General features: G+C 39.5%; 6 protein-coding genes and 1 long non-coding RNA gene across 11 annotated transcripts; 2 read left to right on the top strand and 5 right to left on the bottom strand.

The window, feature by feature from the left end:
- Nucleotides 1–59704: 59704 nt before the first annotated feature.
- tenm1 (teneurin transmembrane protein 1) lies at nucleotides 59705–207822 on the top strand. Its single transcript, XM_088431226.1, has 38 exons — nucleotides 59705–60026; nucleotides 74064–74336; nucleotides 78207–78518; nucleotides 106794–107037; nucleotides 112597–112835; nucleotides 129500–129670; nucleotides 138929–139131; nucleotides 139402–139609; nucleotides 144727–144828; nucleotides 147795–147989; nucleotides 150557–150757; nucleotides 153391–153576; nucleotides 153660–153689; nucleotides 153822–153968; nucleotides 156048–156282; nucleotides 156724–156843; nucleotides 156956–157217; nucleotides 157929–158214; nucleotides 162214–162357; nucleotides 164460–164712; nucleotides 165389–165409; nucleotides 168872–169104; nucleotides 183464–183618; nucleotides 185727–185810; nucleotides 186941–187135; nucleotides 189386–189473; nucleotides 190955–191151; nucleotides 192772–193085; nucleotides 194084–194256; nucleotides 196105–196349; nucleotides 197421–197714; nucleotides 198579–198823; nucleotides 199698–199840; nucleotides 201220–201431; nucleotides 201724–202025; nucleotides 202756–203462; nucleotides 205789–205931; nucleotides 206268–207822. Exons 2-38 carry the CDS (start codon nucleotides 74120–74122, stop codon nucleotides 207021–207023), a joined length of 8262 nt encoding a protein of 2753 aa, XP_088287352.1. The 5' UTR covers nucleotides 59705–60026; nucleotides 74064–74119; the 3' UTR covers nucleotides 207024–207822.
- Nucleotides 207823–208801: 979 nt separating this feature from the next.
- On the bottom strand, nucleotides 208802–213092 carry LOC148413561 (SH2 domain-containing protein 1A-like). The gene is made up of 3 exons (XM_088431828.1): nucleotides 212775–213092; nucleotides 211880–211943; nucleotides 208802–209881 (listed from the first exon to the last, which is right to left on the bottom strand). Exons 1-3 carry the CDS (start codon nucleotides 212909–212911, stop codon nucleotides 209729–209731), a joined length of 354 nt encoding a protein of 117 aa, XP_088287954.1. The 5' UTR covers nucleotides 212912–213092; the 3' UTR covers nucleotides 208802–209728.
- A 900-nt stretch (nucleotides 213093–213992) lies between these two features.
- Nucleotides 213993–220261, bottom strand: agtr2 (angiotensin II receptor, type 2). Its single transcript, XM_088431827.1, has 2 exons — nucleotides 220114–220261; nucleotides 213993–219660 (listed from the first exon to the last, which is right to left on the bottom strand). The coding sequence occupies exon 2, from the start codon at nucleotides 219615–219617 to the stop codon at nucleotides 218376–218378; it is 1242 nt and encodes a 413-aa protein (XP_088287953.1). The 5' UTR covers nucleotides 219618–219660; nucleotides 220114–220261; the 3' UTR covers nucleotides 213993–218375.
- A 6171-nt stretch (nucleotides 220262–226432) lies between these two features.
- Nucleotides 226433–231835, bottom strand: apool (apolipoprotein O like). The gene is made up of 11 exons (XM_088431374.1): nucleotides 231775–231835; nucleotides 231095–231193; nucleotides 230892–231017; nucleotides 230324–230378; nucleotides 229940–230038; nucleotides 229295–229386; nucleotides 229094–229198; nucleotides 228462–228675; nucleotides 228092–228349; nucleotides 227185–227280; nucleotides 226433–226942 (listed from the first exon to the last, which is right to left on the bottom strand). The coding sequence occupies exons 1-11, from the start codon at nucleotides 231784–231786 to the stop codon at nucleotides 226857–226859; spliced, it is 1242 nt and encodes a 413-aa protein (XP_088287500.1). The 5' UTR covers nucleotides 231787–231835; the 3' UTR covers nucleotides 226433–226856.
- Nucleotides 231836–232258: 423 nt separating this feature from the next.
- LOC148413558 (connector enhancer of kinase suppressor of ras 2) lies at nucleotides 232259–277088 on the bottom strand. 4 transcript variants are annotated; one of them, XM_088431371.1, is made up of 24 exons: nucleotides 276857–277087; nucleotides 265917–266080; nucleotides 259763–259965; nucleotides 259326–259413; nucleotides 256957–256998; nucleotides 252870–252989; nucleotides 251484–251543; nucleotides 251312–251380; nucleotides 249161–249307; nucleotides 245580–245698; nucleotides 245292–245503; nucleotides 243389–243475; nucleotides 242434–242642; nucleotides 241599–241636; nucleotides 241472–241514; nucleotides 240616–240664; nucleotides 240125–240297; nucleotides 239551–239624; nucleotides 239359–239430; nucleotides 238005–238075; nucleotides 237824–237924; nucleotides 235649–236402; nucleotides 235197–235459; nucleotides 232259–235070 (listed from the first exon to the last, which is right to left on the bottom strand). In XM_088431371.1, exons 1-24 carry the CDS (start codon nucleotides 276918–276920, stop codon nucleotides 234861–234863), a joined length of 3432 nt encoding a protein of 1143 aa, XP_088287497.1. In that variant the 5' UTR covers nucleotides 276921–277087; the 3' UTR covers nucleotides 232259–234860. The 4 variants fall into 4 exon arrangements, with proteins under 4 accessions (XP_088287497.1, XP_088287499.1, XP_088287496.1 ...); XM_088431373.1 differs by having other exon boundaries at nucleotides 235649–236246; XM_088431370.1 differs by having other exon boundaries at nucleotides 241472–241636; nucleotides 276857–277088.
- Nucleotides 277089–280340: 3252 nt separating this feature from the next.
- LOC148413557 (uncharacterized) lies at nucleotides 280341–281847 on the bottom strand. The gene is made up of 2 exons (XR_015867585.1): nucleotides 281503–281847; nucleotides 280341–281207 (listed from the first exon to the last, which is right to left on the bottom strand). It is a non-coding gene; the product is annotated as an uncharacterized LOC148413557 (long non-coding RNA).
- hdx (highly divergent homeobox) lies at nucleotides 281167–287866 on the top strand. Of its 2 annotated transcripts, XM_088431223.1 has the most exons (11): nucleotides 281167–281264; nucleotides 281979–282124; nucleotides 282849–282995; nucleotides 283119–284249; nucleotides 284330–284380; nucleotides 285119–285265; nucleotides 285777–285978; nucleotides 286055–286131; nucleotides 286882–286980; nucleotides 287178–287300; nucleotides 287380–287866. In XM_088431223.1, the coding sequence occupies exons 2-11, from the start codon at nucleotides 282059–282061 to the stop codon at nucleotides 287632–287634; spliced, it is 2298 nt and encodes a 765-aa protein (XP_088287349.1). In that variant the 5' UTR covers nucleotides 281167–281264; nucleotides 281979–282058; the 3' UTR covers nucleotides 287635–287866. The 2 variants fall into 2 exon arrangements, with proteins under 2 accessions (XP_088287349.1, XP_088287350.1); XM_088431224.1 differs by lacking the exon at nucleotides 287380–287866 and having other exon boundaries at nucleotides 287144–287285.
- Nucleotides 287867–288358: the final 492 nt, after the last annotated feature.

Raw genomic sequence — 288358 nt, 5'->3', positions numbered from 1 at the left:
GGCAGAGCTGTGATAAAGGCAAAGCCTAAAGGCAACAAGTAAGGCTGGAGCTAGTACAGCAAGAAAGCAAGCCGTCCGTGCTGTGTCTGCAAAAAAAAAAAAAAAAAAGAATTAATTGCAGCCCTCTCAAATGAAGTTAACAATCATTTTGGTTTAAAATATGCAACTTTAACTGTGGTTCCGGGTACTCTGTATCAAGATGTTAGTTTTATATATATACTGTATATATATAAAGTTAGACATAAATCTAACTTTTTTGTTTGTTACAAGTTATCACCCACTGTCATTTTTTTCAACTGAGTTCCTTGCATATCACTTGCTCAAAATATACGCATTTAGATGCACACGACTAGGCAGGCTAAGACCCTCCATGTTCTACTTTCTCAAGCACGGAAGGCGTTTAGTTTCAGATGATGCTGGAGGCCTGATAGTAACACACAGCTTACCCCCAACCGAGCAGGCATGACTTCGCCTGAGTCTTACAACCAGTCTCATTGATTTACTCATTATCTTCTTCACAGGCGATCCTTCTGTTGGGAATCACAGGACATCACTTTACTCTTTTCTCTTCTGTTGCAAAAGAGTTCTTGATCACAGCAAACCTCAGAAAGGATCACATCCCTCAAAGTAATGGATAGATCGTTTACATTTACTTCTTGACATGTTGAGATACTCAACACATAAAAACATACTTAGATATAATTAGGTTCACCATTAAAGCAGTAGCGCCTCTGTTTAAGTGAGCCACATTTCCACAATTCTTTCAAGAAATGAATGTGATTAGTTTTGTTACTATAGAACACCAACCATGTACTTTTGCTCATCCAGGATTGGATCACAGATGTAGCAACCTGTGCAGAGAAGCCCAGAGGTCTTCCAGGGGGCATGGCGAGGCAAACCAAGGGCAGCTGGGTGACCTAATAATGTTCTGGGTCTTCCTTGGGGCACCCTCGAGCAAACACCTTACCAGGAAAGCGTACCACAAGCATCATCAGATGCCCGAGCCACCTCATCTCACGTCTCAAATGCTCCTCACCATATCTCTAAGGGAAAGACGGGACATCCTGCAGGGGAAATTCATTTTCGCCGCTTGTAATCAGAATTTTGTTCTTTCAGTCGCAACTCACTGCTCATGTTTATAGATGAATATAGATCAAAATAACATACATAGAGAGTGTCGCTTTTGTGGCTCAGTTACTTCACCAAGACTGCTACAAAAATAACATACATAGAGAGTGTCGCTTTTGTGGCTCAGTTACTTCACCAAGACTGCTACAAAATCGGTGCAGGCACTCCATCGATCCGAATGTCTGCTACTTCAGTCTTGCCTCCCAAAACTAACATGAACATGAAGAAAATAACAAACCACCCAGAGTGTAAAAAGACTAATCAAAGCCCAACAAAAAAACAGAACAGAAAGAAACAGAAAACCCAGACACTAACCAAAACACAGACAAAACACAACACACCGTTTTCAATTACCTCAATTACAATTACAATTATTGCCTTCAATTACAAAAGCAAGCCACCCTGTGCAGAACAAAGGTTTTGGTTGCAGGCTTTTCTAAGTAAGTCTGACAAACTGGCTAGTTGTCTCGTTGAAGAAAATATACAAGAGCCCAACAGAAGCTATCAATCTATTTGCACTAATAATTTTGATACTGACTATATTAATGATCAGTATTTGGAGTAATCCATCTGTCACTAATTAGAATATCTCTGGATTTCATTAGAATGCCCTTAACTAATATGATAGGCAAGTCCTTGAGCTAACCCTCTTCTACTATTCAGTTCTTCTTCTCTTCCGTCTTTTTACAGCTTTTTGATTTGTTTATTTCATCAAAAATATTGCGCACATAAATCGCCAGTCTCCAGCTGAGAATCATTGTGTGATTCTTTTGTTTATGCTGACGGTATTAACACTCAGCACAAATCACATCAGGAAGGAAATGTGTCAATGTGGAATAATTGGAATTATGCAAATAGTAACTAGGTTGCACTTCGTAATAACAATACTATACTTATTCAGTTTCTTTTTTTTTTTTTAATCAAGAAATCAATCTTACACATGGTCCTGCTATTTTTATGTAGAAAATGTGATGGATCTTCATTCTCTTTCCACCTTGTGTTTCTTTTATTGCATCAACTTGAGGCATGAAAAGGAAATGGTGATTTCTATTCAAAAATGAGCAGTAAGACTAAGTTAAACCATCAAAGAAGCTTTTCATGCATAAGTGTTGATTTCTCAGAGGAGGATCAGAAGGCGCTCTTTTTCTCCCTTCTAATTCGATCCACTCCTGTGCAGCTGTAAAGTTCTGCACTGAAGAGAAATCCATACGCGTCGCTGTCTGGCCATTGATATTCTCCTTACTCCCCTTTTTTCCTCAACACCTCCATCATCCCATCTTTCCCTCTCTTGTTCTGGCTTTCTGTGTCGGTCCGTAGTGGCCAATCCATCCTCGCGCCCTACACTGGCCTGGTCAAGACATCCAATATCCCATAGATTCACACTTTCTCTCCCATGGCCACATGCACCCAACTAAGTCCCGTTCTTTTCTCCTCCAACCTCACATCGGTCTTTTTTTCCTCAACTTTTGACTCATTGCCCTCTGGGCAATGACGTGTTTGCGGTCTAATTTGTCTTGTGGCATTTTGCAAAGGCTGGGGTACTTTCCCATAATTGCCCATCAAACGCATGTAGAATACTTGTGTGGCACATCACATAATAGAGGTCACATCCACCACCACTTGTGACCTCCACTTAGACTGACAAATCAGCAGTGCTTTACTTTGTGTTTCACGAGTTTAGAATTATAAGCGGTGGCTTTGAATTGAAGGTTCACAGCTTCAAGACCTGCATGTACATGGGGACTATGGAAAGAATGACAGGTTCCAAATGCTACTGGAGGTGCCCGGAATCAACACCTTATACATAAGAATGATAAAAAAACAAAAAAAAAATACAGCATTGTAAAATATTGCAGTCTGAAATTTAACATGGGCTTTTTTTTTAATTGGCATTATTTGAGTTTAAGTGAGACTAAAATGGTGCGCTGAATAATAAATTCAGAGTGATATTGGACATAGTACTCTTTTATTCAGAATTACACATGTATGAACTTCTGCAGCGTCACTGTCTATCAGTAACAAGCAATATGCCAGTTATGTCAATAACTCTATAACAAAAAACACTATCAATTTTCCTGGAAAAAACAATGCATATTTTCAAGTGTAGATGATGATGTGTATATAGCTCGGAGTTCAGGGTATAGAGGAGCCACAGATTTCTGTTCAATTTCTGTTCACGGTTGTTTCAATGTTTTGGTTAGCTTGTGTTGACAGCCTTTGTTAACAGAATTAGAAAAAAAGCGCCATGCACGGATGAAAACCTTTCCACCAGGCTTGATTAAAATACACAAAAAACAACTGTATCAACGAGAGTTTAACCAATATTCTCGTACCTGTGGAGTAAAATCCGGTGCTGATAGAACAGCTTAGTGTAACGTGCAGTGTAATGAAGGCATTAGGACGTGTTGTCCATGATGAATGTCAGCTTGACCAACATCCTTTGTCTGCTACCATCTTGACAGAGTACAGTTGACAGTTAAATATCACCGTATCTTTCTGTCTTTGACACTTCCCAGGCACATGATGACATAAAAGATTGCAGAGATACCACAGTGTCATAAAAGCTACTGAACAAGCCTGTTGAAGGACCTTCTCAGCAAATAGGGGTGACTGGTCCTTTATATATATATATATATATATATATATATATATATATATATAGTGATCTTCAACAGTGATGTTTGAAATATTCCTCTATATTTTGCTCAAAAACTTACAGTAGATATTCCCAATTCCCAGTTTGCAGTCTGCATAGGTAAGTATAAAAGGATCCACGATGATTGTGTGACCTGGTTTGACCGTGTCTCTGAGAAACTTACACAAGACTGAGCAACATAGGAGTGCTTCCTCCTGTACTCATGCTCCAGCTTGATAAGTGCTGACAGCTGGTCAATCTTGGTAAACATGGTGCCTGAAACCAGCCCTGCAGCTTCTTCCTTTCCACCTTGTTGCTGTTGAGATCTCAGAATTTCTGGTGTGGAGAAATCTACTATGCTAGACTGGCCAGACGCTGCTCTAGGGGTACTCGTATGAGACTTTCTCAGCTGGATCTGTTCAGGTGGTCTTAGAAGACCTTATGAGGTCATTTCCAAAAGCCCCAACCAAGAATTATTTTGCTCATTTGCGATGTAAAAACGTTAAGAGAATAGAGACAAACCTCTGACAGCGAATTCCACATTTTTAGGTTAAATCAACCATGTTAAGATTCCCAATAATGGTCGTGGTCATGGAGGTACCTAAAGACCACAAGTGGTTGTGTTTGTGTCATTATTTGTTTGATCCTTCAATACTCTTAAATTATTGAATATCTTCAAACAGGGTGAAAGCACGGTATTACATGTGGGAGATGAGAGCTGTCGTAAGCTCAAATATATCAAATATTTACAGTTCAGTCCTAAAGTTTGGTCTACCCTTCTCATTTAATTTATCAAAATAATGATAACTACTTGAAGAAACTAAAACATTAAAGAATATTTCCAAACTTTTGGCTTGTAGCATTCTTCCCTGCAGTGAACTGCAAAAAACGGATTATTTTGTGTTACAAGGTTTGAAGTGTACAATATGGCACTGGTTAAAAATCCTTGGGACTTTTTGAGTTAGACTCAACAGTGTTGTCGTGACTGAAACACAGCACAAACAACATTCAACGAAGAGAAAGTGTTGCTCAGTGCAATATATTAAGGACCCTTTCATAGAAATTGGTAGCTTGCATATTTGCATGTTATACTGTGTTTACACTTCCATGTTCCAAGTAACTTGCAGTTTGAATATTTCTAAGAAGTTTGGAAGACGAGGTGAAGCGATTGCTGATTGTTACCAACAGTGACAGGTGGCACAGGAGGGGACGATTACAATGCCGGAAAATTTTTATTTTTTTTCCATTCAGCGGTCATTGGTTTAAGACAATGACCCACCACTGACTAACACCAAACTGAGGGTTAAATAGACTAATTAGGGAATCGCTCAACAGGTGATGGGTAGCATGAGGCAGTAGAAACCGAAGGGCTAAGCACACTGGGGTGGGGACAGGTGGAACAAATCACACTAACTCGAGACTAACGAGGAAAACAACATGAACTCGGACAGCAGTAAATAGAAAGCCCACAAAACACATATCCAAAAACTTAACAAAACCCAGCTAACCCACACAGACATCACATGAGCAACAATATACATTTTCTACTAACCGCTTATCTCCTCCTATTCTATGAAATCGAATAACCTACTGAACAGAAAAATTGTTTTATGCATTTATATTTTCCCCAAACAAATCAAAATTTATTTTTAAAGATTTTTGCATGTTTGTTTTATTTAAAACAGTACACCATGTTTAACAGAATATGCACAGGATTTACATGTGATACCAAAGTTGTCCTGTTTATGGCCATCTGATGTTAAAGGCAATATGAAAATAACATGACTTTCATTTGGAAAAAGAGAAGTTCCGGTCTGGGTAGCGTTAAAAGCACAACATGCATCAAAACAACACCCTGACAGTGCTACTGGCATTCTCTCAGTGCAAAGACGTTCAAAGCATACAAAGAATAGCATCCTCATCAATTTTTTTTGGCCTGGTAAGCGAATTGCACTGCATCTATCTGTGTGTTTGCCAAATCTCTATCATGCAAGAAACAATCATCTCAAAAGTTATAAGGCAATAGCAAACTTTGGAGAAGGTATAAGGAGTAAACACATCACTGTCACTGTGACAGCATCTGGTGTTTGGCTCTCATATTGCTTTTTTAGTGCCGACATTTGTTTGGTCCTGCTGCTCCAAACCCCTTTTCTCCCCCAGAAACATCCCAGTGAGCGTGTTGGGAAGTGATAAAACCTGAAATTATTGAGTAGTATATTAACATGTATTTTATTGTGTGCATAACCTCTGCATAATAGATTGCCTGGTTTTCTGCATTCTGAGGGCTATCGCTCATATTTGGAGAAACTGCTGTAACTCTTAAAGGTTTTTGCCTGCTTGACACAGGGAACGTATAAGAGTCTTGGGTAAGAGTTTCTGCGCCGCAAAAGACCCTTGTGTCAATAATTAGGATTAGGGAAAAAAGTCGACCAAGTCGGGGATGTTGACTTTAAAAATAGGTTGACTGAAATTGTCCATCTCGAAGCGCCACCCAAACCATGGTTGGGCTTCCGTTTTCTACACACACTGATATTGGTATAGCTGGTTATTAACAAATTGATTTAGTAGTTTGTGGGCAAGCAACTATATAAGCACATGGAGCGTCCCAAAATGCCAAAGTGTTATAATGCAAATTATTGAAATACAAAATTCCACCCTGATTCTGTCAGAACACACAGTTCCCTGTCAGTTGTCTGCATTACAGAAAATCTAATTGAGCTGCTAGTTTTCCTTTTAGCATGTAATTAGACTTTGTGACTACCGATGACACAAATGTGGGACCTTAAATAAAAGGCCGTTGAAATTCTGCACTACATCATCCATCTTTTTATTTTAGAAGCATCACAAAAAACTTCAAAAATCTCCCTCCGAGATAAGGGTGCATCTCATAATTACTGATGTAGAGCCAATTTGCGTCGTGCATGTCTCTCATCGGATAATGATAATGATTATAATTGCTTGAAGCGTTTGCTTCATTCAGTCAAAGCAACAATGTTCACTCAGATCTTTGATAATAAAGGCTGCAGCCTGGCTCTTGGCCTCCCCCAAGCTGTTGTAAAGTGACTGGAGGTGAATAATCATTAGACGAATTGAAATGCAGGAGTAAATATGTGACGGTTTCTGTCCTGCTTCCTGTCTTTTTTCCTAGTCACTGGATGGGGCACAACAGACTGATCAAAGTCTGACACAGATTCTTTGCGAACGATCAAAGAGAGGAGACAGAGACCTCTGTGACGACTGAACGTCGACACGTTATCAATTTCAGTCATTCCGCAATTGGCTGTCGCCTCACAGGTGCTTCGCAGACTGTGATCATTGTCGTACTGGCTTTATTGATCATGAGGCACAATTCTTGCATTTTTCATGAGGTGAAAAGTCATTTTGTGATCAAGAGGATCGCTGGCCCAAATTGACTGATTGCCTTGAAGGTTCCTTTTTGAAAATGTGACAGGGCTTGGTCTCTGCTCGTGCATTCAATGGCTGTTTAAAAATTTTTTAAAAAAAGACCATATTCACTTCCCTGCAATGTAATCAAATCCACGTGCACAGAAGAAAGGAAACAAACTAAGACGAATTTTTTGGGCGGGGAAAAAATGTTTTCTGTCATTTAACTATAGGATGACTATTTCATCAAAATTTTTATTCCTGTCATATTTTTTTCAAGATTCATCATACAGTAGATAAAACTTATTTTCATATTTTACTGCTTTCGTATTGCTAAATGATTCCAAATATATTGCACAATGTAACACGAACAGCATGATGCACTGCAGTTCATTACAGCAAATCAAAATTCCACTCCAGAAATTTTCATATTCATATTTAAAGTTTCATTAGAGTTTCTAGGGTTGGTATCACATAATCTGCATAATTTGCCAATAGAATAACCCTTGTTGGTCAGTTGGTTGGTTATCGCTATTTTTAGACTCATGTAAACAAAGACAACTAACAAGAAACATTAAATTATTTACAGTAATCTTTGAATAAATATTTGAATATCTTCTGTGGAAAAACGAGTGCTTGAATAACGCATGCAACTTCGGCGGTAAACAAGAAAAAGATTACTATCGTGACTATTGCCTATTATTTGAGTATCAAAGCAAAGTTGAGATGTGAGGTTTCTGCAATGGCAAAGAGGATCTTCCTCGGGGACTGAGACATTTGTTTTGGCCGTGGTCTAGCAGTTTACCTGTGTTCTGCAGGTGCCATGAATAAAACATGGGGAGCGATTAAAGGAAACACCTTGGCAAGAGGGTCAGATGTCCAACCGCAGCCGGAGGATGGAGCAGAACCCCATCAGGAGAAGTGTGCTAAATCATAGCTGTTTAGTGAAAAAAAAAAAAAAAAAGCTGCAGGAGAAAAATAGTGGTGATTGGGTGCAGATTTAAAGCCCTTTGATGTTCATGCATGTGTCGGGAGCTGCAGGGTAAACCTTTGGGGATTACTACAATATTACAGCTAAACATACAATTGTAGACCAAGGCCATGCCCTGGTTGCATGTAGTGTCCTTCCTCCCATTATAACAAACAACTTTGGCTTCTGAACACTACACTACAATTTAAAAATGTAGCTCCAATTTATGACCAGTATAGTTACTGAAATTTGCATTGTGCAGTTTATTTAGCAAATTCCTGTACATAGAATACCGTAAGACACATTGACCATTTCTGTCACTTAATTACAAGATTCCTACTTCAATTAACTATCTCGCTGCCTCTGTGTGGAATGATGAGGAAGCGGTCACGCAGAAGACATGATTGACAGCTGCTGGTTTATCAACAGATGTCCAATATATGATTATGGCTTAGATAGAGCAGATGCTTCTCATATCGTACTGTTTAAATATAATGTTGCCACTATGAATATGTGATGGGATCATGTCCTCTGTCAACTAGTGTAATCAAAGCAATATCATATGGTTGGACATATGTGTTGTTTGGATTGAATAGCAAAGGACACAATTGAGAAAAATAAAAAGCCATTCATCTGTTTAGCTAGAAGTCGGATATTGATTTGGCTTGTCTCTCACAATCAAACATTTCTACATGTTTTTTCAATTAAAGTTGTGTATTTAAGTCTATTAATTTATTAGTGGTTCACTGTTACTGCCCTTATTGCTCTATTACTGTTTGTTTTCTTTTGTTTTATTGCCTACTTTATTATTTGCTCAATTACGGAATGTAGTCTGCTAGGGGAAGTGAACAGAATAAGAATTTCATTGTGTGGTATTACTATGCATATAAGAATAAAACTCTTGATTCTTAAATCTTAAGTGGAATCGATACTAACCCAAAATACTAGCAAAATTCAAAATGAAACAAAATAAATGTGCAGAAAGTTAACAAAAATGCAAATAGATGTGTCTGCCAAAACAGTGCTAAGAGTGTTTTAAAATATGTACATTTCCTTGCTTAAAATGAACACAGGTGCAAATATGCGAACTGTGTGAGGTATTAAAGCATTCAGAAACTAGTAATCTAGTTACACATGGTTCGTAACTTAGGCAGCTAGAAGAAGCCCATGTCATGCTTCTTTTTTAAAAAGAAGTACTGTGGACACCCCCCATCCCAGAAAAAAGCAAAACAAAACAATCAAGAAAAAAAAACCTGAACATAATACACGAACATGGTGAACCCTTAACTTGCTGCTTGTGCTGTTTTCATTTGGTCATCTGAATGCAGGAACTGCCACTTTCAGGGTATTGTGTGAGTAAAATGCAAAGATCAGGTAGTGGATTTATTGGCAAGTAGACATACGATGGAGCTTGCTGGTTGAGGTTGTTTTGTAGGCGAGGATGGCGAAACAGTTTGAACAGGTGAAAGACTGAGGAGGAAGAGCGTGACTTAAGATAGCATTGTGAAATCTGGCATTGGGAAGTAAATACAAGCATTAAACAGGATAAACATCCACAAGGACAGCTCTTATGGATTTTGACAGAACAATATGAAAAAGACACGCTTCTTAGTTTTGTAGTAGGCAGATGAGGCAACAAGGAACACAGGGCAGGAATTTTACATACTAAAGAGCATAAAATCCATAAAGAGACTAAGACAAACAAGCAAAACTTAACATGATTGTTGGAATAGTAAAATAAGCCCTAGAGGTAGTTTCATTAGCCATTCACAATTGGTTTATGGCTCCAATGAACAACATACAGTGGCAAAATATGATTAAAGACTGAATGATTAAAAGTTCAATTTCCCATAAAGAGACAGGCACTTTATTAGAAATATTTCACTCTGTTTCATGAATGATTGTAATAGGAGCCCACTGGATGGCAAATGAACATTTCGCAAAAGCTGCCATTTATACAAACAGTGATCTACTTCAATGGTGATAGACTTTGTTGTGATAAAGTGATAAGAATATACCAGCTCTAGTATAGCCTATCCAAATGCATTACACACTTCACTGGGAGTTTTTCCGCGTCAAGTCACAGTGTTATCACATTAAAGTGAACTTCTGGTAGTGTGACATTACAAAAACAGTGTAAGTTGACTAAACATTACAGAAGCATAAAATAAACTTTCCGTGGATAATATTTCTTGTTGATCTGTTTTTATAGTTTACTTGAATTTTCATGTCTCGAGACTGTGTGCCTTCTCTCCAGGCACTCCAGTTTTGTTACATATTAATCTGATAGGGAATATTTTTGGGCTTGAAAATACCACCATTTTTAAAATATTGTAATTATAAAATATTGCTGAGATCGATTTGAACTGGTGATTTTCCATTTTTTATATTTCAGTAGAAAATCTCTTGATTTATCCATCATTAACCACATTCATTTTGAAAGGGCGTTTGTTTTACTTTTATACCGACCAGTTAATTTGTTTTCTATACTTGTGTTGACTCATATTAAAAGTTATATAATGTGCTTTAACCATATATATTACATGTTAAACATAAAATCACCTAAATTAATATAAAAGAATATCAAAATTTTCAGCCAGTTGCACAGTTGGCAATTTCAATTTGCAGTTGCAAAACTACACACTTGAGATTTGCAAATGACCTGTACCATAAAGCTTCCCAGGCCAACCACATGTCAGTTCCTCTAACTTTTACCCTCGAGATTTTCATGTCAGCGAGTCCTCAACTGCTGGAGTCTGGAAGTATGGCTTATGGAGTGGTTTATCCATTGTCTCTTTACAACCAAGAACTCTCTTCTCCTCTAATTTAATCCTCTGAGCATTGAGACTGAAGTACTGACACTCCAAGCACACACTGCTCCTTCCTTTTGTTCAGACTGTAAAACTTAAATAAATAATTGGATGGTTATTTTTCTGTGATTTTCCTCAAGGTTAATCTGAGAAGATTTGTATTTGAACGGCTTTATCACTTACCTTACAGGTGAATATCGTTGAAATGTTTCAGATAGAAGCGGACATGACGATTTTCTCCAAGCTTGCGCATTATGCCGTCTTTAATGGCCGTATGCACATCTACAAACGCATGCCGGCGAGCACACAAATGTGATAATTAGCTCCGGCTTTGTGTCTGGAGGTACATATAGGTACTTAGAATTGTTTATACGTTTCCCTTCATGCATGCGACTTTGTTTACGTACAAACCTATTTGCATCTGTTTTTTTATGGCCGTTTAAAATATTTATTCTCTATACAATGTGCGTTCTGCCTTGTAGCGTGGTACCAGCAGCTGCGTCGGGTTACCTTCCACAGGCTTCCCCCGCACTCTTCTTGCTCTTTGTCATGCATGGCACGCCATGTACTATACTGCAGGCGCAGAGCACTTCATCTAGAGCCTGCAAAGAGGAGCAGACAAAAACTAGAAAATGTGCTAAGGGTTCAAGAAGACCATAATTAGGAAGGGATATCTCCTTGCCTAAGCACCTCTTGGCTCACTTTTGAATTTAAGTTCAGGGATGATGCCATGAAATATTGTCTTCACGTTTTAGGGTTATTTGCAAATCGCTTTGTAATAAGGTTACGGATCAAATTCATTTGAATTCACTCAAACCAGCAGTACTTGCCTCTATAAATTCCAGCCTGGGGGCATATCTGTGACTAACTGCCTCCTAAAATCATCTCACCACTGAATTCTGTCAGAGGACATCTCCACTGAGAAAAAACATTGAGCTGAGAAGGAGGGGAGCGGAGGAGTGAAGACTGTTTTCCAGTGTCAGCTCTAACTGGGCAGGGACTATTTGAACTTCTCTTAGGTACACTGATATCATCCCCACCTGCACGCTCAGGGGAGAGACAGTCGCACCGAGGTGTCAACTTTAAGTGGGTAAGGGAGTTTTGCCACCGATCATCAATCAGTAGTTCAGAGTGACTCCTCTCCGAGGTGTTGTGAGCACACCTCTTCTCTCTCCTTACTTGTATTTTATTTCCTTTCCGCCGTAATTTTGTCAACACTTTTTTGTGGGTTTCCCACCATCGGTTTATCATGTACTCCTCACCTTGGTAGAGTGACGAAAGAACTGCTCTTCGTATCAGAGCTCTAGCTCTGATTGGTCACATCTGACCTTCTTGATGCCTCACAACAGAGTGAAAGGTTTTTAGTTATTGTACGCAGAAGGAAATATTGAGAAACAGAACCAAAAATCAAAACAGATTTGGACCTGTATAACATTTGATTTCTTTTTGCTCGCTGTATGGGAGAAAGAATTATTAGCTCCGATTAACTTCACTATAGAATGTTATTGTGAACCATTCTGTTCATTAAAAACTGTCCTTTTGCTTTTGCCCTTTTTAAAGATCATCCTTAGTACACTCAAGGAAGTCTCTCTCTGATTGGCTCTTAGCTAGGATATCCATGATAGACGGTAACAAATTAAAAAAAAAGGAAAAATGGTCGTTTTAAGCACTGCCACATTTTCCAGGCTGTTTCAATTATTTTTTTTTTAATTGTCCATATACAGGACCCACTGTCTGCATTTGGCTGGCAGCCAGTTTCGGGTGTCCCCCTTTACTGCCCAAAGACAGCTGGGGTAAGCACCAGCAAGCCAGCGACCCTAGTGCGGATAAGCGGCTATTAAAAAAAAAAAAAAAAATGGATGGGTGGGCCCACTGGATTATAAGGCCCAAGGAAATCAAATAAACCAATGCAGCAAATGGGTCAAGCTTTGTTGAACTTCAATTTGACATCCATACATAAGGTGCACCTGATTACAAGGTCCACAGTACATCTTTGTTCAAAGTTAAAACGTTTGTAAGACGGTATTTCCTGGGGAAGTTGATTTAAAAAAAATACAATTTGGCCTCATCCATGTACCCCAAATGAATGATGCTGAGTGACAATTTCCCCACCGACCTTTTTTTTTTTTTTAATCATCTGTTGTTGTGTCTCCTCCAGTCCATGCCAAGACACCAGGGAGATAGAAAGATGGGCATAGTCACTTCCTCATAAAGGACATTCTCTCCTTGCTCTAGGCTATGGGATGCCATTCAACAGTAGGCAGACTGCTTCTTGTCTGCGTGGGTGGAACAAGTCCATACCATCTTTCGGTTTGAATAGACAGCTCTTTGTAAAATGGCTCGGCGTATGTTGGTAGCAACATATGCTTGTCAGTGATCAAGTATTTTAGTCTGCGTGGAAGCGCCTACACTAGTCAGTAAAGGGCAGCTTCCTGTCAGTTTCGGGGTTTGTAAATAATGACAAACGAAAAGAAGGATAACCTGGTTCTTTCCGAGGCTTCTCACTTTCAGTATTATTATCATGTAGCTCCCCTTTGTGCAATTTCCAATGTCCTCAATCCTGATTAACAGATGTTTTAATGGATGCATAAAGAGTTCGGACTAACAGGAAGTAACTGTAGGTTTGTCAATGCATTAGTCCACATGTCTATTCCTGGCAGCATGGGATAATTTCTTCCCCAGGAATCATCAGCGATGGCACAGTCTGGAGTCTTCTATCTCTGAGCTAATGAAACAATCCTGACACATCATTCTACAAACACTAACTTTTATCTCCTGTCCTCCTGCAGACTGCAATAAAATGACCATTTTTCTTCCGATGAACGTGCCTCCGTGTGTGTTTGTGTGTTTATGCCTATTGCCTATGTATGCGTGGAAAGCACGCTCTATTCATCAATATGTCACTTGTAATGGCTGCTAAATTAACCATGTGTTTCGGAGAGCAACGCTGGTTTGATAAATCTTTTTGTGGCAGCAGGTATTGGGTCCACTCCTATCCACCTTTGCTGTGACCTTCTTTTTATGAGGGATCAACCACCATGTGGCTTCAACATCTCCTGCTGATGTGGAAAGTGGAAATGCATTCCATTAAAGTGAGTTTTTTTTTTTTTTTTTTTACTTTTTTGTATCTTTGTAATTGAGAAAACTCTTGTTAAAAAATGTTGATTGTTTACCTCCATAGGTTGGCTTTGAAGCTTGAAGAAGGCCCGATTTCACTCGTGAAAAAAGGGTTTAATCTGCTATGTATAATCAGTGTCTTCATTTTGAGTTGTGCAATTATTTTATCTTCAGAGCTTATTATTGTTCTTAATATTATTATTGTTATCATTTATCTGTATTCAATTATTATAATTTTTTGTATTCAGTTTATTATTATTATTATTAGTACTACTAGTTGTAGTAGTAGTATTTTTTTATTTATTGTTAAGAATCGGAATAATAACAAAATAATGAATACAGGATGCTTTGCAGATCTGCCTCATATATTTTGAATTCCAGCTTCCGCCTCCAAGAGTTTGCATCTTCTCCGCATGCTTGCATGGATTTTTCTTCAGGTACATGAATGGCTGTTGGTCTGCTATTGGCTAGCAACCAGTCAGGATTACGCCACACCCAAAGTAATCTAAAATTGACTGGAGTTTACATGTCACCTTAATGAGGATATGTGTTAGAGCCAGTAGATAGATAAATGATAGTAAAACTAAATGATATTGCGGTATGGAAGACCAGTTGAAGGCATTGGTCTGTAATACCATGGCTATCTTTAAAAATAAGTGATTAAATAATAATGTGAAACAAATGAGCATGTAAATGTTGAAAACACAACAAAGCAATTGCATCCTGGGGTTCCCACTGATTTATATCAGCTGGTACAAAGATAGTGACCCGCGGGGGAGCTTATCTTGGCTCATGGTCTATCTCTTCCTCATTCTGAGCCCGCTGCTCTAGGGTTTGGGCTTGTTGCGTGGAAAAGAGGAAGAGTAGTAGACTGCATGAATGGATGGATTTGGGAATAACACTGGCAGATGGAAACCTACAGTGTCACTTTTTGGTCAATTTCATATGTTTATAACACAGATATAATATTGGTCAGTCCAAGCTTTTGTGTGATCATTTCCCCAAAATATAATTAAAATGGACTCCGTTGCTCTCTCAGATTATGCAATGTTAATGATTGACCAAAGAGCATTCTTTTGGGCATTCTGCTGGGATAGGCACCAGTAAGCCTGCGACCCTTGTGAGGATAAGTGGCTATAGACTCAATCCTACCCAAAATACAACAGACAAATGTCAACAATCCAGTGATGGACCATCTTGTCAACTGTACCAACAGTTATTTCCAGGATGAACATTTCTTATATTCATATGGGGTTAATGTTGCAATATCTGAGCATGATAACATTCCTCCACACTTGCCAAGAGTTATACTTTGTCAGAGATGATACAATAATGAAACCTCCTGAGATTTTTCAAAGCCATTGTTGTGTGGAGTCCTGTGTCACCCTAATCTTGGAATAATAGCTCAGATGACCTGACACTTTAATACCCCACAGTTGGAAAATGTCAATTGAGCTGAACCACTAAAAGAGGAGCTGTAAGACTTCATGCCTGAAGGAAAAGCGCAGTGATTGTAAAATACAGCAAAAGAGATGGAGACAAAGGTAAAATATTCTGTCCATGAAACAACTTCGACATTGACGTAGAGATACAGTGAAGCATTTAGATTATGGATATACAAATACATACAAATAAAAAAGCCAAAGAAAGGTGAAGTAAAATATTTTTCTCCAAATAGTAAACGGTGTTTTGTGGTAGTTGCACATATTTGCATTAATTCCAGAACCAAGAAACTCCCACTCTTTGGTAGTAAAGGTGAACAAAATTATTTTATTTCACTTCATGCCCAAACTTTTTAATGCCAATTGTTAATAGTTCTATAATTTCCAAGTCGTGCATCAAAAAGTGGTGGAGCTCAATCGAGCTGGTAGCAGGCTGACCTCAGTGATATATATGCAATTAAATGTTACTTTAGCTATCATGATACATTTTATAGTGTCGTTTATATTGTTGTGGAGAAACAAATCACTGTTGAGATGATTGAGCTGTCAGAAAATAAAAAAACAGGTAACTTTCAGTCAAAGTTGTGCTTGAAATGTATGCGTTTACAAAATTTTCTTTTTTTTTAACGCTAATGACAATTGCTAACGTCTGAAAAAATATACAACTAGACGTTGTTTCTCTGATTAAAGTGCATATTCTATTCTTTCTTTTGTTAGATTCTATGTTCATATAGCAGTAGAACACAAAATTCTGTTATTTTGCTACATATTTCAATTAAAAAAATAAAACTCAGTTCTCTTAAATATAAAGTGAGTTAGTGTTGTACTGACAAATCCCCACAACTATAATGCATATTGTTTAGTTTTATAACAATTAAATTGCAGGAACCTCCACAATTAAACATTCAGGTGTGACTGTGCTTTAAAAGTGTGCAAAAAATGCGCTTAAGTTATTGACTTTAGCACATGTGGAAAAAATATTCCCCTCATACTGTAGACAACATCTTGCTCACATTCACATGTATTGACTTCAGATAAATATCTCAGAAAAGCATGCCTGATTTCATTACAGCCTAATGTTGATCCCTCCATCAAGCTAATGAAAAAAAAAAAGATCGAAATAGTTCATGTTCGGTGCCCTCCATGTAGCTTCACCGTGACCTTGCACATTACTACCCTAAGCACATCATAATGGCTGACTGAAATGTCAGCAAAATAAAAAGATATCTCTACACTGCTGAGGGATGAAAAGTGTAAATCTATGTCCTTGCTTTGAAGTGAAAAAAAAGAAAGACAATTCATAGTTCATAGTGTTCATAGTGAACGCACTGGCAGTCTGAATGCCGACTAAGTTAAGATGACGCATTTTAGAGATGATGAAGTGCAACACGGCTATTGTTTGTACACTGCATTGAAACTGCAGCTTTCTATAACGGGTGCAGACATTCGTCTGCTCATCAAGGTCAGTCTTTTGTGTCATACAATACATAACTATCAATAGAAATTTTCGAGAAAAGTCTCTAAATTCTCAAGTAGTTGATATGACTGTGCAGGCAATAAGTGAAGCTTTTAAACAAATTAGAGAAATGATATATAAATGCAGCAAGATTCTAGGGTCAAGTTCATAGTCTGCACTTTTTTGCATGGATTTTGAATCCAACTCAAGCTTTCTTCTACCATTCAGATATGTTGGTTTTTTTTTTTTTTACATGACCAACTCCTTGTTAAAAATGTATTCTCGATAATAATTTGATATTGAGTGTTTGGAGGAAATCAGGGTTCAGTAATGTAGAAATTACATGTAGGATTATCAAAATGAAGTTGTGTTGGTACAAGAGAATAATGAATTCTCCATTATCGCCTTTTCGGTAGAGCGTTATTAAATCATGCATTAATGGTTGTACTGTAGCTTTCAACCCAACAAAGTAATGAAAGTACTGACATATGTACCTTATACTCAAGACTCTTGAATATTGTGTGAATTAGGCTAATGACCTCCGGTGATGATGTAACCAGCATTTACAAATGTTAGAAAGATCTGCACTAATATTTTGAATTTTAAAAGCAACTTAGTGACAAAAACACTGTCCTTAAAATTAAAATGATGCGGCGATTTTTCTGATCATTTCAGAGTTTAACAATAAAGTTTCATGTCTGAAACATATCCAGTTCTGATGTCCCACAAATCTCTAGCGGTTTGTTGCAATGTAAGCACATGAGCTCAAAAAGCAACACATGCTCCTGTTGCACAAAATGAAATGGAGCACAGAAAACAACATTGTTGTGGTCTTTTTCTTTTCAAAAAAGACTCTCAGACTAATTCCTCGGTGTCCTCGATCCCATTCCGACAGGTTTGTTGCTATGAACTTCCACAACTGTCACAAGCACACTGTCTCCACTTTGTCCGCAGTGCGCATCCAAAACACAACTCTTGTAGTTACAAATGCAACTTTTTCTGCTTGTTCGTACCACCACCAAAGGCGCAACAAGTCCCCAAACTGTGCCTGGTATGTCTAAATGCAAAAACCTGCTTGTGTGTGTGTTGTGGGGTGGGGGGTATCTATTTCTCGGTTGAAAGCTTTGAGCCGTCTTCATGTCTGTGATGACAGTTGTTTGTATCTGGGTGAAAGCTGGCAGTCGGCAACAGAGCTGCAGTTAGTGTCCCAGAGACAAACTTGTCAGTATCCACATGGGAGTCCAGTACCAAAGCTGTACTGGAGTTTAGAAGCTAGCCGCCTGTCCGGAATTGTCACTTCTGCTGTTAAAAAGCCTGAACGACAGGAGAGCTCGCTGCCATGACTGCGGGTTGCGTGTACAAACATGCAAGACATGATTTCATTGTTGTGAGTTCAAATGCATGGGAGCCTAAATCTTAAATCACTTAGTGCAAAGTGTTATATTGTAGTATACTTAGTACAAGCATGTGTCATGAAAAACTGAATCAGATGCCAGCCGATAAAGAGCCTCCAAAATAAAGCCACCTTCTGCTGAACAGAATTATCGATGCGCCTCTTAAATGTTAAGGGCTCAAGGAAACAACTCAAACTCAGCATTGATCAACTCCAACTTCTGAGAAAGGCCGTGCAGGAAACAAGCTTCACTCTTGGAGATGCTTGTAAACAGGGCTGTTTTCAAGTCACCACCCAAATTGCTCTTTTTGCTACGTGTCTCTGGCTAATATTTGAATGGTTCTAAGAGTTTTCTCAATGACAGTTTTGTTTTCTTTTGGGTTTGTTTTCATACCATTGCACTTGCGACGAGGGGATTTGTCCGCCTGACTTTTTTTTTTTTGTAATCTTGTCCTAAGCCTAGCCAACTTCTGTAGTCGTCTGATGGTAAAACACCAATCACATGTGCAGTAGCCATAGACGGTGATCTGGAAACTACTGAGAAAACCCCCTACACTACTCATATGTTATACTGAATAGACAAGTGTGTTTAACTTTTTTTGTGTCGTTAATTCTGAAAATTGTGTATTTTCACTCCAACTTGATGAAAGGTTTATCCTCTAATTTTCCTTCATAAATAGGCCCAAACTTGAACGTGGTGCCCCCTTGGTGTCATGAATGTATTAGAGACATTTCCTTTCCAAAACTATGAAGTATTCTGCTCCTCACGCAACCTCAATATTGATTACCCTGCCACACAAAAATACTTATGAAGATCGCTTTTAAGATGCAAAAGGTTCCCTTTCACACAAAATATAATCAGATTTTTTTTTTCCAGTGATCTGTTATTCACATGCTGTTATGCCCCTTACAAATCTTCATGTTATAGGATTTTACTATTATAACGGTCCCCTGAAGGCAACCATAACAACGATGTGCTTGCAAAATATGACACCTTGTGATGCTGGGAATAATCAGTGCTTTCAGATTGCGGTACAACTATATCAAAGACAAGACATGGTCTGTTTGAGTTGTTGGTGGGGAGTAGAAATCAGTATTCTTGGTGTAAAATATTTTTTGTGACACTTTGTTTCCTACGCCATTAACTATTCATATTTCTTTCAACAGTTCTATAACTTTCAAAGTCATGACCTTGGTAAATATTCATAAATAAAATAAAATATTGGACTGAGACAGACGAATGTACTTGTCCAACTCTTTGCCCTAACTAAAGTGTGGGTGAGTACGGTATGTCTAGTTTTTGTGCTTCTATTGTATGTGAGAGGTCACAGCTGGAGGCAAAACTGTTGTTCTGTATGGAAAGCCTTCTCGTTGTGGGCCCAGCCTTTGCCTTTATTTTAATGAACTCCTGCTACAGTTTGTGCTCTGTTGTCAAGCGTTTAGGAACAAACTAGCATCGACACAGCATGCTGCAATGTGAAACAGCATTTATACATCCAGTAATCACCCACACAACCACAACATCATTTGCTGTGCAGTTTTGCCTCGCTTGTTGATGAATAGCTAAGAGTTGAAAATACAGTCTTCCTCGATAGTCTCATACATTGTAATCATTCCGGCGCTTCTTTGTATGGGATTATTTATTTGCCATATAATTGATAATGTCAGTGCATTTTGACTGGCTGAATTCAATTAAATATTTAAATATTCTGTGAAATTAATAGTTTGTTTTAAAATTAATTGATACTTGATTTCGGTTGTAGTACAAATGGGAAAACTGTGAAATTGGTAAATTTTTCATGATGTGCATCAGTCAGATGACTGGATATGAAACAATATAAGTGTTTTGAAGATGTGATGCTTGAAAGACCAATTCAATCTCCCAGTCAAATGGAATTTTGAACATTTTTCATTTGAAAAGTGCACTTATTCACAAGGTTCTCATATTAGCCAGTGATGCGTGAAAATGTTGTGTGACCTCCGAATAAATGTAACACATGCACAACAAATGTGGAGTAATTTTTCTTAAAAAAAAAAAAAAACATTGACAGTTTTCTCACACAGAAATTCTGAGTAAATTATGAAAAGAGAGATTTCTCTCATTTATTAAAATAAAGTTATTTATACGTTGGAAAACAAACTGGTGAGCTTTTAGTTGGGTAGCAACATTCTACTTCCTGAGCCATACTACTCATATATGGCCTAGCATATAGTTGGTGTCTTTAAAAAGAGACCAAAAACATTCGGTCTTATAGGAACGATGTTTTCATCAGAAACTAGCGATATACTACGACTTAGATAACAGCTCAGGTGGTAAAGTTGTAATTTTTCCAACCTGAAGGTAATGTGTTCGTTCATCACCGCTTGACGAGCTATTTAATATCAATAAACTTGTCAATCAATCAAATTTTATTTGTATTGCCCTTTTGTTCAAAAAAACGTTTTCATAATATTATTATTTTAGCTACTGGTTAAAGACAGTCTTTTGACTAACTCATAATGAAGTTCACAAACAGTGGTTGGCTCTTTTTTTTTTTTTAATTAGCATTAGAACTACATGCTAAATGCCGCCAAAACTTGTGATATGTCTTGTTTATAAAGGGTTCACCTAGTTTTTCTGCTGGAGCCTGCTGCATATAAGGAATCAATGAGAGTCCAAACATGTCAATGAGGGGCAAAAACTCGATTGCTCCACCACTCATATACTGCACTTGTCTGTCACTTATCAATAGGCGTTCGCAGCGCTAGCTCAGCATTAATGAAGTCTGTCTCTTTCTCTGTTCACACCTTTTTATTGTGTATTGACATTTTCTTTCCAGCCTTGTGATAACAGCGTATAAATCAACTTTATGGAGGCACCGAATAAAGTGGTAACTACAGCTTTTGAAGGGCTATCGGAGGCAACAAAGCTAGTGAAAATAAGAAAAATGTAATTGGATTCTCTTTGTTACTTATTGACAATTTGACAAGTAAGGCAAACAGAGGCGGGGCATTTTATTTATGTGATTGGCCTTTGTATTCATAGATGGCGCACCTACAATTGAGCGTAAAAACTGAGACCTCTTGATTTTCGTGCCGGTGCATGGCTTCTTTTTCCTTTCGGATTTTGACGGACGGCTCTAAGCCACGATGGTTGTATTGGAGTCTGATTGACATTTGTTTTGCGATGACCCAGCTCAAATGACAATTTAGTGGCTGAAAATAGTATATAACTTTTGATGGAGGTACCAGCTAGTCTAATGCAATTTGATCCAGGCAAAAATAGACACATTCCGCATTCTGCAATTCAGTAAAAGCGTAATTGTTATTATAATTGTTGTTTACTATAATTATAATCAGTATTCTTATCATTTCATTTTCATATTTACACCTCCCTGGCAATTAAGTGGGTTAGAAGATCATACACGGACACATAAGTTACTCCAAGGGCAGTTTGATCACCTTAGATTACATCATCATCTGCCCAAACAGGACTGCTCACAGTTCCTTATTTGTGCCATACAAATACAATTTGATACTAAATTGGCACTGGGCCCGAGCAACCCGTAATGTGTACCTAAATCTAAAGCTGTCGTTTGATGGTGAACAAGCGGGAGCTGCAGGTGCCGAGCATTGCAGAACATCTGCAAGCGTGTTTTCACCAGAGAGGAAACATACATTAAAAGTGAAAAGCGAAAGCAAAATGGAACGGCATCTGTCCTCTGTGTTTCATGTGGGCCGACCTCTTTGTTTTGATGCAGATGAGCATCACCTCAGCAGCACCTTAGGTGATTAACCGCACACTGTTTGTGAAATATTGTATAAACAAACAGGTGTCCTCCACTCCCTCTGCAGCTCATTATAAGCCTGCACATTTTGTTTGGTATTATTTTTATAGCATCTTTATCAACTGAAAGGTGACTGTGTTGAAAGCAAGCCTCCCAACTACGGTAATGTATGTCTCTCTTAGTAAGAGTTAGTATTTGTTGTGCAGAAACTAGCAGGCTAGTTAGGCTCCGTTCTCATCTCCAATGGGGTGGGGGGGAAACAGTTTTATCTCCTCCTCCTCTAAAATGTGACTCAACGCTGCAGGCAGAGTGCTGGTTAATAGCAGGTGAGGGAGAATTCCTTATGGAAAGGACAAAAAACAGGACACACAGCAAGCTCTGCTGTTACCTTTCAACATCTTGGGTGCTTGAACAAAAGATGTCTGGCAAGGGAGCTGACACAAAAAGACCAGAAGAGAATTCCTTGACATACAATGCAGCTTGAATTCTTTCACACCAAGCTATTGTTACAGCAAGGGAGGTGGGGTGTTACTGTCGCCTATGTGTGTTTTTGTGCATTGTGCACATACTCGCCTCAGAGCTTTTCTAAGCGTTGCGGAGTGGGCGACTGCAAAATCACCGCATCTGCAAATTTTCTCATGCGACCAATTAGGCATTCAACCTAAAACAAATCCAACGGACTTGTGTCCATTTGCATCTTTTTCATTTTCTTATCTTCATTTCAGATAGTGTTTTCTTCCTTTTCCTCAGCAGCGGTGATGTCACAATTGCTTGATAATTGGATAAGAGATGCATTGTTCAACTACTGTAGTTTGAAACCAGACTGAATGAAAGGTTGAAAAACATTCAACAAGAATTTCTACTTTGTCCTCAAGAACAAGAATGTTGCATTTACTTCTCAAAACTATTTCAAGTCCACCTTTCTTTTCATAATGAAGGTTTACTATTGTATGTTCGGAACACTTTATAGAGGTGTTAATACACCTCTATATGCGCCACCATTTTTTTTATTTTTTAGTATTTCATCTTATTCATCAAAATTACAGACATACTGTATTTCTGAGATTTTTTTCTGCTATTCAATAATATTCATTAACAAAATCACACGCTATATTTTTGACATTTTTTTCCCATCACATATTCTTGAGAACTTGTGATAACAGGCACAAAAAAGCGCATATGGGTAAATTCCCTGCGTGTGTGTTGAGCAATTCTCTAATCTATACTCAGTGGATCAATTCCACCCTGAATCTTAATGAATTATTAATGTCCACATTCTGTGTTTTACAGATGGGGAAATCATTCGCGATGGATTTTTTTGGGGAGCTCCCAATGAATTCATCAGTTGTTTCAGATGTCACTATTTTTTACCGCAAAGTGTTTTGTAGGGGGCAACTTGGATCACAATTCCTGCCAGTGGCATAATGACTCTAATCTTGGACAAGATGTTTAATCCAGCATGAGTCAGTGATGTAAATGGATGTTTTAAAACTATGTAGGTTGCACTCGTAATGCCAGAGTAAATCTGTGAAATGAGTGTTTGCATGCTTTAACAGGATGTGACTTGGTAAGGTATAGGCCCTTAAGTTTTGTACTTCTTCCACTTTAATTATGATTTATTTTAATTAAGTCTAAATTTAAAAAATCATCTGTTAATAAACTAATAAAAGAAAATAATAATGTGTGATTTAAGTCACAGGACTTAAATTACAAATAATACTGTTTGCTGGTCTTTTTGAAAGGGGACTGACAACTTTGTTTGTAAAATATACTACTGCATGCTGTTTTATCCGTAGGAAAGATAAAAAATAAATGAAAAAAGACAACATTTCCCAAATCAAATTTCGGCCTCAGGTTAAGAATTTCAAACTGAAAAAAAACCATTAGCAAAATGAAAAATCAAAATGACAACATTTTCAAAATTTAATTTCAAGCCCACGTTACAAATTTGAGGATATTGAAAAAGGGCTCACAAGTGAGTTTGACTTGATTGATGTTTTCCTGACCCAGATGTCCGGTAACAAGAATCATTAAAGATACATTAGCTTGTCAACCCAAAACCCAACTACAAACACAATACATCATATGATCACTCAGCTATGTCATGGATAAAACATGTTTGAAACCAATAATCAGCTTCCTGGCATGTAAAATGTATATTGGCTGCAACCTGATATATACTATAGTGACTTTCTCGGATGACACCCCTCCAAAGACACGTTGTCGGACAGTTCCGAAAATTAATTACTGGTAAAGAAATTCAACCAAACTCAGGTCTATAGTCTTCAGGTGTGTTTTTTTTAATTTACATTCATGAACAATAACGTACTGAAAAATAGTGGCATTAGACAGACAATCAATACTGAAAGCAATTGTCATGTTGCCGACCACAATAAACAGAAACAAGAGAGTCTGCCTTGAGTGAGATGGGGGAGGGATGTGTGTGTGCGTGTGTGTGTGTGTGGGGGGGGGGGTGCATGAAGGGGACATCATTTTTCGATTTGAGAGTTTGCTGTAGGAGGAGTTACTCTGGATGCCAAGTAAAATGGAGTGTAAATGTGTAAATCGTTTTTTTCACTCTTGTCTAGTCAGCCATAACAACTTCCACAATGCCTTAAGAACCACACGCTTTGTTCTATTGAACAATACGGTCCATAATTGTATCTCAGATCTCACAACCTTGACAGTAGACGTTTATTAAAACGGAATTTAGTCAACCACGGGCGCACAAACAGTCTAACATCAAAACATAAACTGTTAAAGAAGTGGTAAACAATGAAAAAAATCAATGCAGTCAAACACGTTGAAATATAGTAAATAAAAGGTGGACACAAAAGAAAGGAGACACACTACAACTAACTACATATTACTATAACGACTGATAACATGAATTACAGAGGATGTGGTGGCCGCAGACCAGCAAAAAACATTGAGCAACTCCAGATAAAACCAGCGGTAAGTAAATCAAAGTACGTAATGTATCTTTACAATTGTGGTAGATATATACTACTGTACACTTAAACCTCAAATTAAATATGAAAACATTCCGTCTGGCACCGCTTTCCATTTATTTCTAATCAACTTTGATCTAAGGCAAAAATTAAAACAAGAACATTCTGGGTTTCTTCTTTGTTTTGGTTGGTTCTTTAAAAAGATAAATAATTACACAATGTTGACTCATTTTTTCATATTTCTGAATGACAATGGAACATCCGAAAAGGTAAAAAAAAAATAATGATACAAAAAATGAGCTATGTGGAGCTTTCTGGTCCTTTTGAAATGAAACATTTGTCATTTGTCAAGGTATTTATTGTTGTAAAGCAATTATACAGGAGCGGAACTTTGAAAATAAATCACAAAAACAAACAAACTAAATCGAAACTTTTCCTGGAACTTTAATACGAATATTTTGCTGCCGCAATGTTCAAAAGGCAACATCAGTGCCAGGGTTGTAGGTATTGTGTTGAAATGAATTCTTTTTGGTTACATCAAAAGAAAAGTCTACATGCAATGTGTGGCAGCAATAAATTCAAGATTGTTCCACAAGACTTTGATAGCTTTAAGATAACACCACCAGACGAGCGTAGCATGGTGCAGTGAGCCAACCATCCCAGCTCCCTGTGGACCTATGAGGTCTGCAGCCATCAACAAATGGTTTTAGTGCTTTGGCCCATGCAACAACCATTGAGGGAAAGGGACACTGGGAATAACCTGTAAACGAAACACACCACCACATTCAATCTGTTTCCTTATTAATCCAATCAACAGCTCACTGAGCGCTCCGCGGAGACAGCCATCATTGAGCGGCTGACAAACCAAAACAGACAAAGACAATCTGGTCCACTCAAAAATACTTTTGAGGATAACTTCCTTTCCCATTTTTTTGCAAACAGCTAGACTTTTAACCCGAATGGAAACATGCTATGTCACTTCCCAATGCTGAATGAAGAGTTTAAGGGCAATTTTTCTACAAAAAAAATCTCTCGTGTCAGTAGCGTGCTTTGATCAAAGTGGAAGGAATTTACTGCACCCGTTCCATCCTTCTTTATAGCACTCTGGAGATCAACCTGTTTTAAGGAGGTGTTCTGTATCACGTCTGTCTCTGTATGTTCCACGGCCTGCTATCGTTAACCGCGACGCGTGCTAAAGAGAAAACAGCTTTGTTTACCATGATCACGTTTTCACCCAAAGATTTTTTCATTCTTGGCCCAACTGTGTATATTGATGATTTCAGTGAGTACAATGGAAGAGGTAAAATGAACATTCCAGTCAGATAGGAATGAAAAGGTGTAAACATTTCATATCGCACTTGTGACCAAAATGATTGCGATTACAAATGCAGCTAGAGAAGCATTCACTTTGAATATGTCACCATGTTGTATTGATTACAAAATATCAAAACAAGAATCCTCTTTTTGAACAATCTCCTACAATCTGCACATTGACCAATCACGACCTGGGATGGATCCCTCTCAGGATGCCTGTAGATTATTAACACTATTATATATGGTTTGAGATTAATAGATAGTATTCACATGACGTCACAAAACTCACATGTCATTTTGTACTATTCATAAGTACTTACGCTTTTTACATGCAAGTAGCCAAATCTGTTTCAAATCCCTAAAAAACTGCTTCTAAACCCTGTAAATTAGTAATCCAGTATTAATGAATTGTGTTGATGCATAATAATCGTGGAATTCAACGTACATACAGTAATGTAAAACATGACAAAAAAAGATGTTCGTTTACCTTCAGGGTTGGGCGACTAAGTAAACAGAAGCTTGACGTTTGGCAACTGAGAGATATGAACATTTTCGCAAAAAACTCACAAAAAGTTGTACTTAGCTCTTTCCAATGCGCGCTAGTGTGTGACAAAGGATTCACGAGGATCAAGGGTCGAAGGGAACAAATCATCATGTGTAATTATGAGTGGCGGTAAATAACAGACTCCTCATCTCTCCCCAGTCCGTGCTTTCCAGGATATATATACAATATTTAAGTCACAGTAGTCCTTTTCAGCCGAATACTTAAGGTATTTGTACCGGCAAACTTCTATAAGCGGTAATTCATCAGCCATGTTGTCCGCGCTGACGCGAAGAAACTCCAGAAGGTATCCGGCCCGCTTGGACGCTGCTACACCCCACTGAATATAATGTAATTTAAATGATTTTTATGAAATATTTCGTTGCTATAACATCGGAGTGGTTTGCACCAGCAATAATTGCAACCAAACTTGTTTTCTTTATAGCCATGTGGCTTTTGTAATGTCTGATTTATGAGAAATTATACTAGTTATAACCACAGCTGGACCCAGCCATGAGGCAATATTTCATCCAACATGGAAATGTAACAGATTTCGCAGTGAGATAATTGGACCTCTGGGAGAGATTTAAGCCAACAAGTTCCTTCCCACAGCTACAGTACATGGTATGGGCGCAACAGTAGTCGTAAAATGTCCGTATTATTATTATTCCTCTGACCATGATCTTATGTGAGGGGCCTGACCTTACATCTGCTCACTCTCTTGTGTTCGCCTTATCCTTGAATTAAGCACTAGCCCTCCAAATTTCAACTCATTCATTCAACTCCCGAATGATTTAAGATCAACATTAAGTACTTTTAAGTCACTTTTCGGTCATTTCAATCTTGAAGGTCTGAATAAAAGTGTATGGGCTTGGTATTTTTTTTTGTTTTAATGTTTTGACCTAAGCAACAATGTGAATATATTTCCATGTGGAGAATTCACATACACAAGTAGAAACACGTTGGTGATTATGAAATCACAACAAAGGATTTGGTGGTGGTTTGGATTCTGCTTTCGGGATTTACTTGATTTGATTAAGTTGTTGAGCATCAACATTTCCTCTAAGCACGCGTTCAAGGGATGGATGGTGCAGGGTTTGATTGAATTAAAATAACCCAGCCCATGTGCTGTGCTTTCTGTTTTCTTCTCAACAGGCAAATTTTTCAATAATAACATGGAATCACACTTGCAGGAAATCACCCAAAAAATCAAATTTAATTTGACAGACAAGGTATAGACAATGCTCACAATTATATTCTGTTGGTTACCTACATTGAAGTATATCCTTTTAAAACATTTTTATTCTTGTTCCATTTAATCTGATTTGTTGTTTCATCATTTTTTAACACATTTAGATATGCAAGTTTTAAATTCAAATTTTCTCTTTTTCTTCCTTGCCTTTTACTATTCTTCTGTACTTGTGGTAATTTACTTTCACCTGCATGTCATGTAAAACTTATGCGGTGAACGAAAAAAAAAAGAACCAAAGATGTATTTTTTAAGCATTCTCGGTTAAAAATTAATGACGTTGAAAGTGAAATGACCATGAAATCAAAAGCAATTTCTCAGGAATATTTTTTTCAGTGTACACATGAGCATCATTAAATACCGTTAGACTACAAGTAAAATAAATCATACAATAACACAAACATGAATATTTGATCATTTATTTAATTAAAGTGAAATGTCAATGGCACTTTTTTAGGCAATGAACAATGCTGACAAGTGTGACAGTAACTGTTTGAATAGTCTGAATTATTATGCTATAAAAACACCAACGGCATTCGTTATTGCTTTAGATCAGCAGAGGCTGTTTAAATACCACTGGAAACATTTGCGCTACATTAATGCTTTTTTATTCATGCTGCACTGATATTCATGTCTGTGTGATGTCACTTCAAAACAGTTAGAATGTTTGATGAACCGTGCCAAAAATAAATAAAGAAATAAATAATCTAGCTCCTTTTTACACTGGAGAAGGCAATTTTTGTTTTCAGTGTTTATAATGTTTCGCAATATGGCTGTTCTTCCTGCTACAGAGTTGGTAAGCCCCTTCAAAAATCAATGGCAGCATCATGTTACTTTGTAAAGCTGAAGCTCCCTCAAGCTGCACATTGTCATCATCGCTATGTGACACGCCAAATAGCTTCCCCCATTTAAATCTCGGACATTCTCTCATTACGGCTCTTCATTTGTGCAAACAACCTCGTTACTCTTCCCCTAACCCTAACTCTTCCAAATGCTTCGGTGAAGTCTTCATTGCTCTTCACTGTGTTTCTCCCCCCACCTGCTGACATCCACTCGTGCCCTATACCACTGCTCTAGCATTTTTGTTTTGAACGGACAAGTCAAGCCACTTTTCATTTTCATAATGGGTCAAAGTTCGCCGGAAAAATTATCCATTCCCGTTGTTGACATCAAAGAGAGAATAAGGCGGTGTATGACAAAAGTGCACTTGAGAGTAGAAACGCACTAAAGCGGATGCATAAGATATCGAATTAGAGGTATACATAATCATTTTAAGCCTTGTAAGTTACACGACTTGTTATATTACTTGTTTAAAATTCAAAATAATATTCAAAAACAGATATTTGGAGAAAATTGGTCTGATTTTGAGTTATGCCGTATAAGTTGACTGCAGATATTGACCGCTCAAAGTACCGTGCTGCCACCTGTTGACAAAGATTATTCATTACACAAATACACTGCAACAAATTAGTTTCACAGCCGACAATGGCTTACAACGTTGACAAAAATTATGGCAAAATTCCAACAAAAAAAAAAGACAACAAAAAAAGACAACAAAATGGATAGTTTCCCATGAGACACCTGACTATATCTCGCGGAACACTACTGTCCCGCGGCACAACGGTTGAAACACTCTGTCGCACGGCATGCCAATAACGCATGTGACGAATACCACAGTACCCGCTCAGTCTGAACATTTATGGATTTATTGATCGTCTTCCTTTTGTCTGTTTAGTTTACTGGAGCTCTCATTCGAGATTTATGTGCGGGGAAAGTCATAAATATTTCCCGCAGTCAGCAGCATCCTCCATTTTTTTCCGCAACTCATCCATTGCTTTTGTATGACCGTCCTCTCCCTTTGAGTGGATTTGTTTAGTCCCTCTTGTTTCCGTCCAGGCTAATCTGCCTCATCGACATTGCTTTTGCCTGCTCTTTCACCCTCCCACTCTTGGAAAGACTGTTTGTAGTAAAGATTGTAATCTCGTCGGTAATCTTTATGGCTTTCTCCAGGGCAGGACACTGAACCTCTCCGAATGATTTGCCAGAGATTTAGATATTCTCCAGAGTGTCTTGAGCGGATTTTAAAGGAAGACATACACATACAGATGCAGCGGCTGTCACAATGGGAAATGTGTTAAGATGAACCATAATGTCTGGCAGGTTCTATTTGTTTAATGAGGATGCTCATTACTTATCATTGCTCACACTGCTCCATTTTCCATACCTTATACCGAGCCAATTATTCACAAAGCTTGAGAAATGCTGTGCGTGTATGAAATCTTCCTCTGCTGACTAGCAAAGCAGCATATATCTGTCATAATGAGGAGCCAGCAGCGCTTAAGTATGAGCTGCCTCTCATCACGAGCACAACACAAAGAGATTTACTAATGCAGGCAGTTAGGAAAGCCGGTTTTAAACAGGGCCCCGTTTTATACAGCGGTACAGCTAGGAGTCCCCGGACGGCATGCATTATACACATCTAATTAAGTCTTCACATGTCTATAATAAACCACATTATGCCTTTGGGGTTAAAGGGCGGGTCAGCAGCTTGTCAACCTGCACACGTGTTTGTACGCCGTGCCGCGGCCCCGCTTGTGTTTTGGAGAATCGTGCCCGTGATGGCGATTTAACGTTCGCTAATTAATCCGGGATAAATCAGGGCAGCGCAGTGAATATTTGTCACTGTGGAGAGAAGGAGGCGACGGAAATGCTCCGCGTGCGCGGTTGAAGGAACGGTGCACACGTAGAGGGGCTGATTGAGCCACGGAGTGGGAGATTGAGCTAGAGCAAAGCTTAGGAGAGCAGCCAGCCAGCTGTTGGGATCGTTTGATTGGCCTGTGGAGAGTTGCCTCTGTCTTTTCATGGCACTAGTAAAGCGCAATGCTCCCGGTGGCAGGTGGCTGCTGGCCATCGTCTTCCTCCCGTGGGATGACAGAGGCAAAGATCATGAGCCGCTCTGCTCTTTTGTTATTAAACACCTTCATGGTCTGCAGCTCCATCGCTCGCCAAGAAAAATGAAAACATCAGGGTCTCGTGAACAATACCTAAGCAGCGCGTTCGAGCAACCCGCCAATTCAAGGGTTTAGCTATGGTGTTCTCACGTTTGTGTTTACCTAAGTCTTACAAAGCAGATCACATGGAATTTCACAGGTTGCCTCCGGTACAGTACGCCTACTTGTTCGTCAGAGAGCTGGGTCGGCCACTTTGACACAAAGGGGTAGAGAACCCAAACAAAAACTCAATGGGCCCCTAAGTGCTCTGATTGCTTTCCCCGAGCAGCTTGACAACCAGGTCCCGGTGACCGCGTTTATCACAATCAGGATATCTCACCATGATGATTTCGTTGTTGCCAAGGCAACATCCGGTCAGATGCCAGCCACAGTTGTATCACAGCTGATGGTCCTGATGTTTGTTTTTTTTTTTTTTTGCAGTGCCAGAAAACGGTATTTTCACTGCTGGCCAATCAAGCCTAAGCAAACCTCAGTTTTTCCTCCTTGTGTCTCCAGTGGATTCTCTGAATGCAACCCATGGGAGTTTGAAGGCTTATTAAAGCCTCCCTAATGCTTAGCTAACGCAAGGATTGCCACACCAAATGTTCCTTATTTTCATTGGCTTTGAGTCAACGGAAGGCTTGTTGTATTTTTTTTTTCTCTCCACTAATTCTGATATTTAAATTTTGCTATGGACTCAGAGATGTAATTTACCCTGCTAAAATAATCAACTCATCAAGCCTGTAATGCACACATTTTCTGTCACATTACTCTCTACGACAAAACATAAGGGCCCACATCAGAGTTTAGTTTGTACTTCAGAATTATACAGGAAAGGTCAGAAGGGATTATTTAGCCAGACAGGGAATATCCATCCATCCATCCATCTCTTTACAGTCCTTTACTCATTAGGGCTGCTGAAAAACTATAGCGTGTTTTAGCAAGCTTTGGGTAAATGAGGGAGTACAATCTCAGTCGGTCCTCTGCAAATTGCAATGCACATATACACAAATTTTCATAATATTGTATGATAGTTACGGGCGTGCAATTCGTGACAATATTGAAGTCTTGATGAGATGACTTTCTTTTCAAACAGTGAACTTTCCTTTACGTTGTGTTTGACTGCACCTTTTATTGTGTTTCAACATCCATTATTAACAGTTTTGAATGTTATTCACACAGTAAATATGATTTTTTTTTTATGACGACGAAAGGTTGCCATTACAAATGGAGTACTTCTATTTACTTTATTTCCTTCAGAAGAAAATTCCATAGCGTAAGAGAGAGGTTTGGTGACACATTCAGCAAATTCCTGTCTCCTCCATCACGGGCAACGCAGTACGTGTGCAGCAACGTTTGCCCTAAAGGAGTGACAGCATGGGAATAAAAGAGCAAGTTGCGGAATTAAAGTACATCCATCATTTTGATAAAACTTGGCTCCGTGCACAAAAAGGAAATCCATCTTCCAATATGTACCTCATGACCGTGCGAGCTTTGCCATGACTGTGGTGTAATAGTTAAATATAATCACAACAAACAGTTTACAGCATCAACTCGTGCGACAACTAGCTGAACCGAGAGGTCAAATTTCTCTGAATGTCTTTGGCTTCACGACCTGCTTTTTGTCAACAGTCTTTGAGATCAGCTAAAATGTAAATGTGTTCATGTTATTTGTGTAAATGTTCAATTATTGGGGTATTTAATTTTCCATTTAAACATCAAGGTTACATTTTTCCAAAAATGAAATGAAAATGAAAGTCAGCATTTGCTCTTTTTGATGGGCCACAAGGCCACATATCCAAGGAACTATTTGATATAGTATTGAAATCACCGCCTGGATCATCATCATCATCTGGAAACTTAGTTTAACTGCCTAATATTAAATCATCTATTGATATACTGAGATATTTTTCTTTTTTTTTGTATAATTGTAAACATAAAATTAGAAACCAACTGTACAATCTGACAGCTGAAATGACCGGCAGGACCACATTCAGTAAACAAAACATCCCTGTTAAATTTGTTCTTTAACGTAGCAACTCCAGCAAAGTGTTCTGTGCCATGGGCAAGCCAGATAGAGTTCTCCTACTGTGATTTCCAAAAGTTTGTATCATTTGTGATAGAGTGAGCTCAAGTCTTTTCTGAACTGTTAAGCAAAGAGAAACAAGGCTTTGCTTTTGGTATTATTTTGTAAACTCCGCACATTTAGAGATAGTAATAGAAAATTAATTGAAAAATAGAGCATTAGATATGAACTTTATACCGGCTCAAACCTAATACAACCAAATACAAGGACTCAGCTTAATGTCCCATTACCTCCTATGAATGTATTTCCGAGCCATTAATGAAACCCTTACCACCTACAGTAAAAATAAGCAATTTTCCCCTCATTTATCCCTAACCTAGAGCCACAGCCGTTGTCTATCTTCTCTGTCCTCCTTCATCAGGTTCTCTGTGAAACTTAGGCCCTTGGTCTGCTGGAACATATTGTTCTTTTCTGCTTTCCACAGCACCTCCTTTTGCCGATGAGAACATGATGAGGATACTACAAGGCTTTAGGTTGTCTTGAAATTTTCTTCCTGCTCGATAAACCGCATCACTACCGGGAAACTTGTCTTTTTCAGCTGGTAGCAGCTCCCGGCACACATTGATACCCAAAGCACACATGTCTTCTTTTTCAACTTCCGGTAGCCCATGCAATATCAGATTCCATTGTCGCCCATAACTCTCAGTCAGCCACACGTGCCATACGCAGTCTCCTCATTTTTCTTCGCCTGTTTTTTTTTTCCTTAACAATTGTGAACTATTCAATGATTTTACCTCTGCACAGGGGCCACCATTTTTTTTTTCCAATCGCATGACTTCTTGAGTTAATTAAGTTGGTCAGTGCGCGGACAACATCATCAGATGTAAGAGCACTTTTCGAAGTGGTTTGAGAGGGCCAAGTAGGCTTCTTGGCAAGCAGAGGCTTACTTAAGTAACAGGCAGCGCTGTAGTCATCATTCGACAATTGTTCAGCACCATCCATTTCGTTGTTGTAATCCTGGTCATTAACATGAGCAGGAGCTTGTGTTTCGCGTTCCCCGCTTTCACTTCTTCTACCTGATTTAGGCATACTCAGTGGATGCTGCAGTGAGTGCTTAAAAGCAGGTCACGGTGAGGTCAAAATTATTTTCATATATAACTGAGTTTTACCTTAAAGCAAGATATATAAGTATGTTTTGTGCTGAGAGGTAGACAAACACCATTTTCTCAAACCGCCAGCTAGACGACACTACGGGCAACCTGGCAGATTGGTCTATATTGTGGCCCAGTCCGACCCGTGCAAGAAAGGACCTAGAAATTTACTAAAAAAAATATGGAAAGTCAGCCAAAAAATTGCATTTGAGGAAGAGTCCGTCAGTAATCAAAAATGCCTTCAATCTGAATGTAGCCTAAGATGGAGGTCCCGTTGTCTATTTTTGGTCAAATTGAAGCATTAAATTGCTTTATGGGGGAATCACTTCTTACAGCCTTGGAAAAAGTAGAATAATACAAAGTAAGGCATGTTTCATATATTATTTATATTCATGTCTTTGTACGAGTTCAGATGTGGAGAAGCCAGTCATTTTATCAACATACACTCAAAAGAGAATTGTTCTCTGTCTCATATTCGTATGTCCCATATTTAAGTCTTAGTCAGTAATGCTGTTTGCGATCCTTATTTGGCAACTGGTTATAATCTGCGACAGTGAGAACTCACTGATTAAGCGGGATTTTATTTGGCGAGATGGTCACAAGCTAACTCCCGAGTTTTAATGCATCATGCTCCACTGAGTCAGGTTCTCGCGTTGTAATAATGCCCAATTATGAAGTGGGCTAATTAGAATGTGCTTTGTTTTACTTTCGCTTATTTCAGAAAGCTGACAGCAACAACTCACGACAGGATCGATGGCGGATTACGAGACTCATGGAGCTGCATAGAGAGGAGGGCTCAGACTGAGGCTGCGGCACTCATTAAAACCCACCCTGATCTTAGCCAAGCCCTGGGAAAGGAGGGGTGAAAAAGGCTAGAAAAAGCAGACGAGGACTGAAAGATGGGGAAAGCAATGGGGGAGGGGGAGGCACCTTTACGGTCCCCTTTGGACATGGCCTCTGCTGGACTCTTATAAATGGGTATTGTTCCCCATGAAGCACACAGTGACTGTTTACAGTTTCCCATAAAGGAGGGCTTTATTCTTGCTCAGGGATGCATTGTGACAAGATAATTTGAATAGCCGAGGTCTTACCACAAAGCCATAAACATTTACAGGCAGTTGACATGGCGAATGAGGAATGAGCCATGTAACCTATGCAAGACGCTTCTTGACTCCTGATGACTAGCATTCAGTCTACTGAAGGCACAGCCATTATCATCAACATGCTGAGAGATGGGGTTTGACGGACAGAATGCAAACCGGGAAACAAACGGAGGGGGTGAAAGCAAATAATATGGCAAAAGTCTTCAGGCACAATCAGTTCCACCTCTCCCATCACGCACTATCTATAGATGCTCAAACTCTACATCAGTGGTCCCCAATAAGCGGGAAAAAATTATATTTTAAAAAATGTGGATGCATGTGACCATCGACCAATAAGGGCAGAAGTTATAATTTACCCCTGCCCGGTTCTATCTACTCCAGCCCTGATTTGAAATTGTAACTGTAAGGCGGACGCGCGAGCCACTTTTCCACCAAGCCACCAATCCCTATATTATTCTGCGCTTGTTTCTGAGAGTATTCATATAATGGCCAGGTGTCCCAATACTCCTGTCCGTATTAAGTGGCTATAAAGAATGATACGTAGCGAGAGAGGGGATGACGCAAGGTTTCGATGTTCCCTTCAGCTCATTCCACAATGAGATGGCAACGTCCCGTTTTTATGTTTGATCACAGGAGTCGGACAGCGGATCAGAGTCACGGGAGCAGCTAAACATGCGGCTGAATTCCATTAGATGGTAATCAGGGATGGTCATTTTCAGCGAGGCGCGGAACTCCAAAGGCAGACGATCACCATGACTTTCCATTTAATGCCATTTTCACTATAGCACGTGCGCTTCCATTCCTTGAGGCAAAGCCACACTTTCTCATTGCACGCTTTTTAAATCCTTGCATTCCTCCAGAGTAATAGAAGTAATAATATCAGGTGATGAGAAGAGTCAGAGTCATTAGTAAGTTAGCAGCCTTATTTCAGCGCACTATGTGCCGTCTCTGTGGGGAAAGCAGCACTGGTACTCATTATATTGCACTTCCACATGTCCACACAACCTTCACGTCTTGCTCATATTGTTACTATGCCGCTGTTTTCTTCCTGACTTGCTTGACATTCTCTTCGTTCTCCGAGATGTTCCCAGCGTAACCGATGATTAACAATTATGCCAGTGCATCTAATTAATGCTGGCTAATTATGAGGCTCTGATGTTGATGGCGAATGAGGGTTAGGACGGGGAAATTGCAACGCCAGAAATAATCAGTGGAGAGGAGGAGGCTGCAAAGAGAGAACAGCAGAGAAAATATAGGAGTGCTGGGAGTGGGTGTTTCATTTTGCACGCTCCAAAATGGCTGCAGAAGCATAGTTTAACTCCATAAAACTCTGAAACTTGCATATATAAATGATTGCAGATGGCACACTTGTTTAATATGTTGTCCAAAAACATAATTTTCTCACTTTCCAACTTGATGGAAATTATACTGGAAGTACACAAGGGCCCTGAGGTGATAGGAGAACTTGAGTCGTAATTATTTCACTAAAACACCAACACGCTTTAACCTCATTTCCTGTTCATTTGTGAGCGACTGGTAAACATGGCAGAAATAAATACAAATACCCGGCAGAAGACACACATCAAAACCGGTAATTTATATAATCGCACGACCTAGTCGTAGCTCTCTTCTTTAACTTATTTATTTCCTGTTTACAACCCCCAGAAGAAACACACCGCGGACCAAATCCTCCACCTCCAAGGCTTCTTCGGGAAAATAGCTAAGAAAAACGACCTCTCTCTAGGGCTCATAATGAGGCAGCGTGGAACATTCATTTGCATAGTCAGTGTCTGCAGCCCTATACAGTATGTTGGAGCTTTATGTTCAGAGACGTTTTTATTTCTACACCCGTTCTGTAAGGGCTCCATAATAATGTCCTAGGAAGCAAACACGTCATGTATTAGAGCGACATGATTTTTGCATCCTATTCAAATGAGAACACCTAAAAAGAAAAAGAAAAAACCGAGACGGCGGCAGAATTACTAAGAGAATAATAATTACGTTCAGAGGAGGTTTGTGATTTAAGGTGTTTATTGTTTTTGTCTTCCTTTGCGGAGCAGAGATAGGGAGGCTGTGCAGCTCAGAGCAGTGACACCGGTGGCTCCTGCTTTTCCAACTGCATTAAATAGATGATTGACAATGACTGGAACCGCGTGACGCCTGAGGCAAATTACCGGAGCCGAGGCTTTCTTTTATAAACCTGCTGTTTTTCTGCTTTGTTCAATTTATGTAAAGGTTGATAACGGTAGATTTGTTTGTCAAAACATGGTAAAGGCACGGGATTTTCTCCCTTAAAGGCAGCGCCATACACCATGATTCCAGAGTGTCTGATCTGCCAACATGGCCTCATCAAACACACTTATAGCAGCAGCAGGGGATGCCAGGGCCGATAAGCCTGTCTTCAGTGTTGTTTGTCAATATGATGTTGAGCAAGAGAGGGTTATGTTTATCAATGTCAAAGCAGCTATTTGTGTTTGAGATGCTGCATTCAATAATGCGACCGGCAGGACTGAGCTTGAGTGGATTCCCATTTATTTTACAAGTCCTTTTTTAGTGTCAAGGTAGGACGCATCACGTTTGATGGGGAACTTAAATAGAGAATCAATAGAGCAGCATTTTTATTCCAGAAGTTGCTTCGTCAATATTCGGCATCGTTCATTCTCGCATCTAATTTTTTATCACTTCCATTAGCCCTGAATTGATTTCTCACCCTGTTAACGTTGAATACAAATGCGCAAAGTAACACCCGGCTTTCATCAAACATATATTTTTAGAGCGGTTGGAGATCAAATTCAGATATGCATGGGATTCATCGGTGAAGTCCTCCCGACTCCAAGTGCATTAAGTTGAAGAGTGCTTTGCAAAATCTAACCAAAATGGGCGCAGGAGTTGCATATTAAACTTGTCATTTTCATAAATATCACTTTTGTTAACTGCAGCATACAAATGTCTTTTCGAGACGTGGGAAGCTTAACTGCGCTCTTACAGTTGCTGCCTTCAGACGTAACTAAATGTCCTGTTAATTAGTTTCCACCGTACGGGGAGAGCCGCAAATGAGAGAAAAAGGTCAGCTGAGCCCTCTTTTTGAATTCATCTCGCATACATCTTCAAGGGGAGCCAGATGCGCTTGTCAGAGAGCAATAGATGAAAAATTCTCTTAATACCATTGCTGCACGAAAGAATTAGATTACAACCGCTGTGGCGCTGGCCCGACAATTTCGAAGCGATTTTTATCGTCTGCAATAAGCACCAAAACAGCTCATCATGTACCCGCAGTACATTTTGTTGATTTTAAATGATGTAATCGACATGCCCGATGTAGTAAACATTGGAGGTGAGTGGCTACTGTTATTAAAGCCAATCGGGCCGCGACATCATAAATCGATAGCAGACAACAGCCTAAAGCTTATGTAGTGTTCTATTAAATTAGCCATGTAACAATTACATTGTTTCTCCTCATGTGTGACCTTTTATTAAAGTCGCCGGTGGGTGGGCGAACACTTTATGCTTGGCCAGTGTGATTACCATAGCTCGTGCGAGGGGTCCAAGTCATGAGCGGAAATGTGTTTACCGTGTGTAATTTTCTGTGCACATGCATACATTTATGAGATAGATTTCGAGTAAGTTGAAAAAGAGGGATCGAGAAGGACATGTGGAAGCGTAGCGATTTAACATTGTGTTACTATAGCAGAGATGGAGAGGTATCAATTTCTTAACTTTTTATAATCTGTGATTTTGTTCATGTTCGTCACCCTTCATCCCAGACTGTATGCTGATGTGTATATATATTATTTAATACAAACCATTTACGGTGTTCTCGTGCCTCGTTTTATTTCTCCGGTTCAGCTTAAGAAGCATGACTGTAGTGTATCAAAACAAAACAAATTGTCTTTAATCCCTTCGCTTGGCATTTACAAGGATCATTATGGTTACTTTTGAAGACTTTATGCAAAATGATGAGGTAGGTAAAGTAGCCTCTTAGGGGAACTCTTGGTAATTGACCTTGCTGTCTTGAGCCTCGTCAGCAAGCAATAAAGACTGGTTAAATGTTAAGGCAGAAACTAGAGGGCTTGAAGGGCTACACGTACGCTGCATTAATGAAATAGAAAGGCTTAGCTTATTTCATATTATGTGTGCAGCCAAGGTCATTACTCTCAGTTGGGTGCCTTAAATTTAAGTGCACATTTGCGGATGCGGGCTTACCTGTGTGTAGCCGTGTGCAAGTATGCCCATGTGAATAACTTGAAATTCCTGAAAGGCCTTACATGCCAATTCAGACTGAAATGATTACCAATTGCTTAACGACGCAATTTAGCAGGTATTTGGTTTCTGTTTAATGTTTCGGATATGGTTGGAGTTCATTTTACTGTAAATACCTTAAGTCGAGCTGCATCAGTGTTTCACCAAGTTTATATGCCAAAAAAAAAAAAAAAAACGCAATTAATAAATCAGTCAAATGGACTACCTTTCCGTGTTCTCTAACTGGTGAGCTCTTATTTGAAGCCGCTGGATCATAACATCATAACTTTTTCCTCTTGGTTTTAATAATATTCCTGTGTGTGAACAAGGCTGGACTCGGACTTTGGTTCAGTCTGCTGGCTTCTTTCATTGAAAAATATGCTGTAACAACCTCAGCTGCAGTTAGTTAGCTGCAACAGGCACTTGATGCTAACAGCCAACTGACGTACCCATCCTCTAGCTCATCCCATTATGGTAATTATTTTAAGTAAGAAAACAGCCGATAAAAAATGCACCTGTGCAATCTGTGAGCCAAAACTCAGTTTATGTGGCTGACAGATTAATCTTCCTCGAATGATGTTGAATTGAAAAAAATAAGCTACCGTCGAGGACGCACCCATACCGTTGGCCTTCATTCTGGGGGAAAACACTGCATCATATATTTGGGGAATTACGGTATTTTATTCAAACTATAGACCATAAGATGTCAATTTCTTGTTGCCACAAGCATTTGTGACAGACTTGACACAAAGTGGGAGCATGTTACCAGCAAATCACGCGGCCTGTGTTTGATCTATGACTTTATGTAGCTTTAGAATCAATTAGCCGTGCATTCCACTTCAAAATGTTTTTTTAAATGGAGCATTTCATGCTCTTTTCATCCAGCTGTCAAAATTGTTCAGCATATGACAGAAAGTGAGCATTTGATTGGCCTAATTAAGATGGCACTTCCATGTCTCTTTGGAGAAGGTCACACACAACAAATCAGAGTGAGTGGATGCAGTCATCTCTGCCTCCTTCTCTCTCCCTACTTTGTATACAGACAAATCCATCTGAAGCTATTACAAGCATGCTGGCCCAGCCTCCAATGTCCTTCTGTAATTGTGATCTACTGTATTGCCATCTAGTTATTTCCGGCCCCATCGAGACAACGGTCACAAGGGATGCGTCTCGATTGTGATCTCAACGGCACATCTGCAGGTGTTAATGTGGTATAAGCAAGTGAGAAAACATGAGACACCTGCACGATCCCACAGGTAAACCTGAACTCACGACACATTCTTTCGCTTTGTGTCATCACGAGGCACACTTCACAATTATAACGGGTATGTATGTAGTAACAATGATTCGTTCGTCCGTCTCACAGCTAAGGGACCAGAGTTCGAATCCAGATGGCTCCGGCCTTCCTGTGTGGTTTGCATATTCTCCCCCAGCCCGCGTGGGTTCCCTCCGGGAAGGAAGGAGACTGCACATGGGGTGTGAGGGAGAAATGCTGATTGGAAAGCGTTTGCCATAACCATAGGATCATTAGTAATAATATCATCAACGTGTTACTGAAAGGAGAAACAGATTTGCCCACTAAATTGAGCCGCTTCCAGAATTGTCTCGGATTTTTAACATGATCATCTAAACGGTTATTATAATAGTTTGATTTGGCATTTCTGGTCTGGGGTCATTACAATTGTTTCTAAACTGTTTATATATTTCCCAGTCAGCAGGGTCTCGTGTAAGATGAACTTCTTACCAGCTTTATCCCTCTGTGCGAAAAGACGCAGTTCGCCGCTCACTCATGGAAGATGGTGCCCTTTAACAGTTTTAAAAGGTGCATGAACGTTAACAACATTCACACACTCATCATAAAAATACTTCCATGCCTCATTAATAGAGGGTGTCCCATATCATCATATCCCAGTTTATAGTAAGCAAGTCAAAGTTCTCATGATTGAATCATTTACTTTGTCAAATCGTAACAAGTTTTGGAGGCAGACAAGAAGTTTTAACCTTCCATTGGCTGTAGATGAAACAGGGATTATTGAAGTAGTCTGAAAGGACACCAGATTTTAAGAACCTATCACAAAGTGTTACTAAAACCAATCAATATGAGAACTTGAATTAAATTCACTCGTTTGACCTAAAGAAGTAACAGTTGATACAATATTATTTACAGAAACAGAAGAGGAATGTGGGGTCTATAGATGTTTTCAACATCAAATATTTATTTTCACGTAAAATGACTTTGCCAAAATAACTTTCAAAATTAACTGCTTTCTATTTGGGAAAGACAAAACATCAATGTCGATAAAAAGATAAAAAAGGGACCACTCCACCTTCTCTAGAACCTCTGTCCACTCTGCACAAAGTATAATTGTACTGACTAAAATTAGTGACTAATGATGCAAGGTTTATTGTAAGTAATTCAGAATCTTAACCGGTCAATTTTGGGTAACAGATTCCTTATATTCATATGCATAATATAGAGACCATTAACCAAAAAAAGAAGAATGCAATGAAAACAAATTGTAAAATGGAAAGAAGACATTGTCCTTTATAGAACACACAGTCATACCTACACTCACAATCATACGCTCACGCACGGTCCAGACATACCAAAACAAACAAGACACAAGAAAATTGCTTATCCAGTTCAGACATAAACTAATCAAAACAACAAAAGAAAAGAAAACAAAGGAAAAACTCAATCTGCAGTAAAATAAACAAAATATCTATATATATGAAAGAGCAAGTCTTTTGAAGAGCTCTTTTAGTCAACGCTTTGTGAATGGATGTTTCCCTTTTAAGCGCTAAAAGTCACATAAATCAGACTATTCTCCAGGGCACAGGTCAGGAATGAGCGATTGTCACTTCTTCACATTTTGAAAAACAATTGATTAAATATTTAATGGTTTTGCGATTGACAAAATGATTTTGGAGTAACAGCACATTTTTCTTCTGAAACATGTTCATGAGATGATAGCATGCAAGAGTAACAACATAAAGCAGTTCTTTTAAAGGTTGGTGGCACTTTGTAAAGCGTGACCACTTGGGACACTAGGAATGTGAGGAACATGGTGACATTTCAGGGGGATCCTAACACACGTACGTGCGTCGATTTGGTATGTACTTTATGGGGCCATGAGAACAGGATTATGAATGAACGGTTTTATAACCAAGTAATGTAAATAGGGTAATAAATCTTTGGTCTTATTTATAATCAATAGCTGTGCTATTGCAGAGCATGTAAACATAGTGAACGTTTATTGAGGTAATAAACTAAACAAGTCACTTAAATAGCATGGTCACACTTGGCGACACAGCGACCATGGAGTCATTTCAGATATTTATTTGATGATCACTGTCAAAAAGCAATGGAAATATTGTGGTGGTCAGTGATTACAAACATGTTTTTAAACCTTGTAAAACAAACAACAACAACATTATTTGATGGTTGAATTTACAGTCCTACAAATGCTTTTGGTTTTATTGTTACGGATACTGAAATCTTGTATTACAAGGTCTGTGAATTGTACATTAATCTATGAATAACAATTTGACTGGGTACAAAATTTGGTCCATGTAAAATGCAGTTAATTATAATTATCAAGTAAAATGCAGATTCATTTTAGAGAGATGTTGAACCCCAAAAAGGGTATTGTATTTAGGAAATGTGTGTGTGTGTGTTTTCTCAAAGGATGTTTGTCCAAAACTTTGAAAGTGTGGTTTAAAAAAAGAAAAACAAACTAAACCATGCTCAATTTCTCATTAGCTATTCAAACCAATGCTTGAAAACCAATTCTTGAAACCAGCAAGGTTGTCCTGTTCTCTGTTGAGACAGCTTTTGTATTCATGCTCTATTTCTCATTAGCTATTAAAACCAATGCTGGAGATCAGCACGGTTGTCCACAAAAGGTCTCTGTTGAGACAGCTTCTGTATTCAGTAAAACATAGCAAGCCAAAAGAAAAATGACAGTTCATTCAGACAGTCTGAGCTCTCATGAAAAGTCAGGCTACAAAAATGGAAGGTCTCAGAATGCATATCTGCCAAAAGCAGAGTCTAAAAATTGATTACCTGCACCTGCAGTGAAAAGACTTGGAACAAAAAAAAAAATAATAAAGTGTGTGTGTGTGAGTGTATATGTATTCTAATGTATATATATATATATATATATATATATATCTATATCGTATCTCATTGCAAAGGTCTTAAGAATTTTAACTCAGCCAGCATTACTTCATTGGGTTGCATCTTTGTTAGATTTGTTCAGCTATATACCAAATAACATATTTCTAGTTCTTTTTTTTGTCCTTTTCATTTTTTTTTTTTTTTTTTTACACATACACCACATCCCAGTGGTCTTTTAAACACCGGTTCTTCACTCCAAGTCATTTTAGGAGTTGAGTCCAAGAGAAGACCAAGACCTTTGAAATGTTGGCCACGATATTAAGACTCAAGTGTTACAGCACTATTAAATTTCTGAAATCCGACAAAAACAGACCACAGTGTCATATGAGAGCCACATCAGCATGATTTCTGGAAAGTGAAATTTACAGCAATACATTCAGGTGTCCCCTCAGTCGTGCACACCTCTTGGGGGGCTGTTGAGGAGGCAAAGTGGATGTGACAGGCTTAGATTAAATGCCAAAGACTGGGCGTTTCTCACACACACGACAGCCTTCTGGACAGCAGCCTAATTAAGCACTTCCATTCTCTGCCATCGGCCCTTTCAACAAAATGCTGCATCCAAAACATTTCTGGCATTGATTTAACCCAGGAAACTCCACAGGTCACACGGTAATATTTTATAGTAGAAAAAGCACTGTACATAGTTGGACGTATTGTTAGATGAATGAATGGGTGGCCTTGAACCCAAGGAAACAGAATGATAGCAAACAGCACACAAATTCATAAATAACTTTTCAAAAAAACGCTGTTATATTGCTTTTCTCTGTATTTGGACAGAGTTAACAAAGATTGTAAAGAGATGGGGAATTTGGCCTTGCTTTCCAATCTGACGTGCGTCAACCTTTAGGAAAGGACCGTCAGGACCACCCCCAGGATGACTTGAGAAAATTGGATGGTCATTTTTTTTCAATAAATCTCACCAACAGAGGAAAAACTTGCGTTGCTCTCTCAGCAAGATAAAATTGTGTTTCAATGTCCGATGGTCTTTATAGGTTGAAAAACCACTTGCTGAACCTGGTAGTGTTAAATTGAAAAATTTAATAAGTTGCCAGCCAATCGCAGTTCAAACAAGAATTTGCTTATGTTTTGAACTCTTTGTGTGATCTAGTCATGTTCACCTTTGTCACATCACTGCTTTTGTTTCGGAAAAAATGCGAGTTCTTGAAGTTTCACATCAACTGCCACATTTCTTAAAAAAAAAAAATCTCTTAGCATCTTGAAGAGAAGGTCAGCTTGTTCTTAGGCACACCGCATGACAATATTGTCATTCTTGTTGATAGTTTCATTCACTGATACAAGTACAAGTTATAATTCTTCCTTTATATCCGTCACCTATATCTTGCCTGTATGATGCCCCACGCACATACATTCTAGACAGGTAATAATTCTGATTAAAGAGAGCACGAGATAATGTTCAATAATAAAAAGTATTATTTGCAGTGATCAATGTGTTTTATCGTCGCTGTAAAGTACAATGAATGAAAAGTGCTGGAAGCCTGTAATAAATTTTGATGTGTTGTGATATTGAACCCGTTGTGACAACATACTGCTTCCCGGGGCTGTAAAACATCTTCCAACAGGCTGTTGAACATCCGCGTGCTACATTCTTACGCACTGTGACTGCCATACATCAAGCCCGAACCACAGTGCACAAGTTAAGTGCATGAGGGATTAGATGGCAAGAGGCAAAATAAAAAATATATATATTCATCAGTAGAGCATGTGCAAATAAACTGCCTGCTACATAAAGTGTGTGTATAGCAGTGAGAGTACAATCAATCACTCAATTAAAGCAGTGACAAGAATCTGCTTGACTGATGGATGGATCAAATCTCCTAAGGTCTCACATTTGAAGCTCGGTACAGCTAGGTGACATTCACTCTCATCAACAATGAAAAAACCCACCAAACTTTCTGGGGGTGTCCAAAGACGATTACTCACACCAAATTTTCGTAACGGGACAGTGAGGAAAAGCTGACATTTTTGCCTGTATTGTGAAATTTGGAGTGGAAAAGAAATAACAGTTTGAAGTTGGAATGCTTTGAATCAGTCCAAAACATGAAATTTAAAGTGGAAACAAAATTATGAGTCAACCCCCTTTTGGTCCAACCCACCAGTGGTGCTTATCGTCTTCATTGAAACGCGAGTAATGTAGAAGCGGAGGCAGGAATTGAACCAACAACCTCTCTATTCCTCTGCTAGTGACTACCCATTGTGCTTAATGTAATGTAAAGAAGAACCTGCAATACTGGTGAACTGGAGTGGATCAGAGGATGCCGTGAAATTTAATGCTTCACAGTTTTGAAGTAACTTTCCCAACACTGGTAGTAGAGGTAGAAGTAGGAAGTACAATAGCGTATTTTAGCTTATCTCACCATTGCACGTACTCCATTCGTCAGGCTGGGAACTTTGTTTTTTGTTGTTATCAACAAAACGTTGACAAAAGGCATCTGATTGGTTGACAAGCATAAGGATTTGCAACTGAAATACCAGACGGATTAAAAATTCATGGTTGCTGGCGTATTGGCAAGAAAAAATTAGTCTTACCACCTCAACCCTGCATAGTCGGTCAAAATACTTTCTTTGAGGCATCTGATAATTGGGCCCTTGCTGACTTTGATCAAAAAGGGGGAGTTGGGGTCAAGTTTGGCATGATTATTGGTATGTGTGCCCAGCTTAACAAGCACAGGCAAAAAACTTTCCCAGACCCTCCTTCCGTCCTGGACGAGCCCAGTTGCGGTGCCACTTTTGGGAGGCTCAGGGTATTTAAGAGTGTTATCTCTAATGCACAGATGTCTTAAAGGTCCCCGTGGAACAGGCCTGCAATTTCCCCTCCTAATTAAAAATTAATTAAATCGGCGGTGGCTCTAGCCAGGCAGAAAGCTGAAGGCCGCAACAGCCGCCGCAGGAAACGCAATCATTTATTCAACTCAATTACAAGAAGCCACTGCCGGCTCTTCTGCCACCAATGTCACCTGGAGAGCCTGGGTGGTCTCTAGCCAGTGAGCAGAGGGGCCCACTTAATGTCTAGACATCTTGATGCTACTTATGATGCTAAACACATCCCATTCCTGTACTGTATACAAATACAGTCAAAGAGACATTCTCCGTCACATGATTCCCCTCCTTCAAACCCAAGGGAATAATTTGGGGTGACTGATCTGAGATTCAGACATGAATCAATACTGCTTTCCCCTCGCCCTCGGTATGAGCAAGAGACGTCGTGATCGCCCAATAGGTTGTCCAATTATTAGGCAATTGAGTACAGGAACCAACCCGAGACTATTAACACGCTGAAAAGCAGCTAATACTGTTAATTGTTGGTCTGTACTTTAAACTGTAACTAAATTAATCATGTATTGTATTCCGGGGGAAGCACACACTCATACAGAACGATATTCTAGTCAACATAGACACAGTTATTGCACTTCATCCCTTGTAATTATGCAGCAGCTGTGAACCTTGACCTTCTCGCGCACTAACTTGTCTGCTGTATTGACAGTCGGGGAATTTAAGTCCACAAAGAGATTATACTAATTGTCATTTGGTCTGAATGCAAACGTGAGCTAAACGCCTTGGGAGTAAATGGATTCTGATGTGAACTGTTCATTAATTAAAGTCAACATTCCTTTTCCAAAGGTACATTCAGTTTATACCTCATCTCCTTTCAGGCCTTAGTATAATAACCACACAGATATGAACTTTGTGACATAGATTACGCTCACTTACCCAGAGAGAAAAAGATAACATTTGGACGTTTAGTTTGCTTTTAAGTGACGAGTATGCATAGCTAGACTACATGCTAAAAACAGCAGATCCGCTCTGTTCCCTTTCTTTCTTTCTTTCTTTCTTTCTTTCTTTCTTTCTTTCTTTCTTTCACACAGGAACAGATTGCCGATCACTGATGGACACAATCAACTAAAGGAGACACTGACACAAAGAACAAGAAAGCAACACCAACTAGAATCGAAAGAAACCAACTCAAAGAACGTGACAATATGTCCCTTTTGAGGGCAAACGTTTTTTGGATTTCCGAAGAAGAACAGTTTAAGCAAAGTAGCAAAGATAAGGGGAAAACACAGACAATATCGTCATAAAGGTTTTAGTCCTTAGTATTTGGTATATGATTTCCCTTTATTATCCCTTTAAAAAAATTAAATAGACAAACTGTAAAAAGTATAAAAAGTAACAACTTCTGATATGTCTTTCAATATCCTAAAACGTCTAAACTTTGTTTACTTCCTGTTAAAAGTTGTGCAAGTCTTTGTTGGATTGACAAGAATTTAATGTAAATCTTTCCAGATAAACTCCGAAATTCATGAAGCAGCGACGGTTGAAAGCCTCGCCTCATCGCATCATCTCTGTGTTTCACTGCTCATTGGCTTGTTTGATTATTAATTAGCCTCAAGTGAAGTCATCATTTTTTAGACATACATTTGTACGTGTGAATTAGTTCTGCTGCATTGAGAGTCACTGAGATGTCAGTAATCGTGTGTGTAAGTGTGATGCTCAGCGCCCTTTCTCATTATCCACAAACGACATTATTCTCCTCCAGTGATTGACGCCGTTTACAGATTTTTTCCTCTCACGTTCACGCCGACTGAGACAGCCTGCGAGCATAAACAACTGCGCCAGGTAGAGCTCGACTCATGCAACTTATCTGCGAGGCAAAACCCAAACCTCCAACAGATACGGCACTGAGTCAAACTCCCAATGGTGTAATGCAATATGTTGAGGCTTTGGAGAAGAGAAAGTGGTGCTCCGCTGGGAGTCTCAGCGTTTGAATCTTTCTGTACCCAGAGCCACAGAGCCCATGATGATGTTCACCAGCTCCAGACAGATAGTAGTCTGTGATGTGGCAGCCTGCAGATATGCCTTTGGTTCCTTGCAAGAACTGTCTCTGGAGTTCAGGGACCTCTGGTGCTCTGAGTTCTAGCAGCACAGTCGGCTTCATATCATCATAGCGGCGCTGCGTGAATTTGGGCTGCTGTTTTTGTAGCATAAACAGCATTATCAATGCGAGGACTTTTCTTTTGTTTTCTCTTTTGAAACAATCGTTTTTAAAAATAATCATGCAGCGTCATGTTTTATTCTAAGTCTGCGTGGGTGATATTTTCCTAACACCGTGAACCGCTTTGAGAGACAACCTGACCCTGAAGAATGTAGCCATCATTTATTTTCATTCTTCTGCAGTGACATCTAAAGTGTTTCTGAATGGGGGGGGCAGTAGCTACATTGTGGGGCCGAGCACCTGTGCAGAAGCATTAACATATTTGTATTTTATTTGTCACTTCTTTTTTATTCTTCTGCAGGGTAAACAAGTCCAGACTATGATTTCGCTTGGATGCTTCTTAACAAGAAGAAGAAAGGGTGAATAATTAGATTTGTCTTGCTCTGTTATGGTGATAATTAATCCAGAAATCGCGCTATATCTTTTTGTATCCTGAAGTCAAAAAGGGATGTAGGATTTTACTTGGAACAAACAGACTACTCAAAAAAATATTCACACTAGTTAAGGGATATGCTGTCAAAATCTTGGCACGCTCTCACCTGATAACATGACTTTTGGCGGAAGGCAAAGTCGTAAAATTGAGTGAAGACTAAATCCCCAACAGCATTGTTTGTCATGGATGCCCTTTGAGTCGCACTGGTGTGAATACTGGTTGCTTGAGGCTGTTTCTGTTGCTGTATTATAAAAAATATATATATTTAAATCAATGAATAATTTTACTGACCTCATACTACAGCTGTGAGTTCTGCAAATTGGCAGTGCGTATGACATGAGAGTTCCACAGCTTTGATGACTGTTAAACTAATAGCATAATCATTAAAAATTCTGTTTTATATTTGATATATACACAAACATAAAAGCATCTTACAGCAAAATATCTGCATTTGGATGTACTCCTCACCCATTTTTGAAATAGCTGAGAATTAAAATAAAAATAAAAAACAACACATCTTTGTGTCGATATACCCCCCCCCCCCCCCCCCCCACACACACACACACACACACACACACACACACACACACCTCTTTGCATGTGTCCAGGGTGTGACAGTGAATCAGTAAAGGTCATCTGGTGAATTCATAAAACCACACCGCACACTGATAATGTCACCTCAATTTTTAACTCACAACTCAATGGTCTGTCGGCGCATATGTTGTCACTAAGAAGTATAACAGCTCAATAAAGTTACAGGGTGTGTGTGAGTGTGTGTGGGGGGGTCTGTTTGCAAGTGTGTGTGTACGCGTGTGTGAACATTAAGCTTTCATCCCACTAACAGGCTGTGTGTGAAAGCGTTAATATGGCAGCGTTTCACACCTTGCCAACTAATGACCAATCAGGGATGGGAAGCACAGTGCACTCTGACACCCTTGGGACCATTGATGCTTCCTGGATCAAGCCTGTACTTCCCACATTGACACATGCATCATTTAAATCCACAGCATTATCAATTGATGTGTTTTGAAGCTCTTATCCCACCACCTCCTCCACAAACACACATGCAGACACACACACACATACACACACCTCTTCTATGTCCCATTAAGCTTGGCTTGGATGGAGTTTTTTTTATTTTTTTTGTGCAGCATTTATTCGTGGTAGATGAATGTGGAATGCACCACCAATAAATCATCCAGTTATTATTTCAAAATCCTGACAAAGTTTGTATTGGGTTACAGACAAATAACACATGCAGTGTGTTTATCTTCCACAATGCGTTGATTGCAAGTGGAATATAGGCTGTGAAGAAAATGTGATTACAAAATGCTTGTGATATCATTAGATCACTCAAGGCACCAAATAATAAATTAGATAGCAAGCATATTATTTGGGCGTGTGGACAATGCTGGGTTATTCCTTCGAGAATCTTTGAGATAACTCGTGAAGCCCCCAGCTTTCTGTTCCCAAGTTACCCTCCCTCGAGAGTATTTTTGGTTTGTATTTTGCCTTTTGCACCCTCATTGGCTATTTTTGTTGTTTGTGTTTCAGTCATCTTCCTGCGGACTCCGCTCCCTCGTTGCCTTGCGTTTACTTTAACTCAAGCATCCAGACATTTTTTGGCTGTCTTTTGTTTACACTTTGTGATGTTGTTTGTAACTTTTTGGATTTCTTGGTCCCACGCTTGTAGTGCGCTTTTGTTTATAAACTTTTTTTTAATATCTGAAATCTAGTGTGTGTCTGATTGGGGTCCTTATTCCCCCGTGGTTATTGGTGACGAGATTCACTTGTTTGTAAGTTTATATCACACAATATAAAATCCCAGGATTTCATGAACATATATTTTTGATTGATTATTTTTTTAGCTGATTTATGCAGCCCAAAAGAAAAATCAATAACTTGTAACTAGTGAGAAAACTCAATTTAATAGTACAGCACAATTTTTACAGAATGTGTTGACCTGTTACAATGTAATTTGTCATCCATTTTTAAAAGTCAGCATATATTGAAATAAATAACAATAACTTAGATGTTTCTAAGTCAATCCCTTAAAAAATATCTTTCACAGTATTTCACCTTAACAGAATAGCATTCTGGTTAAATAATTATAGTATTACATAATTCTTGTAGAGATTAAATCTTACGAGGAGAAAAGCAATAACATAATCATTATGGATAATATATTTTCCATTGTTAAATTTTTATGTAATGCTCTATTTCAATATTATAGAATTATTTATAATCATAAACAGCCTAGCTGTAACATTTATGAGCACAATGTAAAATACCGGTGGAATGATTATTCCTTATTTCAATTGCTTTGAAGAATCTTGAGGTATTGGCGCGAATGACTGCAATAGACTCTGATTTCAAGCCAAGGGCAGTCACAGCAGAGCTCTCACAGTGATGCAATCAGGCACTGTGGCCCGCAACGGCATACAGTAATAAAAGAATAATGCATGAAGTCGATAGAAAACATTGCCTTGAATGTTTTTATTTCACTCAATGATCTCAAGTCAGTCTGGTTAAAATCCACTTTCAACAGGCAATAATTACTCTCAATAAAGCCGCTTCAATGTTGTATCTCGCATCGACCTTCAAACATATGACATTATTATGTTCACTTAATGAGAAAATAACGGATTAAACATAGTGTACATGTATGATATCTATACATTTCTGTGGGATCTTGAATAAGGGATGCCACGTTCACCATTTGGCACACATGAGAGAAATGAATGGTTCTGACAACTAATAGGAGATCTGCTGTATTTGATGTGTGCGGGCTGTTATTGACACAGTAAACATGATTTACTTTATGGGTGCTGTTCATTCATGAAAAGATTATTCTTTACCAGCATAGTTATCTGCAGTACCAGATGTGTGCTTATGCTCACAGCAATTGTGCCATGTCAGAGAAAATCAATGATGAAATCCACATGTTGTTACAGCGTGCCACAGTCACAATCATGGTCTTCTCTTTGTACACTTGTATTTCGATTTCTTAGTATGTAGGGAATGAAAAGAGGTGAAAAGTCATGTTTTTTTTTATTCATATAAACACAACCACACAAACGTAGATACACATTCAAGGTGAATGACTTTTACTGTATAGGCTATAGGGTCAAAGTGGAAAAAACAAACAAACAACAAACGATAGTCAAGTCACAAAGCTACAAGAATGATGTTGTAATGTCAGAAAAATTCAATTATACTTACAGAAACGAAGAGCTGCTCTTGTGGGTTCCAAATTTTTGACAAGCAAACTCAAATGAACGAACCAGCGTGTTTCTGATATGTTGAAATGTACCTGCAAAATGACTACACTTAGTTGCAAATATATTTCAATGTTTTGTAGTTTGTTTGTAGTTTGTTGGCTAAACGTTAACAACACAGCTTTTTGTCCCCATAATTCCATTCGTATTGACATGTTTATCTGCAAACCCCATTGCCTTATGGGGAAAAATGCATAACTGATAAAATAATGAGCCCATACAAATGACGAACAAACAATATCTGCTAAGTGGCTTTTCAAAGGTGTTGTGGTAAAATAGGCCAAGCGCTTAAAAAATATGTTTTTGTTTACAACTTGCACATGCTCAAGTAAATGCAGGTTTTAGCATGTATTTATTTGTTTACAGTTATGACTGTATTATCAAGGTTTGACGTGTTAGGTTCTATTATTGTTATTGTTTTAATGCTCTTTAAAGTGCTTTTTTTTTTACAGCTTTAGCGATTGTGAAAGCTCTATAAAATTAACGATGCATTGTATTGTATTATTTTTACTCTACAAGCAGTTTTGACTGCAGTTGCATGTATGTTTAAACGAGTTAGCCAGTGAAAAAGAAGAAAATAAAAAATCCTCCACATTAGCTGTTCCATGCTTCTGTACACTTTATTATTAAAAAAAAAGTTACTTTTGCTATCACAATACATTTACTGTCAAAATATTGTTTCTATAGTACAAATCCTTTCATCTGGATTGACCATAAAATACACATGCTTACAGTGCTAAGAGTGATTCTCGCACGCATGCAGTCTTCCTTGAGTGTGTTAAATTTCAGCACTCCTTCCTTTTAACCACATTGCATAATCAAAACCAGCTGGGAATTCATATGGAAGTGGCATACTACTAACATTGGTGGACTTTCGCCTGCATTTTTCAGCACCATGGACAGAGGTATCAAGATTTTCAGCGTTGAGTTTGGAGCTGCGGTTTCAGAAGGGCACTTTTATGCTCCACTAGCCTCCATGGAAATACTGTAGCACTACAACAGCGCCCCTTGAGCAGGTGGGGATGAAGCATAATGCTCAAGCACAAAAGCAACATAAATGCTCACTGTCCCCGGTGTTTCAGCACAGGCCTGCACTTGAAAAATGACTACTTTATTCAGTATGCAATGTATGCTTTTTAAGATCATATTGAAAGTGGATGACAAATGGGATTTGTATTTACCGGATATGTTGCAAGAGCGATTTGAATCGACAACATTGCAGGGACATGTTTGAAGCGGGATTCCAGGACGCACCAAGGGCACTCTTTTGCCACCGGTAATGTGTTAATTTACAGTGCTTAATCTTCTACGGCACGCTTCTTTTTACTTGGCAATACAAACCAAGACACCTCTCTGCTATCGGGAGCAAAGATACTCCAAGCTTGTGTTTGTTTGTGCGCTTACTGATAATGCTGTGACCATTATATTTACATTTGCCACCCACTCCCCTACACAGAGATAGCTGTGCCAAAGTACAGTAAATACAAGACGGACCAAGCATTGCTTATGAGGAACGCACACATTCACACACCTGCGCGCACACGCACAGACACTTAGCGAAACACAGTTAGGTCTAAGTACGGCGGGAATGACTTTTCAAATGCACGTTTAGCATCTCTTGCATACACATAGCAGCCTAATTCCCCATTCAAATTTTACATTCACTTCTAATTAGGAATTGCGCTTTCACTCTACTCATTATCAGTGTTTGACCTTTAGGACTGGCTGTTTGCGAACGTGAACAGCAGCCGCCGGGCGGCCACTAATAATAGCTTGTTATTTAGCTCGACACATGCTGATTAAATAAGATAGGCCCACGCTCAACGACCTGTTGTTGTCACGGGCAGCCAATATGGGCCATCTACAGTCAAAGATGCTTGGACAGTAATGTAGTTTCCACAAGCGGAGCAGGAGTATGAAGCCAAAACAAGATCAAACAGTGGCTGTGCTTACTGGGTCTTTTTAATCCTTTCAAACTTACTCCCTTATGCAAAGTCTCATTGGCATGAATTAATAATACGTCTTCAAACAAATGCAAATTCATTCACTGTGTCCTCTCTGTCTCTGACAAATGCTTAGGTGTGTAGGCGGACCGTGCGATTAATTCACTCAAGACTGGTATACTGCAGCCACCATGGCCTTTGGCATGCCTTACTTTTACAGAGTATTATATTTGCATAATTCGTATACGTGTTCCCCGAAGACATTACAAAACAACGGATGTGATGTTATTATTTTGAACTACAAGATCGTTACGCACGTCTTCGTTAAATGTGTAAGAGAAGAGCAAATGTGTTAAAGATGGCTGCATACACGGACAATTGAAAATGTGTAATATGCATGTGGTATGATGTCAGCAAAAAGCAGGTTCAATATGTCGTTTATAAGCTATGCCGGTGTGTGGGCAGCTGAGGAATGCATAAAATATTTTCTTAACTATTCAAAGTTGCGAAGGAGTTGGTTTGAAAGGAGTGGGAGAGAAAGCAGGGAGATATACAGTATTTGGGCAGCTGACAGCTGCGTACTTAAGCTTGGGTGTGTTGCAGATACGGGTGGGAGTTGGTGGCGTTTGAAATGCAATGAGGTGTGTTTGAAAAGCGCTCCTGTCACAGGTAAGCAGGGCAGCAAGAGCAAAAAAGTGTAGCATGATAAAAGTAGAAGTACCCAAGCTTTTGGGTGGCATTCGCTCTCTGAGGGCTTTTTGCTGCATTGAGGAAAGCACTCAACACCACAGGCACTTGATACAAAAGCCCCCGCCCACCACCACCCCCAAAACATACACATCACACACTTTGATGTGTATTGCAATAGTCCCCAGATTTTAGGAGTCCGAAGTAGAAAGCCCTGATTTTGGGACCAAAGCGTGTGCGCATGTGTCAAGAACAAAGCCTTGGTTCCAGCACTTGACTTGACTCCCTTGATGTTCCCTTCACTTTCATGAATACTGTAAGGATAAAGATATGCCTTATGAATCAATAACTGCAGTATGGCACCCTTGGAGCCGTTCTTTGGCGCAATGATGTCCTCGTCTGCTGCTTATTGTGTCCTCTCGGGCTTTAATCTGCACTCACACATCACCAGCTATTGAATGTCACGCCATTGCTCCCTAAAATATTGCTGTATCTCAAATCTGCCACAGTTTATACATGTGGATTGTTGAATTTATGAACGTCATGGCCTTTCAGGGAATGACTAATTATGAAAGAATATCTTGAAGGGGAATACCAACGCTTTGAAATCATTTCACATCATATCTGCAGTATGATTCTATCTGTTCACGGTTATTCTGTAGCCACCTCTGCCTGCTTTTTTTCTCGTCCTGAAGAAAGAACAAAAGGACAGACTTTGACAGTGCTGGTGGAATGGATCCGAATATCAGCTAGGTTCATGCTAGAGTGAGAAACCAGAGATTCCGGCTCTGGCCTTCCTGTGTGGAGTTTGTTTGATCTCCCCGTGCCCGACTGGGTTTTTTCAGTGATGCCGGTTTGCATGGTAGGTATATCGGACACTCAAAATTGCCCTTGGATGTGTTTGTGAACCCGAATATTGCCCAAAGACAGCTGGGATAGACAGCAGCAGGCCTGCGACACTTGTGAGGACAAGCAGCCAAAAAAATGGATGGACAAATGAATTAATACTGCATACGGGGGTGCAGAAGAAGGTATAGAGTAGCAATTCAAGTAATAACATTTAATTTGTGATTTTTTTATATGATGAATTTAAGTGAAGTGACATTATTTTCAATATTTTATCTCTATCTATCTATCTATCTATCTATCTATCTATCTATCTATCTATCTATCTATCTATCTATCTATCTATCTATCTATCTATCTATCTATCTATCTATCCATCCATCCATCCATCCATCCATCCATCCATCCATCCATCCATCCATCTATCCATCCGTCCATCCATCCAAATTACATGTACAGTGTATAGGGAGAATGCAACAGAGACAAGGAGAAAATATAAATGTTTGATAATAAGAGGAGAGTTTTCACAGCAATAAGGCGAAGGTGGTGGGAGACCAAACCTGAAATAAAGCAGAACTTAACAAGAGGGAATTGCTGCAAATTACTGAAAGGATAATTGTTAGTATCTAATAAAGCAAGCCAAAATCACCCTGTGTTCTAGCACTGATCAATGGCCAATGTGTTACAGCCTACAAGGGACAAGGAGTTCTGGAAAGAAAAACGGTTTGCAGCCGAACAACTAAATAATGAACATTTAAAAGGCCTCAAGCTGTGAAGTGATGTAGCACGGCATACTTAATCTGATATTAAGCAGCACAACGGTAAACACCAAATGGACAAAAGTATCAAGACACAGTTCTTCACTCCTGAATGTGAGAGATTTGACCTCAACTCCATACAATGCCTTTGTGATGGATGAGGTCAAAGATGGCTAGTCGGTTCCTCTCATTCAACATCCGTGACCTCTGACCTGACTAACATTCTTCTGGATCAATGAACAACATTTCCCATAGACACAAAGACTTCCCATGGGGGAAGTTGTTATCACGGCAAGAGGGAGACCTAATAACTTCATTTCCTTCAGGTGAAATCGGTTTATACCCTGTACCTGTACCTTGTACCCTGAATCCTGAGACTACTCCCAATATATATATATATTAGGATTATTGTCTTTGGATGGCGTTCCCCTATTTCCCTTGCGGTTGTCACAATAATGTTCCTGTGCTTTATTATCTTACGTGGCAGGGGAATGACCATCCTGCATGCAAACGAGTCACCCATCTGCCTTGTGTTTTCACAAAAAATAAATAAATAAATAAATAACATGCTTGTTAAAGGGGCACTCCACAAGGAATGAGACAATCCTCTGAAGGTGAAGGTCAAAATATTCTTATGAGGAGACGATACAAGTGATAGAAATGCGATGGAAAAAACCTATTCACACTGCCATACTCATAATGTATAATATTACTTTGAGTGACAAACATATTCATCAATCAATGATATTGTTGTAGGATTTGTGAATTATTGTTGGATGAGTTCAGGGCAGACAGAGTGATTTAAGGCCGCAACATTTACAGATTTACAGATTTGGGTGGATTAATGTTATTTCCTCAGAATGATCAAAATGTATTTATAGTGTTTTTTTTTTTCTTCATTTTCTTGAGTCAGTTCCAGCTGAAAGGTAGCCTACTTATTCAGAAGAAGAAAAAAAAGATCACTCCAACTAAAAATTTGGCCTGGGTATGAATAATTTGGGATTTAAGCTTTCACAGATGTGCCACACGGCATAAGATGCTTACTTTGTGGTGGGGGTGTATCCGAGAGGACAGGCGTGGACAACTTCCCATCAAACTTATTCTCACTAGACTCTCCATTTTAGCATTCACAACATCACGGGTAGCTTTCTCTTCGCCCTCAAATCACTTTCATGGAGTAGCAGCTCTAAATCCACCTCTGTGCGCCACATCCCACTCAGCTGTGCTTCCGTGTCATCCAAATAGGGCAGGGATAATTGGCTCAGCAAACATGGTCTTATGGAGATGGGCCGCTCCTATTTGTTGCCGCTGACATGTTTTTTTAACCATATGAGGAAGTCCTTTATTATTTCATCCAATCTGATCCAATTTACAGTATAATCTGATGGCATTTGCTATAATACAACTGGCATTACGTCTATAAAATGTAGCAAAAGCAGCCCTTCAGAGCATCCAATGCATACCATATCAGGTCGCTAATGAGACTAAAATGTCAACTTTCTTTTCCATGAAAGCCAATCCAAGTTGACACCAGCTGTTGTTTCCAAACCCTACGGCCAAAAAGTAAAACTTTCATCACTAATTTAAATGCTTTATGCATTAATATGCACTGTGATGGTAGCGTTTCTTTCAAAACAAGGCCAGTCCACTTCTCTCAGGCTCTCTTAAGTGAAACACAATGGTTGGAGGCGGAAAAAAAAAAGAAAAATCACAGTTAAACATTGTGACATTTCAAATCTCAGCAATGAGCTGGTTGTCAAGGAGATGCCTCAGTGAGATGTGTCGGCCTCATGGGGTTCGGCTCTCACAGACAATGTTCGTCTAGCTGTTGAGGTGTAATGTTCGTGCCATTAGGACGAGCACAGAAACTCTCAAGGTCTTTGGGCTTCTCATCAAAATCCTCCAGTATTTTTTTAACAGTCTCAGCAGCAACCGGGCCTGGCAGCCACATATTGACAGCCCATACCCAAATGACGCACTGGATACAATGTGGTACAAAGCAGCTTTTACTGTATTTTTCAAACGGTACCTTCTGCTCCCGCCAGGTCCGTGTGCTCCATTTAGCGCTCTGCAAGATAGTGCCAGAATGCAGCCTCAATTTTCAGAATCAGTGATGAAACTGCAGGAAAGTGCCAGAACCAATCTTGATAAAAGATGCATGCTGCTGTGGTGTTTTGGGGATATGGTGAGACAGGCTGAAAGACAGATAGATGGAAGCAGCTGTCAGAATGGTTGTTTGTAGCCCCTCGCGTGCTGGGCTTAGGGGAAATAATAAACTGCATCATTAGGACACCTGTCATTCACAAGTCGTTTGTAGAAGCCTCTGTTAGCTTCAAATACCCACATGACAGCAACACATATGGAGCACGCAGGTCAGAGTCATTAAGCACTTGATTTAGCAAAGGAAAACATGTCTTTACGTGGCCCTCGTCTGTCGAGCTCAATTCATTATCTTTGAAAAAGCGCCATAATGTCAAATTGTGCTGTGTGTAAGCTACTTTTGATCACTGAAAAAATGTGCCTGTGCATGACCATAAATAGCTTACTAATGAGGTAGTGTGCTGCTCTGTCAGATTCAGGGGAGCCCATTTCTGTATAATTGACACTAATGCACCCCGTAGGGCTAATTATTGGACTTGTTGGTGAATGAAATTTGTATCTTTTTATGGGTCAAAAATGTGTCAAGGGGGATATATTTTAAAAAAAGAAGAGCACAGTTGAGGGCACCGTCCCGGCGACAAGTCACCGTGCCCCTACAATGAAACGTTGAGCTTTAAATTGGAGCGTAATGTGTGGCATCACGCTAAAGAGTAAAGCGGTGTGTGCCACACCCCCTTATCCGCGGTGCGGTGGTATGATCCACGGATGCTGTTATAGCGGCAAGGAGCCTCGGCAGCATCAGCAACACCAGTGAGTCTCGTCGGGTTCAAGTGCAGCTAATCGCAGCTTGCCGTGCTCCCTCCTGCCACCGCACTGCTAAACCTGGCTTTCATAACACTTCCTGCCAACAGATTCCCTTCCTTCCTCTCTGCAGAGATCTGGTCCGAGGCAGCCCCAACATCGAAGGCGCGCCGGCAGACTCCGATGAGCGCAGCGAGGTGTCTCAGTCACGTTTAGCAGAGGAACAACGTCACGAGGTTCCGATTGTACAGGGGGATTGCTCCGCATTTGGATCTTAAGCGTGGATTCGGAGCGAACGGGAATGGCTGCTGCACGTCGGGAAGGTAAGCGTCCTGTTCTGGCCTTTAGTGGACTCGCGCACGGCGTGTGACCGGTTGTCAGCACTGTTGCTTGGCTGACGGCGGCTCGGCTGCTGGGACAACGTGAGTTCACAGGAAATGATCATCAGCTGTTCTTAGGATGCGTGCTGTAGTGTGCGGTGCATGGAAGGGACAGCGCTGGGCTACATGGGCGCGTGCTAATGCTCTAAGCACCTCTCGATGTACACATAAGAAGCATGACTAGGAGATAAACGCCACAAACGCTGACGACTGGGCTGCCTCATGTTTGCGAAGTGCCACGGTGGCTTCGGTCCACAAGTAGCCTTGAGCTGGTGCCACTCCATCAACATCAGCTCCAAGGTAGCTTAATGATGCCAACAGGGCCACTTTGGGTCCACAGGGTTTAGATTTTTCTATCTGTTCCAATACCTGCAGCCCACTAGCTGAAACGGCACATTTTTGACCCATATTATACAATGCAAAAGTGTCATCATTTGACTGAAGAGCCACGTTCATCGCTAGATGGCACAGGTCCAGAAGGCAAAGCAGAGTGAAGAATTTTGTATGAGGCTCCTGTAAAACAGTAACATTCGGAATACAGAGGGCTGTGCCAGCCCCACTCTAGATTTCCTTATTGAGCTGCATATTTATTTTCCCCCATTGGGTGACTTTAAAATGAATGAGGGCGAATAATTAAGGGCAGCAAAAATACAGTCGGATAAATCATAATTATTATGAAGCTGCCATAATTTGCACAAGTTTGGATATGCTCTGATGGATTCAAATTATACCTTCTCTCTTCCTCACACTATAATTGCTTGCAGTAGACCACTGAAGACAGTTTGTGCCGAAATAAATGAGCACACATTGGCTACGTGTAGAAGACAAAAACAATTTTAATATGGAATTTGTTCATCATGCTTTATTTAACAATGTTCTAAAGGCAATTTCATATTTTTCATTTGTAAATGCAAATGCGATTAAGCAGAAACTTCAAATTATCGCAATATACTCTTTTTGAAACAACAATTACAATTCAGGCAGAAAATAGTACAATTATTTCATACAATTATACAGTCTGTTTTACTCAGTCATTTTTAAAACCAATTATACATTAAATGTGATGTCACACTGCTCTACCTGAAGCTGTTTGTTGTGAGACGATCACCGTTCTTTATTTTTTCTCGGCGTGTGCCTGTATTGATAGTGAAAAAAGACCGTCTGTCTTGGCTCCTTTTTTTTTTTTTAATTTTGATTTTTTTTTTATTAACAGAGCATCTGTGCATGAGGGTTAGCGACTATACACATACACATGCTGCAAACCCTTTCTCACACACTCCCACACACAACCTGGAACTCACACGTGCTCAAGCGCTCCGTCACACACACACACACACACACACACACCTAGTAATAATGTGTGTTGATGTGTGTGTCCTCTCTACATATGGATGATTTTCACTTTAGTCCCTATTACTGGTGATTAAGAGCACGTCTTAAATGCCACACCCATTATGGCGGGTCTTTGAATTGAAATGTCACGCTAGCAATTACACACCCCGCATATACCACTGATAAGGCATTGGAATTAATGTCAGTCATCCAACATGGCTAATCAATCCATCCAACATTCGGCCTTACACTTTCAATCATATCAACTTAAGCCAGTTGACTCCTCGGCAAGCGGTTGGAGGCCAGCGGTGCGCCGATACAAACGCTCTCCTTCAGCTGTTGCTCTCTCATTTTTTAATTTTCAGTCCTGTTGCAAGAGCGCTCACGCATATGGCGCTGTGGTAATTTGAAGAAGCATGCAGAGTCATTTCCATGTATAAGAGTCCCATCATAATTCCAGTGCGACACAACCACTGCTAGGTTAAGTTTTGCATCTCAACATTTCCCGTTCTCCCATGTGGAGAAGACTCTAAAAGTCTTTGCGATATTTGCGCGCCTGAGATTTGAAGGAAACTGTATTTTCTTTTGTGTTGCACGGCACTACCAAACAGCAAGGTGCTGCGAGTGGGGGGTGTTCTTTTTTGTTATCCAGCTCTGCATTATTAATAAATTTTCTTTCCTGGAATGCTGTTGCCCATGGCACTGAAATGCTCTGCTCTCCGGTGGAATTGCTTAGATGTTTCTCTCTGCCCCACAATGCTGCTGCCAAACGACTTTTCCTTAATAAATTTGAGGTCATGAATTAGTGAAAGGACAATGTGAGAGGCACAGGGGGATGTTCATAACATAACACACATAGTACTGCTCAGAGCACTACACTCACCGCAGTACTAAGAAGCAATTTGAAGCCCAGTGTGACATTTTACCACCCACTCCTCTCTCTGCATGTCCATCATATATGATAAGAATGTAATTGCTCGGAAAGCTAAAATGTTTGCCACGCTGGTGATCATTTCAGAGTAGCGGAACCCTTGCATCTTGAGAAATGAGATGACAAGACCATTACATTTTGATGCACACACTTGAACAATTTACACGGCCACACAAATTTCGCTCTTTGCTGAAATGTAATCCTGCGCTATCGTCAATATAAATATATATCACCTGGGAATCATTGACCCTCGCGGTAAAAAAATACCAACGCTACAAAAAATAAGAAAATGAATAAATAAAATAAAAAAAGACAAGACTAGAACCCGAAGACAGTAATGGCACCCTTTACATGTTCAATGGCGGCATTTAACATTGTAAGTAGGTTCATTATCCTAAAAGCTAAAAATTCTTACACCTTGAGAGTCACAAGGTTTAACGCTTATGCAGTTTAAAAATAATATTTGTAAAATGTGAAAGATATCTCTCATTTACTCTATACCAATTTCAGGACTCTATGCTTGTTTGCAGACTCAAGATTTACAGCAGAGCAGTACACAACATCCATTTTTCCACTAAAACCGTTGATTATATCGAGAATGACTTTAGATTTACACCACTGTAAAACGTGACTGTAAGTTTGCTTCCCATTTATGTTTGACAATGCTCTTTCACACAGTACAGCATAATGACACAGCATGCTTTACTTTTATGCCGAACCTAAAAGTAGAATTGAAAGAGAAAACAACAGCACAATCAAAACCAAATTCATCTTCACTTTGTGCATGCAATTTCATACACATGCAAACAAAGACGTGCGCACACACATGCACGCACACGCGTACGCACACACAGGCGGCTTGTAGCATGTATGCCGGAGGCAATCTTCTTTTAAGTTTTTGGCTTTGTCTCAACTGGCATCTCCAGCTCTTTATTCCCTCTTGTGTTCCTCCATTGGGCTGTGGGCAAAAGTCAGGAACTATACGTGCTTTAACAAGAGGCAGAATGTTATATGAGAATTGCATTGTGAAAATACAATTGCAGTTTTCCTTCACACTCCTGTACCTACGCCCTGTGTCTCTGGTCTAAGGACTGAAGGATCAGAGCCTCAAGAGGCTTACTGGTCAAGCCACTCCACCTTTCTTTAAAATATGAGATTAATTTGTCAAGAGGAGTGGTGTGTGTGTGTGTGTGCGCGTCTTTTAGCATGTGAAGAGCGGCGTGGCTAGCTCGCGGGCTGAGACAGAAAAGCTGTCAAGAAGGAGGCTGCAGTCATTTCTGAGTGCTTAATTTGTCTCTAGTGGATTGTGACATATTGTGGATTTTTCCATTTAATTTCTCTCTGAACATAATGCAAAGATTGGGTTATTGGAGGCATATTTGTTTGTTTTGGAGCGTTGAAGCCGCAATACCTCTAAGAGTTGTGCAAAAATTCACATTAATTGCACACGCTCTAAAGCTTTGCTATCATACTCCAACACACACACGCACACACACACACACGCAGAAAGCACATGTCCACCTACAGGGACACATTCCTCACTGTGAAATTTTTATTAATCAAGTCAGTGGACAATTTTAGAGGAAGGAAAATCAATGTTTGTTTCTTCGGAGATTTATCACCACGTAAATTGTCCTTCACCTCGGCCTGCAAATCTTGGCATTGTTGTCAAAACAATTAAGTCAAAATCCATTATATTTGTCTTGTTGATACAAAGGACACGATTAAGTGTGTTCCAGACAGCATTTATGGAGAGACCAGAAATTCACCTTCAGGTTAAAGCACATTATTGAGGAAGGAAGGCTAACCCCCCCTACGCCATTAAAAAAAAAAAAAAAAGTCTTTAAATCTTGCTTGTCTGAAAATGATCCTTGACAAAGAAAGCCAATTTTAAACATTCTTGATTAAATGATTAGCTACAAGGAAGCTGACCACTTAAGCCATTAAAGAACAGGTCATTCATCAAATTTTGCAACTCGTTTTATAATTTATTAATCTGACTAATTTATACGTGTAACTGTTACATGATCATGAAGTGATTTACTTAGACAAACTACTTGTTTACTCACAACATTAAACACTGATTATATGCTCTACATTCTCTCCTCTAAACAAGTTCATTTATTTGCTGCTGAGTGGTAAATAGCCTCATGTGTATATTCATGGCTTCACTTTTGCTAGATTATCATGAATTATTAATTCATGGAAAAGATGAATGGCACCCAAACAGTGCTTGATGTTTCACTGTTGGAGGTCTTGTTGTAGACATACATAAAGTACAATCATGTTCATGAAATTCTCCAGCATGTGTTTATTTTCTGGTGTGGAGATTTATTTCAAAATGAGTCTTGATCCATCGTGAATTATGGGCTGTTTTTTCAAGTATGTGAGCCAAGTTGTTGATAAAGTTTTTAGTATATGGTATGGCAAAAAGTCTATCTCAACCTTGTTTTACCACCTACATGCGCTTAAATGAGTTTATTTGCCATTGGGAACGCGCTCCACACGTCATTAGGAGGCACTCGCCTGTTCAAGGCCGCAGCATTCAATCCGTCCGGCTAACATTCTGTCGTGGATACAACTACAGAGTTCAGGGATAAGAATCTACAGGGAGCAGTAAGGCTTTTCAGATGAGCCACGTCAGAAAAATCTTTCTTCCGGATCATATTTTTCTATTTTTCGGATGGCAAACCTTACAATGTAAGGCAATGATGGAAGAGCGTTCCCCGGGTATTCAGAAATTAATCTCTTATGCTGCTTAATAGTCATAGTAGATCCTTTCAGCAACTCCTCTTCAGCGCACTTATTTCCCCATAATCAACGACTTAATTAAGGAGCTATGCAGGAAGTACTGTCTTACTTGCTAACAACTGAATCCAATTTCTGGCATTGATTTATCAATTAATTCTGCTTCTGTAATGCCGCCACTTTGCTTATCTTTGAGAAGTGGAGGTTTTAGCAGGCAAATGCATTATTGAAACAGGATTTTTAGCGAGTAGTGGCTGATGCAGAGAGCTTAGGCGCTTGTCAGTCTTGATGTAAAGCTTTATTTGCAAAACGGGTTAGTGTGAACAGCCTTTTAGGCCTGCGAGGAGGACAGTGACATGTATTTATCTTGGGAAAGAGGAGGAATATCAATTGTGTTGAATAAGGCTTTGCCTTGTCAGGAATATTGATTAAGTGGTTTTGGGGGATGTTTCTCGCTCTGTGTGTGTCGATGTATTTGTGGTCAAATTCCTTTGTGGCCCAGCAAGGGAAAGCGGCGCGATGCATGTGTGACTTTGCATAGTCTGATCTGTTTGTTTTTTTCCCTTTGGGGATGAGCATATGGCTTAAAATCGGTGACAAAGTCAAAGCGAGTATCGCAGAACAAACTTGGCTTTCTAGTTAGAAGTAGTTTGAAAACCAAATATATCTTATCTGAGATCTGAGAGGGAGAAAGCAATCAAGGTAGAAAGGGGGCTCTTTAACATCAGATTGCTTCGGATGATCACATAGGAGGACACAAGGTTCGAGAAAAGCTACTTCTGGATGTCCCCGTACTGCTCGGTCATTGTTTGCTGATCAGCACTTTTACTCATTTACACAACAAGTAGTCAAGGAAAACCATCTCTGAATGACGTTTTGTTTCTCTTCACATAAAAGTTTAGCCAAGCAAAAGAAAAAACATATTTTTCGGACGATAAGCTGCGACTTTTTCCTCATGTTTTGATCCCTGCGGCTTATAGTCCAGTGCGGCTTATCTGTGTTTTTTTTTTTTTTTCGTGTGTGTGTGTGTGTGTGTGTATTTTGTTTTTTGCTAGCCACCAGCAGGCAAATGTGTGTATATGTTCGAGGTGTCAATTTTTGGAATAACTATCAATCAGCACTGAAAAGATGTCAATCAATGGCTGTGCTCGAAAAGAGTTAAAAACATATATTATTAAAACAAGGTATATGTTTAAATTTAACAAGAGAATGTATAACACTTTGGGTAAATTTGTGACGTGTAAATGTTATATACAGTACACAGTATATGTGATTTGGTTTATGTATTTATGATTGTACATGAATTATACAATCAGAGCACCAGCATTTTTTCAATGGTTAATTACAGGTATTTTAACTTGTGAAAGTTGCGTGCTGACTCCCAGTTCATTCCGCCTCTATCTGCCCTTGATAGTACATCTTGCTATTTTGTTGTATTTTCAGATGTTTTTAACATAATGGGGTTTTTCAGGGATCTCTCGGCTGAGGTGCCTGTCATGTTTGAGGAGCCATCATGATGCTAACAACTCTTGAGATTTTTACTTTCCTTTTACATGTTGACAGAGCACCTCACTATTTATACCCAAGGAGCCTAAAAGCCTGGATTTGCATCTATAACCTCACACGGTCTTTCTTCCCTTCTGATGTTCATGCCTTTGTAATGAGAAACAAAATGAAAGGCAAGACATGGTAATGGTAGACAAAATTATTTGGAGAATACGTTCTATACATACACAAAGTATGAACTTCACATGAATTAAAGTTCAACATTTAAAAGCATGAAAAAAAATATTCTTTGATTTGAACTCTAAGCAACATTTTTTGATTGATTTATTTATTTTTGCCCAAGTTTGGGTTCATACAATCATTTCTTGAATGTATTGCATGGTTTATAATCAATTTGCAGAAAATTGCAGTCTTTTGTTGTCCGGGAATGAGTAAAAACAATTTAGAAAAGGACTTATATGTTCTTTATTCTGGTGAGAACCTGTGCTGCAGTGCTCAGGATGAGCTGCAGCTGTTCAAACTCCAGGTCTGCTTGGAATGGGCAAACCTTCGCTATTATGTTTTTCAGCTGGTAGAAGGACGTTTCAGTGATTGATTTGAGTTGGACCTGTTGGACCTGAGCCATTTTAAAACTGTAGTCCTACCAACCTGTTCACCATTCTATAATGCTGCACGGTTGTATCAAATGCTACATTGAGGAAGACTAGAATTTATATATTTCCTTTAATCTCATAAAAAGTAACTTTTAAGGGCTAATTCCGGACTGTGATAAGGTCGGTAACCTGATTAAGAGAATTGCTGAGTTGATTAAAATGTCACATACTTGATAATCTTGCTAAGAACCACAGGTTTGCCATTGTTTGTGGACATTAGTTTGCCAAACGCAGTATCCGGCATTCTCTATTATTATGAAATTTATAGGAAGTTGCTTAATCAAGGCTATGACTGAACCGATACATAGCATTTAAAAAAAATGCAAATGAACCGGCACTTTAAAACTTGAAATTGATGCATCCGAGGCAGAGAGGTAAAGTCTTGCTTGAGTGCGAGCGGTCCTGTTTTGAGAGCAGGATTAACGTGTGCAAACAAGCTTCACTGAAATGCGCAAAGGCCAGAGCTAACAAATAAAGCAGCTCGCTTTGGGAAGATCTCCAAGATGTTATGAAAATAGGACCTTCTCCCCATTGTGAAAGTCTGAAATCCTGCTGCTGTACGACATCATTCAGATGAGCTAATAACGTTTCCTCCACTTTGCCCTGCCTATTCTTCTCATTTATTCAGCAATGTGAAACTCGTTTTCACAGCTTCTGCTGGCCTCTTCCTCATTCTCCGCCTCTCTTATTCGATTTTTCATGCTTCCTGCCTTCTCGTACATCAGAATTTCAAGATGTTAGCTGGAGATTGAGAAATCATAATTCTCATGGTCTCTGCATATGATTACACTATCGCTACCACGCCGCGTGCATCGTTGTTGCCTGACCTCTTATGGACTTTGAGCCTGATTTGATTTGCAATGTAAATCTTCTCAAAGTTGTCTATGTCAGCCTTGATCACACCTCTAAAGTAGCACGTTTGTCTTTGACTGCTCCGGACGGACAAGAGTTGATCAAGTCTGTGACGGATCCAATATCGTCGCAACTGTGTAGTGATTGATTGCAGAGTCCCGCATGAATTTGTCAAGAGGAGTCAGTCTGCATATGTGTGTATGCGGAGCGTGCGGGCGAGAGGACAAAGAAGAGTTAACACTGGCAAAAAGTAAATGGCGGGGGGATGGGGAGCGCCGGTGGTGGGGAAGGGCAACACTGTAATGTGATGCATGCAGTCCACTTTGTGTGGTTATTTAAAATTGAGCGCAGAGGAGTTCATTACACACAGATGAATTATAGATTTAATGTAAATTAGAACTCAAATGACATTCATATACTCATACAGTTCAGGTCCATTAATGCGCTCTCTTGAGATGAGCTTCAAATGTTAAAACTTCATGGTTCTTTTCTTCCTCTCCTGTAAATTGTAAAACAAGTCTATCAATATTACCAAATTTCATTGCTAAACAAATATGACTGCTCTGTGGTTAATACAGCAGCTTGGGATTCATTAATCATTGAAGATCATGAATATTACATTTTGTCTTGCATGGAATAAGATCACTTCCTTAGTTGCATCTGGCTGATGAAATGGGCTATAAAGTATGACACTGTGCTCATCCCCACATTACCTGTGGTGGATCAAGGAAACAGTTGTTGATGTAATAGTTGAAACCTATCCCAGCTGTATTCGGGCTAGGCGAGTTACACCCTGAGCTGGTTGCCCGCCAGTTGCGGGGCGCAAAAAGTCAAACAGCCTTTTGCACTCACAATCACACCTAAGGACAATTTCGAGCATATACCTACCATTGATGTTTCTGGAATGGAGGAGGAAACGAGTACCTGGAGAAAACCCACGCAGTTACGGGGGAAGATGCACACTCCAACCCCCACAGCTCAATTTTGCCTTCCTGTATGGAGTTTGCATGTTCCCCCTCGAGCCTGAGTGGGTTCTTTCCAGGCACTCCAGAAAGACAACTTCTTCCTACATTCCAAAAACATGCATAGCAGGTATATTGGACACGCTACCCTTAGGTGTATTTGGGTGCGTGGCTGGTTGTTTGTAGTTGGTGACTCAAGTGAAGATAAGCAGCTCTAGATTATTGATAGATGCATGGATATTCAATTAATTAATGTAGGCAGGTTTGGTTCAAAAGTCCAAAATAAAAGCCTTCACAGCATACCGTGGGCATGTAATTTGTTGCATCTTACTTGGTGAGGTTTTTTTCTTCCAGAGCTGGGTAATTCATCACCGCATGGATTTGTCATGGATGTAATGTCCCCTTTCATGACGTGATGCCTCGTAAGAATGCGCAAATTAGAGGACCACCTGTATTGACCTTGAGCAACAGACGTAAACCCGCTTTAGTCGGTGCTTTGGCTCATAGAGCCCACACCGAAAATTCCGAAGCGCTTTCCAAAAGCGGGTTTTCCATCAGCTACGGATTGATTCGGCGACGGATTGGCTTGCTGCGTTTTTTTCACAAATTTTCAGCAATTATTTTTTCACATCTCTTTACGCTTAGATCACAGATCGACAAAAGATGATTATTAAAACATAAACTCATGCACTTGCGTTGGCCGCATATGTGGGTCAGTTGGTCACCAACGAGCCCTGAATTTACACCAAATTTTGTTAGCATTTCTTCACAAGAAGTGCTCACAGAAATGGAGTCAGTGCACTTACATTAGTTACATACAAGTATATACACTCAAAGAACCATCAGTATTCCTGTGCTAGACCTGTATATTGAAGAGTGCTTTGGGAGATGTAATTTGTTTTTGAAGAAATATTGAAAAGCCACTGTAAGACAGCTAATTATTTCAACATCAGCAGACATTTCTAGGGCTGCACTTGTGTTTTTCTATGAATAGTAACTGCACCACTCTGAAGAGGTTCACTTCAAACCTCTAGTCTGATGTTGTTCTAAGGTGCCACACGCTTTGTCCTCCAGAAAACCCATGCTTCTTGTTTGAAGTGAGCTTGGCTCCAGGAAACAACCTCTAGGTTTTGACATCAAAACCAAGAATCAAGCCCCCTAATGGGCACCCCACTGTGGGCTAGAATTAGAGGGAATAACCCCCACCGGCAGGCTTACGTCTCTAAATGCAGAGGCCTTGGAGGACACGATACAGGCTGTAGAGTGCATACGATAGGGGAGAGAGTGCAGCATAATAGAGAATGAGGTGAGAGAGAGCATGTAACCCAGGGGTGGGCAATTAATTTTCTAAAGGGGCCACCTGAGAAACTGGAGCAGTTGTCCAGGGCCACATCAATAGGCAAGCCTCAAATGTGTTCCTTATTAATTTGATACATAATACATTAATATTTCTTGATTTATGAAGGTGCTACTTGTGTACATATAACTGTGTGGTAACAACCATGGTTAGATACAAAAACGTGTGTTGGATATTGTCTATATCACTATTTTGATATGTGGAGTATCAGATGAAGCAAAACATGACTGATTTCTGAGAAGTGCTACCTGTCTGATACACGCTTCTGAAATAACCTCAAATTTGCGCAAATTGTCTTTATTATAAACTTGCATTTTTTGTGAAGAGATTGGTGATGTTAATTATTTCTCAGACATCATATGCAACCCGCTTGATAAACCTCTGTAGTTTACATTTTTAATGATTATTGGCTTTTCTTCCTCCTTGGGCTGTGTGGGAGTTATATTTTGGTGACCCTTGGTATAGTTTGTTAGTCAATCAGGTATTCCAATACTGTACATCCCTGTGCACTAACATGAATACAGATTTTGTTAATCCATTGAATAATACAAGAAGAACATATTCATATTTATTTTACAAGCTGTCTCGGCGCATGAGTCATGCAACCTAAACTAGGCTGCTACACTGCCACACTTTTCATCTCATCCATGCATTTGTACGGTTTGATCAATGAGTCAGTCAATAAAACGGTCATTGAAAATGCAATATTGAAATGTTCTCACATGGTAAATGCAGCACTTAAGTGATCTATAAAATAAAACAACAGGAACAACGAGCAAAAAAACGCATGTGCATGCATGCACATTCACTCACATACACACATCCTTACATATGCTATTTCGTTTGCATTGCAGAAAAATAGGGAAGCAAACTACAGATTCACTATTTGAAATATTTTAGTAAGCCATGCGGTGCATTTCAACCCTCAGTCATCAGTCCATCAGCCAGTCTTTTTCTATGGCCATGGAGGCTAATGCTGCTTGTGTTTCTTGTATAAGACACTTCAATGCTGAGAGTGAGCAACAGGGGTCCCCCAAATTTTTTGAAAGTACTGCAGGTTTTAAATGTTCTGCCGATATTTAGTGTGAAACAATTGAAGTTGACAAAACAAATTGGGCTTCTAACTCCACTAGATGCAAATCGCAGGGCACACAGACGAACAACCTTTCACGCACCCAATCACACCTAAGGACAATTTAGTATGTATTAGTTTACACCTGCCATGCATGTTTTTGGAGTGTGGGAGGAAGCCGGAGTGCTCGATTAGAAGCCACACGGGCTCGGAGAGAACATGCAAACTCCACACAGGAGTTCGCTTGTCCCTGCGTACGTCAAAACAAAAGCACTGCTTTACAATTAATGCTCATACAGTTAGCATTTTATTTTGACTTCATTAACACTGTGACAGCAGACACTGCGGGTGATTCTGTTGCCAGGTCTTATGTATAGACCTGTACTGTGTGTAACAGAAAGAAGGTTGATTGTTGAAAAAAAATACACACTGCACCACAAGTCAGATCTTGCATGTCAATTCGTATGTGCTGTTTTGTCTGCATACTGCACATGATGGCGAACAAGGCAGTTCACAGAGTGCATGATTGCAGGCTTTCATTCATGCATGTAAGTGTGTGACAGACATGAAACAGGACAGAAGGCCTCTGCGGAGACAAACGGCAGCCAGTGCCTGCAGCAAGCTCAGAGCTCACGGGTAACGTATACTCACTCCTCCCTGTACCAAAGAGAAGGTGACACCAGTCAATCCCATCCTGACAAAGCAGCAGAGAAAATAGTTGGCTTTGATTTCCCAAAATATATCCTGCCAATAAAAAAGAAAATGCTCTGGATTACAGTTTATTGTATAGATCTGTGAGATGAAGATAATTATCCTGCTGTGGATCAGGCTATGATTGCAACTTTATTGGCAAGAGTAGTGGAGGCCTCCAATCAATATAAGGATTGCAATTTTATTATTCTTATTATTATGAGCTTTGGTTGCCGATTGGTCAACACGATCCTGAGTTTCCACATTCGTTTGCATGCACAATCAAGTTTGTGTACATTCTTGCACACTCAAGTTTTTAGTGGGCTTTATGTGATCGTCCATACGGAATACAGTCATATGCTTTTGGTTAAGTGAACAAACAAGCGAGGAAGACGGGAGGGTTAGGGGTGAGTGTGGGAGCAACAGGTACGAGAGATTTGCCCCAACCGTTGACTTCTTTACTTGGTCGCAGCTATTTTTTTGTGTGCATGAACAGTTCAAACTTCTTTTTTTTTTTTTTGGTGTGGACACACATAAGCAGGATGAGAAGGCTGAGTCCAAGAAAAAGAGTCTTTTAGGAACAATACAAGCATTACTGTTTTGGTAGAAAGGTCAGGTGTATACTTGGACGGTATCAGACTGGTGGTGATCACCCTTGCTGCATATCTCTGAGGTATTGAGCAGGCACACTCTAATGGCTTTGATATATGGACTACAGGACTCCCTGAAGAGGTCAATACCATAGCACTTTGTCTCTATGAGGAATGACCCTCTCAAGCTCCATTTAGAAGCTTTATATCTGCCGGAAATACTTCGGGCTGGGCATAGTACCTGAAAGCTAATCAGTGGTGACTTTGCATTAGGGACAAGAGGTCCCGTGCCCCACGACCTAACGCAATGTTAATAAATTCATACAAAATACTTAACTACTTTTGCAGACTTCAGAGGAATCGTTTCTTTGGTCATGTGTGGGCGGTCGTGCCTGTCAGCCTTGAATTGATTAAATGTCAAATCATTTATTAATTGTGGCCACTCTACAACATACAGCATAATTCCTTTTGCAACATTTTGTAATGCCTTACAAATGTTTTTTGTTATTTTTTGTATGTGTTTTATAACAGCTAAATTATAATATAAAACATGGTACCAAGTGCTCTTTTGGTTTCGTTTTTCATATTAAAATGCCACTGAAACCAAGGAGAACAAATAAAGTAATATTGAATCACATCTTTTATGTTGTGAATCATTGTCCTAATAAATCATAAGTTTTGGCGTAAAAAGCGCTAGTGGATCTCAATGTCATGGGAAGAGGAACAAGACTAAGTGAATGGAGCTGAAAGAAGGTCACTTAAGATGACTCAAATTAGGCGGGCAATGACTCTGCTGTTCATAATTGTTTCATCATTATGTAATGAAATGGTGAATGAGTCTTTGTGTTTATTAATAAAAGAGTCTCATCAAACACATTTTTGATTAATGCGAAACCTGTCTAAAGTTGTCTGAAGATTAGATTATGAAAGAAAACTATGCTGAAGCTCCTGATAAGCCAACTTTTCATCAAATGCATTCAGACCAATCGCCGTCCATTCTGTTCTATATTGATTTGGAACTAACCTTTGGAGTAAAATATCAAACAGGCCAAATACAGTTTCTGAATGTCGAGGGTAATAAGAATGAGCATATGCTGCACTATTATTCCACAGTGTTCAATAACACACTTTTTGTGCTATTTTTCTCCTCCACCTTGCCTATTCAATCCCCCGCTTCTTTTCATTTTTCTCCACCGCTTCATCTTTTTTTCCTCCTCTCCATTGTCCTCACCATTCGCTCACCTTTACCCACCCCTACCCCGTCCCCCTCCCAACACACGTTCACAGACTCTGTATTCTGCATTGTGGCTGTGCTGAGTGATTAAGTGGATGCCCTTCAAGCCATGGAGGAGATGGACAGTAAACCCTACCAACCGCTGTCTAAGGGCCGTCATGAAATGGAGATGTCCTACACCAGTTCGTCTGATGAGAGCGAGGACGGTCACGCTCACCACCGCTCTTACACCTCACGTGAAACCCTGCCTGATTACACACATGAACTACGCCTCACGCTTGGATCGCACCGTGAAAGACAGAGCAACTACAGCCAAGCTCAGCCAGGTATTCCATGTGCTTCTGGCGCCTACGTATTTATCTGTAAATGCACACGTAATTCCTCACAGAAGACAAATATTTAAGCTCAAAAAGGAGACCAGGACACGCACACACATGCATGCACACGCACGCCTACACACACACGTTTATAAAAGGGCCTATGTGAATTACCTATTACAGTCTACAATGAACCAGAAGGACAGTTGGAGGCAGCCAATTACCTCTCCATGGAGGAGATATTTCCCTCCCACAGCTAAACTGGGTCAGCCCCAAACCTCTTTGGCCTCACCTGGGGTGGAACACCACCCTTCATTACACACACAGACACACACGAGGTAACGCTGACGCATACACACTGAGAAATTCTTCCCTGCCGGTGACAGGAGGAGAAATGGGCCAGTGCGTGCTGTGATGGATGGCCTTTATGCAGGTCATGTATGGTGTTAAGAGAGAAGCTGTACCTCATCAGGACTTTGCTGCTGTGCAGGGTTCACTGTGATCAATAGATGCACTCTCTGCCACCCCAACGTCCTGCTTTTCGGCAAGACCATCCCACCATGCTAACAAGCACAAATGGCCATCTATATCCGTCACAACCATTTGGACAAACATTTTCTCTGTCATGAAATTATTATATGACACCAATGACGTGGATCCCGTCTTAATGTGAGGTGGAAATGATCCCCCCAAAATGGCATTTTGTTGTCAATGATATAGTAGCTGGTAATTTAAAGCACATCTGTTCATCTTTGGGCCACAGAGTTAAGTATAGCGTGGCTAAGTAACCAACTGTTATGGTGGACATCGCCTCCAGTGACATTTTTAATGGATGGCAGCAATCAGCAAATTCATTTAATTCCCAAAGCATATTTCCTTTCAAGCAGTATATATGTGTCTGCCTTTGTTTTCTGTTCCTTTTTCTATTTCCTGATGTCACATGTATCTTCTTTTTTTGGGGAGGGGGCAATTTAAAATTATGCCCCCCTCAGTCTGGCAACTGAGAAATATGCGGTACGTATGATATGCTGAGGTCAGGCACAACGCTAGATCAGATTCTTTGCCAGTAATCAGTGGTGCTGACCGTAATAATCCCCTTTGTGTCATGTCAGCATAACCGAAAATCATCACTGTCCATTAAATATCTGTTTTTTTCTATTAGTTTTTGGTTTAAATACAATAAAAAAACTGCATTTCCATTGTTTATAATCAATAGTAATGAAATACAAGTCCAGTATAACTAAACTTAACCCTCATTATATTTAATCATAACTTTTTCATTTGTGCTATTAACTTTGTTCACTGATTGGCTGGGAGACAATATAAACACTTATTGCTACATGTGTTAAATGAGGCCCAAGCAGACGAGAGTGTCATATTTAAACCTACTTCAGCATTCTTCATTTGAATTATGGCAGCCGGACAGCAAGATGGTGCTATTTAGAGAGGTTTAAGTGAGTGAATCAAACATAATCAAGTGGAACAAGTCCTCCACACATCCATTGTGGAAATTGCACTCTTGAACAAACAAAATGTGCTTGTTGAAGTTAGATTAAGGACTGAATTTTTATGAAATGTTTCCTCTCTTTTTTTTTTTGGTATGGAAACAAATTCTATAGTCATTGTTTTTAAACACATAATTATGATATTTCATTCTATAGCTGGTTTTGACACTCATAAGGGCTTGGCATGTCTGTTGATGTGTTTTATGTGAAGATACACTTTTCTTGTCCAATTGCAAACAGTTCTTGTTAAGTTGAATTCCAGAATGATCCATTATAAAACAGATACAAGGTTCACAAAGAAGGTCTTCCTGTTGCTCAAAATGATGTTTTTAATACAGCAAAATAGTCGTGTTTATTGCATACACCGTATTCATCATCTATTAAATATAGTAAACATAAAAGCAGGAAATCATCATTTTCTTTGCAGTCTACATGTCTTCGTTATAAATAGTTTATAATTCAATATCTTTTTTAATCATAACAACTCCCTTTCTTTCACAAGCCAATTCCAAACCACCAAAGAAGCTAAGGATGATAGATTACTTCTTCCCTTTTTAAGTATATCACAATTGAACTGAATTGAATCGAATTGAATTGAGGTGTAACCATAGAACTAACACAGTTTATCTGATGTTCTCAGATAACGGGTTGATTCTCAGGATTGGAGGACGTTCTAATACCTGAAAGCATGCGGGCTCAATTTTTCCCTCAGTCTGAGTCAATATTAATAAGGTTTGATCTTTATCTGATCTCTTCACCCCACCAAGGAGAATATAGATGAGATCAGTGCTCTGTTTGAGCAGCAGTTCAATACATCTCAAGTTCAATAACACACATCAGGTAGTCAGAACAGGATATGGCTGCATTGCAAATGTTTGAAGAAAATCAAGGATGGCATTTTGACCTATGAAACTCAAAGGTGTTTCAGTAATTGCACAGAGGCACCATATGGACAAAAGTGTAACATACTGAAATAACCAACTTATATAAGTATTTTCTTTTGCATAATCATGGCAATATTTGGGCAATTCATTTAAAAAAGGAGTTAGGACAGCCATTTGCAGCCAGATTGAACAATTACTCACGTAAGAGAACTGTTCTTATAGAATGGAGTGACTCCAATAAAAGTAAAAGTGAAATAAAGGATTAATATTTTTTTTAATAAAAACAAATCAATACATTATGGCAAATTTACCCCATTACATGGTTTTACCCTATTTTTTAAACTGCAAATTACTGACTCACCAAGACAGGTTTACAACGGATAGAAATTGTCAGCACACCCATTCAAATGTCAAATTTTTATCATGTTAATATTTTATCAAGATAATTTCAAAATTATTTTCACCATTAATTGAATTACCTCAAAACATGCCTGCTTGACGGTTACTTATGAGTTACATACTAAAATATGGTTAATATTGGCCTAACCACTTTAATTCAACTATATTTAGAGACCTTAAAAAAGAATACCTGTATAGCAAATAAACTGCCGGAGCCAAAATAACAAAACATTTGCAACCTAGCACAAGCTGTTTTTATTTGGTCTAAGTCAGAAGTGGGATGGAATATGTACATTTGGGCAGACAGGGACAAGCAAGGCAGGATTAGCTCTTGTTTTTTTTATAGCCTGGAATGTAAACACGAGTTTTAAGCCGCTCTGTAGTCATTTTATTTATGAGTCTCTTTCAAAATTCTGTAACCAGTCTAGTTGTGATGCCAACCGGGATAGGCTCCAGCATGCCAGTGACCCTCACTCATTGTACTGTCATGTGCTTTTCTAATGTCTTTTTATTGATAAAATGGAGTCAAACATCTATAATGTGTATTTTCCAAGGAGGAAGTCCCTTCAATGAGTCTAAACCTGCACAACATGCACAACATGATAAATATGTATCAGAACAAAAACATACAAGAGAGCAATAAAACTACTCTGTGAGTACAATTTATGAACAAGGTTACTTATGTTACATGTGCTGCATTAAAACCCATCTCTGTTGATCACGCATACTTGAAAGATCTCCATTGAATCGATGGATGATGCAGATCTTTCGACAGAAGCGTTCAAACATCAGGTTGCGATTTTCAAGAAATTTAAAGGACATATGGCGTTATTTTCCTATTTGCAATAGTTTTGGACTGGGCCAGGGCTTAATTTATTGAGTATCTTTAAAAGACATGCCACTCGTCTTTGCTCAGTACTATCTAAAGCTCGGCCTTTTAATATTGTAAGGGACCGAAGTTCCCTAGCGACTGCTTTGCCCATGAACACCTGGACAGCAGAGCCGCTGAAGCGAAGAACAAACACATCCCAGTATTAGAGGCTTTGCCGTCTTCAGGCTCGCAATCTGTCTTCTCATCTTTCCTTCTGCAGATTTAGATTTCTGCAAGACAGGTCAGATGAGAAGTCCAGAGTACGTCCACCAACAGCAACAGCAGCAAGAAGACGGGGAGGAAGCATTATGCGCCGGACCCACCGCTCACATCCACGGCCGCGGCTACTCCCTGGGCGTCGGCTCAGATGTGGACACCGAGCCGGAAGTGGAACCCTCACCCGCTCATGGCCTGCAGCACATGTGGATGCGTGGTTTGAAGTCTGAGCAGAGCTCCTGCCTGACAAGCCGCGCCAACTCCGCACTGTCTCTCACCGACACCGAGCATGACAGGAAATCTGAACCTGATAATGGTGAGTGATAAAACCTCTTTTCACACTCGATAAGGAGATTGTCCATCAAAGCCAGAGGAGATAGAAAATTTAGCGTAGCATAGTGCACCTTTGATGGTGCATTACTGTGCATGTAAGTACCGTGCAGCACATTCTGAAAGCCAGCAACTTCTGCAATTTTCCCCATAACTGCATTTTCAATACGCATTCACTTTTCATATTGAATCGAATATAAATCCATTTGGAAACAATATTAAAACATCAAACACTTTTCATGGCTTGAGTTACAGCCTTAAGCAATTATAAGACAGAAAGTCTGTTTTCAGACTGTTGCTATTGCTTAGATTCTTCTTTCTCTATTGGTCATTCGGCCTCAGCTTGCACGTTAAACTGGGGAGTCGTGGGGGAGGTAATGAGCGACGAATCGTTAGGAAAACCTAATGATGAACTCCCGTGTCATATGCTTTGGAGTAGATCGTCTGAAAGCTGAAACAGATTTGGCTTCAGTTATTGATTTATTTTACTGCAATTAATGGCGCCAGGTCTCTTCAGTAACCGGTGACACTCGGCAGCTCGCTTTCGTTCCGGGAGGAGCGCTGCAAGGAGCGAGACATTGTGAGGTTAAGGGACAGAAATGAGTCCAATTGGAAAGGAGCTTGGGTTTGAGCCAGCTATCTGTCTTGCACTGTCGAGCTTGGCTCCCCGCAGATGGAGAGTTAGTTAGAGGTGCGCGCAAACAAAGACGGAGCTCTCCAACACCTCCCAAGGGCACTGTCTGTTTATGTGCTGCGAAAAAGTGGAACATATTCAGAGGCTGAGGATAACATAAAGGAAGCAGATGAGAATGATGAAGGGAGAGGGGGGCAGCGAGAACAAAAATGCAAATGAGAGAATACAAATGGTAATGTAATGGTATAATTAGAATGTGAATAAAATAATATGAGGGGTTGATGGGAAAGCAGGTAAAGGGGAACTATGTTAAACAAAGAGGATTTAGGTGGAGTGGAATAAGACACAATTTATGCAGGGACGGTTTTAGGGTGTGCTTGTTTTTGTTTGGGATGCACCCAGGGGAGCACTTTAATGACAGCCTGATTGGAAATGGAGTCCGCCTAATGCAAAATCACACAGCGGAAGAGCAGCGAACGAGAGGGAGGGAGTGGAAGTGCCTGCAGCATTACACGGTAATCAATTTGTGATGGCTGTGTGCATATGGAGCAAAATAATTATCATTTAAGATGAGACCCTCCATCTTTATTGGGAGTTCAAAAAAGAATGACATATACGCACGCAGTAGAGAAGGACAAATAAGGATGGAAGTGGCACAGGTAAGAAAGAGGAGAGGATTTAAATGTTCAAAGCAATTGGCTTAACAGCCGCGATTCACCATGAAAGCTGGTTTATGTGCGGATTTCGTCTGTCACATGAAGGACTAAATGTCCGGTGGCTTCCTGAACCCGACGCATTCTATCTCTTCTATTTCCTTTGACTCATACTTTACCCCTCTCTTGAATTGCTATCTGTTACTTGGCAACCTTTATTCCTCTGCTCTCATTTATTCTCATCCACTTTCCTGTCCATCCCACTGTGACACGTGGCCAGGTGTGTCCATGCGTGGCATACTCTAATAGGAAATACATTATGGATGTCACACTTCTCTCCACAGCAGTCTAACGCTGTCCTCTGCTCGCATTGATAATAAAAGTAAGAGCCACTTGTTAAAAAAAAAAAAAAAAATGGTGTAAAGGGGCTTGAATGAAAAAGCTTGCGATGCTGCCTAAACGAGAGTGCGTTTTAAGTCAGGCAGACCTTGCTCTCCGTTTTTTTCTTCAAAGCATGCCCCCTCCCAAATCCATTAATGATGTCAGCTTAAAACTGGCAGAAATCCATTTGGTTCTCATTTGATTGAAGGTGGCAAGTCAATTTTGTCAGTGGATTTGTTGTCAGGGCATGTGTTACGAGGGAAATAGAGAAACAAAGCGAATGATTAAGTTTTCAGATTCATAACATGTCTGCCTCTTTTCTTTAATGTGTGTGTGATTTAAAAAAAAACACAGTCTGTGTGTGTTGTGGGGGCTTGTATGTTTTGCGTAATTTTACGTCCGAATGTGACGCCTCGATGGTTGTCGGCATTCCAGAGCATCAGCAAAGCCTGCTGACAAACTGGTGGAAATATCAACCTCTCCGTATTGATGATAAAGGGTGCGATGTTAGAGTTTAGAAGATTGGCAGTACAAAAGATAAAATAAGGTTCAGCTGGAGTTTACTACTGACACTCTCACAGGCGCATGCGCACAAAACATAGCACCATGACTAGAGGAAAGCCTAAAAGCCTTCTTGTTGAACCACCAGGTTTGGGTCGCACCGTGATTCACTTTGGCCCAACTACTCAATGACGTCATTCGCTCCCTTTACAATAAAACCTTTAGGCACTCGTTTAAAAATGTTCAGCGAAGATGTGGATCACAACCATTACTCTGAAATATGTCTTATACTGTAGGTCTGACACTTTGGAAAATAAATTAAGTGAATGTTTTTTCCATTTTTCATTTCTTCAAGCCCAATTTTTATCTTCATGGGCTCACCTTTGTTCTCAGCTTTTCGCACTGACACCTTGGCAGGCACCGGTGTAGACTGCCTGCTTGCTTTAACACACTGTTCTTTTTCTTCTTCTTCTTCCTCTGAACAGTGAGATTATAACACATCTGCAAATCCCGTCAAGTTAAAAGATCTCTTAAATATCAACGCAATTTCCTTGGTTTGAGTAAGCACTTAATTTGTGTTGGCTTCAGACTCCATTATTTTTCTTTTCAAACTTGACTTCTCTTATATTTGCTTGATCCTGGCAAATTCATGCTTGATAAATTTTAGTTTTCCACTTTAGACATAAATGGCTGATAATGCTTAGAGGAAAATGGGTTTTGGAATTGCTTCAACTATTTAGCATTCCCAGGTTAGCAATCTTATCCAATCAGGGCAGTGAGACTAAAAAAATGTCTTTTTTGACATTTTTTTTGACAATACAAAGTCAAGATACGAAAACTGAGAACATGTATTTTTTCACCCTATTCCAAAAACACATTTATTGTAAATCCAACCTTGTTAAAATATTTACAAAATAATCATATACTTGCACTTCACTTTAGGGAAAAAAATTGTCATGTGTTTCCGAATCAAATGTAGTAATTTCCCACACTATTTTGACTAAATACCGAATCCACCCATCACTTATCTTGACCATTCACCCTCAAGTGTAGTGGGCATTCTGGAGCCTATCCCAGCTGACTTTGGGAAGTGGGTGGGGACCCACAGACCCTGAAGTGGTTTCCAGCCAATCACAGAGCGCAGACAGACGGACAACTAATAACACTCACAATGACAACCACACTTAAGGACAATTTAGAGCGATCAGTATACCTACTATACGAGTTGTTGGAGCGTGGGAGGATACAGAAGTAGCTGGAGAAAACCTTTTAAGGCACAAGGAGAAAAACTCCACCCAGGAAGATCGGTGCTGTAAACGGACCTTAAGATTTTTGCCTCATGTTCTAAGATGGACTGCCACACAAGAATCTACCCCAGATGTTGATGGACAACGAAGGCCCTGAATGTTTGCTTTTTTTTCCCCCTAAGGAAAAGTGCTGGGGAAATTGGAAGAGGTTGTCAGAAAGAGAAAATTTACACCAAAATAACCAAGTGCAAGTTTTGACAAGTCCACGATCCATGCTCCCATCAAAACAAAATAAACTAAAATAGGACAAAAGAAAAATACCTCACACATCAACAGCTTTCCAGAGCATATCCAATAATAAAACACATTGTATCAATTCTCCAATTATATTTGCGTTCGATGCTGTAAAATAATGTGGACAATTAAGACTATATCATACTTGGTTAATGGGCATTTAATTCTTGTTTAGCATTAGGGGGACAGCTCAGCCCAACCCAACTTTTCTTTTCTTCTAAACTCGATATTATTTTGACATTCAAGGTCCTATTTTTGTGATCAGGCGCAAGTCTGACGATTGACGAGGCACCGATGTGGTCAGACTGAGGTCCGGCAATTTGGTCTGTCAACCGCCTTAGAGCCGTTGATACTTGTTGAAAGCTATTTGGGGCAAAACACATTGTGTAGTGCCATCTTCGGGTTAAAACACTAGGATAAACACACATTTGCATGTTGCCCTCTTTTAGGATAATCAGAGACTCCCAACGTCACTTTGTGTATCTGATATAGTCACTTTGCCTCTTACACGCCTCCTTTAACGAGTTAGAATTGTATAATCACAACCAGACCACACCTCATCTTCATCCCCCTCGCAAGGCCAACAGTACTCCAGGCTATGCTTCCTTCCTTTGAGGGCCTTTTTCAAGTGTTAGTGAAGGGTGCAGCACAAGTCTTTAAATAGTGGCAGGTGTTGCATGAGAACTCTCATTTAACATTAATTTGAATGTGATTGGGTCACAGTCACATCTCCAATTACAACAAGGTCTGTGCGTGTATATCTCGGTTGTTTATTTTGTAGGTCACATTCATGGTCATGATCATGGCTGATTTTTTTTTTTTTTTTTCAGTATTTGCCTTGGTCTCATTATTCAAAAACATAGTCTTTTGAAGCAAAATGTGCTGATATTTTATATCCAGTGTTGAAATTGTTACAATGTAGATTTTTGTTTATTTCTAAAACTTACTTGCAAACTTATTTAAATGCACTTATCCAGAGGCAAAAAAATTTAGCATTTTTTTTCCCATAATGTTATGGATTATACTTGTCAACATTATGAGAACAAATGTGTTTGAGCATATTTGGAAATACATTCAAATGTACTTATAAATAGATTTGAATATACAGTACTTGCAAGTACGGTTGAACCAGTTGCCCAGTCAAAAATGTTTATTTAATTTTTTTAGCTCTACGTGTCCATGCTTTCTAAACATGATCAATTATGATCACGAAAACACAAATAACCATTTAACACTCACAAACACGCTTAAGGAGAACTTAACACGAGTTCAATATACCAATCCTGCATGATTTTTTGTGAATGTGGCAGAGAACTGGAGCATGTTTAATAACTAGAACTTATTTTTTGTGTTTTTTTTTTTTTTCAAATAATGATGATGTTCCAGTTAAATGAGCAAGCATGGAAATTAAAGGGAGAGCGGAAAGATGATAAAGGCTTGTTGGTGAGCAAATGTCATTACAAATTAATTCGTTCATTAGTTACTAGTCCGGCCGCGTGTTACTCTTTGGTAGAATAAGACGAGAAATACGCAGTATGTCAGTTGGGAATCAGATGTTCTCCATTTCACTTTTTATGGCACAATTCTGAGAGTTAGTCCGACTTCTAATTAGACAGAGAGGGAATTACAAATATTTCATGTAAGCGCTCTTATCCGGAAATGTCAGATAAGTCTCGTTAAGCAGTGCGAATAAGAAGGATTTCACGTGTTTCTCCTTCTTCTGATGTTCGAAGACACAAATCTTCTTCTGGCATTACTGCGGTCGTGATAACCTTCTTGAGTTGTGAATCTGCAATGCCCTCAGAGATAAAGACATCTGCAGATGTGCCAATCAAACCATGCAAGCATGCATACCGGCGTGCTGCCGTTCCGCCCGGTATATCTTTTAACTTCCCTGGTGTGATTGTGTGCATCTGTGCCCGTGTGAGTGGCAGCCTAAGTGGCAACAGCAGACAAACGGCCACATGCTCAAACTCCCTTTTTGCCTTCCCAAGGCCCTGGGGGGGTTGCGGTAATGGATTTGTCTATTAGCTCGTAAAGAACATTGCTCAGTGCCATATCGATCATCTGAGCTGTAACGTTTAGGGTCTTTAAGTTGTAGAGTTGATCTAGTGGTACACAGACTCCCCTGGCTATTTTACTAGAGTGAGAGATGATCAACTTAACCCCGGTGCCATGCTTGGCCAGAGGAAACACTATAAACCCGTCCGCTGAAGCCAGAAACCGTTTTTATTGAACCTGCCGATCGAGCATCGGGAGAAGTTACAGAGCTTCGGCGAATCGGCCTCATGTTGGATTGTGGCGGGGGCTTGACTCTTTGCTTCCCTAATGGCGGTCTCGCCACGTAGTTAGCCATGTTGACAAGCTGTCAGAAACATGGACAAATCCCCGTTGTCCTAATGATGGGCCTTTACTGTCCACTGGTCCAAAGGAAGGTTTACTGGACCGCGCGGCTGCTTGATGGGCATCGTTCGGCTTTTGTGCGGATGTGTGAGAAGAAGAGAGACTCTTTTTGGTATCCCCCCCCGCTATCCATGTGTATGTGTGTGAATTCAAACACCCTACTCCATTATCATCTTGCTGCCATGGCAACAGTCATTGAATCAGAACATCAGTCGCAGCTTTCATTTCATGCTATCCGCTGCCTGCCTACAGGCTGCCTGTATACATAAACTGTGCAATAGAAACAAGTCAAAGCCCAGCCACTACTTGCCAATTTAATAATCTGCCATATAGCTATAGCGCCACAATCACCTACACAGTGGAGGAGGTGAGAGCCAGGCTGTTTTTAAATAAACAATGGCATAAGGGGGCCTTGAACTGTTTTTAGCTTCAAGCGCTTTTAGCATATTAATATGAGCGGAGAGCGGGGTGAGTGGCACATGAAAGCGCCGAAAGCCAAAAGGAACAATAGCTCCGTCAGTGTACTGAGAGATTAGTGAAAATCAGAGTGGTTTACAGTGAACGGGAGAGGCTGACTGGGGGTGGAGGACACAGAGGTGCATGTATGGTCACACGCACACATGCTCTCACAAACCCACACGCACTCTTTCCTGAGGGGTGCTGTGTTGGAGAAGTGTGTTTTGAAGAGGCATTAAAAAAAATAATATTACTGCGACCTAACTGGACTGATAAGAAAATAACATTCAGGGATATTAAATAGAACATTTCCATCCCCTATTTACCTGAGATGCTTTGAGAAAACGCAGCAGTCTCTATGAAAAGACCGATGATATAACGGCACTTGTTTTCATCTGACTCAACAATGTGGATGGATTGAAATAGTTGAAAATAAGGTTGCGGTCCACTCACCCTGCTCTCCTGATCATCGCAGTTATGAGGCCAGTGGACAGATGTATTCCATGTGTTGGCTAGCCCATAATTGCTGCACATCTCAGTGGATTTTTAAGGTTATTCACATAAAGTTATGGTACTTTGCAACAATTACCTACTTACACAACTGTAGCCCAAAAGAATCGTGCTCAGAATTGGTCAGTAATCCACATACACAACGTAATATTATTGTTAGACTGTATGTAGTTTGTGAAGAATGACTGGGTTTTCATGACTAGAAAAGCCTTATTGATTCCAAAACTAGGATAGAAATGATAGAATCTTATAATCATAATAATGTCTAGAAAAGACTTCCAAAACTATAGAGATCTTCGAAATGTAATTATATTAATGAATATACAAGTGATGAATAATCTTACTATTCTAGTACAATAGGAGTGCAGTACTGCTTTTAAGAATCATCTGTCCATGTCTTCCAATCAAAAAATGTCAATGCAACTTTTGACTGATGGGTTTTCCTTTAATATTTTGTTTAATATAATGTTTTTGAGGGAAATATAAATTTTAACCTCGATGATTAAATGAGGATTGGAGGTGAACTAAACATGAGTCAGCTGTTGTTATCCTCTCCTTTTTCAGTGGTCATCGTCAGCTTTTACAACACTTAAAACCTAAATTTCATCTTTTCATTTTCTCCATTTTCCATATTGCTGGTAAAATTACAACTGAACTACAACTTAGATTATGTAGAGGTACTGTACATACTACTGCCTTTGCCGCTTCACTTGGCATAAAAAAAATAAAGTCCAATTAGTGTACGACTGGGTATTTATAGGAATTAGGTTGATTACTACTATCCACTGTCAGGACGACTCAGCTTCTACTAAATATTAGGTTGTGCCATAAATTAAGCATTGCTGCTAGCCTTGGTTCCAGTAGCAAAGGCTGCTGTTAACATGGCACTGTGCCCTGACCTGTCAAACTTACAGGATGTTTGCCCCGCCTGCCTTTATCAGCTGGTACTCCGGCAGCTATGGTCAAATAAAGGTCCTCTGGGTCTCCTCCAACTATCTGCTGACGATATATACTATGCTACTGGTTTCATTGATGGACATCAACATAAACATACAGGTGCCATGGTAAAATAGTAATATACAAGGTAACAATTGACCCAGAAAAATATTCCAGTTACTGCGGTGGCACTGAATTGTACATCACAAAAACAGGTAACAAAATATCAAAAGCACAATACAAAAAAAGCCCTGCAAAGGAAGAAATACAAATAACGAATCACAAATAATAAACAAACGTTTTCATTTTCATTTGCTTGTTTTCTGTTGCTTTTTATTTGCGTCGGTGTTTCGTCTTTTGTTTTGATTGTTTTGTTTGCAAATTACCTTTTTGTCTGTTTGATTTGTTATTTGTTTTGGTGATTTGCACTTCAGCGCCACAGTAAATTACCAAACATCCATTGGAAAAAAAAACAACAACAACACCTGTAACACACAAACAACAATCCTCTACTTTACTGCAACTACTTTGCCCTATGATGGACCTTTTTTAATCGCTCGAGACGTTTTAGCAACCTTTGTCACATGAAATGCTTAAATAGAAAAGCAGCAATAGGCCTTTGGAAACCCATTAATTGTTCAGGTTAATTAAGGTAAACATTAAACGAGGGGAGTTTTAATTGGGTTCTCATGATGAGGGAAGGGATCTGGGGTCACTGGAATCTGCATATATAAATAACTGAAAACTCCTCTAGGTCCGGCTTTAACGCCGCCTCAGAGCACTCTGTCTCTCTCTCCGTAATGTTGTTTATTTTCCTCTGCATCTCTCCCTCTACACACACAACCATGTGTGCATGCATGCAGAAGTATACAGACGCACACCAGCTTGCACAATTTGGCCTCAGCCGAGCTGTCAGCAATATAAATGGGCTGCTTTTGTCGGGTGACATTGATGTGATGTATGCATGTGCTAAATGCTAAACCTCCATTCCCTGAAGATATGCGTTTCTTAATATGAGGCTTGGCAGTCTGGTATAAGACGTCACGTTCGCATTTAAAGAATCTTGACTTTCAGGGAGTTTCCCCCCCTACGAGATTCTAACAAGCAATGTGCTCTTTCTTGTTGGGAAGCTGGTAAAATGTATATGCATGTATAGGTGCTTCACCAAATACCTCCTTTGTTAAAGATTAATTTGGACACGGGAAGCAGTTTATTCGTGGAATATCACAGATATGCAATGCATTCGATTTTATTTTCAGGCAACAGTTCTCAACCATTTCTGCCGGAGCAGAGGCTATTCATGGTGAATCAACCCAATCACTTTGCAAGATAGATTACCCGGATAGATTTTGCTCTACAGTTAAATCCTTCCAATATGCTTCAGAATGCAGCTAAAAGAATGAGGTATTTATTAGCATTAGCAAAATTAAAATGCTAGTGCTAGCTCATCCGAATGGTGGATTTTGAATGCCCACGTGGGCAATGGCAGTGAGACCTGGAGGGGTGTGATTGGAAGTCCCGGGTCCGAGTTTCCCATGTTCCGGCCTTTCATCGTTGAGGCAACTGATTCAGTGTTGTGGCCGTGAGGTGGTTGGAACCTGATGTAGCAGCAAACATTGAACCCGCCGGTGGACACCAGCACTAAGGGATGTCATCAATCTTAAGGAATTCTATTGTACTGTAGCGGAGATGGAGAGGTGCTGACACCAAATCGGGGCCTCATGGGACGGTAATTGAGCAGCACTTTGGTCAGCTCTTTGAGGTTTTTTTTAATTGTGCTTTATTTATAAACTTTGACTTGACTTGGAGAGGCTGTAGATGAAGGATGGATGGGCATTCAGCAAGTTGTCTGGCTCAATCGTTACAAAAGTTAACAACTCATTTGAGAAACTTAACTAAAGAGAGGCCTGAAATAAAACATAAACTAGACAATCCAAAACAGCAAAGCGGTAAGAAAATATGACAATTCAATTCCAGCAGTTTCCGTACTTAATTTAATTTCTCATTGTTGCAACAGTACGTTACAGTAATTATTTTTGTACAGTAATAAATTTGAATCATACATTCTAAGAATTTCCTTACTGTTGTTCACCTACTATAAGTTGGCGAAGCGAAGGGAATGTAGCTCGGAGATTTGGAAATCCAGTTGTCACCCTGCTCACTCATTTGTAACTACGCCATATTGCTTTGACAAAGGAGATCAAGATGAATTGCTCTTTGGTCTAAGACAGAGTGAAAAAAAAGGCAGAAGTGACATTTCGAGAACATCAGAGCGATAATCTTTTGTTCTCCAAGTCTGATGGAAGTAATTCTACTATCACATACATACTGTATGTGCTTGTTAACAGTGCAGCTCTTCAGCTCGTTATCAGCTTGCACACCAGGCGATATTCTGCAACATTTCATCCTCAAAATCTTTGCTTGATAAGCATCAGTAGGCGTAATAGAAATTTTTGTTTGTAAAAGATAGCTCTCATAGTGTTTGCTTTACGTTAGTGCCTCATTTAAATCTGGCATTATTAAAGTAATAGTTGGAATCTAACATTCAATTTCACATTGATCATCATGGCATACTTAATCGTGATGGATGCACATCTTCAATAAATTGTACATAAAATATTCAGTAAAGCCACGTATATAATATAAATAGGATTTTATTGTTGAAAATGCATAAGACATTTTATGGATGCCTTTTCAGATGACTCTGATGCAGCTGCATTTAGCCATTTATTATTATTTTTATTACAATTATTGCAAGACATGATGAAGAGGGCTGTCGGAAAGGTGGACCCAAAAATGGACAGGAAACCATTGGTAGAGGGACCTGATTGGTCAACACACAGAGGCAGGTTGACAAGGACAGCTGGACAAAATCAAAGTAATGAGAACAAAGACAGGAAGGCAGACGTGAGGGGATCAGTGAAATGAGGTACTGTGAACATGGCATTATTATTATTATTATTATTATTATTATTATTATTATTATTATTATTATTATTATTATTATTATTATTTGTTGTTGTCGTGTTGCTGCTGCATTCTTGAAGAATAAATGTGTTGGCAAGATTAAGATCTATCGTTTAGGAAGAACAATATTGCAAAATTTGAACACTGACAATAATTATAATAATAATAAACTAAGCATTGTTATTGCATTCTATTTTACTCAGCTTTCTCTGCTGTCATGTGACCACTTTGTAAAATAAGTATATGTTTATTAAATTGCTTTCAGCATTTATTATTTTTCATCACAAAAATAATCATCTTCTTTTTACCTAATAAATGAGAACAAATAATGAGAAAAATGAAAAAAAAAACAGATTGTCATACATAGATGGCATCTTAGTCTGTTCCTTTATTTGTTTTCTACCTATGGGTGTTTTGAAGGAATTATAGATTCTCAAGTTTTGAGTGAAGATGTTCCATTTATTATTAAAGTCACCACTCCCCTGGTGGTTTTCTTACCTTTACTCATTCCCCAACTAAAATGGAAAATAGGGATTGACGAGCAGAAGAAGATTCCTCTTATAATTCATGAGTCGTGTGTTACCCGGTGAGATGGATGGAGAGATGACCACCTTGGGGAAGTCCTTGTTTGAATCTCCTGGAAGATGCAGAATGACAAAGATAATAGGTTTTGTGGTTGACATTATGTGGTACTCCATTTCTGGACTTTTTAGGTCACCATAGGAGTTAGATCAGGGCCACAACAAAGTGGAGGAAGCAAAGGGAGGCTGAATGAAAGTGCAATATCTCAAATGGTTGTCCTTGCCCTCATTTGCCCTCGTCAACTCCTCACCGTTATGCTTTCATCCCTGATTTATGCAATGCCAATGATGCGGCAGTATACTTTCCTTTGACTGTACTCAAGGAGAAACGTCACATGACTTGGACTCACTTTAATTTAGTTACTAATTCTATGACTTGGATTATTGTATCTATGATTAATCTCTAATCCACAATTTTAAATTCAAACAATAGGATTCAATGAGCAATAGATCATTAAAATAGCTGTCGATTAATTTGATGATTGATTAGTTCTTAATATATTGTGACACCTCTACTGGTGACTTGAACGTATCTGAATTCATCCTACCTCTGCTCTATGTGGGTTTGTTATGAATAAGACCCATAGATGTCATAAATTTTAAATATCTTGGTTTTAACCAGACATATTTATTTCGCACATGGCCGAAGGCCAATTTATGTCTTTTTAGATTCTGGTGTGATTTCCAGTGCTATTTCATAAGTTATTTACAGCTGGACTTTCTAAGTTGAATGGATCTTCGGGGGTATTAAATATAAACAATATGTAAGCGAATATTTTTACAAAATAAGATGCCGGCTCGATCTCTGTATGGCCAAAGGTGGAAAAGGAAATGTGAGAAATGTATACATTCATTTTCTAAGGCTTAACTGAACAAATGGGCTTAATTTGTTGAATAAGGCAAAAGGCAGATGAACGCAAGGATGATACTCATGATGTTCGATCTATGCCAGACCACACTACCAACTCTCTTGTGACCCTCCTGAGAAGAGGAATCCCCAGATGCGTATTAGATACAAGGTGACGCCACACGGTTAAAAAGCAACAAAAAACCCACGCTTGAAGTCTACCTCGACATTTACAAACTATAATATGAATGATTGAGAATCTACGCAGATCTATGAATAAAGTACTCTAATGACCAGTGCAAGGCCAACTGGGGCATCTTTCTGTGGGCTAATTTATTGCCGCATGTGTTTTTGATTTTTATGGGTGCTTCAAGGGTTGTAATCGTAGCTGAAGCAAACGCAGGGGTAGTGGCGTTGTGTGTGCATGCATGCACGTTTGCGTGAGTGTGTTTGTGTACGTGTGTGAGGGTGTGTGCAATCATCAGTTAAACCCTTAAAAACGACACAATGGCTTTGAGCTCAAGGCCTCTCTTGTGTTAATCTCGCGGTGACCGCACATTGTATTGAGTGATTTTTAACAAAGTGCTACTTTCATTAAATCCATTCTTTTGCGAGCAAGTATACTGTTTGTACGACAAACATGAAGGTGTAATCACCAAAAATGAGTTATTTGAAGGTGTTTTTCTTGTGTGATTGTGTGAAATGGTTTTTGGACTGCATGCTGACCTGCTTGGCTGGCAATCAGTTTAGTGTGTTTTTTACCTCTCGCCCAGTCGTCTATGACAGGTTTCAGCTCATCCATGTGCAAAGTGAGTTTAGGTGGTTATAACCTAGGGCTGCGTTTAAAAAACTGATGTCGATTTGAATCGATTCACCTTTTCACAGTATCATAAAAATTTACATTGATAGAGTCACATTAATAATTAGCGGCTTCAAATTTTCTTTACCTAGATGAGAGTAAGTACCACTAAAAGTGTACAGAAACTTTGATGTCAAAAATTTACAATGCCTGCTTGCCACTTTATTTACGCACTTTTCCTGGAATTGATTGGAATCATTTTTTTGACTCGTTACTGCATAAAATCATCCTGACTGCGGACAAATTTAACCACATCAAGCAAATAACGAGAAACGAGACACTCTTCCTTTTTGATCACCACAGCCAAACAAGCTAAAATAAGGCAGAGATAGTTTTGCCAGATTACATCCAATCCCTGTCAACAGTAGATTGACACGTCTAATTAATGTGATCTTTTTTTTCTTAATCAATACACCTTAGCATGTATTTATACGCAACCTTGAAAACTAATGTTTCAAAACGTCTTACCTTTATGTGGTGCACACCACGTGTGTGCCGTCAGTAGCTCTGCACTTTAAATCACAATGACGTGTTGTTCCAGGTTTATCAATAAACCATTCTTTTTTTCCTCCTCTAGTATTGACATCACAAAACACACAAAAATGAAAAGGAAATACAGCATGATAAGTAAACTCAGTGAACTGAAATGCAACAATTTTTGGCATCGCACATCATGACTTTTCTAGTGCCTCTGTTAAATTTAATTTAATTTAAAATATTTATACATTTTGGTAATAGGTTAATTTATCCTCAGCAAATGATTTTCTTTCCATCTTTGTCTTTCTCCAGTCTTCTCACATTACTCAACATTTCTAAGTATCATCAGCCAAGCATGCCAACCACCTGGAGAGAATGTGAATTAACAGACTGCATGCTGCTCTCATCACCTTTCTTGCTATTGAAACAGATTTTTCTCACAAACCTACTATAGATTTACCTTCCAGCTAATAGACACAAACAGGCATGTGCATCACACCTTTTCTAGCGTATACAAGACATCAATAGCACCAGACATGCAGTATCACACATCCTTGTGGTTCAAGATGTGATACAATTTCATCTTTTTTTTTTTTTATCATCTCCAAATTATTGTTCAAATCTGCTCAATTGCCTCTTTTACAGGGATGAGAAACTCAATGCTCGGGAATGCTTGGAAATCAATGTACATTTGAAGATGAAAGTAAAAATGGGCCAGGTGAGCCCACATGTCAGAGTTGTATTGTCGGCTATTGACTTCCCTCCCTGGGGGGGAAAAATACATCTGAAAGGATATTTTTGACACGTCAGAACAAAGTTAAAGTTAAAGATCAGTAAAGTTGACAGATGCTTTATTGTTCTCAATTCAACCATTTTCTTCAAAACTCATTCTCAATATGGATCACCTGGAGTCTATCTTAGCTGCCTTTGTGCAAAAGACAAAGTCTGTGCCTGGTCTCCTGGGCACATAGGGCCAAGCAAATATTCTCAGTCCAATTTTACACTCACGGGGCAACAACCCAAAGGTTGTGCGTTCGGTCCTTGTCTCCACGTCAATGTGCAAAATCAGTCAAGTCAAATTGAAGGCACATATGGAGGATTTTGTCCTTTAGGAATCTACCATGTATGCCCGAAAAATGTGAAGAAGCTGGAGTACCGTAAGGAACTGAAACACATGCAAATAAGCACATCAAACAGGACTTGAACCAGCAACCTCAGAATGTTTTGTAAACTACTTATCCACTGTGCCATAAATTTCTTCTTCTTTGCATGGAATTTTTCACAGACAATGTGAAGACATGGGGCACTTCAAGGTGGAGTTGTAAATGTTTAAAGAGTGCCTTGATATTTTAAAGGTGACTCAATGCTTGTAAAATCTGGATCTTATTAAGACAGGACTTTGGTAGGATTTCACCCCCCCCCCCCCCCCCAAAAAAAAAAAATACCCTGTGGCTGAAAGTTTTTGGAAAAGTGTTTTGTGATATGCATGCCATTCTAAATATGCCCGACATCATTACTGCATGAAAAATTATGTTAGGACCATCTTTAAACTCATTAAGGAGACAATCACTTTATTATACTTGAGAGGAAATTAATGTATATCGTCAATACACCATTTTGCAGGACACTCTCCAAATGGAGTCAATGAGGATATAAAAGAGTGGCCTCATATTTAAAGGTGATTCAACCCTTTGTGAAGACAGGAATAAAGAAGATTTCATCCCACCAAAAAAGTAAAGGTTGCCATAATTAGCTATATGAAGGCAACCACTCCACCAGTATGCAGCAATCCTTCTGTAAACAGATAATTTTCAACAATTTTGGGCTCGAGGAGCAGTAAAAAGTCTACTACTTCACATTAAAGCAGCCCAGCATTGCTGCTTTCATGGTTTTTGTCCTCACTGGACAATACAATTATATATTTATGTATAGAGAAGAAAAGGGAGTGTGACTTGCTTGTCGACTCACCCCGCATTAGTTTCTACTTGTCAGTGTGTCTGTGAATGCATACACATAAGTCATTGTCAGAGCGTATTGCATCTTCAACAATGCAATTCCATTATCTGCCATGTGCCACCCACGTAAACTGTTTCGATGACCTGGAATTTTTCCTGTTTTTAATGGCGGCATTTTCCTCCAGAAGCGAGGCACACAAACTTATACACAATACTCACAAGCAATTGCTAGAGTTATTATAGTCTGTCAAGGAAAAAAAAAAAGAAAAATATCATTCACATTCTCTTAAAACTGACCCACTTGAAAAGACACTTCACCCTTCAACACTTTTCCACCCCACTTATCCAGCTGGTATTCCTTGGTCTGCTCACTTAGGCGATTCTGAAAGGCAACCAAATACATGTTTCTGTCACAAGCCGCGTGTCAAGCTTTTTTTTTTTTTTTTTTACATGCTCCGGGAGAATGGGAAAAGCACGGATAATTCTGACAGTAGGAATCAGTCTGGGCGGTTCTTAAATGTTTTACCGCCTTAATGGGCCTCCAGAAATAGATGCAGTGCTAATGTCCTCTGACTCTAGAAATAGGGGGCAGAATGTGTCCGTGTGTAGTTGTGTGCCCAGAAGTTGTGTGCCTATCCTATAGTGTGTGCGGCTGCTCATGTGTGTGATTCAAATGGGCTTAAGTGAAGGATTCTCACATGCAAATGAAGCCACTTAAATCCGGGACCCCTTTCCCCTCTATCTCAAAGGACACCCTATTCTCTATTTAGAGCAACACTTTGACATCAGCTGGATGGAGGCGAGGCCCAGTGGGGCTTTGGTCCTGAGTGGCACACTATAGACTATAAGATTTGCCGTATATAATATCCCACATCCTTTAAGATATCCACAACAAATCTTCAACAAGCCCCTTTCGGATACAGACACTCAACATAAACCATCGCCCAGCTTGAGCATTAAGCACTGTGAAGAAGTACTCAATATCGTGGGATTCCCGGCATTTGGAGCTTCCAGATAGCATTTGCCGCTTTAGAACATTTAACCATCTCCCAGCATGGTTCCTCTTCTCCAGACAGACTCTGATTATCGATCCCTCCGCTCGCTGTATCCTCTACCCCTCAGACAATCCATACAAAATGTATTAGCAGTGGAGAGAGCTACAATGTCCTCTGCAGCTTATCATATTAGGGCCACAGAGAACGGTATTTGTAAAGAAGCAACCTATTTTCAGGAGCAGTGTCAATGGCCCTTCTTGGAAAATTGTACTACAATCGTGAATAATGGCTTGCAAGGCCAAAGTGTATTAGCAGATCATTCGGGTTCATCTCAAAACATTGTGGTCTCAAGTACACGTTCATATACGTGATTTAGGCGGATGCAGTTTTTTTTCTTTTTTTTTTTTTAAGCCAGCAGGTTTAAAAAAAGTAGAGAAGGAGTGATTGGTGAGTGGGACAATCAAAGAGTCTGATGCTAATCAGAGCTCTCAGGCCTTACGCGAAGATGGTTGAAATGTACAATGAAGCTCTAGTCGATGCCCGATGCCCTACTGATGTGATTGCTCACTTCATTCACTCGGGAGCATTTGATCGAAATCAGCCCCGAGCCAACTGGAAGGGCTTTAGGAGGAACTTTTCACATACTGTAGGCTTGTGGGAGTAATGGAGGAGCCTCATCAACTAAGCTTTGGAAATGTAAAGTATCTCTATCACGAGTAACAAAAGTGTTGATTAATTACATCTGCGTGGATTTATTTGTTTGTTTGGAGAGACGCAAGGGGCTGATTGAATACGCTGCATAAATCCGACTCGACGAAATTGAGCGTGTGCGTGGGATTTCACATGACAAATGTTAGAGGTCATTTTTCTGTTTTTGTTTTTATTTATCTTCATATTGAGGTCTCCATGTGTGTGTGTAGAGTGGCAAATAAGTGTGCTTGAGCAAAAGCAATAACTGGAATTCTGACAACTCCTCGCTGTGAGCTTGCGTGTGCAGGCCACATTTCCCTGTATAGTTGATAGTCGGTTGTTCGCTCCTCTGACAGACGGATTCATTAAATCATGCTGCAGTAGTAACCTGCCGTGACAGGACGCCATTGCCTCCTTGGAATTCCTCAATCAGAGTCTCTCATGCGCTTAACGAGGAAGTAAACACGCTAAATTGTCTTTTGAAGGAGAAACGAAGGGGCTGTCTCAATTCAGAGTGTCATGAGTGATGTCCAATGGAGTTTGTTAAGCATAAGGTGTAACGCTGCATTCCTTGTCTTCCATCAGTTGAAATTCTGCCTGCGCTTGGTCAACATTGCACTTAAAAAAATTAAGTAATATTTTTGCAATTTTCAGTGATGCATGCTAATCGGTTTGTGAGCACAAATCTTTTGTACAGTATACGAATTTGATCAAATATTTTCACATGCAAATGTTGAGGAGCTGCGTGAAATTGTCACTGATAATCCATGTTTTTTCTATGAACTGTTTGCCACACAATTAGTGGACAGTTTGTGTTTGAAAGACTTTCAACAAAATTGTGGAATGGTATTGTCTTTCAAAGCTGTCTGGCAAAAAACACTTTTTACTTTACAAATGTAACTAAGAACATTTCTGTCAGTAAAGAGAGAAAAAAACCAAAGGCTATTAAGTCAATTTCTGAAAAGAAAAACATTCCTTTTCATTCTTCAACAATTATTCCATAATTTATTTATTTTTTTTTGCTCTTCTAAGAAAATGTCCACCAGTAAGAAAGAATTTATATATATATTTTTGAACTTCAGAAGCTTTTTTTAAAGTTAGAAGTTCAATCACTACCAGAAAACGGTTTCTGGCAGTAATGAAATAAAAAAAATACATATTGGCAGGATTTTTTTTTTTATCCCTTGGCGGAAATGGTATCACTTATTAGCTTTATTTTATTTTTATACCCACATTTCTTTAAAGTACCAGCAAAAAAAAATCACTTCATATCCATTTCCCACTGGTCAATTTTAGTTGGTGATTCGGGCAATACAGTCGTGCTGTTGTGTTGGTAACAAACATTATTTTGTTTTTGCATACAACAGAAGGCAACAGCCCGTAAACACAAATTATTTCCAATGCTTTGCTTGCTTTCATTGTATGTCAAAGACAATGAAATTGGGGCCATGTCCAGAATTAATTTAGTCGTGTTGTTTCGGGGTTTTCATTTAGGAAATAGCAAAGAAAAATTTTAAAGCTCAAGAATAACAATGTCTGCAAAGGGTTCGCAATAAAAAAGGCATCTAATAAAAAAAAAAAAAAGGCAGTTGTTGTTTTGAATCTGCCTGCATAGTTGCCTATGAGCCGCTTGCTTTGAAAACACAGTGAATTTTAAAACGGTGTTTAGTTTTGCCACTGATGGCTCTATGTGTTCCTTGTAAGGCTATTTTAAGATGAAGAGCTGCAGGTTGCGCGGGTGTGCGAGTGTAGGATGTGTGCGTGTCAGGGTTGTGTTTTAATTAGAGAGACAGGAGTGTGTCCTTGGGCTGGCGCAGAGGGTCAGGAGGACCGGGTAGCCCTGGGACAAGGCTGGCAAGCCTGCTAAACAGCCATTACTCAGATGCGCAGATGCATTTAAAAGTGCACGCGCACCTTCGCACCCATTCACGCACATTCGCGTCCCGGTTTTGGCCCTCTTCCTGTTGGCCGCCGATACCATGGGAAGCATCTCCATGTGTTCCGAGGCCATCTCTCCTCACCGAGAGCAAAATTACAGCTGGCGCTGCTCTGGGGAGATGAAGAAAGGCAAAGAGAGCCATTTGAGAATAAGGTTAGGAGGATTGAACGGAGAAAAGGTTGAGGCGGGAGAGGGTGGGGGGGATCTGACATTTATGTGCCTGGCAAAAAGAAAATGCCGCTTCAGCCTGGCATCTCTCTCTCATTCTCGCGCTGCTCTCTCCAGCCTCGCCTTGACCCAAAGCTTACATCTGACACCTATTTCCATACACCTTGCTGCACCGGCACAACCTCGCGTTGGCCACTTTTGTTCTCATTTCCCTGCATCAGCCTTCCTATTTTCACATATCTGCCATGTGACCTCTGGCTTTCATCCAACCATATCTTCCCCTGCTTGTATTCATTTCCATATCACAGACCCTCACCTATGCCACATCACACCCAACTTTCATCAGCTTTCCCCTTTGATACTGCTGTCTGAATCTCCCTTAACCTTATGCCTGTATTTGGAAAACTCCCTCCCTCCCTCAATAGCTAATCTCCTCTTCTACCCTCCCCACACACCTCCAGTGTGACTAGCCTAGGCCCCAGCCGATGATGGAACTCATAAAGCCTCCCAGATGAGGTGATAGCTAATGGCTGTTGAATAATGCATAGCAGGCAGGATTTAGAGAGCCCAGTCTATTAGCCTGACCAAATACTCTGGGCTTTTATTAAAGACTAACACTTACAATTACAAACTACATTAAGGCTAGGGTCCTCTCCCATCCCTCTCTCCTGTATCGTGTGACAGACTCCCGGTTCCCATGGTCGGCGCAAATATACAGTATTTATATAGTTTTTCTTTTTTCGTTTTATTGCCTTTTGCCAATTAACCGTTTCACAAGGGGTGACTGGTGGTCTTTTTTTTTTAAAAATAGGGTTTAGGCATTTTTTTTTAAGTGTACAATTCTGGTAAGGGTTAGTGGCCCTTTTACTCCCTGCTGTTGCTACAGAAAGAAATGGGTGAGATGGAGGACACTTTCACATTTTCGCTGTGGGTGGCGGCTATTAAAATGAAGTCATTGATGTTCCCTTCTGCTGTTAATTATTCCTGGCAGTTGTGTGTCTCTGTTTTCACTCATGTACTGCATACTGAACTGGGTTTTGTATCTTGATAACATGATTAGTAACGGTAAAAGATAAGATATATTTGTAAGCTCAAACCCATTAGATAGCTGGCAGATGGTTTGACACAGGAAAGTGTCAAGTTTAACCCCTCCTTATGCTTGAGCATCATCTTAAAGGGATTTTATCAAGATGAAAGTGACGTGGATGAGGAACTGCAAACTGTTCATTCCTGGTAAGAGAACGTAAAGATCTAGATCAATTTAAGTCATTTCACATTTGCCTGATACGTAAAATACATAAATTAAATAAAATTCGGGAATGAGACCTTCAACTGGTCTTATCAGTGTTTATGAGAATGTTTCCTCTTACCGCCCATCCAGACCCAACCTACCTATTGTCACATGCTTATTTGAGAACGGCTGTGGCTTGTACTGAAGCTCTGGCTGGAAATAAAACCCACACCGTTTGCATGGAAAGCAGCAGCATGTACCACTGCATCACCCATGCCATAAATATAAATACATGCGTGTTTGCTAGTGTAAGATGCTTTAAGAAATGAAGTGCTCTTTGTTGGGCCACATGCACCTCGCCACCTCTTCTACTTTGTCTTCTGCTAGTCTTCCTGATGTTTATTTGGTCTGACCTCTTGGTTTCCCCTCTGGCAAGCTAGTCCTTCAATGACCAGTGCTATATATATAGTAATGCCTGAATGTCACCAACCTTTAAAATAATCCTTTTGTTTGAAATCACATACTTTGAAGCTTAATGTCAAGTCAAGTACATTTAAAAGCACATTATAAGATTCTTTTTTACCTCGTATTTACACTTACAAAAATAGAACAGTATTACAGTTTTCAAAGAAAAAAAAGGCATTTCTTTTCACTATTTTTGAAACGATAACTCAAACGGCTTTTTTCTCCCCAAAAAAATTATATGACAGATCAATTCATGCCCAGTACATGGATAACATTATTAAACATTAATATCACAGCATGGCTGTGAAAAATTACACATGCCTGTCACCCAATCTGGTCAGTGTTTTTTTTTTTCCTCCTTCCACTCTTATCTGTGCAGGAAATAAGGAGAATATTGATTAATGCATAAAAGCTTAATGTGCCAGTGTTATGTTACACCATATTTGTCCTCATTATCATCATGAATTTATTTGGTGTTTTTTTTTTTAATTATGGACCCCATTTGAATTCCTGATTATTTGAGTGATTACACCAACTAATTTTCTGATTTCCATCTAATGCATGTACAAAAACGGTAACAAAGAATAAAAAAAAAAATGCTCATACGAGGGAACAGAGTATGTTTTTTTTCTGTTCAAAGCAGACAGCAGGAGGTAATTGTGATAATTATAGTAATAGCAGATCTGCTGTTGCCTACTGACGGAAAAATTAATAACTTATTCAAGTGCATGCGTGTTTGCATGTGTGTGTGCAGACCTGTATCGAGACAGCAAAGGACTTTGCTAACGGTATTCCTCTATTTCTCTGGAGACATACGAAGAGCAGAGGGCAACTGCAGCCTGATGTGGGGCATCTGTTCCCACATTTGTTAAGCTTTGCCTGGTGTGTGTGATTTAAAGATGGCAAGCAGGGTAGAGGAAGCGTACCGACGTTGCGCGAAAGTGTGTGTGGGCTTACGTTGTGATTGGTGTGATAGGTGCAGTTGGTGGAGTGGAACGGCGAGGTGTTGTTGCAATAGAGGGCACGTACAGACTTGTCATTGGATTGTGTTAAAGTTGACCCATGGTGTTCGCTGCCATCACCTCATTGACCGCAAGATGGCAACCAGGCGGGTTTGCAGGTGGTACTGGCGATACATCTCTCTTTCCGTTTTCACCCCACTTTTTTTTAATTCTCCACATCTCCATCGGTCTCTTCAAAACATTCAGTATTTTTTGGCCGCTCATCACATGGTTCACAGTTCTGCCTTTTTATTTATCCACAATGCATATGTTCTCTAAATGTTTTGATATACACGCGATGCTCTCAGCGGGGACATAACATGCATAATGTAGGCTGTAATAAGCCTGAAGTTGGCCTCTGATGTCTGGTTAAGATAGGAAGAGCAATGTGTTCATCAGACTCATTTAAAGCAGTGGCGAGTAAAGAGCAAGACCCCGTCACGGATGACCTTTTTCTCCTTCAGTGGATACTTACTGATCCAGGTTTAACGTGGTTGCTGAGGGCAGCTACGGGAGATCCGGAGTTGATTTGAGGTAAAATACTGATGTACATCCTGATTTTGAAAGCGGCGCTGCTGATTCGATGGGAATTATTGACTAGAGTAGCATCATATGGAGATAGCGTCTCTGGTGTGCCGTCATTGACACAGAAAGCTTATACTGCTCTGATTTATGACTACTGTGGAGAATTGAGTGCTTCATAAAGATTTGCCGCCGCCTGAGATTGAGTAATCAGTGAAGTGATCTGACTTTGGTGGATTACATTTCCAACGAGCTGTAACGTCAGTTTCGATGGTGTGACTTTGTCAGAGAATGCTCGCCGAAGGAGTTATGGTCCGAATCTGGCCCTTTGTCAAGGTCATATGGATTAGAAATGATTGGCTTTCCGATACTCTACCGGCGAGCTCCGCATGATGAATCATCACTCTATTCCAAATCGACACCAATTAAGAAGGTTTTGTTTATTCTGCTCTGGGACATGCTGTGGCTGTTCGCTTGGAACAAACACGCTCACCCTTTTCTCTTTTCACAAGCGACACTTTGGTATTTACAGGGATTAGCACACTGCGCCTCTGTGGTTTTGTGTGTTTCCATCTGCATGCTTCCTTATGCACTGTGGGGCTAGTATTTGTTTCAGGCCAGATGAATTGCCTTGTATCCACACACTCATGCACGTCAGTGTTTACTCGTGTGCGATGTTGTCATGTGCGTGCCAACAGTCATGTCACTCACTGTTTACTGTGTAGTCCTGCTCTGTTTGTGCCAGTAGTTTCATGTCTAAAAGGCATGCTGTATGAAATGTGTGGTTGTGTAGCACATTGCCAGACCACTGACTTCATTTGCATTCATTCCACTGCCTGTCTCTCCTCAGACTATTCTAATTACCAGCGCTCTCTCTCTCTCTCTCTCTCTCTCTCTCTCTCTCTCTCTCTTTCTTTCTCTCTCTCATCGCTGGTGATGCATCTGTCAAGATTGTCTTCTCTCTTTTTCGCCTGCAAGAAATCTCTTCATATTGGTTTGTTTGCTGTCAAGCCCAGCTACTTTCTACAGTTTTAGTGTTGGGAGTCACAAAAAAATATTGTACGCATGTGTATGTGAGTGAAAGCAATAATCCTTCATACTCTTTGTGTGCTTGTTGTGATTGCTCTGGGGTTGAGGGAGATGTAGCGTGTGTTCATTGGAGAGGAAGAGGGAAGAAGGGAAGAACATTGTGCTGTAAAGAATCTGAATGTGAACTAATCACTACAATGGTCATGGTGATTTTTCAACTTGACTCAACTAGTTGCAGGCACATTTTACTCTCTGCAAATAACTGAGTCGCTCGCCATCAATGGCACCACGCCTCATGCGTCGGTGCAAATAAACATTCATGGGGTATTACATTTGGTACACTTGCACAGCATAAGTGGGATACAAAACAACAACAATGTATTCATCATGTTTTGTTTCCAGGACTGCACGTTTATCAAAGAGAGTGGTTACTCACATTATCTTTATTTATTTATTTTCATTCCAGCTTATTTTGTTAAGCTGTACAGAAAAGTAAATTTAATGGTACATTCGGAGATAATTCAAAATGCAAAGATCTGTAGACGAAACCAAAATAATCGTAAATCGTTGAAGAAAAAGTAACGTAATTTTGTCAATGTTTGTGCTACCGCCGATTATTATATTTCATTTTAAAGAGACTTGTATGTGGAATTAGAATATAACAATATCTTAATATTTTCTCTAACTAAACTCTGGTTTTGTCAAAACGCATCACATGTATATCTGCTTTTTTTTTTAATTGCTCCATCTATACACCTATGTAAAATATTCATTTGCAAAAAACAGGCTACTTCAATTTTTAGCGTGTATTTGTTGAAATATGGACTGTTAATTACATTCTGTAGATCATTAAAATTAGTACATGGGTGTGAGTGTGTTTCCGAAAAACTAATTTGGAGAACGTGGGCCCCTGCAGTGAAACATTTGAGTGATGCTAAGCTTCTCTCTTTAGAACTCTGACGCTTCACTCTAGAGGTTTGAACGCCTTCTCCAGGGAAAAGCTACTTTCAGAATCACCTGAAGCCTAAACATGGTTGCGGAGTTGTTTTGAAGATGGTGTTACAAACAAGCAATTACACAAATGCACAGATGCACACATGCAGACGCGCACATAGCAGAATTTGATATGGAAAAGCCAGATAACGCATGGCTGCTAATTATCATGCTCCGTATGAAAATCAATTGGAAGAGAGGGGAGGGAGCTGTAGGCCCCAGTTTCTTCATTTGAATTTTCTGGTTTTAATTGGACTATATGATTGTGTCACTTTGGTAAATGGAGCTCCAGCCGCTTATCCCCGTGTCTGCAGAGATGAATCAATGGTTGTTTTTATTCTAATTGCTCCCTCTAAACCCCATGTCATCAATACAATTATCAGTGTTTTTGCCAGCACTGTTATTACCAATGTTTTTTATCTTCATTGTTGTTATTGTTATCACCGCCTCTGTTGTCAGTAAAATCATCTTCTGCGATGCCTTTTTTCCACTATGATCATTAGCAATATCACTCCCTCTTATCTTGCAAACATTATTATTTTTATCGATATCATTATTGCTCGCGCCAACTTCATCAGCGACAATGAAATGAGCCATTGGAGAAGTTACAATATTTGATGAGATAACACAGACAAATTATACATACAGTGCGACGGGTCAGTGAAAGTAAGATGATTCCTCTAGACGGAAAAGAAAGAGACGTAAATCAGCAACATCTAATTCTAGTTGTTTGCCCTTTCGTGATGCTATTGATGTCATCCAAGCAATATTTCGGAATAAACTCTGTGGCAATTTAATAGAGTCAATGAAGAAGCCAGATAGATTCAAAGGGTCATTCTAAACCTTTTAGCTTATGGGGTGTGGGTGATGGGATTTTCACTTTGTTAGTTCATCATTAATGCAGATTTTTTTTTTTTTTCCAGATTGCTTAGTTAGACAGAGAGGTATGGTGATTAGGGATTTTGACATGCTCACCTGTAAGCTATGAAATTAACTTCTTATCGCTGACCAAGGAATATTGTGTGAGCAGGGAGTTTGGATGGATGGATGGATGGATGATGGATGGATGGATGGATGGATGATGGATAGATAGATAACTAGCTAGCCAGATAGATAGATAGATTGATAGATAGATAGCAGGATAAATGGCTGAAATTAATTTAAAATGATACCTTTTTATTAAAAAATGAAGTTTGATTATAAATTTAGGTCCATCTAGTGTGATGCACGCCTAATATTCCAAACTAACTCCTGCCTACCAGCTCCGTCCCTCTCACTAAATTGCCAGATTATAAAATTCTTTCCTTCATATATCTTCCTTATATTCCAAAAGCTGATGATCGCTGGGAAATATGATATAAGCGACTTTTCAAAGCCCCGCTTCTGGAAGGCTAAGTCCCAGAAGAACCTTAGGGTAAAAGATGCTTCACACTGTCACGGATGTTTTCTGAAGCTAACAGCCCCTCCCTCAGCCTCTATCTGCTACCCACAGCGTTGACTTGATGTTTCTGAACTCCAGGCTATCTGAAGAAATGTTGTGTCCCCCCCTGGCCTACATTGACTGACTTATACGGGTTACTCGGGAGCAGCACAGCTTGTGGTTGGTGTCTTTGTCTTGCGGCCTTAAAGAGGGAAGGATATGTTTGAACACAATGCTTGAGATTGGATAATGAATGTGACTCAGACCATTTGTGCTTGGATCTATGGAAGCTAGGACCCAAAGCTGCCTTTGCTAAGCCTTCTAAAACACCATCTGGTGGCCCACAACCCGTGTGCCACTGTACTCACCAAGATTAAATTTTGCCCTGGTCCTTCATGGCAAGTGCACTACTTTGGAATTCCATTTCCTCTGCATAAGGAATAATTGAAATTGTGGTAAATCGATTCAACTCTGGTATATCTCAGTCATGTCCTTTGCAAACATATGCATGAATAATATTGGTGGATCATTTCGGTTTAAATAACCTTGGAGCTACTGAGGTATCCTTGTGATTTCTTGGTGAGAACATCTGCTTCACACCTCTGAAATTCAGGGTTCAGATTTCGGCCTCTTCCTGTGGGCAGTTTGATTGTCTCCCTTGTGCTTGTGGGGGTTTCCTCTCGTATTTCAGCTTGTCCCCACATTCCAAACGTCAAGTTACAGTACCTGATCATGAAAAAATAGGTCCGCAAACTACAAGTTGGCATATGGTATAATTCAACTCAAACCTGTTATGATTGCTAAAAATACTAAATTGTGTGTGGGTGTGCAATGTGCATCATTGTAGATGTCCACAAGCAATATTATGGAGGAGGGCTGTTTACAAAACTGTACTGCATGTGTCAGTGGAGCCATGGAATAAATATGTGAAATGAGTAATGGTTTGTCACAACGAATGAAAAGACCATTCCATTATGTCAGAGTGCAGAAACTGGAGGCTTGAATGCATCAAAGACAAATCAGCTTCGATGACGGATCAATAATCGGCGATCTTTAAAAGATGACAAAATATTCCCTTTGGTCAAACTGTGTGATGTCCAATGAAAGTTCAGACAGCTCAGCGACGTTAGAAAGTGAGGTTTGCGCCACTGTTTACGTGAACACGGCCGACGTGCTTAGCAGCCTTTTGGAGCGGCTCCTGATTTTTCTTTTTTTTTTCCCTCAAAAATTGAGATGTTTTGTATAAAACAAGCCAGAAAGTTGCGTCAAATAGACCAGAATGTTGAGTCAGTCCTGTTTTGACCCACAAATGAGTTATTTTTAAACTAACTGTTTTGAAGTGAATCACTATACTACAGTATGAAAAACACAACATTCAGAGCTCACATTTTTGTCTGTTTTGGGGTCAATGCTGTCTAAGGTGTCTTCAACTGTACCAGGTGATTTGACAAACCTTTCATTCATTTTCAAGGTTCCTTCATGGTGTTGGAGTTTAGGGAAAAAATGTTCAGTGTTTTGTGTTCATGGATTCAATTGTACAGCAGGAGATGTCCCCGTTAACACTGAAAAAAAAGTCTATGGATGGTTGATGCACATTCATGGATAAATGCAAACATTTATACAGCTGCTTCCACAAAAAAAAAAAAAAAATCAATGTACTTTGGTTCTATATGTAGCATTCTAGCATAGAATCACCAGAAACAAAACATTTAATTAGGCGAAATATGTAATTAGTGTGAGAGCCTGAAAAGAAAAGGAGACAGCAGGGATTTTCAAGAAAAATAGCATAAGAGAATGTAAACTGATGGATTGAAAGAGCTCTAACTTGACCTAGAGGTTACCAGCGTGAGCGGGTTATTGCTGGGTAGCTCATTTTGTCTAAGTACATATCTTATAAGAAACATCATTTGGGTAGTTTAGCCTGGCGGGTGAGAATGAAGTCAGATTTGACCTCTTAAAAGACTGCAGACAGCAAGTATTTGTAGGGAAAATGTTAATATATCGACGCTTATGCATGTCAAATGAATCAAGTTATTACATATTTTATATTTCGGAATTTGTCACTGATAAAAAATTTGTTCATGTCTGTCCTACCCCTGTTTTGCAGAGTTACCCAGCAGCCCGGGTGGTCAGTTCACATTTCGCCCATTACCGCCACCTCCGCCGCCGCCGCACGCCTGCACCTGTGCACGCCCGTCACCGTACACCCAGGTCAGCCTGCAGAGGAAGACCATGCCGACGAGATGTCAGGCCAATCAGGGCATCCAGGGAGCGGACAATAGTTCAAGCACGGACCAGGCACAGCTTCATGACAGCTGGGTGCTGAACAGCAACATTCCCTTAGAGACCAGGTAGGCAAATTCTTCAAATTAGAAGCAACTTTTGATTTGAGCAGAAATGAAGATGAAAAATACACTGTGTCAGGATGAATAAATGGAGGGGGGGGGGGGGGGGGGGGGGGGGGGGGGGGGGGGGGGGGGGGGGGGTTCTTCCAAAATGTTATCAGACAATATCTATTTTTTGCAATGAAAATAAGTGAACCTTCTAGGCAAATCATACTTCACTTTAGTGTCACCCACTTAAAGCCATTTATTCATTCCCACAAAGGAGAATCATTACAATAAAGATAAGTGTTTGAATAGGAATTGGCAAATCTTCATAAATTCTGTGGAGAACAATTAAGGACAAGACGAGAACTTTATTTGGATGTTTTGAGCGTGCGGGAAAAAAAAAAGTGGAGCAGCATAGAAGCCTCACGGGTAATATTACACGTCTTTGCACGCCATCAAAGCCATCGTGAATCTCTCAGGTTTTTCACTGGATTTTTTTCACCACACATCTGAGGATCCACCAGGGGACCATTATGAGTTAAGACGTCACAAAAACAAAATCCGGCATCGGGCACAAATCCTCTTTTTGGGAACGTATTGAAATTCCACCTTCAGTTGCTGCACCTGCAAGCACACTGTGCTGTCTAATGCTCAGAGAGGAGCCAGTTGAATTTCATCCCATCAAACAGAATTAAGTATTTCCCAGACGCGAGAAATAATTGATCAGAGAATTATTCCGCAGATTCTCATTTGTGAAGCTGATTTTGAGAAGAAGCAGAAAGGTGCAAAAGAATATGTTTGCATGTTTAATGAGACCTTAGCGTGGCGGCGGAATTCTGGTATTATGGAGATGAGATTGGCATGTCGTCGAGCCAGGAGAAGTGGTTTTAATAAGTTATGCATAAGACCATAATTAGATCTTATCTCGTTTTTAAAAAAAGGGGAAAAAATAGAACCAATTTAAATTAATCATCAGCCTGATGACAGTGCAATAGTTACTATGCTCCTCTTACAGTATGTGTCGATGTACCGACTTGAAGAAGCCACCCTATAGGAGAAATACAGGATGCGCTTATTACTTGCTTACTAATTTCAATTCACGTTTGCCGATATTGTGGTTTTCCAGTTGAATAAATGAATGGTAAATTATTGGCATTTCGCATAAAGACAGTTTGTAAACAAACAAAACATATGCCAAGCACCACAGCTAACACAAGCTGCGTGCATATTTTAAAATTGCTCACCTGCAGCTGAAAAGTGAGCCTGCAACAAAGTGACTGTTTATGTTTACGTTTGCACACTAAATTGTTAATTTACTTGCAGTCTGCTGAATAAAAAGAAGAGTGAACATTGAAAAAAAATATACTCGCCATAACTCTATGCTATTTTTTTTCAATCTTTTCTTGTTCTCGTCGCCTCAATCTCGTGAGACGTCTCTTCTCGTGGGACCTGTGTCTCATTCCGTCCCTGCTAATCATGCTATCCAGATCATTTTAGCAATTGAGATAAAAAGATTATCAAGTATCAAACTTGCCATGAGAGCGCATGCCATTAGAATTTTAAAGGATTATGTTACTTTGATGGAAATGGGAAGAAATTGCAAGTCTTGTCAGTACCAGCATCATTTTCTTTGATGCATATCTGATGGATTGTTGAGTTGTATTGGAATATATTGATCATATGCCAGAAGAGATTAAGATTTTTTGAAGTGTGCATAGATTTCCTTTTCAGCTGAAAAAAAAATACAATTATTCAGCAGGGGCCATCCAGTGTAGGCACACAGATACGACTTGTCGTTCTTGTTAGGACTGGAATACGTAGACGGAAACCCTTGCCTTTCTCCTCCAGCTTATCACCAAAACATGATACAGCCATATTCTATACTATATTTGCACAAATCTACCTTGTGAACAGCCGTAGGGCAGTAGGCTTCAAGCTCCCGAAGAGCGAGGACTCTCATTTACTTCCTGTCTCAGGGGAAATTTGCTCCCCAATATGAATTTCCAGCTTCCTGAGCATCGCCAGTAGAAGTCTGAGATGATCAAACGCAGTGAACTGAGAAGATCGGGAAACATTTTAAAGTAACACGCATGAAGATTTGAGGTCCATGTGATTTAACAATCACAACATTGCCAGATGTATTCTGTTTGTAGCAAATCCTTTCTTTGAAAGAAACAAAACAAAACAAAAAAAACAAGAGAATCCGACCTGTTTCTTAAAAAAACATTGAAAAGCCCACCTGCATTGGTTATCATTTTTGTGTATGCTTGTGTTCTGCGGGCTGCATGCCCCCAAAGTTTATCTGCTTTTAGACTTGAACTATCATTGACCCTTCGGGTGTGCGGAAGTTTCATGTGCAGCCACTGTGTCCCCCGTCTGACTCCCCGCCTTCAGCCCAAGCTGGATGGGTGGATGAACAGAGCAAGGGAGGACGACAGTGAAGGATGGATGTCGTCTGTCTTGTATTAAACCGCCATGGGGCCACAGGAGTTAGACAAACCGAGCATGAGAAACACAGAGAAAGACTAAGAGAATCAACAAGAGAACTGTCGTGTATTTTGAGATGTGACCATTGAGATTTCATTTTCATTAATTTTGTTTTTATTTTGCATTGTGGTAGTTTTGTCAGTGAAACTTATCAAGTCAAGTAAGAGAGAACAAAGATATTTCTCTTTCCATAGGCAGCCCTGGAGTGTTGGGCTGGATTGACCCTTGACCCCACCTAACATTTAAACCAATGGCCAGGTGCCACATTGGCAGAGGTGGACTGAGATGTATAATTTGAATAGGCTAGGAAGAGACACATTTTAAGAAGCAAACATGGGGCCATGGGCGCTCGCCATCTTGACCTCATTAGAGCCTGATTTTAACAACAGCAGTATAAAACTATAGATGCCTGAGTCCGAGAGGTCTTCATTTCCATCGCCAACCTGCGGCGGATTCCGGAAACGAGGCTGGGTCAGAACTACTACAATCGTTAAAGACATTCACCACAGAACAATAATCCTTCACATAACTCTACGTGAAAACAGGTTTTAAAAACAAATCACTCTGTGATAGCTTTATAGCACTGACCTAACATACTGTAAATGATTGCCTGTTCTTCGGCTATTCAAACTGCTTTGATTTCATCTATATAAATAAATACTTATCTGTGTTTCTTTTGTTATTCATCGCGGAATTCTATTCTATTTTTAACTTAATTATGGTGACACGAGAACTTGTATGTTTTCATATTCGAGTAAACCCACTCATTTTCAGAGTGACGTTATAATTCCGTGTTATGGTGTGGAATTCCTGACAATAGGCCTAATTTGACAACATATGATTTGCAAATGAAGGATTAGCGTTGCCTGTTTTGCAGCCCGGTGTCCTTCAATGCAATCATTCTGCTGTCTGGCTCGACATTAATGACCTGCCCACTGAGGGCCCTTCGGAGACCCACCAGCAGCCTGTGACCTCACACCCTCTGCTGCTCGAAAAGAACACAGCCAGGCGAAGCTGTGCATTACACACCGCCAACCAGTATTAATGTCAATAGCGCATGAAGTAACCTCGGGCAATCCCGATGTGGATATTTTTGAGCAAAAAAAATGCACACAGTTCCTTAAAAAAATAACCGTGTTGCATCCTTTTGAATACTATTCACATGAATAACATACTTAGTTCATATTCAAATTTGATTCAGTTTTGTTAAAGGACAGAACACCGCTTGCACTTCCTATTTACCTGCCAATTTTTCAAACTGGATAGCTCTCTTTTCCACATTTGTATGCCTCCATCCTTCCCTCCATTATCCACACAATACAGTCAGTGAAAAGATTCATTGCACTTCATTTTCTTTTACTTTTTATCCTCATCTGCTGTCTGAATCACTGTTATGTATTAAAAAAGCTTCTCTATGTCAAACTAACGTAGTCCTAAAATGTCATTTTGATGAGTCCACAAAGGAATGGTAAGTGACTGATCTTTGGTTGAACAAAAATGTGTGGAAATTTCATATGACAATTGTAAAGGACGTCCTTAAATGATTGTTGTATTTGTTCAAAAGTTACAAGCAAAAAAAAAAAAAAAAAAAAAAAAACTGTTTCAAGCTATTTTTAGCCTTGTTGCATTGAATGTGCACTTTTATTTTTTTCAGCATTATGACAAAAAATTCAAACCCACAAAAAAAACTGAAAAAAAACAGGTAGATGTGTTTTTTTAAGGCAAAAGTGATATCATTGTTGTAGAATTTTTGATAGCAGTTACATATATAACTGTTGTCACCGTCATTTTCTTGCATTTTCTGTAGCGAAGGCAATTATCTTGGATTAATTTTCCATCAGCTGTCTTTATTGAAATACTCCCACACGTCTGGCCTTGTCATCTTTTCAGGCTGAATATATCATCTGCCTTTTATCATGTTTCTAAGATACATCCTTATCTTCATTTTCTTCTTTTTCTATGGATCGCAGCTTCCTTTTTCTCTGCTTCTGTGATGGGGGAGGCCAAAAGGCAACAACTTTATTCATCAACAAATAACCAAATAATCGTAGATCATTTAAACATCAACTACAATCATAAAACTAACAGTTCAGAATTCAATTGTAAACCTGTTTGTTTGACATAATAGATTTCAAACCAACAATATGAATAAACAAGGTCTCATTTGTACTATAGCCAATGTTGCATACCTTGTTATTTATTAGTCTATGTATTTATGTATTTGTTTATTTTATAAACTACATCATATTCTCAGCTCTATCCAGCCATGTTTGTTTTCCACTCAATCTCATTAGCATTGTAGGTGAGCTGGACTGGTCACCTGCCATTTTTAGGACACATTCACACTCAGACTCAAACTTGCAGGAAATTCAGGGTCTTGAATTAATCTAAGCTCTACATTTTTTTAATATTGGAGGAAATTGGCGTACTCAGAGAAAACTAGCTACCTACCTTGAAGGCCAGAGCCAAGCTTCCAGGCCAGAACCTTAGAACTGTGAGGCAGACTTGCTAAATACTAGATTTTAAATTCAAAATAGGAAACATGACATTTTGATGTTAATATACCATTATGATGTTTATACACTGTACCATACACTGTCCTTATACAATATATTAATTATGCAGCGCACCTGTGTATTATCTGTACTGCAATAGATAAACAGAAATATATATATTTTCTGTCTTTAGTAAGCTCGAACCTATGTCTATTCCATGAGTATTTTTTTTTTTTTGTATCATGTATCATTTTTCACAAGGGAAACGGGTTTAGTAGGATGTACATATTCAGCCCCCGCTGCTATTTTAATTAGCAGCCTAGGTAGATCTGATAAAACTCTGTCAGGGACAGATGCCTTTGAGGCAATTAAGAGCTTTATGCCACAACTTCATCTATATCCAAGATAAAAACAAGGACAAGAGGTCAATTAAATGAATGCGTTTTTTTAATCACCACCTTCAAAAAAAAAAATATAGAATTGAATTAATGTATTGTGTGAACACATAATACTTGCCTTGGAAAGCTTTATCTTAGCAGCGGGGATTCGTCTACAATTAATGTTTTATTAATATGTAATGATCTTTTTTCCGTTTTAGACACTTCCTATTCAAGCAAGGCTCGGGCTCATCAGCCCTGCTTTCAGGTGCGGGGCAAGGTTACCCCTTGACCTCCGGGACAGTGTACTCGCCTCCGCCCAGGCCCCTGCCTCGCAGCAGTGTGACCAGACCACTGTTTACTTTCAACAAGCCCCATCGCTGCTGCAATTGGAAGTGCACAGCACTATCTGCATCACTTCTCACTCTTACCCTGGCTCTGCTGCTCACATATGTTATCGGTGAGTTATGCTTCCGCATGAAATTTCCACATAACTGTGCAGTATTTTTTCGGTGTATTTCTACCAAGGATTTTTTTTTTCAGTCTGTTGAAAATGCAAATTCCACAGAAATTCAGATTTTATTTAAATTATGTATTTTTATTTATTTTAGTTTTATTTTATTTCATTTTATTTATTTATTTATTTTTGTTCTATCCAGACTAAAACCAAAACACACATTTTTTTTAAGATTTTCTTCGCTAAATGTTTAAATGCTGATGATGATCATGTTGATGATGATGATGGTTGTTGTGAACAAAAATGTTATTGCCAAAAGAATTCCAAACCAGAAACACAGTGCACATATTAATAAATAATGTTACCCCTGGTTGTAGGTTTGAAAAAAGGGGTTATCTTGCTGGTGGTGTTTGTTTTATTTTTATTTATATTTTTGCAAATAATTTCCAGGCAAACTGCCCAAGGAACCAATTCAGTACAAAATAAACTTGAAATATAATCAATGCAAACTACTAAAATGCAATTATACAACTGACATTGTAGCAATAAGCTGCGCAGAATGGATTCAAACACAAAAAAATAATGTATTCCAAATCTGTGGGAAATTCAGAATTGCATCTGAGTCATTGGACCAAAGCACACAAAAATGGTAATTATTCGATGATGAATAGACACATAAATTCAGTGGTAAAATGGTTCCTCACATGCACTCTTAACACTTTCTCTCTCGTTCTCTCTCTCTTTGTCTCGATCGCTCTCTCATAGACCCACAAACCATTTTGAGCGTCTCCTTCTATGCTTTTACGATTTACAATGGTTCCAGTTTTAATCCAAGTTAAAGCGTGTACCTTAACCTTTCCAAGTGCATCTGCATATTTTCACTTATCTATTCCTGTGATGGGTCTATTCTGAAAAGGTCAGAGGGTGCTTTCACAACTTTTTTTTTCTGTTTTTCAGTAGTTCACATCCACTTTTTATGTTTGCCACCTGGTTTCATAATGTACAATTCCCATCCATCTTTCCACTTCCTACTCCTCAGCCACTTTGTACAGTGTAACAAAAGACGTTACAGCAACCGAGTGAGGTCACCCTCACACCAGAATATTACCATCAGCGAGTAAATGAATCGGTCCTAACAAAGATACCAGCCGCAATCTCATACATCGGTCCCACGTGCAGGTATCCCAAACCTCTGCACGGCCGGTTCATTCCCTTCATGCGGTGTCGCTCAAAGTCATCCTCAGGCTGTCAGGGTTGGTTGCGGGGGTTCACATTAATCACCTATAGGCACACGCGCATTCGTACGTTGAAGTAGCAAAGCCATGCAGATTAATCCCCTGGCTGAACCATGCTATCCCATTAATGTCCCGGACCTGGTAATTAGTGCATTAGTGAGGAGTGTGAGTGATGACTATGAGACAACATAACCTTTTAATTGGTGTCATGCTCCACTCCTGCTTGGCAATGATTGATCTCCATGTTGCTATTACCATGGCAACTCCATTTAGATGGATGTGACATGAGAAAAGATGATGTTAGTCTATACATCAAATATTTTCAAATCCAAGCTTACAGTGGTCATGGGCGATGTCTTTGTCAAGTGTGAGAGGTTGAGATACAGGCTATTACATGGTTATCATTTCTCATTATATAACGATACAGTTTCAATGACGGAACAGAGTTTGACGGAGAAAAAAAAAAAACATCACCAATAGTCTTATGCTTACCCAATTCTCAGTCTTCTATTAAAAACCTGATTATGATATTTGGGTAAAAAATATCATTTACTAGAAGATAATATTGACAAAAATAAAATTTACATTGTTGAATATTACTTGAATAATAGTTGTTAGAGTTGTAAAAGTTGTTAGACTGAAAATTGAATATCTGAGGTTGGACATATGTGTACAAAACAGTGGCATAATATATGTACTTCCATTTGGAAGTAAATTAGTGTCAATGGAATTTTTAATAAGGCCATTTAATATATAGTAATGACTTTTTCCATTCTAAAAACGAATATCATGCAGCACCTATAGGATCATTATCTTTTTTATTTGTACATTTTCTCAGATTATCGAAATTCACAATTAAAATTCAATTCAATTAATAAATGATTAATATTATGCTATTTGACCCTTATATCTTTGTAAATCTAATTTAAAATGCACATAATGTTACACTTCTAAGTTCAGATTGTTGAAAGAATGGATGATTTTATGCGATTAAGGGTGATTTATTCTTTAGTAAAACTACTGCTCCATAATAGCAAGAAATGCGATACTCTCCAGTTGTGTACTGTAGTGGTTTACTGCAACAAACTGACATTTATTTTCTGAATTAATTGAGTTAAAGATAGCACATTTGTCATAACAACGTTACTACGGTTGGAGCCGCAAATATCCTAGGATAGCCTAATAAGGAGCAAAACTGAATATTTAAACTTGACAGTGCAAAGGGAAATCCTCCAGGGGAATCATGACTTCCTCTTTTTTTCTTCCATACAGGCAAACAAGAGACAAGCATCACTTTGTCATATAACGGTGCACTTCTGAAAAAAGTGTCATTCACGCACAGCGCATATCTGCTTATGAGTTGAGATGGAATATGATTTCACACGCAACATTGTTCATGCGCTTTGCTCAAAAATGAATACAAGATCACAAAACACAGCTAACAAACAGCTTACAAAATTATACCATGGGACACCGTCGAGTTTTACTGAAAACGGTGAGGCGGGATGGCAAGGACACGTGACGGATAGTCCGTGTCAGCGGCCAAAATGATCACATAACCAAAACGCACAACTACATCCTAATAATAGTTTTTTAATACTGAAATGGATGTCCCTTAGCAACTATTTGGTGACCGGTCCTGTGTGTGCCGTGCTACTGACTGGCTCCAGCGCTCCTGCAGCTCTAATTAGGACAATTGGTATTGTGAAACGTTTCACAATCTTCAGCAAGGTGTTTATTTTCTGGACCATTAATAAAACCACTTAAGGCACATATTATATAAATATTACATGAACGATCCAAGTGACAAGGATGGGCACGGTGGAAGTCACGGATCAGAGCTCAGATCAAAACATGCTTGACAAGGATCCAAATTGGCTCTGGCCAATAAGCCGCTATCCAATTCAGGGGCAAACATTATTGACGTTTGTACACCTGCACGGCTATTGTGCAAGGCGATTTTGAACATGTTTAAAATGACTCGGGCAGGATAGATACATTTACAGGGCAGTATCTCACAGAGATGGGAGTAAATCTGTTATTTTGTTGTGTGTTATTTTTTTTAAGTATTGTGGGCCAGAAGCGCAATGAATACACGGGGAGAATATGTTGGCTGGAACCTCAAACGACATGGTGAAACATCCAAACGTCACCAAATTCTGCGAGAAGACCTGTCAATGCTTCAAAATGCATTTTAATGACGATCGTGGAAAGCTTTTATTTTGAAGTTTTCCTAGTTTTCCCTCTGATAACTTTCTACGTGATCATCTTAATCAGCTCAGGGGTAATTAATGGTGTTTTTTTTTTTTAATTTTGTTAACTTAGGTATTTTGTGAAAGTGGCTATTGATTTAATTTGATACAAGTTTGGCTGGAACTGTGGTTAAGCAGAGAAAATCTATCTTTGAACAGTAAAATAGCTGAGCAATGCCTGGATTACATTTCAACAAGAAAGAAACATCTTCTGTGTCGTCAAAAATCTATGCACTTGTTGATCATACCAGTGATGTTTGTGGGCAACATATGCGGGTAAATCAGCCTTTATAGTTAAGCATTTTAGTCTTTTTTTCTTGGATTTTATCCACTGTAAGTTGGTGTTGATGGCAACAAAAGCACTGTTTGGCAACTGATCAAGGCAGCAGCTTCCATCTCCGCCCTGCATCGTCTCTCCAATGCAACGCGGCGTTTTCTCCGTCTGACAAGTCTTGCCATTTTTATTGCCGGATTCTGAATTGTTGGCCTTTTCTGGCTCAAATAAATATCCATGTTGGCCCATTTCTTCTTGACTTTCATCAGAAAAGTCCATTTTAGCAATGTCAACAACGATCTGGCATATCACATGGCGGGACAAGGAATGGCCCTGTCAATGACTTGATGTCACCTGCATTAGGAGGTACTGCATTTACCATTGTCCGTCGCTATAAGAAACATGGCAGCCTCCGGAGGAGTGCCACTCCCCATGTAACATAATTTAGTGATAACTAGACCTACCATTATATTGAAAACATACTGTTGGTTGAAAAGATTTATAACCATTTAATGTAGTCATTTTTAATGAAAAAAAATCATAAACATTGTCCCTTTAAATCCTCAACCTGAGACATTTGAAGTGGATGTGCGAACCAAATGTCAACAGTTCCTTTTATGGAAAATCTTATCATTTAGATAATAGATGAGACACAAGTTAAAAAAAAAAAAAAACTAAAAAAAGTTTTTATCACTAACCTCATATGAGTCATAGGAACATCCTGCGTGAATTGATAATATGCAACTTGGCAACAATTAATGTGGGGAAAAATAACACAGCAAACAACTAAGTTACAATATGATGTCTCTGATGAAGGTGTCCAATTAGACAGTAAATAGGGCAATGTGTGAATGCGGATATTACCATTTTTAAATGATTGCTGCTCCTGCTCCGTTATGACTAGGTGACACAGTATTCCCCTCTTTCTTTACTACCCTTTGTTTCTCCTCGCAGACCCCCACGGTGCTGCAGAGACTGTGAATTGCTTTGTTAATTTGTTCATTTCCCAGTGCACCTCCATCCTGCAGACCTAACTTGTTATTAAGCACAGCACGACCATCAGATATGAGGAGCGGGCATTATGATGGGGCATTTAAGGAGAGCTAGAGGACAGGTTCAGATTGCATCTATAATCTTGAAGGATAGATGTGATGACACCACCACCAGTCACTCATTTTATTGTTTCAGCCTCATTTGAGTTCTGCTTCTTTAAAACCTTCACGCCCTTTTGTGTCAGAAGAGCTAATTAGGTTATGTTGTGTATAAATTAATTTCACAACTGATTTCACAATTGAGGAATTTGCTATTATATATTACAGTGAATCAAATAGGACTAGAGGCTATGATGTTATTTAGAGAAACAGAGAGAATTATAGATAAATTAGTTACACAACAGCTTGCTGTAATCAAACAATCTGTACAATGCAACATATGTCGTTTGCATTGTGTTATGAACGTTGTTGTGTTGAGTGGGCAGTTGCGAGTCAACGCTCTTGTTGATTACATTAAATGATAAATGCCCCACCAGTTGCTTTGAGTTAACTACTTCAACTAAAATGCAAAATATTGTGATGCTTGTTGTGTGTGTCTCTGTGAATTCAAACGCGTTTGTAAAGACAATCTCCTTTTTTTTTAAGAACCAAGAAATTGCTTATTATTATTTATCCATACTTTATTGGAATTGTTTTGTTAGTATCATACAAAAAAGAAAAAGTACTTCCACCCCAGGGTCTTTGGGAAATAAGGAGGGGAGACCCTGAAGTGGTTGCCAGCCAATCACAGGGGACACAAAGACAATCAACCATCAAATAATTAACTATTTCATTGATTAATTAAAAGTGTCATTAATTAAACACATGTTTCATCAATTAATGAGAGGAAGTCCTGAGAGGAAAGTTACAGCGCATATTTGCAACCTGTGATCAGAGCAAATTTATTTATTCATTAAATCATGTAATAAAAATTGTACCATTGATCTCTAAGTGAACTAACCAAACGAATCACGCAAGTTGATTGCCTATTATTATAGAAAATGGATGGATGAATGATAAATATGTAGCGAAGCCAAAATATCCTCCAATTCTGCGGTGACCGATCAAATATTTTTGCCATAGACCACTTGGTGAGGAGGTTAAAGGAATTGTAGCAGGATCAAGAAGAATTAAAATAAAGAGAATAAAAATTTGCTTGGAGTTACCCTTGCTAAAATAACACACACTCAAATGTGTGGGAGGATGAAGGAGACCAATTGTCATTTGTAAGTGTCTGTCAAACATGAATATATAAATATGGACAGTGTGCATGCATGCATGCATGCATATATTACTTCAACCTCAAGGGATATTTCTGGTTGTTTCTTGGAGGTCTCGATGAAGTGTGTGATTGAAGGTGTGGACATAACACTCACACCAGGATGGCTCAAAATCTCGAAGCAATTAATCTACTGAGCGCATTCATTAAATGTGACAACAATATAATATATAGTAATCACAGCAGCAAAATAAAGTGTCACTGTGGGCTGTTATATATGTTCTTTACCTGTCATTTAAAATCTATATTGTTCTCTGTTACATTTTTTTAATGGGTTTTGATAGTATACTTACTGCAATGACCTTGCATGTGGGAAAGCAGGGCACATTTCAGTTATGCAGTATTTCCTATTCATATCATGTTTGCAGTTAGTTTTTTTTTGTGCTCAGATGTTTTTAATGTGTTTAAAATGTATACATGTTTTAATGAGTTGAAAATTATTTTAAAGAGAGTGGGAGGGGTCAAATTGTAAGACATGCAAACTGGAAAGTTACAAAACTGGTGAAATACAATAAATTTTAATCATTGACAAAAAAAAAAAAAAAAGCTATTTGATTGCTGGCTGTTGTCCCAAAAACCTTCTCACTATCTCCATTGCACAGCTGCACCTTGAGCTGCAAGTCCATTTTCAGTTAGTACATTTCAACAGCTCCTGTTTCTCTTCAAGTTGGTGTTTAGCAACGGTGCTGTGGGGAAAAAGAAAAAAAAAAAAAAGAAGAAGGCTACAATACGTCTTATTCTCCCCAACACCCTTGCCACACTCTGCAACTTCCGGGCATGCTTAGAGGCACGATTTAAAATGTGTGCATGACATTTTAGTTGGACGAAGCCACTCACCTCCAGAGTGGCAATCATATTGGCAGCATTATCATTTTAGTGCAAGACGGCTAATATATAACGTAGCATTAGTCCAGTTTGCGTCCATTGTTGACTCAGTAGAAGCCAAAATGTTTTATATGGCTGTTTTTTTTTATTTTTTATATGTTGCTTAAGTATATTTCTTGTAACTCTTGGCTATTGTTGCCAAGCTTTTCACACAAAAGAAACAATCGTAATAAGTTTTACTTGACTCTTCAAACCTTCATAAAAATGTTATTTTAGTAATAAATACAGTTTTCTAAACTTTCTGGCGGCCAACATTCACTTGCTCTGTTGTCATCATTTGTTGTAGCAACAGTCATTTCTTGAGCCTCTTTCCTTCTCCTACACTCAATTCTTCAACCCCATGTTGTGTGTCAGCTCTAATCCTTACTCTTCTCACTCTTTGTGCTCTGTCCATTTTACTCCACACTGACAGCTTTCATAGTGCTCAGGCTGATTCCAAAGCGAAGTCATTATTGAAAACCGTCTCCTCCCATGACAGGATGGCCATAGAGCGACAGAACAGTCTAAATAAAAAGCATGAATGTGAGTAGTCTGCAAGGAGTGTGTTGATCATTAGGAATTTGTTTGTTGTTGTGTGCAATAGTTGTAAATAGTTTTAGGAATTGTCCTGCATAAATCATTTGTGGAGTTTATAAAGAGCTTTTTGGATCTCTCAAGCAAGTGGGTGGCGATCATCTATGCTTGTTTTCTTCTGTGCCTAAGTTGGCGAGTCTGGAGTGGACAGGTATCAGGAATCTTAGTCATATATTATTAAAAAAAATCTTTGTTCGTGATGTTAAGAGATTCAAAAAAAGAGAATAATTAAGAGCCTTACTTCAGCCAGAAATTAGATAAAAACCCTCAGTCATTTTTTTTGTTTAATTTGATACTTTGTATTGTTGAGGCAGATCAAAAGATTGATTGAGCAAAAAACATGCTGTTGTAACCATTTACCTTTTGTTGTATTTGAAACAACACTCAAGAACTGTCTGTAACCATTAGGGGGAATTATATCATTTTCTTTTGTCAATGGCCAAATAATATGAAATTGAAAAAGAAAAAAAAAAGACAAAGTTACAATTGGTCCAAACACTGTACACTGAACCGACTGTGTCCATTCACTTATAGCGGCGGGGCCTTCTCTTTTCATTCTGAAGGCTCTGGCAGATTTCACGCTTTTACCCGACATTCTCCGAAAATAACATTTCAACATTAATGAACTACGTTGGGATATTGAGTTTGAGAATACCAATTGAGTCACTGAGAAACATCAGATAGATTCATATCTAAATTGATGCAAATTGACTTCCACTGGTAGCATAGTGCCTCATTATCAAGTGAAGATTGTGGGGCTTGAAGAATGTCACTTGAGCCTAAGCCATGGTCACATTTATAGCTGAAATGGGAGTCAAAGCCAAATTCTTTTCACTCTCGCTTCTGGTTGGAAATGAAGTGTAGACTACTAATACGTGACAGAGGGCACTTAAAAAGGACATCACTATTCTGTGCTGAAATTTCAGGGTAGTGGGAGCAGTTTGTAAAACGAGAGCGAGAGAGGGGGGCACAGCTCATGCCAAGATCATGGGTCTGCTTCAGATGCCTCCTAATTTCCTAAATCGTGCAAGCAACTTAAATTCAACACTCCAAATTGTTCTTTTGAGTTTTTTTTTTCTCACACCTTCTATTTCTTCTTTTCAGATGCTAAACTCTATCGTATACTATTTTAACCTCAAGGGCATTCTTAACAAACTCTTTCTTCCAGATAACTGCTACTTCATTTCACTTCCCATCGACATCATTATGAACAACTTTAACCCTGGTCCTAGGCTTCTGGCTTTACTGCCTTTTCAGCTGGTATCCTGGACACACTGTACATCGGGCTTCCGTTTCTGCATAATGTCAACAAACTCTCTACAGTTTCATGTCATTATTCCAACATTCAATGTCACTACTGTCAGCTGCAGGCTTTTCCTGTTCCCATTCTCTCTCTTTCTGTAGACATATTTTCCTCCTTTCCATCCACAAACCTTAGTCAAATTTCCACCATCGCCCTGTGGTTGAACAGCACCAATTGTGGTCATTCTTGACCCGGACCTGAACCCATCAAGATCCAGGTAGCTCATGCATAATATTGATATAAAATGCCCTTATTTTGAATTTTGAAATCCAGCAAAAATAACTGCACAAAAGCAAACCTTAGACAAAGGACGCATAAACGCATGTGCCACAGCTTTGATGGTTGTTGGTGTGAGAAAGCAGGAACAGGGATGTCATATTTTTGAACTTTTGAGTCCATTTGTATGTTGGCGTGGAACGTTTACTGACATTTTAGTTCATGTGTATTTGTTTGTGTATGTGTGAATGTGTATGTATGGACATGTGCGTGCGCGTGTGACTGTGTAGGTGTATGTGTGAATACGTGTGTGTTCCTCACCCGCAGCTTCTTTCAGCTAGCTGCTTCATGCCTCATTGGGGTTCATATTGATTGGTCCAGTTTCTCTTTGTTTTCACTCTTCTATTTTGGTCGACTGATGCAGCTCTAAGAAACTCACTGGCCTTTGCTAAAACTGCTACGGGAGCCTCATATAAAATTGCTTTTAAAAGGCTGGGAAAGCTGTGGTCAGAAGGCTTTAAATCGAAAGATAAGCCCTCGGAAAATATGTCTCTAGACTTGCATGGTAATACATTTCAATGAGTTAAAAGTTCACCAGGCAAGCATATGTTCACACAATGTTTTTCATTCATATTTGTATGTGGCATGTTCTAAGTGTTAAGCCACAATAACAGTTTATTCTTCCACCATCAAGTTCTTGTTAATCTCACCGCTGCTTCTAACAGTTGAGTCTGTAGCTGTGTTCTTATTGCACAAAAGCATACAGATATACTGTTTATATATATATATATATATATATATATATATATATATATATATATATATATATATATATATATATATATATATATATATATATATATATATATATATGCGGGAACCGCATGAAATACTGTAACAAAATGAAATTTTACCTTGTGCACAAAAAGGTGCATATTGTAAATTGAATTGGGTTGAGGATGGATAAATGGTGTATGTATGTTCAAAAATAATAATAAATGTATGGCAATATTTCCAGGAAAGTGCAATTGAAAGAATGTAATTGAAAGAAAAGGCAACATTTCATCAATTACCAATGCCTTTACAGGATGTGTAGTAATACAATTGCCCATATAATATCACTGGTGTGTGTTGTCGCTTCTCTTCTTTGCCATGGATGTTGGAGACTGCCAGAGGGGATTGTAACATGGCACCTGTCTCTGTTTCGGTTAATCCTGCATGTCTGTAATATGACTCATTTTACAGCAAAGGGCCAGATTAGTTCGACAGCAAGTGGGAGGTAAACTGAGGAGTGGGTGGAAGGTGTGAGAAAAAATGCAAAACAGTCAATAGTGGCAAAACGTGACAAATGCATTAGATACCGTGACCAACTCTCCAACACCGATATTAGAAATGAAAGGATTACTCCGAGACCACGACAGTGCATCATCAAAACCGCAATTGTCAGAATTCAAGCATTATGTGAATCTCGGAATTGAATGTGAGCAAAGACCAACATGCATAATTAAACAGGCAGGGCAAGTGTGACTGTAAGAAAAAAAACGTTTTACCATCTAATGTACGTCAGAATAAATCAATGCACAAAACACATACAAACATGCACAAACCCCAGGCACTCAGTCAGTCTCAGACAGAAATTTGTTTTATTGGTTCAGGAGCTCCCATCCCTCACGTCCCTTCATTCTTCTTCACACTTGTTTTGCCCATTTGTCTCTCTCCTCCGTTACTCCGCTCTTTCCCTCTTGTGTGTGACTTTTATCGCTGCCTGCAGTCCCTCCCTCCACTACTGCCGCCATCCCTCTGAAGTCGTGGCTTTGCTGGAGGCTGACACAGCGATGCAATTGAACTTGGATGAGCAATTGCATTTACCATTCATGCTAACTTAGACACTAAATAAAAAAAATCATATTTGAATATATTTGAGTATTTATTTGCACCGTTCATTCTACGATTATGGACTTGATTTACCAAGATTCCAAAGTATAATCACGTCTGGTTGTGTGTACAGTTAGTCTGCATGTCGCCTCTGATTTACATTACAAATGATATTTGAAAGACAGTTTAGTACTCTTGTTTGGACCTTAGTAAATTGGGAGTGAACCACAAGAGCAAAACACAATTTGAATTCATGGAATTGGAAATGTGAATGGAGGAGGAGAAAACATTACAAATACATACTCCAATATTTGAGGGAAGCCAACAGCAGCATAAAAATTTTTGTTTCATCATTTAACTGATTCTGATTGTGCGGCAGTTGTGAGGTATTTGTGCATCCTGTGTAATGTTGTATTTAAAACTTGGAACAGAACACATGCATTACTGTTATTATAGAGGCCAGCACCAATTATCACAATCTGCTGAAATGGCCTAAATGCAATAAAATACACAGTTGAATGGAGTGTTGTGGTGGTGGCCACACTACCTGGAAAAAGTGATAAGCTAAGCTACAAGCTAAAATATATAAAGTTGAACAACATTGACATTATCTAAGCCACAAAATGATAACAGTAGCAAAATTACATCAAACCTAGTTTAGTTTACCGCACTCTCTATGACAAAACCTCGATTTTTAAATGTTATGGGTCCTCTTGCGGTATCATTGGACACTAAATGAGATATATAATGTTTGGTTAATTGTGTTTCTCTATATCATTGCAATATTAGTGGCTGATATAATATTGGAACAGTGTGTATTGGAGCCACGGGTTACAAATTAATTCATTTAGTGACACTGTTTGTAACTTGAAGCATTAAACTACTTTTTGTCATTGGAAATTCAATTTATCTATTCCAACCCCAGAGTTAAGATACATTTTTGTTTTGTTTTGTTTTTGTTTTATCAGTCTGTGTTTTAAATATTATGCAACAGCGAAATGAGTTCAAACACAAAATAATCATGTAGAAAACACTACAAAAACATAACTCATCGTTGCTCATCATCTTTAAGTAAGGAAAGGAAACAGGAAAGGAGGACTACAGTGGTCCACTGATTTATTATGGCTCAGATCATTGTCAAGGCGGGACATCTAAAACATGTCCATCTGATCGGAAATGTGGGATGTGCTGGGTGAAATTGTTCCCATGCCACTCCTGTATAATAGTACAGTATGTCACAATAATGTTTATTATGAAGTTTGTGGCGACTCCTTACTGAGCAAGCTTTTTTTTTCTCCACAGCACCATCTGCTACATCTGCTACTGTCTTTGCTCCACTTGGTCAGAATGAAAGCTGACTTCAATGGCAAAATACAAAGCACATGTTTCACAGTCCACACCTTAATCTGAATCAATATCAAAATTAACAGGTGCTTTTATGGCCTTTGCTTCATCCATCCAGAAATACTAAAAAAAAACTCGTTCTGTTACCCAAAGCTGCTAGCTAATTGAAAGCAAACTAAATAACGCAAAGGCACACGTACAACTGCCCAGATGACATCCTATTTTAATAATCAAAGTGAAAAACATAAGAGCAGTTATTATTTGGACCAATGAATTGCTTCCTTACCCTACTTCCTATAGATATATTAGGAACGGTCGTCTTTCTTTGTTGAGTTGTAGTCTCAATTCAACCATATCCTTCAAGTCAATCTCAGGGGGTAAGTGACAGCACAGAACCCCCTCAGTGCACTGCCGTCCTATTACCTGTGGCAGTCATCTCACTGTCACGCTGATCAATGATTCATGTGCAGGAGGACCTTGGCCTGTTAGCTTGCTGCGCTGCAGCTCTCAGCTCACTGGAGCCACTGTGCAGCTGCCTCTTCAGGAAATAATGACTGGACTTTCTCAGAGTATTTTTCCAACCGTTAGGCCCCTTTCAGGAAAAACGCTGAGAGAATGGACACAGGGAAAGATAGAAAGATAGATCGACAACCGGGGGGAAAAAAAGCATACAAAGGTTCATGCAGAGCACACACTGCTCAAATAAGTGACTGCATGCTGTTGAACGAGTGTCTGTGCAGATATGTGTGTGTGTGTGTGTGTGTGTGTGTGTATATATATATATATATATATATATATATATATATATATATATATATATATATATATATATATATATATATATATATATATATATATATGTGTGTGTGTGTGTGTGTGTGTGTGTGTGTTCTTTTTGTCACAGAAAGATTACCTATTTCTGTATTTATTTCGAATCGCAGATGGCTATAAATACGACAGCAGCCATGAGAGCCAGTAACTATTGTATTTCTTCAGGGAATAAAGATAATCAGTGGTGAGATTCAGATTTGTGGCCAAGCTAAAACATATTGTCTTGGGTAATAGGACTGCACAACATGTTCTGATGTTCAGCCAGAATCAAAAGGGGCATTGCTTTGAATATTACAGCAATAAATGGCGGAAACATTTGGATATTGACAATCACGTTTTATCGATAATTAAACAGTAATAATATACTTACCAAGTTTTACTTAGCGTAAAAGGGATTTAGAGGGTATTTTTGACTCTAAAGTTATTTGACTTCTAAAGTTATTCTTGCCTTGTGTACTTTTTTCCTCATTGATTTTCCTCTTTGGATGTCGGTGTCATGTGACTATTGCTGTTGGCTTTTACTTTCAGCAGAATAAGGCTATAATAAATCACATAGCAGCAACATGCTGCATCACCATGACAACTGTGCAAAAGAGTTTTGTTGGAATATGAGAAATAACTCTGAATTTGAATGAGTTGGTTTTATCAATACATTGTTCAGCTCAAAAACATCGTTAGGCCAGGAAGCTACTTAGACTTTGCTTTTCTGTGAAACGTGTCAGTCGTTGCTACAAATTTTTGCAACAAGTTTGAGCAAAGCTTCATATATACGTCGGTATTTAATTTATTAATTTTATCTTTTTACATTGTTTGAATTGCAACCCAAAAAATAAACTGCTTTTATCTTTAAAGAGGAAAGAGACTTTAATATTTCCAAACCAGTACTTACAAATGCTAATGCACCGTCTGTACACACAATCCACACAACCTTCCTCTCCTCATCATGCCTCCTCATTGTGCCGTAAGTGTAGTAAGATAAAGGTCAAAAACTATAAAACAAAGAGTGAGCAAGACCAAGAAAAGGAGAGACTGATGAGATGGAAGGACAAGTATTGCAAGAGGGGTTTTTAAGGACGTTGTGTTGAAGAGGAGAGGACAGGAGAGCTGATAAGGGCTGTTGGTACAGACTCGTCACTGTAGTGGCAAAGGACTAACAACAACTTCGATACAAGAAAATCATTTCAGATTAGCAAGAATGAAGAGAATATGCAATATAGCTTCTTAATGGAAGTGCTGGTGGATAAGGCGGTGTCATCCCTCTCAGAACACTTATATATGAAACTATGAAAGGCTGTTCCACTCCACTGCAAAATAATACTCGCAGACATTTGCAATTGCAAAGTATGTTTCATATCTGAACGCCATTTGAGTTTTATGCAAGATTATTAGTCTGGGCCTTTTAATATGGGACACTGTATTCATTTGGTGAGAAAATGCCTTCTCAGAGTGGGAATGATTTCTTACATGTATTTGTGAAGGTCTCAAATGGTAGGCCATGTTTGAAAGCAGTCAGCTCATGAAAAGCTTGGCAAGGCTATCAGATGTATTTATAGTGTACTTTGGCATTTGTGTTTAAATGCTGCAGAGAGCATTAGCAATACGTTCATTCTAGGATGTACATCTTCATTTATTTCATGTAAATTGTGATTGTAAGTTTGGGCAATAGTGGATTGTTGACAGTACTGTAAACACTAGAGAAAACAGAATACTATTACATTGTACTGTAAAATAATTGTGTTTCATTCATTGCTTATACTCTTGCTCAATAAAACTTAAGTGTTAAACCATTTGTTTGATTTGGAATCCCAAAGGAGTGTTTCACCAGGGTACTTCTTGCAGATTGTCTTGGTCCCCAATGAAAGGCGGCTAAAGTCTTTATCACATTTGTACTGTATAGCCAAAAGTCCAAAGTCTATGAAATGAAATATGATTCCATGTAGCAAGAGGTTTATTTGATGAACAATCATGACAGTTTGAAAATTTGAGTCCAAGACAAAGTTGCGCAGGTTCTCGTATATGGTTTACTCTGACAGAAGCATATCGTCTATGGGTATATGATAATTGAGGGCAAACTTCATGGACAGTATATAAAAGCTAGGCTATTTCCATTACTTTGTTCTCCAGTATCATTCTGACTTACTTTGCACATTTCTGTTAAAAATAAAACCTGACCAAAAAGAAAAATGGCACATTTTATAGAAATTGCCTGTTACCTTATTGATGTGCAGAATATGTGCATGTCCATGACTAGTCTCATCACAGGCTGACAGTTCAATTAGTGTGAAGTAAATGTCACATGACGTCTCCCTCATGGGCCTTGTAATCATCAGCGTTTTGCTTTGAAGACCTTATAGTGTGTGAGTCAAGTGCTAAACCAACATTGGCTCATCAAGACATTTTCTGATCTTCGTAAGATTGCGAGCATTGCATCCAAAAAGTCCTAAGTTAATTTTATGTTAATTAGCTATTCCTCGTCAATTGGTTGGGGCTTGAGAGCGCAATCGGGTCGATGTGGGAGACCAATCATGTACGTGATGTGTGAAACGGCACATGCATTCGTTTTGCCATGAGCTTTTCAACAATGTTGGTCATCGTGTCTAATTTGGTTTTCTAAGCAGCCATTTTGTGTTAGGGTTTGCAAGCTTGTGTCAAGCCTTATCCGTGGGTGCCACCAATCACCAGAAGGAAGATAGACAGTGAAGATGTTTGAAGTCCTCAGAAGTTGTTTGATCTACAATGCTTGCAGACAGCCTCTGACTGCCACCAATGCAAAGTTACTTTGCGGTTCCACTCTTTGCTTTTGTTTGATGTTTCGAAGGTGTCACAGAAGAAAACTTGGCAGTGATTTATTTAATTTATTTCGTCTTTGCTTCGCCGCTTCCTTTAAAGACGTGTTTCAAGGAAAAAAAAAATGAGAGCAACGTGGGCTCGCAACTTTGCATACGTGTGACACTAAGATTGGTTAGAGCGTGGTGAATAGTTTATAGAACATTTTATTGACAGTCTTGCAAGACAATTAATTTCCTTAATGGGGAGGTGTTGGTTGTATCCATTTAACACCGCGTTGGATTGTTTTCCCAGTAAATAGTTTGATGAGCGGCAGGGGGAAATCCAGTATCCTCCCATACCCTTTGTTGTTTTAAAAGGCCCATATGGATTGTGAATCGGCAGTGGCTTTCAAAGCATCATTAGTCATGCACAAAAGACTGCGTTAGCACTTTAATATCAGCCTTGGGCTCAAGTTCTGAAGATCTCCCGTAATTGCCCACCTCTGCCACAATCTATGCGAAAGTGCCTGTTCATGTGTGTGTGTACTGTATGTGTGCGTGCTTGTGTGTGTGTACGCACCCGAGCATGTGTGTATATGTCTGTATTTGTTCTTTGTGCATTGACCTATTGTGAGCTTTCTTGACGGACACCAATATGCAAATCACGTGAATGATTGCCCAGATCTAGGCATTAAGGAAGAGTCAAACATGTCCATATACACATGATGAATTCTAATCTATTCAATCTTTTATCTCCCTTTGGCACTCATCGAACGTGTGTGTGTGCGTGTTTGTGTGTAGCGGTCCACCTGTTAGGTCTGACCTGGCATCTGCGGCACGGCGAGAGCCAGCTGTATGAAAATGGTGTGAGCTCAGCCGACCATCAACAGGAGGATCACAAAACAAGACCTACTAGCTCCATCCACCTGCTCGACACACTTAACCCCGAGAACACACATGCCAGTGACAGAGGTGAGCATAATAAAACCATAGTAATGACAGATATGGCAAAAAATCAGCCATCGACACTTCTTGACTATATGTCACTGTCAGAGAAATCTGACGAGGGCACGAAAGATGAAGCACAAAGTAGCAACACTGTATATGTATAAAATGAAATTTGCCCTTGTATGGAAACGAAACTATGCCTGTCTTTACACTGAACGCATGGGTGTCTCTCTCCATAAATAGGGCGCTGTCTGTCCAAAAGCGTGACCATCAGTCAGACCACTTTTATTTGAACCTTGGCTTGGATACACAATGTGACGCGTGTTCAGATAATAGACCTCGCTCCATGCATTACTTGAACTTATTAGTCATTTAAAAGAAAGGCAAGATAATTGGTTAATCATGTTCCCTCTTAGCTGCTACGTGACTTGAATCGACTCTCGCCCCTCACGTCTCAACCAGCTAGAGGAATTACTAACACCAATTTAACCCCATGATACGCTACATTAATTGTGAGTGTTGCAGGTCATGATGTCAGGCAGGACACAACAACCTTCATGGTTGGGCTGATGGATATTGCGTAGTTGTCAGTGCTCATGTTCAGCACTTAGGAGAGAGAAAGTTTAAGCTAAACTGCAACGCATTGCATTTTCGGCAACCTGGGATATCCCTAAAGCAACTGTTCTTGATGAATCCTCACATTCAGTGGATTAACGCTCAAACTAGGAGTTAAATCCTCGATGGTGGCGCACATTGGGGTCGTTGCGTTTACTTCTGACTGCGGCGTCGCAATCTATTGTTTCAACATCGGATTTAGGTGCAGGCTAAAAAGTAGGGCATAGAAATGGGCAAAGTTAAAATGATGGGTTGAAATTAATTCACTCCCCTCAGAGGTATTCCCTACATGGAGGATGGCCAGAGAGATTAGAGATTAAGTTATAATCCGGCGCGTTAGATTATCACGCTCATCCTGCTGTAGCCATCACCTCTCACACCCGAAACCGCGCAATCCCCCAGATTACACCGCAAGGCCTAGTGAGTGGAGGCTGCAGGGAACCAAAAGGATAAATACATGACACTAGAGAGAGATGAGCAGGAGAAGGGAGGTGGTAAGAAGACATAAATGAATGATGGCGACCGAGGATGGTGAAGGTGCATTTTCGCAAAAATGATTAATTGAATAATTATGCGTTTTAAAATAAATTCTAGTCTGCATATTTGGCCAGAGGCAAATACCTCCTTCTTCTCTTGTTTGGAATATATTTTTGTCTGAATTTCTTTGCTAAATTTCAACACAGTAGTAGGTGTATATAATTAAGAAGGGCCTTATTTTCTGTTTATCTCGAAATCAATTATTCACATTGAGAGATAGATGAAACAAGTTTGCCACTGATTTAGTATACGGTTCATTTTTATTGGTAAGGCTGAGTCACGGGGCTTTTATTGGTGCTTGAAAATCCACCAATGTTGCTTTCATGGACTGCTTTTTGTATAATACACATTTTACATCATGTATGTATAGGCTTGAATAGTTGCCTTGTTATATAAAGGAATAGATAAAAAATGGGTATCTTAAAGGTTGAATTCCTATATTTCTTTTTCCATTCCTGTTACACATAACCAAGGTTACTGGCACAGCACATATACATTTAAATGGGCTGCCTTAATGCAAACATTGGAAGCAGTATGAGCTAGAGAAGGCTATTTGATTGCTTCATTATTTCTGCAGCAGGATATTATAATTGACAAGCTGTGTCATTCATATGTGTATTCACGCTGTGTTTTTATGGTCTGTTCATGATCTCTCCTGCAGTTTCCCCATATCATCAGGCGCCCTTCGTAGGCCTTTACAAGTAAAAGTGTTTCTAATTAGCACAACTGTAATTGCTACTCACCCCATGATAATCAAACTGCTGAGAGTTTGTGATTGCACATGCTTTACTATTTCGTTATTTGACATGCCAGCTGAGAAATACCCCGAGTGTGCGACATTCTCTGAAAATAACATTTCGACATTAATGAACTATACGTTGGAGTATCGGGTTTGAGAATACCATTTGAGTCGCTGAAAAGCGCCAGATAAATTTATATCTAAATTGATGCAAAGTGACATTCTCTGGTAGCATATTGCCTCATTATCAAGTGAAGATTGTGGGGCTTGAGGAACGGCACTTGAGTCAATGCCATGGACGCATTCATAGCTGAAATCGGAGTCCATGCCAAATTCTTTTCACTTTAGCTTCTGGTTGGAAATGAAGTGTAGACTGCTAGTATGTGACAGAGGGCTCTTAAGAAGCACATCAATATTCTGTGCTGAGAGAAAGTTCAGGGTAGTGGAAACTGTGTAAAAATGAGAGAGAGGAAAAGAGAGAGCAAGTGAATACTGATGGACTAGTCCATGTTATACTGGTGTCATTGATTTTCTCACGCTGGGATACAGGATGTGAACGCAACACCCCTCCACACATGGACAGCCACATGCACACGCAAGCGCACATATCCATATATGCACAATAATCATTTGGTGAACCCCAGGCCTCAAGTTGATAAAACTTTAGATCAACATGATGATTTGCTACTCATCCCGCATTCAAATCACTCTGCCAAATTTAAGTGATCAATTCAAGCAATTTCTACAGTACAGTGGTACCCCTACTTACGAAATTAATTCCTTCCGGAAGTAATTTGGTTTTAACCTGCGGTTTATAGTCCGTTGCGGGCTGTAGATGACAAAATTAGATTTTCTGTTTCATGTTTGTTGTTTAATTTTATAATCAGGCGTGGCTGTTAGTCTGGAATTCAAGGTAATAGAAGTTATTTATTAAAATACTAAATATTTATCCTCCTGAATAACATATTTTGCACATCGTCCAATGTGGAAAAAAAAGAACACGTCGGATGATGGCATTTAATAAGTGTACCATTGGAAACCTCACAGGGATAAGTAAGTTTGTAGACAGGCAGACTTGTCAGTCACAGACATAGCCCGAGGCTTTGATGGTGGACGGTGAGGACGGGAGAGTAATAGAGGGCCTGAAGGCCAAGAGCATTATCTTCCCCTGACTCTGACTGACACTCATTAGGCTGCAGAGTGGAGAGAGGTGGCTGAAAGCTTATTAAGCCACCTGCTCAAAAAGACCTTTGTCGAATCAAAGTAATTATAGAGACCTTAGCCATTGTGATATTTTTATTCATCCTGCAGCAATTTTGCTTGCTTTTTGAACACCATTAATGTTGTCGGCACCAACGTGTGTGAGATTGACATCAAAGGCTCTAATGTGGACTAACACACATACGGTGTCATTCCCTCTAGATATGTCCCGTTATCCTGGACGGCCGCTGTACTGCTACCCTGTTCTTTAAGTCATTAGAATCTCAGGGTTAATAGCATGCATGCCAAATACATTCTAATTTCTTTGAAAAATGATTATGTAAAGTGTAATTGTTTTACCTGAATAACCTCCAGGCAAGAAAAAAATAATTAGACCCTCTGCTCCAAGTCCAAAAGTAGCTCACCATCATTAGCTGGCCAGGTACACACGTATGACAGATATTGGTTTTCATTTATAGCAAAGGCTTCTGGTGACACAATTCCGATTTCCGTGCTCCCAAATGGCACAATTCGGATGTGGGTCAAGGCAACTAGAAGAGGGTTGGAAAAAAAAGCATGCCTTTAGATATTCTCAAATTAGAATCAAGGCTGTTCCAAATATGGCCAACAAACAGTTATGAATGGCCTTTCTGCCAATGCAGTTGCAATATAAATGCACACATGGTTTAATTGGCTGAAGCAGTGTCATTATGTTGTTGTTTTTGTGTGCAGACGTTCCCATGGAACATCTTTATTTGAATCAATCTCTAGTTTCTAGCAAATATCTCTTTCTCTTTCTCGGTTCAGTTATTTTGGACACAACAGACACATCAACCTATCCAAGACCTCCTTCAAGCGACGGTCCTTTCACAGTTCACATTTGATGCAGAAACAATTTCAGCTCACCATAGGACAACCTGCGTATGCTTGAGCTCTGTAGCCTGGTCTTCGTTTGTATTCTGCAAGTAGTACAATGTGTGTTGATATGATCCGCCCACCATGGTTGAAAATCATTTTGCTGATATGCGGCCACGTCTTTGATATGACATGTTTGCAATTAGCACCCATATACAGAACACTCTCAATCTTTGCTGCCTTGTTTTGTCTATTCGTTTCGAGAGCACCACAATTTACATCCACCGCATTATTGAGAGTAATGGGCTGAATTTGTGAATTTCAAGGGCTCATTGTATTGCTTAGTTAATTATTAAAGTCAACAAAAGACACGTTTGCTCACATTTATGATTTTTTTTTCTCTGCTAAATTGTTTTCACTTCACTCGCCACTCCATACAGCAAATCTTACCCTGTAGATTCTTTTGAGTCAAATAAGAGCAATGAGACATGAGATTGTTGTGATACCTTTTGTTTTGCTTCGAATGTTTACAGTGTGTTAACGAGCCAAATGAGTGTTCACACATTGTATTCAAATCCATAAACTGATTCTCTCTGACAAGGGAAGTAACACAGTAACCACAGTGAAAGAAGCCCTTACTTCTACTCACTTAAAAGTGCAGTAGACTGACAATAGATGCTGTATGTGACATGTGGAACAGAACTTGGACCCTGAAGCAGACATGACACGGATGTGAAGAACTAAAAGTCTTTTTAAGCAAAAAAAAACAAAGTGACAACTGAGAGGAGGGCTGGACGCAGCAGCAGCAGAAGAACACTAGACGCTCTGACAATGTGTCTCTGAGCAACTCAAGCTTGAATACTGTGAGGTATCAGGCCATATATACGTATAGATATACAGTATGACAAAACAAAGGAACAAAGACACTAAAAAAAAAAAACAAGGTTCCAAGCACAGTCACAACAAATCTATTTAAGTGGCTAACTAAAATATAATTATCATTAAAAACCCATTCATATATATATGCAAATATGTATTTTTTTACTGGACCCATCAGGCCAGTTTGAGGTGCCCTAACACAGTCGCGTATGGGGCTTTTCCATTTGCTCAGTTCCAAGACGAACTCGCTTGGTCCCAAAGGGTCACTTTTCAATTAAATTTTTTTTCGGGTCTCAGCTTTTTTCAATAGAACAGGGTTCAGAACCATTTCAAAGGTGGTTTTAAAATTCCGTCTGTCCCCGGAAGAGTGGGGCTGTGTCATCACTGTCATCAGCGATGCAGCAAGGAAGAAACTCTGCTACACACTCCCATATACTTACATGCCGGCTATAACCAATCATAAAAAGTACAAAACATTTGCGTTTCTATTTTTATGTATTAAACTTCCGATTTCACATTATTTTGTGTTATGTTAAAGCTGCACTATGCAGGATTTTGCCGCCAACTCTTTTTAACATATCCCCTTTTTATTTGACATTTATGACTCGAACATATCTCCTAATCGGCAGGGGAGAGGGTGAAAAAGAGCGGAGTTCTTTGACTTGCCAGGCGGGGAGCCGAGCATCCACTTGACGTGGTTTGAGTTCAGTTGTGTTGCCGAATAGTACGAGTTGGCTGGAGAAGCTGGTTCATCGTTTCTAAAAAGTCACAACTTTGGATAACATGTCCACTTTGAAATGCACCACCTAAACTACCAGCGATAGAGATTACAAAACCCAAACATGAACACATTCGTTTTCCTCCAGATGGCATCACGGTAGCAGGGAATGGAAATGGTAACCGGAAACTGGTACGCCCCCTTACTTTCCAACAGAAATATGACACGGGCTGCCATCCATACAGGCCATAGTAGCTTCAAAAGGGGGTGATTAAAAACGAATGCCAGTTTCATTTCCCTGAGCGAAAAAATGAAATCGAGCTTGTTAGCCCGCTGGTGCGTCGTGATTGCTACAATGGACAGGATTTTAAGAGCCAATTTTTCTAAATTGGTTCGATGGTAGAATTCTCTGTCAGAGCTTAGGATGATGTATGTTGTGCTTCATCTTTGACTTGTGAATGTTAATTTTTGTAACTTGGAACTATAAGTAAACTTTCTAAGATCAAAGAATGGTTGAAAGACAGCAAAATGTTTTATTTACAAAAATAAACATAAATAAATCGGAAATTGGGGTTTGCCATGTATCCAACAAAGTGGACGTCATGTCATTGGTTAGTATATTTCCAGGACAGATCATGTGGTTTTGCCTCGAGGTTTTAAAAGGATGCATTTTTGGTCCAATATTATGTTAGTTAAGGTCCACAAATGTAAATGTGCATGGAGATAATTTGTAACCTTCCGCTTCGAGAAACATTCATACATTTGCATTGTTTACTCTTATTTTTATGAGGACAAGAAATAGGTCCTTGTACTACAATATGTTTGGGTGCAAAAAAGAAGTAGTTGTTCATGGAATACCATAACTGTGTTTGAGCTTCACATTAGGTTTGGATAGGTTTATTCTGAGTGCTTAAGCACATCAAGTCCACAGATTCAGTAACGTATGTTCATTACTCAAACATTTTTAATTGTATATTTTGTAAATATTTCAATTACCGTAATATTTTCAATATTCAGCCCCTATGTTTTGAAGCGTATCTTGAAGTGTATTTTGAAGTCTATCTGGTTGGAGATGGCGAGTCTCAAAATCAAACATTGACAGTTGCAATATGAAAGACCTTGAGGTATCCGAGTAACTATTCAATCTCTTGGTTTTCTGCTATTCCTACACAATGTCTTCATCTTCCCCAATTTCGAGCAGAAAAAGTATATGCTTTTTTTTTTCTGCTGAGAGAGATGCGAGGGGTTTTTCCTCTTTCTTGCATCAGCAGCAGTAAGTTGACGTGGCCAGCTTTTCTTTTGGACGTTGCTTCTCTCTCTTCTGGGCTCATTCGCCCGCCCATCTTTTTCTTTCTCCTCCTACAAATCTTCCCCTCCTCCCCTGCTTTCCCCAATCCCCGTACTTGCAGAAGCCTCCAGCTCTGGTGTCTGTCCTCATATTGCATCAGACGAGAAGAGCTACAGTACAGTAATTAGCATCAAAAGGACCTGGTTGCTCATCTCCCTGCCAGTCAACTGACCTGCCACGCTGCCTGCGTTCGTGTCTGTCTGCGTGTGCTGCGCCAACTGCCATGCCCGATTCATGTCCTATTCATCTAGAGTTGAATAAAAGGCTTCTTACCTCGGGACATCCATCCCTCTGCTGGCCTTTATTTTTGTGGTGAGACACATGAGTGAGGATTAGCATTAACGGGAATAGACCGAGGAGGTATACTCAGCAGGAATGCATAAAAGCATACTTTAGTTCTGCCAAGCTGCTTACATCCTACTCCTATAATTGGAGAGTATTTTGTATGTTTCTCTCTCCGTCCAATCACATCCGAACCAAAGGACCCCAGGCTTTTGGGCAGGGATTGTTTTGCATGGATACTCAAATTGCCTCTGGTTTTAAAATAGACTTTCTGTGGTAGACCTCAGTGGTTGTTAAAAAAATAACACATTTCTCGGTTGAATTCTTCTCTCCCAGTGATTTTAAATCGCTTTATTTGGAAATACAGAGGAGTTGTTTTGTTTTTTTTTCTTGCCCCATAGTGGTCTTTTTTTTTTAATTTCTTGGTTTGCACAGTACAGATTGTTTGCATTCAGATGGTTATATGTCTATATATTACAAACCCCATCCAAACGTGAAAAGGCAATAAAACACAACAATCCTGTCTTGTTTTTGAGGAAAGTGTGGCAATGCAGAATCTAAAGAGGACTTATATATATATATATATATTTTTTTTTATTGTACTTTTACTATTCTTTAATTGAATGTAATGTAAGATATTAAAAGGTGTTTGAGTGCCAAGAAAAACACATTTTAATAACATTGATATCTGTATTATTATTATTATTATTACAGCTATATTAAATTGTCACAATGCAAGCTTTGTGTCCTAGAGGTATTAAAGTTCTTCACCCCGCCTTTTGCGCAAAGACAGCTAGGATAGGCTCTAGCAGGCCTGTGACCATCATGAGGATGAGTGATAAATAATGCATGGGTGGATAAATATATGCAAATACCACTGGCATACCTCGATGCATTCTGCTTGGCATTTCAGTGAATTTCACCACTTGTACATGCTCTATGTACCTGAAGCTATCTATGTATTTATTATATTTTTAAATGTGTTATCATCACACAAAAGCCATCCAAGCCCTCATTTGCAGGTCACTTTGAGAAAGCCAACTATTCAGACACATGTGCAGCTCTAATAAATCAGCGGGAATTGCGCCCAAGTCAGCCTAGTGTCATGTCATTGCATTACCTGCCCAAATCAATATTGCGATTTTTCAAAATAGGAATTGATCATTAAGAATGTTAAGCTTAATCAGTAAGATCGCAATATTACAATTTACAAAGCAAGACAACCGTAATATGTAGCGTGAAGGTTTTAAACAATGGTATCTCGCCGTTCGCTTGCTCACTGTCATTTCATTGTATAAGATATATGGCAGCTGGCTTGTGGGTGTGCATGATGTTGCCATAATGGAGTGGAAAAGCAGCGGCCATTATAGATAGAGCGCGCACATGCTCATTCATGAATCTGCCCCAACTGTTCATCTGCCTTTGTCGACGTAACGATCGGCGGGCTCCCCTCTGTCGCCGTATTTCCTCCATCTTCTTTTGGAAGCTCAGATATATCTCACCATAAAGTCAGGCACAAAGAGGGCTGAAAAGGTTTGCCTGCTCCCCTAACACAAAAGACTGAGGCCTGGTGGTTGATAAAGGCTTATGGAGAGGCAAGGAACGAATGGTCAAGGGAATTTTGGAGATACCCATTCTCCTTCCGCACAAAGACACACACTCACTCAAGACGCAATCTGTCTGCCATGATTTTATTTGTGATTGCATCCATACATGTGGGCATCCCTTGTCTTCAATCTACCTCTAACTCTCTTCCTTTTTATGCACACTATTTTTCTCAGTAAAAGATGCTAAAATAGCATGGGTCGTGGCCCATGTAGATAATGCTCAGACAAAACACTCTTTTTTTTTTTCAAGCAGTTGATCTTCAATGCAGAGCCTATCCAAAGGACTGCTGATGCAGAGTCTCTTTAAAAGCAGGAATTTTCTAGCAATGAGTCATTCCTGATGCCTCTTCAGTCTGACTTCATTAGAAGAGCTGTTGATCCCAATGATGTTTAAAGACATGGAGCCGGTATTTCATTGGGCCTTTGATTGTGGCGAGAGCCCCTCGTTGTCTTTGATGCATCGAAAGTATATGACCTTTGTACCACCTTTTTCAATCTACAGAAAAGTGGGTGCGTGGACGAACCATCGACCGTGGCGAGGTTGACATTGGAACACAGCAGAATCAGGCCATTCCACCAGGAGTCTTTTGGAGGTTTCATATGACTGTGCACCATCCAACCCACATCAAGTTCAATCTTTCCCTCTCCCACAATGCACTGTTGGGGGTGTATGGACGCAGGAATATTCCACCCACACACACACAGGTGAGCCCCGGTTGTGTCAGACACATTCCAAGCTTGTCATGACACTAGCATCCCAATTAACAAACGAAAAATGTCACACTCTCTTCAATGTCACACTATCAGGACATAGAAAAAAAAAAAAAAAAAAAATATATATATATATATATATATATATATATATATATATATATATATATATATATATATATATATATATATATATATATATATATATATATATATATATGAGCAGTTACCCAACTTCTTGTCAATGTTTCCTTATGTTTTCAGTTCGACTTTGTGAAACTATTGGATGGGAAGGCATTACCGAGATCTTTGAGTGATCCAGTTTCAGCTGGCAAAGCACCTAAAGGTCTGCTACTGAGTGGCCTTCAAGAAACACGTTTCATTGAGTACCTGGACCCTGGAACCTGGCATTTGGCTCTTTACAATGATGGGCGCAACCTTGAGCAAGTCTTTGTCCACAGCACTCCAGTTGGTGAGAAAAAGATTTGCATGTTCACGGCTTGCAATATTTTCGCTTCCACAGTATGACCACCTGTCTCAAAGCCCGTCATTGCCTTGTCCTTTCTCAGCATTCATCTGTTTATGAAAAAAATGGCTGACACGTTGAAGTGCCAAGTCATTTACTTTTGTGAACTTTCCATATTATTCAAGTTAAGTGAACTTGGTGTGGAGAGAGACTGTCATTTGAAAACGAATGATAACAACTGCTTGTGGTAATGGCGAAACCTCGAAGAGCGCTGATTGCTATGACACACATGGATCCCAGCATAATTTGAAGTCTGACAAATGCAGGACTGCGTGGTTGAATCCTGACAAGTGGATAATTACCAGCAGCATTTTCATTTGGGATTACATGAAATGAAGGTACTGGCACAGTAAAAACATTGAAAGGTGACAATAATTAGATGGGCAGTATGAGGAAAAAAAAAATGCTGAGAGATCAAGTACATGCAACATAAAATGCATTTCAGAGCTAAATATGACTCAAACCTACCAATTTCTCCAACACGGGCTGAAAATGGAACACGATCATTGCAATGTTTTTATTTTGTGAGTATGGTGAGTGATACACTCGAGATATGAGGTGGCACACTGGAGAAAATGAGCCAACTTTCCACCAACAGCATCCCCTCTGCTCTACGCTACTGTACACCAAAGAACATTGTGTCTCAACCACCATCTCCCCATCAGCCCCTCCCCACCTCACTAGTGACTGATCTTAACAGCCATCGTAGCAAGTGTGCACTGCACACAGTGACAAAAACAAAGAGCAGAAGGATTATTGCACCTAGTGCTTGGTTTGTGGTTGTTTTGGAATATTCACTCAAATTTAATCAAAGGAAAGTTGTGGAAGCGAGAAATTGTTCATTCTTTGTCCTCGTTACGTAAATGGTGGCTGTTTTCTCTGGGTGGTTTGTGCTGCAGCACATTAGAATCTGTCTTGGACCAAAGTATTTACATCACTTTTTAAAACGGGGCTACTTTTTTTGAAACCACAAAGCAGGAGGTTTCAGTAAAGCCAGTAGAGTAGAGCCACATAGCTTTCCCTGTGGAAACTTTGCTTTTGTACAGTAGAGTAACAAACGTCGGTGGAAATGCAGCTTTAGGTGCCTTTTCTCAAGTCACATCAAACCATCTTCCACTCAGGTGGTAAGGTTTTTAAAAACAATAATTTCTATTTAAAAAGAATGAAAGCAAATTTGCAATGCTACGTATATGTTGCATTTGTATTAAAACAAACAAAAAAAAAACATTGCTCTTCAAAGAAATTAAAAACTGACTGGCTGAATTTATATATTGAGACTTTACATACTGAGTCGAATGTCACTAAGTTGAAAGTAATTTGGATTAGTGAAACAGACATGTGATAGTGTACGAGAAGAAGTCTCTCTGACAAGTCAAAATATATATACAAATAATAGTTTGATAACGATTGATTGGATTTTTTTGGTAGCGAACCAAAATAACATTCTTTTTTCCACCAAAAAATTAAACAGTGCAATACATATATAACAATCAGAAAAATGACAATCTCCATCACAATGTTAAGAAAGCCTGCTCTTCATAAAGACTCAGATCCCATCATTCACCTTGAAGAAGCCGTTGAAAAGACTCGGTTCAGTTGTGAAAGTCAAATAAGTAGAAAGCAGATCATTATTACTGAGTAAAGCTATTTTTTAACAGAAATACTCAAAACACAAAAATATGTTACATTAAAATCACTCGGCCAAGTTCTGCCCAAAAGCATGCACTTGAGTAAATGAATGTTACTGAATGTAGCATGTTACTACCCATTTCTGCTTAAAACTATTAGGAATCCGATGTTGCAGATCTTTTGTTTATGTTTGTTTTTTGTGTTGGCACAGTCCTTTATGTAGATGACTGACAGCGTTCTACCAATAAGCATTGTGTTTTATTCCCGTGTCGTCAGACAGTTGACATGTTTGATTTGAATACTGACATGTAATAGACATTTGTTTCTGTTGTGTAGTCTGGTTTGAAATGGAACCAGCCTCCCTACACTTGTATAAATATAGGCAAAAGAAATAGACATTGAATGGCAGGTGGCAGTATGTGATTGTCAAAGGGCTCGGGTTACAGAAGAAGAATAAAGGATTTATGACAACGCTAATTTTACTACAGGTTCAAACAATACTTACAAACTATCACTGCATTCTTTCGGATGAAGGAAATCAAACCCAGTGAGCCATGAGGCAGCGCACTCAAACATGAGCCGACGGAGCCGATGCAGACGGGAGCCTGAGAGAAAGATAAGATACGAGATGATCATTGTTGGGAAATTGAGCTTTTGTGCGGCAAATAAGTAACCGGATCCTGCAACGAATAATAAGAATAAATAAGGGGGCATATGAATGCTCTTTAGGAAAAAATAAATAAGATCAATAAAGCTTCTTCAGGTTGACAGAGGGAACATTTGAGAACATGAAGAATATGAAAACAATACGTGAAGTCAATGCTGATTTACCCGGATAGGCTTGTTGTCATAAAAACACATGGGAGGCCATAAAGCATGGCTGCAAAAGCAATGAGGTATGTGATTACGTGTCCTGCAATGCTGTCATGGGCCATCATAATGATCATTAATTTCCTGAGATGGTATAAAAGGGACATTTAAAGCTGCATGTGTTTGGTTAGCTGATAGATTATTGTGTTTATTTATAGACTACCTTTGGGTAACAGTAAAAATATAATTGCTCCTGACTTGGACACAGAAAAGCCAGAACATTGTGCATATATACGTTGAACCAAGAAAATACATCGATGATTAAGAGAAAGTAATTTATAAAGAAAAGACATTACATGATGAGTACGTCAATTATTCACCTCTCTCTGCACACACTGGACTAATTGTGCGTAATTCAAATACTGAGCATTTCCGCGTGCACAAACTCAGCTATGGTTCATCTTTGTAGTACTAGTAAAAACAAAACTTAAAAATGAGTTATGATCATGTGGGCGTCTACACATTTCTTTGAACCCGATGAAATGATGGTTAGAAATCGCATGGGTATTTTTAGTCAGCTGAGTCAATTCATTTCGCATTAAACCCAAGGGTCATAAAGCATGGCTGGGACTTTAAAAAGCTCATAAACTACAATTGGAATGCTTATTTGACCAATCAGACCACTTGAGCGGAAGTACCTATTTTATAATCACACTTAGCTGCAATAACTTATGGCATGAGTGATTTCCAACAAAATGGGTTTAGTCAATGGAAAGAATAGATTATGCACGTGCACACGTGCCGTATAGTCAAATACACTGGTCTTCATGCATTACTTGTTAATTGCCTGGAGAATTTTATAGCAAAGATATTGACCTGAAACCGCGTAATTCACCGTTACACGCTTCCCGACCTCCAGCTTTCCGAAAGATCATACCGTCTTCTCGGAAATAAAAGCTCCTCAATGACCTTGCAGATGAATTCTCGCTCATTGCATTTGTCAGGTGCCACATCCCGTATTAGAATTTACACGTGCGAGTTTATTTTTCTTCCAAGACGGTAGAAGACTCACATGAGGAGTTTTTCTGACTGTGTGGGAGATGATTGGCACGCTTCTCCATCAGTGTGACGATGACAGGTGATGGAGGTGAAAATGACTTTGGTTTCTATAGTGATGCACTGCTGTGGAGGAATAGTGCTGCCTATCTCATTAGCATGTGTCACTCGTGCCTCAAGGCGAGAGTCACACTATTTCGCTGTGTGTTTGTTTGTAAAATGTGTGTGTGTGTCTGTGTGGGTGTGTGGTCCAATGAAGGATTTGTCATTCATGCCACCTCAATAAAAGCAGGCAGCGAACAGCAGTGGTTTGACTCTTGAGTAGATCATTATCCAGAGAAACAGAGTAGGATAGAGTTCCAATCTGTGTATTATATGTCCTTTCTATTTACAATGAAAACAAAATGGTGGCAGCGAAAATTTGCCTGATCATATTTCAATTTCGACTTTAATCAAAACTACAAAATTGGGATCCACCAGGATGCACGATGGTGTTTGATTTTAATATTTCATTGGCCGTCGTGTGATCCAGCAGTTTGGGAACGATTATCAGTTAATAGATATCCCCGCCTGTCGCCAGTCACAACCAGTCAGGTCCACAACCACAAAACGTCAGATTATCAGTCTACTGTATTCACATACTGACCCTAGAAAGTAAGTATGGTATAGTGCAAATAGGGAGACCAAGAAAACCAAAACCTAGCAGATGAAAAACATTGAGTTAGCAAAAATCTAACCCTTTCATTTCTGGCATATATTACTTGTTTATAAGTCTAGGATACTTGGAAAATTTGTTAAAAAATCCCCACTTCCAGTTCCACGGAATACCACTGCGATCGTATATCCCATAGACCACAGTACTTGTACAATAAAGTGCCGGAGTAGTGAAAATGATCACCAAACACCTACAATTCATAGTAATCAGTGTATTCTATAGTTACACACATATGTAGCACATATCCATATATTTACACAATACGAGATGGTTATTTCATCTCAGTTTTGCATGCTCAGTCACCTAAAGGCACTGTGGACATCACAAAGTTTTATGTTATAGCAGCAACGTCAACCAGAGGCGGGAATTATTCATAATAAAAATAATAACACAACGATGCACTGTCATTTACTGACCACTGCTTGCATGCAGTACAACAGTAACATCACACAATAAACTGTTCCCACTAACCGAGTCATTCACAACGTCAGATTTTGTGTTCTTCAATCCCGTTCCAAATTGTGTTCTTGTAAACAATTTGATGATGAAGCGCTGATGTATGTAAATGTGCGTGCGGCGTGTTTGCAACCTGTAATGCAGCATAATGTGCTTAGTGCAACACAGAGTAAGTGAGTGCTTGGACAGTCTCCAGAGAGTGATAGCAGCTGGATCAGGCTAATCTAATATAGCTACTGTGTCGAGGGAGCCATCCATTGCTTATCACATATTTCATTCAATAATAGAAAGCCATGCCAGTTGATGGAGTTCCATGTGGATTATTTTTCCTGTTTTCTGCCTTTAATGTCTTGAATAAATGAATACATTAATGACGTCTGTGTATGTTATTGCATAGACACAATGGACGGCTGCTCCAAAGGATGTAACGGAAATGGGGAGTGTGTTGCTGGACGCTGCCACTGCTTTGCTGGATTCATGGGTCCTAACTGTGCCAAAGGTAATCAAACGCATTTGAAAATGTTGTGTAAAGTGAGAATATCATTCACTTTACTGGTGGAAACCTACTTTTCTTTGCCAACTGAAGATTCAAAGGAATAGCTGAGTGCATGGCCTCTTTCTGCCGTTTGAATGAATATATGAAGGAATCAATAAATAAAGACATTCATCATAAAGTCTAATGAGAATGATGTAATTTGTCACCTCTCAATACAGTGAAACATTAAATAATCTTGCGTTTCATTGGCTTCAATGCAGAATACTCGTACCGTCGTACCTCTACTGACGAACGCCTCAAGATACAAAAAATTGAGGTTACGAAACGCCTCGGCTGAGAAATATTGTCTCTTGTAACAAGAGAAAAATCAAGATATGAAAGGCAACATTGTTGACAGATAATATGAGACACGAGACACCAGTGCTCGCTCCACCAAGACTGTAATGTAATATGTTATCAAAACAATCAACAAGTTATCAAAATAATCCAAAAATAAATGGTATTGCTCCTGTGGACTTGTAAATGATTCCTGGATCACTGAAAATATGAAATAAAAACGTACAAATTTAACACCCTAAAACACCCTTTCTCTGCACTCACGCCAGCATCATCTCAAGGCAAACAATTGAACTGCATTCATATTGTCAACTGCTTCAGTCATATGATTAATTTGAAGGGTTTAGAAGTGTTTTTTATTATTCTTTACATGATATATTTTGATTATTATGCTCTAATTAATACACTATGAGTTTTTTACAGTTTTGATACATTGTCATGATTTAATAATACTAATTTAAAGGGTTTTGGATTATTTGGGGTTGCGTGGAACAAATTAGACTACTAAAAAGCTGCTCTACTTATGAAAGTTTCACGCCACAAAATGTATATCCGGAACAAATTAATTTCGTAAAGCGAGATACTGGTGTATCTCCAAAATAATCACTTTTCTGGAAACTCCAAAAAGGGCAAGTTCTTTCAACCATTAGCAGGCCCATATTCAACACTTTAGATCGGTCAATAATTTGTAAAAAACACTCAAAACGTTTTCACTGACCAAAAATATAAATTTGTTGAAAAAATATGAAATTCACCACTGTGATTTATGAGGCTTTAGCCTGACGCCAGATTGGTGTCCTGATAAAAGGTTATACATAATTTTGTTGCCATTGGTGAGAAACCATGCTGCATTCGATATACAAACAAACATAAAAAACATGTAAACCTCCCTTGTGCTTTGCACAATTGGCAAATTAAAAAACAAAAAGAACTAATAACTCCTCTCATCTGTCAAGTCTTTTTCTTCCATTTACAAAGTGTACATTTAAGTTTATTTTCTCAGACTGAATCTTTTTCAAAAAGGAAATGCTCAAAAGACTGAAAAATCCATCTGCGGAGATTATTTTAAACAGACATTTTAACAAGCGTGACTTTTACCCTCTGTCTTTCTGTCTGTCAGTGAGTCCCAGCCGTTCTTTGTAGATTCTTCCACCACATTTTTCACATTAAAGCAATATGGTGACTTAAATGCCAGCCACCTCTGACTCGCAAGAAGCTTTACATCTACACGGAATTGGCAAAAAGAAATGAAGTGATATATATATATATATATATATATATATATATATATATATATATATATATATATATATATATATATATTTTTTTTTTTTTACTTAAAAGCCAATCCACCAAGGTCCGAGCAATATTTTCTATAATGACAGCATGACAAAGTATCTGCTGCACAACTTAATGGGCTCTCACTCTGTCTCTGCACCACTTCTACATCTAGATTAGAGAGAATTACTGTTATATTTATCATTTGTTCCTACCTCGGGATTATTAAAAAAAATTGCTGGGTACTCATTAGACAGCATCTACAATGTTGCTTAATGAGCATTCACAGCTAGGAGTTGTCACTTTTCTCTGTGTCCTACGGTATCGTGTAAAAAAATATTCTAATAACCTAAATAGAAAACATTTCATGATATATATAGTGCAATCAACCCAGCAACCTAGTATTGCAACTGTATTAAATAAGTATATCATTCTGGTAATAATTTTATACAGACTTTTACTTGGGTGTCTCCATTTCTTTTTCTCGCTCCCTGTTGTGAAATGTAATCTTCTCCTTTAGCTTTCCCCGCCTTGCTTCCAGTCTTATTTCTCTATTCTGATTTTTGTTTAGTTTTTTAATTGAAAAACTATTTTCTGTATTGATTTATTTACCCACATCATTTCTGTATGTGTTTCTCTCATCTTTGCTCATGTAGTTGCATTGTGATATTCGTTGCTTAAAGCTATGGTAAGAGTTGTAAAAAGTGGTGTGTATGAATTGCCTCACAATGGAGCAGATCATATTTACAAATCATCAAACCAGACACATAGATTTATATAATATGCAGTATCCAAAAAAAAAAACCATTAGCTGATAATCTGCTTTCAAATCCATTTGACATGTCTAACTAACAGCAATGAGGTGTGATGGTGTGTGTGTATAGGGGGGTGGTGCCTACCTGGATGGCTGCCGCACCGCTCTCCATCTTTGCATAAAGAGAGCTCCTCATTCCATAAAACCCTAATGCTCTCCTCTCTAATCTTTCGTTTTCACAATTGTTTTCACGGCCTGTTCAGAGCAAGTGAGGTGACGTTGGGGGGATTTTCTCCAATTCTTGGGTTGCCGTGGTAGCCGGGCTCAGGTGGTGCTTGAGTAAATTGAAACAGCGTGAGTGATAAGCTGGGATGCCTGTGTGTGTTTTTAGTGTGTATATGTGTGTGGCAAAGTATTAGTGTGTGTGTGTGTACGTGAGGAAGAGAGGAAGACTGTTTGAGGATTTGCCGAATCCATGCAGCGGCTGAGATAAGAGTGTGTCACCCCTCGCACACTGGGTTACTGCGGTCTCCCAGCTAATATACTGCGGTACTATGCGTGTCTTTTCACGTGGCTGTAATCTGTGTTTGTCCTGTTGCAGATTCGTGCCCTGTGTTGTGCAGTGGTAACGGCGTGTATGAGAAGGGAAGATGTGTGTGCCTGACCGGCTGGAAGGGAGCGGAGTGTAATGTTGAGGAAGGTCAGTGTATCGACCCCACCTGCTCCAACCATGGCTCCTGCATGCACGGCATCTGCATATGTAGCCCAGCCTACAAGGGAGTAAACTGTGAACTAGGTAAGACACTAAGACAGACATTTTGCAGTAGGTATGCTTTTTCAGCCTCGTGACGTTGATGACCTTGCCTGTTTTCAGTGTTGATTGTTACAGAACATGGCCCAAAATAAGCATCACTGGTCCTTATAGGTACATTGTTTTGGAGTTGCAGAGAAACTGCGATGATCAAATAGTCACGGACAGATTGGTTCTCTTCGTATTTAAGTTTAATTTTGGTTTCACAACTTCTTCCACCACATTTTTCACATTAAATAGTGAACTGTGTTTAGATTTAAACACCAAAATAGAGAATAATAAAGCTCCGGTGGCAACCAGTTATTCCAATACCACCAAGGCTCTAAAAAGCAAAAACAAAAACAAAAAAAAAAGTTAAACAGCTTTGTTGCAGTGAGCAAAACTATCAACCTATATGTGGTTTGTAATGCCATAAACAATGAATGTGTCGCCTTTTGTTGAGACATATTGTAGCAGCGCATCTATTCACAGCTTTTAGGAATCTATCTACGACTTAAGACAGACTATTAAAATACCTACAGCCTGTTGCATCTGCACTTCTGGGAGGTTATCGATACTAATATTCGAGCTTTACCAAGTCACACCAATATTTCCCAATGTTTTAATCATTATTTCACTCACTAGACCACATACCCTTTTCTTATATACGAAAAAAAATCTTACTTGGAATTATGATGATGTATTTATTCCTACCACGTCAAATGAAACTGAACTGAGAGAATGTTTACACAACAGGCAACTGATTCAGAAGAGAAAAGATTAACTGGATGCTGTATGTAAAACCAACATATTGTAACTGTTGTATGAGTAGGACAACACTGTATGATTAATTGTATTTGTTTATTTCAATCATTTCATTTGTATGGTGAAAATGATCATCAGAGTTGTTTCTGGAAAAATAACTGCTATTGTTAACATCATTGGGATGTATATTTACATTTACTGATGACTCGGATGTGTATGCAAATCATAAATCAATCTGCGTTCATTTGAGTGGAGATAAAATCTATTTATTAGACGGAGGGTAAAATTGAGTTTGCTCCAAATATGAAAAACAATAAAGTATTCTTAGCCAAAGTTTTCTCATTATGAACTTCAGTCAGTTATGTTTGATTACCGTAATTTTGTTAATGAGATGGACAAGCATTTGACCCTGCAATAAAAAGTCGGTAACTGGTCCATGAAGTTACTATCATGTGGATGAGTTTTATATAAACTGGATGATATAAACATAATTTTTTTTGTATGATTGCAATTATCCTCACAGCATGTGGGTGAGGTTGAAGGAGGATTGAGGTTATGTTGTGTATGTGGTTGGTTTTCTGTAAACTGCTGTCATCAACCCAATTTCCTGCCCCAGCTGGCAGCCGTTTACAGCCAGTCCAACATCAAACAGTACATCTGATGACTTGCTGTTTGAGATGGCGGAAGTTAAAAAATTGATATGTGCACAGATTTTATCCACGCTACCAAAATGTTCAAAAGAGTTTTCCCCAGTTCTCATTGCCGATTCCAAATCAAGGAAAATGCATTCCTTCATCCACGCTTTCATTGACATTGTTGTCTCCAGTTGGCACAGTGCAAACATAAATGATTCCTTGCTAATGCACCATAATGGCCTCATAGAGGCTGACAACATGTACTTGCCTGGATGTACAATTCTCTCGTGAATAGGCCAGGAGGCGAGGTCCATGAATAAATGTCTGCTTTCAGTATGGTAACCATAGAAACCATCTTTAAAGGCCATGTCTCTTTTTCAAACTTAATATAAACTGTTGGAAAAACACATTTATTTCTCAACAAATTAGTGTCACAGCATCACCTTAAAACTGGTTAACATACAGCAAATCCCCTTTTAATACAATGCTACCAAAGAATAGATGCTGTATATCTGTCCAAGACAATTTGTATTTGTATTTCAAAGTGGTGTAACCATTTGATTGAGTTCAGTCTTTAGACCTATAAAAAAAACAAACACACACATGTATATATACTTTAAGAGATGCTGTTTTTGCGACAGTGACTATCGTTATGGGTACAGTCATCAGTTTTGCAACCCTCCACTGTATAACCACTAATTATAAAAATATTAAAGCCACATTAGTCATAGCTTTATGCCGTACTTAATTGTAACCTCTCAGCGCAGCATTTGAAAACAGCCCCATATTGTAATCCATCGCCTGCGGAGACCGAATCACGTGTTTGACCTTGAACAGCAGAGCCGAGTTTTGCTGTGCCGAGGCGTTGCGCTGAGCTCTGGCTCGGCGCTCAGAGTTGTAATTACGCACACTAACACTGACCACCGGCACATGCAGATTTCACCCAGGCCATTTCACCCCTTATCAAAGCTCGGGGTTTAAGTGTCCTATGAAATGTAATGTTGTGGAACAGATACAGGGATTGTAGCTAGGGCGGTTAACTCCTGGATGGGATGCAAAGAACACTGCTTTCATACTCAGTGAACTGATGATTATAATTAGACAGCCACTCTCGGACCCTTAACGACATCCCTTCCCCCCAAACTTGGACGTCCGTCCTCTCTTTGTCTGCAGTGGACTGCGTAGACCCGCAGTGTGCTGGGCACGGAGTGTGTGTCCGCGGGGAGTGTGTGTGCTCTCCAGGCTGGGCAGGAGTGAGCTGTGATGACCCCTTGCCAGCCTGTCAGGAGCAATGTTCAGGACATGGTACCTACCTCCCCGAGTCAGACACCTGCACCTGCCAGCCCAACTGGACAGGACCCGACTGCTACATCGGTAAAAAATAAATTTGATTTTCTGTCAAAGCGAATGCATGTAATTGTATGTCAGTGGTCAAATGACATGAGCAGTCTTGCCAGTTAAAAATTCCCACAGATGTGGGATGGATACCAGCTACTCTAAGGGTTTTTTTGTGTGCATATACAGTTGACATTAAATGTCTCTACAGTGCTATTTGAATGGCAGCTTTTTCTGATATGAGGAAACCTACAGAAATCATTATGTAATTTTTCTCACTCTGCATGTGACTTTTATCCATATGATTAAAAAAAAAAAAAACACCTCAAAGCAATGAAAAAAATTGAAAATTGTGTGGTTGCACAAGTATGCACACCAGGGCATAACTGGGGATGTGGCTGTCTTTACCGTGATCCTTTCTATATTTAATGCCTGGAAAATTCTTTTGTACCCTTCTTCTGAGAGATACCTCTGGCTAATGAGATGCCTCTGATGCTGCGAAAGCTCTCTGGAAACAGCGGTTGTGCTGTCAGATGTTACAGTAAAATGTCAGGAAAAGCCTACATATTAAAAGGGATAAACTTTATTTAGAGATAATCAGCGCTTCAAACGGTGACAGCTGCATGATGGCTGTTATTTAACTTGCGTTTGAATGTGAGGGTCAGTTCTGGACAACGTCACAATCGTACTGAGAGGGCATGCACACATGTGCATCCACATTATTTCAGTAATTTAATTTAACTTCCACTCTCTGAAATTTTCATTTTATTAAGATGAGTGTACTGGTTTAGAGTCAGATTATTTGAAGGAGAAAACTAGAAACTATCCCTTACTGGTGCCATATTCTTAATTTTTAAAAACTTGCCATTTGAACAGGGGTGTGTTGACATTTTATAACCTCAGCTGTGGCTACAACAACACAATCTACTGTGATCATGACTGTACATAGACATTTACAGTTTTCATGCTGACAATGGCAGTCATGGCAAAGGCAGTTGGAAACATCAATAATTTTGTAAAGAATAGTAAACCAAGTTTAGTCACACAAACAACTGTCCTCTGGGTACTTTGGTTAATGGAAGATAATGGATGAAAGATGAAAAAAAGCCTTCAATCAAGGCTGGTCTGAGATTGTTAATTGGAGCACAACATGGCATATAATCTTGCCAAGTGAATACTTTTTATGTTTCAGGGTTAGGGTTCAGGCAGGCTTGAATATTCAATATGCAACAAAGCAGAGAAAAGACAACAAACTTTTTCTTGCGAGGAGGGCGGATAGGAACCTGCACCTTCTGAAAGCTCCTTCCAGTCTGGTTACAGCTCCTTTCCGCTCCTCATTTATTCATTTGGGTTGGCCCTAGGTACAAAAGTCATTGCTGTCCTGAAGGGTTGGGGGAGACGTTTGGCAACAATGCAAACAAACGGTTTATAGTGGTGAGGAATGCAGTTTAGAATCTGCGCCAGTAAGTTCTTCCTAAGGAACATCAAGCGCAACCGGTCGGATTACAAAACCGCAACCCCGTCAGTCGAGTTAAGGGCCTGTCTCTTTCTTGCAGGTGCCTGAGACGTGTCAATTCCTCTTCTTCACAACCAACAGTAACAGAAAACATTCATCCTACCAATATACTGATTGCAAAAGACAGATATGGCATAACCTATATGTAATGATTCTAACATGCCTCTGCATAAGATTGACCGGGAACAAAATGACGAAAAAAAAAGCAGCATATTCAACAATATTGAAATTATACAGTTTGGCACACACCTCATCCTTGTCCTTGTTACAGTGTCATTTGACAGATGGCAAAATGTCCATTTTAAGGCTTTCCACCTCATAAAGTTAATGCCTGTCTTGGCAAAGATGATTTATGGGCAATTGGCATTAGCACTTGCCCTCAAGAGTGTGGATGCCTTATTACGGTGATATACCGTAGCCCGTCATAATGACAGACCATGGCTGAATATCTGACTATCTCTGATAGTAGCAAGAATTCACTCTGTATGATGTTGTTATGAAAAAGAACCCCACAATTCCGTATACCTCTCTTTCCCAGCCAAAGCTGAGTGTAACTCTAATGGAGAGCTGCAAACTCTCCACATTTAATCCACTTTTCCCACCCTCTTGGTGCAATGTATATTTAAATTGAAATAACTTCAGTGCGGCTAGGTAAGTAGTCTTTGTGAGCCTCTAGCACTTTGCTCACTTTACTCACAGATGATGCTTCTCTGTAGGGAGTGGAAAGGTGAAATAGAAAATAGACGTGAAAGAAGATGTATGAATAAAATGATTGTTCGAAAATGGGATACAGACAATGAAACAGAAGAGAGGAGGCTAAAAGGTTTTAACATGTCCACCACAGAGCTGAATTTCAGGTCACTTCAGGTTTGGAGACACAGTCCACATACGAACCATTTGTTTCCTTATAGTTCTGTTCACTCTTCTCCTGAACTTCATTATTAGATTATGAGAATTGTGAAAGAAATGAGAATGTATTCCTCCTTCCATTAACTGAAGCTTTCAAGCTAAGTTCTGAAGTCTACATTTTCCTTATGCAACTTTGACTTTTTTCCCATTTAATTCTTAATTTGCTCCATCTGCTCGGCCCATTCTCTTCTCCTCTCACACTAACACGCTTGTCGCGCCCACATACCCCCACCCACCTTGCTGGCAGAACTGTGCCCAGTGCCGTGTGGCAGTCATGGTGTTTGCTCCGAGGGCCAGTGCCAGTGTGAGGAGGGTTGGCTCGGCGCGGCATGTGACCAGAGAGCTTGCCATCCTCGCTGCGAAGAACACGGCCAGTGCCATGACGGGACTTGCATCTGCCAACCCGGCTGGGAGGGAGAGCACTGCAACATTGGTGAGAGCACGTGGGAGATTTTTATTATTCGCCGTGATATTTGGATCGGGAAAGGGTGTCATTGTCAGTTTTTTCCCCCGCAGTTGCTCATGATTTGGACATCGTTGTGAAAGGTAGTTTTTAATTATTTTTATTCATGAGTATGGCGGATGTTGAACAAATTCCAACGGCTCTGTGTGTGCGCGCGTGTCTGTGTGTGCACATGTGCGTATGTGTGCGTGCCTGTTTATGTGTGTCATCCTCAGATGGCTGCCCGGGGTTGTGCAGCGGGCACGGGCGCTGTACCCTGGAGCAGAGTGGCTGGCGCTGCGTCTGCCAGGCTGGATGGAGTGGGCCTGGATGCAGCGTTGTCATGGAAACTGACTGCAGTGATGGAACAGACAACGATGGAGGTGACATTCTATCAGCATCTATCATTTTCTAGCTCTATTCTGTCTTTGTTACCTTTTTTTCATTTCTGTCTTCCTTGCACTCTTTTCCGTCACGTCTCTTCATTCAGTAGCCAGAAAGAATCCGCTTCATTGTCCTTCGTTCCCTTCCTCTCTGCATTGTCCCAGTCCTGCTGTGAAGCCTGTGGAGCACTATTGGTCATTGCTTAAGTGTGTGTGGGTGTGCATTTACATTTTTGTCTTCTCGCAGCTAAATATCTGATATGCATATCACCTGCTGGGATCAAATAAATACCATACTTAAAAACAAACAATCACACCCTCTCCACACACTCCAGAAAGCCATAGATTAGCTAAAAAAAAAAGCAACCACTTGCTTTAAAAGAATAATGACATTGAAAATCATTCAAGGCTTTTTTTTCTTATAAATATTGTAAATACAAAAGTATAAGTGGCTTCTAAACATGTCTCTGAAAATTCATGAATGAACAGTAGTGAATCATATGTCTCTCATGTGGCTAAAGCCAAACTCTGGCAGAGTGTTTACTTTCAGTACCTGATTTTCCCATTGCTGCTTATTAGAATGGTTGAATGATGGATGTAAAGATTTAGCTTCAGTTTAAGGATGATGGAGGTTTTTCTGTTCTCTTGGAAAGAGACGGACCAAAGATTCCAGTTTGGGTAAATTTCCAAAAATGACGGACCGACAGGACTGTAAATGAGAGCTGAGCAAAACAAAAAAAAGTCAAAATGCCTCCGAATAACCTTGGACACTCTGAGATGAAAAAAAAAAAAAAAATCTAGTCGGCTAAAAATTCAAAAATGTGCTGTCAAGATGTCAATAATTTAATTTCAAGCAATATAACTTCACCTACAGTATTCTTTTTAAATTGCCAAGGTACTTTTGACTACAGCCAAACAGTGAACACATTACAAGGTGCCGCATTGCAAAGAATCCATTAAAAATGAAAGAACTAATGCAATATACTGTAGTTAGGTATCATACCGTGTCACGGAGCTCATTCAGGCTTCCGCTCTTCTACCGGTGCCACTTCACTCCCTGGCTTTTCAAATACAATAATGCAGCTCTTTGCTGCTTGTTCTTACATACGGAAGGTTCTCATTTATCCGTCTTTCAAGGGAAACATTTTGTCTCTGAAGCTAGACAAAAGATGAAAAGGTGCTATTACAGGTAATCTGCAAATTACTCTGATGTTTCCACCTGAAGAAATAACCAAACAAAACTGCAAAACATTGCATATAATGTTCAGTCCACTCCCAAACACAAACATTTAGACTGAAAATGTATTGCAGATATCCTAATCTATATTTGGCTCCTTTGTGTATTTCAATTGCCATCCATGCATAGTAATTTACAAACATTGTCCTTTTAATGGCAACAATGTAGCAAATTCAATTAATTGTGCTCTTTCAAGCTGGAGTGGTGAATGGTATGGAAATGAATTATTGTACTCTGCCACCTTTGTAGGAGGAGGTTATAATAGAATATTGTTGGCCTTTAGCTCTCTGCTCTGTGGTCAGATGCATTTAAATGTCAGCGCTGCTTCCTGCCTTTTGAGAAACAAGCCTGAAATAGGAAGCACAAATGCCAGCCTGGCTCCTGTTACCTGCTGCTTTGGCTCCTATCAGCAGTCTATTGTTTACACTGGACTTTTATGGCTCACATTCAAATAATTATTTTGACAAATGCCTGATTTATAGCAATATAAAAACGACTTGATGAAAGAATCTAATTTATCTTTGTGATAATGGTGATAAACCTACAGCTCACTATTTCAGGTTGCATTTCTTTGTTGGGATCCTAATTGGCTTTAGGGGCTGATTTGTTTTTTAATTATTTATTTAAATTAGGAACTCTAATCTCTTTTTGCGAATGAAGTGCAGTATACATCCCTCTTGAATATTAAATGGGAATGCGTTCTCATAGCCTTAACCAGGTTAAGCCCACACTGACAGAACTAAAATAAATAATAACTATCACTGTTAAACGCATCATGCATGCGCAGTCATTCATCATTATAGATGTTTTCACATGGTTTCTTGTCATTCTGCCTACATCAGATGGTCTGATTGACTGCGTGGATCCAGACTGTTGCGAGCAGCTGAGCTGCGGCTCTGACCCTCTCTGCCGCGGCTCGGCTGACCCCATGGCCCTGTTGCAACGGAGCCCATTGCCCCCGACTGCCCCCCCCTCACCCATTAACACACATACTCACAGTTTCTACCGTCGTATACACTTTCTCCTCGGCAAAGCAGCAACGCACACGCTCCCTGGAGATGTGCCCTTTGATACCAGGTATGTGCTTATTTACTCTTTGTGAGTCTCGGTCACCACCTTATTTGTGTTGTACGATTGTATTTGGAGTGTCCATTGTTAAAAAAAATAAAAAAACAAGAAGTGGAGATAATTAAGTAAGTACCTCAGTACGACTTGAAATGCGTGCATGGGGTGAGAATTTCAACCCTATTTATAAACTGGATTGGACAGGACATCATACTACTACCCTGTTTTTAAATTGTGGGTTTTGAATTGTTTAACAGGGCATTTTATTTCTTGTTTCACACATTTCCTTACACATATTTGGTAAATAATAGAGACTTGCTGAGAGTAACAGTAAGTTTGTTTTGCTACAAGGTCATTTGTCAGGAGCCGCACAACAGTTAAAGTAGCATTGTATCCTCTTTTGTGTCCTTTTATAATTTGCTCCAGCTATTTTCCACCTTTGTTTTATGCCAGTCGTGTTGCTGTGATTCGAGGCAGTGTTGCATTGCAAGATGGCTCTTCATTGGTTGGCGTCAACATCACCTTCCCTCAACACCCCGAGTATGGTTACACCATCAGTCGACAGGACGGAAGGTGCAAAAATGGTCACACACCCACACACACACTCACACAAATACACGCTTAAAGCATATTTTCTTTTGCTCCTCTAATCTCATTTTGTAATTCACTTTTTCCAAATCTTTAGTTATGACTTGGTGACTTTGGGTGCAATGTCAGTGACTCTGATGTTCCAACGCCCACCTTTCCTGCCACAAACGCGTACTGTCTGGACCCCGAACAACAACTTCCTGGTCTTGGAACAGGTCATCATGTCTAGGGAGGATGTGCCACCTCTGAAATGTGATATTCGGACTGTTTTGAGCCCTTATCCTTTAGTCCTGCCATACCCGCTTCCCAGATACACAGGGGCATGTGCAGAAAAGGGTCCTGCTGTGCCAGAGCTTCAGGTAGGCCCACTTAACTATTTTTTTGTTCATCACATGTGCATAAAAGGTAACGGTTGAGGTAACATTGAAGCAACAGCAATAAATGAGTCTGGAGTTTCTTTACACCGATAAAGTCGTCAAAATCTTTACTTAACCGGAAAATCAGGAGAATGAGAAGAGCAAGGTCTTTTTAATAAAGGCGATCCTGCCAAAATGGTAAAGCACAACTCTTAAAAAAAAAAAAAAAAAATAGAAAAGAAGAGCTATGCAATATCTAGTATTGAACCTGTTTCAAATAAGATTTTGTTCAATGGTTTTCATGTACAATTAACCTTCACAACTGTTTCTACAAATTGTGGAGAACGATAGCTATATATATATATATATATATATATATATATATATATATATATATATATATATATATAATATAATTGCAGTATTCTAGTTCGCTTGAATATGATTTTAAATGAACATTTCGTTTTCCCTTTGCGTTTTTTCTTCTTTTTTTTAACTGAATGTTTTAAACCACCATTGAAATGTAACATATTTGTATATTTTAATGAATTGAAAACCAAAAATTTCAATTACAGAAAAATCCTATGCATGATGGCTACTGTCAATGTAGGAGCTAATTCATTACGCTCTCTCTAATTACAGCAATGATCATATAACACAGCGATTACACATTTTTCATCAAAAAAGTTTATTTTCGTCTCGTGTTCTATTCAGGCAGTACAGGAAGAAGTTGCAATCCCAGGAGCCTTCATGAAGCTGAATTATTTGAGTACCCGAGCTGCAGGTTACCTCTCCCTGCTGCGTATCCTCCTCACACCTCCATCCACATCCTCGCCCGTCTCCCTTCTGGGGGGTCTGTCCAAGGTGCATGTTAGAGCTTCAGTCCAGGGAAGGTTGTACCAACGCTGGTACCCAGCTGGACCTAGTTTGGTTCACAGGCTAGTCTGGAACAAAACTGATGTTTATGGCCAAGAAGTGTGGGGCCTCACTCATGCAACTGGTAGGTTCAGAAATACGCCCTTAATTAATGTACTGTATTTATCAATGCTAAGTTGTTTTGCAGGTTTTTTTTCCGGTGCATTCTTTGTATATATTTTTGGGGTACTATACAGCAGCTCACCCATTTGAGCTCTGGGTTTTAATCAATTATAAACTGTCAGCTTATGAGGTGCACAAATACCATCAGAAATTTGAAACCACAAAAAAAAAAAATACACCGGGGAGTAGTAATCCAGCTAATCAGTTTGCTACCTGCCATTAATCAATGAAAACAACACAGAAAATGAAAAGAAAAACACGCAGAGCACTAGAATGTTTGGAGTCCTACCTTAATATAAAAATGTGAGTGAGCATGTATTTGTGTTTGGTGTTTGTTGTTGAAATGTCACTGCTAAGTAAATAATATTTGTGGGTGTTCTAACCTTTGAAGCGGTAATATAAAATGTACAAAACCATTCAGAGAGACCCCCCCCCCCACACAAATAAAAGTTTGAACATTGCTAGTCAATCTGGTGACTTGCAGTTGTGTTTTGAAATACTATCCTGGTTGACAGTGTAAAAGCTGGAAATGATATGCTGTCAGGACAATGTCTTATTAATATGTCACCGTATATTTCCTCTTAGCCATATGATAATATTCTGCGGTGACGTCACAAAACACTCAAGCAAAAATAATACATGAATAAAAAAAAATCAAACAAATTAAAATGATCATTCAGATGTTCTCTCAATTGCAGTTTTCAGAGATGGTTTGGTAAAACTTCTTTTTTTTTTAATTTATAGCAGCTGGGGCATTCAACCTCTGAATTTCTCCTCTCAAACTCACACACCTCTTTTTTAAAACAACATACCTCAACGAGGAAATGACTTTGGCTTATAGAAACTGGCCGCGGGCGTTGCGCAAATCAAAACCTCAAGATGCATTTTGGGACTTTTACTGTAATTTGGTCTGTGGGCACTGTAATCAGTAAAGGGTATAGAAGTCCTTAATGTTTTCTGTCTTGAACAGGCCACATAAAATAACATGAAGGGCTCTTGACATATGTTCTTTAAAAGCTATATTTTTAAAATAAGTTCACTTTTATATGATGATAAAATCCTTGAAATATATACTGTAAGTCTCATGCTGCTTTGAAACTTTGAGCAGACAAATCAAAAGGTTTTCTTTTGTGTTCTTCTCCACTCATATCTCTCTCATCTGTCACCTTTTCGTCTGTCAAATTTTCACTTCTTCTCCGTACCTTCTTCTCTAAACTGAGCTCTCTGCCATCTTTGCCCTTCTCGCTTCCATTCCTCCTGTGTTATTTTTCTTTCGCCTCCTTGTTATTTTCTCCGTTCTTTCTCATCTCTCTTGTTGCCTCCCATGTCTCACGCTGTCGTCTTGTTCTTTCCTTTGTATACTTGTTCTCCCATAAACATCGCCTCACTAGAATTTCTGGTGTCTTGCTGGCACGGCAACCCACATAAACACTGACTGTATGTCCACGTACACACGCAGCCAAAGAATCTGTAAGGACGGGAGATCATGCGCTGTTTTGCTGGGGTGAACACATGCCTGGGGCTTCAGCAGAGGGGAATGAAAGCTTTCACCTGTGTGCTTTAGTGCGTGTGCATATTGTTTGTCAGGGAGTGTGCATATGTGTGTAGTGGTATTTGGTCGTGAAAACACATTTTCCCATTGCACTTTGCTAGGCGCTTGTTATTGAGAGTTGGGGTTTATGTTTCTGGATTGAGGTTTGTGGGACCCTGAAGACTTTGGCGAGCTTCAAATGTATGGGCAAGCTGCTTTTTTCATCAGTGGCTTTTTAAGAACTGCCCTCTAAACGTGATGGATTTGCTTGACGGAAAATTCCTTATTATGCCTTTGTTGGAAGGAATCCCTTTGATCTTTGAGTGACTTACAATTATTTTAACAGTATGATGATCTGGCTCTTGTAGCGACCTTTTGTTTTTACTTCACTTTGACTATATTTTGATTTTCATAAGCAGAAAGATCCATTTTTTCCACACATAAAAATACTGTGATTTGCCTAATAATTATAGATCACCTTAGCTCACTCACCCAATAAGATACACACTTAAATCATTTATAGGGGAATTCAAAACTTCCAATTTGAGCTGAAGAAGCTTTTTTGGTTTAAAGGCAACATGGCTTCAAATAAGAAGAATCCAGTTGCCCTGATTCAACCTTTGGTACTCTCTTTGAGTAACTTTAATTAGGCTGATCAGAGAAACTAGTTATCAAATCCGTCTACAACCTGTCAGCTGGGAGGCATTCTCTATTAAATAGGTTATCACCTGAAATCCAATTTTCATAACACGTTGTATTTTTTTTCGTATAATAGTTTCAACACATGTATTAATTGGAGACTTTATTGCATGATTTAATTGGCAAGACTTTTGGAGTTTTCCTTCTTTTTTTTAGGGCGGATATTTGACTTGGTGCATGTGAGGGCCTTACTTATGTATTCTACTGCCTCTCTCCATATTTCTGCTGACTTAGCTCCGCAGGTCCCTTGAGTACACGTCAATTCAGATCCATTTGGGTCTACAATGAAGAAAGCTAGATAGATGAGTGCCTACAGTGTTTGACAGTGGCAGGTCCTCCTCTGCCACATTTTTGTCAATGATGTCAAGTTGTCTTTTTACCTCCACTTCATTAATGTGTTCATAGTGGATTTTCTTATATATCTTTGCATAAACTGCAGTAATCGCTTACTGGTTTAAATATATAGTGTTTTTTTACAGTAAAATATTATACTGTACAGACATTCACACTGTCACAAAAATAATGTTTTCCTTTTTTTTCTGTCTTGTTATATCCAAGTGAAACATTCATAGACAAATATTTTGTTAGACTGCACACCCATTAATCTTTTAAAATTATTAAAGAAAGAATTACATAAAAACATGAGACATTTTCCCCATTGTGGCTGAATAATAGACCATTTCACTCTGCTGAGGCGTGTACATATCATTTGATTTGTATTTAGCATTCGTTTGTAAGACAAGACTGTTTTGTTTTTAGCAATATGGCAGTATTTTCATCATCTGATTCAAAGACTAATTTGCTGTCAAGCTGAAGTGGGAAGCTGCACAATGTATCAATACAACTAAGAAGCCAGGCGCCAAATTCTAGGGCTCTTTCATATAAGACTGACTCCTTTTGATTACAGTGCTACTTCATACTGATCTCTGCAGACAGACTGGCTGATGAGGTTTTGCCGTACAGGTCTTTCATCTGGCAACCCAACATACAATATAGCTTTGAGAGGGATTAAATTCAGCTCCACTGTTACTGCAGGCACACCACCAATGAAATGAAGTAAAGATTTTTCCAATAGGGCTTGAACCAAGCCATCTAAACTGTGGCCTACAAAGATTCCATCACCACTGCTTTTGAGCAACATGCAAGATTGTCAAGGGTCTCACAGAAAAAAGCAAATAGTTGAAAAGTCTGCTTTTGAAATTTTTGTAAAGACCAACATTTAACTCTAAGAACTTTACTGCAGCATTTACCGAAATATGACAAATGGTTTGACACAAAAACAAGATGTTATTGTTTCTGTACGATGTATAAAATGGTTTAGTGAATACATGTACAAAGTTAATAGTGCCTCGTTCAAATGCAAGTTATTTGGAATGTAAAAAATGAGACCAAGGAAAATACGTTCAGATCTTGTTCCGCTATGAATTGGCCTGCAGCCCATCCCGAAAGTATTCACAGCACTTTTTCTACATTTTGTTGCCTTAGCCTCACTCCAAAATTGTTTAGATTAATCTCTTACCTCAAAATTCTACACACAATGAATAAAATGTGTGCTTTAATATGGTGCTATTAGACATATTTTTGCCAACCCTCACCCTTTTTTTAAATGTCAACACGAGAATCTAGTAACTAGGGTGGGCTAACGATTTTTCTCACTAAAGTAGGGTTGCACCGCTGCACAACTTTGCTTGAATTTAATATCTGCAATTGTGTGTATGTGTTTGCTTTTAGTATCAGTCGGCTATGAGTATGACTCGTGCCCCGGTGTTATTCAATGGGAGAGGAGAACTGCTCTCATGCAGGGCTTTGAGCTGGTACCCTCTCACCTTGGAGGTTGGTCTTTGGACAAACACCATTCTCTCAACATCCGTAGTGGTGAGTATGCCCCAAATACACACTGAGTCAAATTTGACGAATAATGAGGGGAACATTAAGACATAGTGACTCACATCAGTGTGACAAGATGCAATTTTAACTTGAACCTGCGCGTAAACCCTTCTCATGTGACCAATTGTGTCACAGTTTCGAGCCATGAAATTAACTTAAAAGTTTCTTTCAATTCTAAATAATTACGAGGCCTCAGGAAAACTAGGAGGAGATATTTAACTTTACTTCCCTCAGGTTTTTTTTTTTTTTTTTTTTGTAAAATCCCGACCTTTATCCTGGTACTTTTTCTCTTCCCTTAAAATTATAAACATAAGTTCTAATCAAGCCTGTCGGTCTAGGCGTGTGTTGTTCTTTTTCTGTAACTCATCATTTTAAATGCCACTAAAGGCAGATCACTTCAATCCATGTTGATTTTGGTAAAGGTCTTTGTAATTGTAAAATCACTTTATCACTGCACTGTGCCGGCATTGGTAGTTAGTAAATAGACTGTTAAGATAAATTTAAAAATAAATAAATAAATACATAAATAAATCATGTGTGCTCACACCATAGTAAACACAGTAAAATGCAAATGCAACTAACTGTAAAATGAATTTGGCAACATTAAAACACATGAGTAGTAATTAAAGAGAGCAGGGGCTGTGTAAAAGTTCAGCTGTGCTTCAGCGTGTGGCGGCAGCAGGACACTGAAATAGGCGATCCAAAAGACATTTCCAGACATATTTTTAACACCAATATTCGTCTTTTTATTTTATTATCTGGTCCGAATGTTGTCTCTGTACAATACCGCCATTATAACATTGCAATTTGTTGTTATTTGTTGTTTGCTGTCTGATACGATCCTTGCAGCATCAGTCATAAAAATGACTGACTGAAAGAATAATGTGGGTGCTTGCTTTATTTCAATAACAAATGCTGAGCCGCTGACTGTTTTCATTAATGCCACAGCGGTTGGTTGATTGGCGACTGTTTCCAGCTATCATGACGCCATGCACAGTTGTGTATTTGTAAATTAGGAGGGGTAGGGGTGGGGTGAGAGCTCTCGAGCTATCCTATGTTTTTAAGTAAAAAGATTTTTACTAGGACCAATCCCATGCCCGATATAATAATATCGTTGTGAGCTATCTGCTGGCATCTTTGGTGCCTACCAATTATGTTGAATTGAGTGGAGGAGCTTTATTTAATAAGCCCATATGTCTGTGTCTAATAAAAAAGGCTTTTTCAATACCCTGTGGCATCTATAGGCAATTACAAACCATAATAGTAGAAGGAAGATTAAAAAAAAAAAAAGTAGAATGCTTGGCTGAGAAATAAGTCGGGTGTTTTTTTTTTTTAATATCTATAATTTTAACAATTCATTTTTACATTAAAGAAATTATTGCTTAGATATTCACCGACGAGTTGAATTTTGCGGATTTGCTGATGCAAATTTCTGTAAATGAGTGATTAAGGTGTCAATTTGTGACTAACGATTAGTCAACCTCAAGCTCGGCTAGGTTCACACTGCAGGGCATAATACTCAATTCTGATTTTTTGCAAAATGTGTTTTTTGGTGATGTCGTTTGCATTTTCAAATAAATGCGACCCATTTTTTTCAGTGCATAATTGTGACATATATCCCTTGCTTGTTCAGACTGAAACCGCATGACAAAAATTCTGATATGGATCGGTTTCAGGACCACATAGCCAAGTGGCCTGAATTGCATTTGAAAAAAAAAAATCATCTGTGTCATCCACATTGCCATTAAAAGATTAGTTATAGAGTATATAGAGTAGAAATAAAGAACCAATAAGAGTTGGGAACAGTTGGACACAGGTGCTTTAGCACACTTTTCAAATTATTTTTTCTTTTCCTAACATCTAGTTCATAAATTCTCTGAACTCTAAGTATCTTGTATCTTGCAGTTGGTGTTTTTAGAAAGAATGTTCTAGAAATGATAAGAAGTCAGTGATGCCATGGACTTGGAAGCTCTTTCTGTTGGCAGTACGGAGAATCATTTGGGGAAATTTCACCGCCACTTTTTCTGTCCCAATATACAGCCGCTGTAACTATAAGTGATGATATAATTAATGTAATGATCTTGTCCCAGGAATCCTCCACAAGGGAAACGGGGAAAATGTCTTCCTCTCCCAGCAGCCCCCTGTTATCGCCACAGTTATGGGGAACGGATTCTACCGCACGGTCCCTTGCGGGCCGAGCTGTAGCGGCGCAGCCCGTGATCTTATGCTATATGCCCCTGTGGCACTGTCCAGCGGCCCTGATGGTTCTCTTTATGTTGGGGACTTCAACTTCATCCGGAGGGTTCATCCAGATGGATATACCAGAACCATTTTGGAACTAAAGTGAGTTGGAAGCGGAATATAACCATGTGTTTGAACATAAATGCATTCAAATCATTTGGTATGTGGCATAGTATGTTATAAACACATACAAGTGCATGAGTTAATCTGGCTTTGTTTCTCATTACAATACAGTATGTGTTTGTGATCCTGTGTGTAGTCGTTTTGCCCTCATGCAAAAAGGAGCGTATGTACACGCTAAGCTACTTCTTAGTAGAAAGTCTTTACTATGAAATGATGTGTTTTTGGTAGATTATGACAATATCACACTGTGCTGGAGGCACCACGGTCTCTATTGCTCTATTTTCTCAAGCATAGTATCTCAATGGAATTTCACTGTGATTCGTCCTGTAAAGTGTACTTCTTATGTAACTAAACTCATATTCGCCGGTATTATTGCATCCCTTACTAATACATTTGCTTGTGACTTTCATCGGTACTATATTTCATACTTTACATTCCTGTGGGAAGAAACTGCAAACAGCTTCCTGCTTGGATTAATATTTAATATGAAACAATGCAACCATTTAAATCAACCCTAATCATACTTTATGAGGATAAAATCTACTGTGGCTTGTGATTTTTTTCTTCATTTCTTGCTAAAATTGTGCTTCATATTTGCCTTCTTTGTTTTTTTTTTTCCTTTTTTTTTCACTGCTCCATCTTGGCTTATTGTCAGGAACCGGGACACCAGACACAGGTGAGAGGGATTGATTAACTCCATTTTTGTGTGACGCATACATACAACAACAACAAATTCAACAAGGAACTATTTTTTGATTGGCCACTACTTGAATTGAACTGCTTGATAAACCCTCCCTCCTGAATATATATAGTCATCTGTCTACCACAACAAATACAATAATATAATATTGCAAATGGGATGTTAGCCCAAATCCGGGGTTCTGCTGTACAAGAGGGCTGCTTTGTGAATGCAATCCACTTTCTGAGCCTGATTCAAAGAAAGCTTTTTGTGCCCATGCAGTTTTTGCTGGCTCTATCATTTTTTGCTGAATATTCAGAGTATGCTAAAAAAAAAATCGATTCGCATATCGAGCTTCTCAATTACTATTACTCAGAATATATTTAAAACGTACCAAAGTCAATAAGTTGCTCAAAATAAATCCCCTCCCTTTCGGCTTCTGGGTTATTGTGTCATGACATCACCACAGCCCATCGGGGAAGTCAAGCTTAGGTGGCAGGACGTCAGGTTCACCATCACGGTTTTGGTGACTAATAATGCTCCTGAAATGAACGAAATAATCACCATATACCACCAAAAATAAGAGATATCACTGTAATACATGTAGTAAATTGTGTAAAAAGTGTTTGGTTGCCTAAAACTGAGATATGAATCTTTGCATGAATATTCCATCAGTGAGAAAACTGTCTTTTTTTAATTGATTTCATCAATGGATTCTCATCCTTGAAACAGTAGACAGTGTCTATATACCAGCCCTTCAGATCCTCTGACAGGCAGTTGTCGGCAAATGTCAAACCAAAAACCTAACATTGTAAAGCCTAATGCATGGAGTGTAGTCTTCTGGAGGCACTTAAGATACCCTTTCCTCACCCTGGGGGTTTCTCCTTTACTTCCTCCTTCCATAGCTGCTTTTTACTGTTTGGAGCATATTTCGTTTTTATGCTATACTATTGTTCTCCCAAGTCAAATGCATTAATTATTCATCCATATTCAGCTCTCAAAGCTTTTCTCTCCACGTTTTCCCCTGCAAAGTGTCTATCAGCAAGCAGGGTTTTTAAAGCAAGGTGCCCTCAGAGGGGAGACAATATGGGATGTACTCAGTGTAATACCATTGTCTGTTCTTTACCTTCAAAAGGAACACACAAGGGGAAGACGTCCTCTGCAATATGCTATAAGATCCCTCGGACAGCCAAGATGACCAAATCAATCAGCTCAGATGGCTTTTTTTTTTTTATCTTACTTTTATCCCTTTTACATTTTAATGTTATCTTTCTGATCTGGTGGTTGTTTTCATTTCCTTTTAATTGGAAACATGCCTTTTGAGTTGAGCATCTAATGTAGAAAAAAAGACAAGTGATTTGTAATCAGCTCTGTGTACCAGCAATGCTTGCTGAAACTTTAACAGACCCAACAAATATTTTATGCTGCACAGAGCAGTGACACACTTTGAAACTCGTTGAAAAACTCTCCTTGGATCAAGTTTAAATTATGTATGTGCAATTCAGTGCAGAGTTCTGCAAACAGTTTTACGCTTAATGGAATCAAATGACTGACAGAACCTGGACCAGGCTGCAGAGCTAAGGATGTTCATGTTAATATCATGATGGACATTTCCAATTAAAGTTTAAAGAGACCAAGTACTGTATCAAAAACTGTATAGGCCTTTAAATATTCCAGCGGTATTTATCGTTGATTTTCCTTGAACTGCAGAAGGTAAAAATATATTCAAATTGTATTATTTATTTCTCTCATGACTCATGTTGGGAAAAAAAAGAATAATAGGGTGTTGTACTTGCAAATACCTATGTGCCAATAAAAAATCGGCATCGGCAGAGCCGTGTTAGATACAAGCACATACAAGCAATATCACAAAAAGTCGATAAACGTGACAGAAATAATGTGTCCTTTTCATGTTTGTTTTGAATATTATTCAACTCATAAGTATTTTCTTTTTAAATTACTCTTATAAAATTGTTGTTACTTTTCTACATACAGTACACAGGATGATTACAGCCTTTGTTATGCATCAATCTTCTTTGCTTGAATTGTTTGGGTGGAAAAAATAGAGGTCATTTACACCATGAAGTGGATACTGATTGGTTGTCATTGTGTAGGACACGAGCTGATTGGCTCCTGTTGTGGGTGAGAGGACAGGTCCAGAAGGAAAACTGGAAATTGGAAGAACAGTTCGAAGAATAGTGTATTTTCCTTTAAAAAAATGCCCCAAAAATGCCATTTAAAAAAAAAAAATCCAAAACCAAGACAATGCCTCCACATGGTCGTTTCCTCCAGGTGCTATTCTTCAACAATAAAATCTCCAACAATAGAATAGAATAGAATAGAATCTCCAACAATACAATAGACGGCCTATTGTACGTGTGTGTGTCCCCCTGGCTTATTGGGTTGAGGTCGCTGCATGTTTACAGTTGTTGCATTCATTATTCAAGATGCACACAACTCATCCCAATCTACAATATGTATTATACGTCCACCGTATTTCCCATTAAATACACAAACAGACTATTTCATTAAAGTACAACAGTAAAGATTTAATGCAATATGAATGAATTCATCACTTTTTCTCTTACTGCAGTGCACAACATTAGACTCCTTCCTTGCTTGATTTTTTTTTTTTTGTATATTCTTGCAAATGGATATACGGTAAGTCTTGCTTGCTTGATAAAGCCTCCAAAAACATCCAGAAGTAGAAGGAAGACTGGAAATTGGAGGAGCGCTTGAGAGTTGTCAGGAATAGTGAATTTTCCTTTAAATAAAATGCCCCATTAGCCTAGTTTAGCATACCACATAAATGCAAAGCACCCAGGTGTGCCTGAAACTACTACAGCAGCAATAGCAACAACGCCATAGCAAAGTGCTTTTTTAAAGTAAATGTGAGAACACCCTGCATTTGACAGGCGGGTCAATATTTTATTTGAATGTTTTGTTTGTATTTATTTGGAGATAATCAATACAGTAACATTCCCACTTGTGGGCGGACACGCACAAATGCTGAAGTACACTTTGGCATGATGCATACTTCCCTGCCAACTGGATGACTCCCACAAAGTTTTTTTTTAATCAAAGGCTGTGGTGATGGGGGTGGGGCAACTGCTAAATCTGCACAGCACTTAGCTCTGCCGCTTTTTGTGATTTGAATTGTTGGAAGTTGGACCTGATTCACACAAGATTTACACACGTTCTAAAACTTTATAATTAATGAATCATTTAAAAAAAAAGTTGACATGAGAATTTGGGAATCAAAATTTAAAAATCAACTTATGAAAATATAAAATCTCAGCACATTTTAGAGATTGTCACGTTCACATTTAATTTCTTGCTTAAAAATACAGTACAAAATCAGCATTCACATATGTCATAAGTAATACTCTGTTCTTGAATGTACTCTGTAAAAATGTTGCACTTCTCTAACTTTGCTCTCTGCTGACCTGTTCTCAATAGCACCAGCCCGGCCCATAAATACTACTTAGCCATGGATCCAATGGGGGAGGTTCTTTATGTGTCAGACACCAGCAGTCGCAGAGTATACAGGGTGAGGAACCTTGGTCAGCCGAAAGATCCGTCACGCAACCTGGAGGTGGTCGCTGGGACCGGGGAGCAGTGTTTGCCCTTTGACCAGAGCCACTGCGGAGAGGGCAGAAAGGCCACCGAAGCTGCACTCAATAACCCGAGAGGTAAGACCTTGTCATTGAGAATGTTCTTACTAATTGACTGCTGCCGCCCAAGGTTAGTGTTGTTGCACTGTATGAACAAATATTCATAAGAAGCGAGGTGAAAAGTGAACAATGCCTAGTGAGAGCTGGTTTCTACATTTAACCCTTTCCTGAGGAACAGTAGATCGCCACTGCTAAGCGCCAGCGGACTGAATCTAGATTTTTTTTTTTTTTTTTTTGCATATTGCTCAGTGAACCTTACTGGGATTCATTACTGTGAAAACAATGTTCATAAATGCATGGTTGTATGAGTTTAGTAGGGAAAAACTCTACCCATAAAGAGTCATGATCTCCATCCATTTTCTATTCCACTCATTCTATGAGACTTGCAAGGAACTGGAATCTATCCAGCTAAATTTGATGATGGGCAGACTCCACACTCCATTGATCGGCTCTGAATCACAGGCACATAAAGTAAAGAGACAGACAACCATCTATCATTGAACTCTGATTTGATTTTGCATTTTCAGAGAGGTAATCCTGAATTGTATTCCATTAATACAATGGATGATTAAGATTTGATGACAACACACAATTGTTTACTCTTCTCATTGTCTTCATTGCTTGTTCAATGGTACTTTGACTGCTCTCATGCATATAGCATTACTAGTTTAAAGATCATACTGTGTGCTGCCAAAAGCATCAATTTGCATGCTCAGTCTCTGGTGAGGGAGATTTTGTTGATTAAGAAAAATAGTATTGAGGAAAAGATCCAACCGAATATATATGTACATACTGCACAGAGTTAAGATCCGCACTTACTACTTTATAGCAAAATTAGATCTGAGAAAAATTTTTCAAACTCATCAAAACAAATGGAACTATATGTTGTTGATGTTTTTGGATAGAGTTAATTCGTCTATCCATTAGGACCAACACTGCTTGACTTTGTTGTGAAAGTCCTTCTAATCTCCTTTTTATTTTGAAAGTCAATGCTTCTCAATGGTGATTATCCCCATTGTTTTGCAGAAATGTGTGTTAATAACTTTGCCACAATTAGACAAGCCTGACATTTCAATTCATGCCTGAATGTAATTCCTACATAATGGCATTTTCCATGTTAGAATAAAGCAGACGTTTGTCTCCTTCCTTGACGAGCATACTAGGCCTCACCATGAGCGTATGTTTTAATGCAGATTTATGTTTCATAGCTGACACAAAATATGTATTTGCATATGTTTGTATACACAGTACAGGTAATAACAACGTGAGAAGAGAAAAAAATGTAGACTTGTTTATTATTGTAATTACATTATTGTTGTCACATTTAATGCAGGATGGTCCTGTGCCGGCTTAAGAAAAATGAAAACAACAGCGATAACATTGTTTTGTAAATTTGCTCGTTACCTCTTTTCCCATTCTACCCCATATAATAAGATAACCTACTTGTCTCATAATGGGGAAATTGACAATGAGCAAAAAAATGTGCCTGTAAAGCAGAACATGATCCCGTAGTGTTGTGTTTGATACGACTTCTGTGACTGCTCTACTTTCAAGTATGATCTACTTTTGTTTCCTCATTTTGCCTCGGGCTAGAACAACTTTTGCTAGCCAGAATTGACAAGGCGAGGAAACGCGATCATTAAAAGGTCATTATCCAGCAATGATCAGAAGAGAAGAGAGCCCAAACAGCACTAACTCGGCCCATTGGGGGCTGTAATTTTTAAGAAAGTATATACCGGCAAGAAGAAATAATCACTGTCCTCCTCAGTCCCGCCTACACACACGGCCACCTTTTGGCTCCTTGTATCACACAGGAGATTGACTGTCAGCCATCATCCTACACGGTCCCCTATGTCAGTCATTTTCAGCTTGTGCAGGCAATACAGAATGAGGCAGAGAGTCAGCCTATGTATTGCACAATAAACAAAGTTTGCTGCGCTTCAAATGTCACAGAATTCATATATTGATAGCTGCTCTTTCCGTTTGAGATCTGCAGACTAACGGGAGAGAACATGATGTGGATATTGAGAAAATTGGAGCAGATCCTTTCCCTTTTGACAGCTGATCTGAAGCCTATTATGCTCATTATATGTGCTCGCTGCAGAACATTCTGTTTTCATTCCTTTATGCAGCGATAGAAAATTACCTCCCAAGACTCCTCCTGTTCCCCCATGGTCAGGTATTTTATACTATTTGGCTCGTTGCGCTTCACAGAGTCTTGTGTGGCCATTGCGCTCTGACTAACCAGCTTAGAAAAGCTCTGGAGGTTTCTGCCACAACCCCCCTGGTACGTAGTCATCCATCTGCCACAGTCCACGCTTATGCTCCTCCTCTTTCCTTCAGCCTTCAACCGATTGTAATAAGTGTTAGACTTCACAGAGGAATATCCGTCAGTTTCTTCTCTTTTTTTTTCCTCTTTTCAAGATAGCTGTCTGTGATTCTGTGGCATTGATCTTCTCTTGTGTTCTGTGGTCCAGGCTTTTCTCCAAATGAGCACCTTCCTCCCTCTTTTTGCTCCTTCCAATCTTTTTCATGTGCCATCAATGGATCATCCATGTGTTGACATAGCTGCAGTAGGATTGCTGTGGCACGTGTGACAACATTGCAAACAGTTGTTACAGTAATCCGTAATTTAGATTTGGCCAACAAACTGCGGCACGATTTAGCCACACTGCTGTTGTGAAAGTTTATAGCGTCGACTGCAAAGATTACAAGTCCTTCAGACACTCGCTCGTGAAAAACAACATTGTTGAGAGTTGATTCCACATGTTCCTCCACTGTCAATTAGCTCAGCAAATAAAAGGCCTTGCTCCATTTAAGATGGAGCCCATGCCTGACATGAAAGAGACAAATTCCCTTGTCGTAAAGCAGCCCTGGCCCACATCTTTGCACTCTTTCAATTCACAACACAGTAGGGTGAATTTGTAGTGAATATATACAAATCAGTTTTTCCTGTAAAGTTGGTTTCGTTATCAAATTAGTTCACCCATCCGTTATCCAAGTCGCTTATCGTCACAATAGTTGCGGGTCAAATAAATTCTCAACCAAATATTGCCTTTTCACTGCAGAAAATGTTTCAAAGATAAGCGTCCTTTTAACAAACACTAAGATAACAGAAGGTACATTATTTACATATGCTTGGTGTGTTTTGAGGTGGAGTGCTCAGTTGTATCTCATTTAGTTTTATTGCGATTTTTCCAGGATTAGTTTTAACAGTTTGTATTCACAACTTGTTGGGTAAGGTGACTTTGTACTTCATTATGGTCCATGAAAGCATATCATGCAGCCTTGACTTTAACCCAAGAGGCAGGCACAGAGGTCACTAAAGTTGGACACTTGTCTAGCTTCAGTGACCTCTGTACCACATAAATATTCCGCGAAATAAATTGACAAAACAAGGCAGACTCCGTGTGTGTGTGTGTGCGTGTGTGTGCACAACTGCATTGTCAGTCACCCTCACTGACCCACAGGGGGCAGACTAATGCCCTTATCAGAGGCTGACATGCTGCCTCCTCATTCTCCCTCTTGCGCGCTGACCCTTTTTCTCCTCTGTTGCTTTTCTTTTTCACTCCATTCTCTCAATCTTTTCTTTCAACAGACAAACACGCGCACTGTGCATCATCTCTCAGATCTGTAGCTGTTGGACTCACCGCAATAGTAAAGATACTCAGTATGAAATTGTCATGTTAGAAAAAAAATAGTAACGGAGGCGGAATTATAACTATGAAGTAAAATAAGTACAGATGGAACAGGTTTTGCCAGTCACTAACCTCATACCATAGGATCCAGGCAGCTTGTCTGGGGGTTGACATACAGTCAACACATTGACCTCACACATTGACTATTCAGAATCAGGATCGAACATTTGATGCTTCTTGCAAGTGTGTGTCACTCTGAAACGGCAGTGTGCCAATACACAGGGTATGTGTGTTGCTCAGGCAACACGTATTTCAGCCTTATTTTTTTCCAAACCTACCCCTTCCCTAAAATGTATTTGCAGGTCACCGCAGAGAAGCTACAGCTTACCCTTTGGCTATGTTGACTCTATCGCTTGCTATTATAATGTGCTAATGCTTATACCATTGTTATTCTACTGCTGGCTCTCAAAGGGTTTAGTGTGGTGATTGTCTCACACGCCAGAGAAAGATAGAGGCAATGGGTGAGTGGATTTGATTAATACGGTGAAAGGGAAGGAAAAAAGTAGATTAAATGCAATCAAGTATCAAAATAATGTGAACTCTATGGTGAATGAAAAAAGTGAATGAAGTACATACAGAGAGAGAAAGAACAAGAGAGAGAGGGGTCATTGGTTTGTATTGAAATTGTGCCGCATGCAGCAAACCAGCATCTAATCTGCATAATAAACTGCCCCTGTGGCAGACTTCATTGGGTCAACTATCATTGTTGTTGTTCTTTGCAAAACATGCGCATCAGATCCTCATAGCGCTTTTTTTTTTAGCTCCAATATTTTCTTTGTTTAAGCTTGCTCACAATTTAAAAACCTTCTCTTGTATTCCATTTCACATTGACCGAGCTCTTGCCATTGCCCCCAGTCATCTTGCATTAATGATGCATTCATGAATTAATCACACAGTTAAGGAAAACAGCTGCATACCTTTTGATAATAATGACACTGTTAGGTCATACCAGTTATATACTGTGGTGTTTTCTTCTCTTGAAAGTTAGTTCAAAAAATTGTGCTGTTTTGTGCTATAAACGTGCATTTCTGAGAGTCCACAACAGGAAGTGTTTCTCACGACGTGTTTCTTTCAAAACTTATGCCAAAAAAAAGAAGAATTTGCCAGTGGCAAAAACAGAAGGCCGACAAAAAAGCATCAATCCAAACCCACTGCACATAGATATGTTGAGGACCTGTCAAGCCAGAGTGCAATTTTTACATGGCAGGGAAAAAATTATAGGCATGTAGTTTTTATTGTTTGTATATTTATTGCAGCCCCCCCCCTCCCCCCACCCCCGGGTAGAGCATGTGCAATAGCTGATGTGAGCATTTGTGACAGAAGTGGCGGAATATTAAAGCGATTCACTCACTCCCCAAAAAAATAAAAAAAAAAAAACATACAGTATACTCCTTTTAAGTGTAGTGCATTGTGATCCCAGAGCAAGAAAGTTTCTGTAAATAATCCATGCACTCTCACTTTAGAGCACATGTTCTCAGTAGGAATTCCCAAATGACCGTGAGCGCTGGTTAGCTGAAAGAGAGTAAAGTAAGCTTTTCATGTCATCTTACAGATCATTTACCTGTCATTGGATTTGAATAGTGTTCATGCAAATAGAAAATGGGCCGTTTACTGACCATGATACGTTTATTAATTCACACTGTTGGTAAAGTTCAAAATTTAAAAGTTTAAAAGTTACAAAATTTAAAAAGAACTAGTTCAGATCATAGTTTTGTTCAAGTTCATCATAATTAGACTATACATGTTTGCATACATGTAGATATTAAGGTTACTGAGGCAAACTGATTCAAAATAAATTTAAAAAAAACATGCGCAACTAATGTAGTTTTGAGAAAAAATGTGCAGATCTCAAAATATGTGTTTGTATATGTGTTTGAATGGTGAGCAGTCAATTCAGATGTACTCTAGTTCCCCGCAACCATCAACAGGACTATTTAGTGTGTCTGTGTGTTTTTTTATTACACTATTTATAAAAAGTTGTTGTAGATTAATACTTTGTCATCAACAATATGAAGAAAAATGGCATCCAAAATGGATGAATGAGTGTACTAATCCATTTCACTTTCTCAGGTTTCTAAGATTTGCCATTGCAAATCCTAAAACATATGTATCATAAAACCATCTTTTAGTTTTAATTATATTGCCAAACGACATGCTACACACTCATTAGTCACTTCCTTAGCTGCACTTGCAAAACCTAAGGTTATCATTTATGCATCAAAGTAATACATTGCCTTACACTGGGGATCAAAATAATGTTACGTTACGATTTTAAATTTACAGTAATTGAGTGTAAACTCATTGTAATTAACTGCAAGGAACTAATCTATTTCACTTTCTCAGGTACCACTCTATATACTCAAATATATGTCTCATCAAACCATCTTTTCATTTTAATTATATTGCCCAAAAACATTAGTCACTTCCATAGCTGCACTTGCACAATCTAAGCTTATCACTTATGCATCAAAGTAATACATTGCCTTTCGCCGGGGATTAAAATAATGTCACGTTACCATTTTAAAGTTACATATTAAACCAACCGCAATTTTGTAGCAAGAGTAAGGCAGGGAGAGATTACAAAAGCACACCGTGTGTCTAATGAAGCCCATAGTCAATAAGAGATGGCTTTAGGCCAGTGGCTGAGTCAGTTCCATCAAAGGTGCTACGTCGGTGCCACTGTGCGCACTCCCGTTTTTCTTGACTGACAGTCTCCAGCTTTTAAATCCCCGGACTCGACTCCACTCCCCCGATAGGACACCGAGTTAGTTAGGGGAGTCTTGTTAAAGGGATGTCAGTTTGACAATGTCAGCATGATCATGGGGAATGTGACGTGTGTGTCCCTTTAACTATGTGAAATGGCCACTGCTGGCAGCTGGCCTGTCAACCTCCACTGGGAGCCTGGCAAGCTGACAGGAGGAGGGGCGCTTTGCCAGTGCGGCGGGAAATAAATTACATTTTCTTGAGGTTGGTGCCCAACGCAGCCACACATACCCCCACCGGCACACACCCAGCCGGCGCGTGACGCTGCGATCGAGGCGATAGTGAGCCTGTACCCGTGCGGGTCGAAAGCTATCTTGATTCCTTTAAACACGCTGACAGAACGATGAATAAGAAGTGTGATGGTGGCAGACAAGGTTTACTTGGAAGTCCAATTTCACCCGCCTGAGCTGAGGGAGGAGGGCTGTAGATGTAACTTTGTATTGAGGTCAAATGTGGTGACAGGAATGGGTCCAGAGAGTAAATGTCACTTAGGTGCCATTATCACTTGCGCCATTATCACTTGTGGAGCCTTGATGCTTTCGCTAAAAGAGCACCTTCGCTGTCAAAATGTAGACACCAAATCTTAAAACGGTTGCAAAGAAAGCTTTTCTAGTTCGACTCTTTGTAGAAACTTTGGGGTTTTTTTGTTGCTGAGAGAAAAGCTTTTTATAATAAGCTGGCATTTTTATTCCGCCATTTTAGTAATGAAAACATTTGTTTCCCTCGATCTGATAATATCCTCTCCACCATCGCAGAGGATCTCTTGTTGTGATGCCGTGTTTGGTAAAGAGCCTCTTTTGTTAGACCTCCCTGTGTTTGTTTGATGTTCCACACAGTGCGACATAATCTGCAGACACTGCACTGATCCAGCCCCCTCAGCTTTTCACGGAACATTCTATAGTCCAAAGCATTTCAATTGCTTTTATAATTGAGTTTGTCTGCTGCCTTTGTGATTGCTGAATCTCTTTTTTTATTATGAAAGAAGGGAATTACTGCCAATGCGTATGTTTCGCACAGAAAACATTTCCTTGTGTACCAAAAAAAATAAAAAATCGCATGCAATTATTTTAAAATACCCCCTCCATTTGTGGCGTCACAATACATATGGCTGGAGAAACAACTCATTAGAAAATGTCAGCTTTTAATAATTAATTAATGCAGGTAATACATTGACAAATTTATATAGTTGGTGATAATTAGATAAGCTACAGTTTGGTTCAGACTTAATTACAAAGACGGCGTCTGTTCCGAGGAGCGTTTGATGAATAGTTAATGAGAAGTCGCATGAATTATGACTGCTTTCCCAAGACCCACCAAGATAAACAGACACCCATGTGGTGAACTCCTATTGATTGGTGAAAAAAAAAAAAAAAATGACTGGGAGGCATTAGCATCAGGACTTGCTTTACCGTGCTTCATTAAAATAGTTGTTCTTGTCATTGTAATGCATCTCTTAATGCGATTTGCTGCACGGTTGAGTGATTTATTCAACTTGGTATACTCTCAGTTTGGAAGTACCGGTAATCACAAATGTACACATAACAACATTCACACCGATGTAAAATATTGTCACTGAAGATAATGATGAAGGTAATGATAATATTCTACGAAAAAAATGTCAACAGTGTCTTTGTATCTTACAATCGAGGCAAAAGTGACTGCACTATTTGGTTGCTAAATCAGTCCCAACATACAGGATCTTATATCCAGTATATAGGATCTATATAGGATATTAAGAGCAATATAATGCTTTGAGTTTTGAGGGACGATGTATATTAAGAGATTCTAACATGCTCAAAAATGAAGAAGCTAATTGGGCAAAAAGGAAATCTGTGTTCTGCAATCTACTCCGCTTCTTAAATGACCCAAAATGTGTGATTTTTATTGATGAGATTTGAATTTGTAAAAATATACAGAAATCAATTTTCAGCGAGAATCAAATGCAGTGAAGGGAAAATAATAGAGCATTTTAGGGTCTTACTTTTGGTTTCAGAATTATTCAGCTTCAGTTCCAAACTAATGAGTTCAAATTAATCTGCAATTCAGATGAGTTGTTCAATGTAATGATTCAAATTGAACAATACTCAGTCAATTCCTCTAAGTATCTTTTTTTTATTCACGTTTAGAGATTCAAATACATAATTTATGACTCAGATTCAATTTCTTGCGGCACATTTTTCAGTCAATATGTTTTATAAGGCTTATGAAGAAAACATATCAAGAGCCAGATTCCATCTTTGAATTTTTAGAGTGTTTGAAATGAGTCTCGAATCCACCGTCTTGCTGTTCCTGTGGCGAGACTAAGCTATTCCTTTGTACTATGTCACATCATTATCACTAAGCATCATTCATTTCATACTCTGGCTATCACGTGGCTAGCCTTTTCATTCTTGCTGTGAGGAAACAGTGTTAACCATCATCTAACATGTAGCTCATTATATGTATTAAATACTTGTCAAGCTTATTTGCCGTTGATCCATTAAAGTTGTAACTCAATGTCTGTAAAACTGATTAGACAATACCCCCCCTCTCCCGAGTTAATGTGGCTTCCAATACAATCTATGCTAATAATATCAGATACAAAAGAAAATGACAACGCATGATAGATTGTTAATAACTTTATTGAGCTTTAGTGTAAGCATGTAAGTCCGATGGATGAAATGTTATAAATAGATGTATCACCTCGTCATCATTGGATCATTTAGACTGATCTCGTTTGTAGTCATGTTGCATACAAGTCCTATAGACTGTCTGAATTTTTAGAACTAATCTCACAATGTATTTGTTTTTCAAAATGTAAGAGCTAAAAGTAGGAAAAAAAACGTTCCCGTTTTAAGTAAGTGCACTCAGTATTCATCACACACACATACTCACCACGTTCTAATTTTACTATATGCTGTACCAGGCTGTGAGCTATAACTGCAGTGTAAAATGTATTATATATAACATATGTTATAATAACTGTCGCCGTTCTATCATCATTTAATTTTTCACCATCTACACTTTCACTGTTTGCCCAGTAATCTCCTGTGGCTCACTCTCTGCAAATAGCTGTAATCAACACTGATGCCTTACTAAAACTCTGCTCCATGGCATTCGTCTGATTAGATTGTTTTGCCATACCACAAGGGGCGTTAATACGGATGTTCTTTTGACAAGGACTTTTGGAAAAAAATAAATGAATAAATGTTTTGATTTAGAGTGATTGGCTAATATTGCTTAAATGAAGCTATTCCTCATCACGTCCTTTTGTCTCAGTGCCATCTCTGCCGCTTTCTTTTTTCTCTCCTTTGCTTTGGCTGCATTTCCCCACCTCAATCTGAGCTTTTTTTTTTTTTTTTTAAACAAGGTCAATTCAGCTCATCCTGATCGGTTTCTCTTTGATAATAGAATCCAGTTCTACATACTGTAGTTGCCAAATTTCTATCTTCCTCTCAAGTTGAGATATATCTCAGGCTTTAAACATCAGTATCAGGTCTGCCAGGTCTACCGTAGGAGACGTGGTGAATCTTCTGATGTTTTGTGATAAACTACGGGCGGTATGATGAGGCTGTCACTGCCTTTTACCTTGCTTAATCAATTATAGAAATAATCCAGCCCATGAGGGCTCATCTGGGGTTATTGTACTAACAACCGTGTCAGCGTGTCAAATATTTGTAAATTTACAGACAAATAATGGTCCAAGACTGCCATTACGTAGTGCATGAGTTTATCATGAAATACACACAAAGACATGAGAAGGAATGTGCTGCATTGAAAGCGTGAAAGGAAGAGTAATATGGACAGCGAGAGACTGAGACACTGAGACATAGTCCGGGCTTCCTTTGTCATGTCCTTGTGCAGGATTTATGAGTTCTAAGCTCAAGGACAGTTTGAAGAAGAAGTACTATATAGAGAAATCCGAGCAAAGTGAAAGGAAATGTATGAATAGATGAATTAGGGGATGGCTATAGAGTAAAGAGAATGTGCAGACGTGTGAATGTGAGCAGGCTCAGGGCGCCCACTAGGTTAAGAAGTTTCCCCGTACATAATGGCAAGTGACAGCGGGAGAAATGGCAATGTTGATGAGAAAGAAAGCGGGAGAGAAAAAGTAGAGCCTTGACATTAATGAATGGTCAGAGGCCATTGATTTGATACACTTGTGAAAAAGAGAAAAAAACAAAAGACAAAAGTAGGTTTCGAAGATGTGCATGGAAGCAGATTGGGTTATCGTGGTTTGGCGGTTCAAGCGATTGAAGTGTAGGGTGCAGGTGTGAGACTGCGTGGGCGGTTTAATTCATCTGTGTCAGAAGGAAGATGAAGGGGCCAGCAGCGAGAGCTCTGCAGTTCACCTCCTGGCCTCTGGAGGAAACACGCTGACCCTGGCCTTGCATGACCACATCGCCTCTCCACCTGTACAATTTACAGCCCACCGGGTCAATCCATAGTTGCCAGGTTGACGGCACATGTGACTGTATAGTGGTGGCCATACGCTGTTTTCATCGGCGGGAGCGTGCACAGGTTGAATGGAGGAAAAATGGATTTGAACTGGAAAGGGCACTTTAATAAAGTGTGATAATGTACAAGATCTCGTTCAATTTAAACCTGTCCAAATCCTTGGAAATTCAGCAAAGCAGTAACATAATCTTAATTAGCGACAGACAGATTTCATAACACAGAAGTCAAAACAACAAGGGGGGTTAAGGGGTTCAATATATGATTTTAGAAAGGATATTCATTATTAGTAAAAGAGAAAATATCAGCATAGAAAAAATATTAATAATGTTTTTTTTTTAAGCGTCATTTAAGCATATTTTCATTGAATATCTTTACAAAGTTGCATAATGTAATTTGTTTGGTTGGGTGGTTTTCAGACAATATAGCTCTTGATTGTAAAATCCTAATAAAATATTCAGGAAGCTCCCAGGTTCATCTGAATAAAAGGAAACGTTAAATGAAAAGCCCATCTTCCAGCAATGAAATTGGAATTCTTTGCTATTTTTATGTTCTGATTTGTTTTGTATGCATATGCGTACGGTACAAGAAACCAATACCTGTTCATTCAAATGCAAAAATGTACGGATATTTCCAGGAGGGGAAATGTTTTCGACACAAAATTAGAGGCCGCGATCAACTATGTAATAAATACTGCGGTCAAGCCAGCCGCCCCTAATTGCTTTTATCCTGGGCATTATGGTAATGATCCGCCGATGAGCGGCGCACGTCACCTTCATGCGCGGTTTGTTTCTTTACGTTCGCAGACTGATTTGAAATTAACAGTTTTGTAATTTATCTCAAGAATGAAATTAACCTTCATTTGGCCTATGGCTAATCATAATAAATAAATTCACGTTGTGCATTTTCCGCAATGTGACTTTGAAATAATGTCTTTTTCTTTTTAAAGGGATGGTAACTTCTTTAAACAATTCGTAGATTGATCAACATAATAATCGACAGATGAATCACTCAGGATGATGCTTTTAATGAACAATTGTTTTTATCTGAGGAAACGCTGCAAAGTTTTGCCCTTGGTGATGCAAAAGTAAGCCAACAACCTTTTAGACTCAAGTCCCATACCACTTATAATTCATTTAATGGATATTTAGAAGAGTGAAATCTAAACATGGTTAATGTCTCTCTTCAGGTGGTAAATGGACTTTCACTTGTATAAGATTAAGCGCAGCATCAAAGCACTCCTTTTAAAGATTTTACATGACATCAGGTGGGACGCAGCCTCACAAAAAATCTGAGTCATGGTTCTCGGATCTCAGCACTGCCATTGATCGAGTGAAGCATTACACGTTATTAAATAGACTGAAGAACTTGGTCAGCCTCTCTCCTACTGTTTTTCACTGGTTCAGGTCTTATTTTACAGAGTATCTTGCTTTGTAAACTGCTGTATTTTGCTTCTCCTCAAGAAAACATAAAATCAGTTGTGGGGTGCCCCAAGGTTTAATTTTAGGTCCACTTTGTTTTCATCTTTAGATGCTTCTCCTTGAAGCGGCATCAGCTTCCACTGCTATGCTGATGATATACATCTGTACAGATCCATATCTCCTGATGAGACAACCTATTGATACCCTTTTTAACTGTATTTTAGATTTTAAGTCATGGATGGCTTGATACCTCCTACAGCCCGACCAGACGAAAACTGAAGTTTTACTTACAGGCCCTAAAGGCAAGAGAGAGAAACTTTGATCAAGCTCAATCTGAGAAAGGAAATGGGTTTCATTCTTCTGTCTGAGCTCACTTTTTGTCCCTCATATCAAGAGTTATGACAAGTTTTTTTTACCATGTTATTATGGCCCACAATCGTTGTTGTTGTCTTTTATAAGTAAACGTTAAATAAATCAATGTATGTAGTTATTATTTTATCTTTGATTTTTATGTCCTAATTTTTTTCTCTTATTGTTTTAGTTTTTAGCTCATGTGATTCTGCATGAGGGTTCTCCACCCTGGTAGGATTGATTGATTGATTGATTATTAAAGTTACCAGAAATAAAGCTTACCACGGCAGCGAATAAGCTTACCTTTGTGCTGTGAGGCAATAATACTAATCATCATAATAATTCGACACCCGGGGTCTTAGAATTATAATCTTTTTGATGAATGGATGTTAGTAGCAACAACTCATCCTAATACATTTTTTGCAGTGATGGACGATGGACGATTAAAAAAAAAAAGTAGATAAATACTGTATGTGGTTTTCCATCATTGTATTAATCTAAGATGCAAGAAATGGGTGAAAGTTACGTGTTTTAAATAATGTTGACACCAATTGAGTACTTTTTGGTATCATCTCCACTTCCGTTGTTAGATTGGGGCGAAAATTTTGATGATCAATATTTTTTAATACCTTAAAAAATATTGATTATTTGCTTTGACTAGTCTTTTAAAATAATACCCACAGTTCTCTTTGTTTGTTATCTTAATCCAGGAGCAGAACTTTCACATTTTGTGTAGTGCTGGATTGTTTCATTTGTTTTTCTTTTAGTTTTTTATTCTTTTTTTCAGTGTTTCGAATGCTTGATTCTGTGATTGATTCATTGAATCTCTGTGAGGTCCTTTGAGGCATGTGTGTGATAAATGAATATGGATAAATACTTACCCTCACTTAATGATAAACCATCAACCAAATGTAATTTTAAGTGGCTTAGCTGAGGGCAGGGTGCATTTGAGATGGCGCCAAGGAACTCTGAAATATGGCTGATTGTTGCAGATGTAGAGTGAAAGCAATCACTGTGAAGGCGCGGAATGAGAGGTGAGGGTTGAGTCGTGGAATATTGCTGAGGACCTGAGTCAAAGGGCCCATTTTGTGCATGAAGATGAGATGAGAGGGGGCGGGGGACTTGCAGGGAGGTCGCTCCTCATCCATTACAGATGATTCATACTCTGCCCTGACCTTTAATACCTCGACTTGCCTCGCCCGTGCTTCCTCCTGCACCATGTGACTGCAAGGAGAGTTCAAGTGTACACTGGTCACGGAGAAAAACACATGCACGTACACACACACATTAGATTTATACAGTAGGTGTTGTGAGCAAAACGTATGTGCGTACTTCGTGGGTGAACATTTATAATATAAATTTGCAAGCATCAAATGTCAAAAGTTCATGGAAGCACCCTGCTCGCATCAAATGTGACAAATAAGCTCTTCCTGCAGTTGTATTGTTCTAATCCCTTTAGTGGTCTCTGGGATGGAAATATAATTACATTTCTGCAGTGCAGCGCATTTGATAAGACAGTCTCTAGCTGAGCTGAATGTCTAACTGAATTGAATGCTGCTCCTGTCCCATCCTCACTTCACCTTACCCATCTTGTCTCACTTATTCCTGCCTGGTGCTCCTTCTCACCTTTTCTCCTCTTTTTCTTTCTTACCCTCGTACTCTCATTTCTCTTCTTTAAAGATAATTTTGCCCGTCGTTTTCACCCACCAGGTATTGCAGTGGATAAAAAGGGTGTTGTCTACTTTGTTGATGGCACTACCATTCAGAAGATTAATGAAAGGGGCTTGCTGTCCACTGTGATTGGCTCCAATGGATTGATGTCAACGCAACCACTAAGCTGTGATGCTCGTATGGACATCAGCCAGGTAAGCACCAAAGATATATATATATATATATATATATATATATATATATATATATATATATATATATATATATATATATATGTGTGTGTATGTTTGTGTGACTGTGTGTGCGTGTGATCGTATCTGGTGAAGACCAAAGGCAACTAATTTGATCAGCCAGCCTTCAGATCACACTGCTGACTTATGTCAGACCTATTAGAGCTGTGGATGAATTATAGATGAAGTGTGATCTCTACACAAACACACGCACACACACAGAGTTGGAAGTGCCTGAGCGTGTGCATGACTCTGGGTATGACTGTTGAGGCCAGGTGACTCTCCAGAGGCGTAATTGCATGTCTTTAAAACGGCCGGTTCAATCCCCCAGTTAGATATCATCCTCTGCAGCACATCTGACCGTCATCATCCTCCATCTGTGTTTGCTCTTGTAAACTGCGCTGACCTCAAACTGGCAGCAATATTGATCAAAACTTCTGTAGCTGTTTGACTTGACAAACACGACCACGCTAATTTATGCCAAATAAACAGCAGATTGTTGGCACGAGTTTTGCGCAAAGTCAGACTGACTTTTGAATTACTTTATGTTTTTTCAAGCGTAGTATAAAATTCCAGTGGTAATGGATTTTTGCTGTGATACAACATAACATTAAATTCGTTTCTTGCAAAGGTATGCATTTTCTCTCACAGCATTCATACAGATAGGAAGTTAAGGTGTAACAATACATCTACAGTAGGCTATATAATCAATGAATTGATATCTGCTAGACTAGTGAACATCAATACTGGCCACACATTGATAATAAATAAAATCCTATTTATTTTATATAACCGTTGAAGCTATACGACTCACGACCGACGACAACTGCGCCGGAGCTTCTCACCCTCATTTCATCCACTTAAAAAAAAATCACATTTTCAGTCACGTGCATGTTGTAACATGCATAGGCAAACACATAATAACATAACATAACATGCACGTGACAACGACCACATAGATCATAGATCAAACTAGTTTGGTAAAATTCACACTAAATTGAATTTAATGTAACCAAAATGAGTTTAAAAACTATATTGGTATCTTTTTTTTTCATTAATCCATTTTTAGAGAGATTACAGAATCAATTACTGACAGACATACTAGAATAAGCCATCATTTGTTATTAGGAGACAAACTTGATTTCTCTTTCCAAAGAACTCTTTGGTTCTTCGGGAATAGAGTTAGACTTTGCTGTTTTGTGAACTTAAAAGCCTTTCTCTTTGAGAGTGGTCCATTTTAAGTTTGCCACAGCGTTACATTTTATGTGAAAAGACATGTGCATGTCTAGCTTGCTAAGTGATTAAAACATCTGAACAAAGTTCAACAGAGTCTGACAGTGACATTAGAACGCTAGAGTGTTTGGAATAGGTTTTGAGCTCTGGTTAACAGAAATATTTCCGGCCAAACTCTTTGTATGCAGTCTGCAGCAGCATTTGCCTGCCATGACTGAAAAGTTCACTATCATGTGCAGAGATCCGGTGCGTGTCGTCTTTTGTCTCGAGACAGGATGAGCTCCGCTTGATTAATTTCTCTACCCATTAAAATGGGATTTCAGACTGAAACCTCCTCTTTCCCATTTGACAGAGCCTATAATTGGACATGTCAGTGGCAATTTAACATGATCCATTTATTTACCAATCCCACTCCACAGTCATCAATCACCTCTCTCACCTCTCCGACAAATCTCCTCAGACAAAGACTCCCGTTTGTGTTTTATGGTGTGTTTTCCTGTGCGGGGCAACGGCAATGTGGGTGGCTTTGTCTCTCCGTGACCCCTTCAGTGGTAGCAAGCAGGGTGCACTATTTCAGAGTATGGCAATCATGGTTATTGGCTGACATTTGGATCACGACTGAAACGAGCAGTTGTGGCTGTTGAATAAACACAGTCAATGCTTCCTGCCTGACGTTGACCTTTGCATGTGCTGAAAGGGCCATACGGTGAAATGCTATGGTATTATGCAGATATTATCTCTGTCTCCTGTAATTGACACCTGAGGGTCACTGCCACTGTCAGTGCCGTTGTATTTATGTATAAATATACAAACAGATTATATGTCCTGTGCTTGTGCAGGTGCGTTTGGAGTGGCCAACAGACTTGGCTGTTAACCCTCTGGACAACTCACTCTACATCCTGGACAACAACATTGTGTTGCAGGTAAATACACATGCAGTCACACACACACACACCGATTAATCGCCAATGATTGCATATTACACCTCGTTCCTCTGCATGCGTTGGATTTTCTGAGATACGCTGGTTCTGTTTGCTGCGGAGAAAAATGAACTATTTCTCGCACACTGCCGTGTTGTCATTTATGTGTATTCGGTGAGTGACATGAAAGTAACATAAAATGAAGAAGAGATGTGATAGTTATTCCAGAAGGTATTCTTTTGTTTGTCACTCACTTTGTTGTAAAAACATGTCAGGCAAAAAAAAAACAAAAAACATTGTCAGCCAAGACAATCTTGAAAGAAATATTATAAAACAAATGAATATTGCGAGGGCCTTAGAGTTCCAAATGTTGTCTAACTCATTATTTAAATGTGTACCTTATCAATCTTGAGTTGGTAAATGTGTTTGTAACAACACAGAAACGATCAACATCCTCATAATGTGAAATTAAATAATACAATTTTATGACATAATCAAGCAACTTAATCGGAAATGATGGTACTGCAGCTGAGTTGTTGGGAGTCATCGTGGAATCAGTTTCATCTATCAATAACTGCACCCCTACATAGGGTGCTTCGGTAGAATCTTTTTTCTTATGGTCATCCTGCAATAAATCAAAACTTTGTTCATGTAACGCATTTCATATTTAATAAAAAGTAACACAATGTACTTCACTGAACAGTAATAAAAAACAATAATGTCTTTGCAACGGTCCGCACTGACCCAATATTCTCTGAGCCCTTCACCGCTTCCTCTGTGTTAAACCACTTATAGTTAAAAAAAGACAGTGAAAAGACGCAGCATGGCTGAAAATAGGAGTCCCATTATACAGTAGAAATGTGTTAGCACCAGGAACAGCTTGCACCTCATAGCTGCAGAGACTGAGCCACCTAAGACATGATCACACACGTAAAGTTATTTTCAATTGTTCACGCGTACGGTACAAATGAAATGGTAACTTCAGCACCAAGTTCAGGCTCTGTATGCGTGAAAACGGAATCGTACTGTCCATAAGCATTAGAATATGACTTAAAATTTCTTGATAGCAGATAACAGACGTAATTCATTTTCCCCTTTCTCTTGTCTTAACACATGAATGCGTGTGTTGTCAGGTGTCAGAGACACTTCAGGTACGCATTGTTGCCGGCCGGCCAATCCACTGCCAGGTGCCGGGTATTGACCACCATTTAATGAGCCGCGCTGCAGTTCGGGCCACTTTGGAAGCTGCCAAAGCCATCGCTGTGTCACACTTGGGGACCCTGTACATCGCTGAGACCGATGAGAGACGCATCAATCGCATTCAGCAGGTCAAATCACCAACTTAACAGTCAATTCTTTTAAATAGTGATTTGAAGATCCTCTTATAGAATAAAAACGAATGTCTTTTTCAGTCGAGTTGCTACAACGTTAATACGAACAATTCATAAAGCTCAAGAATAATCCAGCATTTCCTTTCATAGCTTTCTGCTGTCATTTAGTTTTCCTTCATCCTATCCTAACACTTCCTAAAAGTTAAGCACCCGCACCAACAAAGATACGGCCCGCTGGGCTCAATCAATAGTTCCCGGTACACTGAGTCAAGCACTGAGAAGGCTTCAAGTCTTTTTGTGGTGAAAAACATCTGCCAGTATAGATCACACAATAAATAGAGTTGATTTTGTTGGCTTTCACACTTGTTAATTCTTTACCTTTTTATGAGACAACAAATGCCCGGCGCCTTAGATTTCTCATGCAGACTTTGTTTTGCAACTCTTTCTACAATCCTAGAAAATGTATCCACTTATCCTCACTGAATTTATACATATACTGGAGCCAGTTTGATCTGCCATGGCGTGAGTGGTGAAGCATACCCAGGATCAGTCATCAACCAACTGCAGAGCACATGCAGAGGCTGTCAGGCGGCATCCTTGCACCTTTAATTTGATAAAGTAAAAAAAAAAAAAAAAAACATCTTTCACTGTAGATTTTGAGACTGGGTATTAGTATTATCCTTTTATCTGTATGTTTTTTTTTTTTGCTAGGGGAAAAACAAATCTAAATACACACCAAATAACGCATATGCAGTGGACCCCCGGTTTACGACGTCCCCGCCTTACATTTTTTTCACCTCACAACGTGGATCGCGACGTTTTTTTGTCCCCTCTTTACGGCATTTTTTGCACCTCACGACACCTCCAACATGGCGGTCAGTGTGCGTGCACGACTCTGCGAGTCACTCCGCGCTCATATCTCTATACACACGTCACTACAGTGCTGGTCTGCTATTGGTCAGCGTCACAACTCCCTGTTTGTTTGTTTTGTTCCGAATATTGTAGGCTACAATATGCTTAATGAAATAATTTCATCTGTGAGTCTCCACTGCTCGACTTTTCTCGATTCCGTAGAAGGCCATATAAAATTAAGTAACGCCATCATGAGTTTTATGAAAACAAATGCATGCATTACGAGATAAACCACAGGAAATTGGACATCCTAAGTGAAAATGCGATACAAATTTAATAAGCTGATCTAATTTACCTAGACACGCATTGACCTATTCATCAGGGCTGTCTAGTTTGATCTAATATAAGAACAATGAAACACAGACATCAACAAGTCTGTCTTTATTTCCTACAAAGGATCTGAAAAAATATTGGTAGGAGCTACAGTTCCACAATCTTTCAAGGGAACAAGAAAATATAGCCATCCATTTTCTACAGCACATGTCTTCATTAGCGTTATCACAGTTAATTTTAGGCAAGAGGTGTCATACAGCCTGGACTGGTCACCACTGACTCACAGGGCACATTTTATCGTACAGTTTAGTGATGCCAGGAGGACTTGTATATAATGTTGAACCTCTAATTCTCCTCTGCTGGTTGATACGGTTCGTGCCGCTCCTCCAAACCACTTGATTTGTCTCCCACCCAGACACACGAGTCTGTACGATCACAGGATGTTTCTTCTCAGCACCCACAGAAGAGACAGCGAGCAAACTGTGACAAGCATCAATTGAGAGCTCTTGTTCTATGTAGAGGGCATAGTTTTGAAGCCTTGATCATAGTCAAGTCACAAGACATTTGAAATCAACTGTGTCTTATTGAACTCAATACCTGCTGAAACTCAATATTTCAAGATATAAACTGAGCATCGAGTGAACATAGCAGCAAATGCGCCAGTTTAATTTTGATCTGTGCATTCCGATTTTACTGTCAGATTAATACTGACCTGTTTGCACCTATTTCAAATGGCGTACAGTATATCCCGTACTGACATTTATCAGCAAAAAAATAACTCTTATTGCGCTCTGGGTAGATGTTTGCCCCTGTGTCTACCTTTTTTTTTTTTTACTGATTAGATTTTTATAAAATGAACATCTTATACGGTGTATTCATGTGGACATTTTAACTGCTTAGATGGGGATTGAGGAGCATAATGAATGTTTAATAAATGTGATATTTACATTACGTTGAGCCTGTTTGAAATACAAAACGTTATCTAACATGATTATAGACATTGCCATGTGTTTTGGTCTGTTTTGTTGCCTTGTGTGACATGGATTTTTGAACACTACACAGGTGTCAACCAACGGGGAGATCTCAGTTATCTCTGGTGCCCCTACAGACTGTGACTGCAAGATAGACCCCAACTGTGACTGCTTCTCTGGTAGATTATCTGGCACTTTGGACACACACTCACACACACACACACACACACACACACACATGAAAAGCCAGAGCCTCATCCTTATGTTCTGTGAATTCTGCAAAATTCTGCAAATGAAATGAGCTCTTGGCTCTTAAAAGCTTGTAAAGCTTGTCATCAAGTGGTCTTAAAAGAGTGATTATATCCTTCTGCTCATTTTTTGACTGAATGTATTTGAACACAATCTCCCCTTTTTCCATCTCATATCTCATACTCATATCTTATATTTTGTCCGTCTTTGGTCAGCTTCTCTAAATTAATTAATTCAAGTGGGACTTGAGCTTTGACCTTAATGTGTGAACATGATTGAAACGGGAGATTTAAGGCTGTTCAAATTGAACCGGTCTTGGGTATACAAGTCTAGATATGTTTGTGCAGTGCGTGTATTTGTATTCACGTGGCTGTCTCTCCTTTGCAAAGACCTTCACCTGAATATCAGTCGAAGCCCGCATGAGAAAAGCCTTTCGAATCCAATCATTTTATGGCTCGTGAACGAAAATCTCTTCCGTTATAACAGATGAAGGTTTTAAAACTGGTTGGCACATCATTGCAGGGCACCAGAAATCTAATAAAAGGTTGAGAAAAGGCCCAAACAAATAAGCAGATGTTTTTTTTGTCAGTTAGGCCATGCTTTCCATTGTAAGTGTCAGAGGATGTGATTTTATCATTTAATTCAGCTCATAAAAAGATGTTGCCTTTTTCCCCCTCCCTCTTCAAAGCAAAGGGAAGTCTCTCCCATGCCACAAGCCAATGGGCTGTAACAGTTCCTTTTTGCTCGAGCTTTGCTTTGCATATTTTCAATCATGTCTTGCTGTTAACTGATGATTACACTCTTCAGAGGCTTTCCGTTTCCATGTCCTCACCACGAACACTCGCACGGTCTCTTTCTTTGAACGTTAGCATGCAATTGCAAAATACTCACAAGAAAGCTGTATATGTACTTTATGCTGTTAAAAGGTAAATCGCTATCCCAGTGGCTGCACTGACCCGCCAGAGGCTCTGTGCTTCATGCTGGCTACATCTAAAAGGCTTCACCAAGCGCCTACTGTGCTGCCAAAACATGTGAATGTATTGAGTTAGTATCATGCTGATCTTATCTAGACCATTGATTAAGCAACTGGAGTCCAAATCCTGCTTTGTGCACACCATGAAATGTTATTTGCGAACTCGGATGCTTGTTTACAACAACAAAAATAATAATAATTGTATTGGTGAGGGTGATTAACTCATTCAATCCTATGTATTGATGCATTACATTTTTTGTCAAATATTTAGGTTAAAGGGGATCTGAAAGTGAAGGCTAAAAAGTGAATAAGTGAACTTCTGCACATCCATTGATAGCTGTATAAGTAAAAGATCTTTGCTGGCAGTGAATGACGTAACAACGTCAGCATCGTGTTAGCATCGTGGTGCTAACACATAATTTTATGTCATTTTTTTAGGTGACGCCGGCTACGCTCGCGACGCTCGTCTCAAAGCTCCCTCCTCTCTGGCCGTGGGACCCAATGGCACACTGTATATCGCTGATCTAGGGAATATTCGGATCCGTGCTGTCAGCCCCAACCAGCCTCAGCCTGGCCCAGCTGGAATGGTGGAGATCAGTTCCCCACTTGACCAGGAGCTCTATCTCTTCAGCCAGGTACAGGCTCTCTAATTGTTTGGAATTTAGCATTCATGCAATTTTTAAAAACTTTATTTTCATGATTGCATAACTTACTACATGGTGCCCTTTATTTATTTGTGTACAACATAATACGATTTTTTTTTTTTGCACTCAAATCCCAGGGGTGATACAATATACAAATATGTTTTTCTGATGTTTTTAATGTACAGTAATTAGGGTGGCCTCAACTCAGGCAGTAGAGCAGGTCATTCAGTAACTGCATTCTGCTCTGTCCGAGACATTTGTCGTGTCCTTAGACAAGAAACAAGTGGTTGAGTCAGAGGGGCCGTAGGCGCAATGTGACAGCCGTGCCTCCTTCAGCCTGACCCAGAGCATCTGTGGCTGTACAATGTCGTTTACTAGCACTGGTGTATTAATGTGTGAGTGCATGAATAATGTATCCATTGTAAAGTGTATTTGTGTGTGTAGAAGATTAGATTAGATAATTGGATGGATGGATGGATGGATGGATGGATGGATGGATGGATGGATGGATGGATGGATGGATGGATGGATGGATGGATGGATGGATGGATGGATGGATGGATGGATGGATGGATAGATAGATAGATAGATAGATAGATAGATAGATAGATAGATAGATAGATAGATAGATAGATAGATAGATAGATAGATAGATAGATAGATTTTTGTATAACAACCTCTCCATCATCCGTGCTGAACTATTTGGGTTCAGCGGTCCATCTGAGGAAGGGACTTTTTCCATACTGTGTGATTGTCACTGCATAAATACATTATTCTACTGTATGTGTTGATTTCCTGTTTGCCCCGCCGTTTACTGGTGTCAAATCTGTGTTAGAGAGCTCCACTCTGTTGCCAGGCAACGCTGACCGACAGCTGATATCCAGACCAAAGCAATACCACGAACATCAAGCGCAAACGTTTTATTTATATCATTTTATTCACAGTTTTAAGGACTAGCCTCCTGAGTGTTGTATTTATGAGATGAATTAAATGTTTGAAATAAACAAGTTGTTGAAGTATAATCAATGACTGTACTCTTAACATTGACCGAGAGGTACAATAAAGATAAAGCTGGCTGTAATTTGGTTACAGTAACATGTTTAACACTTGGATGCTGTAATAAAATGGATTTTAATTATTCAATGCATTTATTTTTATTGAGATGCTGTGATGTTATCTGTACACACAGATTCCCAGAAATGGCTCTCTGTGAAATAAAGTATAGCAGTCTCAGTCAGGCCATCTATAGGAGTAACATTTTATTTAACAAAATTAAAAAATATATATTCAACCCAGATAGGATGGCACACTGCCAAGATTGTATATACTGTACATTGGTTGTTATGGTTGTTATAAAAACGAGTCAGGGAGCGCCCTTAGCATATTCTCCAGCATGTGGTCCCATCAGGGGCCATTAGAAGACAACAAGACAGTTGGAGTTGGACTTGGTCAGAGATTAGACTTAAAACTTGAGTTTTCATGAATGTCACTTTATCACTAGTTTTCATGAATGTTACCAATTACTTATACCTATTATTTCGTATGTTGAAAAAGCGTTGCACGCTCGACAATGCATGTGACCCAAATGCATGCCTCTTTTTTCCGCAACAGAATGGCTCCCACCTGTACACCAAGCACCTGATCACCGGCCACTACCTGTACAACTTCTCCTACGGTAGAGATGGCCTGTTGTCTACGGTGACAGGTCGTGATGCTCAGGGGCTTCAGGTGAAGAGAGACGCTCACGGTGTTCCACTCTGGCTGGCACTACCTGGCGGACAGGTGTACCGGTTGTCTCTTAGCAACAGCGGAACACTGAGGAAGGTTTCAGCACAAGGTCACGACGTCACCCACATCATTTACCACGGTAACACCGGACTCCTAGCAACCAAGAGCGATGAGAACAGTTGGACCACAGTGTATGAGTAAGTTCAAGACTCGCTAAAACATCCAGAATAGAAAAAGACTAATCACACCCTGACTGCTGTCTGATTTCAATAATCAACTGGAGACCAACTACTGTGCGGGGCCGAACAGAGACTGAACTAAAAATGATCTTATTGAGATGAACAAATAAGCAATTACAGCATCTTTCTTGCAATATTTATTAGTGGGACTTTACAGAGCTGGCAAACTAATTTTCGCCATTTGTTGACGGTTTCACCTCCAAATCTGAGGAGTGATTTCGCTTTAAACATAAGACATGCCTTTGGCGTTTTTGATTAAGATTTGTTGAAGCGAACAAGTGCAGGGCACTCACTAATTACAGCAACTACAGTACATGCCTTTTATGTTGAATTTGAAAGAAAAACTAAACACAATTTCCTACGCAAAAATGTAACTGCCAGATGGAGCAGTCGGCTCCTCCCGACTGACCATATGCATTCGCTGATGTAAAAGTGTTTAATTTTTTTTGATAAATAAATAAGAAAAAGTAGAATAGAATACTTTTTTTCTCATTATTTAGATTGTATACAACAAAATTGGAACTAATTAGAAAGGCACACAAATCAATGCAAACAAAAACATGTTTCAGAGTAAATGTATACATTTCTGAAATGCAGCTGAGTAAAAATGAAAGTTGTCAGAAACATAAATAACAAAGGCATATGAAAATTATTCTTGAGTACAGTAATTTGCATCTGAACCTGTGACAGCTCACCTGTAAGATTTCTCTTTTCAATGCTTTGTGCATATTGTCAGTTGTAACGATAAAGTAGGCACACACATCAGTCTGAATTATTTACCATCTCACAGCTGGATAATTGCCTGTATAAATCAAAGCTGACATGAATGTGTGGAAGTGGGGCGTTATTGTGCGCGCATATGTGTGAGTTTCATTTGTCCGACTGGCACAGTCATATCTGTGTGTGCACGGTTCTCCATCATCGGCTTTGTGTTTTTGTTTTTTTTTCTCTTGCAGGTACAACAATGAAGGCCGTGTGACCAACATCACCCTCCCGACGGGTGATGTGCGCGGTTTCCAAGGCAACCTGGATCGCTGGTCGAGGGTTGAGGTGGAAGCATCCAACCGGGAAAACTTTATTACCAGCACCAACCTGTCTGCCAGTGACACTATCTACACATTCAAACGAGGTATAACGCCATTGCATCATGTGCCCAAAGGCTGCGAGAAGAATGTTCTTTCCTAATAGCTCAGAAAATTGCAGAAATGTAAGAAAACCAAATAGCTGACATGAATCCAAAAATGGGGGTAAAGATGTAATGTTCCCATTTACTCTGTATGGCCGACACATGAAAGATTAGAAAATCACCATCATGAATCTGCGCAAATCTTCTTCTCCACCAAATGCTGCAAAGGCCTTTATGAGTCATCGGGGGCTCGACCAAACATTCATAGCGCTGTAAGAAAAGGAGCCTGTGAAGTTATAAATGTTTAAAAATTTATGACGGATAAATGGCAAGAAAGCGACCTTATTTATTTATGTTTTTTCGGGTTAGGTTATACGCGGTGCCACAAAACTCAACAAGGATTTCTTCTCCAGGAATTGACATATTTGAAAAAAGCTCTGGCAACCTTACACACTGTTTGTGTCAAATTTGACCCATTTTGACATCAATAAATATAATCTGAATTACGTTCTTTTATCATGAAATCGGATGAGCGAACGGCACCAAAAAATGAAGACCCAAAAAAAATGAAATGTATTCTCCTACAGGCACCCCAACATTTGTATGTATATATATATATATATATATATATATATATATATATATATATATATATATATATATATATATATATATATATATATATATATTTTTTTTTTTTTTTTTTTTTGGATCAGATAGATCGTGCCATAGTTTAAGAAAGCTCGAAACTGTCTTTACTCGTGTTTTTTTTCATTTGCAAAAGTTCCTGCAGAAACATTCACCTGTTGGACTTCATGAGGGAATCCTGCAACAGCAAAAGAGTAAAATGAGTTGACAAAGATTATATTTACTGTAAATTTGGAACTGAAGGCAGAGAAAGGTCAGAGGGTCCCTCCACACAGGTGCAAGATCTGCTGCTAAAACAAATGCATGCGATTTATCAAATAAGACTATCGTGCACATTCATTTTTCTCTAAAACACTGTTAGTTTTCCATTATTATTATTATTATAAGACAGGCCATTGATACATTGGGAAAATACGTATATACGTGCATGGCAAGTGGACACTATGTAAGAGTTAAAGAAAAACGTTTGTTTTCATAATGTCAGAAAAAAAGAAAAAAACAAGGGTACTTTTGAAAATGGGATCAAATGAGAGTGGGAGATCACACAGGCACTTTCTTCTCATGTCATCTCTTTAATTGCTTCCCAGCACTCTTCATAGTGACAGAAATGGTATCCTCGGTCGCTTTTATACATGCATGAAGGCATTTGCACAATGAGGAAAAGCTCAAGTGCTCCCCCACCCACTCCACTCAGTTTTCCACGTCGCCACATGATGAGCAACAGTGTGTATTGCCTCTGAGGCAACACATACAAGGCTTTATAGGAGAGGAGGGGATTGAAATTGCAACCCAGTTTACTTGCGCCAATATAGGTTTATTTTTATATCGTTATTATATCATTGTCCTTTGAAAATGGAGCTAATGTGAGAACAATCTACTATACCTCAACTCTATGAAGTGTACATTGATAAAATCTCTCTGTGAGAACGGCAACTATGGGAAAAATAAAAACGAATATGTCAAAGCCGTACTTTTTTTCAACTTGTACTTTCTTCTCTTGCGCAATGTCTTTATCACTATAGCAATATTTGTGGCTTGTGTTTATTGCAAAACGAACTGATGGCTTATTTTGTTTCACTTGTTTCTGTGCATTTCCATTGCGTGCATGTGTGGTTTGGGTGCTACTTCCTGTCTGTTTGTATGTGTGTGCACACAAATGCACGTGTACGTCTGTGTGTGTCATGACCACGAATCGAAACCCAGACCATGCACAGAGTTCTTACAAAGTCAACGCCGACGGCTCGTTCTTTGTGTCACTGGCCAGCGGGATGGAGCTGTCCCTCAGCACGGAACCCTTCCTCCCGGGAGGTGTTGGGGGCGGAGTCAGCCCAACTGCCAGCCGTTGTAACATCAGCCTGCCCGGTGACCACGCCCCCAGCCTAATTGAATGGCGACAAAGGAAGGAGCAGAGCAAGACTAACTATACCACTTATGAACGCAGACTCAGGGTAAAAAGCTAAAAATCAAAAATTGTGTGTTGGGTTTGGCTTCATACTTGCAATTAGGCATTTATGTTTAGCTTTTTATCTTTATTAACCACCAAAAACGTCTTCAAATAAAATGCAATTTATATATGGTCTTTCAGGATTAATTGAACAAATGTTTGCATGTCATCAATATTTACAAAATGGTTTGCAACACAGCCCGGCTGATTCTAAGGCGGTGATCCCATCTCATGTAAATGAGCGTCTGCTCGTCCCACCCCTTCCCCACTGGGCCAATGCGCTGTATGCCCTTGGCTGCCGTGACAACTTGAGCTGGAGCTACAGTGTGGCTTCTTGATAAGGCCCAAGACTAAAAAAGCTAGTGACAAAGGCTACGTTTTGACAGCAATTTGAAATAACCCAATTCAGATTTGTTTTTCCTATGTTACCTTCGATGTACATGGATCCCATCCTTGCAAATGCAACCCAGGCCACTTGGTTATGTGGTTCTGAAACTGATCCATACCCGATATTTTTTTTTTTGTTTTTTTTAATTAGTCTGGACGATCAGGTCACTTTCATTCGACCCTCACGTCCCTCAGACGAGATGGAGACAACTCAATGGAGGGAGAGTGATGTATTAGAATTGATTGAAATGTTTTGATTGAAATTGTACAGACAAACTGAGCAAGACGTTCTATAGAGAGAGGATTATAAATTAATGAGATTTTTAGGTATTATGAGCAAATAAAACGTTTGTTCCGCCACTGCTCGCAATGCATACTCCAAATGAGTCAGAAAACGGTTCTATTAAAAATAGTTGTTTCAAATTCAAATGAAACCTGAGGCGTAATGATTGATTATGATACTTCTTATGCACACGGTTTGCAGTAAATGTCACTTTACTGATTCATCTAAAGTCATGAAAGTTCTGCTACTGGTTCAAATATCCGAGTGTCTTGTGACCTTTAATTTTTGATTATACAGCAGTTAAGTTCAAATGTAGCCTTTTTTTTTTTTTATTTTTTTTTTTTAGCATATTCCCTTCGGGTGTCTTGCTTCAAGCTTGTCCTGTTTTGTACCTTCTCTTCTCAGGCACATAACAGGAACTTGCTGTCCATAGACTTTGATCAGAGCACAAGCGTGGGAAAGATCTATGATGACCACAGAAAGTTCACCCTCCATATTCAGTATGATATTCTTGGCAGGCCTGTGGTTTGGTCTCCAAGTAGCAAATACACTGAAGTAAATGTCAGCTACTCTGGAGGTGGACTCCTGTCAGCCATCCACCGTGGAGAATGGTTTGAACGTCTGAAGTACGAGAACGACAGGGTGGTGTCCAGAGCCTGGGTCAATGGGAAGATATGGAGCTACACATACGTAGACAGAGTAAGACCCGAGTGCATGTTTTCATCAGCGCCACAGAATTTTCATAGCTATTTCTAATCCTTAAAAACAAACTTGATTGATGAGTTTCAAATGTGCTTCCAAGGCTCGTAAACGGTCAAGACAATGGACAAGACAAAGTTATCACAGTAAAAAGGCATAAAACGTTTTTGGGTTATACTGTATTACATAACGCCACCGTGTGAAGGCAATGAACTTCAACTTTTATGGATTTATAAGAAAGAGTGTTGACTGAAAGCCGTTTGGCGGCTGTACTGCATATAATAGACTTGGAAAAAGTGTGTGATGCATGAGACTATCTAATTGGCAATGAGGGCACAGTCAATGTTCCTTTACAAGTGTGACAAATGAAGGTTTAATTTCCGTCCTTAAAATCAATTTTAATGAAAGCGCATTCATTCTGAAATAAAATCAGTGTCAGGTTTTTACTTTAAAATTAGACTTTAATTAATATGAATTACAGAACCCTTTTAAATGAAAAAGATCCATTTTTAATATTATTATGCCATTATTTTACCAAGGACTCAAATAGGAGAGCTTTTTTTACATTTAATTAATGAGTAACCCATAAGTACCTAAATTATACTTACCTTATCAAATGCCAGGTTTTTATTTGAAAAAAAAATCAACTAAAGTAAATATTTTAACACTTTTTTGTTCCATACATAATACAAAAAAAAAAAAAATCATCAGGGAGTTCTAAACTTTGAACTGTGAAACTTATGAATCGGTCCTTTGATCCAGGCTTATTTTTGACCAAGCTGTTTTCATAAAACCAAAAGATAACCAAGATGCACACCAGCCCAGTTGTAGAGTGATTCTCACTGTCTTCTTGTGTTCTTGCAGTCGGTCGTGCTACTTCTGCACAGCCAGCGGCGATACGTCTTTGAATATGATCAGACGGACCGACTGACGGCTGTTACGATGCCCAGCATGGCCAAACACAACCTGCACTCGCTGCTGTCCATTGGTTACTACAGGAATATGTACACTCCTCCTGATAGCCCGGCGTCCTTCCTGCAGGACTACACCCTGGATGGGAGGTTGCTCAGGACTCAGTACTTGGGTACGGGACGCAGTGTCATCTACAGGTACTTCACACACGACACTGGTGACACCACGGTGTGTTAGGTGTCATTTCCCATGAACAAAATGTGTCAAATAGTTTTGATGCTCCAGAGGTTTTGTACACAAAGCAGTCAACACGCTCTCACATCATCTACTATTTCCGTCGACATCTAAGTCAGATGTCCTTTCAAATTATAGTGATTGGACTGATGGAGACTGATTAAAGGGCTGCTTTATCATCGTCGGCGTCATCAGCGGCAGCAGAAACAGCAGTGGCGGCAGCAGCTACCACTACGGATTTAATTTTAATGATAACTGGAGGACTGATTGAAGTAGTGTTCTGACATTTAACTTTTTCCTAATGCAGCATTTGCGTGATGGAGACATTTTAATAATATGATCACATTTTTAACCCATCAAATGCTTCCGCAGTCCAGGTTTGCTCTTTTTTTGAGTATGAAAAAAAATACATGAATAAATAAAGATGCTTTTTAATGATCCCAAAATTTCAAGAGGTATTTGGAAGGCCAAGCATTTGCATAAGGAAAGGCACATTTTGGATAAAATGAAGCCCCCCTCAGGTGCAAAGCATTGTGAGCCTACTAGATAAATATTTTACCAGGAAGTTCAAAGATTTGTCCACGTATATTGGAAATTTGAAACTCAGGTGGAGCCCATTAAATATCACATTGATTTATGAATTTATTAATAGGTATTTCTTACATATGTCTTTGTATGTATGTCCCAATAACAATATGTTTTAAAGTAATTTACAGATGTGTAATGTAATGCAATGAATTGTAGGCTATAATGTAACATAATCGACATTTTGCTGAACATGCCAAGTTTTAAACGCATTTCACGTTTCTAAGATACTATCGTCTTGTTTTTTTGAAGGTATACACCAGCAGCGCGTCTGTCTGAGGTGACATTTGATTCCACCCTGGTGACATTCACTTATGATGAGGCCTCTGGTACCGTCAAAACCATCCATCTCACCCACAATGGCTTCATAAGTTCTATACGATACCGGCAGACAGGTACTTAAGGCAACACTCAGTCCCACTTGAAAACATTTACAGTGTGCAGTTGTCTGACTCATCTGTGAGTGTGACTCAAAACATCTGCGATGTGAAGTGATTGTGGGATAAAACGTTTCGGAGGGGGGAAACAACAATTGCAAAAGTGTGAAAAAGATCAAGCATGTCTGCAAAAGTTTAACGGCAGACCACCCCCTGTTAAACTGTTGAACCCACATATCTGCAAATGAAACTACCTAATGCATAGAGTGCAAATGTTACGCAACCCTATCTCAAAATTTAGTTGAGTCTCGAGTTTAACTTTAAATGCTCTGAGAGGGGTTTTGCACTTGTTTGTTATCAGTCAATAAACATATTTAATCAGCAAGGCACATTCACATTCAGAGCCAAATGAAGGAGAATCTCTAATCGTCATTTGAAAGCATTTTGAAAGCAGCGTTTAAATAAGTATCTTAAATAATGATTTAGTCACACTCTGACGTGGAAAACGTGTGATTAACAGTCACTACGTAAACCGGGCATCACCAATGTTCAGGGCGGTGCATATGAGTGTGTCTGTGGGTGTTTTTTTTATCTTTTTGTCCTCACTGTGAAAAGACTTTCACCTTCCTTTAACTGATCTCATTTCAGCAGAACAAACGGATGTTTGGAGAGAGGGGAGATAGCGATAATTGTCAACTTGAGAGGGGGCAGCGAATAGTTGGAAGTGAAAAAGGGTGATATATGTAAGAGAAGAAAATGAGCGAAAACGAGTGGAAATATGACAGCTTTAAAAGTGAGAGGAGCAAACTACGAGTTCCCTTGGGTTGTTGAAAAGCCTGCTACTCACGCTGGGTGAATCTGCCATTTCCCCATTTGTGGAAGTACAGATTCAACATTCCACAGAAAATAAAAATAGGGAATATAATGATGATCCAGCTCTCTGCGCTCTGCTAAGCCAGGCGCTTAGTCATTTTAAGTGCAATCAGAGTCATCTCAAATGGTGCCATAATGCGGTTTCATTAACAGGCGCCGTCCCCCCCCCCCCCCCCCCCCCCCCCAACTGGGGGGGAGTAGTAGTCACTTGCAAGAGATCAAACGAACAATGTAGAAGTTGATGTTCTGACATTAAGGAGCACATTGGCCCATCATGGCTATTGTCTTTAGACTTCATTATCTGTCCGCATTAAAGGTCAACGCTGGAAATGCCAAAGGTGTGCGGGTAGTTACAAAAGAATGGATAGCGCTGAGTGTGTCGCCATTTATGATGTTGAACTCTCTCCATCAATTGAATTGATTAGGTAAATTCCACTGGGTGCGTGATGGCTAAGCAGAGGACTTGTGTTTGTGTGCATGCGGGTTCGTGTGTTGTGTTAACGCCTGTGATTTTCTATCATTAGGTCCACTGACCAGTCGGCAGATCTTCCGCTTCAGTGAAGAGGGACTTGTCAACGCCAGGTTCGACTACAGTTATAATAACTTTCGAGTGACCAGCATGCAGGCCGTCATCAACGAGACTCCCCTGCCGATCGATCTGTACCGCTATGTAGATGTATCGGGGCGGGTGGAGCAGTTTGGCAAGTTCAGCGTCATCTTTTATGACCTTAACCAGGTAATTTACATTGGAGCCATGCGTACACAATATTTATTTGTATTAATGCTTTGTCCCCTGGTATTTTTTGTTGCCTTTGACACTTCACTAAGTATTATCATTACAGGTTCAATGAATATTCGATTAATGGGCAATTAAGCAGAATAATATTAATTTATATGTTAAGAGACCTAAAATAGTCCAAATAATTTCAACGTCTCAACAGTAAATATTCTCTCATTTAGTTCTAATTTAGTCCTCAATTTAGTCCTCTGAATACATTTTATCCATCCGTACATCTGTTGTTGCCTAGGTGATCACTACACATCTGATGAAGCACACCAAGGTGTTTAACTCATACGGCCAAGTAGTGGAGGTTCAATATGAGATCCTCAAATCTATCGCCTACTGGATGACCATCCAGTATGACTCTGCTGGACGCACAACCACCTGTGACATTAGAGTGGGCGTGGACAGCAATGTGACACGATACACCTACGAGTATGACGCGGACAGTCAACTGCAAAGCGCCGCTGTCAATGAGCGGCCGCAGTGGCGTTACAGCTATGACCTCAACGGGAACATCAATCTGCTTAGCCACGGCACCAGTGCGAGGTAAGGCTGCATCAGTGGTGCTTTGTAGACACTGCTTCACATGATGAGCAAACTTGATCCAACTAAATACTTTTTTATCTAAGGTTCCTCGGGTTATTTGCGCTTTTTGAATGAATATAAAATCCTTAAAATGATAAGAACGAGTGGCACCGTTGCTGGCCCACCTCTATTTACAGAGCACTAATATATTACAATTGTAAGCCATTTTTTCTAAACAGTTAATTTAACATTGAAGAAGTGCTATTACTTCATGTGTATGGCAGATATCTAAATTGTTTGACTCCAGTAATCAGCCATTGCTTTGGTCCGAACCCCATCATGAGCTTTTCAGCTATCTCATGAAATCTGACATTCAGATTCACAGCAGGTCAGTTTTACACCTAACAATTACAACCTGGATAAACTGGCAAGGTTTTTATGGCTCAGATTTACAACCCGAAATATGTGTGCATCTAACCTTTCCTCAGGCACCAAACATGATATTAGTGAGGTAGTTTTGCAGGAAATTAAGATTGTCACATTCCTCCTCGTGTTATTGCTACCCTCCGGATGATTTGTTATGCTATAAAAAGCAATTGTGACTTCTAAAACATTAAAGCGAAACAGGCTCCATGTCGTATTTCCACTCACGAGGTGTTTAAAGTCACATTTGTAAAAATGTTGGCATATTGCAGAATCATTGTTTCCTTTAAAGCATCCAAAGCCTGATGACCGGTCTGCTTGACTGCAGGTTGGTTCCGCTACGCTACGATCAGCGAGACCGCATCACGCACCTGGGTGAAATACAATACAGCGTGGATGAAGACGGATTTCTGCGTCAGCGAGCCAGCGACCTGTTTGATTACAACTCCAATGGGCTCCTGATGCGGGTGTTCAACAGAGCAACCGGGCACTCGGTGTGGTACCGATATGACGGCTTAGGTCGGCGTGTGGCCACGAAGACGAGCCAGGGCCAGCAGCTGCAGTTCTTTTATGCCGATCTGTCGCATCCCACCAGAGTCAGCCACTTATATAACCACAGCAGCAGCTTGATCACGTCATTGTACTACGACCTGCAGGGTCACCTCATCGCCATGGAGTTGAGCAGCGGAGAAGAGTACTACGTGGCCTGCGACAGTGTGGGCACCCCGAGGGCGGTTTTCTCAAGCAAGGGCCGACTGGTCAAGGAGATCCTCTACACCCCCTACGGAGAAGTCTATCAAGACACCAACCCAGACTTTCAGCTCATCATTGGATTCCACGGAGGCTTGTATGATCCTCTCACGCGTCTGGTCCACCTGGGAAGGCGGGATTATGACACTCTAGCCGGTCGCTGGACGTCACCCAACCATGAACTATGGGCGGAGCTAAGCAAGGAGCCAAGACCTTTTAACTTGTACGCCTTCAAACACAACTGCCCTGTGGGGAGAGTGGAGGAGGTGACGCAGTTTACAACAGGTGATTTCTTACGAGTGCACATGCATTAATTACGTTATTGAATATTGATTTAGTGATGTACACTCGAGTGCTATTCATTAGAGTTGTGCCAAAAAATCAATTGTTGGAAGAGTTGCTTTGCTGAAGCCTTATTTACCCAAGTGACGACTGTGACGTGATCAGAGAGTGGATTGCTTGCTCTCCGCTGTGTTTCTCGCCCCACCCTCGACAACCATGCGTGCCATGCCACTGCTCTTGCATTTTTGTCTTGAGCGGACAAGCTGTCTTTTCCTTTTCATAATGGGTCAAAGTCCGCTGAAAAAATGATCCACGCAGCCTCGTTGTTGACAACAAAGACAAAAAAGCATTTGCAAGTGCAAACGCACTAAAACGGATGCATACTCTATCGAAATAGAGGTATATATAATCATTTTAAGCCTTGTAAATGACATGATATTCATTCATATTTATGTTTTAAAACACAGATATGCGGAAAAAATTGGTCTGGTCTTGAGTTATGCAGGTATAAGTCGACACCCACAATTTGGAGCTTGAACATGAGGGAAAAAAAATCGAATTGTACATGGAGAAATATGGTAGGTTGGGGATCATTAGTCAATATAACCACCCTCAGTTTCCCCTTATATATTAGTTGTCTTTCTTTCGGAGACAAGAAGGAACTCAAGGAGATTTTGGTCTTAGGATTTACAAATTAGATATTGTGTCTACAACTGATTTTACATTGCCATGCCACCTACTTACCCTGCAGGTGAGGCCGATTCAGAATTTACAAATCCAAACAGTATTGTGGCAAACAGTACTACACTGCACTACTTGGAGACTGGAGACGTTCCATATGACAGCTATCGCACAATAAGGGAAGATATTGCTCTCACTCGCCATGTCTCACACTTACACAGACACATACACACACACGCACATAGAAAACATCTGCCGTTGAGAATGAGATGACACAGGTGAGGCAATGTGTCAGACAGAGAAAATGCAATAGACTGAAGAACATGCCGGCAAGAAACAGGACAGCCTCTGATCATCTTGTTTTTCTGTTTTTTTTTGTTGTGTTTTTTTACTCAAGCTTTTATGCTTTGTCCTCTTTTGTCTGTCAAGAACACACTGTTTCCCTGAGGGGTGAAACAAAAACTTGAACAAGAGAAGGAAATGGAATAGCAGAGTATCAGAGTGAATGTAGGATGTTGCTCGGGTCATCTGCATGAAACATTAATTTGGACCATCATGATCTCCCGCAATATTATTGTGCTGTTATGAGTGAGTGTTTTTCATGGAGATGCAACCGAGCCTCTTAGTCACATTATGCTCAAATATGGAGCAAGCTGTCTAAATATATACTGAGACTACCATTAGTTTTGTTTTGTTTTTTTCATGACAGTTTATATGTCTTGTAAAACACGTATAAACAGCTGAATAGACATGTTGAGGAATTAACTATACCAAGAAATTTTGGGCAGTACTATGCTCCCAACTTTGTGGGAACAATTTGGAGCTGGCCCAGTTCTCTTCCAACATGAATGCAGAATGCTTCAGAAGATGAAGCAATCTGTGGACTCCTGCCTATTTTCTTGATTGAAATTTAAATCCCTTAACCCCACATATATCCTAATTATTTTACAGTATTTAAATATTCCTACAACATTGTAGCACAGTTTCTTCGATTTATACAGTATGCCTTCATTTTTATTAGTATAGTATTGATCACTAACAGCTTTAAAGAAAGTAACTTGGGGTCACTCCAAGACGCAAGACAGGTACGCACTTGGCCAAGTGCCTCTCCAATATTTTGAGCCCTCTTTGAGTGGTGCTGACTGCTAACCAACAGCCCAGTCATGTTAATGCTGTTGAAGCAGGGACGGGTTACATAGCCTGACAGTCCAAATGGCTCATCCAAAGTAGTTTTCTCCTCTCCAAAACAAGTTGTTTATATTGGCTGCAGTGCAGTGCATTTCTCAAGGGTAATTCAGACGTGAATGTTTATGCTGCGCCGTGACTGGAATTCCCATACAATGAACAGCACAGGAAGGGGTGGGTGTTAATTTTGCATTAAATAAAATACGGTATATTAAAGTAACTAACAAATATTTGCAGCTCCATGTGTGTGCCTGTGTGTTTGTGTATGTGTATAGGCATGTTTTAACTATCGAATAAAACCTAAATTGATCCATTTTTTTTTTTATATTGATAGTAATTGAAGCCTTAAAACACGCTTTTTAAGAAACAATGATGGAACTTGTTTTTTGTTTTTTTTTCTCCTTTAGATCATGTCCTTTTTCCTATTTCTTTCATTCATTTCTGTATTTGTATCTGTATCCAGACATAGGCAGCTGGCTGCAGTTATTTGGCTTCCAACTTCATAACGTTGTTCCGGGTTTCCCAAAACCTGAGATCAGCCGCATGGAACAAACATATGAACTGATGAAGACCCAAACCAAGACACAAGACTGGGACTCGAGCAAGGTGAATACTCCATTGCTGTTTCTATTTGCTAAATCAAACCAGCGACATTTGTAAATCGGTATTTGTGACTATATTAGGATCGAAAATCCAAATTTTCCAGATTCATCATTTTAATCACTCACTTTCATTAACTTGACTTGAAGTCGAGTTTTTTTAATATTCAATTGATTTGCTGTAAGTAAATTGCATTTTACAATGAACCTAGTTTAATTATTGAATATAAATAAAATAGATTAATTGGGAAAATTACAAACTGCATATGCATAATAATTTAAAACACTTCAAGCATAAACATATCTGCGAATCTTCAGGAATGATTGTGGTTTTTCTGTTCAGGTGGTTTTGGGAATCCAATGCGAGCTCCGCAAGCAGCTAAGGCGTTTCATCTCTTTGGAGCGTTTACCCCTGGTCTCAGCACCCGTGGGCTCAACCTGCCACCGCCCGACGCGACCTCCCCCCTTCGGCTCCCGGCCCTTTCTTCTCGGGCCCAGCATCCGCTTCGCCATCTCTCACGCCCGCGTGAGCGCAGAGGTCATTGGCGTGGCCAGCGAGGACAGTCGGCGGGTGGCTGCCATTTTGAACGGCGCCGTCCACCTCGACGGGCTGAGTTTCACGGTGCATGGCTGCGACACACACCATTTTCTCCAGTCCCGGCCCATCGAAGAAGACCTGGCTTTAGGGTTAGGGGTCGGTGGGCGCGTCTTAGAAAGCGGAGTCAACGTGAGCGTGTCGCAAATGAGCGCCATGGTCAACGGCAGGACTCGTCGGTTCGCCGACATCACTCTCCAGCAGGGGGCGCTGTGCTTGTGCATCCGTTACGGCGGCAGTGAGGAGGAGGAGAGAGCGAGGGTGCGGGAGGAGGCCAGGCGGAGAGCCGTGGAGGGGGCGTGGGAGCACGAGAGGAAGAGGTTGGAGTTAGGTGACGCGGGGAGCCGAACGTGGAGCGACGTGGAGAAGCAGCAGCTGCTGTCTGCCGGACGCGTGCAGGGTTACGACGGCTACTACTCCCTGCCTATAGAGCAGCAGTCCGAGCTATCCGACTGCCCCTACAACATCCACTTCATGACTCAAAGCGAGGTGGGAGGCAGGTAACACTCAAGCGGCTCTCCCACCCCAGCCCACCAAAGACTGCCTGTTTCTACTCTACCCCAATTTGTTCTACCCTTTCTATACAGTATCAAAAAAGATGACGTCGTCAAAAAAAAAACAAAAAAAAAAAGATGAAAGATTAGGGGGAAATTTTTCCAAAATGCCTTTAACTGTGACAGAATGATGGTATTTTATTATTATTGTCTGGTTTCTAACAGTGGCACAAGCAAGTGTGGTTCGGTTGTGGCTTTGCTTTTTGTATCCCTGCTAGTTTGGGAGTCAACAGACTCTTCCTCTGTCCTAAACACTCTTCTTCTCTTCGGATTTTCTTTTAATTCACCCAAGATGAAGACTTCTACGGTTGCCAGTGAATTATCTCCTTCATGGCTCAAATCAAGAGCTCTCTAGTTGCCAATTACTCCGGATATCCTTCCCGTTTACATAACGTGTAAGAGAGGCCTTGTCGACTCTGACGCTTCCCAAAAAGAGGAGCGGACCTCTTCTGGGTTTGCTGCCTCTGCTCCGCTCCAACAGTAGTTTGTATGAGTGTGTATACTCCAATCAAGAATGTACATAGCCAGCGCTTTCACACTGAGAAAAAAAAAGTGCTCAAGTGGAAGTTCTGTTGTTCATAAGTAAGTGTCAGTATTGCTAATCAATAGAAAGAGCAGTTACATTTTTGCAAAGAATTATACATGGCTATAGTAAATATTCTCGCTGGAAAAAAAACTGACTTTATGGGGTTCCGATGCTGATTAAAGTTATTATGTGTGAATAATCCCTGGTGCTCCTTGGGATGGCATTCTGGCTTGTTATTCGGCTTTGCAACTCGTACGCCTGTCCTCGCTCGCCTCCCTAGCACAACATTTGTCATGTTCTCTTTGTTCTCGTCTCAGGGAGATTTTCTCTCCCAAATCTGTGCTGTCATTATCGCCCATCATTATGCTTCAAACTGAGCCTTGTATGAGAAACCTGCATCTGTCACAAGCAAAGAAGAAGCGGGGGGAAAGAGAACGGCGCTGCGGCCGGGAGGAAGAAATGTGACAGCTGAGGCTCGGTGAGTGGGTGGCGAGTGCAGAAGGGGCAGGACCTTGGAGTTGGCTTCAGTGTACTCTACAGCTTGTCTCCTCTCATTAGGAAATGCCAATCAGACTACATGTGAACCCCCCCCCCCCCCCCCCAAAAAAAAAAAAAAAGTTTACGCAAAGATTTTTTTAAGCGAGCTTTCACTAATCCACCTCCTCTTCCATCTGCTTCCCCCAGCCACATGCCTCCCCTCCCTGCGTCACTCCACCATCTGCCCACCATTAATTGTTTGTGTTTCTCCCAGGCTGCGGATGACAGAGCCTCGCGCTGCATATGTTGTGACTGCAAGCAGGTGATATACGTTCGCAATGAGCTCTTTGCGATGTTCCTTCCTCTCCGGTCTGAAACCATATGCTTCGTTAGATACTGTCCAGCCTCATCTCCGAGCTCAAAAAAAAAGGAAAGTCCGGTTGCTAGGAGACCGCTGTCCCGGCTGAATGCTCACACTCACTTCCTCTTTCGGTTTTACGCTCCCACTTTTTTTTTTTTCCTTCTAGAGTAGCCGGTAATGTCAATCACAAAAATGACAGTAGCCCACACCCTCCCCATCCTACCCCTGCAGTCAGCTCTCGCTCCACGGAGATCAGCGCTTCAATATGTCAAATTGAATTTCGTTCCAGATTATGTGTCATGTGGGTGTGCGTGTGCACGCAGGTGTGTGGGTGTGTCAAAGAGCAAATGAGAACTCATTTCTGCAGTATATTTCAACCAAATGCTTTAGTTTTCTTGTCACTCACAAAAAATACATTTCTTGTCAATGTATGTGCTGTATGCAGTAATGGATATGAATGTTTCAGTAGATGAATATTTTACTTCACACTGGTAAGTCATGAGACATCTTGTGTGGCACAAAAAAGGAAGTATAGTTAGGCCCACACAGTCATACATTTTTATCATGCGATTCAGTATTCTGTGACTGGATGTTTGAATTACTTCCACTCTGTGGGTGTGTATGCAAAATGTTCCTATTAATCTATTTATACATGCACATTTAGTCAAAGTTGTAAAATTGGAGCAGTATGGCGTAGTACATAAATTTATTTTTCTTGGTTTGAAGCAGTGCTTCTCAATTTTGCCAAGCCCCGCCACCCCCTCGAAATGCTGACTATAAATAAATTATTATCTATACATATTATAGAGGTATACCTAAACCTGTGTCCTTTTTAACATGAACAAAAGAAAATGGCAATATGAATCAATTTTCAACCACTATTCATTATTTTTCACAGCGTTTATACGCTTTACAGCTTAGTCTAAAGCTGAAATAATTAACAAGTGCATCATAGTACCTGAAATTTAAAAAAAAAAGATTTTATTGCAATTAGACTTCACACGACAAAACAAAGCATTACCTCGTGCCCACCCCAGTATTTGAGAAGAACTGGTTTAGGGTCATATTTTGGGGGGGTGGGTGAATAGGTTTGGACAAAACATGGTGGCAAAAGACAATCAGAGGTTGTATTCGAATCGAATCTTGAATATATGTATTTTTTTTAACATTTTGGGTTTGCCTCTCACCAAGAGTACCTATCACATTGTATTTTCCTCATGTTTCTCTCCTCCAAGCAGCACGCAACTGCTGGAGGAGAGTACTCAAGCTGCTGTGCAGTGCTGACAGCCTATTACTGGCCGTCTGTACCACTGTGGGCGACTGCGCCACTTCGGGCGATGACAGGGTAAAGCAGAGGGATGGCAATTCCTTGTCCGGCCTTCTGGAAAGCCGCTATCAAGTTCTCCATTTTGCGGAAATGTCGTTTGGGCACACCAGGAATAGTCTGGGGATCAGAAAGAAAGAAATTGAAGTGGGAGGCAGAGAATTCATAGATGCATCTTGACGTCATGCAGAAAAGAGTAGGATGGTTTCATGGAGACATGTTTTCAAATGAGTCAGCGGCACAAAATACTTCCAAGACTGAACAGGATACAAATAGCTGTAGGCTGATGCAATCAAAATAATGGTAGAAAAAAAAAGATCTGTTTCATATACCTCACAATCAATTGGCACAATTCTCATTATAGACAAAGAATTATTAGCAGAGAGAATATCTGATGATAGCAGATGGGAAAATAAAACTCTGGGGTATTGAATGCTAAATTAGGAAAATGCATTCTGAGAGTTCTTCGCTCCCCTTAGGCTTTTTCAAATGGTGTTTGTCAACAGCAAAAAAAAAAAAAACAAACAATTATTCATGTTGATCATGAGGGCGTTTTTGAAATATGTTGCCATTATCTTTGGAGCTTCCATTGTGGCCAATTAAAATTGAAACAACACAAACATATGTGGCTTCAAAATAACCCCTCAAAATTTGGAAGTCATCCTCTCCACCTGACAAAATTGAAGCCGGCTTGCGGGAGCTAAGCTGAACATTTGAAAAATAGTCTGCCTTTTTCAAGTAAGTAGCTTCATTCAGCTGTTATTGCTTTGTATTCTTTACTATCAGTCACAAGTGGAAAAAATAATGCATTTTACGATCATTCAACCAGATTGCTTTCTTCAAATCTTCGTGTGTTCTTTTTCCCTTGTCCCTCTCTCGCTCGTTCCCTCTCTCTCTTTCATGCTGCAAATATTACCATGAGCAATATTTTATTAAAGTAATATTGGCTATGAATAATTTATATGTTATTTGATTGATGCTGCCAGTGTAAAACACGATGGCGAGTGATTGTTCTTAAATTATGACAGGTGCAATTCTACATTGTAGACTTGACTGCAATTTTTAAATCACATCTTCGTATAGGAACAAACAAAGCTGATTAAAGATTATTTTCCACCTCTAGATACATACAGAGGAACGAAAACCACTCCAGGGCTTTTTTTTTTTTTTGCAATACATATGTTTGTAATTTAGAATTTTTGTTGCATAGTCTTCAAAGTAGAATGTCTTTGACATGAGGCTATTTGGATTTGTATCTGATCGTTATAGTTTTACACACGTTTGGTCATTGACCTCAATTTCTATAGAATTTCAAAGGTTAACCCTGCATATTTTCTCATACACTGTAAACTTATTTTCCACTTCCAAAAATGTTGTGTCATCAAAAAAAATAATAAATATCTCCACATTTTTTTTTTGCGATAAATCATTTAACTTGCCAAACATGAAATATGTCTAACCAAATTAATTATAATAATTATCTTGAACAAAAACGACCTTTATTTCTTCAAATTGACAATGTAAAATGCATTAATTCTAATTGGGGTGATTATCAAACCCACTCTAAATCTTAACAATTATTAACAATGACATAGATGAGGAAAAAAAAGCAAACCACTGCTACTATAGTCACATAAATGTAATGAATCATTTTCCCTGGACGCAGCTACAGTGGAAAGTTGTAAGATACCTATCAGACTATGACACAGAATGCAACGGACACTCATAAATATGGGCACAGAATGGGGCAGATTTTTCTGTTACATTTGTCTGGATGCTGAAGTCAACACCTCCAGGAATTGCTATTTTGAGGTTTTACCATGCAGTGATTTATGATCGCTATTTTAGTTTATCGCAAAGGTGTTTAATGGGGTTGAGATCAAGGCTGTCAGATTCATCCGCAAACAACCATGTAAAGTACGTGTGGACTTTGCTGAACAGGCTATCTTTCATGCTGGAACTGAAAATCACCTTTAGTAAGCTGTTCCTGTTTAGATGGGCTCATAATTATCCAGAGTGTTTTTCTATGTTCAATAATTTAAAAAATTACGGTCATTACAAAAATGGTATAGTCCATATCTTAAATGATGTCAATCGATTGGAAGATAGAAATCTTACATCTGCAGCCCATGATCCTCCATCATGCTTGCGAAGTCTGTATGTATAGACAATTCCATTACACCTGCACGCAGACACACACACGCACACACACAACAGTTTGCCTCTGAAAGATTTGTCACTATGAGTTTCACTTTTGACTCTTTGTCTAAGTTTCTTCAAGCTGACATGAAATTTACAAGCAAACAGTGTTGGGCAGGTTACTTGAAAACTGTAATGCATTATTAATTACTTATTACTGTCATTTCAAAGTATTTGAAATGTAATGCATTACACGACTTTTATATTACCCTCACCAACATTATTGGAAATACGCATTTGCCATTCTAAATGTTGCTCATTATGCTCATTACACATCCAGTACAGTATAAATCATTTAATTTGTATTGTATTGCAAACCTTTAAAGACAAGATACAAAATCTTATTGTGTATTTTAATCCTTTTTTTCTTAGCTTCACAGCATCCACATTGTTCTTTTTGCTAAATTCACGTTACTATGGCTCCGCTCTAAATGGTTTGTCAAATTACTGGTGCTATTTGGCAAAGTGGCACTGAACTTTTATGTTCTTCTTGTCCTTAGCTGTGATGAACTGAATGTACTGGGCATACGTCCATCTTGTGTACATATAGTAGATACTAATAACAGAAAGTAAACGTTTTGCCACGGACTGTTCCCCTCCAATCTCGCGGTGGTTAAAAATACAATATATTGCATTGCGTTACTCTAATTTGTACCTGGTAAATTATTACTTTTTTTTTTTGTGTAATGCATTACACTACCGTGTTACAGCAAAAAGCAATGCATTACAGTAAATACATTATTTTGTCATGCATTACTCCCAACACTGCAACCGACTATGATGTTTGAGAAACGAAAGCGGCTCTTCTACTCACAGCACACAGAGGCAGTAGACATTGGGTCTAGTGTCACTGTTTCGGACCAAGTAGCATCCATTCCGTCCATCCTGAGCCAGTCGCCTCTCACCCTCCTCCTTACCAATGGGTCCATGATAGACAGGCAGATTTTCCATCTTACCCTCCTGTAGGCATGAGGTTTATATCCAACTCCTGCTTTGTTTGTTATAGCAGCCTGTTTGGCCAAAACTGCAAGGCAATGAGTCTATTGGTTGGTGCTCCAGCAAACATCTGTTTGGCAGCGTGAGTTCTAACTAATGAGCTTTCAGAATTTCTCTTCCTCCTATCTGACCCTGATGTCAACCCTACACGCCCACACAAAAATTGTGACTGTTCAGGAAACACCAAACAAAATAACACTCAACATCCTTAAAAAGCACAGTGGAAAAGGATTTGCACGTTGTTAAAATGTGGTAACTTGACATCATGTTTTACTCTTTCTAAGAACTGTATTTGTTCCATCAAAGGTTTTTGAGGGGGGTCTGTTTTCTTGATAAAAATGTCAACCTATGGAATAGCGCTGTCACGAAAAATAATTGCATGCACATGCTATCCGTTTCGGTTTTACTTTGAAGCCAAAACAAACCTGCATTGCAGATTATAAAAGACCTTGAAAAACTACTTTTGTCTTATAACATGTAGCCGAGTTCAATCGATGAAATTATAATATAGAATGATGTCACTGTTCAAGTACCATAGGGACCGATGGAAGGATGTGAGTATCAAAAAGTCAGCATTTTCAGTGTGGATAGAAAGGATGCAACCACCGATGCTTGAGTGTCCTTGAACATTGAAACCCTGACATACTACTGTAAATACACAAGTACAGTGGAACCCCTACTCATGAAATTAATATGTTCCAAAAGTAATTTCGTAATATGAATCCTTGATAAGTAGAGTCGCTTTTTACAAGTAAATAGCCTAATCGGTAGCAAAAATGCTCTTAAACCCTTTAAATATTAAATTATGAAAATGTGAAAAAATGGTAACAAATACATAATAGAATTACATTAGTGTTTAATAATCAAAATACATAATATAAATAAAAATAATGCTCCTCATCAATCATTATTTATATTAATTGTAGCAGTTGCCAATATGAGTGCAGTTAACTTGTTTGCCTTGAGATGGTCCTGATGTTATGGTGGTGAGTGCAGAAAGAGACACCTTTTTAGGACATTTAATTTGTATGTTGTTATTTTATTTCAAGTGATCCAAGAACCATTTACAAGTTCACAGGAGTAATAAAATTTATTTTTGGATTATTTAGAGCATGCAATTTTACCTAAGTTTAGTTTGTAGTCATGCAAAGTGCTTCCTGTGTGATGGCATTGCTAGGCACCAACAACATTAACGTCAGAATTTTTGTAAGCAGAGGTACCACTGTACACAGAAACAAAAAGTGACATTCAAGACCTTTCCTGTAGGCCTCCTCTGATATTTATGCAAAATAACTGACAATCTAGTTTTCAGAGATGTAAAGACCGCCAACACACACAGCACAATTTAGCAGCAAGTCTTTATCACATTATTATTTTGAGGTGTTTGAAGAAAGGATATTTCATCTGTTTCCACAAATTTGCAGGAGCAAAAGAAAAAAAATGCAGTCCAAAAGAGTTGCCTGCACCTCATTTACTCATTTGTCGCTCACCGGTGTCTTGTATTGATCGTGTGTCAAGGACGCACGCACCTCATCCACACAACGAGGAATCAGCTAATGAAGCCGTGTGTGTCTCAACATACTGCAGCGCTGCTACAAACTCCACTTGCAATCTGTCCTGTCGGTTACAGAGTTGCTGATGTGTCAAATGTTGCTGTAAACAAGAGCTTGTGATTAAAATATTGAATGTCATGTGCACATTTTGTTAAGCGTGTGCTTTAGCATCTGGTGTGCGTTGTATATCATTAGAGGTTTGGAGGCCACATATATTACACGGTGTCCTTCACGCAAATGACCACACGCTATTACTGAAGACAGTTTTGTGACTTTGAGAATCTTTCAATCTGAATTAGTTTAAAGGTTTCTGCATTCACAACCGTAGCCTCCGAGTCATCACTCTGTATCATGGCTCTCTTTCCCTCAGCTTGTAAAGATCATGAGCATTGGGCTTCTGGCCTGACTGAGCGAGCACGGTCGTGACCGTCTGCTCTGCATGATGCATCTGCAGCCCGCTAGCGCCGCTCAGTGGTCAATTCGAAAGATTAACACTAAAACCATTACAGGCATTTCTAATCAGGTTGAAGCGAATATTAGGGTTGTTTTTTTTTTTTTTTGAAAAGGCGTTTCAGTGATTAGAGGGTTAGAAAAAATGTCTCACGTGTTCCAAAAATGTTTCACGTGTTTCAAAAAGGTTTCACATTGTTTGAAAATCAAACGCAAAAAGGTTTAAAACTGCTCTGCTTGGTTCGAAGATGAAGGCTAGTGCAACGGGAATGAATTAAATTCCCATTGCATCTTGAAACCAGGCGTGTCATCGAGGGGATCCAAATATTTTAAATGCGGTTTATGAGGCTTCATTTACATTTATAGTTACTTCATATTATTTGAACCACGTTGAGTTACCGTGTGTGTGTATGTGCTTTATGAATAAAGCTGATTTGTCTTATGATTGCACGGAGAAAATTATACCTTAACTTCTGGCCCTGGGTTTTTTATTTTCCGATTAAATCGGACATCATCAAACACTTTTCTATAAATGAGGAATACCTTGCGTTTCCAAATATATTTCATCATTGTCATTATCCCTGTTTGTCCCCATGATCTTGATCAGCCAATCAAATCTAAATTTTGGCTCACTCGTACGTGCGATATTTATGTTCTGCCATCATCGTGGCAGGTTAAAAAAATAGAGTACCAAGCCTTTTTTTTAAGTATAAAATAGATGGTACACATATCTGTTGTCAAATGCAGGGATTAAACGCGACTTGCCATCATAAAAATAAATACGCAAGTGAAGAGCAGAATTATGCATAGGTGTAAATTCACTGATGAAAAAGTAGCACTGGTACTTCTTTAATTTCCACCACTGCTAAACATTATCGTGCAGAATACGTTTAATAGTATTTTTTGTTGGTTGCCCTTCAGTAGGGAAAACAAATTCATACACTCTATAAGCTCCCAGCTCACATGGGGTAGGCCAGGGTCAGTCTGGCCTGTGAAGGATCTATACTAGTGTAGACACAAGTAGCAGACAGAGATAGCCCATTGATTAGCACAACACAAGTGTTTGGACTGGAATGCATCATGAGAGCCTCTGTATTAGACTATGATAGGCAGCCTTGATACTTGAAATCCATTGCGAGGTCATTCCGAGGAGAACGAGGAACGAATCATATAGATGTCATTGTTTTCATTTTATTCTATTCAGGTCAAAAACCTCGCTTTTTTTTTTTTTTTTTTTTTTACTCAAAATGTTTTTTTTAACAATACAGTACAAATATTACAAGATACAGATATGCATGTAGATTGGTATATACAATAGAAGCACAAGTTTGTTTTAATAAGATGTTTTAGCATTATGATGTCAGTTTGATTTGCATAAACCAGTATTCGCCATTTGAGAACTATAAACCGTATCCATCCATTAGCTGAAATGTTTGTCCTCATGAGGGTTGCGGACGTGCTTGAACTCATCCCAGTGGACTTTAGGCAGTAGGCGTTGTATAGCCAGAACTAACTGCAAATATAAAATGTGATCATGGTTATTATCAGTGATGTTCGAACAACCGAGGCATAAACCCTAATCTGGCAAATAGTATAATACATTTGTTTCGCATTGTACATTCAAATGTATGAAACAATATGTTGTTATCACATTTTATGGGAAACATTCTAGCTATAGTTTATATTCTGGTCAAATTCTGACTGCTAATATTTGTTGAAAATGGATATTCTGACATGAAAATTTACTGGTAGCTTTTTACAAACAAATTTCCCTATTTTTATATGATTTTTTTTCTATCAGTAGTGGTTGAAGACAACTTGAAAGTTTGGTATTTTAGCCAGAAACATCAAATGATGCGGAGGACCGGATCTAGCCCTCAGGCCTCGAGTTTGACACCTGAGCTCTAAGCACATTCGATCATAAAGAAATATAAAGTAGACCTCTTTGATAGTGTGAAAATAAGTTGAAAATTCATATATTTGTTCAGGCACAATATGAAGCCGTTGACCTCAGTCTGTGCAAGTGGCCATTGTTTATCACCTGCGCTATTTAAATCGTTAAACATAATAAACATCCTGTTACCTCTTTTACTGCTTTATTTATGATTTACCCATGCTGAATCCCATTCATTCGTGCAAGTATTTGGAATGTGTAGTTGGAGTACCAGGAAACACACACACACACACACACACACACACACACACAGAAGCACTGGAATAAGACGCAACCTCCCCAAGGAAGGGCCTGAGTTACTAATAGAACTCAGCAACGTCATTGTGAGACAAATAACATACATTTGTGGTTTATATGGATTATAATATATGACTCAAACGATTTAATCAATTGAGATTATTCTTGGTCTTCCTGCAAACTACTGTAATTGTTGCATTGAACAACTTGCATGGTGGACGGAACAGTCATTGAACTTGAGTAGATTTACTAAACCCTGAGAACTTCTGAGAAACAGTTTAAAAGAGGTTAATATACGAGTCTTACTTTGCCATCTGCCAGTACATGTACCCACCCAGCTAAAATTGTTTGAAAATATTTTGAAAAGACATCACTGGCGTCCATCCCCAAAAATTAGAAACTGGTGTTTAAAAAAGGTTGTTAAAAAGTTGTTGAAAAGATGTCTATTAAATGACATCATATTACAGTTTCAATTTGGTTGAAATGTGAACGGTAAACAATTGCACTTTTCAGTTTGGACAGACGGTTTTAAAGAACCGTGACTTCTAAAACCGCGATAAATTGCCAATCCGGCTATCGTCCCATGCCTAAGTGTACACACACACATTTTTATTCCTTTAAAATGTTCTGGTCGAAATTAGAAACACTGGTTTTCTTTAATTCATATACGTATTGAACAGGTTTTAGATAGATTTGGACTAGTTAAATTGTTTTTTACAACTTCATTTTCAACTACTTTAGACAAAGTTTGGCTATAACAGTAGTAGGTTTTCAATGTCTTTTTTGGACTAAACTTGGACCATATAGCTCAATATTTAATGACTATTTTTGGACTAAATTTGGAAGACATTGTAAAACACCCTCACCCTAACCGTAACCCTAATCCTAAACACAACCCAATTGTCAATGATTATTTCTGAACTAAATCAAGATTAAGATGGACATATCAGGTGTAGCCCAAAATCCAATGTTTGGAACACACCTGATGCTGGGTGGGTAGTATGAAGAAAAAGTACAGGAATTGAAAGTTATTGTACAGTGGCAACTGTGCCATTTCACTTCATATTGGTATCCTGGAAAAAAAAACATACAACCGTCCTCTTTTAGAATATTTCAAATGTACTCTGTGATTCTGCAAAAGCAGTCCTAATCTCCAGGTTGCATTCATTTGATTATCTCTCACTATTCTTCTATTTGCCTAGTGTGAAATGACCTAATATGTCATTTAAGCATGTGCAGAGGCTTCAACAATTGCCAGATCTTTCAAGTCACTCAGTTTTCTGGAGAAGGAACTGAGCCTAGTGCTGAAGGAGCCCCTCTTCTGACTGTTATCCTCCTCACGTGCCTTCAAATGTGCACACAGACCCTTACTGAGGGCGCCCAGTCGGCCCCGGAAATGGTTCCCGATGAAACAGTAGAGCACAGGGTTGATGGCAGAGTTGGAGAAGCCCAAGCACAGGGTGAGGGGGGTGAGATTATGGATGACCCACTGTGCCCAGCAACTATCCAATAAGTCATCATTCTTCAGTATATCTATAAACGTCACACAATGGAAGGGGAACCAGCAAAGGAAGAAGGCCAAAACGACGGCAGCTACAGTCCACAAGACCCTTTCCAGTCCTCTACCCTCTGCGGGTCTTCCTCCACTGGAGCCGGGGTTCACACAGGGTGTCGGAGGTCTCTCCGGTTTACTGCAGCCGTCCTGCGATCCCGAGGATTTCAATGCGCTGCCATCGCAGGATGGTTTCCGCAGGTTAATGAGTCCAGAACCGGCCAAGAAGTGTCTGCCAATTGCGCAGTAGCAGCAAGAGATGATGATCATTGGCAGCAAAAAGCCAAGAAGCACTTTCATCCAGGCCAAGGTCCGATACCAGATGTGATCCGGATAGATAATCACACAAGCTTCCACGTCCAGCGCCTCAATGTAGTGAGTGTCCCTCAGCGCGATGGTTGGCGCCGTGCACGCTAATGCCAGAACCCACACCAGGATACACATGAGCTTGGCTCGTTTCAGGTCGCGAACGCTCTGAGAACGCAGTGGGTGAACCAGAGCGAGATATCGGTCCATGCTCATGCAAGTGATGAAGAATATGGAGGCATACAGGTTGAGGTTATGGAGACTTCCAGAGATCTTGCAAGCTAGTTGTCCAAAAGGCCAGCTGTAACCTTGTGCATAGTAGACAGCCCATAATGGCAGCGAGAGCAGGAACAAAAGGTCCGACACGCAAAGGTTCAGCATGAACGTGTTGGCAACAGTTCTCCTAGAGGCGCTAGTGTGGGCTAACACACACACGGCCAGTGTGTTGGCTATGATACCCAAGACGCAGATCACGCTGTAGATAGAGGGGATGATGGTCGTCACCGCCACTTGAGGCCAGTCTGAGCAAGCAGAGGTGTTCTCACTGTTTTTGCTCGTGTAAGGAGAGAGGCTGGAGTTAAAGCTGAAGCTGTCATTTGGGACTGCCATCACGGAACAATTCCCTTCCCTTCTTTCAGTGCTCCAAGGTCCACTAGAAGGAAGCGAAAAGGAACGTTAGCTACCTTTTATGGATAACAATTTCTTTTTCAATGCGATAAACTTAGCAGCGGGCTCAAGGATTTTACTGGATCCTCAAGTAAAAACAACTCTCGCAAACCCAAACAGAAATGGATTTCACAGAAACACGCGCTCTATATAGTCTCCGAAAGTAACTTTCAAAACATTTATACCATATATGAACGGTATGTTAAGTTTAATTTCATATTAAATGGGAAATCTAGAGGGGAATGCTTGGGTTCCATTGGAAGAATACAATATTAATGGAGTAATAATCAAATTCAAAGTAAGCTGTGAAGATAAAAACAAGGAATTATACATGAGGGATGACATCATCAAACTATTTAGCGTCATTAAATAAGGATGTCTTGACTTAATGTATTAAACAAACAACACAAAGTCATTTTGTAAATTTCAACAAGTTTACCTCAAGTGTTTGTTTGGCCAGTCGGGTGGGTTGATCTGTTTTAACGCCTCATTTGACTAAAGTCCAAGTCTTTGCGTCGGCCCGCTCTCTACGACGAATCCTGAAGCATGGCATGCCTCAGAGTGTATGAGCACTGAACGCCGTCTGGAGCCTCTGAGAAACCAGATGAGGCTGCAAGGGGGGGTCTTAAAGCCCCCTGGATGATTGCACAACAGGGGAAGGTGCACGCACGTCACATTTTCATCATCGGGGAGGCGGGTCTGTACCTGGACACACGCCAGTCTACAAAAATATATTGTTTTCATTCTACCCCTCCTTTGTGTTCTCTAGGAAAACAACCAAGTGTTAGATAATCAAGTCAAGATGGAGGTTATGCACGCACGGGTCCACTTGCTTTTAATCAACCAAGCCAGTCAGTTTTTTACTGATTATCAAGGAGGGAATTTATATCTTATATGCTGCATTTCTTATTATTGCAATGGAGTTTGTGTGTGTCAGCCGATGTGTGAAAAGTCAAAGCGTAGTAGTACACATAGCAGCATTTCATGTTGTTATGGTGGGATGGTGCTCGGCCGATGCTTCAACAAGCAGACGGAGATTCGTTGCGAAAATGAAGTCCTGATAAACAGGAGGATTTTTTCATCACACATAAAACAAGAAGACATCACACGAGGTGAGGAACAGGACTTTTCCATGTTATACAAAAATGCAAAGCACGATGTAATGAAGGAACCAGGAATAAAATGAAGGGTTGAAGGTAGCCAAATGACCTTGACCCCAGCAGGGCCTGTGACTTGACTACTTGTTAATTATCCTTGCACTGTCTTACTCTGCCAGCGGTCAGATAAGCCATGGGAAATATTTACTTTGTCTCAGCGGAAGTCAAGCCAGCCGCTGGGGCATTTGGGGGAGGGCGGGCGTGAGATGAACGAGGAGGAGGACGAGCATTCGTCGCAGGGTGTGAAAACAAGGCTGGGAAGGAGAAAGGGAGAAGAAGGAGGGATGAAAACAGTGAATGCAGAGATTCTCTTCAGTGCTTTTTCATTAAAGCTGAGGGTGCAAGTTAATGAGGGATGCACGCAAAGCTATATGACTGATCACATCACGGCTACTATGATCAATGGCTTGAGCATTCGCGTCTGTCTGCTTCGATGCGGTACCTGTTCAAGCTGATACACTTAATCTAATGCCGCCGCGCAGGCCTGTGTTTACGCGCCTGCTCAGATGTGTGTGCACTCTGCTCCATTGACTATCTATCAGAACGTGACGTGTCCAAATAGCTGTGAGAACGCTGACACCGAGGAGCAGAGATGAAAGCGTGGCAGGATCCAGCGGAATTTAACTTTACAAATGGTCATAATAAAAATGACCGTCGGTCATACACTGTATAGTATATCTGCAGTCTAGCTGCATGAAAACACATATGTAAAAACAAATGAGACAAAAAATAGATTTTCAGATTTATGAAGAAAAGAAATGTATGCAGTATTTAGTCTAAACTCAGTTTGGATTAGTGATTGAATGATTGATTGATTAGTGTGTATATGCTAAAGATCACAATTAATAAACGACTCGAATGTTAGACTTTTCTGTGTTCTCTAACCGGTGCACTCAGCTACATACCTTTAGATTCTTAGCCTTTCCTCAACATTTTAGTAATATTACAGCATGTGAACGAGGATGGACTCTGACGCTGGTTCAGTCTGCTCGCTTCTTACAATGCGGGAACAACCTCAGCTGCTGTTGGCTGCAAAAGGCACAGCCAACTAACGTCCACCCTCTAGCTCATCTCTCGTTACGGTAATTATGGTAAGTAAAAATATGAACGATATAAAACTGTGCATTTGTGCGTCAGAACTCGGCTTATGTGGCTGACCGATCAATCTTCCTCAAATGATGTCGAGTAAAAAAATAAATATTTAAGTTACCGTTTATAGGACGCCTTCATTTAAAAAAAAACAAAAACGTGTGTCTTATATTTGGGGAATTACGGTATTTAGAGAACATTTCTTGAGACAGTCATTATCACTCAGTCCAAATGTATATGCTCTGCTGTAAAATATTCTGGGGTAATGTACAGAATTTGTGCGTGTGTGTTTCCTTTGACAGTTAGCAGGCCACTTCCAGAATCATGAAGGAGAATGAACAGATGCTCAATTATGTAATTATGATTCTTGGTGGGTGGTTGAGTTCAATTGATGCCTTAGTTAGTTGCGGAGTGAAGCCTTCACACTTCTACAGTTGGATTTTTTTTTTCACTTGCCCACATTTGTTTTATCTAACCTATTACTTCTGATTGAACACCCCTCTCCCCAAAAAGGTGCAGAAAAATGTCATTAAAACAATAACATTGGAAACATTTGCTTCACGCTTCGGCACATAATTATGCACCTAACATTATATCCACTGGCAACTGCCAGTACCAATTAAAATGATAACTTTATTCCTGTAAATGTATATTATATGAGATCATTTCTGTACTGAAGAATTCATGTACTGTATATCCATCCAATGAAAGTGTTTTTCATCTAATGTGTTTTCTTTTCACTTGTTTTTTAACTTTAAGTGCTCCTTTGACCTTTGTCAACATTTGCACGGGAATCTAACTTCGTCTTATCTGCAGACAATCAATCTGTGGAAAGCAGTGCACTAGTAGACACTGAACTTTTATGGAATTCACAGCATTGGAGCATGTGTTTACCCTGGTAAACATATTGTAATTGGCCCTCAGTTTCACTTGGGCTCCAGCTGTGAAGCTCAGTGATGAACAGTGCGCTGTGACTGTACTGCCGTTTACTCAACAGACGCTCCGGTTGCACAGATTCTCTAACGGGCTACAGATAAGGAGGGCAACAGAGCAGAGAGCACCAAACTCAAACTTAAACCCTCAATGAACATTTATCACACAGGCAATTATATTTTTTTTCTCCCTCCATTATCATTTTGCAGCTTATCGGAATTTTCTTTCCACTCTTTGCACTCGTTAAAATTCATTGTTGTTGACTCTTGCCGCAATTAAACGGCCGTAACCCCGATGATATTTGCGCGAAAAAAAAAACATTTACATTTTGTTTGTTTACATTAATTACTGATTTCATCTGATGCGCGCTAATCAAGAGACACACGTACAAAACATTTTTCAGACACTTCTATATAGCTTACGCTTTCGGTATAAGTAAGTGTAGGCTCTGTTTATTTTACGGTTGAGGTCCTTCCTTGCTGGTCAGACCCTGGGAAGACAGTGACCACAAACTGGATCCCTTACGCGGTCTCCCTGTGGAAAATGTGGCTCTCGGGGTGAGAGGTGGGAGGTCAAGATTGTAAAATCCGCTTCCTCTGGGCGCAAGAAACATCCGAGAGCACAACGGACAACATGACGATGTCCAGTAGAACACCGAGTTCTCAGAACATTATTATCGCTACTGTTTGTGTGGTGGTGGAGGGCGGGGGGGTGAGGGGCCGGAGGGCCGCATGTACAAGCAGAGGGGACCCTGGAGAGAGGCGGGAGAAGGTTACATTTATACATCCCATCTTGCTTGGAGGCCCTGAAACATCCAACACAGTCTGTGTCATGTATAAATGATGTTGAGAGACTTAAAAAAATTCTGTCAATACCCCATTTCCAAGAAAGTCTACACCTTGCGCTGCTACTTTCTTTGCGTTTTAAATCAATTTCAAATCCGAAACATGAAACGTGTTTTCCGCACCCTCCTGTTGGGATGACTCACAGCTGCTGTGGAAAACAAAATTTAATATTCCCCATTATGATGATGGAACAGGAACCAGTAAAGATATATCCTGTATTTAACAGTTCTGAAAAAGGAAAATATATACCCTTTTGTTTATTACTGTTTTTAAATGTTGTTTGTAGTATCGCCAATTGATTTGCTGTTTAGTTCATATTTCACAAACACAAGAGTAATCAGAATGCTGCAACATGTTTGGACTAAACTGTTACGTCGGATTCATGGAGTTTATTCCGAATATACTCGTAAAATTTTCGCCTTGAAAGATCAATAAAGAGGAAAGCTTACTTCCGCTTAATACAATTATCGCGGAAAATGTTTCAAATGAAGCTCATTGTTGTTGCTGTTGTTTTTGAACAGGGTAGAGAATTACAAAAGAAACAGGGGTCACCAAGTTTGCATTATCTTCCCGTGCCTGCGTCGATTTTATCGGGGCACTCGCATGTTATCCCATTCCAAAAACATGTATAGCAGGTTCATTGAGCACTCTAAATTGTCCTTACGCGTGATTGTGGGTGTGACCGGTTGGTTGTTTCTGCGTGTTCTGTGATTGGCTGGAAAACAATTCAGGGTGTACTCCACCTACTCAAGTTGCTGACGCAAAAACGCAATCTGCTTCAGACCACTCCCCTTCTGTTGCAGATTAAACTATATTGGTCAGTTGAACTGTGGCTAATACGTTGCATATGGTTTCAGTCCGATCATGCAGTTGGTGGATATTCATGCAGAGCTGTTTGTGACATCTGGCAGTTGCTTTAAAAAAAAAAAAGGCCTCCAAACATCCCTTGAGTTCAAGCCAGCAGCACAAAGTGATGCCACGGGCTGCCCGGTTCCCAGATGCTTGTTTATCCAAAGGATGAGAAAACTAAAGCACAAGATGTTTTTATCTGATATTTTTTTGACTCATTTGTCCCTAGGTGACAAATGTGAGCAAGCACAGAGTGACTAAAGGTCACTACGCTGGTTAACCTCATTTTAGGAGGTTCAGTTCCTCCGAAGAGCCATAAACATGGAGATGTTAACAGATTGCATGTGTGACACCAACAAAATTTCCCAAAGCATAGATGAGTGGCTCATGGTGCAGGTTTGTGTCTTGCATAATTTTCTTGTAACTCGGCTATCAAAAAATAGAAAACATTCCATTTGTGTTGCGTGCATAACTAAATAATGAAAAACCGCAACAACTGCGTGACTTGCCGTATAACTCGGGATCCAGTTTCTTGATGAGTTGTGGTGTTTGGATCAGTTTCTGACAACACAAGAGGAGGAAGTTTACAAGTTTAATTTTATAAATAGCATGACGTACACTCAGAACATTGTCTCTGCATCAATCATTTTTCTACACAATATAAGTCAAAGATTGACTATAGCACTAATAGTAATAGTTTATAATATCTTATTTGATTGGGTATAGCTAATCCAAGTGACCTGATGGAATATTTAATGTAATTAAGTAAACTATCAAAGTCATTTCACTCAGCAGCAGGCTCTAGCACAGCAAGTATGATGCCCAACAGTCTGTTGTGCATAAAGGAAAATGCATTGATGATAAATTGCAAACTTACTAGGTTACGCAGTGAAGAAACATAGCAGAGACCTGATGTCAAGAAAAATGAAAGATTTCCAATGTTAGTGAAGGCTCTGCGTCAATGTCACAGGTTAACGCTGCCTCCGCTGCTGATAAGTGACGTTTAAGATTGATGTGACTGACAGCCGGGACAGGAGCGGCACGGAATGAGGCTGGTAGAGCGCTCATCCACTTATTGGATGAGGATGCTGATTGATGGGGCTAATATTAGTTCCGTCTACTCTCTGTTTAAGTGTCCTACGGGAGATTATTTGCTGTGGAATTCTTTGATTATGAGGGACGAATTGGGCTTCAAAATTATAGTTATTAGGGCCAGTCCAGGACATAGACAAATATCTAGTAAAATTATAACATTTTATTGGAGGAAATAAAGACGTTTGCCTCATTAAAGTTAAACATTCCAATGGTTACAACTCAGATAAATATTAATAAGCACAATTGAGTTGGATATCTTCCAAAATTAATTTTGACAGTATAATCACAAAAAAATGGCAATGACTGAAAATAGTTCTTGATAGAGCCTAAAATAAAAGAAAGCCAATTATGTCATGTCGTGCATAAGTATGTGCAAATACGTATTAGCAAATACATTGAAATATATTTATATATTTATATATTATATATATATATATATATATATATATATATATATATATATATATATATATATATATATATATATATGATTTCAGCTACGTTCAAACCTACAGTATTTATAGGCATTTGAATCACTGTTACATGATGTGGTGACGTCACATATTGTAGAAATGTTCTTCTATAATTTGTAACATTTATTTCACAAATGAAAATGTGTAAGCTCTGTCAAAAATTGTGCATGCTTGAGCACTTTTAGCATACCTAAATTGTCTTGTGTATTAAATATTTCAAAACAAACCACCTGGCTGGTACAGCGGTTTGTCTTTGTAAACATGATGTATGGCTAAGTAATATGGTTGTTAAAGGATTGAACACAATTGGACATGGATCCATGAAAAATATAGCTTTATTTGACTTCTTTAATCAATAGGCAAAGCCATTGTTTTGGTGACAAGAAAATTGCACAACTTTATATCCATCTTTTTTTTTTCATGACCTGTCCTGTATGTTTCACACGGTAATTTCAACCGCTCAACATGGTGCATTCACGATGGTGGATACTGCAACATCAGCAAATAGTTGCAAAACATCACAGAGTGTGAGGATTACACAGTTGGCCATCTGTAGGACACATGCACACACATCTGTTGTTTCATACAAATATCCCAATGTTCTTTTTTTTTTCTTTTAAACTCAACAAAGTACAACGTTGCTGTGGGGATTAGCCTGTTTTTAGATGGAAAAATACATCATGTATGATGTGTGACAACATTGTGAGTCAATCTGAATGAGATGTGTGATCGTTTGTTTTATCAGCGAGTGCTGTACAAATCTTCATCTTCAGGATTGGACTGTCCATAGTCCAAAAGCGTAGGATCAGGTGTAAACCCAGCGCCTCCTGGTGACCAGAAGTATAAATGCAATGACAGAGTGAAGAATACCTCCATCGAAACATGTTTCTAGTTGTAACCTATACCTGCACAGTCAACTCTAAATTTTAACCCCTTGAGTGCCAAAGTAGCAAAATTGAATGAGCATGTCATCTTGAGTGCTTTAGATGTGCAAAATTATGATTGTTAGAAACCCTGTCACGACAAATTCTACCACATCTACCCAATGGTGAAGTACGTAAAACATTACCTTCGCTGTTTGAAGCAGGCTGTTCGACGGGTGTGCCTGCCTTGGATTCTTCCTCCAATCCAGCGGACGATGATTCGTTGGACTCCACATCTATTACTGGTGGTGACAACACACATACTGTAGATTGGCACCGCACCAACTCACAAATCAAATGCTTTTCGACTTGCGAATCTTTTTATAGAACATTAAACGAAAAAAAAATACTGAATACACCAGGAAAACATCAGCCACGGAGGCTGGTGAGCAACAAAGTTAATGTCTTGTCCTCTATAGAAATAAATGTGAGAACTGCAGTGAAAGACATAGGATGAATTAAACGACAGTTTCTCTGTTAATGAAAAAAAAAGAAATAATTGGTTTTAAGACACGACCAAAAGCCTAAACCCTGAAGTGTTTCCTGAGATGTCTTAAGATGAGCAATCTCATGCAGAAAGTTAAGCATGAATGCTTCACTAGCCAGACTTCACAATTGGCTAGCCGCAGCTGTTTTTACCGGATGGAGGTGGGTGGATGAGGAATTAATAGTTTGATGAAAAAATAAATACTGCCAAGAGGCTCTCCTTAACTGGATGAGACATTTGTCATTTTTGTTTGAATACAAACATGCATGTGACTTTGCAAAGTAAACGTAGTCCCAGTATATTTTTAAGCCATGGGAATTCTTGTTCCTCTATTTTGAGGAAATTCCAACATTCTAGTCCTAACAATGAAAATGCAAACAGCATTAGGGCCATGCATTGCTCTACCCTCATTTATACTGGATATATTTTTTTTTTACAAGATATTATGCAGGCTGCAAACATTATTTGGTCTTTAAATTGTTCTTATCTATATGTTGGTTTTTGATCAATTGTGACGAGTATGCAGAAAAGAGGATTCATGCCGACACGAAGGATATTCGTTATACCTGCTGGTTCATCTGAGGTTTTTTGAGAAGGCAGGTCCTCGGAAAAAGCGGGAGGCTCAGCTGGAGCTGATTCAACTTGAGCAGAGTCTTTGGTCTCTGATTCAGAATTTAGTGTGGGCTCAGCAGACAGAGGGGTGCTATCAGAAGCAAGAGAAATGACCTCTGATGAAGCCATGGCAACTTCAGAAACTGCAAGGGCGCCCTCTTGTGCTTCTTTGGAGGCTTGATGCGTCTCACATGGAACAGGCTCGTGAGATTCTTTACAAGATCACATCAGAACACAAAGTGCAAATAAAAGTGAATGTGACTGATGTGACATCAAGAAATAGAGACCGCGAAATAGGAAGACGGAGATCAATATCTATCGCACCTATCTCTGCCGGCGCCTGCTCGGCTGAAATCTGTGCGTGTGTGACTGACTCCTCTTGTGCTGCGATAGCAATGATGAGTTTATCAGCGGCTGGAACACACTCCAATGATCCCGCCTCAGCGTCGGCGATGGCAACACTCGGCGCTGAGCCTGGCTCTGAGGCGTGACGAGGCTCGTCAACCACCGCAGCCTCAGGAGGTGGCACGGAAGCTGCCTGTGAGGCGCACATGAAAGGAACGCAATCAAAATAAGACTATCATCTGCTCAACCAACCACTATCCCTGATTTAAAATGCCAGATATAGCTTTATAAAACCTACAAAATGAACATTTGCAATTTGAAAAGTCAATGCCAATATTTTAGAGGCATTAATAAGTCACACTAAGCTTATTGCTGTCTCATTAAAGTTAAGCTTTTTATACATTATAACAGTACTAGTTTATGTTGGGATTGGCTAAATTTGTTTTGAACAGTGATGCTTAAAAGGTGTTTCACCTTTCCCAATAAGCACATGGTATTAGCATTAAAAAAAAAAAAAAACAATTTATCTGGTAGTCTCTGTCTGTAAATTTGCATCCATTCAAAACCCTGACTCTAATGCATCTAATTGAATGTTTAAGGGCATAAATAACCTGTGGCTGTGGAACAGCATCAGGCTCTGGGGACTTAGAGGTGAGTAGTGAAGAGACGGCAGAACGGCTTAACTGGCCTGCAGCATACATCTTCTTGCCTGTCACCTTGGTAACAAGAAAAAAAAAGTGTTTTGCTACATGAATGCTACGGAGTGTGTTGTTAATAGTTGGTTACAAGGTTAGTCTGACAAGCGTCTTCACCTTAAGGACAGTCACTGCCTGTGCTGGATAACACACTGATGCCCCAGCACTCATAAGACCCAGTGGGACTGCGATCCTCTTCAAACGAGAGCCTGAAAGCCCATTTTAATAAGACACAAAAAGTAATAATATAAATATTTAGAGCTTTAAGTAACGACTGGCAAGGTTTGTAAAAGCAGCGGCGTACAAAACTTTAAACAGGGGCAGATTTGTTGGCAAACAGTGAAATTCCTTCCTGAAAATATTGTATAGTATATATTACAAAATGATAGTCCAAATGTGGCTCTGGATTGCACAAGTGTTATACAGAAAGTTGGGATTCATCTAAAAAGCCATGGCATGCTGCATTGGTCCACACAAATCACAGATTACCAAAGTAAAACATCAAATTAAATTCAAAGGCGGTAGGACTGGGGAGGGGTTATGTTACATGGAGCGCTGTAACAAAACACTTTTTCATTCTTCTGCGAATGCTTCTGATGTACTGGTGATAAAAGGCCAAAAAAATAAAAAATAAACAGTAGAAAACAGGTGAATTGAACACACAGTAAAATTGAGGAATGCAAATGAGGAATTCCAGAAAATAATTACACAATCTTGTGAATATAATCACACATCACATACTGAGGATCGCGATCGTGTTACCTTTGCGTGCCAAGAACATGCCAAGAAGTCCAGCCATGGTGATGGTGCCAAGCCTAGGTGGGAAACCCGGGGGAGGGTCTTTCAAGTAATAGTACACATCTAAAACAAACCAGACACATAAGTGAGCTGTCGCTCATGAAAGCTTTTTTTTTTTTTCTGAAAAAACATATACAGTATTCCTTTGCTACTCCCCGCTTCATTTTTTTTTTCCCCCGAAGGACCTTCCCTTCACAGCAGCACATGAAGTGCTGACGTGGAGTCTGAAGCAATCGAACAGCCCTAATACACAATCTTGTTCATATAAACATATGAAGGCACCATTGCTTAAAACTCAATCACAGAAATACACTTTGTGAAAGGTGCAGGTACCTACAAGGAACTCACCTTCTCCAGCGTGGTATAGATTTACACTTCCTCTTTTCACAGAGACACAAGCTCCCTGTGGGTACAAATGGGATGCAGCTATCAAGAAAAGGAACTTCACTGAACTAAGTGAAATGTACGCAACAGTTACTATTAAGAGAGAAAGTGTCTTTAATGTAATGCACAGAGCAATATTGAAAAAACCCAGAATGGTTGTAATTTCAAAGTTTACACTGCATTTCAGGGTCATGGTTTCATGTTTTGAAATGCATAATCAGCCTAAAGTAAAAAAAAAAAAAAAAAAGCAACTATTAGAATTAAGTATAAAGAGATTTCTGTTTCACACTTTCTTTCGGCTTCATAGAAGGAAAGCCTCACAGCTTCATTAGGCTTAACCTGCCCATCACTAAATTAATACTTAAGCCTCTATATGTTTAATGTTGTTCAATTTTAGACAATCAACGGAAACACTAATGGGATTTATTATGTTATCATCATTATTTTATCACCGTTATTATTGTCATTAACGGATGTTAAATGATTCAGAACATAATGGTTAATTTAAAAAATTCTAAAGAGATCTGAGTACCTTAACCAAATGGAAAACGGGTGTTAGGCCTTCTCTTGCTCTTGTAAGGCCATTTTCAATCAGCCCCGGTTGATCAGGAACAAGTTGGACTTGAGCAGAATTAGTCACTGGGGTGTAGATGTTCAGCTGGATACAAAACAGTATCACGTTATTATTATGCAAATGTCACCTACACGACATAGTGGGGCTCCAGATGAGGATACCTTCTCTTGTGTAATGAGACCTTCAGCGGGCATTTCACTAATGTTGTAAACTCGAATGGAGGCTATGCCCAGCACAGCTGGGACGGCCACCATAGCCACCTAGGGAAATAAACAATGAGTCCGACTCTCTGTTGTAAACGTTATATTACACGTAGAAGTCTTAAAAAAAAAGTTGTTACAGGGGTACTGAAAGAAATGAACATCATACACATTATATTTTCACACATTTTAAAAACTTAGTTATTTAGCTTAGTTCAACTAAGTTATTTCAAACCCTACATGAGGTCTATAATCTAACGTGAATCATGTACACGTTTTACTGTCACTCAACGTGCTAAAGGTGGCGAGAATTTAATATTTAAATGGTTCATGCACCCAAATCCAAGAGGGTTGAAAATGAAACCACCCTACACTGGATGAGGAGAGCTAATTTCTGTCGACTACATGTCATATTAAACATACAACGACTGATGTCATTTGCCTGGGTTTGGTTCTGCCAGGCAAACCCAGATGTTTCGTTAAACGAGATGAATGTCTGATAACATGTTATACTGTTATCTGACAATCAACAACGCCGGGAATAGACATTCACACGTGGGGGGAAAGATTCAGTCAAAATAGCAATTGGCTACGTAAGAAAGTTACCAAATAGAAGACAGTATTGCAACTAATGTAGTCACCTTGGCCGCCATGACACCGCTGCTCTTCTTTCTTCTTCGTCCCGGAATACTCAACTCTGGAGCTTCGACTTCTCCAAATTAGATTAGCTACTGCCATCTATAAGTAAAAAAAAGTACTGCAGTATGTTATAAGACTTGTAGTTTCTTTCTTTCTTTCTTTCTTTCTTTCTTTCTTTCTTTCTTTCTTTCTTTCTTTCTTTCTTTCTTTCTTTCTTTCTTTCTTTATCTTTCTTTCTCCAATTATTCATAAGCATTTATCTGTTTACACATAGTCACATAATGTTTGTGTTTTTTTGAAAAAACACTGTGTTGGTCAAAAGTCCAACGTAATGCGAATATAGTGTTAAAAAAGAAGAAGAATCATATGTGCATGCTTTGAGTGATTAATCTGGAAAATGAGTAGTGGGAAAAAAAAAATTCAACTTTCAAGTGCAATTTGTGCAATGTTTTCAGGATTTTCACAAGATCAGGCTTTAGGCAAAAGTGAGCTCGTAGTGCAGAGGAATCAGTTTATTGGAGTCAAAGTTTAACAACTTACAATCTGTATTTTTTGTAATATATATTGTCATATATATGAAACCAAAAAAAGGCTACTTTAGGAAGAATAAATGTACTTGTATTTTTTTAAATATCATCTTTAGTCCGTTTATTGTACAGAATTACAGTAAGCTAATATCATCCTTGAAAAAGAGCAATATGTTCCTTTTTTATGTCGCAGTGCAACTTACATCTTACACACCTGTGCAATGTACCATGAGGTGTACACCCCTTAAAGGACACACAGTGAATCTCCCTTTTCGACCTGGTTCTGCAGGTCTACACATACAGAGATGGGGGATGATGATAATAACACAGTCTGTGGCCACAAATCGGAACTTGACCTCTGTAAGTTTACAGTCAAATTGCTGTTTCGCTGAGTAGCATGTTGAGGGCGGGGGGGGGGGGGGGGGGGGGTGTAAAAAAAAAAAAAAGGAACAACAAAACAATGAGTAACATTTAGAACGCTGCAGGCCAAGACTGCATTCCAAATAATCTACAGCTATGTGTATGTAGGAAGTCCAATATAGCCAGTTTGACTGCTAAAAAGGGGTTTGGGAGGCACAGTGAAAGTGCTTGCATCATATAGTCACTGTGGTTCTCTAAAATAAACCATTCAAAAAACAGTACTGTATTTCTGCATTGCGTTTGATATTTTACAAGAATATAACATGACGAAAAACTAAAATTATACTAAAAGAATAACAATAGAAGGTGAAGCATAGCTAAAAAAAAGTGTTTGATGCAGTAGGTGCTACAGGTCCGAGTCGGTCCCTCCCGGAGTCTCTACTGAGTCCTTAGCCCGACGTAGGGCAGACATGACTGATATCATTGTCAAGAAGAGATGATCAAATTTGTTTTTCTTGGTATAGTTATCATATGTGTAAATTCCAGGGTTGCATTAACTAAAATCTTGTCACCATTTAAGATGCTGGTGGAGGCAATGCAATCAGTGATTATTTAATAGTCTGTCCACTCCCATCTTCCGGTTGCTGTACAGTGCATGTCTTAACAGATTTATTGAAGGAAGTGGTCCTCAAACGTAAAAGTTGAAAATAATTCTTCAATCGTACTCTTATTTGTATCATGCGCTACGACTTGAATCCTGCAACCACGAGGAGTATAAAATAATTGACAAATATGATCCACATTCTTTTACCCTGTCCAATTCAATCACCGCCAAGCCTTTTCTCATGCAATGCATAACCAGGAGAATGTCTGTGGCTCAGCCTTCATGTTTTTGTTTCCTAATAAAAAATGTCACTGACTAGGTTTGCTCTGAGTTAAACTGATCAACAGCAACAGTGTAAAGAGGGGTGCAATGCAAAACCTTGGCATAGAATACATCATACTTCACATTATATTTATGACACAAAACGTAAATATAGTTATATATTTGTCTATGTTTAAATATATTAGTTGACTGTACACAAATCTTTAGGAAATGAGATGCCTTTACCTGATATTTTGGACAGCAATGGTAGAGGCCAACAAGACAGACCCTGTGATGTTGCCAATGATTTGAAAATACATAGAAAGTGCTTTTTTTTTCAGTGACTGACTCGTTTGAAAATTACTCCTGCTATCACAGTTTACAAAAAAAAAAAAAAAAGCACACATTCAAATACATAATCTCAGTGTTCCTCTCTAAACGCAAATCACAGTGGTAGTGGAACGCAATCATTTACATTAGTATACACACTAGTATACACATTTACACAATTGTAGAAAAATAATAAACGGAGAAATTAAATGAGGAAAAACGAATGATGGAAAACAGGGTTTTGAGTGGTGCTGCGAAAATTAAAATGTAACTGTAGATTTGCATGGAGAAACAGAGGAATCTAAATCCTGCAGAAAAACTTGTTCACAGTTTGAAATTGTGTGTGTACGTATAGAAAAACGGTTCTTGTTGACTAGTGGTTGTTTACATTGATAAAGATAGATTAACCAGCATTAATAACAACCTTTCATCGTCTTAAATAGTCACTGAGCTTACTTTTCCCACACCGACCTGTCAGATCAACTTTGAATAACAGAGCCATAAACACGATATGTAGGGAGGGAAAAAAAAGATAAAATAAAGTAAAAGAGGATGGTGGCTCTGGGTGCAAGTTCATTAATACAAAAGTACAGTGCTGTGGTGAAAGGAATTCCTCTATATTGCTGCTACATAGATGGCCCTCCCCCGGAATATCGATCAGAATTAGAGCAAAAAGAAAACGGAACATACAAAGGACATGTAAAGTAACATGTCCAAAAATATCCATTATCCCCCATTTCCATCTTGACAGGCATGTGGACTTTATGCTGAGTTCCACAGACAAAAGAAGATTAATGGTTTCTGTTCAGGCATGCAACAGGCTCCCTGCGGGGTCCTCAGAGTTATCAAAAGTACACTCTTACACCTCTCAGAGGGTTCCCTTTATATTTACACGTAAGATGGAATGTGTGTGTTTGCGTGTGTGTGTCTGTGCATGTGTGTGAGAGCGAATGTGACAGCGTGAGAGAGTAATAGATAGATATACAGTCTAGGCCTGTCCTCTATCTCACACATGCGTCTCAATAAAGGAGTGTGTGTGGGTCATGATGGGAGCGCTCAGCGGGGAGAGATCATCCTGGCCATTGGTGCCGGGGCTGAGTTGACAGATGTCGGAATAGAGCTCACTGTGCCACTGTTTCCATTCTCTGAAGGTCTGGGAGCACAGGCCCGGGTCCTCCAAGAGAGCGCAGATTACCGCCAGCTCAGACTCTTTGGCCTGGAGAAAACATTTCCAAAGTTAGGTGGGTTTTGCTGATGTTCCAAATTAGGAATCCTGCTTCTTGCTGAGGGTCTATATTGTAATTCAGAGTTTTCTCTGAACAATTTCCTCTCTTCCGGCTACCTTCAAGGTGCTCCGTAGTGCTCTGATGTGGTGCAGTCTGTCGTTCAGAAGGGGGTCCCTGACTCTCTGTGCGAAACCTCGTCGAAGTTCCTGCCTGCTACAGGGTCTTGGGTCACCTAGCGCTGTAACGTTGGCTTGTTCCAGAGCCCGGTACAGCTGCTCTAAGCCATCCAATGGCTCAGGTTCACGTCCATCTGACGCCCGTCGCTCCCTTCCTTCTGAGACCCTCCTCTCTCTGCTCTCCAGTCTCAACTCTCGCAAGTCTGTGGTGGCCAGGAGGAAAGCAGAGAAGTTAAGTCATTAATTGATTTATGATTGATGTGGAGCTTTCAACCATGTTGCAATGTTGATTCCTCACCCTCAACAAACTCAATGTATTATTTTACTTCAACGATATTCTTTTGATATACCATTTGTTATTAGGTATTATAATAAAGGTGTAACTGTCTTACCCTCTTCAACCTCAAGTATGTCTGCAGCCTGCCTCTCTGCCTCCTCATCGTCACTTCTCTCCTCCATGTGAGGGGATGAGTGTATCAGCTTTCCACCAAATGGGTCCCTATTCCTGGGTAGACTCTGACTGCGCTGCTTGTGGGAGCGTCGATGTGTATAGCTGTGGGTGTGCGGACCGCGCTCCAGAGGAAAAGGCCCATCCCGATCCCTGTCTCTCTCTGCAGCGTGATGTCGCCGCACTGGCAATGTAGCCTGCCTGCGTCTCTCTGGGGACATGCCCTGTCTGCCAAGTCCTCCATACATCCCCATCTCACCAGCCATACTCCCCATTAGGCCACCATAATCGCTTTCTCCCGGTGCTGTCTGGAGGAAATGCAGCCCGGCGCTGGTTAGAGGAGTCTCTATGAGGTCTTGCCAGGAGCGACGCTCACGATGTGAAGACCGGCAACCTGAGGAGTGGGTACTGGTGCTGCCTGTTCCTGTGCCCATGCCCATTCCCTCACCGCGCTGGTCTTCTGCAGATGAGTGGGAGTGGGTGGACTCGCTGGAAAAATGCCGCCCATGCTTTGGCTCTGGGAAGGGGCTAGAAGAATTCACCTGCAGAGGAAGAGGGGAGGTGGAAGAGACCATCTGTGGAGGGATGGGGGAGGTGGAGGCACTCATTGGCAGGGGAAGGGGTGACGGAGTGGAGCGCATGAGGCTCATGGAGCTGACAGAACGGGGCAACTGCTCATAAGTGTGGAGAAGGTTTGACTTTGTGAACGTGGGTAAGGAAAATGTGTGGGACGAGTGGGTGACAATGTGAGGAAAAGTACAGGGTGTTAAAACAAGAAGGATAAAAGATGAGGAGTGAAAGGAGGGAACAGAAAAAGCAGAGCGTAAAGAGACCAAAAGATGAGAGCGAAAAAGCAATGAAATGTCAGATGGCTAACTCCAAAAATGGTGGACATGGCTGTTATGTGGCTAAACTGAGAATGGTAGCAGTCCAAGCATCCTCAAAAGATATATTTCTTCCAATTTGTACAGTTTCTGCCAGTTGTTTGCAACCCACATCTCGACAGCCACTAGAATCTTTCATCCCTCTACAGTGGTTCCTGGTGACCATGGAAAATAATGAGTTTGTTGGTTTGCGCTTATGATATTAAGAAAAAACGTTGTTAGCTGTTCGAGGTCAATGCCAGTCAAACATTTGGAGACACACTCTTATTCTTTGTTTTGTAAATGAATACTAAAGTTATTTAAACTATGCAACATAACGCAATAAGTGATTTATTAAAATAAAATCCTTATTCTTGTATGCTTGTACATCTTTATTTTATATATCTTATATAAAAAAATCTTAAAATATAAATCTTATATATATATATATATATATATATATATATATATATATATATATATATATATATATATATATATACACAGACACATTAATTAAGTGAAATGGTCTTAATTCAACTGTACAGTGGTAAAATGAATGAAAAAACTGATGGCATTTTTATATGCTCTTTTTAAGTCGGATGCAATTGAACCATTTAAAATAGGTTTTAATTAAACAAATAAAAACTTTAATTACAATAACATTTCATTTTTTTATCTGCAACGTTGAAAGACTGTTTGACTCCCAGTGTTTGTTTTTCTTTTTTAGAGGCAGATAGTCAAAATGGTACTTTGAGCATTGAAGGTTGGCTTGTTGTCCATAGGGAGTGTTAGAACAGATAAAAATCGCATAAATATGTCAACAACCGTAAATGTATAATGTGACGGCTGCAAAGAAGAATATAGCATAAGAAAGATTACCACTGGATAATATTTGGCAATTTTTGTTCTTCCGCTTCTGTCACCACTGTTAGTACCCCAGTTACAGGATGTCACAAAAGCGGTGAAATATTTACATCAGTACCCTTTCAATCCTGACAAAACAAACACAAACATAAAAATATGACACTGTTGCACAGTCACGAGAGTTAAATGAGGGCTTTTTGCTGCCATCTATTGGTCAGACTGTGACCTGGCAGCTTACCACATGTCATGGACTTGGCTGCTTCCCAAACCAGATAATCTTGTGTTTTATTGATGTCAAGAGCACTTAAAACTGTGGGTGTCTTCTGAATAAAATATCTCATCAGAATGGGACACGGCAAAGACGAAGATGTTGTTAAGTTTGTACTCACTGATGGTGTGCGGTGGTAAGTATCGCAGAGAGAGGATGGCCCCTCTTGCTTGAGTGTCATGGAGCCATCAACTTCATCTTGATCGCTCTCACTCCAGTAGTCTAAAGTTGAGAAAAGTAGAAGGAAAATTTGAAGTTTAGAGGAAAGTTCAAAGCTTTTCATCAAGACCAGATGGACTCACCTTCATCTGGACGTGGCACTTTGTCATCTGGTGTGTAACCTATGGCAGCCAACCCAAGCCGGTTCATCCACCTTTCAAATAACAAGCCATTAGTTCATCATTCAAAATGAGAAACGAGTGTGTGTTTGAAAACAAGTTAAAAGGAAAGAAAACTGAAGGGAAAAGCGGTTGGGTTATCTTAGGTAAGTGGAAGGTGATGAATACAAAAAGATTCACATTAAATAATTCAAGACACATCTCTTAACAGTTCAGATTTTTCTAACTGACTTCATCGCCTTGATGAGGAGACAAAAGCAGAGAGTAAATTAGAGCGATGGATGCAGAAAGAGTGTGCTGTCTCCTTTCCCAGTCTCTGAACCGAGATTTTCAGATGGCTTTTTATCTACAGCCACACATCCTGTCCTCATGCAGATCCACTGTCTGTCCCTCTGTTCTGCCTGTCTGTCTGACACCATGGTAGATTCAAGCTCGTGCTTTGTCCCCGCAGACTCTGAATAATCAGGCTGTTACTATTAATAGAAATCTCATCCAAACAACAGGACCAAGAAACTCATCTTTTTCTTATTGCGACATTGACGTCAACAAAAGCAAAGACTATGAGGTGAAAAATGCTGAATTCCTATATTTCTTATTCATTTTTTTATTTATGAACGCCCTCAAAGATTAAATCAAATTTCTTCCACTCAATTGTTTTCTTTTCAAGGGCATAATGACTTAAAAAAAACTGATGCAATTAAATATCATCCTTTAGAGGGTTGCATCTTAAAAATACAGTCACACAATTGCTCGTTGGGTTGTTATATGCACTGGATTTAAGAACGTGTGTTTAATATTGTTCTCTCCAGCCCCACTTGTTGCTGACTATGAGAAGCAGCAGATTTTACTGTCAAAGCAAAATCACGTTTGTGAGCCTTGGTGGCTCAAATGTATCGTAACACAATAATCTGCCATGTTGCAAATGCTGACGTTCGCACATGTGACAAACACGTCAGCTCAATATGGATTCAATTGTGTCAGTTTTCAACTTGTAGATACTGTGCAAATGACTCAGACACTTAACACAATTTATTGTTTTATGAGAAAGAAAGAATATATTGGAATTCAACTGGCAAAACACAGTTTGATTGTGATTATTTGGCTAATATCCGCTGACAAACTCGTTTGACCGATTAATGAACTCAGCACGCACGTGATAGGACAACACGCAAAGGCAAATCTACATTTAAGAAGCCAGCTGGAGCTCACGCTTTATTAACACAGTCTTCTTTAGTAGTGGGCATTTTCCTTGTTGTAAAGTTGGTTGGCTCAGTGAAAATATTAGTGAAAAGACACAGGCACACACAACAGAACTCACCTATTCATTTCCTCAAGACAGTCTGTGGCAAAGAAGAAGCTCTTGATTTTGGGATGGCAGGCTTTGAATGCACTGCGGTTAGCCAGAGAGAAGAAGGCTGATTAGTGCTTCTGTGTGCGCGCAGCGGTTTTGGGTGAACTCATGTTGTTCAGGCAAAAGCAAATGTGCTTGATTAATAATTTCAGCACTCACAATTTCCGTCTGCACTCTATGGCTCGGTCTATTCTGAACTCGGGGAGGCTGATGAAGCCCTCAGCCTTCTCATCCTGCAGGCAGAGACAGATGGAGAGTGGTGGTACATTATTATCATCACCATCAGGGAACAAACTGTTACCAATTTCACTGGAGAACGGTTCTTCAAACGAAATGTGTAGTTTACATTGGGTGGGTCAAGCCGTTCCCGACTTTACGTTAAATAAATGCACACGACACCACTTTCTGATAAAGCCTGCGATATTTGTCACCTGCAAAATCAAACAACTGCAACCTTGGATTTTTTTCTCAAAGGAAGTAAGCTTTAATCAAGGGAACAGAATGTAATAAGATCTTACACACAGCGCTTTACAGAATACATTCAAATGACTGCCACGTTTGCAGTTCATTGCTTGAACTTTGACATTGAAGCTGATTGAAGCTTCTGACCCAGTTCATTGATGTTGTTTAATAATAAAGACAGCTGGGATAGGCACCAGCAAGCCGGCACCCCTCTGTGAGGATAAGCGGCTATAGAAAACGGATGGATGGATGGATTCTGATATTGACTTACATTCTGATTGGTGTACCAATACAGGCAAGATTCTTTCAGGATGAACCAATACTTCCGCCATTTCTGTGTAAAGTATCCTTTAGCATCCTTCTTCTTCCACAGCCAGCCTTCACAGTCACCATGGCCAAGATCCTTACAGGAAATCCTTCTTCGACTGGCACTCGTGAGAGAACCTAAGGTGACAAGTAACAATGTATCGTGCATTTCGCAACCCGGTTCACATCAACATTGTGCTAATAATTGTCTTAATAGTAAATATTTTCTAATCCCAGAAACTCTTGTTTCACTTCTTCAATGTGAACCCCCAACTGTTGATAATTTCATGAAACAATGACTTTTGTATACACTCTTTTCCTAAAAGTACAAACGGTTCTATAGCAACACAAACTGCCAGAGTAATGCCGACGACAAAAATACCAAGTGCAAAACACATTATGCAAGTAGCATTCTTAAGATATCACAAAAGTCTAAAAAAAGATATGCATATCTACCTTTACTTCTCTTTTTGGTTTTCGTTCTCAATGAGGTGTAATGGAAAGACTGTAAGACAGCAATAGATGAAAATGATTAGAATGAGCTTTTTTTTATTTCACAGACAAACTTCTATTCTTAATGTTTCTAATAACGGAAACAAAGGCAGAAGCACAACAACTTCATCATTCGTTTTCTTTTCCACAACTAAAACAACACATTTCGATCAATGTTGAATGTAGAAGTAGAAAGCATAAATGTAATAAATTGACTGAAAGATTTCCACTGGGCAGATTATAGTGCAGTTCTCTGTATCATTTATTAGCAACATTAAGTGAAACAATGTGGCTCATTAATGTCAATAAATGAAGTATAGCACCAAATGGAAATGGTCATACATCATTATTAATTAGTAGCACTGTAGGTACATAATTAACAAATACAATTGAGGCTTCCTAAAAACGATGGTAAAAGATTATTGAGCGACTAAAAATGGAGCAATTTTATACAGCATCTGGGCTATATTGATGAAAATAAACGAATATTCTACTGAGCTGACTCACTGTATGCTACGGCAAACAAGCATTGATGACTAATGCTACAAATTTGGCAATGACCCTCAGGTGGAAGGCCAAATAAAGGCCGACATTTATTTAGTATTCACTCGTTGAAGGTGTGAATCGCTCAATCAACTTCGCTTCCTGTTTATGTTGAGCTGCAACTAATCTTAATAACGTGGTTGCCAGGAGATAACTGACGTCAAATTGAAGCCTGAATTGAACGTGAGTCATTGAACATTGATTAAAAAAGAGCAAAAGGAGATAGTATCCGTAAAACACCAATGCAAAACTCATCAAGCAGTAAAATTGTCTTTACTTTTTTCATGGAGGCTGCCCCTGAGCTTCCGGAACCAGAGTACCTAAAAACAGTGAATGTGATTGAAAAAAAAATATACTTGTACACATGAATCTTAAAAAAAAATCTATACAGTATATTAGCGTACCTATCCGTTGTGTCTGCTCGCAGTGTGTCTGCACCTCGCTAAAAGATAGAGAAGGAAAGTTTTTAAAAGTCATTTTCAGTTGCCTTACATATGTGTTGTACAGCCCAAATATCTTACGAGCAATCAAAGGTTAGATATCGTGCATGAATCGTTATATGTTATTAGGACACACTGAATGTCTACGTATGCTTGTGTGTGAGTCACCAAAACAAACACACCACTTGGAAGGTTAGAGAGAGAGGACAGAGTGTACCAACATGTGGGAGTCTAGTGTGTCTGAATGGTCGTGTTTAAAGCACATTCATAATCGAGCTAAGGCTGAGTCATACACCTCCTCACCTACAACCGTACACACTTGTGTGTGTGTGCACTCAAAAATTTAGGTTTGCCCAAAATAAATTGCCATTTCGAATCAGGTAAGTCTGAGGCGATTGGGATGTTGGGATGACGCGTGAGACATATAGACATCGAAATCTGAATGCCACCCACTCTTTTGAATCAAAAACTCAATTAAATTCTACCTTTGGAGCTCTAAAGGAAAAATATATATTGTTAATTTGGAAAAAAAAATGGCATCTAATTGTATTTTGGTCATGCTGGTTCTTTGAGGACAAGCTTTTAAGAACCTATAGAAATTTTCTGTCAGAGACGCCATGGCAGAAGCCATAATTGCTCCTTCTTGGCTCCTGCAGGGCATACGCCGTTATTGATCAAGCCACATAAAATATGCGGGCGACATAATCGGGTGACTCAGCCTTTAAAGTTAAGCATTTTAGTTTCTGTGATTTTATCTACTGCATTTTCACTGTGCATAAGATGCACAAAATGTACATACGGGCAGAGGATCTGGTGGCTGGTCTAATCGTAGTGTCGAGGACAGCATGGATGGGCTGAGGGGAAAGCTTGGGCTGCTGGGATTGCGGCTCTTGCGCCGAGAGCGTCTCGTAGAGTCTCTCCGGCTCTCTCTACCCAGACCTTCAGGCTCCTCCTCGATGACCAGGATCTTGTCATCGCTAAGGTAACGTAGAAGGGAATTGTCTGAATCTGCGCAGAGGAGAAATGACAGTCGTTAGATGATTAGACAGGCTTACCAAGATTTGTTGGGAGAGGGAGAAAAATGAAGGAGGCCCACAGATAGGATAGAGCTGAGGGAGAATTGCCTGGTGGAAAATGACTTGACCCCATTGACACTAAGAGAAATCTTTGAACAAAAATAACAACAGAAACTGATAAAAGTTCTGCAAAGCTGCATTATCTGGTACACTATGACTGCATATCTTAGGACCTCCTGCTTATCTGATACAACGATTAAGCAGATTTCATCGCTGCTAAACCGTAGACTGTCACAGAAAGTTTGAATCGGTTCATTTGCGCTTTGTTCAAATATTTAAAAATAAAAACCTGCCTGACAAAAGGATGAAAAGTCGAAGATAAAAAAAAGAATCCAGCACTGACCATATTATTGTATTTGAATATTATCCATAGTCCTTCTGGCTGTAGAACAGAGGTGAATTCAGACCGATTTTCATGCAAACTGTTAGTCACACTGAAATACCTTCATTTCTTCAGCAGTTGTATAAATGCAATCCCCTTGCATTTATGCTAGTTTGACACTATGTTGGATACATAACTTTCACATATGTATCCATACACAACCACACCACCATGAACAACCTGAGGATGGGATGTGTTGAGCCGAGTAAGAAGCGAAGCAAGCACTGGTCCCAACTTGGTGGTTTTTACCGTGTGAGGGGCAGCGTTTGCATGTATATGTGTTAGTATGCGTGTACCTCGGCTCCCTCTCTTGCCCATGCTGGGTTCCTTGGCCTCGGCCATCCAGTTATATTCAGGAGGCATGGACACAGGTCTGAGGTCACCTGGAACAATCCAACCAGTGATCAGAGAGTCGGCTAAAGGGGGTACGTGGGTATTCGGGGTATTGGTGAGAAACGCTTGAGAGGGTGACAGCTGTTGAGCGTACAAGAGAGAGGTAGACAAGTTTTGTGCAGGTGAGGGACTTGAATGACATGCAAGACCAGGGCCACCATCACCCGCGTTTTAGTTAGCCTTTTCGTGTGGATATTCCATGCTCTGCCTGTTTTTATGTGGACTCCCTCTGCAAGTAACCTTCTTCCATAACCTAAAACCACGTCTCTTAAAATGAATTTAAGGCCTCTGGAATTGGCTTCAATCCTTTAAAAATATACTGCATGCTGTATATTTAAAGCTCCCAGGCCATCAAAATGATTTATTTACAGTATTTTCTACATAACATACGTAATCGAGGTCAAAATTTACTGAAGAGGTTTGACGTATATGTGGTTTGTTTGATTTCATGCAATAACTAATAAAATTTGAAAGGTTCGCGAGCTATCAATTTTTAGCCATGTAGTGACGTAGATTTGCTACATATTATTTATGTACCTGCTTACTCAACTCAGAAATGCCTGAATGGCTGTGCGCTTGCAATTCATGGCAAACAAAACTTGCGTCAGCCAACTATTTTCTCAAGGGGAAAATTGCGCACTTTCCTTATACATTTTTTTCGCTTGCATGTGTAAGAATTTATGAATTGGATGACAGAGGCCAGCATTTAAAGCTCTTCTGTCTGTGCTCGAGTTGAGTCCGAACACTGTCGAATTCAGCAGTTAAGTCATCATCAAAACCACCCACTGCCTTGATTTTAAACATCCTTCCTTTTTACAAAGCACATCCTTTTAGACTTGGTTGCTGTTGCCAGGAAAACCAATGAGCTCAGCACTTTGGTGATTTGGAAGGCTCAGCATCATTCCAACGATAAGATTCAGCAGTCTGGTACCACTGGAAAAGTCCAACACAGCAGCAGGTCAGAAAGCTAATCTGCTAATTTGAGATAAAAAGTGTGGGATCATGGAGAAACAGAATGTAACTCATGTTGGAGTTTTTGATCGAAAAAAAGAGTAAATGTGTTCTGATTTGAGGATTTTCACAGAAAAAATGCTACACTACTCAATTATTATGTCATTTTTGTGACACTTTCTTTTCCTGTCTTTAAAATCCCCATTAGCTACATTGTTTTTTTTTTTTTTTTGACTGTTGTATTTGGGCAATTTCTCAAATGTATCCCTGCTGCCATTGATAGTCCAGACATAGTTCTAGACTGGCAACTATAGTGAATCCATATTAATGCTGTTGTTTGTCATGTGACCTCAACCTTTCACATCATGATGGCCCCTTGAGAGGCTTCCAAGGAAGAAGAAGATGTCTTGAAAGCTGTCTGGGACAGTGGGAGAGGGCGCTAGGTGGCGAGGGAGAAAAAGGCCTCGAAACTCTGCTCATGGATTTGTGTTTGATTTTAGGACATGACAGCTCAGTGTCTGGGATGCTTCTCTATTGAGAGCTGAAAAAAGCAGTGTGAAAAACAAACCGGAAAGTTTATTGTTTGTTCATTGAGCCACGAAACACCCATCTTACCAGTTGTAGGACAACGACCACATTGTTTTTTTTTTTCCTAATGTTTTATCATGCTGACAAGCAAACAGCATTAGAGGCCTTGCTGGCAAAGGTGATCAACAGCCATTATAGCAAATTATGAACATATAATGAGAAATGTTGAAAAGAAAAATGTGAAAACATTTAATGGAGCAAGCATGCTGTTCTACTGAAGAAACAGGTTTGGAAGCACTTGTGAAACAGAACAAATCTCCTTCTTACCGTGTGTGGGAGTCTTGTCCCGCCTGCGTACACCTGTATTACGGCCTCTGTCATATTCAGAGCCTGGTGGTCCATCTCCTTCCAAAAGTGAGAAGTACTGACCACTGTCCTGGTCCAAGTAGTAGCTGACAGCCTCTGAACCTTTAGAACCAGACTGGGAGGTCACACTGTATCGAGTGATTTCATCACATGAAATCATACCCAAGTCCTCCCTAGGAGCACAGCACCATTTTTGTCATTGCCAAGATGGAGGTCAGCACAGATATCTACAAATTTTCAAATTCTCACCTGGGGCTGTAGAGTCCAGAGACAGGAGAAAGGATGAAGACATCCTGGGCATCTATTTTGGACATGCCTAATGTTCCACCTGGTGTAGGCGAGGTACTGGTAGGGCTGGTGGGCACCGGCTGATTGAAAATATATTAAAAAGTCATTGAGTTGTTAGTGAGTCTCTTGGAGCACAAGCTATGGAAAGTAATTTTTAGAGTTGAAAAAAAAAGCATTGAAAACAAAAAGAAACATATCCATAATTTATAGCAAGGTCCTCATCAATCAGCGAATCACAGATAAGAGACTAGTTTCCACATTCAGTATCTGTCATGTTGTATAGGCTCTGACTGTGCAGACTCTGCCACAGTCACTATTCTGTCATTTTGTTTCAAGCCTCTTTATACACAGGATTCTCTGTGTCTGTTTCTATGACAACCGCTGCTCTTACTGAGGGCAGAAGAAAGCTAGCATAGCCTAGTACCTCAGCATGACTCAAGGACACGTCATTTGTCATTGGGTCTGCCATGTGAACACTGGATTCCTTGCTGATGTCATGGTTGCTTGAATATATTTTATGAATAAAAGGCTTTTCCTTACAGAGCTGCCATAACTAGGGATGATTTTTTTTTTAAAACCACCATTTTTATTTTCTCACATTACAGGCCTTCATCTGCAGATCTTGTCTCTGTACTTGCATTTTCACTCTTCCTTGGTTTATGGTCTGACAGCTTTTTAAAAAAATAAATAAATAAAAACTGGCTGAAAAAATGAGAGATGTGATGATGCGGAAACAAGGAAATAGGTCAAAAAGAGAAAGAAAAAGAGGGGGGAGAGTGGTGGAGAGGAGAGAGGGGCAGGGAGCTGTGCTGTGAGAGTGAAAACAGTAATTTAGTGATTACAGTCCAGCCTTAGGAAAAGGGAAAGTGGTGCTGGGTGTGCACGATAGGTTAATTGGCAACATCTTTTTATTTTAACTTGATTTAGTTTGGATTTTGCAGGTGTACTTGATAGAGGTATTTAAAAAGTAATAAACCTCTTCAGTGTGGGCCTTTAGATATTTGTGAAACAAAACATCATTGCTGTCTGCCATCAGAAACTAAATCCAAGATTTATTTTCCTCATCAAGTATATAAAAACACATAAGGAATTTGTCTGGTATTTTTGAGCCACTCTCATATTACCGCAACAGGTAAATGTGGCAATTTGAAAATTAAGTAGGTAACATATAATTTGATAGAGTCGTTAAGCAACGTAGGAATACCATTAGTGCGGTTCTACAAACCACTGGCAGCTATGCAAATGATGCACCGAGGCACCAAGCAAAATAAAGTGATTAAACACTGCCAGTTGGGTTCTATTACATTTGTAGGCATTTCAAACATTAAACATAAGGTGCTATCTTCTAAGTTGTGTATTTCATGCTGATGTAAACACAAAAGCTGGAAATAATAGTTTATATGCTGACCTTATGTTGTACAATGTTAATCTTTTGATATGAAACCCATCATACTGACCACACCTTTACATTAACATTACAGTACTTAGGGGCGTGAACATTTTACCCTGTTGGGATTGGATACATTGGGTAAAATAATTTGAATGAGTCAAGAAAAGCAAGTGCTGTAGAAAAGACATAGTATAGAGTATAATATTGCTGTGTAAAGAGCTAAAAAAGGCACAGTAAAAGGTTAAAGTAGTTATAATTTGTAATGTGTTTATTATCCATCTCACCAGATACTGGAAATGTTACCATTGTACCTTTAGTAAAACTTGATTTACAATAGACTGACATAATTTAGTTCTAAATCATAAAAAATATGTCTAGAATTCAGAAGGGAACAGCTCTAAAAGAACAGAAAAAAACAACAACCAAGATGTTAATGTTACAGGCCATACAGTATCTTTTTACCCATTCAGCCTTCTTATTAAGAATACATAACTCACAAAAACACTCAAAATAGCCGGCATCTACAACCAGCAATTATTTATAAACCTGCACATATTACGGATTTATGAAAAAGGGTTATCCGACAATGAGTAGCACACATGAGCAATGTGACGAATGTGCACGGTGTAGTCTTGGCTAAAAAATAACAACAAAAAAAAACCTACTGGTTTTTGGTAATTCAAGTGGATGATAACGCTGTTCTGTCTCCAGCCCATTATGAACAACAAAGAGACAGACAAATGCACAAAATTGAGAGCGACAGACAGAGGAATGGAAAAGACAGCCATGGAGGGATTTGGGCCTTGAATCACATGATCATTCAGGGACAAATTGCTTCTTTTTTGGATTTAGTCATAATCCATCAGAATATTTGCCACATTTGGGATAAACTATAAAGCCGAATGATTCATCCTACAAAACCAGGCTTATGTGGTTGATGTGAAGCATGTACATATGTATAATGTGCATCCAAAGCAAAAAAGTCTGAATAGGAGATATTCACACATGTATGTGTGTATTATATGTATCATTCACAAATGAATGACACATTTTGTTCCCTGCCCTGAGCTGTCACTATATCGTGGCTGAGGGGGTTGTGTGTCCTAATGATTGTAGAAGATAAGTGGTCTGGGACTCAATGCCCCTTGGCAGGGTCACCCATGGAAAACAGGTCCTATGTGGGGAACCAGAAAAAGCCTGGCTCAAAAGCTACCTATCATGAATAACAATAATGGAATAGGTTTCTCCAGGCACAGACGCAAGCAGGCCTGCCGAGTTGATGGCAGGAGATCGAGCCTGCACTCAATTTGGAAGGAAAACGTGCCTTCCTCTTCTCATGGACCCACCACCTCTGATAAGTGCAGTAGAAGTCAGGTGCAATGTCAGCGGGGGTGAACTCAAGGTCATTAAAAACCCTCTTGGATCTTGTGGTGTTGTTCTGATTAACACACCTCTGCAACATTGTATAGAACATTGAGGCAAAAGCCTATAAATGCATCTCAGCAGGCCTGGGAACAGAAAGCTAGATGAAGAGGATGGGAAAAAAGCAAGTTTGAACATCCCAGCTCAATCTCCTGATCTGTCCGTCTGTCCATCCATAGACAATACACATTGTTTTGCTCTTCCAAGAAGCATGTACTGCATCTGGTGATGCTAAAATAATGTGAAGACACAATAAGATATTTTGGAGTCAGTAAATTATCTCCAGAAACTGCTGAGTATAAGATCTTGTCTCAGATCCTGTAGTTTCTTATGAATATTTTAGAGCTCAAGTCTTTTAAGGTCAAACAAATCTTACCCACCAGTTCCTTTCCCCCAGATATTTCTGTGTTATGGTACATTATGCTCATGGTGTTTGCATACTACATTCTGTCGGGTAAAAGATGTGGTGCTCATTGGATTATTATTTTTACTCACTAATAAACACGTTGCAAACTAAAGATTGATGACAAAGGCAGGACAGAGAAATTGAAGGACAGAAAATATATGAATAAAAGGACCAAAAAGTGACCAAAGTGATCCCATGCTGTCTTCCAGAAAGTCAGCAGTTACACAACCAGCAACTTGGTCATAAATCATTTGCCAAAAGGTTAAAAAGGAGTGAAAAATGAAGAAAGCAGACTAAGCAAGTGCAAATGTTGTCGGCATATACCTGCAAGCCCAGTGGTTTCCAACGTACGTTCCTCAGTAGAGCCGGAGTGGAACTCAATGTATTCTGTGGCCTTTTCTTCAGTGTTAGGATGACTCCACATGGGTCTTCTCTTAAAGCATTGACCAAGTTCTTCAACTGCCAACCAACCTGAAGGGGGCATATAATCAGGTATGCACATAAGTGGTATGCAGGTATGCATGCACCACAGAAATCACTGATGTCGCATGGTTCACTTTGCGCAATTGCACACCCTTCCTAACTTGCACCCTGACAACAACCGAGCCTGAGCTGAACAATTGTATTTTCCTGAAAAGTGGCTCCAAGATGTGCCGTGGCTTGAAGCACACTTATATGTGGTGCAAGATTTACCGCTCATAATTTTATTGAGGTTATAGGTTTGGTTATAATGTTATTGAGGACAAAATTGTTCATACTAGATTTAGGGGATATTTGGCAGTTGCCTAGCATTCCATTTTCAAGGAAATAACTTGTTCTCAATGGTTAGCAAGACAGTAAGTTTGCATGCTTTATTATTTTTCTTCATGGTTCTGTCTGTCTCCAACACTCATACCACTTATTAGACAAATGATTGACTAAAATGTCCACAGCTACTAGAAGTGTACCCACATGCCTCCACACATAGGAAAGAAGAAAGACAAAAATGGTGTAAATGCTTGACTAAAATTAAAATAGTATTTTGTTTTTGTTAAATCTCACAAAAACTTGATAAGTAACTTCCCAATTACAACTAAATGAAAAACCTGTGTGCATCATTTACTACAATCTCCTGAGGGCAGAGCCCCACCTGTCCATAAAACTAAGTGACACCCCTGGTGGACAACATGTACAGACAGCAACCACATAGACACTCCACACAATGACTCACAAAACACACAACGCGTGTTAACCAGGCCAGTTAGAAAGTGTTCACTTTGCAAATATGCACAGAACAGATGGATACAAGGAGAGACTTACCAAAATAACAGCATCACATAAATTGCTGCTGGGCTGTTTTTTTTCAAATCCCTGGAGTCTTCATTATTTTCCCAAACGCTATTACCAACACATAATTATGTCGGCTCTTCAAACAATCAGTTTGGTATCCGAGCAATTTCTAAATCGCACCTCATAAACAAAACCACCGGTCTTGTTTTGGAGCGGGTTTCATATAACAAAGATCGTAAATGTAAGGGCGAGTTTACATCACAACCGTCTTCTCGCCATTAAGATTTTGTTCATTATACATAAAAAGCATTGTGACAAAGTCATCGGTGTTAGAGTGTTGCTAATTCCACTTTCTTTTATTGATATAAATTAAACAAGCCATACTTTTCACACCTGCCCCCACTTTTTCCCTTTCACTTTTGGTTTCTTCAGATACACCCCTTCGAGCTTTGCCTCACACCAGTATACCCCGATTGCCTCATCATGCCGTTCGCCGCACCTGCGCCTCCCTGTGCTTATCTCCTCCCCCTGGGGTGAGGGATCAGAGAGATGAGGGTTTCACAGAGGGAGTAACGAGCAGTTGGAACTAAGCACCCGGCAGGGAGCAGTCTGCACCATCACCCAGACGAAAGTGAGGTGGAGTCGTAGTATGTCCCTCTCAAGTCAATCAGAAGCAGAGGGAAAGCTAAAGGAGAACATTACGGAGGAGCACACCAACAAGACTGCACAACAAATATGAAAAGGAATCCCGCCACTAGAAATATCAAGAAAATCCTTGAAGACATGTTCTGCAGCAGAGCTGACAACAAACTGCATCGAATCACTCACTCAGCGCTGTTCCTTTTAAAACGGCTGTCCATTTCTGTGCCTCTCTGTCCAATGAGACGATCAGAAACCTCATCGGTTGAGAAAGAAGAACATGCGTTCCCGTTTCAACTCATGAGAAGTCATGGATTACTAATGACAATAGAAACAAATTCCAGAGACAAAGGGCCATCAGACCGATGTGAAAAAAGGTCTTGGAGAATGTTTCCAACAGTCTTCTCCAGTTGCAAAACTAATTAGCCTACATAGCAATACTGGAGGACATCAAGCACCATGGTGAGTGTCTCTGAATGGAGAACAAAAATGTATGTTCAGTATGAATTCGCAGGGTAGACACATGGAAAGCAGATCATATTTTTATGTATTCACTCTTAGACTTACCACTGTCTGATGGTTGACTTGGATGACCTCGTCACCTGCATGAATCTTCTTGCACTGGTCTGCAGGAGACTACAGAAAGAGAAATTGTTGGGAAGAGAATCCAATTTGGGATAAACAATCGCAGTAGATGAAATGAGAATATTAATGATTGTTTGAGTGCGATCAATCTTACATTCTCTGTAGTCCCAGTAATAACATGAAGTCCGTCATATGTTGATTTGATGTACATTCCCTGAAAGACAAGTCAGAGGGTAATATTCATTACAGTGTACAGTAAATATTTTTGTATGGATATAGTTCATTTGCTTTTGTCCTTTGGTCAAAATTATTTCACTGGGGGTGAAAACGTTGTCCTAATCTCCAAACTGGGTTTAGTTTGCTTTTGTGACACTTTTCCAGTCACCTATATTGGAATCACATTTACCTTGCCATCCATTTATCTACAACTATCTTAAAAGTAAAAGAAAAATATATGCATCTCAAAGGTTTACTCAGTCTCAATGCCAATAATGTAAGTCCTTCTGACTCATTACCATTTCTCTGGAAGAAGTGCTTCGCTGCCTAGACTATAAATATCTGTCCAGAAAGCCTTCAAAGAAATGAATTACAGCCATTAGAAAGTTTTTTTTTTTTTTTTTTTTTTTTCTGAGCTGATAGTGAACCAGCTGTCTTTGCTGTGTTGTCCCTCCAAACGTTCTGGCACCAATGAAATCGACAAACTCCAATTCCAAGGCAGTGGTGACACTGTGTACAATGTAAATAAAGACATAATGCAATGATATGCAAATCTTTTTGAAACTTTATTAAATTGAGTACACTAGAAAATTTAAATTTAATGTACACAATTGATTGGATCAGGTCTAGTCTCCTGTTTATTTTGTCATTATTTGTGGGGATGCTGTGTATGAGGCCTTTGTGAATTTGTTTACTGAATATTTATGTACAAAGTACAAAGATGATGAAAAATGACATATTTTTATGCAAAATGTCCTTCTGAACCTTTCAGTATACATGCATAGTTAGGAAATGAGGCCCAATGTTTCTCGGCATATTTGGGTTTCATTAATAGAGATTTTCTATGCAGTTATCCAAAAGAACAAATGTGAGGTCAACTGTCATTGATGAAGGACCTGAGAAAGGCTCTTATGGCGTACTCTTCTGGTGTGTTTGATGGACTTGAAGCAGGGTTCTGTGCAAGTTCATCAATCAAAATCATCTCAGCATGCTTTTATGGCATGATTGATCATGCTAAAAGAACAAAAGGCATTTTTCAAATAATGAATCCATCCATCCATTTTCTATAGCAGCTTATCCTCACATGGGTGGCAGGCTTGCTGGTGCCCATCCCAGCTGATTTTGAGCAGTGGGCAGGGGACCACCAAGCTGCCCTTTTCAAAAAAGTACAAAGGTCCAAAATGTCTCGCTGAAACCAAGAAAGCAAATATTTAAGGGGAATATATAGTGTCGTTTATTTGCTGAATACTAATTATAAATGGTGAATTATATGTTGTTTTAATTCAAGGTGTGTCTGTGCATTTATGTATGTGCTTTTCTTTACCAGGCCTTCGCTGGGCATGATGCTTGTGAGGTGAACAACCTCCAGATGAGCTGACTGAGAGACCAGAGAGTCTGATGACAGAGAGATGATGTGGTCACATATCCCCGCTAAGGTCTTACACTGCAAGTAGTGAGAGAGATAGATGAGAGAATGACAGAGGAATGATGTTATTGCGATCGCTTTATATGTAAGAAAAATGCAGTAGTGACCTTGCTCGAGGGCATGCGAGCAAAATCAATTCGTTTGATTGTTTCACAACAAAACTTTTACGCAAACTACTCCTAAGATTCTTGTCATATGCTGAGCAACATATAATTCCTAACAGACAACCTGGAGTACCCTAATGACAATTTTATACATGCAATCAAATGATACAGATTTTTATTATTTTTTTCTTAATGTTTTGTCATTTAAAAATCAAACACATTACAGTATGTTCTCATTCAATGGAACTGCAGGGTGACCATCAAAAAACGTACTCCTCTTTGACCGGCCATTTTACAAACATTCTGTTGTCAATTAATATTTATTTATTTTATTGACATATTGCAATACAGATGAAAATGAGTGAAAAGTGAATTGTAACAAGTGAAAAGTAAAAGAAAATAGCATTACGTACACTTAGGATGGTTTACTTGCATAAAAACAAAAAATAAATAATAGGCAGTCAGAGTAAATACAAATTTTGGAGTACCCATTAAATTCATGTAACATGTCCTGTATATTACATAAAAAGTGAAAGTAAAGTGTGGCTTTACCTTGCCTGTGTTCAAAATAAACATTGACTGTTTTTCCATCTTTGATGTGCTAGGTCATGCATTGCTAGTGAAATTATCAGATGCATCTCTGCCTTCTAATCCTGGATCACTGACTGCAGTGGGTTTACACATGCGGACATCCTTCCTTATGTGATTAGTAACAACCATGAACACATACAAAACCCACGTGCCAGGATCCTTCTGACTTAGAAACTCCAAAATTCCCCAACATTAGTCATATTCACATCAAGCGGTGTGGCATGAGGTCTTATAGAGTACACAATGATAACCCCTACACAAAATAACCTTGTGATCTCAATCTTAATGAGCAATTACAGGATTAAAGATCTGGAAGAGAAGGCAGATCACTCTCTCTCTCTCTTTCTCACACACACATACACACATACCAGTGCTCAACTCCTTGGACACACTCTGTGCAAAAGAAAATGTGCCAAATATTCTTTGCGATGCTCTGGCTAACCTTTGGTGTATAAGGTTGACTGGTGCTTATTTATTTATTTATTTATTTATTTATTTATGAAATGTATGTAAAATATTTAGTAATATTTCTCTATACCACATAAAGTGCAGACGACAGGAATATAAACGGAACTTCAAGTTTCAATTTGGAAGTTAAGCAAGAAAAAAAAAGTTGAAAGATTATCTTATGCTGATAGAGGTATGAATCAGCTCTATCCCTCAAGTGCAGTCAGGTTTTTTCGTCATAACTCGACTGTTCCTTCTCTCTGATCATCGGACTAAAAGTTCTGACCTGGGATTAACACGGAACAAGACACTGAAGGAAAGTCATCTGAGTAGGGTTGCGACTTCTCTTCAAGTGACATACCCAGGCTTGATCTGACACTTTTGGACAATCAGAGCTCAGATTATGGAGAAATTCACTTATGTGGTTGGCTGGCATGAGATTTAAGAGCAGTCAAACAGAAAGCCAGACATGGTACGTTGCCAAATGGATTAAACTGTGGCTTCAAGCGTCCACCCTCCCCCTTCACTTTTTTACACACTTTTTTCCTCGCATCAAACATACACAGCCGCCACTGTATGCATGCATGACAATTTACTTTGCTGCCACAACTTAATCGAAAAAATTGGGGGAGGTAGAGGCAAGGAACTGAAAGGGCAATAGGTAAGAAGCGAGAGTCCAAAGCAAAATTCAAGAGGGAGGGAGGGGGCGGGGGCACAACTAGGACAGCGTTATGTAATAGTGCTCATCTTTATGCATGAATGCACATAAAAACACATACACTTATACACACTACACGCTCCATCAGGCACACAGACTCGTGCACTACGCTCTCCCTCACACACACCAACACACAGACCCTGTCCATCTGATTGCTTTAGGCTGTAGTCTAGAGCAGAGCAAAGTAGCAGGCAGTTTTGCATTATTGAGCAGAAGCTGACAAACCTACAAGTCCCACTACACTGGGGCTGACCAGAGCACAAGACTGATTTGCATGCTGGAAGCTCACGATCGCATACTGTATTACAGTCGGATTTTTACCTACATTTGTAGATCATGCACTTTCCAATAAAAACTTGATTATTTGTTCTAGCAAGAGAATCTCAAAATGTGTGGCCTAGTGGCTGACTACCAAACATTCCCAACATAAAAATGTGGTTCTGTAAATGGTGTCTGGCTTCTGTGATAAACCTTCGCAATAGAGAATAGTCTAGAGCAGGGTTGCCCAAACTTTTTTGCCCCGAGAGCTACTTTTCCAACAGCACACCTACACTGATCTACCGGGGGAAAGGGGGGACTCTAGAAAATTTGTAAAGAGCTATTGTTATTGTACCAACAACGGCATCGTGAAACGAAATTTGCTGAATAAAGATAAGAATATGGAGATGAAACAAAGGCTAGAGAAGGTGGAAGAATTAAAACAAGGTCCTAAATCTCGGCAGGCTCTGTTCAGAAAAGCTAAATCACAAAGCGAGACTACTGTCAATTGGCCAGTTTTATTGTGGCAGAAGAGTTTGCCAAATCAACCAGACCGTTTACAGAAAGGGATTTTATCAACTTTATGCTTAAAATTTGTGACGCGGTTTGCCCAGACAAAGGGAAACTCTTTTTAAACGTGAGCCTGAGCAGAAACACTGTTGCTGAGCGTGTCCATCAATCTAAAAGACCAGCGCTTCTGACATTGCCCAGCTCCTAATTTTCACCCGTGGAGTGGACTCCAGCCAGAGTGTGACAGTGGAGTTTTTAGCGTTACGTCCTATGCACGATATGTGATATGTATAAAGAGATTTCAAAGACCCCAATCCCAGGTCTACAAGGGGGAACCAAAGCACTGGATAGTGTATAGTAATAAATAATTTTGATTGATCGTTTGTCCATGATGTGGAAGATGGAAATTGGCTTTTTTTTTCTCAATATTTTGGAGTGTGTTTGTATCCTTATGGATTTATGTCATGTGAACACCTTAGTTGGCTGTGTCACCACCCAAGCTTTATTTCATTACTAGTAAAAGGGATCAGCAAATAAGCAAACGTTGTCTAAAAACACCTCCTCCTCTTTTCTTCTTTCATGCTGGCTCTCAATTTCACACATAGACCACCCACTCATAACCGAGAGTCACATGTAGCCTTTTGTCTGGCACCTGTGTATGTGTGTGTGTGTGTGGGTGTGTAGCTGTTACAAGAGAGGTACAATAAATGACACGGTTACAAAATCAAAACTTATGGTAAAGCATATACGTATGTGCAACCACCTTAGAACTTGCATCTAAAGAAGCGTCTTTTGTTTGGTAGTTGCCACGGGAATCTAACTTATTGTACAACAGCATATTCATTAACAACTCGCATTGCAATTTATCCATAAAAATGGCAAAGGATAGGTCTACAATTAATCGGTTCAGATGTAAATCTGTGATTTTTCTTTAACAGTCTTTTATATGGTTTCCTAACATATCAAAAAGTTGCCTCTCACTCTGTGACCAAGCAAAGAAAGTCCCCAAGCTCTGGCAGATTTTTAAATGTACAAATTCTGCATTCAAAACCACTCACACACACACACTTTCAGATATATTGTGTACACTCTTAAACACAAGTACTTTACACTCCAGTGTTGTCTGAATTTGGCTCAACTCAGGTTTTATGAAAAGAATATGAATGGACGATTTCCTAGTACTGTGGCTACCTTCTACATGTCCTCTTTTATGTACGTTCCTACATGCGATAGAGACGTTAATTATGTATCACTAACGTGTTTGGTGAAATTAACACATTCATCATCCTATATTTAGGCATAAGTGCAAACATGAAAATGTGATATTTTTGTTTAAAGACCTCAGAAAAAAACTTACCACATGAAGAATTTTATTCTCTGTCTCATACACAGTGCAGTCCTGTGAAAACAGAAAAATATACATATATGTCAACTACGGCACTGAGGTCACCCTTCTGTTAAAAAAAACACAATCTTGATGGGAACAAAAGAGAGGAAAAAAAGGGCAAAATGTACAGGAGATAGATTTTCACCGGAAATCAACATTGATAATGTTTATTCGTAAGGAATGGATCCAGTCTATGCGGTCTCTGTTTTAGGATGTCGTGGTAAAGGAGCTGAGCCCAAATGCAAAGCTCTCATTTTTTGGTTTATCTTAACTCTTGCCCCCACATTGTTCACCAGCTGTGGGTGTGACGGAAAAAACTAGATTCCAGATACAAGCGAAACAAATGGGGTATCCTGACTCTCTCTTAAAGATGGGGTGAGAAGCTCGGCCATCCAGTAAGGGTCTCAGAGTAGATCTGCTACTCCTCAGTGTTGAGAGGAGCCAATTGAGGTGGCTCGGGGTTCCGGTTCGGATTCCTCCCGGATGCCTCCCTGGTGAGGTATTCCAGGCATGTCTTCCTGAGAAAAGGTCCCGGGAAAAGACCCGGGACATGGTGGATTGACTATGTCTCTCAGCTGGGTTGAGCTTGACGCTCCCTGAAGAGGAGCTGGACAATGTGACTGGTTTTGAGGTCTTGGTTTCCCTGATAAAGCTTTGCCCCCGCCGTCTGATCTCGTATAAAGATAATGGATGGATGAATGGATCCACATTACACATTTTACTCAGTAATAGACAGGGGACATACCACAAAGTATTTCGGAAACTATCAACACCTCTTTGTGAACCTGATTGGTAGTTTTTTAAGTATTGCTGATTGTTAATCTATTTCTGGGAAAGCAGCCAGTTGAGCACGCCAGATGCACACACGCATTTGCTTGATCCGTTAGCATAGGCTGTTTTATCACTGTTGTATATCTTGTTGCACCCTGGCAGCATGGAGTCCATTTGGACTATAGGTGCACCAGTGAGGTTTCTTATGCTGTGCCTCAACCCTGGCGCTTGTAAGACTGAAAGGCTGTTATCTACAAAGCTCCAGGACAACTGTGGGCACCGACTCTAGTACATGGAAGAGGTCCAGTTGAATAGTTACACTCAATCAGAATGCACCATTTGCAATCACTATTGCAAAAGGCACAAGTGTGGATGTACTGTATGTAATCTACATCAACAGTTCTCAAATGGTGGACCCCTGGAGGTATGTGAAGGCATTTCATGGGTATGTGAGAGTTTAACAGGGTTTCTACAAGTATCAGCGAATCTTATTTGATGTTAATTCCATGACAGCAGGTCAACATCAAAATAAAAGCAAATTCGTTGGAACATACAGCAACTTAATGTGTTCCAGTGACTCCTCCGCAAGACATCATTGGCCTTTAATTTGTTGAGTTTTATACAGAAGCACATTGTCATTAATGACATAATTTTCTGACAGACACGTCATATATATATATATATATATATATATTTTTTTATATATATGTATATATATATATATATATATATATATATATATATATATATATATATATATATATATATATATATATATATATATATATATATATATATATATATATATGTATATAGTGCATCAGGTTTGAAGGTGCACTACTTCATATTAAGGGAACTAAACCAATACAGCAAATGAGTCAGAGTATATTCAACATCTATTCGACAAGTGCAAAAGGTACACTCGATAACAAGGTGCGCTATCAATGGGGTTTGGCTGCACCTCATACTCCAAAAAATACAGTAAATGAAGCTTAGAATCTGGGTTGACAGTCAGTCAATGAACATGCTGGGAGCAGCTGTGATAAAGCACACTTGTCCCATTAGCCGCAAACAGCCCTCGGCAGTGGGCAGATGTTCCATTTATTGTCAAACCTGCAAAAATAAGATCAATTGAAGACTTGAGCTCGCTGAACTGATGTTGAACTTTATGTGGATATTTGTGAAACAAATTGAATGGCGTCAAGCTGGTGCTCCTCCACACGGAGAAGAGCCAGCTGAGGTGGCTTGGGCATATGGTTAGGATGAGATGTTCTGGGCATGTCTCGCTGGGAGGGGGCCCCGAGGGCGACCAAGGACAGACAAGAGATCATGTCTCTCGGCTGGGTCCCCTCGAAAGAACGAAATGGCTGGGGAGAGGGAAGTCTGGGCTTTACTGCTGAAACTGCTGCCCACACGACCCGGCTCTGGATAAAGTGGTCGGAGAACGATGGATGGATTGTACATAGAGTGCCAGTCAAATGTTTGGAAACACTTTAAAATTCACGGGACCTCATACAACATTAACAGGTCAAGAAATTCAAGCTATTCAAGAACTGAAGGTCATGCACCTGCTGTACGATGGTGGTTAATTCTAGGCAGAGCTGCACAATATTGTTCTTCAGCAATGAATACTCTGTCACGCTGGCAAACGGAGACCTGAAATGAAGGAGAAGAATAGTGTGATTTTGAGTGTTGAATACAATACAGTAAGAAAATTGGATTCTCAATTCTTCTCAATAGTATTTCACAAACAATGAGGAGATTATAAAATAGCACACATACACATTGTATGTACTGATTAAAAAATAGACATCACTTCTTATGTGGCTGAATACATTTTGACTTTCTTCCTGTTTAGGTGATGCACATGTTGTACCTTATATGTATGCAGTCAATACTGTGTGCATTTGTATGAGTCATATTTCATCGTTTCCTCACTGGGCAAAAAAAAGATAAATAGACAATAAAAGGACTGTCAAAATTCAATCGTGTGTGTAGTTCATACCTGTCGAGCCAGGCTAGTAGGTTTTTTGCCGCACCGATCAAATCCACCACTGAGGTGAGGAAATCATTGGGTAGCCTCCGGGAAGCTCTTCCATCATAGTGTCCTCCCCTCCGCCTACCCAGGATGAAGTTCTGAAGGTTCTTGGCTGAAGCGTTCAACTTGTGTGACAGAGTCCGGAGGTTTTCTGTCTCTAGGCCGTAGTTCTGGAAGAAAAACGAGAGTCATTTTTAAACTGCCATGTAGAGAAAATGAGGCAACCATGATGTCAGTGAATAACATCCTAAACCCCACTGCCCACCGAGCGCCATTGCCAAACCGGCCTGAACTATCAATAACCTGGATTTTTTTTGCTGGGATTCAAAATTCGAAAAATTAATAAAAGGCATCAGACACCGCAGAAACTACTTAGTCTCTTGCCCTCCCTCCCACAACAGGCCTATCAGTTTATGCCAAACATAAAGACAGCCAGTCAGTGTCCACTTCAGGGTACGATTGACCTTTGTTTTGTGAATTGAATCAGCGTACAAAAATTTAGCATTAAAAATTAGATTATCATGATCAAACAATAACTATGACTGGAATATGTTGTTTTGCAATGAATCTGATAATCTGAAACGTCTAACGATCAATTTCTATCAGCAACTTGTGTTGTTGGTGTGCGACGGGATCAAATCTGTTCTTTTATGTCCTTGTGTTATTACTGTATATGATGCAGCCATGGAAATATTGGGTAAATAAATAAACAATAATCAAAACAGATTGTTTTAAAATTCACATTACATCTAAAACTGGCACCAGATAACATTTGAGTTTTATGATGTGGATGATGCTTCCTAAACTGGAATAAGTTTTTGTTCACACCTGTGAATTTTCAAAATTTAATCACTCAATTCAAAGGTGTTTCCAAGATTTTGACTGGTACTGTACTGCATACTGTATAATCAACATTTTTACCAAGTTTTGCGTTAATAAAAAACATCTTCTCTGGACTTCTAAATCCCATTCTCACACAACCCTGTTACCCTTGCAAAGAAGCTCTCAAACCAACTGAGCTACAGTGTGCACAGTCAACCAAAGCACCTCTGGAAATTTCTTGCCTAAAAGAAGCTGATTCCTGCTGACATGACGACTGCACACGCACACATACACAGATCTAGACTCTATTCCCCCTCTGCCTCTAGATCTATTTAGTACAGTCACGACCACAGCGACTACAAAGGAAAGAGTTGCACTGTGGCAGCAAAAAGGAGTGAGACCAAATGAGAGTAGCTAAAGAGGCAGAAAACAAGATGAACAGAAAGCAACGAGCAATGCATCTTGCTGAAATGGGGTCATCATGCATATGTTAACAGTATGTTCTTTATGATCTAATGTATGGGAACGCAGATGCACGTGTGAACTTAAAACGTGTGTTTGCACATGATAGAATTAAGCTTCCCTGTGAGTCAATACAGGACTTGGTGTCTCCCTTCTGGGCACACATAGTGAACAATTAAAGAGAAGAAACAAAACCTGAACGCTGCTTTCTGTGTTTGCATCTCTGTGAGCACAAAGAGAAAATTAATTTGAGCTTGCATATGTGCCTGCGTTTGTCAATCAATAGAGTACAAGGGTGATGCCATTAGAGCAGACCCCCACTACCTTCACGTCGATCCGGTTGCCATGGCAGCAGTGTGGGGTGAAGCCTCTTGCCTACTGAAATTTCCACCATTGCTAGACCGACACATTAACAATCTAGCATCTTTTTCTTTATGATATCAAAATTGGGCCTCACTACTTTCTTTTCTCTTTCCGAAACATCCAAATGTCATTCAGCACAGAACAGAACATTAACACTTCACAAGCCCAAATGCTAAACGTTACACCATATTGATGCTACCTTTCCCAAAAATATAATAATAGATATATGATAAAATAGCCTACAGGAAAGCTAATCGGCTAAAAGCTAAAGCATTAACATACTGCGATTAAAACAATGGTAGAGAAGAAAAGTAATGATTTAATCAATGACATTTTAGTAGTGGCCTACTTCCAACTCTGGCCTTCCTGTGTGGCATTTGCATGTTCGGCCTAACCGACTCCAAATTGTCCTTAGGTGTGTTTATGAGCATGAATGGTTATTGGACTTTGTGTGCGCTGTCATAAGCTGGCAACCAGTTCAGGGTGTACCGAGCCCACTGCTCGAACATAGCTGGGATGGGCTCCAACTAGTCCGTAACCCTCTTGAAGTTAAGCAATTGAAAAAATTATAAAAAAATAAATGATCAAACTATACCTAAGCCAGGTAATGCCAGATATTTCCTTTTGCAAAGGTTTTGCATTGATATGTGCTCATTTATTCCGATGTGTGCCTGAGCTCAATAAAAGTTTGGAAAGACTGTGGACCATCTGTCCTGATTGGGGTCAAAATCTGGAGCCTATTCCATTCTACTGATATGAGGTGTACACAAAAGACTGTTCACCAACTCTTCATAAACCACATGTACACACCGTACATAGAAAACCAACACTCACATGCACATTAATACATCGAGGCGTTTTTGAGTTTTCATGTGGGAGGAAGGAAAGGCACATGGAGAAAGCCCACGCAAAACTCACACAAGCATGGAAAGAACACGTAAACTATACACAAGGACACCCTTTAGCAAAGGCAGACATGCGTACAATATGCACCATCGTGTACAGATAGTAATCTATGGTAAGCAAATTCATTTCGAAAGCAGAACAGCAGAAATCTATTTTTGTCTACGAACAAAGCTAGCTTTGAGAACTTCTCTTTCACAGTTTATGAGAAGGGGTGTCATCAATTAAAAATAAGAAAAAATATACAGGGGAAAATAATGTGGAAACAGAAAAGTGCTAAAAAGGAAGTCTTGAAGTATACAGCAAAGAAAATAGGATCATCCTGAAGACTGCCATTCCACTGCATTTCCTAACGCACTGTGGAATTTAGAAACATACACTCAAATGATGAAATATTCGACAAGATGCAAAGTTTTTCTGTGACCTAAAATTTGCACACTGTGGATCTTATTTGTGAAAACCATTCTACTACACACAAAATGCTTTAAAACAAAGAGGGATACATTCAATATCCAAATAAATGATGGGATTTAAAAGGTAACATGGTGATTGGCTACAATGAGACTTACTGTCACGATGAAATGTATATGTTCTGTCCCGAGACATATGATAACTGTCACTGTGTGCTACTAACTCCCATGTTGTAAAATTTGAATGGGAAGAGGAGCTGATTAACTGGCACCAGCATGTAGACCCACATACATAACACGCACACACATGCATTCAAATAGCCTTGGCTAATCCAACAGTGTGTGCCTGAGAGATAAGGTGCATCATGCAAATATTTTTTTTTACATCGTCTCTCTATTTCACTTCCCCTCTCACACCTCCCACCCTCTCTTCCTCATTCTCTCTCAGAGGGTAGCACCTAATTCCCCCTAATTCTCTAATCCGGAGCAGGGCCACTACACAGGCTGGCTGTCAAGACATACAATGCAGGCCTGAAATTACTTAACCATTTCCTGGCCAATAGAACAAAAACAGTTACCAAAAAAAAAAAAAAAATCACTCATCCTGCATGTGGGTGTTTTGATAAACATTATATATATATATATATATATATATATATATATATATATATATATATATATATATATATATATATGTATGAGGTCATTCTAAAAGGAAGGTCCAGCCACAAAAAAGGTTCGATCAACTCTAAGGCTCGGCTTAGGCGCCTCCCGAAAAGTCTGATCTACAAACCTGCGGCCATCGAAGCCGATTTCTAAGTCGTGTCGTGTGCTTCAAAGTATCAGATGAAAGTATCAACGCCTTCTGATAATGCAGGGTAGAATGATGGCCTCACCATAGATTGATTTCCGACAAACGTCAAAGGCGAGACAGACTTTAAACTTTCCAAAAAACATATCTCGTTCCGAAACACACTATTGCCTTTGATCAGCACCAGAGCAAATTAGTAGGACAAGATGGATTGTCTCTAGAATTTGGAATCTCAAAAAACCAGCAGATAAAGCTTGCAGACACGTAAATCCCTATGTGGCTGCGAGAGCGCTGTTACGACCATAGTTTGTGCTATAAGGCATGATGATAAAAATGTCAATAAAAGCCTCTGAGAACATCTTAACTCCATTTGAGGTTTAATCACAGGCACTTTGATTGGACTCCTAATGTGACTCCTAGTGACTCCTGATTTACATAAGCTTTAATGTGATTGATTAATTCTGAGCACAGCCATCTAGGTGGAGTACTTGTGCAACCACATTATCTCAGTTGTTTATTTGTACATATCATCTTCCTTTTTTTGATGTAATTTCAAGCTTTCTTAGATATCACGTTTTTCAATATATCAGGAATATCATCATTCTTATTCGGTGCTAAACATGCTTGGTTGGATGGTGAAGAACAGCGTGATGAAGACATTTGTGATTAATTTTTGAGGAATGTAATTTATTCAAAAATATCCTGCACTTTAAATCCTTGCACAATTTCACTCTTAAATGCCAGTGTTCTGGAAATGGCTGGCTTACTTTTAAAAATCCTGCGTTCAGAAACAGTGTTATTAACACCCACCACCCCTAATGGAGAAACATTTCAATCAAAGCTGTGACTTAATGAGATAATTATATGTTTGAAGTATTACCATTACTAGAATCTGTACTACTCAAGCACACACGTACACCACAACAAAACAAACACCAAGAGCATAGCTTTAAATATAGTGGACCCTTCAAAAACATTCTTGCACTCATGCAATATGGAATTCTATTAGACTTATCCTTGAAGTCCAAAATAACAGAATGTTGAGCTAAACTTTGTTTGCATCACAATGCTTTTTCTTTTGTGTACAAACACGTAAGACACCCCACACATTACAAAGAATAAATAGACGTGAGTGCTTATTGCTGTTATAGTGTGTGGTGCAGGCCTACTTGAGATGAAGACAATCGCACCATATATCCAATACAACGGCTCTGTTTTCGTAACCAGTGCAAATCCAGTCGACCGTATACAGGTAATTTTGCAGATGCGTTCAAGCCATCATATTTGCAAAATGGTGGCTTGTGCTGCGGTGAGAATGAATAAAACTGACCTTAGCTCACTGCAATTGAAAGCGGCTCTTCGTACCCTTCAATGCAGCACAATGGCAGCCTCTCATGGAGACATCATGGGTGGATAAAGACGTAGCGACCTGTGTATGACTTGTGGCCGGTGTGGCAACAGACAATGTAATCCACCAAGCATCCCCTGTCAATCACTTGAAAACTAGATTTAACTCATTTGCTGCCAGTATACTTGTCAATTACATTTTTTGGGGGGGGATTCTGCTCCACTGTAAGTGCCTCACTTGGGAACAAAATTAACAATTCACAAACGCCCGTATTTGACATCAATGCCCATTTTGGATATGAAATCACAACATTTTAAGGGTCCAGGGGTAGAAACGGCTAAATTTTGTAAACCAACCCTTGTTTTACTGTCATTTGTTATTTATGGCGTGGGTAATTAAAATGTCAACATTCTCTAAAAAAGCTATAAGGGAATTACTTAAAATGAAGTTGATTGTTTCTTTTTGAAAACAGATGTGCCTTTATTTATCATTTATCAAGCAAAACCTTTGATACTGCGAGCTACAAGCACTCTTTCACCCATGCACATCTGAATGTTGCTGCTGATCACCACATTTTGTGTGGCAATACCAACGTTTTCTTTTTTGAAAATTTCTTTTTGACTTCTATTTTCTTCAAACGTTATGGCCTCTGCCTTAGAGCCTAAAATCAGGGTGCAATTCCCAGAGCTGTGTCTACTCTTGTGAATATTTGAGTCTGTTCCAGAGCACCAGTGCACCTATCAATTTTCTCTTCTGACATTATTTCAAAATATTAAACTGACCACATTGAAAACAACTGCTGAATCATATAACGGTGGCTGCTGATACTCAAACAACACAGTCTCAAGTTCAACCAATCATCATTAGTTAGGTAGGTAGCCGAACTTTGTTTTTTGGTGTGAACAGAAAGGGGAACTCAAACTCCCAGGCGGATAGTTCCTCATAATGTTCTTGCGGTGTGAAAGGCTCTATAGAGAAGTTTAAAGGTGAAGAGTGACTGACCAGGGCACAGAGAAGATCAACTGCTTCAAGGATGAGTTCCTGGTGACCTATCCTCGTAACCCCCAACTCCTCCAACTCCTGATGGGTAATGTGCAGAAGCTGCTCTCCACCCATTTGCTCCCGCTCGAAACTCTTTACATACTGTTGGAGACAGTCATCCAGACCTGAGAGAAAATAGGAGATACAGGTCAAAATGCATCAAAAATTTACTGTAGCATACAAAATACCATGATATTCTTTGGCAATGATTTAAAACAAAAAAAAAGGAATTGATGAAGACTCACAATAAATGTGCATTTTTTTTTTATATATATAAAGACAAAAAGGTTGAAGTACTCAACCTAATTGAAATGCAGTCATTTTGCTGGAATTGCTCTTTGATGATGGCATTGCATGCTGTGATGAAAAGTTCTTTGCAAGATTTTTGTGCATATTTATTTTGCACGTTTGTAATACTGGCACATTCCCCAATTAAAATTGTGTCACCATACAGTAAACCTCAAGAGATGGAAGTAACATATTGGCTTTTAACCTGCCATGCAGCATATAGATGTGGCGGTCTGGGATACTATTGATCAGTTAAGAGCTTCGGGCTTTGAATGAACAAAGTCAGCAAAAAGTGTGCCTCTCCATAGAGCTAATGAACAAGCCTGTTAGAAAATAAGAACCAGTGAGGCAAAAATGCATTCGAGCGCCCATCACAGTGAAGTGTAACTGCACTCTAAAGTGTGCCTGAGAATGTTAGTTTCAAACAAATCGCACATACAAAACAATTACAATTGCTGTTGATAAAGCTGAGTGAAGCCGTGAGGAAAACAGTGACGCCCGAGGGAAGCGAGGATGATGAAGCGATAGTGTGATAGCATTTCAACAGTCAACACACACATACACACAAAAACACAAATAGCAAAGAAAGAATGAGTGGAATCTTGCAATCATATGTCATGGGATATAAAAGGCAAAATATCTAATGAGTGTTATTCTGAGAAACACAAAATCTAGTTACATTCGGCATAACACAGCAAATTTAAATCTGACACATTTCTATAAACTAATACTCCCCAGGTGAAAAAAAAATACTCTGGCTAATTTGCTTGTATTATTTCATGCAACATCATGAAAATACATTCTGAAAGCTCCACAATATCAGAAATTACTTAGTGCGATCAAAATGCAGAAACAGCACTTCACAGCCTACATCTTATAGAAGTAATTGCAACACAACAAATGTCAATAAAGTTTTTAATAATGCCTGGAAAGGTGATGGCGTTGCTCATTCACCGCAGACTTCAGTATTGAATTCTGTACATTCATCTTGCCAATATTACATGCATGTTATCCCACAGATTCATCTTTCCAAGCTTCAAACTGATTGATGAGAAAGAGTGAGAGAGAGAGAAGGAGAGCGATCGAAAAAAGCTGTAAGCATTCACAGTATGTTAGATTTAGAAGAACTGAAATCCAAATTGAAAACCAGCTTGTAAAAAAATAGTATATCCAGGTTAGCAGGTTTGTTATGACTAGGCAACATTTTCTTTGCTTATTTTCTTCAAAATCCCAAATATTGTCTGTGCAATCATTCCTGTAATTATTTGGGGATTTGTTTGTCGTTTAAAGTGTATTTTGGTACAGTGCCATCATGTATTTAGAGTGACACCAACTAAAAACAGGAAGAGAGAGAACTTCTAACATCTTGACATTGAAACAAAAAGAAATTAGGTTATTAAAAAACAAAAATTTCCAAAGCTATCTCCTGCAAATAATGTAAATGATCTTTCCTTCAACTTGATAAAGCGAAAGTCCAACATATTGCAATAAATTATGGCCGGTATCGACAAAGATATCTGCAAGTTGAGTGCATGAGGAGATTTCTTCAAACCGCCAGAAGCAAGAGGAGCGGACACAGCTATGCTGAAAAGATGGAAGCTGAGCAGACCCTGCAGCAAGTAACGAGGAATATGAATTCATGACTCAAAACATTACCATATGAGAGAGACACATTTGCTCTTCTCATTTGTATCTCAGCTTCCGATGCACGGAGGCATTTATGAATTGTGGCCACGTTACACAGTGTTCCATGTAATGAAGCCTACATCTATATATTAAGGAAATCACCCACTTGAGTAGCTGTGACTCATGTCGCTCCTCACCGCTCTTTTGTATTTGTACACATTTGTTTTTCGTACATCTGGTGAGAAACAACAATTGCGCCATACATGCACAGTAACAGTGCATTAGTACTGAGGTGACTTGACGTACGAGTGACCTGTCGTACGAGTTTTTCAAGGTATGAGCCGTCACTTGGCCGATTGTTTTGCTTTGAGATAAAATTACGAGTGCTGTATGATGCCAGCTGACTCTCAGTGTTTTCAGCAACAGTATCATAAAACACTCTGAAGTGTTAGAAGCTCTGTGTCACCACGAGTATGCCATGGTACATAAAAATAGGTTACACACAGCTATTCGCCAATTTGTTTGAATCAGTACATTCTCGCTTAAGGAGCGACAGCTAATCCAAATACATTTTACGGTTACAAGGTTTTAAGGTTGACTTTAGTCAACAGCAAGTGTTTCAATGCATTTTTAACTGCAGGACAAATAAATGATGAACCCCCACTAGAGTTGGTCGTGCAGTATAATACAAGTCAAACAAATATTAACCCAGCGCAGCAAGAGGAACCAAAAAAGTTATTTTTTAGGACGTAGTGTCAGAAGTGTCATTCTGTGTAATCAAGCTGGTAACTTCCACTGCTTTTCCCTCGAAGCTATTTGCTGGAAATAAAACGCTTTATCTGGACTGCTGACTATATCCACACTGAAGACTGGAGTCACTAGGAGAGAAGTGTGTCTAAATCCAAACGATAGCTGGTGTATTTTTGTTATATTATTGAGGGGTGAAAATTCAGCAGGCACTGTGTATCAAGGCAATATCAGATGTATAGTATGATAATTTCAAGACAGATTTGGCTGAGATTTATTGCCTCTGCAATGATGGTTTTGCATAGATTTTTTTTATAGAATGTACTGCAATGTTTTATTATTATTATTGTTAACATTATTATTATATTATTATTATGTAGCTCGTTCATGTACGTTTCAAGAAAGTCCTTCCAATCTTTTCGCAGTTTGTAGGCAAAAGAAGAGGGTTACCAAGCAACCAATGGCAAGAGAAGTAGAAGTAACGGATCAGCATTTGCTGGCCCTGTGGATGCTGCATTGATGCAAGGCCACGCACTGATGTTCAAACACTGTACTTTATTTTAAAAACATTGTTGTGGGCCGCAAATCAAATTTCACTGCGTAATATGACTCAAGCTAAAATAGCTTCTCAGAAGTGACTTTCCAGCTTGCCCATTAACATTAACTGAAATGAGACAGTCAAATCTGTTTTTAGCTTTTCCGTCGAGACCATCTTTGGGTCAGAGTGGAGCTCGTGCAAAGAGCACTGACAGAAAGTGCAGACTTCTCTTATTGCCTCGCTCCTATCTTTGAATTTCCAGCTGGAATAAGTGCAAGTTAAAAGAAAAGACTCAAACCTCACTAAAATATTCCTACTGTGAAATATTCATCACATCATGACAGAATATTCTTAAGAAGGTGGCATTTTAGCTCTCCTGTATGAGCTCTTTCAAGTGCACCCAAGCCTCCTCTCTGAAACGCAGCTTGCTGGATGTGTAGGCAATCTGAACTGATGACACCTATACACAGAAACAAATGTTGAATTTACTCAATTGTATCAAATGGTTGCATGAAAGAAAGTTTATCGTGTTTGAGAGCAATTTAAAATTAGAATGAATGACCTGTATATGTGTGAAATAATGATTAATGACATCATGTTTTAATGGTATATAAAGTGACGGTAATGGAGCTCTGAAAGTCATCAGTAATATTCATTGTGTTACAGAAACTCTTGTGGCCATCATGAGTGAAGAAATTTTACTTTCCTAGCTGCTTTTCCAAAAGAAATATTGCTTTCTCTGAGATGTTTCCTTTGTTGGTTTAGTAAACATAGTCCACTTCCCCCTGATATGGTTCCACACAATAAACACTCTTTCACAGTGATATCACCAAACAATATTTAGTGGTATCACAGTTTCGTTAACACCATACGAATAAAAATACACAACTGGGATTTGTCATTCTTGTGCTCAGATGTGTTCAATTGCAGTGAGAGGCAGAGTCGGACTCGCTCACCCCAGGCTTGCAGTACTCATTGCTTCTACTTTCAGGCATGGGAGGGTAAAATGACCCAGGCAGGATTGGCAGGATATCAGGTGGTAACTATGAAATGAGAGCTTTTTTTTTTCGCTTGCTGGCCTTGATGTTGAAGGGCCTAAACCATGATATTTTAAGTGTAATATGTGCATATATATTGCATTTGAAACATTCCTGATTTAATTTCTTGTTAAATATGAGTTTTATGGTACCGATATTTCTAACCTGGAAGGAAAAACGGCTTGTTTGCGGAGACCACACCTCTTATCCTGTGGTTATCTTGTCTCCTTAATGACATCGCTCGATACCAGTGGGCCATGCAACATGCATCCATCCATCATCTTAACTGCTCATCCACTCGAGGCTCGTAGCTGATGGAGACTATTCTAAAAGTGTAAATACCAAAAACCTCTGGAAGGGTAAATGGAACGGAGACGGTGGATGCAACTCGACTAATGTTAACTCAACTTGCATGCACTCATATAACAGTTACGGTTAGCAGTTGTGGTAGCAGTAACAGTATAGTAGTTTAGCAATAGCAGCAGCAGGTCACAAACCATCAGTTCATTCCGGTTCTGAAAATGAATCAGGTGACCGTTTGCAGCTGGACCTGAAGCGCTTAAATATAATCCCGCCCACCTCGCATGGACTAACCCAAACTCAATTATTTGCAATCGCCCCACCCACAACACATAATCTTCATCTGGATCAATAGTAACAAAAATGATCACAATAACAAAAAAAAAATTAAGTTCAGTGAGCAGGGAAGTTCTACGCATGGGTTCCTCCTGTCAAATCAGTATGCATAACAACCCAGTATTCATAACAATAGTTCCACCTACCATAGAAGAATCTCACCTAGGGTGCCATATTGATTCTGGGTGACCCCGTTATTCCACGGTTAAATGGTAAGCGAATAGTGATTGTGGATTGCGAATGTATATATCAATCTCCAACTTGGTGAAATCAAGTTTAATTCCAATTTAGAGCTGCGAGAATCATTGAAAATGATTTGAGAGTCCCTCTTCTCCTTTGGTTGGTTTAGTCCTCACCTGATTGTGCTTGCTCTGCTTCTTAAATTTCAACAAAATAAACTCTAATGAGGGAAACAATGTCTTTTTTGTTGTTTCCATAAACAGACCAATCGGTGTTTGTATAAAATCACCCTAATAAAAGTGTTGCTCCTGGAACAACAGGTGCAGAAGGATGCACACGTGTGCACACACAGGACCCTGTGTCTGCGTGTCCGGAGAGAGCTGGTACTTTGATATGATGCCCGCCGCATCTCTTATTCTATGCACAACCCTGCCATAAACAGTGCTCTCACCGTTTCACCATCAAGGCCTCATTTCCTACCACATCTTAGGGAAGCTTTTTGTTCATTTTGCAGCACACTATTCCTAAATTCCCTGCTCCTCGATCGCCGTTCGGAACCACTACAAATGAAGAACTTTGAGTGTGTGTGTTTGTGTGTATGCCTGCATATGTGTGTTAGAAATGCTACATGCATATGTGCCTCGCTCTGTGCCTAAATATGTGATCCAGGCATGTGTAGCGGGCATCTGTGTGTGTTTTCTGCCTCGCCATCTTATGACATGTGTTGTGACTCCAGCACGATCAGATTTGGTTTCCATGGTTACCGATGCCCCACTTAAAGCTCCTGCATCCAAGTTTATGTGTATATGTGCATGTGTGTGTGTGTGTGTGTGTGTGTGGGGGGGGGGTATGTGTTTGGGCACGCGTGCGTGCGTGTGCATCCATACATGTATACATTAAGTTCACCTAAACCTGCTGAACTTGGTTACAAAAGTGCGCACAATCAACTCAACATGCTATAATGGACGGATGGATGGATGAATGGATGGATGGATGGATGGATGGATGGATGGATGGATGGATGGATGGATGGATGGATGGATGGATGGATGGATGGATGGATGGATGGATGGATGGATGGATGGGTGGATGGACGGACAGATGGATGTTTTGAACAAGTGTGTACTGCATGTTTGTGTTGTATATCTGTTGTTTACTGAGTGTGTCTCTCAAGCTTGTAGTTGCACACATAAGCATGCAAAACATGCTTAATACTTTATCTAACCCTTCGTTGCCAAAATCCAACCCCCCAAAACAAGTCCCCCGAGGAAAAATCTTGCCTAAAAAAATAATCATCAAACCTCCACTATCCTAAAATAAGTCATAGCTAAACCTTACAGTATTTTCTTCAATCATTCAATAATCCTAAAAGGATACACAATCTTATGAACATACACAATGCCCGTATGGGCATATACAATGCCTCGAGTGCATGCAACAATATATGATGTATATTCTCCAGAGTGCACGGAGAAGACCCACTCAAGCACAGGAAGAACATGTAAACGCTTCACAGGAAGGCTGGGGCAAGCTGGAATTGAACCCGAGGCATCTGAACAGTGAGGCAAACATGCTAAGCAGTCATGTAATATGATGTTAGTTTGTATGTATCTTGTTTACAGACAAAATTAATCACTTATTACTCTCATTTTTTTCCATAAAAGTTGATGAGAATCAATACATTGAAAATCTAAATTAAAAATAGAATCTGAATCATAAAATCCATAATAATTCCTAGTCTGGAAAACCCAAGGAACCCCATTTCACATTATTTCCTCTCAAAAGATCAGGTTGCCATTTTTTGCCACTCATCAGCCATCAAGAACGCGTTCTGTCTGGACCATCTGGAGTACCAGAGCATTCAATATATAATGAAACAATATGAAAATAACCCATTATTTGTTTATGAGTAGTTGGCGTTTCACTTTGTGAGACTGGTTAGGTCAGTGGTTCTCAGATGGGGGTACTAGTACCCCCGGGGATACTTGAAGGAACTCCAGGGGGTACTCAAGATTTTAAATAAAACAAACAAGCAAACATGCAAAAATCCTTTAAAAATGTATTGAATTGATTAATTGCTTCAGGGAAATATAAGTTATTCAATGTCATTTATTGTAAAAAGCCAGGTTCTCCCCCAGACTAGAATGGTTCAGCCCAACTTGTCACATGCTGACTCACTTTATCTGTCAAGTTAATTGTTTATTTTTGTGAACACATCTCTACCATGATCCCAAAATAGGTCAGTTTAAGTTCAATATTTTTCTGTGGACAAATATTTATTTATAATTATTTCTTTTTAAAAAGTTTTTGTGAACTGAAACCCCAAAACAGGAAGGAGGCTTTATGTTTAATTTTGTTTTGTGGACAAGTATATATTTATAATTCTTTTTTTTTTTTTTTTTGAGAATAGGTCTGACACTTTATTGATCTTTTTTTGTGGACCAATACATATGAAGTTTGAAGCTGTCTAAAAAAAAATCAGACACCGATGGGATGATTTTTTTTTTTAACCCAAAAAATGTTTTGCACTGGTTTATGTGTACTTAGCTGAAAAGATATTTCACAAGGGGTACATCACTGAAAAAAGGTTGAGAACCACTCAGTCAGCTGACCAAAATTCAGTTTCATACAAATACACGAGCCACATGAAATAGTTGCTTCAAACCCATCTGTGACTTTTTAATAGCTGTTCTCTCAATACAATGCATTTGTCTGGCAGAAACATGCAGTGAACTGAATGGACTGAATCAATAAGAATAACACTAAGTGTTCAGATTGCAAAAAAGTAAAAATTCATATGATCTACCCTGTATGGGCTATAAATCTAATATGCCTAAAAATGGAGAACATAGTGTGCAAAACCTTGGGCAGGAAGATCAGAATAAACAGGACACAATCACAGCATGGGTAAGTCTATAGTGCCTTCACACATGCTGTTAACATGTCAGCAGGAGATAAAATAAAGAACGTAACATGGAGTAGGAGGAAATCTTGTCTTTCACCCACTTGCTCAAAGATAAAAACCGATAAAAATCATCTGAGAGATTCTTTCAGTCGAAGAATCAAACAGGCAAGCAATAATGATGATGATAATAATAATAATAATAATAATAATAATAATAATAATACTGTGCTCGTTTGCCTGTGTCCCTGCGTCCACAACGCATGATTTTTGTCGCGAGGTGCATAATTTCAAATCACCGCGTATCCCCCAGATGCAACGTGTTTTGTAGGGGTGCAGCGAGGGGAATCCTCTCATTGTGACTTATGGTTTCTTAACCAATCACGTTCTCACGTTCACTTCCTGGTATATCCTCTTGTGTGACTCTTACTCTTTGGCTGTCTTAACCAATCACGTTCTCACGTTCACTTTCTGGTATATCCTCTTGATGTGACTCGCACTCTTGGGCTGCCTTAGCCAATTGCTTCTTTGATGCTACTTTCACGGATCTACTTTCGTACTGCTAAGGTAGTTTTAGCATACAAAACACTTTACAGTGTCAATTAATTCATTCCCTGTGCCTACGTTTAAATGCACAAACAGTATTATTCAGGTTAGCTGCATGGTTTGTGATATATTGGATTTGTTATATTGTTCTACTGTCCCCCGCCTATTGCCCAAAGTCAGCTGGGATAGGCACCAGCAAGCCCACGACTCTTGCGAGGATAAGCGGCTCTAGAAAATGGATGGATTGAGAAATGAAAAGAGGGAACGTACACAAAAACACAACATTGACCCTTGAGGTACTTTTTTAAACCTAATTGTATCACACTTACAATTTATTAAATGGTGCTTTGTGTAGTTAATGGAATATACAGTGGCCAGTTTTTTTCAAAGATGCATTTTCAAATTTAGTGCACAGTGTTTTTGGAACCCACCCTGCCACATTCAGTTACTGTCAAACACAAATACACGCATAGAGGAAACTCCTCCAGTGTGGGTGTTTCAAAATTAATGCTGATGAGTCATCTTTCTATGAGTCTTGTGCTGCTTGAAGTATTTCAGTAGCACACAAAGTCTAGTCTTCTGCTTAAATAGATTAACCTTTCAGTACAAAAGATTCCTAAAAAGTGCATTGCTATAAATGTGTGCCTTGGGAATGTCACAGGCATGTCTGTTATGTGATATTGATTTAAATCAACTAAAGTGATGCAAGTATCATTTGTGGAGAGTCCTGAATGAAAGATCAATTAAATCCTTTTATCAAATCAATGTAATAAGAACAAACAGTTTATTCATCCTTGAATTTCGTTTCAGTTATTTTGTTTTTAGGTAAATCACTCTGAATTGGAAGTTTGAATTGGACATGGTAAAATGTTGCCTCTCGTCTCCTCTAAACAATATCAGGAAATAATGGTGACTAAAAATCAATTTTTAGATCAGCCACAGAAGAGAAAGGCAAATTTTAAGCATCTAAGAATGAAGACAAATAACAGTGATGGCTAATTGTTTCCTAAATATAGTCATGAGTCTAAAAACAATTGTTTCTTGTAAAGATACAGAAACCGCTAAAGCACTTCTAAAATTGGCCACAATGTCACCACTCCATAGATGTGAAGCATAAGAGAGATGATGGGTATCGGGGAAGCAAAAGTAGGATCTGGACCTGAGAATAAGTTTCATCATATTCCATGAAGTGTCAATTGGAACTTGGACTTGATAAGTGGAACACACAGTCTCTTCATATCGGTCAGCGGAAACGAGACGACTATTTGCATATACATTGGCAACTATGATTTATAATGATTTCATTTAAACAAACAAATATTTGTTCCGCTAATAAAAAAGTGTGCTGTATATATTTTATTTTATTTGAATGAGGTTTTCATCTACACTGTTTGGATTGGAACTAATGAAATAATGACCCAGTTCTGATTAGTTTCCTATATTTCAGCTTTCATACTAAATGTTTCACAAAGTAGAGGGTGAAGCTTGCTGATGAGGCCAATTACAAATTCAAGGACTTTAAGCATCCATGTTTCCTTGCTGCCATGTCCTCTGGGGTTCTCCTAACTCCTTCAGTATCTAATCATGCAGATTCGTGATCCACCATTTTAAATAATGTAGTTATACTACCTACACAAATACACCATTAAGCTGCCTGGTCACACACAATTGCGGGCACCCCCATTTTCTCCCTTTTCCATCTGTATGGTTGGTCAAAAGGGCTGCCACAGTTTGTGTCACACTGCTCTCCAGCTGATCATCGTGCGAGTATCTATACACCCCCCACCCCCTTCGCCAGCTTAAACATCCCTCATGCACAAAGAAATGAATGTCCTCTTACTGATACTGACTATTTGAAGGGCTCACCGAATTAGGAAATATAAATATGCCCGTGAAGCTCGCTGAACAGGCTGGCATTCAATTTGTGTGTGCGTGTGTGGCGGTGATGCAGGTAACAGCATTAATGACACGCATGATTATATACAACACACACTCGCAGATTGAGTGCTGATGTGAGCTTCCAGCGTGTGTCGGTGAAAAGAGCAGATGACAGGTTCTCCACATTCATTGATGAGACCACTGCATGGTGCTTACTCCAGCCGCATCAGCACCATCATCATGGGCAGCAGCCTGTAGGTTTACCTCGCAGAGCTCGCATTCAAACAAACCATATAACACAATAAACGATGGGAGTCCTCACTTTTTTTCAAAGGAAACCCATTTTACCGCACCACCTCCCACACATCTGGTTGCGTTAAAACCACTTACTCAGTCAGCTAGCAGAAGCTCCATGCACACAGCGTGTCCGCTGCTGCTCACTTTACCGCCACCCTTTAATCCTCAGTCAGATCACATACAAGGCTGGACGTTGACGTGATGCAGAAAAATGCTTGTAACTCACCTTTCATCCAGTCCAGCACCTGCTTTGGTGTCCATTTACTTATGGGTTCCATAACCAAAGCCATTATGTCACAGCCTCTCTGCGTTTAACAGCACAGGAGTGAAAGCAGGCGACATCGAACGACTTGTCAGTCACATCTGGAATGACGTGCCGTCGGATAATTTGGAGCGTAAAAAGACGGTTGTCGGTTTTATTCCCTCCATCAGAGCATGGCTGCCTGCAGAAACGGTGAACGGGATGCGGTGGTGCAATCTACGCGCACGTACAGACACGCGCGCACACGCGCTCCCTCCCCTCTCCCTCACTTTCTCGTGCCTTCCCGCCAGCAGCTCGCGCGCTGTGAGAAGGGGATTCGATGGAAGGGACCCCTCCCATCTCCTTTCCCCCAGCCCACCTCGCTGCAGCATCATAAGGGCCACCTCTCACAATAGAGAGCGGGGAATGGTGCAACGCACATCACACACAGAGGATCTCGTTCCGCGCCATCCACACTTTTCAGATACACGGGGTCAAAGGGTGAGTTGAGGGGTGGGTTAAAAATCATTTGCAGTCAGGAATATAAAACAAAACAAAGCTGCAACTGAGCTACACCCAAGGGTGTTAATAATGCTGGGTGAGAGAATAGTTTGCGTCTTCTTGTTGAGTTTGCCTCGGGTAATTCTTGTGGCTAATGATCATAAAGCACCATCTTTGCACGGGGAAATCCGCAGCACTCGCTTGCATCTGCACCTCGAGTTTGAGCGATCAGCTGCCAGGGACAGCGCCCCCTGTTGAGCACCTGAGACTTGAGTGACGTCATGGAACAACGCGTCACCCCTCCCACGCACACGTTCAAAGGGGGCTAATTTAGACCGGCTCAAAAAGGTTCAGATTCATGCATCAAATGTGAAGAAGTATCTGCCTCACTTATTTTTTTACAATTTTAACTTATCAGTGGGAACTTATGTTTTTTTGTTTTTTTTTTAAATGCAAAAAGCAATTTTAGGTATGCTCCATAAAGTTCTTTTAAATTACGTTTCCTTTCAAATACTGGTATGATTAAAAATAAAATATAGTACAGTACTTGCTAAAGCAGACATTAGTAGAGACTGATAATACTAATTTAGTGAGAAACATGTTTTACTTTCCTCTCAGAAAAAACACACATGCGAATCATTTCAGGGATGTGTACTGTTAGTTCATGAAGGGCATTAACAAATAAAAATTACAAAATGAATACATTTATGTTAACTCAGTGTGTTGTACAGGGGGATTCAAAAGTAACTCCCTGTTTGAAAATACTTATTCATATGTCGTAATGTTTTTTTTTTCTATTTTTTGTGTGTGTTCCATGGTGTATGGGAAATAATTACATCTATGTACATGTTTTCTTTCCAGATTGAATATTTGTTTGAAATTTGAAAGCGTTGGAAGTGGTTGGAAGTCTGATCCAACAGCAGGCATGTCCAGTCAGGCCGCAGGGTGACAAGTGCGGCCCGAGTTCAAATTTCCACTGGCCAGCATTAATATTATGTGGCCCGTCAGCACTGTTGACCACAGTGGAAAATATAAATGCACGGAGAAGCTTTTCATATTCCTCTAGAAAAGGCAGCAGACCTTGGGTTCTTCGGAAGTGCACTTCGAGCATGCTCTGCCTTTATGAACATATTCTTCTCCTGTCAAGTGCTCTTTTTGAATCCAGTAAAGATTTCATTAACATTGGTGCACGTTGTTGGAGGAGTGCTCATCAAGTAGCTCATATTTATCAGCAGCTTGCAAAAGAAGTGCCGGTAGATCTTTTGAGTTACCTCAATCAATCCCAGACCACCAAGTTCTATATGCTTTTGGTGTGGGTGCCTGTCAACTGCTATTTTGTCATTTGATTGGCAAAGAGTGCAGCCAATCATATGCCTGTTGCATATTTCTTTTCACCTCAATGTGTATGTATGGGTTCATGCAGTAGTGCAAAGTTCACCAATCCATATACTTAAATAGTACTCCATTCATCCATCCATTTTCTATAACATTTTCTATAGCTGCCTATCCTCACTAGGAAGCTTGTTGTGGTGCCGGAGATGCGCCCAGCGGTTCTCCAGTGGGCTCATGACAGCAAGTTGGCTTGTCACCCAGAATGGATCACCACCCACCGAATCGGACAGAGGTTCTGGTGGCCCGGGTGGCACAAGGACGTTTGTGACTTTAGCTTTAGAAATCGTCTACCCAACTGGAGACTGCTGGACCCCTTGCCGATATTTTTTGCCATACTTTTTTACGTTACAATGGCCCTGAAGTGTCAAATAAATGCAAATTTCATATAACAAATTACCAAAAGTCGAAACAATTTCCCATTTCAGGAAACACATTAAAGCCAAAAACACATTAAAATTGAGAATCAGAAATACTATGGACCATGTGGCTGATTGACCGGCAGAGACCAGAAGTAATGGCAGGAGAGAGAGACATTTCGAACTGTAATTGTAATTTGTTTTCTGGAACGTAAGTGTTTTGGTCAATTGTTTTTGTGAATTGTTAATTTGTTACTCATCCAAAACACAAGGTACCACCCCAGATCAAAACACCCATAAACATGCATAGTAGATATATTGCACTTCGGTGTGTTTGTGTGAATGGTTGTTTATCTATGTGTGGCCAGTGATTGGCTAGCAACCCGTTCAGGGTGTAACCCAACAGTCCAAAGATGGGATAGGCTCAGGCATGCCTCGCAAGCGGCTATTAAAATAGATAATAGAATGGAATTAAAAAAAAAAGTTATTCAGCTACTATTAAGCAGTCAAGTTATACAGTGTTTCTAAACTAAGTTGGACTACTTGATATAGTCATTGCCTGGTAGGCGCAAAATAGTAACTGTTATGTTTTGTACTTCATCCTTGCAAGTGCTGTTTTGTGGTACATGGCAGGGTGGATGTGTGTGACTGTTGCGGGAATCATTCTTGACAAAGCCATTAAAGTTTATTGTGTCCTGTTCAACCTGTTTTTTTTTTGTGTGTGTGTGTTTGAGGACTACAGGACCTGTGTAACTTGCACTTGTTTGATCTAATCATGTTTGAGGACTACAGGACCTGCGTAACTTGCACTCATTTGATCTAAACCATTCACTCTTGGCTGTGGTCGGGCCAGTGTTTTGTGTCCTGGTTGCTCAGTCACTCCAGGTGTGCAGAGTTGGAGCCCTGCTTGTCATCACGTACCTCACCCGCATCCGTTTAATCTTCCCACAATCATTCAGATCCACTGCTCTGTTGATGAAACCTAAAAATCTAAAAATTAAACATCACCCCCAAATTCACTTCCTGCTTGTATTAAACTGCTGTAACACCTCAAAGGTTCATTATTGCATTATTAGTGTTCATTATTACAGCCATGTCTGACATTATGTGGCATTAAGGGGCAATACCTAAAACAAACAGACACTTAAAGACAATTTTAAAAAGTTATACGAACTACTAACTGTTCAAATTATATCGAGCCAACAATCCAAATGTCCAAATTATAGTGAGTCAACAAACCAGTTTATTATCAAATTAAATATTCTTAATTTCTATGATTTCATCAAATTTAAAACTGCACAAACCATGTACAAAGTATACAACAGTTAGTCCTTAGGGAGAGTTGTTATGTCCAAAGAGGCAAAGGCAAAGAGCAAATGTGTGTTTCAGTAAAAGCCGTTCAACTATGGAATAATTATAAAAAACAAAAAAAACAAAAAGGGACCCACAATTAACTATGTTTAAAAAAAGATGCAAAGATGCAGACAAATGTAAACCTGAATAATTGTAAAAACCCTACATGCTTCATCATCAATTGTAGATACTAATTCTTTACTCTACTGGAACACATGATTCTTTATTGTATTTTTTATAGAAAACAAGGGGGTAGGACTAGATAAGTTGAGTACTTCTTCCAACTCCTTTGAACATCTAACTGTCCTTACAGTCATGTGTATTGATTCTCTTTCGGTTTTATGTCAATGAATTGTGTTTATATGTTCCATGAATAAATCAAAACCAATGACAGTGAAAATTGGTTGTTTTCAACCAGTCAGAAACATGAGAAGACATGACATAACTGTGATGCACTAATTATTTCAAACTGCACCAAACTTTGACCGGCATATAGGCATAAGAATATTTTTACATTGGAAACAAAAACAAGAGAACGCATGTGCTGTACTCCTTGCAAGGCTTCTTTCTCCACAAAGTCAACGAGAGGCGGGGCCACGCTGCTCAGTTTTCAGGCTTCGCCGGATGTCACAACGATGATCTCGCGCTCCTATTGGCCCCCGTCCGCTGACACGTCACAATCATGATTAGAATTGATGATCGGATGGTCTGATTTCATTGTCTAGCAACGGGGACTGTGGGAAAGAAATCGGCTTGAATTTAGGAGCTTCATCTGAATTCGACACATACGAGTACGGACGTAAATTTCACTTTAGTCTTAAATTATTCCCTGCCAGGTTTTCTTCGCTTTTCGCTCGGAGCCAGGGTCAGCGAAACGGCAGCGGCGGGCTCGAGAAATCTCCGGTTTAAAGGGAAAAGTTTAGCTGCAGCTGTCCTTTTATGAACGCTTTGCTAATGCTAGCTCGCGTCCGCTGATAGACATGGCCGCTTGGGCCTGCAAGCTACGTTTCGAGCTAGTGTGCTGCTTACCGGGCTTGATTCGCGTGCGCCTGTTCGTGGCATATTGGAGGTTTGCACTTGCTGAGTCGAGGTTTATTCCTCAATTCCCGTGCATCTTCTTGTAAGTTGCGGTGCAAATGGTCTCCGCTACGGTTACCTCTGCCGACTGTGGCCATGCGCATTGAGTCTGCCAAAATAAAGCCGCTGGATGCTTATTGGTCGTGCAAGAGTCCATGTGATTATTGTGTGCGCTGGTTTTTAACCACACAAATTAGGTTTACTAAGACACTCACTACTTTTTATTATCATGCCGAGACCTATCTGCGGGAATTGCTTTGATACCCTTTCGCAGAGAGCGTCATAATCAAATGAGGACAACAGCTTGATTTTGTTGCGTGTGGAGTAACGAAATGCATATGATACTATTTGTGGGGGTTGATGTGGAGGGCATGTTTAGCGTTAAAATTAAACGTTGAAGTTCTCTACTTTGTAACTTTGCCCAACAGTGCGTCAAGTGCATTAAGGCAGGATGTGGAGAAGCGAGATGGTGACAACATAAAGTCACTGCTTGTTTTCTGTGATCGGCATGGCAGATCCATTCCCCTCCGGTAGCAGCATGGATTCGTGGCCACAGAGACGTGGCCTCCAGACAGTGTGTATAGACATTCTATCTATCTATCTATCTATCTATCTATCTATCTATATATATATATATATATATATATATATATATATATATATATATATATATTACACACACACACACACACGCACAGCTGTTTTGCAGAAATCACTAGGACCTACGGAAATATGAGAAGCCAACAGTTAAAGGATTACTTTAGTGGTTAGCCATTTTCAGTATTACCAAGTTAAAATTTTGTCTGAATAAATTGATAACTTATTTTCTTAACGCGTCTGCTTTCGACAAAAAAAAAAAAAAACTGGCATCACAGTTTCTCATGTTTGGTCACGTTTGCAAGCTGAGCCACGTTTTTTAAGGTAATAATTGTACATAAAAACAATGAAGTTGTCCGAACTAATTCTCAAATATGTTACATTTTACTGCTGAAAATGTATAAATAAGTAAAGTACCCTTTAAATGGTAAACATTTGTTTTTATTGGGCTGCTGTGGTTTGGAGCTACTGTTTTTGATGGCTTCATGCTGCCACACTAAGTGACTCGTGATTTGTGCAATTAACATGTATATAGCTTATGAACAAAATTGTCTACATAAGAGAATTTCAGCTATAAAATTATCATTGGCAGTATTATTACAAAACTAATGGAGTAAACAAATCAGTGTAAGGCAGTTTCAAATAATTTAGATACTAGTTGATTTGTGATGACTATTTATGTATTTATGGTTGCCCCCTAGATGAACCTCCGGTCAGTATTCACCGTGGACCAGCAGATGATCCTGGAGCGTTACTATGACAATGGGATGACCAATCAGAGCAAGGCTTGCTTCCAGCTAATACTACAATGTGCTCAAGAGGCCAAACTAGACTTCAGTGTTGTCCGGGTGAGGATAACGAAACGGCAACTAGTTTTCCTTTAGTACCTTCATTTAACTTTGTTAAACTGTGCAATGTTCTGCTTTTAGTATTGTCGGTGCTAAATGAATTGCATTTTATTCTTCCTATAGACATGGGTCGGTAACAAAAGAAGGAAACTCGCCTCGAAGGTTGACCAGAATGGAGGCCTGTCTCATTCGTTACCTAGTCATGGACTTGCTGGAGGACCGCTGTCCAATCTCACACTAGCTCAAGGAGCTCTTTCCAATCATGGGCTCTCTGCAACAGCATTGCTTCCAGCTGAAATAGCTGCTGTGCGGAATATCCGTAACCGTGCGCACCTTCTCCCCACGTCTTCTTCGTCTGCTTCTCCCTCTCCTCTTAGCAGTGGGAGCAACAATAACAACAACAATGACATCGTACACCCCAGTATCTACTCCCAGAACTGCAGCCCGCGTCCCCGGCCAAAGCCCACTGGCCCCCTACAGTCAGAGTCTGAGCTCTCAGCACCCCCTCCATGCTCCTCAATCAACCAGGCTGTCCAGACCAGAACCAACTCTAGCTCCTCGGGGCTTCACTTCAAGCTTGTATCACTTTCTCAGAATTTGCCAGCCCACACTTCTGCCTCTGCATCTCTGGTCAACACTGCTGGAAGGGACATGAAAACAAGTTTGCCCCTCAGGGATGTAGGATTGACTGCTGGGGTGGGAGTCCTTCCTCCCAGCTGGACGCGGCCATATGGTACTGCACAGATTCAGCCGTGGTCCTCTTCCCCCCAGTCCCAGTCTCAGCTTCCGCTCAGATCTGAGACCAATTCACAACCAGTACCCCCTGCCCCACAGAAGACCCATCTGTCCCTTCCGATCCAAACCTCTAGCCCTACCTCAGAGCAGACACCTTGCATCCAACAGGTGATCACTTTAACAGAAAAAGGTGAGGGCAGTAGAATCAAATCTGGACTAGGTTGTACTTATAAAGCCCTGGAGATGCAGAAGAGACTTTCACGTACTTTGGATACCAGTCATAACTTCTCCATTGCCATGGAAACCGCGGATGAAGAAGATGAGTGGCTAAGGGAAGAAGAATTGGCAAATATGGCTGCTCAAAATAACATTCATGAGGAGCTGACAATGCCTTTGGTAAAAGGGAGCCACTCATTGACCACGGCCCACTCGCAAAATCTGCTGCTTGATAGCAACTCAACTCATCAGGGCATTTACCCATTCACACAAACCTCACTTTCTAAGGATGACAGCTCACAGGTAAGAAAGGTCTAATGAAGTAATACAGGTATGTGGATTTTTGAAAGCCTTTGTATGAGTGGGTTTTTCTTTGTGTACAGACTTCAGTCAGTGCTGCAACTTGGGTGATCAGCAACTCCAGGAAAAGAACCGTAAGTTCCACTGTGCCAAATCCCGTGCAATATACACTCAATGGCCACTTAATTAAGTATACCTGCATGACTGTTCTATCCGGTGCAAAAAGTCCTATATACATTCAGTAGACTATTAAGTATCCCTGCATAACATAGCTTTTCACATAGTGGCTAGGGTATTGTTTGATATTTCAAAATTGAAAAAAGTTTTATGCAAACCTCCAGTGCTCAACACAAGTCCTAAACAATGGCAATATAGAACAGCAACTTCCTAAGTAGGGTGTCCTGGTACTCTAGTGAATTTTTACTTCACAGAGAAGCTCAGTGAGCCAACTCAAATTGGGTATGGAAAGTACAATTCAATTTGAAAATCCAAGTTGTTCTTCAAATGTGTAAAATGTCAAAACATTACATGCATTGCAAGAGCCCACTTTAAAATACTGTTTTGGGATAGGTTTTTTTTATGCCAGGGTTTTTATATATTTTTCTAAACACCGTACACATAAAAGGTTGCCAAAAACTCCCCCAATCCATTGTCAAATTATGCCATTCCATTTCTCCATTTCAGTAACAACGTCACCAGCATTTATGGAATTACAGTAATGTGAAACAACTATTTCACGTAGCGGGGAACGTTGGCAGCAAGCATGGTGGTTCTACAGTAAAGTTCCTGTGTTGCACTGACATTTTCTAGGCTTTTGTCTGGTTTCTAAAAATAGATGTTACTCAGCGCCTTTGTGCATATTGTGTGTTCAGTTGCAGGATCGAACCCAGTTCAGTGATGGGGATATCATTCAACTCAAGCGCTACTGGGACAGGGGTATGACCAGCTTGGGCTCAGTGTGCAGGGAAAAGATCACTGCTGCAGCAGTCCAACTCAATGTAGATACTGAAATAGTTAAGGTAAAAACTCCTCTGGGTAAAAGAAAATGTACAACGTTTCCTTTCCTTGTATAGACGTTATTATTATTGATGCACTCTGAAGGATAGTCATGCATCTTCTGTTGCTTACAGCCTTTCATCAAACGTCTGGTCCAGGTTACAGCTTTAATATTTTACACTCAATATTTTTAGACAGTTAAAAACTTGTGTGTGTATCCTTGATATCCGATAAATGAATCAAACCTGCACGTACCAGGTCAAAATGTGACCACGTTTAGTTAACTATAGATTGAGCTAAAGCTGCTATTCAGAGAACATTTGACTTTATCGCCATCTACTGGACACAGGTTAGATGATGACTTGATAGAAGTTTAAAATTGAAATGCTGTGGATAACATGGTTTTGTGGAATAAATAATAGAACGTTTAAGTTATATATTTTAAAACAAATAAGTGACATTAAATTCAATTTATACTAGGTTTGTTTTTTCCTGTTGAAAATCGACCATTGATTTTTGTCCTTATGCTGGCAGACATGGATCAGCAACAGACGAAGGAAGTATCGTCTCATGGATATTGAAATACCTCCTCCTAAAGGTGGGCCTGCTGTATTCACCAACTCGGGCTCCCCCAGATGTGACTCTCCAGCAACGTTTAGCCCTGAAGTAGATCGTCTCAGAACGCCCGAACTCGGAGATGACTTGAATGATGGGGTATCTCTCTGCCTCTCTGAAGGTGGGGCCTCTGATGCAACACTCGCGTCACTGTTTACCGCTCTTTCAACTATGGAACGCTGTGCTCTCACCTCCAGATAGCACCGTTGACTCACACCAGAGAGATGAAAATGGAACAAACGTGACTGGTGTTGCACCACTGGCTAATAATGTGGTAATTTCTCCTTTACTTCAGCCTTGCTACATTGAGTCGCTTTTCAAAGACTAATTACTGTATTGAATAGATTTGCTATTCTAATGCGGGCTTGGTAAGCTAAGTCAGTTTCATTTTTCAGCCTTTTTTTCCGATTGAAACTAAACATGCTGATGACAAGAACACTGAATTATTGCATCTTTTCTTTTTTGACTAATCATATTTCTTCCATCTTGCTGAGATGAAATTCAAGGCATGATATAGCACCCTTTTAATCAAACAAAATTATACAGATTTTTGTAAGAAAATGGATGGATGTCTTAGGCCTGTTTTTTAGTTAGCAGATAATAGCATATACACACATGAACATAATTGTCGGTACCAATGATATGAAAGAAAGCCCCATAGGGATCACAGAAATGCCTCCGATATTTTCTCAAAATCAAACAATGAAAATCAGGCATTGCCTTTGAATTGTTGTAGTAGGTGTACCAACAATTTTCTCCATGTGTGTACAAACCAGTGACCAACTTAAGGAAAACTAAGTGGCATTTCATATTTTATGTCAGTTACTCTTTTGCTTTCTTTCGTGTGTGTGCTTAAGCGTTCTTGTCAGTGAATTATTTTATTATTACAAACTACCATTGTTATGACTCACCTGTGCTAAAATTATTGTAAGTTGCAGATCTTATATGTCATAAAATAGGTCATAGTGCATAGTAATAGTGTAACAGTACAATGTGTTTATGGCATTCCTTTTTTGTCTTACAGAAAGTGGAAGTGATTGATGGGGATGAAGAGGAGCATGACGACGAAGGTGAAATCATGCCTTTAGATTTGGAGCAGATGCAAAGCCTACTTGAATTCAAGGTGAGGACAGATACACGCTACGAAATTGCATTAATGCAATTAATTGCGTAATCGGTGACATGCGGCAGCACTATCTCCCTTGCCTGCCTGACTGCATAGCCCTGCAATGGAGTTGTCTGAAGAATTCTTGTTCCTGATGGACATGACTTTAACTGTAATTTAGTTTTTTTGTTTGTTTGTTTTTACTTCCATTTCAGCATGAGGAAGTGCAGTTCTTAGAGAAGGAGCTAGAGAACCAAAAACAAAAATACCTGGACCTTGCAAGTTTCACACAGAGGCTGCTTATTGCCGTGAGAACGAAAGATGTGGAGAAACAGCAGGTACATTCCCAGAAATTTTACTTTGTAAAACATCCTGAACTTAAGCTTTTTGTTCATCATTTTATCCTTGTACGTTCAGGAGCTCATTGCCAGTCTACCTCAGCCTTTGGACCAGGCGCGGGACATGACCAAGGACAGAGGAACTCTGCCTGATGTTGTGTCAGAAGAGAAGTCCTCCAACTACCGTACTAACATGACAAAAAGTGGTGCTGAACATAAGCAGGAGTTTGCAAGCGAAAGCTCCCTATTGATGAACATGAAAGACAATTTCATTGAAGTTACTAAGACCTCTGCATCAGAGGAGCAAATGCAAGTAGTGCAAAGAAATGACTAACTCATTCACATGTGTATACCAAAATGCTGAACAAACAAATGCTTCCAGATGCTACACTGAAACTTATTTTAAACAGGAGGTCGTAGTTGTTCATCATTACAAACACATGCTCTGTATCCAGTGCCTGTCAATCGAAGCTTGGCTCATTCAATTATTTTTTTATTGCACATCATTTGCCTTGCTTTTGTCAAGTCTGGAGAAACTAATAAAGAACTTTCAAGTTCGAACTAAACTTAAGGTACGGCAATCTTTAACTCACCAATAATAAGTATTTACAGTGCTTCACTTTTTCCACATTTATTCATGTTACTATATTATTCCAATCAGTATTAAATTAAATCTCACTTTAAAATTCTGCACTCAATACCAAATTATGGCTGTAAAAAAAGTTCTCTTTTGGCATTGTATGCATTTATTACAAATAAAAAACTAATAAATCACATTCACATAGTATTATATAAGGTGTTGATCATGAGCCAGCAATCAAACAACCTCGAGGCTTTTTTGAAGATGATGCCACAAGCTTAGCACACCTATCTTTAGGCAGTTCTGCCCATCCGGCTTTGCAGTAACTCTCAAGCTCCATCAGGTTAGATTGGAGATGTCTGCACATGTCCATTTTCAGGTCTCTCTAAAGCCTGCTGAAAAATGAACTTGAGCCCCAACCGGAGGTCAACAGCAGGAGCAGGTTTTCATCCAACATATATCTATATATGTGTATATC

The sequence above is a fragment of the Hippichthys cyanospilos genome, chromosome 13 (assembly GCF_059441005.1).
Source record: "Hippichthys cyanospilos isolate Australia breed blue-spotted pipefish chromosome 13, RoL_Hcya_1.0, whole genome shotgun sequence".
Taxonomy (NCBI): domain Eukaryota; kingdom Metazoa; phylum Chordata; class Actinopteri; order Syngnathiformes; family Syngnathidae; genus Hippichthys; species Hippichthys cyanospilos.
This window is presented reverse-complemented; position numbering and strand designations above follow the sequence as displayed.

Coding starts and splice junctions, on each gene's coding strand:
- tenm1 (XM_088431226.1), top strand. CDS start 74,120: ATGGAGGAGATGGACAGTAAACCCTACCAACCGCTGTCTAAGGGCCGT. Junction 150,758..153,390: donor AGGACCCGACTGCTACATCG/GTAAAAAATAAA, acceptor CCTTGCTGGCAG/AACTGTGCCCAGTGCCGTGT. Junction 196,350..197,420: donor CTTATGAACGCAGACTCAGG/GTAAAAAGCTAA, acceptor TTCTCTTCTCAG/GCACATAACAGGAACTTGCT.
- LOC148413561 (XM_088431828.1), bottom strand. CDS start 212,911: ATGGAAAATCTGCCTGTCTATCATGGACCCATTGGTAAGGAGGAGGGT. Junction 211,944..212,774: donor GTCTACTGCCTCTGTGTGCT/GTGAGTAGAAGA, acceptor GTCTGCGTGCAG/GTGTAATGGAATTGTCTATA. Junction 209,882..211,879: donor GAGGATCATGGGCTGCAGAT/GTAAGATTTCTA, acceptor TCTGATCCCCAG/ACTATTCCTGGTGTGCCCAA.
- agtr2 (XM_088431827.1), bottom strand. CDS start 219,617: ATGGCAGTCCCAAATGACAGCTTCAGCTTTAACTCCAGCCTCTCTCCT.
- apool (XM_088431374.1), bottom strand. Junction 229,199..229,294: donor AGGCAGTGACTGTCCTTAAG/GTGAAGACGCTT, acceptor CTTGTTACCAAG/GTGACAGGCAAGAAGATGTA. Junction 227,281..228,091: donor AACCTCAGATGAACCAGCAG/GTATAACGAATA, acceptor TGTCACCACCAG/TAATAGATGTGGAGTCCAAC.
- LOC148413558 (XM_088431370.1), bottom strand. CDS start 276,920: ATGGCTTTGGTTATGGAACCCATAAGTAAATGGACACCAAAGCAGGTG. Junction 238,076..239,358: donor TGTCTTGAGGAAATGAATAG/GTGAGTTCTGTT, acceptor GTTATTTGAAAG/GTGGATGAACCGGCTTGGGT. Junction 236,403..237,823: donor CTTACCACCGCACACCATCA/GTGAGTACAAAC, acceptor ACGTTCACAAAG/TCAAACCTTCTCCACACTTA.
- hdx (XM_088431223.1), top strand. CDS start 282,059: ATGGCAGATCCATTCCCCTCCGGTAGCAGCATGGATTCGTGGCCACAG. Junction 285,979..286,054: donor ATCTCTCTGCCTCTCTGAAG/GTGGGGCCTCTG, acceptor TCTCACCTCCAG/ATAGCACCGTTGACTCACAC. Junction 286,132..286,881: donor CACCACTGGCTAATAATGTG/GTAATTTCTCCT, acceptor TTTGTCTTACAG/AAAGTGGAAGTGATTGATGG.